Source organism: Sarcophilus harrisii, chromosome 4, assembly GCF_902635505.1.
Source record: "Sarcophilus harrisii chromosome 4, mSarHar1.11, whole genome shotgun sequence".
Lineage (NCBI taxonomy): Eukaryota > Metazoa > Chordata > Mammalia > Dasyuromorphia > Dasyuridae > Sarcophilus > Sarcophilus harrisii.
This window is the reverse complement of record NC_045429.1, coordinates 127,368,365-127,656,722: the sequence shown is the minus strand read 5'-3', so window position 1 is coordinate 127,656,722 and position 288,358 is coordinate 127,368,365. Positions and strand designations below refer to the sequence as shown.

Below are 288,358 nucleotides of genomic sequence, written 5' to 3'. Positions count from 1 at the left end.
AAACTGAGTGGATGCCCATCAGTGGGGGAATGGCTGAATGAGTTGTGGTATATGAATGTTATGGAATATTATTGCTCTGTAAGAAACGACAGCAGGATGATTTCAGAAAATCCTGGAGAGACTTTCATGAGCTGATGCTGAGTGAAATGAGCAGAACCAGGAGAGCATTGTACAGGGCAACAATAATATTATATGATGATCAATTCTGATGGATGGGGCTCTTTCCAACAATGAGATGATTGAGGCCAGTTCCAATGATCTTGTAATAATGAGAGCCCTCTACACCCAGAAGAGAGGATTGTGGGAACTGAGTTTCACAACATAATATTTTCACTCTTTTTGTTGTTGTTTGCTTGCATTTTATTTTCTTTCTCATTTTTTTTCCTTTTTGATCTGATTTTTCTTGTGCAGCAAGATAATTATATAAATATGTATACATATATTGGATCTAACATACATTTTAACATGTTTAACGTATAGTGAATTATCTGTCATCTGGGGGAGGGGGTTGGGGAAAGGAGGGGAAATTTTGGAGCACAATGTTTTTCAAGGGTCAATGTTGGAAAATTATCCATGCATATGTTTTGAAAATAAAAAAAGCTTTAATTAAAAAAAAGATATGAATAAAGGCAAATTAAAAAGTTGAGAAAGAAAGCACCATATCAGATTCCTTTTATGAGATAAATAGTACTAAAATGTAAACCAGAGAATGAATATCAATTTAATGAATTTTAAAAAAAATACTGTCCAACTACCAAACAAAACAAACAAACAAAAATTCTAGCCTGTTTCTCAAGAACTTTTTGAATCCTGATTCTATCATCTAGCACATTTAATTGCAGAATTATGTTATCTACTAACCTGATAAGCCTTTATTCAATTTCCAAATCTCCCATTTTGACACTCACTACATGGAATATATTTTAATCTCCCTAGGCCTCAGCCTCCTTCTTTATAAAATAATTCTAAATCTATATTATCTTTTATACTAAATTGTTGATAAAAATGTTAGGTTAGCCCAGAATAGAATCTTTATAAAGGAATAGTTTTCTACTTTAATATTCCCCACAGTAGCTATTGTGTATACAGCTTTCTCTTAACTATTAATTAAATGAAACAGGAAAGGACGAAGGAAGAGAAGTAAATTCATTCAATTTCTTTCCTACTTCCATTTTGCCTCTCCCATCCCTTCAAGAACTATAGAACTCAATTCTATTTCCTCTGAAACAGAGCTGCTAATTAGTCAGTCAATTAACATTTATTAAATACCTATTATGTGCCAGACACTGTGTTAAGCACTAGAGAGACTAAAGAAAAGCAAAAGACAATTCCTGCTTTCATGTAGCTCATAGTCTAGAAGGGGGACAACGTGCAAGTAACTATGTGCAAATAAGACATACAAGATAAATTGGGAGTTGTCTTGGAGGAAAGGCAATAAGATAAAGGAGGACTGGAAAACACTTTTTTGAGAAGGTAAGACTAACTGAAACATGAAGGAAGTCAGTAAATGAAGATTAAAAAAAAAAAACAAAAAACACCATTCTAGGCATGGGGACCAGCCAGTGAAAATGCTTTGGGTTTGGAGATACAATAAAGTGTTCGAGAATAAGCAAAGAAGCCAGTGTCATTATACTGCAGAGTACATGAGGAGGAATAAGGTATAAGAAGATTAGAGGGGTAGGAAGGTGATAAGTTATAAAAAAAATTTTAAACTATTCAGATGATTCTATATTTGGTCCTACAGAAAAAATGGAGCCACCAGCGTTTATTGAAAAAGGAAGAGTGATATAGTTTGATCTCTATTTTAGGAAGATTACTTTGACAGCTGAGTTTGGAATGGGAAGAAATGAGGTAGAGACTCCAATCAGTAAGTTACTGGAGTAGTCTAAGCAAGAGGTTTGATAAGGGGTTGCAGCAGCAAAGTTACACTGTCATAAGAAAGAAGGAGAAATGAGGGAAAAATGACAGAACTTCGCAGCTGATTAGATATATTGGAAAATGATAGAGAAAGAGTTGAGGATAACACCTTGATTGTGAACCTGGGTAAAGTAAAAAGGAAATTGCAAAGAGAGGAGGTTAAGGGGCAAAAAAATAACAACCTGTTAAGTTTAAGACGTCTACAAAAAAATCCAATTTTAGAATAGCTAATAGGCAGTTAGAGATTCAAGACTGGAGGTCTGGTGAAAGGTTAGGATTGGATAAATAGATCTAAGAATCATCAGCATTGAAACTCTGCGAACTGATAACATCTCTAAGTGAAATATAGGATATAGAGGGAAAAGAAAAGAGGATCCAGGACTTAGTCTTAAGGGATGCTCACAGTGCTCATCAGTAACAGGGATGACCTGGATGAAGAACTAGTAAAGGAAACCTAGAAGGAACAACTAGAAGGAGGAAAACCAAGAGAGAGCAGTGTCATGAAAAACTAAAGAGATGAAAATACAAAGGAGAAAAGGGCGATTGAAAGTATAAAAGACTGCAGAAAGTTCAAGAAGGATGAGAATTGAGAAAAGGCCATTGAATTTGGCAATTAAAAAATTAGATTATTAACAACTTTTGAGAGAACAATTTTAATTGAATGATGAGGTCAGAAGCCAGATGAGAGCTAAGAAAAGATGAAAAGAAAATGGACCTACCAATTGTAGACAGTCTTCTCAAGGACTTTAGCTACAAAAGAAAGGACAGTTTAAAAAGTTTAAGACAATAATCAGCAGGGATGAGTAGATGGGCAGAAACATCAGAAACATGTGAGATAAGGGAGACAGGAAAAGAGGAAGCTCTCAGTGAATGGCCTAAATTTTTATAGCAAAATATGACGTAAAAGTCTTAAATAAAAGGTGTGGAGAGGGGAAGCTGTGGGAGATTAGAGAAGGGACAAGAATGTTCAGAAAATCCAGTGGTGAGATAGTGAAATGATTAGAGAAATGTGAAAGAACTATCTTGCTACAGTGAGGAACCATTTGAGATTATGTGACATAAATTTGTAGTGGGCTCAGCATGTTTCATAATATTCCTCAACTTCATTCAAAAGCACATGAGTAGAAGTAAAGACCCTAAAGAGACAAGAAGATGGTATAGAGTTCAAATGATTCAGAAAGGTGTCAAGATGGAAAAGGAAGGACAGTATAGTTACTCCAAAAGTGAGGGCCTGGGAAGTGATTAGAGATTATAGTGAGAACAAAAAACATGGATTGAGTAGCAAGGCAGAGAGAAAAGTGAAATGACATAGGATTTGATCAGATATAGGTATTTCAAAGTTCATGAATATGAATGTGGAACACTTGTGGGTGATAATAAGATCAAGACTATGATCATATTTATGTATATTTGTGATGGGGAGAGTAGGTCATGCGAAATGACTAAATTCATAAATTTAGAGATTAGGGTTTTTGAAGGAGAATCAGTAGTTATGTTGAAGTCCCACAGAATGGGGAGAAGGAACTGGGGAGGAGAGAAAGACTATGAACCAGACCTGAGCTCATTAAGGAAAAAACATGAGTGTCCTTAAAGTCTATAGTTAACAGATTCTTGATTGGGCAATAGATATGTATCAGATTAAATGAACCTCAAAAGAAAGTTACTGAGTGATCTTAGTAGAGAGTGAACATGGAAGTGGCAAAAGGAAGTAAGGAATAATGTGACTCCTCAACATCCAATACCAATAAATGAGAGTTATGATTGAAAGTGCAAGCAGTGCTAAAAAGTATAGTCTTAGAAGCTAAAAGGAGGGGAACTATGTATCAGTGAATGCAAGAAAATGGAGAAAGTGAGAAAATAAAAGGTTTAAAAATGCAATCTGATTTGTTATCTATGAAACAAGCATTCACAGAGCAAAATTAAAGTATTAGGTAGTTTTAGAGTAAGGGTTTGGGATAGGGGGATTTGGGGAAATGGGAATAAGGAAGCAGTTAGCAGGGCTACAAAATGGTATCTGAATGATAACAACCACAATCATTGGGATGGGATGGGTATGGGGGATGGAAATCTGTTAATCATTGAGGAATGAGTTCAGTTTGGTTATCATTGCCCAGTCTCAAGATCAGTCTCAAGTGGAGATGCCCCAGGATGGCAGCTATATGTGACTGGAATGCTGGGGGATGGAGAGAGAGGCCAAGGAAAGAGACCCAGTTAAAGCAAGGAAAATCCCTCGGATCTCTAGGAGGACAGAGAGGATGTTTGTCCAAAACACCAAGAAAAATGAACAGGGTTTTATCTTAGGGAAGCAAGAAGCAGCAGAGCAGCATCTAGTTAGCAAGAATAATTAAAAGAGAAAGCTTCTGGATAATTGTTTGGGTTATTATATAAGATCCTTTCCTGCCCCATTCCTACAGCAGCTTTTCCCAAAAAAGTCTTATTCTTCTCCTCACTACAGTGAACTGCTTAGCCTGTACCTCCCTCCTTTCCTCTACCTGAGGACACACTCCGTACCCTTTTCCTTAGATGTTCACAAACATTCCTGATTCTTTCCTGATAGCCAGTCTTTTCCTTTCCTTTGTCTTCCTAAACTGCATACAAGGACCCTCCCTATACTTCCCTTATCCAACACCCAACTCAGGCTTTGTGCCTTTATCTATGAAAGGTGGGCACCTAGGTGACACAGTGGAGTTCAAATCTGGCTGCATTCACTCCAGTTTTTTCATCTATAAAATGAGCTGGAGCAGGAAATGACAAACCCCTCCAATATCTTTGCCAAGAAAACCCCAAATGGGATCAGAGTCAGACACAACTGAAAAATGATTAAACAAGCAATCACTACCACCACTGAAGGTAAAATGTGGTAATTTGGCACAGCAACCAATTCTTTACTGGATCAAATCTATTCTTCACTTTTCCAATGATGAGGGGTACACACACACACACACACACACACACAAACCCTCTCATCAGTTAGTCCAAATTGTATTTTAAAGGAATTGAACCTGTAAGGCCTCGATGGGATATCTTATCTCTGCTTCCCTAATGATTCTCCCTGCTCCGTATAAATCTGTGGTATTGGAAAGGTCTGTAGCTGCCAATATTTATAGATGCCCCATTTCATTAGGTAAATGTTACCTTTTCAATGACTAGGTTTAGCTTCTCCTTCTTTTCCCCTCCCTAGTGAGAGAGTTAACTGTGCATCAGAGTCTATTAATCTTATAAACAGTTATGGTGCTGAATAGGCTGAATCAAACAGCTGAGGTTTGAAAGAAGAAGTTCACTTTAGAGAGCCATAATAATGAAACTCTGTGATGTATAATCACGTCTTCTGGTGATTAGGAATAAATCTTTGAGTTTTAAAAATCTTAAATAATATGATCTTTTTTTTTTTTTTTAAAGAAAAGATGAAATAGAAAACACATGAAAGGACTGATGTTTTTTGACAGACAATTCCTGAGTTTGGTGGACTCACTCTGAGCCTGACCTTGGCCTTTAGCTTTTGATCTAGCTTCATTCCCTTCCTCTTTAAGCATTAAAAAAGGACCACTAGAGTTCAATTTCTCTGTCCTTCCATCAGCCCTGATGGGGAGATAAGAAAGAGAAAGAACAGAAGAAGGTTGTGAGGTTGTGCTGCTGTCCTCTTCAAATCAGAGATGAGTTTGTCTGTCTCTTAAATTTTGTGCTGTGGCATAAAAAAAAGAATTTATCTTTCCCCCAGATGCAACAAACAGATGCTGGGGACCAGAGACCTTGCATAATCAATGAATGATATGTTATAAAATCTTTAAAACTGCTGAAAGAAATCAGAATTTCAGCAAATTCCCATCTTTAGGGCTGTTTGTTTTGATCAACTAAAGGGAGAGGGGGGGAGAAGCCAGTTGTGCATAAAACCCCATCTGTTATTATAGCTTGGTATGAATGCAGTTGGAAAAGAAAAAGTGATATTTGAGCTGTATTATTGACCAAGTAGAAGTTGAAGACTGCACCAACGATATTGATAACACTGCCATAATCAATTAGCATTTAACTTTTTGTAAAGATTGTGAAGGCGATTGGTTCTTTCCATTTTAATGTGCATCTTCAGAGTAATTTTGTACGCTGTTTAAATTATGCTCCCATTTTATAACACTACATAATTTGATTATAGAAACTATCGTCTAACTCTTAGTTATGCAGATGTTCCATCAAAATGATTTTTCCATGTTTTGATAGAAGTTTAAAAAAGTTTCAGGGTATTTAAGAATGGCACAAATTGCAGCTTCACATTCACAACAGCATGGGGGTGACTCATGCAGAGCAAGATTTTTATGGCTCAGAGTCTGGAAAGTCTTACTTGAGAAGGAAAGATTTTGGAAAAAAAGATTCCCTTTGTTTCTTCCCTTAAGAGTTAACTGATCAAAATAAATTTGATTGATGACTTTTGTTTTCAAATCAAGTTATTTATGAATATACCCTCTCTGCACCACTGAACTCTCTTTTGTAACAAAGTACAAAAGCTAAGCAAAAGCAATTCATAATAACCTACCTGATAATAGACATATTACACAGACCTTAAAGCTACTATCCCAAACCCTACTGCCAGTAGCAAGCTGAGATCCCAGTTGGCCCAAGCTGGAGGAATTTGCCTACTACTATATCTAATGAACCCCTACTGATAGGTTTCTTCCATTGATTATCAGTCAATATTAATTAACCAGCCAGAATTAATTAGCTTTTAGGAATGGGTATTATAGTTGGTGGTATACATAGTTTGGGAGAAAATAGATTCAAAATTAGTAAGCACATTTAGCAAAGGAGGAATTCCATTCTGGAAGTCTTTTTTTTTTTTTTTTTTTTTAAAGGAATCCTCAAAACGTTCCCTCTTAGGTGTGGTATAAATTTGTTGCTGGGCTTCTTTTAGAGCCCTGGATCTGCCTTTCCTTATTCCCATTCAGTTTATCTTCAGTTCCCACTGTTGCCAACTATTGATTTCAGGACACTGAATTTAAAAAATCCAAACACTCAAGTCTTCCAAAGTTCACAAAATCCTTTTCCAGCCAAGGTGGGTGATGGTGAAGGATACTGGGATTGAAGTTGAGGTTCTTTCTGACCAAAAGCAATTCACTATCACAGACAGCTTCCTCTTCTCTTTGCCATAAACACTCAAATCCTGGGGCTCCAAACTGGTCTGTTCTTTTAGGGGTAACCCAGAGCAATGATCAAGTTTCTTCTTTCCCTCTGAATATACTTCCTATCTGCACTGTCACTGCAGTTCACTAGTGGCTTTCAAGGACATCCAAACTGATCATGGATTTCTTTTGCACATAGTCTATAGTTTATGATTGATTAATTCAATTGAGATATGTTCTTAAATAACAAAGGTATATGGATGTCGTAGCTCTTTAGTTACTTTTAAGTGGAGAGATTTGATTGATTGTTTCAATTAACCCCATTCCTTACATAGGAAATCTGTATCCATGGTCCATGACCTGCCTCTTTGCAGAGAAGTAAGAGGTATATTTTAGCATCTGTTCTCTGAGATCAAAATTGGCCGTTATAATTGTTCTGAGTCAGGCTTCTTGCCACCATACCTTGGATCTACTACTATAGCAGAAGCTGCTGAGTGGCCTAGTGGATAGTGTACTGGACTAAGAGTCAGGATACTTATAAGATTTGTGATCCTCCCTCAAAGATTTATAAGATATGTGACTCTGGCAAGTCATTTAATCTCTCTCAGCCTTAATTTATGTATTTGTAAAATTAGGATAACAAAAAAGTCTGAGTAATCACACAATTTTCACTTGTTAAGTACTCAGTGATCTGGTTTGTCTGGATGTAGAGATCTGAATTCACTGAGATAGATAGATACTTTCTTAGCATTTCCTTATCTGAATTTCATCTCCCTGTTAACCTTTTTGTTATATTCTTCCCGGTCTGGAGGATATTCTACTTAAAAGAAAAAACAGAAACAAAATAAGAGCTGAGTAACTCTGCTTTCTTTCATTGTTCCAAACACTTGAAACAGCTGCCTTATCTCTTCTTTCATCTTCCTCTTGTCCCCAAGATAGTTTCAAAAACCCCTTTTGTTGTTCTTAGTATTTGTCACCAGCCTTGACTCATTATTCAAAGCCTTAGAGGTCTGATGCTATTCTGGGAGGATGTCATAGCTTTTATTCCATTACTTTGGGACACCTATGAAGTCAAGTCTGTTTCCCTATGTTAAAACCCTAGTTCCTTTTATTTATTGTCTAAACTTTGGGCATTTTTGTATTGATATTTGAGGCTTTAGGTTTTGCTACTGACTCTCTTGCATTTAGCTTCAAATGAATTTTGGAGCAATTCTGCTTCTATTCCTCCTTCTTTGATTCTATTCCCTATATTTGGGGTTGGTTAGTCATTGTTTTTAAGGAGGAACAAAATGACATCACTATGGTAGAATGAGTTATGGTGTGTCTGATTGTGGATGATCAGACTAATATGAGTTTAGAATTCTCTGCCACAGATTGGATACAAAAAGTCTCTATGAACATTTAGGGGGGAGTTTCTAACTTTGTGCATCTTGCGTTTCTTTCGGGCTAATTCAATTCTGCTTTGCTTATAGGGCAAAACACACCATACTGGGCAGTCTTATGCCAGTATCAGACAATTAATTCTAAAGTTCTTAAGAAAGACTTTGAAAGTGTCCTTGTCTTTCTTTTCTTGACCACTTGTGAGCGCTTGTCCTGTGTGATTTCTTCATAAAATATTTTTTTGGGGGAAGTATACACTTGGCATTCAAACACTGTGGCCAACCCAAAAGAGTTGTGTCCTCTGCAGTAGAGCTGGAATGTTTGCAGTTTAGTTTGAGAAAGGACCTCAGTGTGTGGGATCACGTCCTGCCAGGTGACCTTCAGAGTCTTCCTAAGACAATTCAAATGGAAGTGATTCAGTCTCCTGGTGTGGGGCTGGTAGATTGTCCAGCTTTCATAGACATACAATAATGAGGTCAGCACAAGGGCTCTTTAGACCTTCAGTTTGATAGTTATCTTTCTCCTCCCACACTTTCCTTCAGAGTCTCTTAAACACTGAGCTAGCTCTGGCAATGTGTGTATCAATTTCATTATCAATGTGGACATCCCTGCAAAGTACTGCCAAGTAGGAACTTATCCACAGCATTCAAAACTTCTCCATCTGCTGTAACTGATGGTTCCACATATGGATGGTGGGTGCTGGCTAATGGAGGACCTGTGTTTTCTGGGTGTTCATTGTTAGGCCTAAATTAGCCCAAGCAGCAGAGAATTAATCCATACTTAGTTACATCTCAATTTTGGAGGCTGCATAGAGAGTATAATCATCTGCACACAAAAAATCATGGACCAACATTCTCTCCACTTTGGTTTTGGTTCATAGCCTTTTCAAGTTGAAGAATTTACTATCAATGTGGTAGCTGACTTTGATTCCATGTTTGTCCTCATTGAAAACATTAGACAATATGGCTGAAAATATCAGGCTAAAAAGCATGGCAGCAAGCACACAGTCTTGTTTCCCTCCATTGGTGACTGGAAAAATCACAAGGACATCATCCATTATCCAGGACCTGGACAGGCACGCCATCATGAAATTGATGGCAATTGAATTTTGGCATAATTTTCCATAATCCCTCACAACTGATAGTATCAAAGTCAAAATTTTGTATACAGATCTCTGTTCTGAAGTTCTGGGGGCAGAGCCAAGATGGTGGAGTAAAGCCAAAAAAGTTGCTTGAGCTTTCCCAGTTTCCCTTGAAAATCACATTTATCAAGCCTCTAAATAGAGTCTGATGGAATGAAATTACTATCTAGCTCAATACAGGTTAGAAGGACTTCAAGAAAAGTTAATTTCTTTGGAGTAACAGGCCCAGCTCAGTCCTGAAAAGTCAGTGAGAGGATCTTAATTACAGCAAATTAGCAACTAAGACCCTCTGTCCTGGCTCAGTAACAGAGCAGACCAGTGAGGCAGCCACAGTTTCAGTGTAGAAAGCAAATTTCCAGTCCAGGGACCCAGTCTGCTGCTGGAGAGAGCAGTTAAGGCTACCCCACGCTGTGAGCAAGACACCAAACCCAAGGGGCCTCTGCACTCACAATCAAGGCTCAGAGCAGCTCAAGAAACTTGGAACAGTGTCTTCTGTACTCCAGGATCAGAGTTCGACCTTAAAAGTCACAAAATAGGAAAAAAAAGAAAATGAGCAAGAAATAGAAAAGAACCTTAACTATACAAAGCTACCATGGGGACAGGGAAGATAAAAACACCTACTGGAAACAATTCACAGCTTTAGAAAAGTTGCAGGATAGAAAATACAAATCATCAGCATTTCTATATATAACTGATAAAGCCCATCAACAAGAGATAGGAAGAGACATTTCATTTAAAATCACTGTAAACAAAATAAAATACTTGGAGATGTACCTGCTAAGGCAAACTCAAGAACTATATGAACAAAACACTTCCAACACAAATAAAATTAGATCTAAACAATTAAAAAATATTAATTGCTCATGGGTAGGCTGAGCGAATATAATAAAAATGACAATTATGTCTAAATTGGTCTACTTGTTCAGTGCCAACTACGAATCTAGTTTATAGAACTAGAAAAAATACTAACAAAATTTATCTGAAAGTACAAAAGGTCAAGAATATCAAGGGAATTAATAAAAAAAAAATACAAAGGATAGTGGCTGTACTATGTTATAAAGCAGCAGTTATCAAAATCATTTGGTACTAGCTAAGAAATAGAGGAATTGATTAGTGGAATAGATTAGATACATAAAAGACAATAATCAAGGCCTATACCAATCTAGAATTTGATAAACCCCCAAACTCCAGCTTCTGGAATAAGAAGCTAGAGTATTTGACAAAAATTGCTGGGAAAACTGGGAAATAACATGTCAGAAACTTGGCATTGACCTACATTTCACACTTCATATCAGAATAAGGTCAAAATGTGTACATGATTTGGGTATAAAGGAGGATACCATAAAAAATTTAAGAGAGCAAGAGATAATTAACCTCTATATTTTTGGAGAAGGGAGGAATTTATGACCTTAGAACTAGAGAACATCATGAAAGGCAAAAGGAACAACTTTGATTACAGTAAATTAAAAAGTCTTTGCACAAACAAAACCAACAGAAATAAGATTAAATGGGAAGTATAAAGGTAAGAAAAAATCTTTACAGCCATCATCAAGGAAAAGTGCTCTGATATACTAGAACCGGAAGGCAAAATAGTCATTGAAAGAATCCATTTATCACCTCCAGAAAGAGATCCCACAAGGAAAACTTCAAGAAACATTGTTGCAAAACTCCAGAACTATATTCTCAAGGAAAAAATATTACAAGCTGCCACAAAAAAAACAATGCAAGTATCAAGGGACAACAGCCAGAATTACCCAGGATCTGGCAGTTTCTACAATAAAGGATTGAAGGACCTGGAATACTGTATTCCAGAAGGCAAAGGATTTGGGATTACACTTGATTATAATCAAGAATTAACTACCAGTGAGACTGAGCATCATCTTTTAGAGAAGGAGATCAATCTTTAATGAAGTAAGAGACTTTCAATCATCTCTATTGAGAAAACCAGAATGAAACAAACACAGGACTCAAGAGAAGCATAGAAAAGTAAAAAGAAAAGAAAATTAGACACTTTACATCCCTAGATGAAAAAAATAATACTTGTAACTCTTGAGAGCTTATTCTTTTATTGGGTTAATTAGAGAGGACACATGTGAATGGAAGGTCTAGGTATAAACTGATGAAATGCTTATTAAATATTTTTTTTAAAAAGACATTAAGAGGTGGAAAAAGGAATTGCACTGGGAAAAGAGGAAAAGGGAGGCAGAATGGGATAAATTAGATCACACAAAAAGGCACAAGGGACAATAGAGGGAAAGAAGAGAGGGATGAACATGGTCTGAAGCTTAATCTCATCATTTTGGGCTCAAAGAGGTAATAATGTTTTCATTCAGTTGATTATTATAAAATTTATCTTACCCCATTAGGCTACTAGACAAAAAGCAGGGCAGAAATACTAAGAGAAAGTAGTTAGAGAAAAGAAGAGGGGAACAAAACACAACTAAGGAGGAACAGAGTGGAAAGAAAGAACAAAAATGTATACAGGGGAGAAAATAGAATGGAGAGAAATACATAGTTGGTAATTATAACTGTGAATGTGAATGGGATGAACTCTCCTATAAAACAGAGTAAATAGCAGAATGGATTAAAAACCAGAATCTTACAATATGTTGTTTACAAGAAACTCAGTTGAAACAGAAAGATAAAAGTCTGGAGCAGAATGTATTATACTTCAGTTGAAGCAAAAAAGGCAGGGGTAGCAATCTCAGACAAAGCAATTATAAAGCAGAGATAAATATAAAGCAATAGATAAAGCAGATCTAATTAAAAGAGATAAGGTAGGAAGCTACATCTTGATAAAGACAACAGACATAGATCTGGACAAAAACATAGACAATGAAGTAATATTGATACTAAATGCATATGTACCAAGTGGGACAGCATCCAAGTTCTTACAAACCTCTGTTCTGCTTCTGGCATTTTCTCTGGAGTTGTTGGGCAATAAAGACCATATCGACTGTTCCTCAGGGTATATGGATGTTCAAGGATGACTATCATATCTAGAGTGAGGGATTGCCAAGTCCTTTGCAGATCTGCTTATCTACCCTTGGTGTTCACCTGGCACTCAGCTCTCACCTATAGCTCCAAGAAGCTCCAAGAGGCAAATGCAGAAATCACATCCTGGTAAACTGTTTTAGCAGACAGGTTAAACCAGGTTGAGAGTAACCAAAAGACCACAACCCTGTCAGTGAATTAGGGGAGTATCTACCTTTAGCATGTGAAGATTTCCCCTGGTACAATGGGCTGATGGGAATGATTTGTTCCAAAGGCCACAAAGGCAGTATTGAAGACGTCAAGGTCATCCACTTCATCCTGAGTCACTGCCAGTTGTTTTGTCGTTTGTCTTGCCAAAGGACTTCAATGAGTCAGGAAGAGTGAAGCTGAGAACTCTATGTAGCTCTGCCTTACTTAAATCCATTTAATGAATTACCCTCTGATGTCATTAGTCCCTTTAAAAATGAAGGACAAGCAACAACAACCCACTATATCTTATCTAACTATGGGAATTGACACCAGCAATCTTCCCCTAGCCCTTACCCTTACAGATTAAGGCCCTTTTGAGTATATTTATAAGGCAAATACATTCTTACCTGGATTTGTTAGGTATGCTCCTTCTCTAGCTATCTGTTTTCTGGAGCATTTGACACAATTGAATGCTGCCTTCTTTTAAATACTATGTCTTCCCCAGGGGTTTTATGACAGGCTTTTTTTGGTAGTTCTCCTATGGCACTGACTTTTCTGAGTAATGCTCCTTTTCCCTTTATAAGATGATCACTGATTACCTGCTTCCTACATCAAAGTAAAGTTCCAGATTTTTGTTTTGTGTACTTTTCTCTTTGTATATGCTCCTTCTCAATGATCTCATTAGTTTTAGTGGATTATCTCTATTCAGATGATTTTGAAATCTTCTCTCTTCTAAGCTCCAGACTCACTTTTCTACCTGTTTATCTCAGATATTTCAGCCTCAACAAATCTGAAACAGAACTCATTATATTTCCTTCCAAGCACACCCCTCCTTTGAACTTCCCTACTTCTGTCAAAAGCATTACATTATTCCAAACATCAACATTTATAACTTTTCTTCACTTTTCACTCTTACTCATCTCCTCTATCTCTTCCCATCTGATCAGTTGCGAAATTTTGTCAATTCAACCTATCTTAACATCTCTTGAACTTTTCATCTTCTCCCCTCTCATACTTTTACCATCCCACTTTAGATTCTTATCACCTCTTATCTGGATTGTTGCAATGGCCTCCTAATTGGGAGATGGTTTCTGATTTCAAGCAGCCTCCTATTGAGAGAAGTCATATATTATTGCAGACAAATATAAAACAGTTATATATCTATATTCATATTCACACAAACACCTCTCTTCTCCATTTTCCTTCCATGTGCCAAATTGCTACTTCTAAAGCGCAGGTCAGATGACATAAATCCAAGAAGCTTCAGAAGTTTTCTACTGGGTTTAGAACAAAGGATGGACTTCTTTGATGCTTGAAGAACACAAATTAGTGCCATCTATTTCCTATCTGATTACATATCATTCTCCCTCATTCACTATACGATCCACCAAACTGGCCTACCTATTGTTCCCTATATGCTACATTATATTTCCTATCTTCCATCCCTCCTTTCCCCTTCCTCTGGAAGTCTAGTTCCCTTTAAGGCTTGAATGAAGAGCCATTTCCTTGAAATGACATTTTTGAATTTCCTCTAGTTGTTTGCCATTTATCACTAAGTCATTTTGTATACAGTAGAATATATGCTATGTGAAGGCAGGGAACATCTTATTTTTAATTTTGTATTCTTAATGCCTAGCATATAGTAGAAATTAAAAAATACCTGTTGGCTAAATGTTTTATGATAAAAATCAGTGAAACTGATTGCTTTTGAGAAATTGTGCAGTGTTTTCAATGATCTTGGTGGAAAACGACCTACCTTTTTAACATCAAATCTCTTCTAGTGATGCTGCATGAATCATGTTAATACCATAATCTACAAGGAATCAACTTTGAAAGTAACTTACAGGGCAATGATGAGACTCATTGTGGGAGTAAGGAAACTATAGTCAAGTATGAATATTGAATTGCATGAATAATATGGAATAAACAATATAATCAATAAATATGACCAGAAAAAAAGAGATTGGGAAGTCATATAAAGAGAATGATAGATAACAGAGCCCTTGTTGGATGTTGAAAACTATTTTTGCATGTATTTTGAGAAATAAAAAGCTACCAAAAAAAAAAAGACCCCTTGCTGACCACTGGAATCCACCTAATGTCAGCTCTGAGGGCAAGGATTCTTTTGTTTTAATGCTGGGGGACTTTTGATTCTCTGGACTTCATCACCAGGTCTTCATTAGGATATCTTATCTTCTCTCCTCTCAGTTTGTTTTGACTTGCCCTTCTAGAATGCAAGCTCCTTTGGGACAGGAACTATCTTTGGTTTTGCTTATATTTGTCTTCTGAACACTTAACACAGTGCCTGGCATAGAGAAGATATGTTTGGTGGTTTATAGATTGGATTGGATTAGAAAGGAGAAAAAGGAAGCGCTCCAGGATAGTGGGTCAACTCCTTGTGAAGGTAGTGAGTAGAAAGAATCCTATTTTGGGGGGCAAAGAATCTAGGTTTGAAACTTGGATCCACTGCTTGCCCTTGTGATCTTAGAATAGTTCAATTCATTTATATAGGACACAGACAAACAAGAAACCCTTATTGTTCTTGTGTTGTATTTAACATGCAATTTAAAAGAAATGAACTGTATACAACTGAAAATCATACAAATCCTTTTCTTTTTATATTAAGAGGTTCATGTTTATTGCTATTCTTTAAACTTATAATTTAAAAAAATGTATTTAATAAAGAAAAGTTATTCAAATCTTGGATCCTCATTTTCCTCAGCTATACAATGAGATTGGGTTAGATCTTTAGTCCCCTCAGACTAAGTCTTATCTACTTCCAAGACATGAATGAGAATTGCACTAGTGGGGAGGTGTATGGATGGTGTAAGATCCTAAATCCACTAAAATCCTAAAGTAAAAAGACTGTTGTACAGGCATTGCTTGACTTTGCCACCATGCCTCGGCTGTCTTTTTTAACCTGGAATTTATCTAGGGCTTTTTTATTCAGGAATATTTCTTGGTTAGTTTCCTCAGAGGTCTCCATTCTGAGGGCAAACCTTGGTTGGCCACACTTCATTCCCCTCCTAGTAGTCCTTCTAATTCTCTGGACTTTACTACCAGGTCCCAAGCATGTACTTTCTTTCCCCTCCCCCCTTTTCATTTTATTTTGTTTTCTCTCATTAAACTGTGAAGTTCTTGAGGACAGAGACTACCTTTTTTTTTTTTTTTTTTGCTAATATTTGTCTCCCTATCTCTTAGCGATGCTTAGCACCATGCTAGAAAGAGCTTAATAAACATTTTTTGCCTTGGTTTGCCTTAGATGCATATATATATATAAATATTTCAACAATATAAATTATTTGTTCCTTAAGTTTGTCAAGGATCCCCATAGCACAAAGGATTTGCCTTACCTTTAAGTGATACAACTAAAAAACTTTTATTAAATCTTCCATTATCTTTAAACCTGTAATCCTTTGGGTTGGGTTGAAATCAGATTGAGAGGCAAGCAGGTGGCACAGCGCCAGGCCTTGAATCAGGAAAACTCAACTTCCTGAATTCAAATTTGGCCTTGGACACTTACTGACTGGGAGACCCTGGATAAATCACTTTATCCTGTTTATCTCAGCTCCTCCTCATCTATAAAATAAATTGGAGAAAGAAATGGGTATTTTTTTTTTTTTTTTTGCCACTCCAGTATTTTTGCCAAGAAAACCCCAAATGGGGCCACAGAGTCAGACAGGACTGAAACAACTCAACAACAGCAATAATAACAACAAAAATTGGATTGAATTGAATTGAAATGAATTGTCTCCTGAACCTGCAACAAACTCTCTATTGAAGAGACCAACACTCAAAGTAATTAGGAACTTTTATACCTAGTAAAAGTACAAGAAACTAGGAAAAGTGACATGAAATGTTCCTTCAGTTATCCAGGAAGACCTAGATGCCAGTATAGCACTTTTTTCTTTGCTGTTTTTCTTGGTGATCTTATTGGCTCCTCTGGGTTTAATGATAATCTCTCTGCAGAGTTCTCCAAAACCCAGATAGCCAGCTTTTTTTCTCATTTCTGAGTTCAGTCTCCTCTGCCCACTAGGATGTCAATTCTAATGGGGGGAAAAAGATATGCAAATCACCCTTGGCTAACCCTCAGCTGTTCCATAGTTTACTTACATTAGACATTAATTAGGCTGGGACACAAACCCTTTCTTAGTGAAAATTCACTCTAAGCTGAGTCTTTAAATGGACATGCTTTTGTGGGATGGGAGAAAGAAGAGGTGTCCTCCAGATTTCCTCAATTTGATCAACTGGAGAAATGTTAAAACTCTTAGCTCTTTTTCAGCCAATTGCTGGTAGGGATGTTTAAGCCCTTAGAAACCCTGAAAAAAAAAGTGTTAGGTCTGCTTGTACAATTGGAATGTGTACATGTGTATATTATATGTATGTGATATGAATGGGTATAGGCAAATATGTACATATGTGAGTACATCTGTTTTTAGGACTGAAGTTGAAATTCTGGATTTCAAGGGCCTGAAAAGGGAGAAAATAGGAGTGTAGAAAAGGTTGTAAATGTAGAAAATTTTGTTCTTGTGGCAACTCAGGCGGGACTTTTGAATTTCAACATTCTGGCATCTCAAGCTTCATGGTCTACTGCTCCTCCAAAATGGAATTCAAAACTACCTCCCAAGCAAAGAGAGAAGCATCCTATTAGGTTTGAAAATGAATAATGATGAAGCCAAGGCTTAGACTTGGTTGGATAAGAAAAAATAAAATTAAAATTCAGAAATTTGTTTTAAATGGGCTGTTAATTGCTGTTGAGCTTTAAATATTTGAGTTTATTAATTTCTCCCTCACCCCCTGAATTATATTTCAGAGACATTCCCCTGTTATTAGACTATTAAATCAGACTTATCAAAAGGGAAGCATTTATTTATATCTTCAGAGACATGTACATCTAATTAAGATAGTGTTACTGTGCATATTTTATATTAGGCAAATGTTGCCTGTGATTTCAGTTTAATCAGCTCTGAAGGGCCTTAATAAGCATTTGGCAGATCTAACTTGGGCTGGGAGGGGTAAATACCCTACATCATGCTAAATAGCATCTCCTTGGGAAAACTCACCCAGAAAGAAGATGTCATTCCTAGATATTGTGAGGTAATGGCTTAAAGTTACAGGATTCAAAATGGCAACTCTCAGGAAATGAGAAATCTTTAGATTGGCTGAATTAATTGAATTTTATGGGGTTATCAGAGGATATTATGAGAGTGACCTAAAATGACATATATGAAACTCATTGGTAGGGAAATGCTTTCAAATGTTCTCTCATTTCAGTCTCATAGCAGCTTCAATACTTGCTGTTCTTGTTAATGTTATTGTTTTACTTGTCTAAGTTGGATGAATCAAGTACTAAATAATTATTCCACTAGAGAGCCCTTAAACTAAAAAAGGATAATACAAATATGTAGATATAGACTTTCTTATGGTGTGACAAATTATAGAAGAGTGCAGTAAATAGAGTGGTGCCATGGAAAGAGAGCTGGATTTGGAGGCAGAGATTGTAGATTTAAACTTTGACTCTTTTCCCTTCTGTATTAATTTGGGCAAATCCTTGAACTTCCCTGGATCTCAGGGTCCTAAACTGTAAAATGAAAGGATTAAATTAGATGGCCTCTAAGGTCCCTTCTAGCTCTAAATTCATTATCCTATAATTCAGTTTTCTAAATTGACGAGAAAGCATAATGGATTCCCATGCCTATAAAATGACAAAATATAATGTGGAAAAACAGACTGGACACTTGAATGATAATGTGATATCCCTAAATTTCCACATGGGTTTTAGTTTCTCTATTACATCCAACTTCTACTAAGTGGAAAAATTTTATCCTCTCAAGTCAACAGTCATTTGTAAAATACCTATTATGTATAATTTTTTTTATGCTTATGCATAGTTTTTGTCAAAAATAATAATGGCTAGCATTTATATAGTGCTTTAAAATTTGTAAAACAATTTACAGATATTATCTCACTTGATCCTCACAATGATTTTGGAAGAAAAGTGCTATTATTATCCCTATTTTATAAATGAGGAAACTGAGACAGTCAGAGATCTCTGACTTGCTCAGTGTCATGCAGCTAAGTGTCTGAGGCAAGATTTGAATTTAGATCTTCCTGATTCCGAATCCAGGTCTTTATACATTGATCCTTCTAGATACCTTTGTTTTATGCATTTATAAAACACTGAATGAATTAGACTTTTATTAATACTTATGGGAATAGGCATCAGGAAGACACAAAGATTTACAGAAAATGTGATCCCAGGGCTCAAGAAGCTTATGGCTTAGTAACTGTACCTGTGCCACAGGTATAATTATAGGAGTGCTGCTATACTCAATTCACTCTCTATATATCAGTGGATTCAAGTAACAGTACTGTAAAATAGATGATAAGCTCAGAAGAGCTGCTATCTGTTCTGTTTTGTTTGATGGGATAAAGGACTGAACAGGATCAATTGTATCATCTTCAGAAAGGAGATAGCGTTTAAGGGAGGCTTTAAAGGCTGCATGGCATTTCAATGATTTGCAAATAGATGGCTTTCTTAACTTGATTTGAGGGACTGGTCCCAGATATTTCCTCACTGTTACCTGAAACGCCATTATTAGCATTCAAAGAACTATTCTTTCCTAATGTCATGAGATTTGGAACCAAAAAAGGCCATGGAAAATTTTCTCATTGCCTTGTTCATTTTATGAAGAAATGATACTAATACCTAGCATAGTGTCTAACCTGTTTAAGTAAACATTTAATAATTGTAGTTAAATTGAATTGCATAGTAAGTCTAGTTTGGCTGAGGGAGTTAACATGAAAAAAAAACAAACTATTAATTTTACATGACTAGAATTAGAGGATAGTATCATATTGTGTAGTTCCTTGCATACTAAGAAAGAGTTTGAATTTTACTTATTATTTATTTATTTATTTTTTTTTTTTATTACACTTAGAGTTCTTAGGGAGAACTAAGTACCAGAAGTCTTGAGTAGAGTAGTGGATAATTTCTGTGACAGAGATTACAGTGATATTATCACTAGGGTTTGACAATTTATTGGGTTTGAGAGATTAAGAACGAGAAAGAGTCAAAAAATACAACAAAGTTTCAGTTTCATGGGAGAGAAGGTGAACAATAATGTCATCGACAGAGATAGTAAATCAGAAAAAGGAACACTAATGGGAAGTAAAGTTTTGTTCTGGTTGAGTTTGAATTGCTGGTCTTCTATTTAGATGAAAATGTTCTGTTAACACTTGGAGATGTGGCTTTAAAACTTCAGAGAGAGGTCACAACCAGAAATTCAATTCATTACAATATTTATGTACTTTGCTAAGAAATGTTTAGAATTGAGTCATCTGCACAAAGGAGATAGGTAAATTGAAAAATATTACTCTTTTTCTTGTTCCTTGCTAAAAAAGAATCTCCAAATTTTAATAATTTTAGGAAAGTACTCTCTCTAGATGGAGATTAATATTAATAGAAGACATATTATATGTATAAATATATATGTATACACATATTGTTGACTAATAAAATGAGAATATCCTCACACAGTCTATTTTGAACTTTTCTGTCAAATAAATTCTGCACAATAATGAATGTTACTTGACAAGAAAATGGACTGGAGACTACAGAAGGTAAAAAATTCTTTTTCTTATCTTTTAGAATGCAAATATTCTTTTATCCTCCTACTTGAAAGCTGAACAGAAGAAAACAACGGTTAATTCTGAATTATTCATAATCCAAAAGATTCTGCCTCCCATCTTGACACTTAAATAAGTTTTGGGATGAGGAAAGTAGCCTTGTAGCCTACAAGAGTTTTGGGACACCTACCAAGTAAGGACAAAGGGAGGTAAGAGAGTATGAAATGTGAGTACATAAATGACTGAAAAGGTCTATGTTTGTCTGATTGTATTTGTCTGAACTAATTCCAAAACCAAATGGCATATCAATCAGTCAATAAAAAAAGAATAGTTATTAACCATCCACTATGTGTAAATTTTGGATGCATCAATGTATTATACTTTCTGAAATATAGCTCAAATAATTAAGTGACATTTAAATTCCTTATCAGGTACAAATAAAATTGTCACTTTGTAAGTTCAAACTATCACATTTTAAATATGGCTAATAACAACTATTTTAAAAACAGTTAAGAATTGAATTTAGCAAATAGGTTGTTTTAAATTTCAGTAGCTGATTGATTTTGATCTTGTGAATGAGCCTGTAATGGGAAGTGTTAGAATGTTGTTGATCTCTGACTTAAACATTTCTTATGGAATCTTATGGACTTGGCATGTAAAGAACTTTTCCAACAGGAAGAGAAGGAAATGCATGGATTGCTAGATAAAATACAGAAAACTTCACAAAGATTTCCAATCAAAAATGAGGAAGAAAAAAGATCACAGGAAATAAGAGGATTGCTTTGGTTAAGGAGTTAGTCCTTTGTCACTACCTTTGTGTCTTTTAACCTCTGAACATTCTCTTTCTACTAAAAACTAACGTGACTTTGGCTTGCAGTTCTGTACAAAATATTAACTATCATCTATTCAGGTGAGGATTCATTCACTTATTCATTCATCATGAAAGTATCAAATTTAAAGTTGACTCTGAATGTGGTGTGATATTCTGGACTAGAAAGTAGGAAAAAGAATTCCTTTTCATCAATGATTATATCAATTCAAAATTAAAGTTGTTGATATACATTTGGGAATTAAGGAAAGTACCTATAGTGAATTAATTAAAATGCATTTAACTTGTACTGACTTGGCACTACACCTTCTTTGGGAATAGAAAAAGTGTTTCATGATCCTTGTCAAGGCAACCAATTCAAGGTAGCCTCCTTTTTCAATGATCATGTTTTCCCCCATACAGTCCTTATTCCACTCCTAAAGGAAGGATAATTTCATGGTACTCTGTTCTTTTTTGTAGTAGTTTATAAGCTCATTAACATTAAGATGAATTAAGGTGTAATTCTGCTCTTTATTAACGCTTAAAAATCATGTCAGAAAAAGCAATGATTAACAAAAAGAATCATGTGTTTAATAGCAGAATTTCAGATATCAAGATATCAGTGGAAAGGGGAGAGAAAAATTGAGGTAAGGATGGGTAGAAAAAAGGGAATTAGAGGGTCATTCAACCTTTTGCTATCAAAGTCAGTATGACAAGTTTTGATATAAATGCTTTTTGCTTCTTTCTTTTTTAAATCTTTATTGTAAGATGTTTTATGAGGTAATGGAACAGTAAGACATATTTAAAAGTACATGTTATTTAAGAAACAAAAGACATCTCCAAATTTTTTTAAAAATATTTTAAAAAATATTACTTCAGAAATGTTGACAAATATTTCTCACTATTGTCTTCATCTATGAATGTTCTTTGAGTATTCTCAAACCAAGTTATTTGTCTATTTGTTTTTGCCCGTAATGCTTTGTATCATTACATGAAATTATATTGCTTAATCTTGCTCTATCCCTTTTAATATGTATAGCAAATGAATTGATATTTTAAACTGATGCTGTCCTTGGCTGCCTTCTTTCTCTATTTGACTAAGATCATAAGATCATAAATCTACTAGTCCAATCCCTTCATCTTGCAAACGAGAAGACATAAGCCCATATACTTCAAGGGATAAGATCACACAAGTTAAGTAAGTGGGGGAGTCAAGGGATTCAACATGCTTTTTCTGACTCCAAATTCAGTCCCCATTCAACTAAGCCATACTAGATGTCATAAGTGCATCTCATTATCAAAGTTTTCAAATGTAATCTCCTATCTTACCCCCTCAAAATCCATCCCTACTTCAGATTTCCCCATCATTCTCCCAATTAGCTAGTTTTGAATCCCCAGAGTCATCTTTGACTTTCTCCTATCCCTCATCCAAATAGCAATATGTCATCAACTTGTATTAATCCAAAATATATCTTACATTATCCTTGTTCTGGGCAGAATCTGACAATGACTGTTCCCCTAGTATTACAGATTTGAAACTAGAATAAAATGATAAACTTGTGGGTCATTTAACCGTTAACAGAAGATACACTTAACTGTTCCAGGAGAATGTTCAACAAGGAGAAGCACTGAGGACACATCAAGTTGATTAAATTGAGTAAAACTCTTTTCCCTGAGACATCCATCATGATTCACCAGCCAGATGTGGCTAGTTTATATTCAGGTGACCAAGAAGTGATGCCAACAGCATGACCCTTTATTTTTCTGAACCATCCAAATCTTTAGGATGATCTTGATATATTTTTTTCTTTTTTAATAGCAATTTATTTTTCCAAATACATGCAAAGTAGTTTTCAACATTCACCTTTGCAAAACCTTGTGTTCCAAATTTTTCTCCCTCTTCTCTCTCCTTCCCTCTCCCCAAGACAGCAAACACTTTGATATAGGTTAAACATGTGCAATTATTGTTTTTTTTAAGAGACCAATTTAATAGTTTATTAAATGGAGAGAAATACTGGGACCAATGGATCCATGGTTGATCCCAGGGCTAGACGAGACTATCATCTCAAAGAGTCTAGCCCTGAATCTTGGGACAGATGTGCAATTATTCTAAAGATATTTCCATATTCATCATGCTGCACCAAAAAAATCAGATCAAAAAGGAAAAAGCCCAAGGAAAAAACAAACATGCATACAAACAACAAAAAGATGAAAATACTATCTTGTCATCCACATTCAGTGCCCATAGTCCTCTCTGATGCAGATGACTCTCCATCATAGCTTTATTGAAACTGTCTTGAATCATCTCATTGTTGAAAAAAGCCAAGTCCATCACAGTTGATCATCACATCATCTTGTTATTACTGTCTACAACGTTTTCTTGTTCCCTTAACATCAGTTCGTGTAATTAGTTTCAGACTTTTTTGAAATTAATCAGCTCATCATTTTTTACAGAACAACAATATTCCATTACATTCATATACCATAACTTATTCATTCATTCCTCAATAATGGGCATCCCCTCAATTTCCAGTTACTTGTCACTACAAAGAAGGAATCTTAATATCGTTTAAGGAAAAACTAGCCTAGCTTGTATGGGAGTAGGAATTCAGATCTTGGTCCCTATCTCCCTCTCTCTTCCTTCTCTAATCCATCCTCCAAATACATTCAAAAGTGATGCTTCTAAAGCATGTCACTCACCTGACCAAAAAGCTCCTTTGGCTACCTTTAGGAAAAAATACAAACTCCTCTGTTTGACATTTAAAGCCCTTCATAATCTGAGTCCAACCTTGTAACACATTCAGCAGAGATCCCAACACATGAAATTCTATCTCCTGATAGAATGTAAGTTCCTTGAGGTCAAGATGTGTTTTATTTGATTTGATTTTATATGGATAGCCTTGCACAATAGCCCTGGGACCTGCAAATAGTAGGCACTTGATAAAAGTTAATTGAATGAGATTGTCAGTCAATAAGTATTTACATGTGTCAGGTACTGTGCTAAGGCCAGAGATACCAAAAAAGGTTTAAAAAAAAAGTCTCTGTCCACAGTCCCACAATCTCATAGAGGAGATAATATGCCGATGTATAGACAAGATATGTATAGAATAAATCAGAAGTAACTCAGAGGGAAGCTTCTAGCACTAAGGGGAATTGGGAAAGAAGGTGGGATTTTAGCTGAAACTTGAAGGAAACCAGGGAAGACAGATGAGGGGGGAGGACATCCCATATATGAGGGATAGCCAGTGAAAATACATATCTGAAACATCTCCCTAAAGTTATACAGGTAGATCTTGGTTGAGCCAGAAAACAAAAACAGTCTTTTGACTCTAAATTCATAAATAGGGACTCAACTTACTGTCCTCAAGGAGGGGGACTTAGTTGATGAAAGTCTACTATTAGAAAGTGAGTCCATCCATTTTGCTAATTCTATTTTGTCATGATATACTGGTGTTTTAGAGACAGATATTTCCTTAATTCCTTTTAAAATTATCATCTCCTGCTTAAATTATGCAATATGATTTACTTGGGGCTATCTCTGAAATGTTTTCAATTAGAAATATGCAAATTACAAATTCAATTATTTATAATGATACATATTTATCTATATTTTCAGAGTATCACAGTGAAAAAATAATGCAATAATAACAATATAGATTTGCTGATATAACATTGGTGTGGGTTTTCTGCCTTTCCTTTTAGGAAATAAGACATTCATAATGACAAACATGCACACTTGAAGAAGATACAAAGATAAGTGATGTGTCAGTCCTGGATCTCAAAGAGTTTACAATTTAAATAAGACAAGTACATAGTTAACTATATAAAACAAAGTACTGTGAGATAAGGACAATACCACTTCCAGTTTTAGAAATCAAGACAACTCACAGAGATGATGCTTCAGCTGGGCCTTGAAGAATGTAGGCTATCAACAGGGGTAATTGGGAGGTTGTGATAATCAGATTTTTCCAGAGGTAGAAAACAGCATGATTAAAAAACATGGAGGTGGGAGAATGTAAGACTTCCTTAGGCAATGGGAGTACAGTTGGGCTGAAATATAGAGGGTAATGTCCAAAGACTCAAAATATAAATTGGTGCTAGATCATAGAGTCTTGAATTGCTCCAGAATTTTTTATAATTGTATCACTCATTCAAATCCTAGCTCTCCTTCCACCTGAACTGCTACTGAATTTGATCACACCTCTTGACACAGATTTACATCTCTTCCCCTGTCTGTTAGTTACATGAGGTGAATTATACCCTTATGGTAAGATCTCCCATCCTTAACTTCAGCCATGTTAATCTACTTTGCATTCATTTTTGTATATCACTTTCCTTCTCTCTGCACTATTCTCATTCCTCTATATCCACTCACATTCAATATCCTTCAAGGTCTAACTCAACAGCAGACCTAACTGTTACAAAGACTTAAGAGCAATATCCAGGCACCACTGGATAAATGGTGAAAAGATATGAAAAGATTTTTTTCCAATTACATATAAAGATAATTTTCAACATTCATTTTGTAAGATTTTAAGTTCCAAATTTTTATTCTTCTCCTTTTACCTTCCTTCCCAAAACAGTAAGCAATCTGATTATAGGTTATACATGTACAATCACTTAAACATATTTTCATATTAGTCATGTTGTCAAAGAAAAATCAGAACAAAAGGAAAAAAAACCATAAGAAAGAAAAAAAGTGAAAATATTAACTTCAATCTGTATTTAGTCTCCATAGCTCTCTCTCTGGATACAAATGGCATTTTTCATCTCCAGTCTACTGTAATTTTCTTGGGTTAGTAATTGCTGAGAAGATCTAAATCTATCATACTTGATCATCACACTATTTTGCTGTTATGTACAATATTCTCCTGGTTCTGCTCACTTCAATGAATATCAGTTCATACAAGTCTTTCCAGGCTTGAAACGATAATTTGAAAAAAAAATACATATGATATGAGGTAAAGAAACCTTTGAAAAATGTCTGACATTCATAAATATAAATACAAAATAAAACAACTTTGATAGACCTCATCATAGATATGAAATTGGCAAAGATAAATAAATCTGACAAAACTAACGGCAAGTGGGATGGTAAAATAATCATTAAACTTAACCTTTGTTGGTAAAATTATTTTTTTGGTAAAAATATTCCCAATTTATAATTTTACCAACAAATTTTATTTTTGGAGGCCAGTATATACACATTAAGGAGTCACACACACACACATACACACACACACAAAAAGACCTACCTTTTCATGAATGAAGCAGCAAGACATCTGAGGGAAAGACAGGAAAGGAGAATATTTCAAGGAAGTCAAAGCACCACCTCAATTACCACCTCTCCATCCATACCTCAAATGAAAATAGCCCAGGATCTCAAACTCAAGAGCTACTGGAAAAGTAAGTAGCATCCCTTCCCCTTACTTTGCACATTAGAAGTGCTGAATGTTTTTTTTAACTTATTCATTCACAAAGGATGTATCCTAAGACACTATATGTGATTATAACAACTTCAATCTATTTAAACACACTGCTGTTATTTAAAAATGGGAAAGATTGATACTGATCTCTATTATCATCATTTAACTGATATAAAACAATAACCATAATGAGAAAGTCAAAAAAGTCCCTAAACTCCCTCAGCCTTCATTTTCAGTGGAGGTTTTGTGTCACGTTTTTTTCTTTTATCTCTTTGCTTCTCTTTGATCATCTATAAAATGGGGAGTATATGAGACCATTACATATTTCAATAATGTATTAAAGAATAATTGAAATGTATTTTAAACATTTTTAGTTTGGAAGATAGATGTATGATTCTTTTAAATACCAAACATTTATGAATTAGAGGCACAGTAGAATATTGGACTTGGAATCAGGAAGATGATTTCAAACCTTATTTCAGAACATTACCACATGTGATCTTAATTTCTTTGTCTCAGTCTCCTCATCTGTAAAAATGGAAATAATAATAGGGTCTATCTCACAGGGTTACTTTGAAAATCAAATGAGATATATGTATATATGAAGCTTGCTATTATTATTATTTTGCATGAAGCCCATTAACAAAGGAGGGAAGCTTGGAATACAAAAAACAAAAATGAAATATTCCTTATTCTCAAGGATTACTGAGGGACCAATACTAGGAGCAATATAGTATGTACACAGGTAAATTAAAGATAATTTAAATTACTAACAACTGAGAAGGGCCCAGAAAAAGGTAGGAAGTGACACCTAAGGGAAGAATATTAAGAGGCAAAGTTAAGGAGAGTGTGAATGGTAAACAGAGGCAATGCAAAAGGAATAAGAGACAGAACAACAAGATTAAGAAGTAGCTAATAGTCTAATTTGTCTAGAATGTAGACTATATGAATGGAGGTAATATGAAATAACCTGGTAAATGTTCTCCCAAGGACAGCTTTATAACACTGTGAGTTAGATACTACGAGGAAGATGTGACTCCTTATTGGCTTCTGAGTTTGTGATGCTCAGTATGGCATATATGGTGCAGACATGCCTTCAGACTGGTACAGAGACTTCAGAGAAAGAGAGAAGGGAATCTGAAAGAGAGATAAGATAGGGTGATACTGGCAAGTTGTAAGCTTTAGAATGGCTAATGGGAGCCCCAAAAGCTGCAGACATGTGCAGCAATATGTCCTTGATTCCCATTATCTGTAACCCCAGAGATCATTGAAAGCATCTTCTCTAGTGAAATCATACTCTCCCTGGGTGAGCTGAGATTTTATCTAATTCTCAAGTTAGAAAGTCATTCATTCTAGTGCATTCTATTTTCTATCCTAATCTATGTAACTTCCCCAATTATTATTTAATTATATTTTGAGAAATAAGCTTGCTCACCATCCAAAAGATTGTTTTTGTTTATATAGTTTTTTTGTTTGTTTGTTTCTTTTGTTTTGTTTTGTTTTGTGTGACAAGCATTTGGTGTGAGGAAGGGAGCTTACTCCTGTTTGGGAGTGAACAAGGAAAATACTATTTATTTTGAATCCCTAATATAGCCTCAAACCACTAACTGACAAATATCTGAAGTGTAGTAGATAGATTTGATTTTAGCTAGATAGCCCTCTTAATGATAAGAGAAGGCATGAGTGATCACCTAGCTATAACTGTCCTGGATCCTGACTACCCCTGTTCTATTAAAGCTAGTGGCCGAACAATTAAGATATTCCTCCTATTCTTAATGAAAGTGGAAATCTCATTTTTCATGGAAATGGGATGAGGTAGATTTTAGATTATACCTATCTAAATACAAATATATGACAACCATACAGGTCACCTTAGGTCTTTGTAGCCTTGGGTTAAACCCATACCAGTCAAACTACAATACAAAAGGAAATGAGTCTAGATCCCATAATATGGAGTGCTTTAAAGACTAGGCTAAAGAGTTTACATTTTATCCTAGATCAAATATTCTTTTTTTTTCCTTAACAGTATTTTATTTTTCCAAGCATATATAAAGATAATTTTTCAACATTCAATTTTGCAAGATTTTGTGTTTCAAATTTTTCTTCTTCCCTCTTATCTCCCTCCTCCCCAAGACAGTAAGCAATCTGAGACATGTTAAAATATGTGCCATCCTTTTAAAGATATTGTCATGGTGTGTAAGAAAGGTCAGAGCAAAAGGGAAAAACACAAGAAAAAAACAAAACAAATAAACAGAAAGTGAAAATGCTATGCTTTATAGATCAAGGATTCTTAACCTGGGATTACCTGGATAGCTATTAGAGGTCCATAAACTAAGATGAAGAAAAATTATATCTTAATTTTCACTAACTTTTGGTTTCTTTTGTAATTCTATGTATTTTAATTTTTGCTTTTAAAAATACTTTGAGAGAGAAATGCAAATTAAGACAACTCTGAGATACCACTACACACCTCTCAGATTGGCTAAAATGACAGGAAAAGATGACAAATGTTGGAAGGAATGTAGGAAAACGGGGACACTGATACATTGTTGGTAGAACTGTGAACGGATCCAACCATTCTGGAGAGCAATTTGGAATTATGCTCAAAAAGTTATCAAACTGTGAACACCCTTTGACCCAGCAGTGTGTTTACTGGACTTATATCCTAAGAGAGATCTTAAAGGAGGGAAAGGGACCCATGTGTGCAAAAATGCTTGTGGCAGCCCTTTTTTGTAGTGGCTAGAAACTGGAATCTGAATTGTTGCCCATCAGTTGGAGAATGGCTGAATAAATTGTGGTATATGAATATTATGGAATATTATTGTTCTAAAAGAAACGACCTGCAGGATTATTTTAGAGAGGCCTGGAAAGACTTACATGAACTGATGCTGAGTGAAATGAGCAGAACCAGGAGATCATTGTACATGGCAACTCCATGCATATGTTTTGAAAATACAAGTTTTAATAAACAAATCTTTAAAAAATAAAATAAATATAATAAATAAAAAATATAATAAAAATAATAAAAAATAAAATAAAATAAAAAACTACAGACAAAAAATACTCAGAGAGGATTCATAGTCTAGAAAAGACTACCAAAGGGGTCTGTAATGTAAAAAGGATTAAGGACCCCTGTCATTGATGCAACAAGGTTCTACTTAAGATATTTAATCAATTGAATACCAAAGTCAGATTCATGCCTTAGTAAAAATTATTTTGGCAACTATATGGAGGATGGCTTGGAGAAGAGACACAAATTAGGGAGTGAATACAATAATACAGGTCATAGGTGGCAAAAGTTTGAATTAGGACAGTAATTATGTGATTGAAGATGAGGGGACAAATGAGAGATATTTTTGAGGGATACCTCACAAGATTGAAAACTGAATATTCGGCTTTTAGGAAGAGGGAGAGAGACAAATCAAGGATGACTCAGGTGTTTTAAAACTAGACTATTAAAATAATGGTGGGGACCTCAGAAGAAATAAAGAAGTTTGGAAGAGGGATGAGTTTAGGAGAAAAGATTTATTAATCATTTTTGGACATGTTTCATTTGAGATGTTTGTGGGACGTACAAGTTGGAAAAAGTTCATTAGGCAGCTGGTGATGTGAAATGAGAACTCCAGAGAAAACCAAAGGTTGGATGTATAAATCTGAAGATCCTCTCTACAGAGAAATGAACCAATTGAGAGTAGCTAAGATCACTGAAAAAAAAAAAGGCTGATTTTTTTAGAGCTTCTGTAGACAGTATATTAGAAAATGCTGCTAGAGAAAAAGAATTACAGAATTTGATAGTTGTCAAGCCCAGTGGTTAAGTTTCTAGGACCATTTATAGATGAAAGAATCCCCACTAAAACACCTGACAAGTAAGGTTGTCTAGTCTCTAGTCAAAGACTACTACGTAGTAGTAGAGGCCCATTCCATGATTAGACAGCTCTAATGGTAAGAGCCTTTTTCCTGACATCAAACCTAAACTAGCTACTTCACTTTTTGCCCATTTTTTTTGTTCAGAACAAGGCTAATTCCTCTTCCAAAAGACATTTCTGCAAATACATGAAGATAACTATCATGTCTCCTCCAAGTCTTCTCTTCTCCAAGCTAAATGCACTCAGTTCCCTAAACTGATCCTCCTAAAATGTACCAAGCTGGGTCTAATTCAGTGTAGTCGTCTGGAAGTTTAGGTTCAATAATGTAATAAAATGAGACCCTCATAGATCATTTAAACAAAAGGTCTGTTTATCTATAGCAAGAGAAGGATATATCACAAAGATAGGCAATGCGGACATTGAAGAGTTGCTTCAGCTGAGCAAAGCTCCTCTGCCTAATCTACCCAAGGTGATACATCACCTTGCGGCAGGCTCCTGGATGCTTTTTACTCATGGAACCCAGAAGTGATGTCAAAAGCCTGAAACTTTAGTTTTCCTAAACCAACCAAGACTCAGGGATGGTTTCAACAACTTTTAAGGAAAAAATGGACTAACTTGCATGGAGAGAGGGGTTAGAATGTTGCTTCTACCATACATGGACCTTCATCATTCTGACTGCCTTTTCTCTGGACAACCTTCAGTTTATCAATATACCAATATTCCAATGTGCTGAGGTCTGAGCGCAATACTCCAGATGATGTCTGATGAGGGCTCTTTATTCTTGGAAGATATGCCCCCTTTAATGTAATGTAATGTAACCCAAGATTGCATTATCTTTTTTTGGATGCTATGGATGCTATGTCACACAGTTGATTCATATTGAGCTTGTCATACATTAAAATGTCCAGATATTTTTCAGAACAACTTCCATATAATCATGTTTCATAAGCCTAGTACCAATGAAGCTGGAAGGTGGGATAGGGGCTACAAGTACCCAAGTGCAAGAATTTACATTTATCTCTATTAAATTTCTAATCTGTCAAGATTTTTTGGGGTCCTGATTCTGTCATATACTCTATTAACTAGGGTCATGCTACTAATGATCCTGCTACTACTAAGTGTTTAACAAATAGCTAGTTTTTAAAAAATGCACATGTTAAAAAAAATTTCATCATTACCAACATTTCTTCACTACTCTCAAGTCTAGACAGTCAAGCCCTTCCAAAGCATACATGTTTACATTGAAAACTTAACAATAGACTCTCATGAGCTGGTATGTACTGTGGCTCTAGCATTCCTCTTAGATTTATGTCATTTAAAAATTTTATGAGTGTGTTATCTATGCCTTAAATCACTGAAAATCAGAACAGGGCCAACCACAGAATCTTGAGGTAGGTACTTTCTTCCTGGCACAATGACATTAAACCATTTATAACTACATGCTGGGTCCAGATATTCAAACTCAATGAATGATATAATATTAAATGGAATGAATCCATTTAATTATATTATCGTCTATAATATCTATATATTCCCATCTTCTTCAAAAGAAGGGCATGAAAAATAGAGCATACTTTTTAAAAGCTTTGCTAAAATCTAGATAAATTTATACCATTTACCAAGATAATACTACGCTATTCTGAATTATATGGATTTTCAAATCAACAATAAAGAACCTATAAAGGAAGATGCAATCCACTTGTGATGAAAGAACATATATATGGAACTATATATATTGTATAGCTTCACAAGATTAGGAGAGAAACAGCTTGAAGCCCAAATGTGACAAAAAAAATAAAATGAGAACTAGGTAAATTATCTTAGTCAAGTTACCTTCCCCTACTTGTTTAATAATCCTGTGAAAAAAGGAAATGTGATTAGTCTAGTATGACTTGTTATTGATGAAGCCTTTGTGGCTCTTGGTAATCACTACATCCATACAAATATTTGCCAACTTTGTCTCTAGTGATCTGTTCTAGAATTTTCCCAGGAATCAGTCAAGCTCATTAGTCTGCAATTTGTTTACTTCCCTTTTGTGAAAATTAGGATGATGTTTGCCCTTCTCCAATCCTGTGGAATCATTCCCATTTTCCATGGTCTTTCAAATATCATTGATCAATATGATTGATCAGCAATCATAGTTGCTCATTCTTTCAGGGCCCAATGGTGTCTGTCATCTGGATCAGGATCTAGATCACTTGAATTCATCCTAAGCAGCAGTCCTTTACTCTCTTTTTCAACTTGATTATCAATTCCCTTATAATCATTTTGGTTTCACCCTTTCCCATGTAAAAGCCACTCTGTAGCAACAATGGAAAAGAAATACACTGAGCAGCTCTTTATCATCCATCCGAAGCAACAGTTCAGTCTCTTTTTTATTTTCCTTCTTCTCCCAGTTCAGCTAAAAAACAAATATAACCAAACAAATTTTAAAAAGCTCTTCTTTGTTATACTAATCTTCCTTTACCTTTATCTGTTCATTCTGAGCTTTAGCATTTCTGACACTATTTTTAGAGGATGGTACCTTACTCTTATGTTGATCCTCTGTTACCAATGCCTTGTTTTCATTTTCTTTCCATTTTTGTTTATATTTAAGTTAATTTGTGAGTTCCTTATGCATCCACATTAGTCTATTTAGAAAAAACTTACTAGAATTTTTTTCCCCTTTGTGTCTTCAAAATTTTATTCTTGAGCATCTATCTTTGCTGCATGATTTTTCCCTGTTGAAGTTTCAAGTCCATGGGATTCTATCTTTCCCATAAGGTCCTTGAAATTTGTTTTTGTAAAATCTAAGGTACAAGCCAGAGGATGTCTAAATTTTCTTTTCTTTCTGACAGTTTGTAGGAAGGAATGACAATGTCCCCAATTCAATGCCCCACATTTCTATCATTTCTACCACAGATATAAGCTCCTCTTTCTTAATGAGAATCATATCCAAAAGAAAATTTACTTTTGTTAATTCTTCTACTTTTTAAAGGATGAAATTATTACTATGGCAAGTGAAGATTTTATTAATGGCTGTGCTTTTGGCAGAGTCCCCAGAAGATGTCAGGAAAATTGAATACTTCCATTACTATGATATCATGCCTCTGTGACAGGTTTGTGATCTATTTTCCAAACTTATCTATTTCCTCTTCCTATCTAGGGGGTCTAAAATGTATGCTAATTAAAAATTCACTTCTATTTTTCTCTTGTTTAATATGTTTTAGTCCTTGGATTTCCTTACACAAGTATATATTCTTAATAGATAATACCACCTGGTTACCACCTTTTGTCTTTTCTATTTCTTTTGAAAAATTTATGCCACTTAAGAGCTTCATTCCATCAAATCTAAGGGCCAGTTATGAGGCCAAGTTTCTACTTTTTTTATTAGGAACTCTTAACTACTCCAGTTTGCTTTGGATTTTGTATAGAGACATTTAATGTCTTGGATTTCATTCCTGGCTCTTTCCCTGGATTTTGTCTCTTTAAATTCCTTTTTCCTTATATGCAACTACTTTCTGCTGATTTGAACTTTGGGTTTTTGTATAAAGACACAGTGTTTTAGATTTCATTCCTGGCTTTTTTCCTGGATTTTGTCTCCTTTGAATTCTTTCTTCCTTTTTTGCAACAACTTTCCATTGATTTGAACTTTGGAGATATGTACAAGAAATCTCCTCCTTTTCTTATCCTTAATGGATAAAGCCTTTATGATTAAATTTCCAAAACAGCAAGAACATATCCTTACTGGTATTTGTCATGTATACTCCATTTCTGACCTGAATGTTGTCAACTCAGTGTTATAAGCTGTGATCTGAAAACCTAAATCCTATGCTTAGACATTACTTCCTTACCCAGCTGTTCCTCTCCCAATTTTATTTTTCTCTCTATACTTTTTTATTCAATTACAATGGCGAAATGACCTCAACTATGCCCCTGTGTTTTTCCAGTCCTTGCTCAAGACATAATCACTGGCAATATTTTTTTAGGTTTTTAGCAATTTCATTTGTATCCACATAAATCACCAGAAGTGGGTAGTTGACATCTGTTGTAACACATTTTGGGAAGACTTTTTATTCTGACTAACACACAGTATGAACTTCATAAATGTTTGTTGATTATATCTTAACTAGATGCCTTAGGAAGACAACAGATCTCTCAGTTGTTTTTAGGTCAAAAAACAGCTACCGGAGTACCCCTGAGCAGTGAATAACCAGTTTCCATGCTTATTTTCTTCCTCTAACTCTCACTGGTGAGATTCTTAGAACCTGGTAACTATTGTCAATCTATTAGATTATTTTTTCTCCTTGGGCATTCAGTTCCTTCCTGTTCAGATAGAGGCTCAAATATATTTTAAAATTCTAATTGTATAATTCCCCTTTCCTTTAATTTTTCAGTTATCTAAGATTGCTCCTTTTCCAACAGGTGGAAAAAATTGCTTCCCCTCCTTTATCTCAGATTCCTTCCTTTCGTTTCCTAAAAAGCCTTTTTTCTATTTCCTTTAGAAGCATTTCATTCTTCCTTTAAGCCTTGTAAACCTTTCTTTGACTACCTTCCTCTTCTATTCCAGCGTGTGCCTGAAACACAGAAAAAAGCTATTATGTTAAAGAAGACCCAGGATAGAGTCTTGAAATATGTCTACAAGTACATGGATAATGATTAAGCAAAAAAGACTGAGAAGAATTAGCTATATAGAACCAAGAAAAAAGAGTGTCACAGAAACCTAGGGGAGAGAAATTATCTGGGATTAGAAGTTGGTCAACAGTGAATGCTATAGAAAAATTAAGCAGGACTAGGTCTGGGGAAGGTTTAGTGGATTTGGCAAATAAGAAATCATTAAAAACTTTGGAAAGAGCCTTTTCAGTTGAGTAGATATTGGCACTCAAATTGCAAGAGGTTGAGGAATGAGTGAGAGAAGAAAAAATGTAGGCACTGCAAAAATAGCTTTCTCTAGAAGTTTAGATAAGAAAAGAAGTAATAACACAATATTACACTTCTGAGGCAATGGTAGAGTCCAGTGAAGTTTTCTTAAGCATGGGAGAATTGTAGCAAGGATAGAGAGAAGTTAAAGATCAGAGGGAAGGATGATTATGGGGTCAGTATATTGAAGGAGATGAGATGAGATAAGATGGAATCAAAGGTATAAATAGAAAAGCAACATAACAGCCACTTCATGAGACTGAAATAAAGAAGAAGAATTAGAGATAATATCAAAAGATTTTGAGATGCAGAATAAAGGAGAAGAGAGTTATGACAGATAGATTATTTTCTAAAGAAAAATATGAATGGGAATTGTCTGTATAGGGATGAATGGGAAAGGATGGTTTCGGAGGCTAGAAAAGAAAAGAAGTTTGGAGAATAGGATAAAGAATCAATTGAATGAAAAATAAAGAGATTGCTTTCCTCTGGTGAGGAATTATTAGAGATAAGATAAATTTGTAGTAGACTCAATTATCAAGGTCATGTGACTTTCACCCAAATTGTTCAGTAGATTATGGGTAGGAGAAGGTAGAAAGAGGGGTAATTCAATTCTGGTTTTTGATGAGGAATAAAAAGTAATAATAGACAATATTAACTTGACCTGATTGATTACACAATCACGATTAGGGAGGAAGGAAAGTTAGGAAGTCTGGGAGAACAATGAGAAGTGTAAGGACTAGAGGTCACAATTAGGACAAATAACATTAGGAGGACTGAGGAAGAGGGAAAGACAGAATGATAGAAGACTATGGATAAATAGAGCAATTTCAGAGTTCATGACCATAGAATTGGAACATATGAATAAGAGTCAAGGATAGGACCTTCTCTGAGTGTAGCTAAGGTAGATAATGGTGCAAATCAAAGAATTTGAAAATTTTCACGAACAAAGAGGCTCTGGTATTTTTATCTCACTTGCTGTAGCAAAGAACTATTTCATTCATTTTATATTTTTGTTTGTATTCTATTCTAATTCACCAACCATTTAAAATGCTTCTTGGCATCATATAGTAAACCAATAGGGAACAGAGAATACCTGTACTTGTTTCTGAATTAGGGAGAGGAGATCCTTCATCATATATTTGCAGAAGTAATTCATCAACTATCCAGGAAACCGCCCTCCCCCCCCCCAAAAAAAAACAAACAAACAAAACCCAAGGTTCTAAAAGGTTAAATAATTTTCCAATAGTCAGAGGTTAAGTAAGATAGCATTAGAGCTAGCAGATATAGTATAGTAATGGAAAATCATAATGGTAAGTCTAAAATTAGGGGATATGGATTCAAATTTTGGATCTCCCACTTCTCTCAATGACTTTGAATATATAAAATATTTTCCCTGGGCTTCCTTATCTGTGAAATAAGGAGGTTAGCTTAAATAATCTTTAAATTCTAACTCTAAAACTATAATCTTTCCATATGTTCTTTCTTTGTGAGAAAGATACTAAGAATAAGGATGTGAACCTACCTTGTTGATAGTCAAAAGATTTGGAGGAAAAACCTCATGTAAACAAAATTTTGTGGTTTAAAATACTGCTGCCATTAATTCTTGGCTCTTTTTATTCTGTGGCCAAATATGGGTCTACCTATCGCTTAAGCTGCCTGATCTTTTAACGGAGGTACAATATTTCTCATTCTCAAGTCCCTGAGACTTCCCAAAAGGTAAGTAGTTTGTATTTTATCTCTCTTGATTTTGACACTTAATGAAATGTGGAAAAGCAGGATGACACATGAAAGAAAAGCAAAGATAACTAATTCAGAAATTAACTTTAAAAAACTCCCCAAACTAGAATGTGTAATTAGCACTCAGTTTATGAGCCTTTGGTGGAATTACATTTATGCAAACAAATTCCATTCACATAGCTTGGGAAGACTGAATGATTTTTATAGAGAAATGATATTAGGAACTGGGGTTTATGTAAACCTCATTTCTCTCCCTGTTGTTCAATAGTTTTTCAAAATCAAGAAAACCAAGATACTTAAATGCATAGGAGAGTACAGTTTGTAAAATCAGAAGCAATGTTAAAATAGTAGAAAGGTGCAATAGAGATTATTCCATGTTTTAAAGGCACAAATATTCCTTAACAGCATACTGACACAATAGACTTCAGATTTTGTCCACTAGGATTTTCGTGCTTTTTTGAAATAACTATACAGGGATAAGAAGCTAGACTAACTGAGCTCTAAGGTCTTTTCCTGTTCTAAGTTTCCATGATGAATTTTAATTATCATTTTCAATATTACCTCAATCATCCATGGTTTCTTCTGAGGGTATTCTCCAAAAGCAAAATATACTCCTCCTATCCCTTAATAGCTGTTAATTTATATGTTGCTCTAAAGTTTGCAAAGTAATTTATATTCATTATCTCTTTTATCCCTCTCCATGACCCTCTTAAATAGGTGCTACTAATTGTTTGTCTTTCAGAAGAGGATCAATCACATCCCTGGAAATGTCTTGACTTGTACATGAATCGAATTTAATTGAAGCAGAGTTTCAAAAAATCATCAGCCTCATTTTTTCTTCCTAAATCATCATAGTCCAGTGGCAAGACAAAAGTCAAGACAACTAAGGACAGCCCAGGATGCAGTGGGTGACTCTGCCATCTTAAGTGACTGATCAAGATCTAGTAAAATGAAGTTCAGAGAGGTACAACCAGGTTTTAAGTATCTAAGGCATTCAAACATTTGTTCAGCCATTACTAAACTTTGAAGTCTTTGTGATTCTAAGTTCAGTGTTCTATTTGCCATAAAAGTGTCCTCTTAAGTTCCAGTCACTGAAAAAAGTCTTCATCATTCAATCGCCCAGTGGCCAAACTGTATGGTGATGAGCCTTGCCAAACTTTACTAAGCTGGTCCTTGGAAGGCAAATAGTAGAGTCCATCATAGGGCCCACCCTCTAGGCCTTTCTAGCTGGGGAAGAGCTTTTGGTTTTCTCTCACAGCTTTCATCTGCCTACCATGAAGGGCACCAGAATGGCACTTGAATGTCTTTATGTAGACAAAATTAAAATTACCACGACTTAAGATTCTGAGATGATGTAAATGTAGCCTTGTCCAAGACCAGAGACAGGCTATATCTTCATTATAACCTATATACACTATTCCATGAAAGTCAGCATGATATAGTGGAATACTGGATTTATAGTCAAGAAGACCAGGACCCAAGTCCTTTCTGCTTCTCATATATTTGACATGTGATATGTGAACCTGAAAATGGGACCTAGGCAAAGCTGTAATACTGTAAGTTATAGAAATGTTGGTATGACAAAGTGTGTAAAAGGGCTAGATTTGGAGTCAGCAAGATCTGAGTTGAATTCTATTTCAGATACTTACTAATTTTTTTAAAATTAATTAATTAACTGATTGATTAGGTTTTTTCCTAAGGCAATTGGTGGAACCCTAACCCTGATCCCACCTCATCCCTAAACTATTTCAGTAACCTGCTTGTTAGCCTCCTTGCCACGAGTCTTTATCTACTCCAGTCCAATATCTAGTTAGCTGTCAAATCAATCTTCTCAAAATGCAAGTCTAATCATGCCACACTTCTTCTTCCCTACTTCTTCTCACAATTCAATAAATTTCAGGGGCTCTTCATCACCTCCAAGATAAAATATAAAATCTTCTGGCATTCAAAGCCCTCTATAACCTGACTCCCTCCTTTCTTTTCTGGCTTCTGTGACCTTATTCCTACCTAAGCATACTCTTTGATATGGTGACCTTGTTGTTTCTTAAATAACACCTCCCATTTTTTAATGGCTTTCTCTCTTAGAATTCTCTCTCTACTCATCTCTCCCTCCTGGCTTCCTTCAAGTTTCCATTAAAATCCCACATTCTACAAGAAGTCTTCTCTGATCCCTTTAATGCTAGTACCTTCCCTCTGTTAAGTTTCCAATTTATATAGCTTGTTTGAATATAGTTGTTTCTATAATGTCTTCCCCAATAAACTAGGAGATCCTTCAGAACAGAGAGATTGCTGTTTGCCTTTTTATTCCACCCTTGACTTAATAAATGTTTGTCAACTGACATAACCTAAAAGTCCAGTAATATGACTGGACTAAAAATAAAATCCTTCAAATCATTAGTTTAATTAATAAAAGAGCCTTTTAACTAATTCCCTCCACCCCCCCACTGAATAAATTAGTTAGAGGTAGCCACATATTAATCTAATCTCTGGGTTTGAGTATTTGAATGACTGACCAAATTGGTCCACATAATTGTTTATTTTGGTATTGCATAGATAATCCTTGGGCCTTTTCTCCACACACAAACAAGTTTGACTGAATTAACTTGTTAATTCACTCAAAATATTCTAACTAGTTTGTGTTCCTAGGTACAGCCAAGAATAGTGGAAAAACAGGTCAGGGTAGTCATGAGCTTGGCATTAAGCCTTTAAACTTAAAAAAAAAAAATCAGTTTGACTTTAAGTGCAGCTGTGAAGGACGGGTGTCAGTCTAGAGCTTACAATATCTGTAAGTAAATTCAGACTAGTTTAGTTTGGAAAAATCTATCAGTCTGAGTAAAGACATCTTGTTCTAATGCTTAAAACAAAAACAGAAACAACAACAACAAAAAATAAACAAAATACAGATGAGAGCCGTTTGCCAGTTCCTATCAGGTATGAGAAATGTGTGTAAAACACACTGGAGTGGGCCATATTTTAACTGTTCAGTGTGAGTTAGGTGATTGCAAGAATCAAATAATTTAAAATGCTGTAGGCAAGAAAACCATGCTGAGACAAACCTTTTTGAGATAGGAATGGGAATGCAAAAAAATAGTGGAGGTCACTGTTTGCTTTGTCAACTTTAAGTCAAACATCTATTCTGAAATTCCCTGGCTCAGTTCTAGAGCTGATTAACAACTGACAAATCAGGATCTGCTCTGCTTCAAAAAAAAAAAAAAAAAAAAGAATTGTGAACAGAACTGTTTTCCTATTAGCCATCAACTCTATGGTCTTAAAGAAGGTTGCTTTTGAAGGAAGGAAGGAAGGAAGGAAGGTTAAATCTAAACACCAGTCACCAAGTTTAGAAACCGAAAATGAGTAAGCATTGAATATATTTGGCTCAAAGTTATGTTTAAAAAAGAGAGGATGGCTACATTTAAATTGTACCTAAACATAGAGGCAGTCACTAAAATTTAAACTTCTAGCCAGAAGAGAGTATTTTATTTTTGTCATCTTATCCTCAATAGCTGGCACATGGGAGGCACTTAATAAATGTGTATTAGATTGAATTGAGTAAAAAACAGTTCAAATGAGCCTTCCCTCCCCCATTTTTTTAAAAGCAGAGATAGGATTTGATCTAAAACTAAAACTTTGATTTTCTTCTATCAACTTAGAAACTTTGGATTACCTGATATTTTTACCATTTCCTTCCCAAATTTTGCTATCATGAAAGCATAATACTAAGAGTGTTTAAGAGTTTCTTGGCTAGTCTAAATTAAGAACTTTTTGTGGCACCATTTATCTAGGAAGGTATTACATAGGGTACCAAGATAATAATGGTCAATAATGGCCAACCTGGGCAAAATTGTGAGGCAGGCTAAATTTGTCTTCAGTTCTCTATTGTGTTCCTAATGTCCCCTTTTGAAAGCCCTCACTCACTCCTCCCAAACTGTTATGTAGTTATCCAAAGTACTCTACCACAGTGCCAATCAAGTTTTATGCCCATTACAACTTAATTATACTATGTCAAATTCCTTAAAGAACCTTTTCTCTGCTGGGCTAAATCTATTGAGTTAAATCTAGCTAATATGTTACTGACTCCTGAGACTGCAATTCATCATGGGACCATAATGGTATAACCAAATTAATTACACAGAGGGGCAGTTCTGGAATCAGGAAGATCTGAGCTCAAATCTGGCTTCAAACTCTTACTGAGTGATCCTGAACAAGTCATTTAGCTTTGTTTGCCTTGGTTTCCTCACCCATAAAATGAGCTGGAGAAGGAAATGGCAAATCAGTTCAGTAACTTTGCCAAGAAAGCTCCAAATGGGGTCATGAAGTGTTGGACACAAATGAAAATGACTACACAGAAACAAGAGATAATAGATGTCTACAGATTCTCTCTATAGAAAGACACAGATATATGTCGACACAGACAAAGATGTAAGTTATTTGGTCGCAGGGACCTTTCCTAGTATTCCTCAAATCATGCCATGAAGGAAATTGTCAAGAATTTTAAGTCTGAAGCATGACCTATTTGTCAATATTATATAAGCCTTCCTATAGAGGACGTGTATAGCACAAACTTGGTTGCTTACAGGATCATCCATTCAGGATACTTACAAAGCCACTTTCCAAATGTGCCATCATCCCTTCGATAGCTACTGATGATAATTCCCTTGATAGATCTGTCACCCACTTACAAGGAGATGCCACATGACTATTAGTTTCATTGACAGAGTAAGTGCTTTATAAATATCAGCTATTATTGTTTTAGGAATATTTGACTTAATTGGACTCATATTGAAGGAACTCTTGCCTGCTCTACTTCTCCAGATAACATAATTTGTGTCAAATGAGCATTTCACTAAGAGGGCACTTTACTAAAGATAGCTTACAAATCTCTCTGTAAATTTTAGCCTCTATTTATAAAGCATTTTTACTTTCAAGATTCTCTATGTTATACAGTGTGTGTTTTGAGCTACCTATACTTAATGTTGAGAAAATATTGGATCTACACATATTCTTTGTTCTAGAAGGAAGCATGAAGTTTGGATCAGGTTGTCTTGGACGATTTTGCCTCTCATGAGATGGGGCTCCTTTTCTTTCACTTAGTGACTCATCAAATCCCTTACCCTCTATCCTAGGGGGATGATATTGCCTATGAAAACTTCTAAGGCTTTTCCAAAAATTAGAAGTTTTTAAAAAAGGTACTCAACAGAGCATATGTTATATATAAGGTGTGAGGCAGGTAACGTCTATTCATTATTATTAAATACAACATAAGCATAGGCTAACAGGAGTCAGCAATTTACCTTACAATTATGATACACTGTGCTGGAAAGATCAAAATATATAAAACCGTTTTCAAGACTACTACTGAGATATTATGCATGTCACCTTCACATTGCACTGTCCAAACTACTATAGTATGTTTTTGTTGGTAAGATGCGAGGCTTGGAACAATCCTCTTGTCAGGGGCCCTTCTCTCTAGTTCAGGAACTTTCGCTCACTCCTATTACTGTCTCAATGAAACATCTCTCTCACTGGACTCCTGAACTCCAAGTATCTCACAATCACAAGGTTGCCTTCAAGCCTAGAGAACCTGGTCTGTTAGTGAACAGGAAAAGAAAACACAAAATGCAAAAGACCAGCAAGGGCTCATTCCTAAGTCCACCTGTTTGAGTCTACTCTCTATGTGGGGTCAGCCGCTGAGTAAAGGGAAAGAGCCATTCTACCTCCCAAAGCTTTCTAAAATAGTAAGCTCAGTGAAGGGTATAGTACTGTGTGAAAAGTATACTACTTTTTCCATGGAGAGTCATAGCCAAAAGGGCTGAGCCAGAAATTGAATCTTTTAACTGATGCAATCATAATAAACTATGACAAACTAAAATATAAAATTCTTTCATTACTAGGCCAACACATGGCCAGAAGGCTTCAAAATACCACCATGGTCTCTGAAGCTAGGAACAAAAATTGAGCACGTTCTGTGAGGGGGATGATCTCAGCTTCATGTAAATGATCATAAATTTTATTAGAGTTGAAAGGAACCTTAGAGGTCATCTAATCTAATCATTCATTTTATAGTTGAGAAGACTGGGCCCCAAAGAAGCGATTTGTCAAGGATCATACAGATATTAACTGGCAGACCTGGAATTCAAACCCTTATTTATTTCTCTAAATGTAGAGCCAGGGCTTGGTTCACTGCACTCTGGATTTTTTTCCAGAACCTAAAATAAATAAATGATCATTGATAGGCAATATGAGGTAATATAGAAAAAATCAGCCTTAGAATTAGAAAGACCTTAAAAAAGCCTCTAAATGAAGCAGCTAAGTGGCACAGTAGATAGAGAAGTGGGCTTAGAATTAGGATTGTTCTTAGTTCAAATCTAGCCTCTAGGATTGTTCTTAGTTCAAATCTAGAAATATCTGTGTAACTTCAGGGAAATTAATTATCTGCTTCATAGTGGAGGAGAAAATGGCAATCAGTAGAGCAACTTTGCTAAGAAAACCCTTTGTATAGAAGTCTCCGAAAAAGAAGAGTTGGACATGATTGAACAATAATTCTATTCAAGGACAGCAAGAGTTCTGGGTCTGGACTCGGGAAGACATTTCCCTGAGTTCAAATCTGGCCTCAGACACTTATTAATGGAGTCATTTTGAGCAAGTTACTTAACCATGTTTGTCTTATCTATAAAATGAACTGGAAAAGGAAAAGGCAAACCAGTCCAGTATCTGTGCCAAGAAAAACCCCTGAACAAAAATTCATGGGAAGAAGAGTTGGACATAACTGAAAAAAGACTGAACGAGCAAGAAAAGGTTCAAGTCCTGCTGTTGACACACACACTGGCTGTAATGCTGGACAAATTACTTGATCTCAGAGTGCATCAGACAACTCTTTAAACTACAAAAATTATAGGATATGTGCAGATCTGCATAGAAAGGAATCTAGCTCTTTTGAGAGCTAGTCCAAAGTATGTAAGCAGTTTGACTCTTATCTATGTGTACATGTCCATAATGAATAGATAAATTAACATACAATATATATATGTATTTATATATGTTTCTGTATACATATGTGAACCTTAATTCAAACCTTTAAATATTGTAGAGAGTTCCATACATTACACAAACACACATATACATATATACATAGATAGATAGATAATTATATAGATAAAAAGATATAATAAGGAACTTCCTACAACACACTCTCAATTATATTTAATCCCCCCCAAAAAAATATACAGATATAATAAGGAACTTTCTATAACACACTCTAAATTATATTAAACAAAACAAAATTTAATCAATGAGAACTAGTTGCTTTTTGGTAGGGGGCTGGTACATTTTGAGTATTGCACTCTACTTTTATGACCAAAAAAAAAAAATGACTTTGACTTTGCAGAAACATTTTTAATATATTCCCTCATTTCTGAAGTGGAGAGAATGCTACAAGCAATTCTGTACTCTTCAGCAGAAAGGGTGTGTGTGTATGTGTATGTGTGTGTGTGTGTGTGTGTGTGTGTGTGTGTGTGTGTGTCTGTGAGTAAATTCTGTCCTTGATCTCTGCAGAACCAGAGAGAAGCAAGTTAAATATTTACTTAAAGGTAGAGTTCACAAATACGAATAAAATCTGGTATTAAATCTTAACTACCCATTAAAGATCTACAAAGGAACTTAAATGGTACTGTTAAGGAATTTTTTTTTTCTTTTTAATAGAAATTTTTAAACCTTATACTCTAATACAGAAATATGAGTTTTAAGTAAGGCCTTGCCTGCTACAGCTCTGTATTCCCTAGAGAATAAAAAAGGAGGGGGAAGGAGAGAGATGGCTAAAAGTTGGAAAGATGACCATTTTGGACAGTGTGATATTAAAGCTGTTAATATGTTTGCAAGTCAGTTCTGGTATGCTGATATAATATATTATTCCAACTATTAAAGAATCCTAAAGGTTGCCAATATTTAAAGAAAATTTACATTCCAAACCACATTAGTTAAAATCTCATTTATGCACATTTCAGGTCAAATTTCCCTTAAAATAGAATCTAGTCAGGCTAATGAAAAAGTAACTAAAAATCACTGGGGCAAAAAAATGGAGGGGGAGGAGAGAAAAAAACTAAATGCATTCATTGCCATAAAGCCTTTAACAACATTTCCCATGATAAATAATCTGTAAGAAAGGTATATTTATAAAGCATTGTTCTAAAAAGGAATTCTGGGTTCCATTTGTTAGCCCTTGGTCTTCAGATAAACTATTTCTGCATAATATTGGATCTCTGTCCTCAATTCCTTTCATCAGTGAAAAGAGTCAAACTGCTCACACGCTTTGGGCCAGCTCTCATTTTTCAATTACCATGCTTTATTTAAAATTTGTTCTGACTTGAAACAAGAGTTACATTTGCAGCTCCGGAAAGCAAAGATGAAACTTTGTCCCTTCTTTTGTATGGAGCTGTACAATTTATTTTTCTCTTGGCAACAGATTTTAAATCTCTCTGCCTTTCTCATTCTTTTTCTTCTTCTTCATGGGAACTGTTTGGTGAGTGCCGACATTAGAGCTGACAAAGCTTTGTGGGGTTTTTTCCTTTGCCTGGTTTCTGTGTCTGTGTGTGCAGGCATGCATTCATTAACGTAATTCCTCAACATTCAACAAGAGCACATCATAAACCAGGGAGAAAAAAAGACTCATAAATATTTAGATCCTCCACCTACCTTCCAAACTCTAGAGAAAAAGAGTATTTAGTAAGGACTCGGCCTGAGTTCATCTGCATGTGAATGGAGAAGCAGGACAAAAGGATGAAAAGGTGATGGAAACTCGAATACAAACCCTATAGTCTCCAGGGGGTCATTCATCTTGTTCTTGTCAATACAATCTCAGTCTTACTACTTGGCTGTTTTCTGCGCATGACCAAACAGGGCAGTTTTTCAAAGACTATGTGTGTGCTTTTTTCCATCATGCAATGTTTTTAGAGGATGAGAAAAATGCTTTAAATTTGAGATTAACATCTTCTTAGGTGCTGCTTCTGTACTTAATGAATTATATAAATGTAGAAGATATAAAAGTATAAAGAAGATCACATTTTCGCCTACTGAAATCTCTTGCTTTCTTGAAGCTGGGAATTCCAAACTTTCATTTTAAGGAAAGGTGATAGGAATGGGAAATCCAAGAACTATAATAAGAGTAGAAAAGTTTTTTCTAAGTCTGCTTTCAGACTTTGCACCAGAAATATAAACCCTAGACACATTGCTATGGAGAGAAAACTGAGCAGTATAGTCTTCTTTATTTAGCAAGAAATTGAAAGGAAAATTAAATATATTTTTTCATAATTCCCCACTTTAATAATAAGGATTTGTTAGTCACCTAGATATGGTCTTAAAAGTTGTCTCTTTTTGCACAATTGATCTCAATAAATGCTAAATGAGTAAACAGATATGAAAACTTTAAAATAAATGCTTGGTAGTATTTTACAGGGCTCGCATTCAATAAAAACATGCATATTATGAAGAAATATTCTAACAAATAATTACCAATATGCAGCACTTGACAAATGCGTGGAGACAAAAACTTGAGTTTGAGAAGAAAGTATATGAATACTTGTATTAAATGGATTTAATGATTTTCATCTTGAGGTTTTAATGAAGACCTAGCAATTACTACTGTTATAATGAAGTTGCTCTTTAATCAAAAAGGCCACTTGCAAATCTTAAATAAGTGTATAAATACATATGCTTAAATGAAAGTGAGCTAACTGCAATATTATCAATAATATTCTGCTAAAACAAATTAAATTAAGAGGAAATATATATACACTGTACCTATCAGTGGAAAAAATCCCAATGACCTATTTCAAGCTAAATTTGATACGATTATAATATAACAGAAGATTTTGGACAGTCACTTAGAATTTGTTAGGATAGAATCTAACATACATTTTTTAGTTTTATATAAAATGGACAAGTACCATGAGACAAATGTTATTGGTGAAATTATATGATAGTGACATCCTTTAGTAACTTAACCCCTTGGGCCCAAGATGTGTCTGTATCATATCTAATTTCATTCTTTAGTATTATAATGAGATTTTATTACCTCTTCATTACAGTGCTATTTGGATTAAATTAAAGAAGTGGGATTACAAGATTTATAAATTTCTTATATAGAAATCTGAAAGATAAAGAAAATCTATTGTGATACTCTTTTTAGAATAAAAGACAGAAGGTTTTCCATATTAACAGAAGAATTAATATTAATTCCTTCCCAGTTAGTTGAGCAATTTATTTGAACCTATCAGATTATGGAAGCTCTTTTTGCATCTGAAGGTCAAGATAGAGAAAGTAAATTCAGAATTAACTAGCATGTGATTTCTCCCCCCCCCCCCCCCCCCCCCCCCCAGCTCTCACCATGGGCCTCATATCTGATTCATAAAGGAAAAAAAGAAGCTATTATAGTACTGTTTTTTGGTCTACTCCTCCTACTTGCTCTGGCACTTGTTGGTCATTGTAAACCTGGGTTCTAAAGATAACCATGTAGGGCTGTATTTTACTACTATACCTTGAGAGCCCACCAATGTTCTCCTGCTTAACAATAAGCCAGTAGGAACAATTAGCTCTAATCAAAGAAATCCCCTAAAACAGTAAAAACAATGAATACAAAATATTTTCCCCATAAACCTGGGAGCACATTTCCCCACAAATATATACAACATTTATGGGAAGAGTGTTCAAACTGGGAGAATGCCATGGGGATTGGGGTGGGGGTGGGGCGGAGGAATAGTGTGGGGAACAGAAAGTCTTGGAGGAGAGAACTGACCTAATGGAAAATGATTACTCAGATTGCCAAGTTCTGGGTCTACCCTGATTTTGCCTTCAAGATACTTATGAGAAGAAATGGCAAATCATTGTAAGCAAGAAGATTCTAGAAAGGAACCATTATAAACTGACAGGTATAGGACTAGACCTGAAACAATGGATGAGATTAGAGCAATGATTTGACTACCACCCTACCCCTCCTTAAAGTTAGGAAAGATTTTCCTAAAAGATATTAAAACTGTCCTTAAGATTTAGCAGCTAGGCTACTGATTTAGCTTCATAATTGTCTAGGTTTGCAAAACAAACAAACAACAACAATAATAAAAACATGGGAGACTAATGTTCATCACTCAGACATGGGACAATAGACAAGCAGCATGAACAACTTTGAGAAGTGGTATTCAACTGAATCAGTGCTTTTTTCCTTTTTAATCTGCATACTATTCCCTTTCTATAAATAAGTTAACCTTTTTAAAAATTGATTGATACATTATAAGACTCAGTTATTCTAACATAGGAACTAAATTACCAGAGGGAAAGTTTGAACTAAACTTGGTTCATGATGATGAGTATAGCCGAAATGAGACAGATACTGGATAAGATTGAAAGGACTTCAACTAAGCACGTAAACATCATTCTAGCAAATAACACCAACAGGACTAAAGACATTCATAAATTCCTTAATATTTTGTACTTTCTTTAGAAAGCAATGTCCATAACATCCAAAAAGAAAGTAAATTATTTCTTGGCGTATTCTCTGAAGAAGAGGAAGTTCCTATGGTAGCGGTTAAGGGTCCTTGCTCTGGATCCAGAGCTTTGAGCAATTTACTTGTAGAAGAGTCCAATGGTGAGAAACTACCTCATAACGTATGACTAAATTATTAATTTATTTGAGAGGATTATAGGGTTTGGGCCTTTAGATGAAGGCAGACACTGCCACATAGGAAACATTTTGTGATTGTTAAAAAAACAAAAAACAAAAAAAAACATGCTTATGGACATATGAACACAATCAGGAGCCATTGAAGCAGTGGAGGATTTCAGATTTTGGAATCAGCCCTGAAACAAAATCACTCTCAGAAGTAATTTCTCCCTCTCTTTCCACTGACAATGTGCTGCCATTAGAGAGACTGATCCTCTAATAGAGAGTGCATCTGTTTAAGATTGCAGAGACTAGACCAGTAGGAGACAAGACATTCAGCCAAGAGCAGAATGACATACTAAGAACAAATAGATGCTCAAAGACCACTGTGACCAGAAGAGGAAGGTAGGTCCTTGTAGCATATGTAACTTAAGACTTCCAAGTCAGAAGTTATGAGTCTGTATCCTAAACTTTGTACCCCATTGCCATGGTAATTTTATTCTTCTCATGAACCTGGATTTATTTATGAGAAATTGTGCCATAGGCTTTTGGAAAAAATGTTGTGTACCAATTGTTCTTACCAGTATTATTGCTCCTTTGATTGTGTTAGTCCTATCTGGCTCATCATAACTTCATTTGGGTTTTTTTTGGCCAAGATACTGGAGGGCTTTACTACTTCCTTCTCCAGTTTATTTTACAAATGAGGAAATAGAGGCAAATGGATTAGTTGACTTGCCCCAGGTCATACAGCTAGTAGGTGTCTGAGGCTGCATTTGAATTCAGATCTTCCTCACTCTAGATTCAGCACTCTACCATTGTACTCTTGGCTATAGTCACCTCATTCTTAATATACCTATCTTAAATACCTCTGTTAAGTGATAATTGGCTCTTTTCATTGATTATTATTGGGAAGTACAGTGATACTTATGAATGACACTATTTAAAATCTGTCTCTTCATTGTTACTCCTAAAAGCCCAGGAGTAGCTGTCAGTTATACTCTGCAACCCCAATCTGTGAGGACAGATTAGGAGGAAGTTGACTCAGAGGGACCAGTACACTTGAAAGTTAGACATAAATCTTTTACACCATTAAGAAAGTTGTCCCTACCCTACCCCTCCCCTCCCAAAAAAAACCTTAAGAAATTATGCATCCAATCAAGTGAGGTATTCTTAAACCTGGTGGATTATACCAATTATCTTGGTCCTAAATTCTAATATGACTAATATCTTTTTGAAAGATTTTAAATGGACCCTAAATAAAAAGAACTAAATAGCTCTCACATTTAATTTCTGAATCTAATCAACACCCTACATAGCTTCTTGATGAGAAAATTAAAGTTCTGGAGGAGAGAAACTCATTTCCCCTTCCTTCTCACCAAGGGCAATTTCTTCTCATAAGTTTTCCACTACTGGATTTGCCCTCTACTTCATTCACTGGTACTGGAATGCAAAATTCCTTAATGGTTGGCTGATATACATAAGTACATACCTAATATTACCAGAGGTGCCTCTGATTCAGCCAATCATGAGATATTTCTTGAGTGGTATCATCTTCTGCCATCCAATGAACCAAAGTCATGATCCTTTGAGATTAATTAAGGCCTTAGTCATACTTATTTTACTTTTCATCAATTCTATTAAAATGTCTTGTGTGAGAATCCTAAGTGTTAATTCAACTTGAAACAAGGTGATAATTCAAGGGAGATGTTAGAATCCTAGTGTTAACTCAATGGAATTGATACAATGCTTATTGGTTCACACCTTAGAGCAAATCCTAACAAAATGATAAATCAGTTGCCTAATTTAGCATGGTACTTAGCAAATCCTCTAGCTCACTAATGTATTTAAGTACTCATTGGAGTTCACACTTTTGGGAGATTCACAAGTCAGTATTCAAAGTCAGAAACCCACAATCCCATTTTCGGATCCCATAATCCCACTCTCAGAAGAGTCAACCTTTGAGATAGCATAAAAATAGTTGAGCCAGTTGAAAAGACTGTGAGGGGAGCGTAGGTCAGTTCAGAGAGAAGCCCTCTCTCGGAGGCAAGACAGATTCATTCCATTTTCCATCTTTGTACTGGCTGGAGGCTGAAGGAAGCAGAAGCAAGGGACAATCTGCAAGACCTCTTGGAACCAAGCAGAGAGATAGGCTTCTAAGCTAACCAGGCCCAAGGAAAGAGATAAGAAATAAAGATCTGAACTTTTATCATCTGGCTGCGTTTTGAGGTGATTATCACTTTTAACTGAAACTAAGGCTGCCTCCAGGAAACCTCCCCAAGAAATCTGCTCCCAGAGAGAATCATTATATTTTAAAAGAACAAGAACAGCACAGTCTTGGACTTTGTGATGATGTTAATTGTGATGGAAATGGAAAACCCTTCTTCCCACCACAATGTATACAAAGATTAAGGTTGAAACCACTGTGCTAACACAAAAGATAAATATTATAAATTTTAAATTGTGTACATTATATAAGAAAAAAAACAGTTTTGTTAAAACATCAGGAAAGTATTATAACCAGAAAACTCAATTTTATTCTTTTAAAGGAGTTTCTTAGAGGAAGTACATAGGCTTTACTGGGTCTGTATCCCAAGGAAGTAGTCTTAAAGGAGGGAAAAGGACGACTCACATGTGCAGAATCTTTGTAGCAGTTCTTTTTGTGGTAGCAAAGAATTGGAAAATGGGTAGATGCCCATCAATTGGGGAATGGCTGAACAAGTTGTGGTACATGAAAGTAATGGAATATTATAGTTCTATAAAAAATGATGAACAAGCTGATTTTAGAAAGGTCTGGAAAGATTAACATGAACTGATGTTGAGCAAAACAAGCAGAATAATAGCAACACAAAACAGCAAGAATGTACAATGATCAACTATGAAAGACTTGGTTCTTCTCAGTGTTTCAGTGCTGCAAAGCAATCCCAATTAGACTGTACATAAAATGCCATCTGCATCCAGAAAAAGAACTAAGGAGACTGAATGTAAATCACCACGTTTATGTTCACTTCTTTTTTCTGTTTTTTTATCTCTCCCATGGTTTTTCCCTTTTGCTCTGATTTTTCTATCCCAACATGATTCATAAAGCAGTATGTATGAAAAATATATAAATTGACTAGAAGAAGAAAAGAGAAGATACACAGGCCACAAAATACTCTAATTTCTTTTTCTTTTTTTTTCAATCACTAGGCTAAGTGACTTGCCTAAGGTCACACAGCTAAGTTTCAGTTGTCTGAGGCTTAGTTTTGTACTAGGTCTTCCTGATTATAGGACTGATGCTCTAGCCATCTCTATCTATACCAAGTAGCTGCCCCTAATTATTACTTCTTAGGAGGCTCAGGAGTCTGCTACTTCCTATCTCCGTGGCATTAGACCAATCATTTTCATACACTTGGGCTTTTGTTTCCTGAATTATAGAATAAGGGGATTAGACCAGATAGTTGTCCCTTCTAGTCTCAACTGTATGCTTATGTGAATGGAAAAGTTACGGTATCAGTAGAAAACGACTGTCTTGACAGTGACTGAAAAGGGGATGAAAGGAAGGCTTCAGGTAAACTTTTATTCCACTTTAGATTGGCAGATTTGGGGGGAAACTCTCAGAAAGATGTACAGCAAAGGATGGGGTCTATACTATTAAGAAGACCGAATTCACAAGCTATGACTGCTTTGAAAAAATCTCTAGAGCCAGGGTAGCTGGGGAAAGTGCCTGAATTTGCACCATTAGACTGATATGGTCTCTGCAGTAATTATACTACAATTCCATTTTGCTTATAAAAATAATTAGTGTAAAAAACCAACAAGCTACTAGCTGTGTGACCCTGGGCAAGCAAGCCACCCTGACTGCCTCATAAAAAACCCAACTCCCCCCCTAAAAAAAGAAACAAGAAAACCCCAACCTCAAACAAAAAAGTCACAAAACTGATTATCCATCTTGTTTTGAATTTAAATCTCAAATCCTCTCAAAACAAAGTGATGAATTATTGTGCTTTTTATTTTTTGCCTATAATTTGGGACCACATAATGTTAATATATTATTGCATTTCTAGTAGTTGTAAAAGAAGGGGGTGTTGATGAGAAGATGTGGTCTATTACATATATATATATATATATATGCATATGGAAAACTATGTCATCTGTGAAACCATACTGGGAATTATGGCATTACTTATTGAAAAAAAATTTTTGGATGAGAGGAATCAACTTGGCAAATATCTTTGTGAAGTAGGGAATAGATCAATATGAGGGATCACACATACTATAAAGTAGTTAGAGCATTATTCTTCAGGGAAAAGAGTGTTGGATTCATCAGAAAGATCTGGGCTCCCCTTTCATAGATATAATACCTTAGGCAAATCGCAAAACTATGTATCTTGGACAACTTATGACTTTTTTTTTCCCCATCCAAGATAATAAAATTAGATTAACTTCCAGTGAGCCACATATTAAAGAAGTATCTTTTTTTTGATAGCCATACAACATATATAAATGTATGTCTATGTTCTTTCTTCAGCTAGAATAAGTTCTTTCACAGCAGGGACTATTTTATTTACTCCTTTTACATTCTTTATGGTATATACAGTAGAGTGCTGAACTCATATGGTATTAAATGCTTCTTGAAAGGAGATGAAACAAAACAAGATTCTTGAATATGAGATGTATATGGAGGTAAGTGACATCCTTTGGAGAATTTAATCTGACATTGGGCCTGATGGCAATCATGGCTGTTAAGAAAATTTGTTGAATGGGTGTAGCTAGATGGCACAATAGATAGAGCACTTGTCCTAAAGTCAGTAGGACCTGAATTCAAATCCAGGTCTCAAACACTTAACACAGTCTAGCTGTGTGACCCTGGGCAAGTCATTTAACACCAATTGCCACTCAAAAAATAAAATAAAATAATAAATGTGCACTAAGACTTAAAAAAAAAAAAAAGGAAAAGAAAACTCCTTGGAATCTCCATTAGAATTGAATTATATAATCATGATGCATATTTTGCTTACTTGTGAACTAGAAAATCTTTTCACCTTAGAAATATTGTAGTCAAATGGTAAATTATGCCCATTAACACATAACACAGGCTTCTTCTTTTTTAAAACAGGGATGTATTTTTCTTATAAGGGGGATCAAACATTAGCTACTTTGAAGAAATTGTAGATTAATGTACTTTACTTGGATGACTTTAAAATATAACAACTGCTTCTATATCATAGTCAACCAAAAAAAGGTATGCATACACCCAGATATAAAATGGATTTAGAGCAATAAAGGATTTTAAAGATATCATTATTATTTGCTTCATTGCTTCCCAATCTATGGGTTTCAGAAAGTCTTCAGTTATTATGAGGAGTATCTTAATCAATATGTGCATGTTGACCTTTAAATCCAACAAAATATGCAGAATGACTCAGTATAATCGCCTCTATAGCCAGAATAAATGCACATTTATATATTTATATGAATACATATATACGAATACAGATATTGCCATTTTAATTTTTATTTCGGTCCAACAAGATATTTTTACACATGCATAGATAGATCCATATCTGTGATTTAATACTTTTAAAAATCTATGTAGAGAAGTATATTGTGAGTAAACTAAGACCCAGGGGAATGAAATGACAAGACAAGATCACAAGACAGATAAGTATTACATTAGAATTTGAACTTAAGTTTCACATTCACTACTCTTTCCACCATGTCAATCCCATATTCTGAAGGAGAGAAGTTATGCCTTTCCAAGATTACTGGACTTTGGAGACAGCTAAAATCTCTGAAGAGGATAAGGGGACAGAAATAAAAGGCGATGGGGAAAGAAAGGTACCTTGAGTTTCATAGTCTGTCCATAACCTTTGGGCTCCAAAGTAAAAAGACCCCAAAAAGGAAATCTCAAGAAAAGTATGCCAGAAATAGTTGTCCTCAAAAAACCTAGCTATCCCTAGGATTGCAAAGGCTTCAAAAAGTTCCTTCTACCCAAACAAGACAAAAAAGAAAGTAATTTTTGTTTTCCAGTTTTATTTTCCCTTTAGTTTTCGTATTGCTTTCTGATCTTTTGCAATTCTACATCCCATTAGATCTTCATCCTCCCTCGGAGTTAAAATGATAGACACTTTAAGTATTATAGTATAACTTCTGAATAAGGAGAAGACTATAGGAGAAAAGAACTGAAGTTTCTTCATCACTTTATTTAAGGGAGAAGAAAGGGAAAGATGAATGACTTCGGCAAGACAATTTCTAAAAGAACTGATTACATCTCTTAGTGTATATATGCTTATCTGTTGAGATGACTAGAGAGGAAAAGAAAGAAGCATACAGGTCATGTGGCCTGGACTTTGCCCACATATCAGAATTTCACCTGCTATACTCAATGGATTTAACAAAAAGAAATAGTTTATATTTAAAGTTGTCAAAGTTTTCTTCACAAGAAGCACATCAGATAGACAGAGTTAACACTATTATCCTCATTTTTCAGGTGAAGAAACTCAAAAAAGTTGGTACTTGACCAAGCCATGATTCAAACCTAGCTTTTCTAAATCCAAACTTAGCACTTTTATCACTACAATAGGATAATGGATAATGGAGGCTATGTTTCCCATAAGAAAGATCACTGGAATGTTTTTTTTTTAATTATATTCTTTAATTTGCTTTTAAGCATGTTGCATTTGAGCTCCAAATTTTTTCCTCCCAACTTCTCTCCCAATTCCTCCATAGAAGTAGTCAACATTTCACACACACACACACACACACACACACACACACACACACACACTTGTCACTTTCCTTTTCTGGAAAAGTCAGGCTGCTAGGTCAGAGTTACTTTAATTTGCATTCCTCAATTGATTTAGAGAATTTTTCATGATTATGGAGAGTTTTGATTTTTTTTGTTTGAAAATTATCTGCATGATCATTTCCTTTGATCATTTATTACTTGGGGGAATAACACTTATATTCTTATTCATTTAACTCAGTTAAATGAGACCTTTGTCAGAGAGATAATTGCTGTAAAATGTTAAAATATATCAAAATTATACATTTTACATCTCATAATGCTCTTCATTTCTTGTATGGTCCCAAATAGATCTGAGAAAAAAACTATTCCATGTTTTCCTAATTTGCTTATGGTATCAACCTTTATGTGTAAATCACATGCTCATTTTGTCCTTAATCTTGATATACAGTAAGAAATGTTGATCTAATCCTAGTTTTGGTCATACTTTTTTTCAATTTCTTCAGAAGTTTTTGGTTAAATAGTATTTATCCCCAAAGCTTGGATCTTTGGGTTCAACAAACACTTATGTGTACCTGATCAATTACACTGATTCATTCTATTTCTCAGCCAATAACATTGTTTTGATGATTATTGATTTATAATTAAGATTTTGACATTTGGTACAGCTAGGTTACCATCTTTCATACTTTTTTGTTCTTCCAGATGAATTTTGTTTTTATTTTTTTTTCTGGCTATATAAAATAACTTTTTTGGCAGTTTGATTAGTACATCATCAAATAAGGAGATTACTTTAGCAGAATTGTTATTTTTATTATATTGGCTCGACCTACCAATGAGCAATTGATACCTTTCTAATTGGTTAGATATGACTTTTTTTGTGTGAAAAGTATTTCATAATTGTATTCATATAACTCCTGGATTCATCTTGGCAGGTAGACTCCCAAGTATTTTATGTTGTCTACAATTATTTTCAATGGAATTTTTCTTTTAATATCTTATTGCTGGACTATATATTACTTTTGGTAACATACAGAAATGCTGATAATTTGTGTGTTTATTTTATACCCTACAACTTCATTAAAGTTATTAATTTCAAATAGTTTCTTTTTAGTTAATTCTCTAAGTATAAGATCTCATGGGCAAAGCGGGACAGTTTTGTTTCCCTGTTGCTTATTTTAATTTCTTTTTCTTCTCTTATTGTTATAACAAAATATGTAGTACATTTATAGTACAATACTGAATAGCGGTGATAATGGGTATCCTTGTTTCATCCCTGACCCACTGGTCATTACAAATAATGCTTGATAATGGTTTTACATAGATACTATCATTTTGAGGAAAGCTCCATTTATTCCTATACTCTTTTGTGTTTTTAATAAAAAATGACTGTAGGATTTTATCTTAGGCTTTTTTCTGCATTTCTTGAGATAAGTGTATGTGTTGTTATTGATATGGTCAATTATGCTGATAGTTTCCCTAATAATGAAGTAGCCCTGCATTCTTCACATAAATTCTTCCTAGTCACTGTTTGATCTTTGTGACATATTGCTGTTATCTACTTGCTAGTATTTTAATTTTTTGCATCAACATCTACTAAGGAAATGGTCTACAATTTTCTTTCTATATTTTCACTCTTCCTGGTTTAGGTAACAACAACATATTTGTGTGATAAAAGGAATTTGATAGGACTCTGCCTCTTTTTTTCCAAACGGTATAGTATTGGAAGTAATTGCTCTTTAAATATTTGATAGAATTCATTGTGAATCAATCTGGTCCTGAGAATTTTTTTCTTAGGGAGCTCATTGATGGCTTGTTCAGTATCTTTTTTCTAAAATGGGGTTAAGTCTTTTGTTAATCTGGGCAATTTGTATCTTTGTAATTATTCATCTATTTCATTTAGATTGTCAAACTGATTGGTACACAATTGGGAAAAACAGCTGCTAATAATTGTGTTTTTTCTCTTCATTCATAGTGAATTCACCCCTTTCATTTAAAAATCAAATTAGTTAATCAATGGTTTATCTATTTTGTTTTCTCATAAAACCAGCTTCTAAGTTTACTTATTTGTTCAATAGTTTTCTTATGTTGAATTTTACTAATCTCTCCTTTGATTTTCAGGATTTCCAATTTTGTGTTTGTGATTTTAAATGTTTTTTTTTTTTTTAACTGTACATTGAAATCATTGATTTGCTCTTTTCCTATTTTACTAATGCAAACATTTAAAAATATAAATTTTCCCCTAAATACTGCTTTGGCAGCATCCCATACATTTTGGTATGTTGTCTTTATTATTGTCCTTCTCTTCAAAGAAATTATCGTTTTTATGATTTATTCTTTGACCTACTAATTCTTTAGGATTATATTATTTACTCTGCAATTAATTTTTAATACACCTTTCAATTATTCTTTATCAAATGCAATTTTTATTGTATTATGATTTGGAAAGGACACATTTGATATCTGTGCTTTATATTGTGAGGTTTTAATGTTCTAATACATGGACAATTTTTGTGTAGGTGCCAATACTGCTGAGAAAAAAAAGATATAGCCCTTTCTATTTCCATTCAATTTTCTCCAAAGATATATTTTATCTACCTTTAAAAATTTTCTGTTCTCTTTTTAAACTTCTTTCTTGCTTATCTTTTGGTTAGATTTGTCTAGCTCTAATAGGGGAAAATTGAGGTTCATTTTTAGTATAATTTTATTGTCTATTTTCTTTTGTAAATCACTTAATTTCTCCTTTACAAATTTAGATGCTGCATATATGTTTAGGATTGATGTTATTTCATTATTTATGGCACCTTTTGTTGAAATGTAGTTTCCTTGACTATTTCTTTTAATTATGACTATTTTTGTTTTTGCCTTGTCTGAAATTATGATTGCTATCCTCCTTCCCCTTTTTTTTTAAACTTCTGCTGAAGTATAATAGGTTCTGTTCCAGACCTATTATTTGACTTTTACCATTACTCTGGGTGATTGCCTAAATGTTTCAAATGTGTTTCTTATAAACAGTATATTACAGAATTCTATTTTTTTAATACTGTCTTCTTTCATTTTATGGGTGAATTCATCCCATTTACATTTAGTTATGATAATGGTATATTTATTTTCCTTAAACTTACTTTCTTTTACCTTTTACTCTGTCCCTCCTCAAATGTTTTACTTCTAGTACTTCCCTTCTACTACTGCCCTCCCTTCTATCAGTGTTCCCTCCCCAGCCCTTCTCTCATCCCTTTTCTTCTCATCTTCTCTATAAGATACTTCCTCTTTGAGACTTCTGATGAATAAGATTCAAGTATTGCCCTCACTTCTTCCCCTTCCACTATAATAGCTTTCATGTCTTTTTTACGTGAGATTATATACCCCATTTTATCTCTCCCTTCCCTCTTCTCCCAGTGCATCCCTTTCTCACCTAATTTTTTTTCCTTTTTCTTTTTCATTGTAGCTTTTTATTTACAAGATATATGCATGGGTAATTTTTTTCAGCATTGACAACTGCAAAACCTTTTGTTCCATTTTTTTCCATCCTTCCTTCCACTCCCTCTCCCAGATAACAGGTTGACCAATACATGTTAAATATGTTAAAGTATAAGTTAAATAAAATATATGTATACGTGTCCATACGGTTATTTTGCTGTACAAAAAGAACTGCACTTTGAAATAGTATACAATTAATCTGTGAAGGAAATCAAAAATGCAGGTAGACAAAAATAGATCAGGAACAATCACCTCAATTTTTAAAAAATGTTCCATCAAAAATGACCAATACTTGCACCTTCTATGTATACTAACTGCCTTAAGAGTGATAAAGACCTTATGTGTTACAAGTACCATCTTCCCATGTAATAATATAAAGTTTGAATCTGTTTTCCCTTTACTGTTGACATTTTTCATGCTTCTCTTGAGTCTCATATTTGAAGATCCATTTTTTACGGTTTAGCTGTTTTGTTTTGTTTTTTCCCCATGAGAAATGTTTGAAATGTCTCCATTTTATTAAATATTTATCTCTACTCCTGACCTCTATCTCCAAAAGGTCACACTCCGTTAAGGTAGGTAGTGATTCTTGGTTGAAAATCTAGTTTCTTGCCTTTTGGAGTATCATATTCTAAGACTTCTGTTCTTTTTATGTAGAATCTGCTAAATCCTATGTAATTCTGACTGCACCAAAATAATTGTTTTTGGCTGCTTGCAGTCTTTTTTCTTTGGCCTGGGAGTTCTGAAATTTGGCTATAATATTCCTGGGAATTTTCATTTTATGATGTTTTTCATGAGATGACAGGTATATTCTTTTCATTTTAATTATATCCTTTGGTTCTAGGATAGTGATATCAATTTATTTTTTCTGATAATTTCTTGACATTGATGTCTGGGTTTCTGGCTCAGAACTATGCTGCTGTTTTGCCCCGAGATGAGCCACCTACTGGTGGCTTGTCCCAGAGTTAGGAACTTTGCTGCTTGCCTCCGAGGGTGTAGTACAGCTGGCTACTTGAGTACTACCTGTGCTGAAACAATGTTCCATTCCCATCCAGGGAGAAAGATCTTTCTTGATGATCCTCTAAGTTTTCCTGAGCTGGAAAAATACTTCACCATTCCAAAACTAGTTTCAAGGTATTGTTGTAAGGTTGTCTGGAGGTGCATTTGGGAAGAACTCAAGCAAGCTCCTCCTGCCTCAAGTTGCTTTCAAGCTAGAGGTTTTTCCTCTACAGTTATTTTAAATTAATTATCTTACTTTCTCTTCTTGCAGGGCTTTGTTGGTGATATATAGAAATGCTGGTGATATATGTAATTTGCTTTATAATCTGATACTCTGCTAAAATTGTTTCAACCAACGTTTTAGTTGTATCTCTAGGATTTTCCAAATATATCATCATATTGTCTGCAAAATAGATGATTTCATTACCTTATCTGTTCTGATTCCTTCAGTTTGTTTCTCCTTATTCTTATTTCTTATTATTTTTCTTCTTATTATTCTTATTACTACTGCCATCATTTCTTTTCCGATCTCACATTTTTCTCTGAATTCTTAAAAAAAAATTAAAAATATTTCCCCCCAATTACATGCTAAATTTTTAACATTTTAAAAAACTTTTCATTTTATATATTATATATATTTCAACATTCACCTTTGCAAAACCTTATATTCAATTTTTTTTCTCACTTCCTTTCCCTCATTTCCTCTCTTAGACAGCAAGTAATCCAATATATGTTAAATATGTGCAATTCTTCTATACATATTTCCACAACATTTGTCTTTTTAAAAAAATTTCGATTTGCAAATTTTTTCTTCCCTCTATCTTCTCTGAGAAAGCAATCAGATATAGGTTATACAGGTCTATACATATAAAACATTTCTATGTTAGTCATTTTGTAAAAGAAGAATTGAATAAAAGGAAAAAAGTGAAAAATAACATACTAAAGCCTTTATTTAAAATGCTAATTCTTTCTCTGGGGGTAGATACCATGCTTCATCATTAGATCTTTGAGACTGTCTTGAATGAATGTATTACTGAGAACAGTCATTAAGTCATTCACATTTCATTCACATTTGCAGTTTACATTGTTTTCCTGGTTCTGCTCATCTTTACATTAACATCAGTTAATGTGTTTCCAAGTTTTTCTGAAATTATTCTGCTTGCCATTTCTTACAGTACATTAATACTCCATAACAGCCATGTGCCACAGCTTGCCTAGCATTTTTCAAATGACTGGCATTCCTTTGATTTCTAATTCTTAATCATCCCAAAAAGAATGACTATAAATACTTTTGTGCAATTAAGTCCTCCCCCAACTTTTAAAAAATATCTTTAGAATATAGAATTTACTGTTGGCATTTCTAAGACAATATTGGATAATATTGGTAATAATGAGCATCCTTGTTTTACTTCTGATTTTATTGGGGAGGCTTCTAGTATTATTTTCATTACAGATAATGCTTGCTGGTGGTTTTAAAAAGTAGATGTTCCTTATCTTTTTAAGGAAAAATTTCTTATATCTATGCTTTTTTTTCTTAAAAATAGGAATGAGTGCTATATTTTATCAAAAGCTTTTTATACATCTATTGATTATATAATCCATTCCTGCATTTCTGGTATAAATTCCACTTCATCACAATGTATAGTATTTGTGATATATTGTTCTAGTCCCCTGGCTAATATTTTATTTAAGATTTTTGTATCCATATTCATTAATGAAGGTCTATAATTTTCTTTGTTTTTGTTCTTCTTGGTTTAGGTATCAACACCATATTTGTTTTGTAAAAGGAATTAATTAGTTCTCCTTATTTGCATATTATTCCAGAACATTTACTATTGTGATTAGTTAATTTTTAAATATTTGGTAAAATTTATTTGTAAATTCATCTGATCCTGATGCTATTTTATTAGGAAACTCACTTATGTCCTGTTCAGTTTCTTTTTCTAAATAATAAAATATATTTTATTTCTTCTTCTGTTAATCTGGGCAGTTTATGTTCTGTAAGTATTCCATTTTATTTAAATTGTTAAATTTGTTGGCATATAATTGGGCAAAAGAACTTCTAATAATTGCTTTAATTTAATCTTAACTAGTGATATTTACCCTTTTTATTCTTGATACTAGTGACATGGTTTTCTTCTTTCTCTTTTAAAAACCATATTAATCAGAGGGATCCCCATCAATTGGGGAATGGCTAACTAAATTGTGGAATACAATTAAGGGGCAAGATTTGGCAAGCAAGATAGTCTCAGAGAAATGTGGGAAGACTTACATGAACTGATGTAAAGTTAGTGGAACCAGGAAAACATTGCATATAAGAAGAGCAACATTCAAAGAATAACTGTGAATGGCGTTATTCTGAATATTATACTTAAATCAACAACAAAGGACCTATGAAAGATGATGCTATTTACTTTTAGAGAAACATAAGTATGTATAGTATGATTTTAGAGTCAAACGGTGGCCTTCTCTAGTGCAGAGCAGGGAGTGAGGGAGACAGTTCAAAACTTAAAGGGGAACAAAAAAATTAAATTATAGAAAAACAAAAACAAATTGCCTATTTGAAGTTTTTAAACATTTACCTATTAGGGAATGACTTGTTCTTGTATATTTTAATCAGTTCCTTACATGTCTCAGATATGAGACATTAACGAAATTTGCCGCAAAGTACCCCTAACTGCAAATAAATTAACTAATGGTTTATCATTTTTTTTCAAATAAAACCACCTATTTTATTTGTAAATTCAATAGTTTTATTACATTCAATTTAATTGATCTCATCTTTAATTTCTACGATTTCCAATTTAGTATTTATTGGGGGGTAGGTTTTTTCTGGTTTTTAATTTTATTCCCAATTCACTGATCAACTTGTTCTCTATTTCACTGATATAAACATTTACAGATATAAATTTTCTTCTGATTACTGCTTTTGTTGCATCTCATAAATTTGGATATGTTTCCTCATAATTCTCTTTAATTTTTGTTTCTGTGGTTTGTTCTTTTACCTACTCCTTCTATATGTTATTTTGTCTCCAATTCATTTTAAACTTTTGTGTCCATGGTTTTTTATTAAATAAAATTTTGGTTGCATTATCATATGAAAAAATTTTATGACCTAAAATAGAATCAGTTTTTGTAAAGATGTCATGTAGCACTGAATAAAAGATATATTCCTTTATATTCACATTCAATTCTCTCCAGATGTCTATTATATCAAACTTATCTAAGGCTCTATTCATCTTATTTTAGTTTTGAGAGGGAAAAGTTTAAATCTCCTATTGTTATAGCTTTGCAATTATTTCTACCTAATTCCTTTACCTTGTCCTCTAAAAATCTGAATGTTAAATACACTAGTATTTAGTGTAGATATGTTTAGTATTGCTATTATTTCATTATCTATGGTACCTTTTAACATACTGTGGTTTCCTTGGTTTCTTTAAATTAGATATATTTTATCTTTTGAGATCATGATTACTACCCCTGCATTTTTTATTTACATCAACTAAAGCACAACAAATTCCACCCCAGCCCTTTATTTTTACTCTCCGTAGCTCTCATTTTAAAATGTGTTTTCTTGTAAACAGCATATTTTTGGCTTCTGGTTTCTGATCCTTTCTGCTATCCATTTTTATTTTATGGATGAGATCACACTATTTTCTTTCGAAATTATTAGTTGTGTATTTCCCTCCATGCTATTTTTCTTGTTTATCTTCTCACTTTTTACCCTATCCATCTGTAGAAATCAAATTTACTTTTGAACCCCTACCTTGCTAAAGCACACACCTTTCTAAAAGTCCTTCCTTTATACTATCCCCTTGCTCTACTATTTCTACTATTAAGAGAAAATAGTACTTTAATCCACTTCTGATAAGAATTTTCCTGTATTTTTTCTCATAAATTAGCACTAATAGGTTAGAAGGGAGTGGGGACACATTTAGAACAATGAGGCAAAGATGGAGAGAGTAGGAGGAAATCGGAAGACCAAAGGGCTCATTTGTGTCTGCTCTATTTGGGGTTAATCCTGATTTCTGAGCCTTAGTCCAGGGGCATACAAAATGAGCACACAAGGTGGATTTTCAGAGAATAGAGTTTTATAAAAAACATCAAAGGCTGGCCAAAGTTACCCATCCAAGGGTAATCAGTAGTACCACTGCCTTTTATGGAACATAAACATTTAAGTTTGATTTAAGTTACATCCATCCCTTTCAGCTCTTAAGAAACATTCTTATAGTAAATGTTTTTGTGCTAAACAATTCTTTTATTGCTTCTCTAATTTCTCTAACTAGTGTACTTTGTTCTAGTTTCTTTAAACATGCATTCAACTTGTAGGCTGCTTGCTCAAGAGCTGCCACTTGCTCCTCTTAAAGTAATCTGCTCCAGAAAAGGCTGAAGGGCTGCGTATTTCTGGTTTAAGTCCTTTAAAAGTTCCTAGTTATGTTTACGGCAATATCTTTCCTTCCTAGATACTTAAAGCTGGTCAATTTGTTCATATTTTCTAGAAGTTTATAGTCTTCATTGTTGGCTGTCACCATTTTGAAGCACATGTCCTGGGCCCAGCCCCTCAAGATATCTCTGTGGTCTCCTCAGTTATCTACAGCATTTAGACCAGGGAAAGGAGGAAGGACAAAGGATTGGAGAGAAGATTAGGAATGAAAAAGAGGAGGGGGGGAAGGGAGGTGAAAAGTTTGAGCTGCCATCCACACTTTGAGATGTCATATTTTTTAAGTTACTTGTAAAAGAAAATGAAAGAGCTGGATTGTTTCCTGTCTTATTCCCTGTTCTTCCAGAAATCTTAAATAATGTCTATCCTACTTTCTTTTGAGTTTCATATCCATCCAGTCAGGACTGGTTTGTTAGTAGTTAACTAATAGGAAGAGATGATTACCATCAGCTTGCATGAGATCAGTAAGAATGCATCACATCAGATTTAATTTTTTTGGACTTGGTTTTTAGGCTAACATATGAGGGTGATTGTCATAATGTAGAAAAACTGCATTAGCAGAAAATTTGACAAAGTCTTTTACTATGTCCTTGTAGACAAGTTGAAAAGGTATGGGCAGAAAATATAGTTAAGTAATTCAAATCTATTTGAATAACAGCTAAAATGCATTCTTACCATGGTGGAAAGGGATATTACAAGGACTACTTTGGTTTATCCTTGTTGATCCATATGTTGATCCTCAGCTGGATTTTGAAGCAATGCCTAGGTCAGCCTGAGATGCAATATTATCATAAAATATGAAAGTCAGAAAGAATCTGGGAATCAACTAATCAAACCCCTTCACTTTATGGATAAGGATGATTGAGGTTTCTAGAGGTAAAAAGTTTGTCCCAAGTACGCATAGCTAGTTTATAGACTATAATATAAACTTCCTAAGGGCAGGAACTATTTAATATTTTTGTCTTTTATTCCCAGAGCTAGAACAGTACATTGTACGAAACAGGCCTTAACAGATGTTTATTGAATTTGAATACATTGAATGAAAAACTAGAACTTTCCTTGACCAGTGTTCCATCAGACCCACCTATGTAAGTAGAATATTTAACATATACATTGCATATACAAATGCAACTATGAACTTGCCCCTTTTTTATCTTAATGTAAAAATTCCTGAGAAGCAGCAAAAAACTGGCAAAACTCCTCTCTTCTCTTTCCTACTCTACTCTAAACATATACATATCCTAAACCATACATTATAGCTTCATATACACTACATATTTGCTTAAAAATGATTCAAATAAGCTAGCAATCTTGTTAATCAATTTTTATGGGATTTTGATTTCACCTGTTTGGATTCAAGGGAAGAACTGTACATTTCTGTAGGATTTTGAAATTTGGTAAATAAGATGCCACCAAAGTATCATTATAATTTAAAATTTTTTAAACGCATAAGGATAACATAAAAATTGCTTGTTAGTAGTACTGAGTACAAAATATTTGAGAATATAGATATATCATTCTTCATCAGACTCTAACTTCTATAGAGGCTATATTCAGACTGCTGCTTTAGTTGTTTTGTTTTGTTACATTGGAAAATATTACCATTAAAAAATAACATGAGAATTAAAGGACTTGAGTGGAATGTTTCACTGAGTCAAACCCTATTTTCTATAAATCAGGCATATGAGCTGAATAAATGTTGAAACACAGCTGAGCAGAGAGGGTAAAATCTGGGTCTAATATTTGACTATCATGATATATACTTTCTCTACCATTTTTCTCCTCTCTCACTTTAACTTACCACCCAGAGGAGAGAAACTGTAGGAAGAAAACGGTGATGGTGTTGCAAGCAGGCCAATTGATGAAGGGATTGAAGGCTACAAGCTGAGTATAAAGGGTAAAGCTGACAGCCAGCATTACTTCAAACTCCTTCTGACACTACTTTCTATCTTTTCATCATTTACTTCTTATCTCATATAGTTTTTGGCTTTTACTGCTTCCCACTTTCCCCCTTTCTCCTTCAAATCTCTACCTGGCCAGAAATAAAGGAGCTAGTCCTTGGGAAAGCCATATTCTATGTCTGTCCCTGCTTTCTTTTGCATTTTCACACCACCACTGAAATCCAGTCTCACACTCTAAATATAGGGCACACATTGCAGAACTGCTATACAAAAAATAAGTGTTACTCATTTTACTATGCTACATTTTAATTCCATCTTAAAACGATGCTTACTACCAATAGCCAAATAACAAACAGTAGAAATCAATGTCGGTTAATCAAGTTGTTTGACCCAGATCTATAAAACTTAACAAAAGCAAATTTCTACAGAGAGACTGAGACTGAGTAATTAAAAATAGGTGAAAATTGATTGAAATAAATTATGTGCTATCAGTAATACTTACGCTGTTCACATAAGGGGAAATATTTAGATATACATATCTGGAGACAAAAATCATTCACATATACAAGTCCTGGCATAGTTTTTAAGTCATATAACATCACTATTTTTTTCAGACTTTTACATAAATTTGTGTTTTATCTACCACAATAAAATCTACATATATTAAAATACTAAAGTATGTACAGGTGAGATATTGATTCCTACTATAGAAATTTAATTTGCTTTGCATATTATTTTGGAGCTAAATAAAGATAAAATGGCAATGCTTGGTACATATATGAATTCTCTTTTAACAAAAAGGAGTTTGTTGAAATCTGTTGTTATTTATATCCTACATTTTCTTCGAGGTTAAGATTGGTCATTATAATTCTGAAAGACCATTTCAATTTTCAATGTTTTTCCATTTACCTTGTTGTAGTTCTTGTAGTCTATTGCGTTCTTCACTTCACATCAGTTTTTTTCATGCTTTTCTATGTTTGTCATACCATAAAATAGCAATGTTCCATTACATTGTCACATTCCTTTATAAGTTACATTTCAAACTATCAATCAATAAATATTTTAAGAGTTGGTTACTGTCTTCCAGAAGCTTCCAATCTAATAATTAAGAAAAACAAAGCATGAATACCTGTAACTATAATGGAAGTTCCTGGAAGATGGTGATCAATTCTTAATATATAAAGGGCTCATTATTAGGGGTGTGTGGTTTACATTGTGCAGTTCATCTATGCCATTTTGTCCTATACAACTCATCTGTCTCCTCCCATAAGACCTTAAGGATGTATTCCATCCTTGTTAGTTTATTTTAACATTATGTGGGTACCAGTTCACTTCTCTGTTACCTTTAGCTTTTACTTATGACTCATTTTTTCTTTTTATTGTTATCTCCCGAATAATCTCTTTCATGACTTTTTGTGTGTAACCCATTTTTGTCTATTGCTTATCTATTGCCCTCTGAATCAACTAGAATATTGATTTTGTGTTATAGGTGGAAATTTTGAACCCAGGTCTCTTCATGACTATAAGCTCAGTGCTTTCAAATATACAGTACTTCTATAGTATGACAAAAATCATACTAAAGAATGCCCAAAATTCTTTTATATATTCAAATTAAAATGAGAATTTTCTTAATCAAAATTTAGGTTCTAAAGTACAAATCATATTTTGAAACTTTAAATGTCTGAAGCCCTAGTTCAGGAATCTTATAGGTAGGTCTTTCAGCATAAGATCTCATAGCATCTAATGTGCCATCAAAAAAAGCAATGATCTTAAACACCAGATGTTAATGATAGATCTTGTCTAAATATTATTGTAACATAGGCTCCCTCAACAAAAGAAATTTAAACAGTGTAGTAAGGTAAATTAAGGTAAAGTATTTAAACAATGTAGTAAAGTATTGACTTAGATATGAAGATGGGAAATGTGGATACATGGTCAAACATTTTTTTAAAAGGCTTCATTAATTTAGGCAAGTTGAATAAAATATTCTCTATCCTGAAGGAGATCATACCTTGGAAGAATAGAAGACACTATGTAATGGAGCAAAAGCATTGTTAATAGAAAGAGAGAACTTGGATTTGAATCCTCAGTTCTGCAACTTAGCCAGGATATGTGACCTTGGCAAAATAATTCAACTCTCTGGACCTCAATATTTTAAGCTATAAAATGAAGGGACCAGATCAAATGATCTTTTACAACTAGAGTCAAGTCAAGCATTTATATAAGCACTGTAAGCACTGTATCGGACACTGAGCTAAGTTCTGGGGATACAATGAACATTCTTTTATTCTTAATTTTTTTCTGTATGCTACAGAATTACCAAACTGAGAATTCTGTAGAGTTCAACCATATTTTGTAAAGCCTCTTTTTTTTTTTTTTTAAACCACATCATGTTCCCTTTCTTCTTGACCTTCTTGAGGCCAAGGACTTTTAAAAATTTTCAAACAACACAGTGGTTTACATATGCTAGATGCATAATAAATATCTAACAAAAATAACACAGAAAAAGATATAAGGTGTGGGGATATATCAGTCGAGGAAGAACTTCACTGAGGAAGTAAACAGATTCACCAAATGATATAATTTCTGCCTTATTTCTGATGCTGAAGTGCTATTATTGTTTTTTTCTTCCCAAGGTTAACAGGCTTGCTTGTCCAGGGTCACACAGCTAGTGTGAAATTTCTGAGGCTACATTCAAACTCAGGTCTTCCTGACTTCAGGGATGGTGCTCTATCTACTGTGCCATCTAACTGCCCTGTTAAGTGGTGGTATTAAAGGGGAAAATGCCACATTTTGATATTTTTGTTCTTTTATTTAATACTATAAACGACATCCAAGGACTTGCTTTGCTCAGGTTATTTTACATACAAGTCTCTAATTCAGAGGTAGCTGTAGCTGGTGGTACAATGGAAAGCATACTGGGCATTGAATCGGAAAGATCTAAGTTCAAAGTTGATCCCAAGGCATTTATTAGCTGTGTGACCCTGGGCAAGTTACTTAGCCTTTGTTTTGCCTCAGTTTCCTTAACTGTCAAAAGGAATAACATATATTTATGTTATTGTGATAGGCAGAGAGTAAACAATTATTCCTCTCTTCTCTCCCCCCAAAAGAATCAGGGATTTCATATTATAAAAAGATTAAGGACAAACCTTTTATTTGTTATTTTCTAATTTAACTCAGTTTAACAAAAATGGAATACCAAAAGAGCATGTAAGCAAAAATTTGCTTCTAACTGAAAATCTCATACTCCTAAGAGCTAGAATTCATGGAAGCAATTATAATTACAAGAAGCATCCTCAGACAATAATGTAGACTGTCCCTTTTATTCAAGTCTGGAATAAAGTAATATGTGAGACTGATGAAGATAAGGGAGTAAAATTTCTACCTTGGTTTGTTTTTCTTGAAAATTTCTGCATGAGAATTGGTTACAGTTTTTTGGTCAATTTAAAGAAAGAGTCAGATTGACATGTTGAGTAGATGTTCTGAAATCAGTTTTTAACATGGTTGAAAATAATAAAATTGACTCAAAAATATCAATTCATGAGCTGCATCTAGGATCTATACATGGCCTGTATTCTTGAAGGGATTGAAAAATATTTGCTATGATCTTTTATTTTTTTAGTCTACTAACTACAAGAAATGGAGTGGGAAAGGTAATTGGCACTGATGGAAGGTCAATGCAAATATGTGCCAGATTAATTTCTTATTGAGTTTAATGATTTGAAAAAATAATTTCTAATGTTGGAAAATATTGACCAGTATATATAAATCATACATGTGATTTCAGGATTTGTAATGGGTCTTCAAGAAATTGGATTGATCTTAATGACCGACTCATTTTTAGATTAAAAACAAAATTGGTAATATAAACATTTCTCCCATAAATATCAAAAATTATTTACTAAATCTGGAAATAGATGCAAGCAAGGATTTTTATTAGTTCATTTATATATTTGATTTACATGCCAATTGAGGCAAGACTATTTCATATTTTTTCAATTATGAAATCAGGTAGTGCTGTTACTACTGCTACTAATTAACTATTAACTACTACTAATTAGTTAACTGCTACTAATGCAACAAAAAGGAAATCTTATTTTCTAAAATACAATTTAGGGCATTTTGTTTATTGTCAGAAAGAAATCATAGTTTAACACGTCATAGTTTGGCTTACCAAAATATTCTTTTGCTTTTATCTTCTTTGTAATAAAGTTACATTTTAATGTACTGTCATCAGTTAAGTGATGAGGTTTCATACTCATGTTTTATAAATTCTTTGTATATTATACCAAAGGTAGAACTATCTGTTTTTTATTTTCTTCAATCTATGATTGATCCAACAAGACCACTGAAGTAGGAAAAGACCTAGAAATCACCTAATCTAATATCCTCACATTTTCCAGATGAGGAGAGAATGGATTTATTAGAGAAGTTAAATTCAAGATCACACAACTTAGTTATTTAGACGAACTAAATTTTAGAAACCAAATCTCTTTACCATGAGTCTGTATCTCAATTTAAACATTATTAAGCCCCAGCTACATGCCAGGCACTCGTGAGCCATCAGGTATATAAAACAAGAAACAGTCAATCCCTTCAAAGAGTTTTAATTCTTCTGGGAAGAAACATCAAATAGAAAGATATAAAAATACAATAAGAATTCTAAGTAATTTGGGGCCGTGGGGCGGGGAATCAACCACTAGGGCAATATGAAAGACTTCTGGTAGAACTCTGCACTTGAATTGAAACAGACTAGGGATTTCAAGATACCAAGGAGAGGGAGAGCATTATAGGAATGGGAAAAGGAATATCAAAAGCACAGAGAACTAGATGGCTGCAGTATAATGTAGGTATAATTTGAATCATTTTACAAAGATGGGTTGCAGGCAGATTATAAAGGCTTATTTGCATACTGCAATAGAGGAATTTGTATCGTATCCTAAAGAGTAAAAAAAGCTAAGTCTCTTGAATAACAAGGTCAAAATTGGACTACCAGTTTGGCAGTTTTGTGGAAGATGAATTGGAAGATAATTACGATAGTCCCAGTAAAAGGTAAGAAGGGCCAAAAGTAGGAGTTAGGGGTAAGAGATGTTGTGGCAATAGAATAAATAAGATTTCACATCTGACTGGTTAGTTATGGAGGGGTATATGTGTATAGGGAGGAGCAGTGAAAGACCATAAAGACTTGAGGATGATTCCAAAACTGCCCACATCGATTACTGAAGTTATATTTAAATTCCATGGGACATTCATTGTTTTACATAGTTTCAATTAGTCAATCAATAAACATTTCCTTAAATACTTACCAAGTATAGGTACTAGATCCTGGGAGGCAAAAGCTGAGATTACTACCTTTCCTAAACAGTGGGAAATTTTCATTGTCAGAAGGTGAATTTTTTTTTTTTTTTAACAATTCAAAGTTATTCAGTACCAAATTTCAGAATTCATAAAGCATTAAGTAGGTAAGATTGCTTTTCAGTTAAAGAATGTGACTAAAGTAATCATTACCCTTTCTTGGATGACTCAGAAATTATTTCTTAAGACAATTCTCAAATAGGGTCTAGTTCTACTAAATGGTTCCAGTCTCTTTGGAGTTTACCCTGTGTGGCAGCCTTTGAGAATGGCAATCCAATAGCATCATTTCATAGTTATATCCTCAGTTGTTATTCATGCAGGTAGTCAATATTGGTTGGCAATGCAATAGTCTGGAGGTACTGAGCTATGCCTTGCCTAAGGACCAAACTGGAGCCACTTATAAATGTCTTACAAGAAAACTGCAGTTAGCAAAATGCTAGGGAAATTGTAATAGCAGTAAGCTGGAACCTGGGCTCTATTTCCACAACTACTGCTCACTTCACTTGGACCTTGGGCAAATCATCTCACCTATTTGGGGTTTAATTTCCTCTTTTGAAAAATGAAAGGATGAGGGTAGATGATTTCTTCAATCTTTTCCAGTTCCAACATGTTATGAGAAAATATCTTTCGAATTCGCGATGGCGCATAGAGCTTTTTAAAATATACAGGTACTCAATAAATCATTATCTGTCAAATGAATGTTAACTCTTTAGATGTTCCCCCTCCCCCCACCAGATGAATAATATTGATTAATTCTAATTTTGGATACCTTAATAAAACCTCTCATTAAGACATCAAGTGCACAACAATTAAATATGGAGGTCTGAAAGAGCACAACAAAAGATGACTTATTAAATTTCTTGCATGGAAAGACTTTTTTTTTTTTTTTTTTTTTTTTTTTCTGATGCTCCCATGGTAGTACTTGAGGATAAATGGCAAGAATAAGAATAGAAACTGGATTTGTGATTTCACTAGAACAGAGAACTTTCTATGAGGGAACTTTCACCATCGAAGATTGTTACTTTCTCTGTACTTTAGAGTTTTAAGAGTTGCCAGGAGCTTTCAGAGTGATTTGTCCATGGCCGTCATATGTTAAGAAGTGGGAACTGAACTCAGATCTTCCTGGATGGAAGGCCAGCTCTGTGGTAATCACTACAGTGGTTCTCAATCTTAAGAAGGGTGATTAAACAATTTACCTTACCCCAACCCTGCTACACTAGGATAGGCATGTAGAAGCTAAATATAAATGGAAATTTATCTTTTAAACTTAGAAATTTTTGATCAAAAACTCTTCAGGGGATTTGGCCCAAACTTTAACTGGTTCATTAAAAAGGTTTTTTAAAAATTGGGGGAAAAGATAAAATATTTGAAAATCAATTCAACTAGTTTACCAAGTTGATTTCAGAAATTAAAATGTCTTCATTTAAAAAAAAACCCTACGGTCGTTTTTAAATTTGGAAAACACATTAATACTCAAGCGAGTAGACTTAAATTTGAAAAGCCTTTGTTTTCTTCCTATTACCCAAAATTCAAATGTGAAAGTATTTTTAATAGTTGTAACAATTTGTTAAATGTTGACATAAATAATATTATATAAAATATGCTGACACCATAAGAAGACCAAGTAATTCATCCAAATTAAAAGTAGCTTTGGAATGGTTAATTTAGTCTCCGTTTACTTTAATACAACGTACAATCTATAAAACAGTTTAAGAATAAGAGGCTGATACCTAATTTATAAGTAGAAAGAGAACTTCAACATTATCTTCTGCCATGTCCTTTTTTTAAAATGCACTTAAAAATGCTAAAAATCTATGGCATTTTGTAAAAAGAGTTCAGACAACTTGTTCGTTCCAGTTATCTTTAAGAGGTTTGTAAAATATAAATGCTGTTTTGCAATTCAAAATCCCTACCCCACTTTACCGGCTTATCTCAGTGGCACTTTTTATTACTAAACGCTGATGCCATTATAAAACAATAAATTCCAAACACCGTATTTACAACGCCATAAGATTCCATTTATTATAGAACTGCTGTAGTCATACTTTTGTATGTTGGATTACTGACTTTCAGAGTTAACGGAAAAAGGCAGACGTGTATCTTCTGCCTAACGAGATATTTCCGTAATGCTGGACAAGAGAACATTAAATGGAAATGAAACCGTGTCAGTGGCAACAGAGATTTTTTTCATCCACCACTGCTTCCTGCGTAGGTCGCCCCTTTATTGCCGTTTTATACTTGTGATATCCAGCTTGGGGGGGGGGGGTGTATCCACACCTGTAGACAGAGGGATGCCAATCTATCAGATCTTTATTCCCTCCTGCCCCCTCCCCCAGCACTTCTCTTTCATCTTTTTGACTAACTTTGGGATAGGGGGAGGGGAGAGTGAGCCCCCCCCCCACTCTAAAGGAAAAAAACAACTGATGGGATTAGAGAACGGCCCGAAGGAAGCCAAAGCTGAGGCTACGCCGAGGAAATGCTCAAGGGAAAATAACGTATCTGTAGACACTACTTTCATGTTTGGGGAAAAACAGAAGTCCGCGCCCCGACCTCGATCACCCAGGGGCCCCGCTCAGGCGGGACTGGGGGAAGGGCGCAGCCCAGGCTCTCGATGCCCGTTACAAGGCAAGAAGCATACGGGCAAAAACGCCGGAGCATTAGTGAGAGCCCGCGGGAGCTCGGATCCTAGCCCACAAGCTGTCTCTCGGCTAGAGAGCCGGGGCCGGCTCTATCCAGCGAGAGGCGGCTGGGCAGAGCCGCGAAAGGTCGGTCCGGGTGGACCCCGACCCGAGGTCTCCGCAGCAGCCGGAGGTTGGCGAGAGCCGTTTACCCTCCGATCCCACTCAAGGGACGAAACCAATCTCGTCAAACTTTGGATAGCACAGGTACCTGCTTAAGAAACCCACCTTAGCGGAGACAGACTATTCACTTCATCCCACGCAGGCGCTAAAATTAGCGAGCCCCACCCACTCTCTTCCACCCTACTCCCTTACTTTCCCCACCTCGGACAGTAGGAGGGGCCGAGAAAGACCCCAAAAAGGGGGCGTGACCAGTTACCGAATCCTCTACTCACTAGCCGTCGGCTCGTAGCTGCGCACGCGCCTTCGGACCTTACCGCTACGTGCCCAGACCACGTGACGCCCACCCCGACGGGCCCCCAGCAAAGCGAGGAGAGTGTTTCTTTTTGGAGGGACTTTTTTTTTTTTTAATATAATAAAAAAGGACGCCGACTAGCAAGCTCGCGCACGCGCTCAGCTGGGCTGGGAAGGGGAGGGGACAGAGAAGGGGGACGACGACGCTGGCTCGGCGGGTTCCGCAGGAAATTCCTCCGTCGGAGTGCGCGAGACGCTCCCCTACACTACGCGACCACAAAGGTCTACGCTCGCCAGTCCTGGGTGTCCACAAATAGCTTCACGCGCGCGCGCGCGATAGAGCGCGCCAAAGGCTGGCAGGCAGGCGGGCTGGCTGGACAAGCAGTGTTTACGCGGCGCCCAGCAGTGGGAAGGGGCTCTCAAAAATGCCACCGCCTGTACCAGACCGCACCCCTCGCCCCAGCCCCGGTGCATTCTGCCCAGCGTGAAAACACTTAGGCTTTTCCTCCTACATGCATATAGGTCCCTCTTGTCATTCAAGCCGGGAGCTAGACAGGGCCCAGTCCACAGCGGCCTCGGGGGAGAGCCTCGGCACTGACACAACTAGACGGACGCTGGGACCGCCGGGGCAGCCCCGGCACCTTCCTTTTTTTCCTCTGCTTCACAGCTCATAGAAGCCTACGTAGCTCTTCCATCCAATCTCCACTCCTTCCCCCCCCCCCCCCGCAGTCTTTTCTCAACCATCCCCGCGTGGAGGAAGGGGGGAGGCGGCGAGGCTTGCGTGTGTGGGGGAACCCCGCCTCCCCCTCCCGAGTTCCGCGCCTCGCGCTCGGACCCCCGGGCTCGGCCTCGGCGGGGCTGCGCTCGCGTGCCTTTCCCTCTCCCCTTCTTTCCTTCCTTTCCTCCCTCCCTCCCTCCCTCCCCTATCCCCCTCCCACCCCAAATTCCTCTCTTTCTGCCCCTCATCCCACCCCACCCCATCCCCCGGGGGAGAGGGAGTCGCCGATTACAACTCCAGGGCCCCGAATAGAGAGGGCAGAAAGGGGTGAGCGGGAGGGCGAGAGGGAAGGGAGGAGCGGGAGCGTGAGGGTGTGGGGAAGACACCGACCGAGTCTCGGATTAACGGCCGCTTTCCCCTCCCCCTCCCGTCCCCCCTTCGCCCCGCCCCGCCCCGGTCTCCTCGCTGCTCCCCCTCCCCTTCCTCCCCCTCCCCTCGAGTCTCTTCCCCCCCTTCCTCCTCCCCCTCCCCTCCCCTTCCTTTCTACCCTCCCCTTGCCGTCGCCGCCGCCGCTGCTGCTGCCGCCGCTGCTGGCAGCGCCGCCTGAACTGAAGCGAACTCCACAGCCAAGTGAGTGAGGAGGAGGAAGAGGAGGAGAAGAAGAAGGAGGAGGAGGAGGAGGAAGGGGAGGAGGAGGAGCGGGAGAGTCAGTGCGCGGCGGCAGCAGCGGCAGAGGCGGCAGCGTCGGGGACCAGCCTAGAGAGACCCCGAGCCCGCGGCAGAGGCGGCGGCGGCGGAGCAGGCAGGAGCAGCCGGAGAGAAACCAAACGAGCAGCTCCAGCAGCAGCGGCGGCGGCGGCGGCACCACAACCCCGGCGGTAGCGGCGGCGGCGGCGGCGGCTCCTCCTCCTCCTCCCAGCGAAAGCGGTTCCCCCAGCGCCCAGAGCGGGGCCCCGCGGAGATAACCCCTCCTCCCCCCTCCCCACCCCGCCGGCACTCGTGAGGGGACGGGCTGAGCTGGGCAGCGGAGGCAGCACCGGGAGCAGCGAGCGGCGGGAGGAGGAGGAGGACGACGAAGAGGAGGAGGACGAGGCGGCGGCAGCGGCAGCTCCGGGACCCACGTTGTGGGAACAGCGGCCGCGGGAGGGAAAAGTGCCTGCGGGGGGTGGGGGGGGCAGAGCGGGCGGTTCGGTTTCCTGCGCTGTGGGGACAGTCGGCTTCCCCCCCTGCCCCCCCGTCTCCTCCTCCTCTTCCTCCCGTCTCCTTCCTTCCCCGCGGCGGGCGAAGATTGCAGACCCTCCCGGAGCAGCCCCCGGCTTCTTGGGGCTCGCCCCCCCGCCCCCTGTGCCCCCTTTTTCTTCTGTGGCGGCGGGCGGTGTGAGCTGCGGGGCTTGGAATATGGTCGGGGAAATGGAAACGAAGGAGAAGCCCAAGCCGACCCCAGATTACCTGATGCAGCTGATGAACGACAAGAAGCTCATGAGCAGCCTGCCCAACTTCTGTGGGATCTTCAACCATCTCGAGCGGCTGCTGGACGAAGGTAAAAGGCTCCTCCGCCCCCCCCCCCCCCATCCTGCCTTCTCGGTTTTGCCCCCGGGGCGCCGACGCCTCTCCCCAAGCGCCCCGGGGCCGGGGGGCTACTTGGGAGAGCCCGGAACCCCTGGGATCCGGGGCGGCTGGTGGAGGCCCAGGGCTTGCCTGCCCCAGGGGGCTTGGCCCGAGCGGCTTGGAGGTACCGGGAAAGTCCGGGGCCACTTGGGAGGGCGGGGCCCCCGGGGCCGGCCGGATGGCAGCCCTGCTGGAGGTTGGGCTCGGGAAGCTTTTGGGGAGCTGTGGAAAACTTGGTGCCGAGGACCGAGGGCCCGGGGCCCTGTCCGGTCGCTCCCCACCATTTTCCAGTCCGTCCGTCCCCGGTTCTGTGTTTTTCCATCCCCCGAGTTGCTTTGAGGAAGGAAAGCAGTCGCCGGGTAAGCGACCAGGTCCCGATCCCCCACCACCCCCGAGGCTTGGAGTCTGGATTGTAGAAATCTGGGGAAGCCGGGACTCGGGGCAGTGGCGGGGAAGGGAGCGCGGGCCCCTGGTGTCTCCCCGGCCCTCTCCTTCCCTTCGGAAAAGGAAGTTTGACCCAACCTAACAGAGTCTCCCAGTTCCTGCCCATGCCTTGCTCTGCCTTGTGGAATTCCTGGCCGAGAAGGGCGGGATTCAGTGCAAAGTCTGTAGAGCTTGCGAGTGTTGGGAGACAAGTTAGCCAGCGCGCATTCTTTGTTGGTGCTTAGACACAAATGCCTCCGTGGAGGAAGGAGCCGCTCTGTGAAGGACAGAATGGCAATTGAGTATTTTGTCTTTCTTGGTTTGAGGAAACAAAACCGTTGAGTTTAACTTCACTTTTTGGGGAGGGGAATGCCAAATGAAGGCGTTGTCGTGCTGGAGAGAGAGGGGGGCTCTGGAAAGGGAGCGGCAGGCAGTTTGGGGGGCCGAGGCCCAGGGAAGAAGCAGCCATAGTTAGGGACCCGAAGAACGGCGCTGGCAAACCCACACGTGATCTTTGGTGAACAAGTTTGGAGCTTTGATTTATCGTGTGGAGATTCATGGACACGATGAAAGGCGAATGTTGGATGCTTTTTGGAAATTGAGTCGCCAAGAGATCAGTGATCAAGAAACCTATTTTTTTTAAAGATGACTAAAAATTAAAGATAAGAGGTGGACAATGGATTTTTAAAGTTTCAGAAATAACTCAGTATTATTTAAATTTAGATAAAAGACCCTGCTGAGGCATGGGGGTGGGGAGGAAGCCCAGTTTTAAGTGTCACTAAAGAACAAAAGACCGGAAATGTCCCTGGTGATAAAAATGGTTAAAGAAGAATCTAAAAGGCCTTTGTAGTTCTGGAAATCTCGGGAATTAACTAGCGGTAGTTAAACCTATTAGTCCATTGTAATAACTCAGATTTTGTTGTTGTTTCAAAAAAGTTTTTTTTTTAAATTGACAAATTGTCTTTTTCCATTCTAAATAGTCATTTAACCTTTGCATGGTAGAACTACCGGAAAAGTAAAACTGCCCCTTTAAGTGTTTCTGCTTTTTCCTATTTGTGTTGGCAGTTGAGTGGAAGAATTGTGGAGGCAGAAAACTTTCTGGAATGTCCAAAAAAAAAAAAAGTTTCAGAACTCTTAAGTTGAGTCTTTCCAAATGTGAGCACTAAGGGGCGCTAGTTATTATTTTTTTTTAATCATGAGGAATGTTAGCTGTAGAATTGATGAGATTTCCAATATTTGTTCTAAATTGATTTGTTGAATTGTTGAAAATTCTATAATTCAGTCTTCTATGTGTAGACATGCACATGTTTCTTATAGGTAGTTGGTAGAGATTTTATGAAAACTAGTTAAACACTGTTAATGAATTTAAGTAGTTTTTTGAGATACCCCCTTTGGCAAATTTAAAGGAAGTATCATTTCAGGAATGAATTTTCTGGAAACGGTTCGTATTTTACACTAGATATATTTTAGGAGGAATCAATTACAACATTGCATTGAAGAGATGTAAAAAGAAATCAAAATGATTCTAAGACAAAGTAGTGCCAGTGTTTTGTGATTCTTATCTAGTGGTTGAATAAATGAGCTTACATGTTAAAAATTCAAACTTTTCAACAGATTGAATACAATTATGAGAAATCCCTATACTTTAGGAATTTTTCTGACAAGTTTTATTGTGCCAACCATGGGAAAAAAAAGCAAAGTAGTAATTAAACTTGCATTTTTAATATCTTAAGCACTTAATTGCTGTTGAGTTGTAAACATTTTAAAATTAACTCTTGTTAACTTTGAACCTTTACTTAAATCTCCAAAAAAAAAAAAAAAAAAGTTTGGGCACTGAAAATTAACAAACCTGGAGAAGCGAAATTTACCTTTTTCATTTTTTCGAAATGGAAAGCATGGAAAAATGGAAGCAGACATTGGATTTTTCCTCTTAATTTTAAAGGCTGAAGACTATATAAAATGTATCTTTTTTTAAAAAATTGCCATGTTCTTTTCCCTTCTGATGTTTAAAAAAATAACACAAGTTTAATCCTAAAGTATGACTTTGAATTTGAGTTATAATTTCTTCAGATCCCCAGGGTAAAGATTTGATTTATGTGGTAACAAGGATGTTTAAAATGGATGGCATAATGACTAGGAAGTTAAATTGTTATCAGACCAGCTCAAATCTGCAGAAAAGTTTTTCCTTAGTGTAGAATAAACACTTCCCTGCCATTGTTAGAAATGTTAAACTGATTTTTTTTTTCTGACTGCAAATTGATGTATGTATATCCATCTTAACTAATTCTGAAGTACATAAAATGTTTTGGATTTTTTTCCTGCCAAAATTATTGTGACTTTAGACAGTTCTTGTTTCTTTTTGTGTTTTTCTATCTTTTCAAACATAATTGTTTTTGTCAAGACTGTTAAGATTTATTCCTACCTTTGTATCAAAATAAGTTTTACATATGCAGATAAAATGCCTTTTCATTTTTGTAAGATTAGTGAAGGAAGATTGTGAATTTAATAAATGAACATTTTAGTTCCAGCAGTATTTTGTAGTTTTACTTAATGTGTATAGAGTATAGAAGAATCTAGCAATAGAGCATTAAAATGGCATTTTGATTTATAATTTAAAAATATTATTATTAAGATCGCTTATTTTGAGTTATATAATTATGAAAACCTTGGTATTCTTAAGAAAAACTTCGCACAAGTTTGCTTTAGATTAATTTATGCTTTTTATATTGTTTATAAAATACTATGTAGAATTTGGGTCCCTGTCAATTTATTCATATAGTACTGTCAAAACTTAAGCGTTTCAAGATTAACTCAACCTAGTGCTGCAGTTTATGGTTTTAAGAGGGAAGGATTTTCAAATGATTAAAAACTGAAAAACTCACGGGGAAAAGTATATCTAATGCAGATATATTTATACCCAAGTATTTAAGTTTTTCAAACAGAAAAACAATACATAATCTTATTGGCCTTATCTTGGAGGTAGTTTTCAAGTGGAAAAGGGAGATATCAGTTCATTTGGAATACCAATGGTGATTAGAATTTAAAATTTATTTTTATGTAAAAACCTTGACAATAAAATTTAATTTCATCAAGTCTTATATTAGAGTAATGAATTAAGTGGGAGAACATCAGATTGGCAGAATAACACTTGGAGATGAGTCAATTAGACTTTTGTTTATGGAAGGCAGAAGAAAAGCTACTAAGTAAACAAATTTTCTATTCCCTCATACTATTTGGGGGGAGTTAAAAACTGCTGACAACCATGGAAAAGCCATTTACATATAATAGGAAACATTGTATAGCCCCTAAATCTTCTAATTTTTGATTACTTGAAAAAGGGTTTATGCAGTTGAAAATGTTTATGTGCTTAGAAAAGAAAAAATCAGTTAAATCTTTATTAAGTGCATTGACTACTGTGTGTAAGATGATATGCTAAGTATTAGGGATGTAAAGAAAAAAAATCCATTCTATACTAGATTTATTTCAACATTAATTTTTTTGTTAAGTTTTTTTAAATGAACATAGAAAAATTTAGCATAGTGAATTAAATTTTTTCCCATTTAAAAAAAAGTGAATAGAGTATTCTCCCATTCAATTTTTATTTTAATGTTTGTGCCATTGATAGTGCATCCTTTTAAAATAGTTTAATTGCCTTGCTTTATAATTAATCATCAGGCTGTCTTAAGTGCTTATCTTGTCAAGAATACACTTATTATTTAATGACATACTTTGCAGTATTGTAAAATGGTGGTTATGTAAATGGCACAAAATTTCATCCTTGAAATTTTCAGGAACACTGCTGTCCTCCACCACTTAAATATTAAAAGTTTGGGTTGTGATTATTTAAAGGATTTATTTATATATTCATATACTTAACATGTATCTGTACATAAAATGCTCAGGAGAAAAAAATAATCCAGGAATTAAGATGTTGTTTTTATGCAAAAACCTTTAAAAGTTATAGTAAAAACAAGAATAGTAACCTATTAAGTGGTAAAAAAATGATATTTTCCTTCTTACCCAGGAGGTGTCAGCAGCTGTATAGAAAGTGATAATGGAAAGGAAAATGCTTTGACAGAATTTCTTTGATCTTATGGATTATGTTAATTAAAAACATGTGAAATTTTAACTCCAATATAAAACAAAAACTGTACAGATAGAATGTATGAACCTAGTGATACTGACTTAGGAAGCCAGCCTTCTTATTGATGAACTTTTAAATGATCATTACATTTAAGGACTAGGAAAAAATCATCACCCTAATATTACATGATGCAAATGGGTTAATATCTAATGAATAGGAACACTTAGAGGTGAGATTAGCTTTTTGCCGCATACATAACACCTTCCCCCTATATGTATGTATATATAGATGCTCTATATTAAAGTAGTCACTAATTTCACTTTTAAATGTTTTTTGGCACTTGTCTTTGGCTGATTGGATTGACATCTGAAGCTATATACAGCAGGAATTTGCTACAAAAATAGATGGTACATTTTTTGACAAGAGGATAGCCTTTAAAATGTCTTCTTCCTCTAACCTAATTAAACAAAATTCAGAAGTTTCTTATTGAGGTCACTATCTTTTTGCTCATAACTTTTTTCATTTCTTCAGTTTTGAGAGCTGTGTCTTAAGAGTTGATTAATTATTGAATGATGAAAAGTGTCTCTTATTTTTTTAAAAAATAGAAAAACAAAGTTGAACCGATGAAAGAGCTAAGATAGTGTTGTGATTTGATTGCTTAATGAGTTTAGAGGGACAATGTGAGATAAGGTGAATTAAACTTTGGTTTAATGTACTTAATTCAGTAAACATTTACTTCAGAAAAATTGACTTCTGGTGCATCTAAAATGTAAAAGTTGGTTCCCAACTGGGTAGGCTTCAGTGAATGTCATAAAATTTTATTGATTTTATTAATGCATGACTAATTTTTTGAAGCAAATTTTAATGCTAATGCATGGCTTGTGGGCTGTTTTGAAAATTTTGCATTTTGAGAGTTTTAACATTCTAAAATTCACATAACTGATGAATGTGGCCTTACTAATGGAACAATGACGGATTATGGACATAGGCACTTTTTGTGTATGAATATATGTGCAAATTTAAAAGAAAAAAGTTTTGGGGAATATTTATACCACTTGTGAAACAGCTTATGATTTGCATCTCCATTAGTAATTTTCAATTAGTAGACAGTAGTTTCTAGTATAAATCTTATCTATATCAGTAATAAAAAATGTTGGTTGTAAATTGCTAATTTATTTGTTTGACTTTTTTCCAGCTTAAGTGGGGTTTTTTCTTAAGAAAACAAAAATTGTATAGGAAATTCTTCATAGTATATAAGTTGTATGTTTCTTTGGGTGCCCAGTAACATTGATAAAAATAAATGACTATAATTCTAAAACAATATTTAGCTTGTTTTTTTTTATTTTTGTTAATTTAACAAATTACAATAATTTTTAAGAAAAATCTAAAATGGCAAAATATTTCAGATTTTTGAGAGTTCAAGTAATATAAATTGTTGCTAACAGTGAAAAATGATAGTAATATTTGGTCTGGGATATAAAGGGAAAGTTCATTCCATTTTTTAAAAAATAGTTTCTGAAATCTTACCTAAGATTATCACCTAACTTTGTTTTGAAATGTGCTTATTTTATGAAAAAAAAAAAAAATCAGAACCTTTTCCACCTTAAGCAATTTGAGTTTTTGAGTACCTATTGCATACTTGGCACAAAACTAAGAAGCATTTTCCGAATTTTAAAATATTAGCTTAGGTACAATACTCATAATTAGATAAAATAATTTAATGATAGTTTTAGACCGTCTCAGACTAGGAGTAGTTAACAACCAGGATCTGCATAGATCTTGACATTTCTTGGTATTTTTTGTCTTACGATGATTTAAAAAAAACTTTGATCTCTAAAGTGGGCTTCATGAGTTAAAGTGCATTTAAAATGTGTGGAATTTAGAAGTTAGATTTTGAGTTTCATAGATATTCTTTACCTACAGTTCAAAAAGACTATTCTATGTGCTCAGAATACAAAGATAGAAATGTAATTGTCCTTGACTTAAAGTTGTTTAGGAGTTGCTGGGGGTAGTGGGTAGGAGGGGTTAGAGACATGAGAAATACAGAGATAAATCAATTATGAAGTACTTTTAAAGAAGAGAGTTTTAAGAAATCAGGTTATGGAATCAGGGAAGTCAGCTTGGAAGAAGTGGCACCTTAAGACCTGAGTATGGAAAGAGGATAGTGGTGAAAGAATTTATTCATCTTGATAGACAACTTGTGTGAAGCTGGAATGTTAAATTCAGGGAATGGCCAATAGATCAGTTTGTCTTGAACATTTGGAGTTTGTGAAGGGTAATAATATGAAACGAGTCTGGATAAGATGGGTGGGAACCAGATTGTGAAGGATTTGAAATTTACATTCCAGGTTGAGGAACATGAGTGTGAGAGTGTGTGTGTCTGTGTGTGTGTGTGTGTGTGTGTGTGTCTGTATCCGTCTGTATGAATGTATCTCTTCATATTTTCTTTTTTCATTCTAGACATAGTGGGCCTGCACTGATCAGGGCAGCGATCTATTTGCTCAAGCTGTTAGAAAATTATTTTGTTAGTTGGAGAACGGACTGGAGGATTATTTAAAATGCTTCAGTAGTTCTTGGGAGAGCTAAAGAGTGAACTAGGATGATCGCAGTGTTGAGTGTAGAAGGGGGGGAAATGTGAAGAGGTATTTTAGAGGTACAGTTAAGAAGATTTGGTGGGATATGGATTGGGAAAGGGAGCAAGAAGAATCAAGGATGACTTTAATACATCAAGGATGTATTAAACATGGGCTACTGAAAGAATGATATTGTGCTTAAGAGATTTTCAGTTGTTCAGTTATATTTGGGGTTTTCTTTGCTAAGATAAACGAGTGGTTTGCCATTTCCTACTCTAGTACATTTTATAGATGAGAAATTGAGGCAAACAGGGTTAAGTGATATCACATGGCTGTTAAGTGTGTGAGGCCAGATTTGAATTTAGGAACATCTACCACAACTTGAGGCTAGTTCATTGTGTCACCTAGTACCTCTTTCAACTGAGATAAAATGTAAAATGTAAATGATGTGTGGATTTTGATAAGATAAATTCTTACCCTCTCTCCTCTCCCTTCCATTTGAGATGCTGATAGGATGGAAAACCTAGTATATGGATTTGGAGTCAGAGGACCCAAGTTTAAATTCATTTAGCCATATTTATTGTTTCAAGCTTCAGTTTTTCCATAGGTAAAGGGAGGTAGCAAATATCTATCCATTTCATAGGATGGTTTTGAGCAGGGCTTCTTAAACTTTTTCCACTCAAAATCCCCTTTTACCTGAGAAATTTTTGCCTGATCCCAGGCATTTAAGTATATAAAGTAGATATACAAATCGAACATTTGCTTATAATCATAATTTTCCAACTCCCACATTCAATTATATGACTCTCCAGTACCCAAAATTTGATTTTTGAGGAAGGAAAGCACTCTTTAACTGTTTAGTGGAGAAGTAAAATATTCCTATTTTATTATTATTATTGCCATTTACTGCTTTTGTTGGGGATTTTACTTTTTTTTTTTTTAACTATTGGATATGCAGAAATGTAAATAACTTGTTTCATAAGTGGTTTTTTAATTGGATTTTTTTTCATACAATAATACTTTTTTATAAATGCCTTGGATGTTTGTTAATGGAAGTTGTTATGGGATTTGAAAATTTTCAATTTGAATTTTTCCTTAGTGAGTAAGCAGAGAAATTTGATAGAATGAACAGTTTGTTGTAAAATGGAAAGAGCATACAACTAGGAATCAGAAGACCTGGGTTCTAGTTTGGTTCTAGTTCTTCTCTCCTTCAGTTTAATAGTGATTTGTTCTTGGACAAATCACTTTAATCTGAAGTTAAGTTTATTCACTCATAAAATGTGAGTGTATATACTATTTAGAATTATTTATACTCCAGAGAAAATGTTTTCAGAAATGCTTTGAAATACTATAACCCGTAATAAAACTGTAGTTTTATGATTGTTATTTAGCTAAACTAATCAGTGTGAGAATGAGAAAAGATAAGGTAGTGCAAAGCAATGGTATTTTTGAAAGACATGTTATGTTAAAAAGTATTTTAAGTTGGAGCTAGAAAGCTTTCTTTACAATTCCTTGTCCTTAGTTTCTTCATCTAAAATAAAAGAATTGTCTCTATCTCTGATGTCATTGACCTGACTATGATTTGTGTATTTTATACATATTTTTACCTTTGATTTGAGAAATTATAATTGTCCTGCTTTTTTGAAAGAAGCAGTCTATCTGCTGTTGAAATGGAAAGAAGAAAATTGAGAATTACATAAACTTTTTTCAGAACATATTTCTTTTTCTATCTCTTAATGTTATTTTTTCCCCATTACATATAAAGATAGTTTTCAATATTCATTTTTGTAAGATTTTGAGTCCCAAACTTTTCTCCCTCTCTTCCTTACCTCCTCCCCAAGATAGCAAGAAATATGATAGAGGTTACACATTTTTAATCATTTAAACGTTTCCATATTAGTCTTGTTGGGAAAGAAAAATCAGAATATAAGGAAAAAACATCAAAAGTGAAAATACTATGCTTTGATCTACATTTAGTCACCATTGTTTTTAATCTGGATGTGGGTGGCATTTTCCATTACTAGTCTATTGGAGTTGTCTTGGATTACTGCATTGCTAAGAAGTGTTGTCAATCAGTTGATCTTCACAGTGTTGCTATTCTCCTGGTTCTGCTCACTTGAGTCAGCATCAGTTCATGTAAATCTTTCCAGGTTTAAGAGCAGATTTCTGTAACCTGGATTTTATGTAACCACTCTAAATTCCAAAGACAAATAAAAAAAAAAAAACTTATTTATTTAAAGGCATTGTTTTGAAAATATTCAACTTAAATTGTAAAAAAAAAATGTTGGCCTTAATCTCGGAGTGAATAAATTGCACTATTTAATTGTAATGTGCAGTAACCTGAAATTTAGTAAACTTGTTGCAATTTTTTATCTTTTAATATTTTTTGAATAGAAATCTAAAAATGCTTTTATTTGACTTCCTTTCTTTTGTAGTAATTTAGATGAGCAGATATTTAAGTTCTGGTTATAGAAGATCTTTAAATAAAAAAATTTCTAAAAAATGCAAATTAGGATTTTTTGCTTTATTAAAGGCCTCAGCTAAAAATTCTATTAATATTTTGTTTCTCTACCTTCCCCATTTGCAATACGGATTTATGTATCTATTTTTAAATTTTGTTAAAAATTCACTCCTCTTGGGATATCCATACAGCTTTTTGTTTGATATATGTCTATAAAGTATAATTCTTACTTATTGCATGTCTCTTGAACTATATTTTGAGAATTTGATATGACCATTTGCTATAGATTAGAATTTGGTGCTTGGCCTTTGATACTTGGCTTTGTGGATTCCAACTAAAGATGTTTATTTAAGTACTCTAATAATAGTAGTAGTGTATTGTGAACCTTACTTTCCTTATATATACATAATAGTAATAATATTGGACAGCTAGGTGGCATAGTAGATAGTGGGCCTGGAGTGACCCGATATGGTGTCTGCTTCATTTGTAAAACAGGGATAAAAATGGTTAATTTACAAGGTTGTTGTGTGACGATCAAATAACATATTTGTAAAGCATATAAGTGCCTGGCATATAATAGCAGGTGCTTAATAAATTTTGTTTACTTCATCTTCTATCTTATGGGCTGTCAAGGGTTTTGTAAGCCTTATAGCACTATACAGTTGTTAGTAGTTAATAATGATAAACAACATATAGTACTTCATAGACTTAGAAAGTATTTTCCCGATAGGAAGACTCTGAAGAAAGATATGATTATGTTTTTATTCCTTTTTTCCTGATGAGGAAATTGAGGGTCAGTGGTTCATTTATCCAGGGTTACTGAACTTAAGAGACAGAGCTGTGACTGATACAGGTATTTTTGACTCTTATTCCAGGACTCTTGCATGCTATCTCTAAAAATACTTGTAAAGTGGCTTCATGTCATGGTATCCAAAGTCAGGGTTATAAATAACATCTAGAGATCATAGGATTTAATGCTGGATGAGACTGGGGTCATGTAGCCCAACTCCTTCATTTTGTAAACTTAAATGAAGCTTTGAAAGAATTGCCTAAGATTGGAGTTAGCAGAAAGGGGATTCAAAACTAGATCTAGTGAAGTTTAAGTACTCTTAATATCTAGTTTAGGGTTGCATACTATTTTGTACATAAAATGCAACTAATAGTGAAACTCATTGGGTATGTGTCTGCATGTATGTATATACCTCATTTAATGGCCAAACCCGAAACTACTGCTGCTTTTCAGTGTAGAGTATTAAAGGAGTACTGATTGCAAAGAGGTGTATACTTCCAGACTTTCCAAATATCAAGAGTATGTGTTTTAATTTTAAGCAAGTCTGACTTTGTGACCAACCATTGACTAGTCTACAGTCTGTGAAACTAATTTTGTTGTTTGTGATATTTTTGAAATTTTTGTATTTGTAACTATTAAATTTTAAGTTTAGAAACCAAATAAATATTATAGTATGAAATGTTGATCTTAATAAATGCTGCTAGCTGAAGAATTATAGAGACATAGAGACTTTAATCTGTTTTATAAAAGATAATTAGATAAAAATGTTATTAAAAGATAAACTACTGACAAGTTTGGAAGTGGAAAAACAATTTTTTTGACATCAGCTGGGGAAGATTAAAGTTACTTTTTGAGATAAAGCAAATAACTTGATAATTCTTCAGTAGAGAATATTCTAAAAGAAAAATATTCACTTCAGCTTCTGTCTGTGTACTCATTTTACTCATTCATCATAATAATATGAAGAAATAAGGCCCAAACCTTTAGGGATGACAACTGATGTGTAGGTATTCACACAGTAATTAAATGAGGAACCTATAGTCCCTTGCTTGCTTAAATAGAATAGTGACACATACATATAACAATATTCAAATATTTAGTAGCATAAAGTAGCAGATATAATGTATAATTTTTTTTTTTTTTAAGGAGTTTTTCAGTTTGAAAAGCCATGTTTGGAAGAGTTGGCATTATAAACTTGTAACTTTGAAATGCCCAAATTTTGAAAACTTAAGGTAGTGGTATTTTTTGAAGAATAGTTATAGCCATGGAATTTATTTGAATAAGTTGTTGTAAAAGTTTGTTAAATTGAAAAATTTATATATATATTTTTTGCATTGCCATTTTCCCAGTATATAGCTCTTTTTTCCTCTTGTGCCCCATCCCCCAGAAGCATCCATCATAACAAAGAATTAAAAGGAAGGAAAAAAAGCAGTGAGACTAATCTCCACATCTAAAAAGTTTGAAGTGTTTCATATCCTGCTTCCTTGACTGTAAAATAGTCAGGAGAGAGGTGAGAATGGCAAAGTACCATTATGTATCATTGGGGTTGTTTGTTATAATTTTTTTTCAAGCTTCATTGATACTATATTTAATGTGTAACATATATACTCATCAATGACTTTTGTAGAAAGGATTCTAGAATTTAAGTTCTCACAGTCCTGTTCTCTCCTAGAAATCAAACATGGTATCTGTTACTACCAGGAAAGCGAATCTGTAAGCAATTATCCAGTCATCCAGCATTTAGTCAGTACCTGCTACAGCAGCAACAGAACCCCCACAAAGAAACCAAAACCCACAACAGCAACCCTTTTCTTAAGAAGCTCACAGTCTAATAGCTTGGGATACTTAGTGACCCCAGTGACTATAGGTAACACTTTCATAAATAAGCAAGAGGGCATTTAACCATTGTGATTTCACATTATTTTTTATTGTTTTATTTTTGTTGTATAAGTAAACTCTTACAGGCCTATCAAACTAGAAGGACTTAAGGATTGTAGTCCTGAGAGCAGCTTAGCGTCTGGTACCAAAAAACCACATTATCAGGTTAACCATGGAGTAATATTCCCTTCTCTCCTCCTTCCCACCCCCCTCAAACTTCATGAATCCATCTGTGAAGGTATAGAATGATGGGTCAGTAAAGGGAAGTACTCAAACATATGGCCACTTTCTTTGGTTTGATAGTTTTTGAAGTGTCATTGTTTTTGTGTCCTCCTGCTTTTGTTATAATACTTTACACTGATGGTAAGTTCTTTGAAATTGGTTATAGGATTCTTCCTTCCTCTCTGTTTTCTTCACTCCCTCATAACATGTGGACTGATCCCCTTGGTTTGCTCCCAGCACTTATTCTGTCACCTTAATTTCTCTTTATGAAGGTCCCCAGGAAAATGTTGTTAAAGAATGTCGATCTTTTTCTTTACTGTATCTCATAAGTACACCTGAGAGGAAAAAAGCACCTGACTTCCTTTCCCTCCTTTTAAAAAATAGTTTCTGTAGATTTTTAAGCTAGTAATTATAGGGAAACCATTAACTAAGTAACAAAATAATGTACAAGTTAAAAAGTACAGGAAATCTAATCTTGTGGTATCACAACATAATCTTTTGAAAGGAAGGATGTGAATGGCACTTCCTTGATTTTTCTGGACTTCTTTTGTGACTTATTTTTCCTGTTCTTGTTCTTGTTTTAAAAGATTCAAAAGGACAAAGAAGGAAAAGTTTTGATCGGGAATAATTATCAGAAAATTTATTATCTTTACTAAAATGTAGCATTTGGAATCATTTAGCTTAACTAACACAGTTAAAAGGACACCCAGTACCTTTTTACTGTCTTCGAAGCTTTGTCTAGATTAGAAGCAAGAACAAGCTCTTCAGGCTCTTAACCTGAAGTACTGATGTGGTTCTTGTTGAGTTTTCTTAGTATCCTTCAGAACACTATCTCCCTTGCTAGCTTCTACTTTTACATTTGGACCTTTGGATAAGGGAATAGTACTTCCTTAACCAAGTCCTGAAGATTTTTTTTCCCCTTGGGTTTCAGACCATATTGCACTGAACATAACTTTGCTTCTTAATGTAATTTTCCAGGAAATTTTATGACTTCAGGTCCTGTAATTTCAGACTCACCTCAAGAATTTTTAGGTATTGGGCTAGTATAGTTTTGTATACCAAAGACAAAAGCCAAAGAGGAGGTATGGGTTTAGTTGCACACTAACTCTAATTTTGAGGCACCAGTTGCTAGCATCCTGGAGTGTTCTGGAAAAGCTTTCTGTAGAAAGTAGTATTTGAGCTGAGTTTTGAAGGAATCTGGGTTATAAAGAGCCCGAAGTGAAGAGGAATTGCATTTGAGACCAAGGGAGGATAGTCATTGTGGTAAAGGACAAAGATGAAATTTATTGTATTGTGAAGAACATTTTAAAAAAGATAATTTAGGGGCAGTGAGGTGGTGCATGGATAGAGCACCAGCTCTGAAGTCAGGAGGACTTGAGTTCAAATATGAACTCAGACTCTTAACATTTCCTAGCTGTGTGACCTTGGGCAAGTCGCTTAACCTCAATTGCCTTGGGGCGGGGGGGGGAGAAGATATTTTGGTTAGACTGTGTGTAGCATCATGAAAGAGAGTATATATGTAAGAGTGGAGAGGTAGATCAAAGTCAGATTATGAAAATCTTTATATGTCAAGCAGAGCAGTTTATATTCAACTCCTATTTGATATGGAAAGCCACTAGATTTTGATTTGGGGAGTAGCATAGTCATGTCTTTGCTTTAGGGAAAAAAAGACTTTTGTAGCTGTGTGGAGGATGGATTGGAGAGGAAAGAGACTTGAGGCAAGGGAATGAACTAAAAAGATATCTTAGAAAAGAAACAATGAGATCTTGACTATGCTGTATGAATATAGGAATGCATAAAAGATGACACTGTGGAAATAGAAATGGCAAGACTTGGCATCTGTTTGGATATGTTTTTGTTGTTTGTCTTTTGAAGAGGATCGTGGCATCAGAGAGGTGGTGCCATGATAAGCCAATGAATTGAATTTAAGTGAGGGGGGGCTGTACAGAGGCACCTTTCTTCTCCAGGGTCCCCAGGATTAAATGTTAAGATACAGATAGATCAAAATGACTGGAGATGGCCCTGTATGCAATGGGAGACCTTGGCCTTTTTTTAAGCTAAGATAATTTAGGATAAAGTTGAAAGAAGAATTTTCAGTATTAGAAAAATAGAGGATTTGAGGGAGAAGGACTAACAGAAGGCAAGTATGCCACTAGTGAAGTGTCTTAATTGTTTGAGTGTAAGAGGTGTAGAACTATATAGCCTTCAGTGAAACGGGGTTAGAGGAAACTTCTAGATGGGAATTTAGTATATTAATGAATTTTATTTATGCCAAAATCTTTACTTGGTTAATCTTGTGTCAAATATCCTTTAATGGTAAATACCTAAAGTTCCAGTAGATGGGGTTGTTAATTCATGAAAGCATTTTTTCATGAGAAAATGAATTGTATTCCTTACTTTTCAAGAATTCAAAGGAAACATTTTTCTCATTCAAAAAGTGAGAGACAAATCCTCTCCAGAAGTAACTTTTATCCAGTTCATAGGATCCTTAGGCTAAGACAATGACAGTTTCTTTTACTAACTCTAGTAGTTTTTAAATACACTTAATGGTACATTAGAAAATGACCTACATTTTGATCTAGGAGTCAGGTGGTCTGGATTCTAGTTCCAAATGTCAGGATTTGACTTTAGACAAATTGCTTAATTTCCCTGGTTTCCTGATATATACATCTATCTTTATTTATATATATATGAATATAGATATATACACATGAGATAGAGTTTGAAGGGGTCTTAAAGAAGTCCCTTTAACCCCTTCATTTTTACAAATGAGGAAACTGAGGCCTACAGAGAAGTGAGTTGATAAGCTCATATAATTAGGTAGCCAAGTTGGGAACTCGAAGGAAGGTCATATGACTCCAAATCTAGCATTCTTTTCAAAACCTTATATAATTTTTGATGGTTTCTTTTAGGGTTAAATTTTTAGGTTTCCTTCATCAAAGTGGTTTTTTTTTTTGTTTGTTTGTTTGTTGTCCTTTTTTTTATGCCATCGTCTTTTCTAAATTTTTAAAAAAGAATCACTTTAGCAAAAACCATCAAATGGGGAGCAGTATTTGTATCTGAATAAATACACAACTTTCTCATTCCTATATTCCTCACTTTTGCAAAGAAAGGAGAGTTCGTTCATTTTGTCTATTCTTTTCCAAGTCATTAAAAAGCATGATTTTTAAATTTTCTTTTGTTGTTTTACATTACTGTCATTATGTGTATTGTTTTCGATGACTTTGCTGACTTTATTCTGTACTAATTCTTATAGTCATAATTTATTATAACACAATAAATCACTTAATCAACAGAAGCATTTTTTTTTTTAAGTGTCTGTGACAGGCAGTACACTAAGCACTGGGTATAAGAATATAAAATGTGAAAACAATTTGTACTTTAATGGAGCTTACACTCAAATGGGGAAAACAAATTCATATATAAGTATATAAGAATACCTTGAAAAGAGGATAAGTAAAAAAAAGTTCAATACAGGAAACTTGGGAAGGGGAATGTACTATCAGTTTTGGAGAGACTTCAAGATAGAAGCAAAGCAAACAGTGCTTTAGCTGGTCATATGATGGACTTTGTTTTACTTACAAATGCTATTATTAGTACATTAGTTGAGATTTAGTCTTTCTTTACAACAATTCTTTAAAAGTAAATAGTAATGCTATCTTCCTTTTATATATGTGGGAACTCGGGCTCAAAAAGGTTAAGTGATTGATTTGTCAGTGGCTGCATAAGGCTATGTAAGGTTCAAACGTAGGTCTCCTAACTCAAAAGTTGAATGTTTTTTACCTTTTTTTGGCATGCTTATATTAAAGTGAGTTTTTTGTCATTTGTGGAGTTAATTTGTTGAACATTGTTTCACTGTTATGATAACAGTGATAATTACTTTAATAAATACTCTTTTCTATATTGTGTTTTATTGTGTCATTGTTAAAGTGTCATTGTGTCATTATTGTGTCATATTTATGACACATAATTGTGTCATTATTAAAGTGAAATTTGAAAATGTTACTTAAGTGTAGCAATGTGCTAACTTGAAATGAGAAATATTTTACTTTAGGGTTCTAAGTTGTTGAGGGGAAGTAATAGTAATGGATCAAATTTTTTTTTTCTTTTCAATCTTTTATCATTCTTGACATCTCTACTAATTGATCATTAATTGTACAATTATTTGTACAGTGTTGACCCTCTCTCTGGTGTTTTCTAACATTACTCTGTCTTGACTTTATTTGTTTGGCCCTTCCTTCTTAGTCTCATCTCTCTAGATATCATGATTCTAATATCCTGCCCCTGTGAATGATGGCTGGCTCCTCTTACCTATTACACTCAATGTATAATCTCATCTTGTCTTGAGGTCTATGATCTGCTGTATTTAGGTGATTCCTTGTTCTATATAAGCCTTAATCTTCTCTTTTGAACTTCATTCCTGTATCACCAGCTGGCTACTGAACATTTCAAATTGGACTTCTCAAACATCAGACTCATATTTCTGAAACAGAATTGATTTTGTCTTTTCAACCCTATCCCTCTTTATTATTTCTGTCAAAGGTATTGCCATTCTTCTAGACACTCGTTGACTCTTTTTCACCCTTCACATAGCTAATTAGATATTAAATCTTGTTTGTATTTCTACATCTTTTGGACCCATGCCTTTCTCATTACTAAACCAGTCACCATCCTCATTCAGGCCTTCATCTTCTCTCACCTGAATTATTCCAACAATTTTGAAATCATTATCAAGGGAGGTGGAAGGGGAGAGGTAGTAATAGTCTAAAATTAAGAATGAGGGACCTAGAGATGCTAATCCTGAACAGCCTGATGACATTTTGCCTTCTTTTTATAACATTTTTATGAGCCCTTATGGGAGAGTGGGTAGAAGAATGCTAAACAATGTTAGTATTTCTTATTATAACTGCTATCTATAGTCAATGGAAGAAGAGTCTGGTTCTCATCCCATCAGTGTTCTCTTTTCATTGATTTTTTGCCCAAATGATATTCCTAAAATAGAAATCATTCTCTTCCCTGTTATTTCTAGGACCAAATACAAACTTCTCTGTTTAACATTTAAACTCGCCTTTCCAGCTTTGTAATAAATATTACACTTTCAAACATTCTTTACTCTGTCCAAACAGGTCTTTTTTCTAGTCCTTACAAGAGACGTTCCATCTCCTTTCCCTGTACTATGCAAAAGCTAACCTCCCATTCTTGGAGTGTACTTGTTTTTTCATTTTCATTTCTCAGAATACTATAGTTTCCTTCAAAGATAAGCTCACATGACACCTCCTCTGTGAAGCCTTTCCTATCCTGTTTCTTCTCTTCAAATCTTAAAGCCCTTATTGAACAAATTTCCAATTTTTTAATAAAATGTTCCTCTATGTGTTGTCTTCCTTGACAAAATCATAAGCTCAAGGACAGAATTACTTGGTTTTTTTTTTTTTTTCTTGCTTTGCATAGTAGCTGACACTTAGTATCTAATGCTTTTTTGCTTGCTAACATTGCAAAACAACAACAAAGTTTCATTAAGTGATCATAATGAACTTGCTTTATTACCCCTAAATACTGGGAATGATCCATATTTAAATGGTAGAGAAAGCACTTAACACAGCATCTTCTATGCAATTTATTATTTGAGGACAGGTGAGCAAGTTAAAAAAAAAAAAGTTTGAGGCTGGTATAATTTTCCTTCCCATATTAGTGTTATTTTTGAGTGTTTTAAACTATTTTTCTCTCTAGCAGTTTTAAAAATATATGTTTGAAAATATTTCATTGATACTAGGTAACTTCAAAAGTTACCTTATTAATTTCTTATTTCTTATTAATATTTCTTATTATTTCTTATTTCTTATTATTTCTTATTTCTTATTAATTTCTTATTTCTTATTAATAGTATTGAGTTGCCAAGTAATTGGAACTGGAGCTTGAAAATACCAAGCCATTGTAAAAGTTTAGGTAAAATCAACTTGCCATCTTGTATTTCAATAGAAAGGTAGTTGATTAAAATGTGATATGTATAGTATTTAACCATGTTAGAGTGGCTAATGGAATATTACAAATAGTCAACATTCAAACTTCAACTCTAGATAAAGCAATGCTCTAGGTGTTAATGACAGACAAAAACATGGACTGTGTCTTTTGAATTAATTGAGATAAAACATACATTTGAGAACTAACAGTTGAAGATAATACCTGATAAAAATTTGGTATGGAATATACATTCTAAAGGAATTTAGGTCAAAGATGACTGCTTGTGGTCATTAAAACAGTTTTCATGGAGAAATTGAAATGGGCCCTGAATGGTTTGATTTGAAAAGATTGGAGGATTGTCTTTGTATCATGTGGGCCAGATGGAAGGAACAATATTTATTAAGCATCTATCATGTACCTAGGCACTCTGTTAATAAGCATCTTAAAACTACTATCTCATTTAATCCTCACTACTACCCTTTGGGGTAGGTGCTATTACTACCTCTTTACATTTGATTGAGTGATTTGCCTGAGGCCACAAAGCTAGTATCTGAGGTTAAATTTGAATTCAGTTCTTCTTGGCTTAAAGCTTATATTATCTACAGGTGCCTTTTAGCTGCCTTACTTATTATAAGCACCTAGTAGTATACTAGGCATGGTAGTTGGTATGTTGGTATATATGATATAATTGTTATATAGGATTGGGAAAAGATCTGTAAAATTTGGGGAAGGTCATAATGAAAGTTTAGGGTGTGAATAAGAACATAGAATGTTGGGAGTTGGAGAAATAATGAAGCCATGTAATCTGACTAGCTTAAGTTGAAAATTCATATAAGGGAAAGAATAGTGAGAGATGAATCTGCCAGAGTACAATGAAGCCATATTGTAGAGAGCCTTAAATGCTAACAGTTTTTATTTCTGTGGCAAAATGGAGATCTCATTAATTACTTTTTTATCATTTGAAAAACTCAGGATGATAGTAATTTATAAGAAGATCTGTTGGCAAGCTAATAAAGTAGTTTAACTAAATTATTGGAGTAAGAATATGATCTGGGATTGTAGAACTGGGAAGGAAGAAACAAATGTGTGAAGCATCGTAAAGGAATAATGAATAGGATTTTGTGACTGGTATTTCAAGCCTTGTCTGCCAATATTCCTCCCCCCTTCCAATTCCTGGTTTTAAAGCTTGGTGAGTAGTGAATGGTTGGGGAAGATTGCAAGGAAAATCTGTTTTACCTCAGTAGTGATTATTTCATAAAGTGGAAATATGTTATAGGCAGTAGGGAATGCCATGCTAGAGAAAGATTTGGAAAGTTGTTTTTTTCCCCCTATATATGAAGATTTTACTATAAGTGCTTCTTTAGTAAGCTAGCTGAAATTAATAAACTATGGTAGTTTAAGTAACTATTAAAATAGAGTATTAGTCTATCGTTTTTGAATTGTTTTCTATAGATTAGAAACTTAAATCCTAAGGATAAGAAGAAAAGAAAAAAAAAAAACATTCTTGAATTCCCCTAGAAGTTCACATTATATTGGAGATGGTAAATAAATATTTATGTGCAAAATATAGAGGTTGTAAATGAAAGGAAGTTTCAAGGGGAAAGGGTTGGCAAGGAGAAGGAAAGGAACCAATAAGAGATTTAAACAGTACAAATAAATGAAATCAGAAGACCAATTTTGTGTCTTGTGAGGAACACCAAATAATAAGCCTTCCTTTGCTGCTGCTTTTTTTTTTTTTTTTTTTTTTTGGCTGAGGCAATTCGGGTTAAGTATCTGAGACTAGATTTGAATTTGGGTCCTCCTAATTTCAAGGCTGGTGCTCTATCCACTGACCCACCTAGCTGCCTCGTCTTTTTTTTTTTTTTTTTTTTTCCTTCTCTTCTTCCTCCTTACCAATTACATGTAAAAAACTTTAAAAAATGTTTTTTGAGTTACACATTATCTCCCTCTTGCCCATTTACCCCAAAACATTTACATATCAGCACCATTAAAAAAGAAAACACTAGAAAAATAGGCAGTAGGAAGGAGTGGACAAAGTACAAGTACAAATTGGAGTCTGAAATGTAGCCAGCCTATACTGTTTTCACAAAATGGAGGGATCCCAAAGCAGTTTACTAGTGGAATAAAAATCCCTCTTCTCTATTGTTCCATTTCTCCATGTTATAGGTTGGAAAGGCAACTGAGTTAAAGTGGTGAATATGCTATTAGAAGCACCTCTAAGAAGAGATAGGTAGCTTAATTAAATTTCTCTAGTAAGATCTAATTCTTTCTAACTAATTAGTTATTTCATGTTAATTGTTAAGACAACTCCATACTTGGTTTTGTTGAAACCCCATTTTGTTTTCAGATCACTTCTTAAATTTGTGACTATTATCATTCTAACTTTAAGTAATTTGTAAAATTAATATGCATCCTTTTAAAAATCGTTCAAAGTTGGTTATTATTGACAAATTAATAAATGACAAAGGGTCCAAGAAATCCCCTCAAGCATCGGTATAAATTCACAAATTGCTGGCAACCCACAGATAACTTGTAAAATGATTTAATATTTAATACAAACAAGTTTCTTGGGAATATCTGACTTCAGATCTCCATTTGAGCAGGAACTAGGGTTGTTTTTTTTCCCCCTGTCTCTTGGACTTCACAGACTTGACACATAATAGGCACTTGTTCACTTAACTTGAATTCCTTTTCTTAATACTTTTGCCACTGTATAAATTGTTCATAAATGGTTCATTTCTTTCTCCTCATTTGTGAAATGGCACATAATTTAAATCTTTAATTCCCTCCTTACAGAATTGTGAGATTGAAATAAGATGAGATACACACATGTAAAATGTTTTGCAATTAATGTTCTATATGCTGAATTAAATTCTTGCACACATATTTTTCAAAAACTATGTAGCTGCTATTAACATTAGTGTTGATTAGAGCAGTGTCTCATCTGGAGGTCGGAAAGAAAACCTGGGATAAAACCTAGCCTTATTCATTTTTGTGTGTGATCTTGGGCAAGTTATTTAACCTTTTTGTTTGCTTCAGCTTCCTCATTTGTATAGTGGAGATTAAAACATTACCTACTTCCTCAGTATTGTTGTAAGGATCGAATGACATGATAATTATGAAGTTCTTAGCACAGTGCCTGGCAATAAGAAGTGCTATATAACTATTAGCTATTATTGGTAATAATGGTGCTGGAAGAGGTACTTAATAAAGGTTAATCCACTGTTTTCTGTATTTTCTTCTTCAGGAGAAAGTAAGCAATTGATAAATGTTAATTGTCTGGCCATTAAAGATATTTTTGTATTTTAAAGAGATCTTTATATTCAAATACTAGTGCATGAAAATTACAAAAAACTTTCCACACAAATAAAGTCAGACTTAAATAATTGGAAAAACGTTAAGTGCTCTTGGATAGGCCAAGCGAATATAATAAAGATGACAATACTCCCTAAACTAATCTATTTATTTAGTGCTATACCAATCAGGCTTCTAAGAAAATATATTAATGATCTAGAAAAAATAACAACAAAATTCATATGGAATAATAAAAGGTCAAGAATCTCAAGGGAATTAATGAAAAAAAAAATCAAATGAAGGTGGCCTAGCTGTACCTGATATAAAATTATATTATAAAGCAGCAGTCACCAAAACCATTTGGTATTGGCTAAGAAATAGATTAATTGATCAGTGGAACAGGTTAGGTTCACAAGACCAGAATAGTCAACTATAGCAATCTAGTGTGTGACAAACCCAAAGATCCTAACTTTTGGGATGAGAATTCATTATTTGACAAAAACTGCTGGGATAACTGGAAATTAGTATGGCAGAAATTAGGCATGGACCCACACTTACTACCGTATACCAAAATAAGATCAAAATGGGTCCATGATTTAGGCATAAAGAACGAGATTATAAATAAATTAGAGGAACATTGGATAGTTTATCTCTCAGACCTGTGGAGGAGGAAGAAATTTGTGACCAAAGATAACTAGAGACCATTATTGATCAAAAAATAGAAAATTTTGATTACATCAAATTAAAAAGCTTCTGTAGAAACAAAGCTAATGCAAACAAGATTAGAAGGAAAGCAACAAACTGGGAAAACATCTTCACAGTTAAAGGTTCTGATAAAGGCCTTATTTCCAAAATTTATAGAGAATTGACTCTAATTTATAAGAAACCAAGCCATTCTCCAATTGATAAATGGTCAAAGGATATGAACAGACAATTTTCAGTTGATGAAATTGAAACTATTACCACTCATATGAAAGAGTGTTCCAAATCATTATTAATCAGAGAAATGCAAATTAAGACAACTCTGAGGTACCACTACACACCTGTCAGATTGGCTGAGATGATAGGAGAAAATGATGATGAATGTTGGAGGGGATGTGGGAAAACTGGGACACTGATGCATTGTTGGTGGAGTTGTGAACGAATCCAACCATTCTGGAGAGCAATCTGGAATTATGCCCAAAAAGTTATCAAACTGTGTATACCCTTTGACCCAGCAGTGCTACTACTGGGCTTATACCCCAAGGAGATACTAAAGAAGGGAAAGGGACCTCTATGTGCCAAAATGTTTGTGGCAGCCCTGTTTGTAGTGGCTAGAAACTGGAAAATGAATGGATGCCCATCAATTGGAGAATGGTTGGGTAAATTGTGGTATATGAATGTTATGGAATATTATTGTTCTATAAGAAATGAACAGCAGGATGAATACAGAGAGGCTTGGAGAGATTTACATGAACTGATGCTAAGTGAAATGAGCAGAACCAGGAGATCATTACATACTTCCAACAACGATACTGTATGAAGATGTATTCTGATGGAAGTGGATTTCTTTGACAAAGAGACCTAATTCAGTTTCAATTGATCAGTGATGGACAGAAGCAGCTATACCCAAAGAAAGAACACTGGGAAATGAATGTAAACTGTTTGCATTTTGGTTTTTCTTCCCAGGTTATTTTTACCTTCTGAATCCAGTTCTCCCTGTGCAACAAGAGAACCGTTTGATTCTGCACACATATATTGTATCTAGGATATACTGTGACATATTCAACATATATAGGACTGCTTGCCATCTAGGGGAGGGGGTGGAGGGAGAGAGGAGAAAAATCGGAACAGAAGTGAGTGCAAGGGATAATGTTGTAAAAAAAATTACCCTGGCATGGGTTCTGTCAATAAAAAAAGTTAGTATAATAAATTAAAAAAAAAATTAGTGCATCTAGTATATACTCTCTTCTCCTCCCCCCCCCCCTTTAAAAAAGAAATTAAGGAACAAAGATAATTTATCACAGGTATTCATAAGGTAATAAGTAGTAGAATTGGTCTTGACTTCAAAGATTTCTTAACAGTTAAATCATTTGTGTAGGCAATATTTAGAATATTGGAATTCAAGAAAGAATATTATGAAAAAAAAAAGTAGTGTGGAGTGGCAGAAAGAAGGCATGAATTTGAACCTTAATCTCTTTGTTCTTAGGAAAACTACTAACTGAAGCAAACAAATTCAAATTAAACCAACAAAGTCCCTGCTCAATAAGCTCATAGTCTAATGGTAGAGATAAGATTGATGCAAATAACTGTATACAAAAGATATATACCATATAACTTGGAAATAATCAACAAAAAGAATGTAGTAGCAGTAAAAAAATATCGAGGAAGACTTCTTTAAAAGATGGGATTTTTGTTGAAACTTCATGAAAGCCTGGAAAACCAGGAATTGGGGATGAGAAACAAGAGAATTCAAGATGTGGAAGGCAGTCATTGAAAGTGAACATTGTTAAGGGAGTTGGAGGATTTGAGGATCAGTATCATTATATCTCAAAGTATTCCATTAAAAGTAAGTTGAAGACTGAAAAAGGTAAGAACACCAAATACAAGATTCAATATTTGATCTTGGAGGTGTAATAGGTTTATTGTTTCTGAGAGTTAGTTCAACTATGGGTAAATGCTTATGATTCCAGGATAGACTTTTTTTTTTATTGCTTTGAATATATACAAAAACTTTACAGATTTGAGGTAATGGAAATGTACCTTATGTAAGCTCAGCTATATTTTGTAGTATACTTCAACTTACTTAACCCTTTCTATAATTGAGCTATAGCCAAGTGCTTTTACTTATATTGTGTTTTACCTATATTGGGCTACTTGCTATTGGGGAGGGGAGGGAAATGAGGGAGAAAAATTTACAACACGTTTCAAGGGTGAATGTTGAAAACTATCTTTGTATGCATTTTGAAAAATAAAAAGATATAAAAAAGAAATAGCAAAAAATAAAATAATATAACTAAGGAAAATATTTTTAATTTTATCTGTATATTTTCTTATTAAAGAACTCTGACTTTAGAATCTGCGTTCAAGTTCCAATTTCTGAGTCATACTAACTTTGTGACCAAGGAGCCACTTAATTGGGTGCTTCCAGGATGTTCTCTCATTCTACCAAATCAACAGTAGCAAATAATACTTAAGTATCTGGATTACATTCACCAAGATACCCATAAAATTAAACATTGAGGCCAAAAAAATAATTCACTTATAATTGGTTATATGTCTATAATTCCTCCAATCTACTGATTTAGTTGTCCCATTTTGCTGTTTTTGACGAAAAACAATTTTAGGTCATTTGACCTGGCTTTTATTCACTGAATTCCTGCTAATTCTTTGTGGTTTATTACTTTTTTTTTTTTTCTTTTTTTAGGTGCTCAGAAACTATTTGCTTAATAATTTTACTTTATACTTTTAGCAATTTACCCTTTTCTTGGAGTATCAGAAGAATTTTCTACTTAATCTTCTAATGTTTATCTTGTTCTCCTGTGATTTCTGACAGAATGCTGACTACATGACTATATATATGTCTCTGTATCTCACTCCAAATTTTTTTCAGTGCTGTGTGGGACAAAGACCACTAGCTCAAATAAATAAATTAAGGAGATTTCTCAAGGTAAAAGCAGAAAGGAATTTTATTGTGATTTGGAGAGAGAGGGCATCTCCCTTCCAATAATGAGTTAGTCAAGGTAAGGTGGGGCCCAGTTAACAGACAAGAATTATATAGGGTCTGGGCTAACACTCCCTGGATCTTTGTCCTGATTAGCTGAGAAAAATGACCTCACATTCTTTTTTTTTTTTTTTTTTCTTTTCTTTGTTTTAATTATAGCTTTTTCTTGATAAAACATATGCATAGGTAATTTTTCAACATTGACCCTTGCAAATATTTCTGTTCCAACTTTTCCCCTCCTTCCCTCCACCCCCTCCCCTAGATGGCAGGTAGTCCCATACATGTTAAACATGTTAAAATATATGTTAAATACAATATATGTGTACATATTTATGCAGTTCTCTTGTTGCACAAGAAAAATCAGATTTAGAAAGGTAAAAATAACCTGGGAAGAAAAACAAAAATGCAAGCAAACAGAAAGAGTGTAAATGCTATGTTGTGGCCCACACTCATTTGCCACTGTTCTTTCACTAGGTTCTTTTACTTTAGCTGGTTCTGTTCATCACTGATCAATTAGAACTGAATTGGATCCTCTTATTGCAGAAGATAGCCACTTCAATCAGAATTGATCCTCATATTGTATTATTGTTGAAGTGTATAATGATCTACTGGTTCTGCTCATTTCACTTATCATCAATTCATGGAAGTCTCTCCAAGCCTCTCTGTATTCAATCTGCAGGTCATTTCTTACAGAATAATAATATTTCATAGCATTCCATAGCATAATTCAATCAGCCATTCTCCACTTGATGGGCATCCATTCAATTTCCAGTTACTAGACACTACAAAAAGGGCTGCCACAAACATTTTTGCACATAAAATGACCTCATTCTAAGTCATAAATAAGAAAAAACTTTCAACCCAGCAACATCTTTAGGATTACTAAATTACCTTATATGAGAGTTTCTATGCCAAGGTGGCCCCAACTTAGTTTGTAAGGAGTGGGATCTTTTCTTTGGAAAACTATATGATCTTTGGAGAATGAAACCTGGCCCTGGGGCACAGCTGACTTATAACACTGTCTCCATCTTGTGAGATAGTTTTCACAGTTCACTTTATACAGTATTGTGTGGGTTGCGTGCTAGACTCCCTTCCCCAAATTAACTAATCAGAGACATCTTCAGGTATAAAGATAAATCATTTATTTAGTCCCTGCAGGGAGAGGCCCAGGCTCATATTTGGGAGGCATCCCAATTACTGCCATATACTCCTGAAACCTGATCAGCTTTCAGTAGAATTGCTCTTTAAATAGGAAAAAAACCAAGTCTTTTCCTTGGATAGACCAAAAAAACATAACCATCCTTAATCAATGGTCACTAATGTTGTCTGCTTCCCACAGATTGTGTCACTTCCTGTGTCACTTCCTGTCACTTAGTCTTTTAGAGATCATGTGACTTCTCAGTGTCCAAGGCCTGATCTCCTGACATCTCCTGACTCTGGGAATAGGGAACAGATATAGGCCTAGTTTCATAAACTGAAGAAACTTTATGCAATCAGTCCTATTCAATACCTGGAATACAACTTTTCTTTGTCTGGGGAATTTGAATTTTTTTTAAAGTATCTAGATCCTTATTTATCTAGGGCTTTGATGGTTTTATAATTATGCTTATAAGCTTCAGTGTGTTTGAGTTTGAATGTGAGCTGTAGGACCTTAGTCTTGAAAAGCACTTTGTATGTTTTTCTTTTTTAGCTAGCTTCTTCATATATTTTTTTGGCAACAGTATAAACATTTGTGAAAACATTAGTGAATTTTGAACTACTTTGAACTTCAGAGATTTTTTTGTTGGTTTGAGAATTTCCTCCACTGTTGTTTATAGTCCTTATGTGACAGAGACCATTGTGGCCAAAAATTGATTGATCTTTATCAGTCTGTCCATTATCCTGTGGGTAAGGTAGGGCAGTGGATGGAATCCTGCAATAAGAAAAAAACTGAATTCAAATAGGTTCTAACATATTGAATAGTAGTAAGTCTTGTTTACTTCAGTTTCCTCATGTATATAATGGAGACATAGCACTTATATCCTGAGGGATTATTGTGAAGATCAAATGAGATAATATTTGCAAAGAGCTTAGCACAACAATATGACAAAGATGGAAATATGTTTAAAAGAATTGTGTATATATATAACTTATCACATTGCTTGTTGTCTTGGGAAGTGGGGAAGGTAAGGGGAGGAGGGAGAAAAATTTAGAACACAAAATCTTGCATAAATGAATGATGAAAACTATGTATTTTGGAAAAATAAAATTTTATTAAGAAAAAAAAAGCTTAGCACATTGCATAGCACATAAGAGTCTGGCTACTTTTTGATGATGTAAAAAAGTTCTATATTTTTGTTTGTATAAAGAAACCCATTTTTGTAAAATGCTACAATATGTAAGCCCATCTTATAATTTGACACAAATGTTGGAGTGATCCAAAAAAGGTCTTGAAAAGCTAGGATATTAGATCAAATCTTTAAGATTAAGATGAAATTCAACAAACTTCACTTTTCAGAAAAATCAACTTCACATTAATTGGCTTGGTGAGGAAGATGGGAGAAGATATTTCATTTTTGAGGAGAAGTGGATGCTATAAGGATTGACTTAATACTAAGTAGAGAAAAATTGCAATTTTGCTTTTGCCCAGGGCATTGTTAGATATGAGTGGAATTAAAGGTTGGAGTCAGATTATGGACATTGCCTTTGTTGTAAGGAAAGACTAATCAATTTTATCCTGTGATTTAATTGAAAGCCCTCTAAAATCTTTGTGTAGGCTCTTAGTGCTGAGTTCAAAAGGGTGGTTATGAGATTCAGATAACATGGTGTATATATAAAGTACTTTATAAAGGCTGAAGTAGTTTGTCAGATATTATCTGAAAAATGGTTTTAGTATGCTTATTAGGATAGTATTAATAATATGCTTAATAGTAAGATGGTTTAGGGAAGAAGGAAAACAAAACCCTATACAGGGATAGTTTTTTGAATTGTTTGACTATGAACTTAGAGTATGAATTTGTATCATTGGCAAAATTAATAGTAGTTTAAGTTTACTGAAACACTTTTTGCATATTTTCTAATGTTGAAATTGTCTCTGTTGAGAGGTTAAGTGATTTGCCACATAATTTGGAATTTCTGAAGTTAAGGTTGCCTTCCTAGTCCTGAGTCTACTAGCACTGTTTCTCCATAGCAATTTATATGATATTGCAAAAGAGAGATAGCAAGATTTGATGACTGCAATTAAAAATGACTGTGATTTAATTTCTATATTTTAATTTCTGGAAAAATAATACCATTTTTCTGAAAGTAGTAAATTAGGAGAGGGAGCTAATTGGAGGAAAGCTATTTTGATTTTGTCCATTTTTGAGTTTTGAAATGATTTTGGACTTATTAGCTAATTGGAGATAGGGGACTAAGTTTAGTAAGAAAGTCAGAAATGGAGAAATTTGATTTCGTTGAATGGAGGTTGTAGTTTAAGCCATGATATTTGGTAAAATTACCAAGATAGTATTGACAAAAGCAAAAAGTCATGGGTATCAAGCATCTGGGAATTCTCAAAAGTGCTGGGAAGGAAAAAACAGGAGAAGATTCTGAGGTCCAAAATAAAAGAGATTTGCATGGTCTTTCTTGAGTGGTATTAAATGACAACTAGAACTTGGACTGTGGAATAGTCTTGGAGAGTAGTTTCCTAAAAGGTAATAGTTAGAAAAGTCATATTGGAAGGCATGAAAGAATGAAGGAATGATGAGGAAATGAGAAAGTGTTAAATATAGACTAAATGGAAAAAATCTTTGTTAATGAAAAAAAGAAGAGCTATAAGAAGAATCATTCTTTTTAACTGCTCTTAACAGCTATTTTTGTATGTGCCAGTTTTCATACTTTTGTTTTTATCATTTACTTGATTATTCTTTAATTTATTTTAAAACTTATTGTTGACAATTTTTAAAGACATGTTTTTACAATGGTTTTTTGTTTGTTTTGAGTTTCAAAATCTTTTCCTCCCTATTGGCCCTTCCTCATCCATTGAGAAAGGCAAGCAATGTTATATCAATTATACATGTGAAGTTATGCAAAGCACATTTCTATATTAAAGTCGTTTCAAAAATAAAATAAGAAAAAGAAAGTGAACCAAGTATGTTTCAGTTTGTATTCAGAGTTCATTAGTTGCCTTTATGGAGGGGAATAGCATTTTTCATCATGGGTCCTTTGGAGTTGTCTTAGGGTAGCTAAGTCTTTTACAGCTAGTTATTATAATATTGCTGTTACTGTGTACAGTATTCTTTTGCTTCTGCTCACTTGATTTTATATCTGTTCACATGAGTCTTTTTTCTGAAACCATCACCCCTCATCATTTTTTATAGTAGTAGAATAGGATTCTGCCCAATCACATACTTCTACTTGTTCAGCCATTCTGTCAATGATGGCTATCACTTCGTTTTCCAATTCTTTGTCACCTTAGAAAGAGATGCTATTCCTATTTTGTGCCTGGAGGTCTTTTCCCCTATTCTTTTATTTCTTTGTTATGCAGATCTAATAGTGATGTTGCTAGGTCAAAATATATGCACATTTTTATAGGCATAGTTTTCCAGAATGGAGTTGAACCAGTTCACAACTCCAACAGCAGTGCATTGGTATAATTTTCCATATCACATCCAGAATTTGTTATTTTTCTTTTGTCATTTTAGCCAATCTGGTAGGTGGTGCATTTCTCTAATGATTAGTGATTTAGAGCATTTTTTCATCCAACTATTGGTGGTTTTGTTTTCTTCTGAAAATTGCTTGTTCATATCCTTTGTCCATTTATCATTTAGAGAATGGCTCTTACTTTAAAAATTGGCTTAATTTGAGGCTTTTTACCCTAGAAATGAGGTTCTTGCCTTAAGAAACTCACTGTAAAAAGAACTTCCCCCAAATCCCTCCCCCTTCTTCCCCCCGTTTCCTCCTTCCTTTCTTTCCTGTGTACAACCCCTTAAATTTCATTACTATAATTATTATTACTACTACCAGCAGCAGCACCACCATGCATTTATTCAGTACTTAAAGGTTTGCAAAAAACTTTACAAACCTAAGCTCTTTTGATCCTAACAATGACCCTTTAATTAAGTACTATTATTCTATTATTATAATACTATTATTCATCTCCCTTCACATATTGCAGAAAACTAGCTTGCACAGGTGTGACATTGCTGGCATATGGAGTGTAATTGGTGATTCTTTAGCTTTGCCCTTCTTTAGGTTTGGAATAAAGGTTGAAGGATTGAAAAAAATCCAGGGGCCACTGTTGAGTTTTCCAAGTGTGTTGGCAACATTTTGTTCATATTATCTTTTAGAATTATAAATGGCTCAGTTGAAATTTTGTCACCTCCTCTAGCTTTATTTTTAGCAATATTTGCTAAGTCCTATTTGATTTCATTCTCCTGGGTGATGTTTGGCTCTAAATCAATAAGCCTACTGTGGTAGTTATTGGTGATGTTTAGATCTTGTATAGTTCTCTGTATTATTGGCACCTCTTATTTTTTTTTTTTTTGCTTCTGGTTAAGTCTCTACAATTTTTTGTCTTTTTTTTGTCATTCCCATTTTTGCTTGATATCCCTTGTCTTCCCCATCCCATCGTTCGTTTGTTCGTTTGCTCGCTCGTTTGCTCGTTCCTTCCTTGCTTATTTAAGAAAAACTTTTTATCCCTCCTTGATATTCTCTGGGTATCTTTCAGATGGGCATATCATTTTCCCCTTTCCCTTTTATTTTCCTTCTTTCCTCAGCTATTTGTAACTTTTTGCTTTCTATACGTTCTGATATTACTTAAATTTGTCTGAATTTTATAAGAAGTTGATGATCTGAGATTCAGTTACTTCCAGTTATGCCTTAATTAATTGTGTAGATTTCCATCTTTGGCTGCGAAAGTATATAACCAATAGCTTTCCAATATTAACCATCTGTGATGTCCTTGTTAAGATTTGTTGTTCAGGTTGAAAAAGAGTGTTTGCCATGACCAAGAGTTAGCTTGACAAAACTGATCTTTGAAGATGCAAAAGAACTAGAGATCATATTACCAAAATTTCCTGTATTATGGAGAAAGAGAATTCCAGAAAAACATCTACTTCTGCTTCGTTGACTTACACTAAAGCTTTTGTGTGGATCATACAAAATGTGGCAAGTGTACAAGAGATGGGAGTACCAGATTGTCTTTCTTGTCTCCTGAGGAATCTGTGTATGCAGGCCAAGAAGCAACAGTTAAAACTAAACATGGAACAAAACTAATTGGTTTGAGTGGAAAAGGAGCTTAATATAGGGCTCTATATTTTCACTTTTTATAACTTATATGTAATGTACATTATGGAAAATGTCAGGTAGGACAATTATAAAACCAAAATTAAGATTTCTTGGAGAAGTAACAATCTCAGATAGGCAATTGGTATGGCTCTGATGGCAGAAAGGGAAGGATTAAGAAGCCTATTGATAGGGGTAAAAGAGGAGTGTCAAAGCTAGCATGAAGTTTAACATCAAAAAAACTAAGATCATGGAAAGAGTATCATGACTTTCAGCAAAAGAGGGAGAAGAAATGGAAGCAGTATCAAGTTGCATATATTTGGACTCAAAGATCATTGCAAATGTATGCAGCCATGAAATTAAAAGCCTCTTGCTCTTTAGCAGAAAAGGTGGGTAACATACTAAAAAAGACATTATCTTGCTATGATTTTTCTATATGATATGAGAATTGGACTATCAGGAAAGCTGAGCATTGCAGAATCTTTACTTTGGAATTGTGGTGTTAAAAAAAAAAACTTGAGAGTTCTTTGTGAATTAGTAAATGAAGGCAGAAGTTATTGGAAAAGATCTTGATATTGGGAAAGATTATAAAGCAAAATGAAAAGGAGGTGGCAGAGGAGGAGATAGTATCTTGAAAACAACAAACATGATCCTGAACAAACCTATAGAGCTAGTAGAAGATAGGAGGAGGCATGCTGGGGTTCCATGTGGTCACAGTCAGACAAGACTAAAGGAAAAACAACTACCACCACACTATAATCATTATCTCTATTTATAGATGAGGAAACAAGCTAAGAGTTTAGACTTAGACAACTAGTGCCTCAGGCTGCATTAGAATGCAGATCTTTCAGTAAGATGCTAAGAAGATGGTCATGGTCACAGAATCCATTAAGATCTAAGGGAGATGAGAAATCTACATAATCCTAAATTTTTTTAAAATGAGGAATCAGACCTAGAGACATTAACTTTTCCCATGGCAACAATAAAAAGGGAAACTTATTCTAGATAACTACAAAACACATAAAATATCTGATATCAATTTAACAAAATGCACAAAATTTTTGCATCATTTGAATTAGTGTCCTTAAATAAATAAAGACTGTATTAAATATCTGGAGGAATATTCAGTGCTCATGAAAGTGTTCATTGCAGTATAATAAAGATACTACTGTCAAAATTAACATTATAGTTTCAATGCTAATCAAGTTTTTCACAATGATATTTTATAGATAGTTGGGGAATAAAAATTATTTGGAAAAATAAAAAGATCTTGGCTAGGATGCCATTAGAAATTAATGAAGAGAGGTAGAAATGTAAGTGGAATAGGACTTTCAGACCCCAAATTATATTAGAAAGCAGAAGTCATCAAAACTATTATGAGTTGAGAAGTAGAACAATGGAACAGTAACCCAGAATTTGATAAATTGTAAAACATAAGAACTACTTCATAAAACCTCTGGAACACTCAAAGGCAGTCTTGAAAATTTAGGATTAAATCAACACTTTATATTCTAAATATACCCTAAATAAATACTTGAATTGAAGCTCACAGAACAGAAATATTAGGAGAGAGGCAGATCATATACATATTACCATTATGGATAGGAGTTATATTTTTAACCAAACAAGAGATAGGAAAAAATGTGGAAGACAAAACAGATGCCTTTTATTATACACAAAGAAAAAAAAATCTATACTATGAAATGTACCTAAGATAGGAAAGGTTGATTATATGGGAGAAGGGAATATTACCATAAAACACAATCTCTCACATCTCTCTCTGTCTCTCCCTCTCCCTCCCTCTCTCTGTAGCTATAGTTATAGTTATATAGTATAGCTATATAGTATAGCTTCAGGACTCGAACTCTTGAAACATACAGAATTCTCAAAGCCACAGTTTAAAAAGTCCTAGAAATGAAAGACTTTGAAAAGTGCTTCAACTTCAGAAATAGATATGAACTTCTTCATTAGAGATTTTTTTTTGTTGTTGCTTATGTGCCTTTGAATCTTTACCTCTGACTTGTAATTGAACCCTGTATTATTTCCCATAGTATTTTTTTTTTTTGAAAGAAGAGACCTTTCTATTTGTATCTGCAGCACTTTGCACAGGACTTTGCACATTTAAATATTTAATAAATGCTTCATTCATTCATTCATTAATGTAATGGAATATTATTCCTTTGCTGAATGTGATGAATATTGCAAAGTATGAAAAAATTTACATAGTGAAGATTGCATTGTAAATTAAAAGTACTACCCACTAAAACAATTGAAAGTGATGTTTTAAAATTTAATTAAAATTCAAAGTTATAAAGAACAACTATGACTTTGTAGAAAAGAAACAAGTGGGACGTCTATAAGTGTTGCTCATATTCATACTTTTTCTCTGCATTAATAAAGTGTGGATTTTTTTCCTTTTGTGTTAAAAATATTATTTGGGATGGCTTTCTGGGAGGAAGAGGGATGCTGTCAGATATTATAAGGTAGAAATGTAATAAGCCTCCCTCACCCCACATATACACATACATCAATTAACTTAGTTAAAACATCAACAAAAAATATCTTGCCCTAGGTTGTGCAGTTAGTAAGTAGCAGAGACTTCAGTTTAAACTCTGAAATTTGAACCAGGTTCTTGGGACTACAAATTTCACATTGGCTATTCTGTGGGTATTATATTTCTTTTTTTGTCTGTTTAGTTTTTCATTGGTAGAGTACTTTGGGTTAAATAAATGTTTTTCTAAGGGAGTGTATTGCTTTAAATAATGAATGTTTTTGCTATCTTTAACCTTTTTTCTGGGCATTCACAATTATACCAGTATTTCAATTTAACAATTTGTTAGGAAGTTGCTGCTTGAAAATTCCATTGACGTGTAGTGTATCATGCTTAATTTGAAAATTCCTGAGTATTTTTTAAAAATCAAGAATAATTATTCTAAAATTTATTTGAAATAAAAGATCTTTTGTTATTGGGGGAAAGGGAGAAATATAATTAAGAAACACTTAATACTGGGAAACACTTAAAAAATATCTTGAAGTGATTTGAATATCCTGAACAGTGATTTTCATAACTTTTATGACAGTAATATATGATTTATAAATTATTTAAGTAGTTTCAAAACTTAATATGTCTATTATGACTTGGTGTATCTCCAAAAATTCTCTGATTTTCTTATTGAAATTCCTGCTTCTCTTGAAGAATGGTGAAGTCAGGTGGCAACATTTCTTGAAACAGTACATTTCATCTTCCCCTCCCCCATTGGAGCTTTTCCCAAACAATTAATATTAAAGTATAAAAACAAATTCTGCACTGTCAATACTGTAATGAAAATAATAAATATGATTATTTTTAGTTGAAATATGGAAACCTTGAATATAATGATTACTGAAATCCATGTGTTTTGGCATCTGAGGCATCATCAATACATTGTCTTTTTCTTATTATTACATGAATGTTGTTTATGGAGCTTGTAAAGCAATTAATATTATTTTAACTTTTATCCTTAAACTTCAAATAGAAGATAAGATTTGTGCAGAGATTTAGTTCCAGGTGCAGGATTCTTCCATGAGTGATAGGTCTTGGTATCAGGCTGGAGAAGCTAATGTGTGAATGGATGTGGTAGTTGTCTTAGAACAATACTGCTGTTAGAAGTGAAAAATGCCTTCCTTCGAATTCTTGTGCAGTAGGCCATGGAGTGCAACACATTTTTATAATAAAGGTGATGAATTTAATCGCAAACTGGCAGCCAAATGGAAATTGCAGACCTTGATACTGGGAGAAAATTGCCTATAAAGCAACTCTTGAGAGAGCAGGCTTTAAATTTATCCACCCATTTCGACATTGAGGAGAACATAGGAATCACAGGGTATTTTATTTGGCCTGCTTAGTTCAGATGAATGACACGTCACTCTTTTTTTATTTAAGAACTGGAGATAGAGATAGTTGCTTAAAAATGACCTTGTTACTTAGGTTCTACCCACAAAGCCTTTAAAAATTCATTCTCATATTTTATTGAGTTTTCTAGAATTATTTGTACCTTTCTTGTATGCACATCATCTTAATATGCATAGAAAGCTTCAATGTATTCCTTATTTTTCAGTCATTTCCAGTGTGGTTCAAAACTTTGATGCAATTTGAGAGAGTAATGTGTTAAGTGAATCTGCAAAATGATTTAATTTGTCACGTCTGTGAGATAGACACATATAGTTAATAAAACATTACTTTGAGGGTGTCTTTGATAGAGTGTGCTTTTTAAAAAGCTAGTAATTAATAGTTGAGGAGTGAAAAGTGTTTCCCACTAAGAGTTAAACATATCTGATCTGTTACGGGATTTTTGACATTTTTTACCTATCTGATGTCTTCTGATAGCTTATCATTTATTAGAAATATGTTGAAGGATTTTGTAGTCATGGTTGATGATAGAGGCTTATTTGTCTATTTAAAATAAGGTGTTGAACCATATGCCTTAGAAAGCTGATTCTATTTACATGACATTGGGAAGCCTTTCCACTAGCAACTCAGTGACTTGGTGTCAAATGAGACCAAGCTTAGAGAAGAGTATTTTATGCTCAAGAAAGAAAGTAGAAGGCAGACTTCTCTCCAGGCTTGCCCAGACAAATGCACATTTCTATTGTCTTGTGCTTGTAGCAATTGTTGCCATTGGTAGACAGGAATGAGAGGGGAGGGGACAAAGACCACTATCTTGATGGGAACTCCAAGGAAAAGTGAAACTGAATGAGGAGAGAAGCAGAATCAGTATATGTAAATTATTTTGAAATCATTAAGGCATTACCTAAATAGTAATAATCAGGGTGATATTACTAGTTGTAGTTGAGGCTGTCCTGTTAGAGAGGGAAGAGTGATCTCTTTTCAGACTTAATTGCTAGTCCTCATGGCCACACAGCTCTTAGCAAAACAATGAGTTGCTTTGTGAATTCAAGTCAGTGTGTCTCAGCAAGAAGTTGTATCCCAGCCACACTAAATACATTCATTCTGGAATCTGTAAATCAAATTTCATTCATCAATTTGATATGTAGCAAAGCTCTATTTCTCTTCCTTCTTTCCTTTTCTTTTACCTATCATTTTCTTTCCTTATCCCTTTTTTGATTTTCAGATTTTTTTTTCCTTTTTCCTTCCTTCTCTATGACTTGAATTCAAATTCTACCTCAAACATATATTTCTTGAATATTTTATTTTGCTAGGTAAATATTTTTCCATTTAAAATTTTTTCGTGTTTATTAAATTTTTTTGTATTCATGAACATCTTTTTGGAGTTCTAGATTTTCTCTTTGAATTCTTTCCTTCACTCATACAAAACAATATTACAGTCATGCATATGAAGTCAGGCAAAATTTATTTTCATATTAGCCATATTGGAAAAAAAAATCAAGAAACATGAAGGGGTAGGGAAAGGTATGCTTCCTAAAGTTTAATCGGATCTGTTCTTGGATCTAGATTTATCTCATTTATCAGCAGCTATTTTATACAGTTGATCTTCATTACAGTATTTTTGTTACTGCATATAATTTTCTTCACTTTTTTTCTTTTTACCTAAAATTTTTCTGAAACCTTTATCTTTGTCATTATTTTTATCTTTGTCATTTCACATAACAGAATAATATTCCATCATTGTCATATATATACATGATTATGCCATTCCCAAATTCAAGGAAACCTACTTGATTCTTTGCAACAAAAAGCTGCCAGAAATATTTTTCCTTTTCTTTGAGCACTTTGTTGTATACACCTCATAGTGACATGTGGGATTCAAGGAAAAGTACCATTTCTCTGTCTTTTATGAATATTTCTAAATTGTTCTAAGATATGGTTAGACAAGTTCATAATTCTACCAAAATGCATTAGTGTGCCTATTCTTCCACATCTCCTCCACTATTTTTCATTTGTCTTTTCTGTCATGTTAGCTGATCTGACTAAATGTGAAAGGAGTACCTCAGAGCTATTTTAATTTGCATTTCTGTAATTATTAATTGAAGAGTATTTTATATGACTGGCTAACTTTGATTTCTTCTGAAAACTTTTTGTATCCTTTCACTATTTTATCAGTTGGGAAATGATTTTATACAAAGCAGATTTTAATATGATTGTTTTCCTTTGTATTTTCATATGATTTTATCATGAATTTTAAAACATCTTGGAAAACAGGGGTTGTTGGCTTTATCATAATGCCATACACAACAAAAAGTTAATAGTTCCTGTTATCAGTGGTGAGAAGAGAACAAAAGTCAGTGAAAAACACAGAAAAGCAAGATTGGCTTTCAAAGTAACATCCAATTTCTTATTATCCACTTGAAAAGCAAGCTATTCATGATAGATCTGGTCCTTCTAGTAAAATCTCCTTTTTCGATTGTGCTTTTTACCTGGAAATGTTTGTTGTAGAATAATCTTATTTTCTTTTGCTATTTGTTACTGTTCTCACATTTTCCTAACAACTTCAGATACTCTCCTTCCTTCACTAAAAAAATACCCCTCCAAAACTAAACAAAAACCAAACAATCAAATTAGGAATGCACAGTAAAGCAAAACACACCCTCACATTTAATCATTTCTTTGGAATTGTGATTGGTGATTTCATTGACTGAAGTTTTTAGTCTTTCAGACTTTGTTTTTCTTTATGGGATTGTTGCTATTGTATAAATTGTTCTCACTTACCTAAGTTCATTCAAGGTTTCTTAGATTTTTCTGAAATTCCTTTAAAGTACCCTGCTAAGTATTTTATAGATAGTTTCTTATTTGATTGCATTTCACTGACTTTTTTTTTTTTTTTTTTAAGCCACTATCAAATTTTTCCGAATGGTTTTTTCTGGAATAATTGTGATAACTGGCATTGATAGTTCCCCTTCCTACTTTTTCCATTTTTCTTGAGTATCTTGGTCTTTTCTTTCTTCCACATGAATTTTGCAATTGCTTTGTCTAGCTCCCTAATGTAATCTTTTGATAGTTAGATAGGCTTGTCCTTAAATAAACGATGAATATAGTTGATCAGGGTCTTCACTTTTTAAATTTTATCATTACATCTATGAAATGTTTTTATAGTGTACTCATATAGTAGCTGTATACATCTCGGTAGGTGGACTTCTACTTAAGTTAAACATTGTATAGTGATTTTGAATGAAATTTCTCTTAGCAAAACAAATCCAGTAAGAAGAAATACAGAAAACAAAAAACAAAGAAACAACAGGGTTATGTGCTTAATTTTATAACTTAATACTTTGCCAGTTACTAACTTTTTAGTTGACTTTTCTCATTGTGGACAATCATATCTCCAGGAAATGAAATTTTTATTTCTTGTTTATTCTTATTGCCTTGATTTCTATTATATCAACTAATAATAGCAGTGAGAAGTATTCTTATATTTTGCCCCCAAACTTAAAAGAAACTTTCATTTATTTCCATTGCACACATTACTGATCTCTCATTTTAGAAATATACTGTTTACCATATTAAGGGAATAGACATTTATTCCTACGTGTTTTGGTAGTTTTTATTTTTTAAATTTGAAATGGATTGTCCTTTGTCAAGCTATTTGTATGTCTATTAATATGATAATGATTTATAGTTTTTGGATTAAACTTTCTGTTAGGTTTATCAATTTGCAATAAATACCTCTATATTTCTGGTATGAATCCAAACTAGTTTAAATATGCACTGATTTATTTTGTTGCTTCAACTAACTCTTAATGAATATTTTATACCCTCTTTTGTATTAATATTCATTAAGTATTTTATTCTAAAGCTTTTCTCTCTGAACACACTTTCTGCCTGGTTTACATCTCAATACTGCCTTTATATCTTGGAAGAAACTGGGTAAGATTCCTTACTTTATAGTTGTTTTTTTTTTTTTTTAAACTATATATTGTCTTTTTCATCTGGCATGCTTGAATAGCCTTTTTTTATTTTTAGTTGGAGACCTTTATATTTTACATTTTTTATATTATGTTCCAAGGCTTTCATGTGCTTAGTAGTAGTAACTGCCTATCCTTTGAGTGGTTTCTTGGTATTTGACAGCCTTTCATTTATTTATTTATTTTTTTTAATTGCTTGGAAACTCTGGATTTTAACTATGGTGCTTCAGAGTTTTCATTTTGGCGGGGTTTCTTTTGGAAATTGACTGGGTTCTTTCTAGTTTTATTTTACCCTCTGATTTAATAGTTCCAAATGGTTTTTATTTATAATTTCTTAAAATACAGTATCAATTGAGTGATTTTTTAACATTACACATCAGTTTGTTTTCCAGGTTAGTTATTTTTAACAGTAGATACTTTACATTTTCTTCTTTTATCCCTCATTAAGATTTTGATTTTGTTCTAGTATTTCCTGATGTCTCACAGCATCATTGAGTTCCTTTTATTCTATTTTAACTTATTTGAGTGAAATTCTCTTCTAACCTGTTACCTTTCCACTTCTTTCCTCTAGAACTCTTGCTTATATATGTTTTATCTAGAAAGATATTTGTTTTGTTATTTAAAAAGACAAATAAATAATTTTTTTTTAATCCTTGTGGTCAAGCCAGTTTTTTTGCCCTCAGAAATGGTGCTTTAAGTTGTTATGGAATTGCACATTATATGCCTTCAAAATATTAGTTTACTTATGATCTGCAACCTCTGCACCAGTGTGTGACTTAGTATCAGTTCTAGCCTCTTAACCTTTTTTCCATGTGCCAGATGCAGTGCTAAGTACTTTATAAAAACTCCATATATAACCCTTCACAGTAGGAGCTATTGGTTTCCCCATTTTATAGTTTAGGAAACTGAGGAAAATAGAAATAAGTAAATTGCACAGGGTCACAGAGCTAATAATGGATGTCTGAGGCCAGATTTGATTGAAATCAAGGCCCAGTGCTATGTGTACTGTATCACTTATCTAGCTGATATAGTTGGTGACAATTATCTAGGTGTCAGCCATTAAATTATACCTCCCCTGTTTCTGAGTTTATAGAGTGCTTAAAGATTTCAGTCTTTCTTCCATCATTCATGTTCAGAGTGCTAAGGATCCATGCCTTCCTTAAGTTTCTTAAAGTGATGGGGACTCTGAGCCCTAGTCAGAGCAATGAGAATATTTGGCATTTCTTTTCCTTGATCTCTTTCCAAGTAATTGTCCTGGACTTCCTGCCCTCTAAAACAAGAGTATTGGGGACAAGTACCTTGGGACATCAAGACCAGAGTGCTGCGGGCTCCCGGTTATGGGTCTAGGATTCATGATTGCTTTGAGCTTCATGCCTTAAAGATTGAGGATGTGTTATCGTCTTCACACACTACTGCTCACTGGCCTTTGCTTGGGGTGCCTGTCCTGATAGGAAAAGGTTCCTCCTTGCTGCTGACTTTTTTTCTGTCTTGGCTTTGTAAAGGTGGTGTTTGGTGTGATGATATATACATTCTGGAAAGCTGGATTTAAAGAATGGCTTCCTAAATTGCTTAAGCATAAATTGCAGAATACAAGAAGGAAGGACAAGCCCTTGGAATATGGAGACTTGAATTTCTAAGTAGGCTCTCTGCTTCCTTTGAAGGTGTGTTTGCTGCTAGATCTTTAGTCATTCATTTCTGTAGGCTTTAGATTTCTAATCAGCTGTAAAATACAGCAATTTTTTTTTTTTAGTAAAAAAAGCAAATTGATAATATGTTATGGTTTTCATTGATTTGACAAATTTCCTTTTAAAAAAAAACAAGCATTAAAGTGAAATTTTAGTATTGAAAAATTGGGGTAATATGTTAGCAGTGTTAGTTACTGTGACATTTAAAAGTATTATAACAAAACTATTCTTTTTCTTGAATGCAACTAAAATCTGAAAAAAATTTGTGATCCAAGAGAATTTATATATAGCTCACTTCATTTCCAGTCTTACTTACTTCTTTAGATGTTTTGCTATAAAGTTCTCTTAATTCTGCAGTACCACTTCATACCTCTCGGATTGGCTAAGGCAGTGGTTCTCAAAGTATGGTCTAGAGAATCCTGGGGATCTCTGAAACCCTTTTAGAGGGTCTACAAATTCAAAAATAGTTTTTATTTCCAATATGGTAATTGTCTATAAATATAATCCAGATAAACAAAAAAATGCTTTGGAGAGATCCTCAATAATTTTTAATAGGATAAAGATACTGAAAACAAAAGTTTGAGAACCACTGGGCTAAGGTGACAGAAAAAGATAATGATAAATATTGGAGGAGATATGGAAAAACTGGCAAACTAATACATTGCTGGTGGATTTGTGAAGTGATCTAGCTATTCTGGAGAGCAATTTGTAATTATGCCCAAAAGGATATAAAATTCTGCATGCCCTTTAACTCTAAAGAGATCATAAAAAGAGTTAATATGTGCAAAAAAGTTTGTAGCAGCTCTTTTTGTACTGACAAGGAACTAGAAATTTTAAATGGATGCTCATCATATGGGGAATGGGTGAATAAGTTATGATATAGGGATGTATTGGAATATTATTGTTGTGTAAGAAATGATGAGCAGAATGATTAGAGAAAAGCCTGAATGAAGTGAGTGAGGTAGGACCAAGAGAACATTGTACCACGGTAGCAACATGATGTTCAACTATGATGTTGTTTTCAACAATGCAGTGATTCAAGGCTATTCCAATAGACTCGGGATGGAAAATGTCATCATTATCCATCATCTGAGAGAGAACTATGGAGACAGAATGGATGAGAAAGTGTGATTTTTTTGCCCTGTTTGTCTTTTTCTTTCTCGTGATTTTCCCTTCGATCTGATTTTTCTCACACTTGACAAACATGTAGACATCTTTAGAAGAATTGCACATATTTAACCTATATAAGATTGCTTTTTCTCTTGGGGATGGAGGTGAATAAGGAAGGGAGGGAAAGAACTTTGGAACACAAAATCTTAATTAAAAAAAAGAATGTTATAAATTTTTTACATGTATTTGGAAAAATAAAATACTTTTAAATTAAAGTATTCTTGGCAATTATGAATTATTCAATGTATCTTTAAAAATATGCTTTTTTACATGTGGGTTTGGTTTTTTGTTGTTTTTCTTAGCACATAGGCATCTATAACACCAGTGATAGTTTAAGTTAACACTTATTGAATGTTGATTTGCAGATAAACCTGCTTTGCATAGTATGTAATTTAGATTTTTCTCATTGGATTTAAATGTTGATTGGATTAAATGACAGTTGTTAGAAATTAATTTTTAAAAAATTTTCAACAGACTTATGAACATGGAATTAAATCTTTATAAAAGTTAATCTTTTAATCTCCATTGATTTATCTGTATAAATGTCCATTTTTTTTTCATAATGCCTTGTAGTTTTCTAATAAATGTTTGTTGAATTGATTGCTTTTTAAAGGTGCTTCTCTATTTCAGAGAGAAATTGAAATTTATAAAAATAACATTTTCTCAAAAGTAGTAGAGGGTACAATTAAGAATAAAAATAAAGGGTTAGGGTAGAATTTATTATAATCAAAGAAAATATTTAATAGTATTGTATTTTTATAAATACATGCAATATTCACCTTTGCAAAACCTTGTATTCGAGGTTTTTCTCCCCTCCTCCTTCCTCCTACCCCCCAAGACAGCAAGCAATCTCTGATATAGATTAAATATGTGCAGTTCTTCTTAACATTTTTCCATATTTGTCATGCTGCAAGAGAAAAATTAGATCAAAAGGGGGAAAATGAGAGAGAAAAAAGAAACAAGCAAAGAACAACCAAAAAAATTTTTGGAAAATTCATATTCCATCTCCATAGTTCTTTTTCTGGATGTGGCTAGCACTTTCATCAGAAGTCTATTGAAATTGCCTTGAATCACCTCATTATTGGAAAACCAAGTCCATCATAATTGATCATCACATAATCTTGTTACTATTCAGTGTTCTCTTCACTCAGCATCAGTTCATGTAAGTCTTTCTGGGCTTTTCTGATACAAGCTTGCTTATAGTTTTTTATAGAATAGTAGTATTCCATTATATTTATATGCCATAACTTATTTAGTCATTCCTTACCTGATGGGTATCTGCTCAATTTCTAGTTCTTTCCCAGTATAAAAAAAGGAGTCCTACAAAAATTTTTGCACATTTCCCTCTCTTAGGATCTCTTTGGGGGTACAGAACCAGTAGAGATTGAAAGAATCTATATCAAATGGTATACCTTGTTTATAGTTCTGTGGGCACAGTTCCAAATTACTCTCCAGAATAATTAGATTATTTCACAACTCCACCAACAATGCATTAGAATCCCAGTTTTACCTCATGCCCTCCAATATTCATCATTCTCTTTTCCTATTATCTTAAGAGGATGTCTTAATTTGCATATCTATTTAATAATGATTGAGAGCTTTTTAAAAAAAAATATGACTAGAAATGACTTTAATTTCTTTACCTAAAATTTGTCTGTTTATATCCTTTGACCAACGAATAATTTTTATTACATAGATTGAAAATGTAACAAAAGCAGTAATCTGAGGAAAATTTATTTCTCTAAATGCTTACATCTTAACATAGAGAGCAGACCAGTAAATTGGGTATGCACTTTTTAAAAACTAGTAAAAGAATTTAATTAAGAATTCTCAATTTAACACTAAATTTTAAATCCTAAAAATTAAAGGTCAGATTAATAAAATTAATAAAATATAAAATTCATTGAATAAAAGTAGAAATTGGTTTTAAGAAAAAGCCCAATTAAGGCATCTAGGTGGTGTAGTGAGTGGATAGAGCAACAGCCCTGAAGTCAGGAGGATCTGAGTTCAAATGTGACCTTAGACACCTCACATTTCCCAGATATGTGACCCTGGGCAAGTCACTTAACCCCAATTGCCTTAGTAAAAAAAAAAAAAAAAGAAAAAAAGAAAAAGCCCAGTAAAATAGATAAAACATTAATTTCTTAAGAGTAGAAAGCGAAATCATTAATATAAAAAATGAAAAGGGTAAATATTCCACTAATAACAATGAAATCAAAGCAGTTATTAGGAGTTATTTTGTCAATTTATATACCAATAAATTTAGTAATTTAAGTGAAATAGAACACTTTAAAAATATGAACTGCTTAAGATTACCAGAATAAGAAATAGAATATCTAAATCCCTACTTAGAAGAAGAAATTAAACAGGCTCTAAATGAATTTGCTTTCTGAGTAAAAAAGCAATAGGATGAGAATTGCAAGTAAAGTCCACCAGACATTTAAAAATCCAACTAATTCCAGTGTTAAATAATTTATAAAAATAGGTAAAAACCAAATTCCTTATATGAAACAAATATACCTAAACCAGTAAAAGCAAAAATAGAGAAAAAAAGTTATACTTTTTTCCAGCTAATATGTATGTAATGGGATATGGATATAAAATTCCTAAATAAAATACCAGCTAGGAGACTATAAAGCTATCACTACAATTTTATATTATAACCAAATGGGATTTATACAGTTTAATATGAAAACTATTAATATGCCAAATGAAAAGATGCTCCAAGTCATTAATAATCAGAGAAATACAAATTAAGACAACTCTGAGATACCACTACACACGTGTCAGTTGGCTAGAATGACAGGGAAAAATAATGCGGAATGTTGGAGGGGATGTGAGAAAACAGAAACACTGATACATTCATTGTTGGTTGAATTGTGAATACATCCAGCCATTCTGGAGAGCAATTTGGAACTATGCTCAAAAAGTTAACAAACTGTGCATATATCTACTGATAGATGAGCCACTCTGGCTTTTTCTTCTAGTCCAGATCACAACTTTTTAATCTGTGGGTTGTGATTCCATATGGAGTGGTATAAACTGAATGTGGGGATTGTGAAAAATTTGTTAACAGTAAGAGGTTTTTGAACATAATGACCAAAATTTAAAATCAAATTTGTAATGAATTAGAGGTGTTTCTGGCAGCACTTGGCCTTGTTGCACTGCAAGATTTCATTGCAGCATTGGTTCTGAACATGCAACATTTACTTTGTACTGCTCATACACAAGGTGCTGCCAGAAACATCTTGGCTGAAATTCTAGATGGGGTCATGTAAAAATTTTTCAAGTGAAAAGGGCTCATGAGTGGAAAAGGTTTAAGAAACCTTGGTCTAGATACTAGATATACTGTGACTGTTTTGAGCATTTATGAATGTCTTGTCTAGGAAGCTCTTCAATATTCTGGTTGTGAAGAAATTAGCAGTGTCATTTGTAAGCAGAAGCATCTGGAAAAAGTGATTCTTAACTGGGGATTCTTGGACCCTAAAAGTTTCAAGTGTTGAGTTTTCACAAAGTCTCTAAGCCTATATGGGGGAAAACCACAGCTTTAATTTTATTAACCTTTAACTGAAATAGAGTATTTCTCTCAATTATTAATAAGTAACAAACCACACTATGGAAAAGGATCGTTAGGTTTTACCAGAGTCACTAATGGATTCATGACACAGAAAGATGAAGAACCTGTATATTGGGAATCTTCCTCTTAGACCACTCCTGATTATACTGATTATTAGCACACATCTTCTTGATTTATGGTTCATTTGGTATATTTGGCAAGTTTATCCCAGTTTTATCTTTGAAGGATCCTCATATAATTCTGACCCATGTTGGAAATGCTTTGTTGGAAGAGAACCTTTGATCAAAGGTTTGTTTTGTTTTATTTTTTTTTTTTTTGGTGGGGGGGGGAGGACGACAACATGGGCGTGTATATGTGTGTATGTATATGGTTCTGGTGTTACACAATTTTCATTTATTTTGAGAACATCAACATTTCTATTTGTTTCTCTAGTAAGTGCATTTGTTGGTCATTGTATAAGATTTTTATTTTCAAAACATAGGCATAGGTAATTTCTAACATAAACCCTTGCAAATTTTGTGTTCCAAAATTTTTCCTGTTCCCTTCCCTAGACGAGTAATCCAATATATAGCAAGCATGTGCAATTCTTCTATACATATCCACAGTTGTCATGCTGCACTAGAAAAATCAGACCAAAAATGAGAAGAAAACAAAATGTAAGCAAACAACACCACCACCACAAAAAGTGAAAATACTATGTTGTCATCCACATTCAGTTCCCACAGTCATCCTTGGGTACAGATGGCTCTCTCCATCACAAGACCATTGGAACTGGTCTGAATCACCTTGCTGTTGAAAAGAGCCATGCCCATCAGAATTCATCATCACATAATCTTGTTGCTGTGTTCAATGTTCTCTTGGTTCTACTAACCTCCTTTAGCATAGGGAAGACTTAGTAATTCTCTCTAGGCCTTTCTGAAATCATCCTGCTAATCATTTCTTGAGAACAATAATATTCCATAACATTCATATACCATCTCCAATTGATGGAGCATCCACTCAATTTCCTGTTTCTTGCCACTACAAAAAGAGCTGCCAGAAACATTTTTGCGCACAGATTATTTTCCTTTTTTTTATGATGTATCAGTACCCTTCCCCCTAATTTGCTATTTTTACATGGTTTATGTGTTTTACTTTGTTTAATGCGATGCCATTTAGTCCCATTGTTTTATTAAGTTAAGAATAAAGCAAGATACCCTTACTCTACTAATCTAGATCCTCCATTTTGCTTTAACAGACCAGTTTAACTTTTGTGATGGAATTAATAGCTTAATCTTTTCTTCCATGTAAGTTTTCTCCTGAAAAATGACAAAGTTGTCCTCCCCCTCCCAGGATTTAATTGATCCAGTAGATTTTGATTCAAACTGAGTTTTCCTGTATGTACACACAGTTTTACTGGTCTAAGGAAATAAGGCCCATGTATATGGAATTCAGGACATTTCAGTCCAAGTTGTCCTACCAACCTTCATAATGATTGCTACTCTCTACCTGCTCTGCTAATTAGAGTTCATAAAAATAAGGGTAGGTGGAGATGTGGCAGGTGCATTTACCCAAGTTAAATGCTGTGGTGTTCTTTTTTTAACCTTGAACCTCAAATAACCAAATACTTCCCCAAATCAAGCCCACTTAATGTTGTAACATTACTTTGTTTTGTAAACTGTAGATTTTAGCTGTACTTGACCTCTTATTGGAACAGACTACATGTTCCTCTTTTGAAATCTTTTTTTTTTTTTTTTTTCAGGCCCAACTTATGTGATGACTTCTTCATAAAGATTTCTGTGTATTTCCCCCCTCCCCTTCAAATTTTTTATTCTTCTTAACTCTGTGCATTGTTAAGATTCTTGAGGTTGTCAACTGTCCTTTATTTCTTTGTAGCACATGTATCTTGCATAGTGCTTTGAATAGAATATTGATGTTTAATAAAAATTTGTTGATTTGTGTTCTGGAAATTTTGCTTGAGAAGTCAAATAAAATTGATGGTGCTCTCATTTTTCCTCTCTGAGACTGATACATAGAAAAAGTAAAATACTCTGCATAGTTGTGTTACTGGCACACTAAATATGATTAAGTAATTTGCTTTTTAACATATTTATTTTGCCTCTAAAGGTGAGATATAGAGAATAAATAGCTGTAATAATGTACAAGTGGAATTTAATGAAGTAGAGCTGAATATTTCCTAATTCTTGACAAGTTGTAACTACCAATGTAGATAGAAGTAAGCACAGGATCTTGATTTTTAAAAAAAAAAGAATAAGGAATATTTGGTTTATGTCAGATTGATTTTAAATATATTTTCATGAATATTTAAAATATATTTTCAAGGTTCTGTTTCCTTCCATATTTCTCTTAGGCATTTAGCACAGTGTATTATTACACAATTTCTGAAGACTCTGGGTGGATCAAGATTTGTGATTTCCTTGTTATAGAAAACTTGTTCACTATCCTTGACTCTTGCATTCCTTATTTCAGCGTTCTTACCTGTCATGCCCTACCAAAGGCCTACCCCGAGTTTCTACTACTGTCCACCTTTGTTCATTCTTCAGTTCCTGAATGGAGCCAGGGGAAGTCATGAAACCATGCTGATGTCTCATGACAAATTTGTGACATCTAGTCTCAACTAGGCCCTGAATACATTAAGACAATTCTAATGTTTCTTCCTAATCAATTTTTCTTGGAAGGAGGAGCTTAGGAAGGGGGGGGGAGGGGGGAGAGAGAGAGAAGAAATTTGGAACACAAAGTCAAAATAAATGGTGAAAACTAATTTTATATGTATTTGGAAAAATAAAATATTGTTGGGGGGGGAAAAAGAAGATATCAATTAGTCTTAAACTCAAGAAAATTGAGTTCAAGGGGCATAAGATCTAGGAATTTGGGTCTCCTTAATTCCTAGGCAAATGAGCTTTCCATTACATCATGCTGTCTTATTTTTCCAAATACATGTAAAATTAGTTTCCCTATGACTCCAAGCAATCTATATGATTAAATACGTGCAGTTCTTTTAAAAACAATTCCATATGTTATGTTGTGCAAGAAAAATTAGACAGAGGAAAAAAAAAAAAACAAGACCAAAAGAAGAGTGAAAACACTCTGCTTTGATCTACATTCAGTCTTTATAGTTTTCTATCTGGGTCCTCTCATGTTAGCCAGTTTGAGAGGTGTGAAGTGGTACTTCAGAGTTGTCTGAATTTATATTTCTCTAATCAACAGTGATTTAGAACATTTTTTATATGAAGAGAAATGGCTTTTTAATTTTTTCATTTGAAAAATTGACCTTTTGAGGTTTATCTTTTGGAGAATGACTTGTTTTCTTATAAATTTGAGTCAATTCTCTTGTTATTCCCTTTCTTTATGTCCATCCCTCAGCGCTGGCTACTATTTCTAGTTATTGTGACAAGAATGATATTTCCAAGATGCAAGATCTCATTGACACCCAATTTTCTAGTTCTGGCACTTCTTTTCCATGAAGCTACAATTAGATGAATCTCTAACCCTAAATGCTTATTCTTTTCTGATTTCATTTTTCCATTTGTTTCTCTATATAGCATATCATTCATTTTATTTGCCCCCTTCCCTCAATGCTGGCTAGTCAAATTCCTTCTGGATTTCTGAAAAATATTATTTTTCAATCTGTACTTAGAATTTAAATTCTTAAAATTTGGTATTTGGTATTATAGTTGTGTATGTGTCATATCCTTTAAAACTTTGAGCACATAAACTAATGTGTTTAGACTAAACAAAAAAAAAAATTACATTTAAAGATAGGTTGTGTAGCTGTGGAGTTCTGAAGACTTCAGCAATCATGAATTTTTACTGCCTTAGCCTACGATCACTTCGGCCCTGAAGGGGGCACACAAGTTGCTAGTTTTTTTGCCTGTCCCACTGGCTTAAATGATCTAGTCCAGGAGCTTCCCAGTGAATTTGCCAATTATATGTGATTTGTAACCCAAGAAGAGTATATGACTTTGGGAGAGAGGGAGATTGACTTCTGACCTTCTTCAGTTATATACTCCTTGGAAAGCAGAGGGATTCTTTGAATCACCAGTAAAATGGAGACTATTTCCTGCTTTGGATACTACTACCTGGTATATAATAATTGCCTAATAAATGCATGTTGACTGGTTGAGGAAATGCTAAGTATGAACCTCTAAGGAACAACATAAGTATTATCTTACCAAGTTAAAACAAAACCTATCAGCATCCAGGATCCAGAACCTGGTCCTGATTCAATATGTGAGTCAGTGCACAAAGCACCATAGTCTGGAAATTTGCAGTCAAATTTTTTTAGTCAATTATCTTGGCATTTTTTTCAATCAAATTTTTTTTTTTTAATTTAAAAAAGCTGGTAATTCAAGGAAACAAAAATAAATTTAAAGGTCTTGTGTTAGAGAAATGGCTAGATATTTCAAGATAATATTTGATCCTGAAGAAGGGAAAGCTTGGCAGAAGAGAGGCTGTGATAATTGTCTTTGATATTTCAAGGTGTAATATTGGGATTACTCTATTTGTTTCTGATACAGTCCTTTGTCCTCTCTATTCCTTATCTATTATTTTTAGCCAAAAGGTAAAGATATAAAACAACAGATTTAAATTCAGACTTGAATAATGAATAATTTAGAATAATACTGACATGTCCAAAAATGAAATGGCCTCTATTTGGTTCTTTCAACTGGAGGACTTCAAGGAAAGGTTGGATCAGGCATGTGATGGCTAAAGAAATCTCTTTTAGCTCTGGTCCTTTGGTTCTGAATTACTTTTAATTTAGTGTATTCAAGGAGGGACTAACTCTAATAGTGTGAGGGCTTGCCATATTCTTTTTTTTTTTATTATTATAGTAACTTTTTATTGACAGAATCCATGCCAGGGTAATTTTTTTTTACATTATCCCTTGCACTCACTTCTGTTCTGATTTTTCCCTCCCACCCTCCACCCCCTCCCCTAGATGGCAAGCAGTCCTATATATGTTGAATATGTCCTAGTATATCCTAGATACAATGTATGTGTGCAGATCCAAACAGTTTTCTTGTTGCACAGGGAGAATTGGATTCAGAAGGTAGAAATAACCCGGGAAGAAAAACAAAAATGCAAACAGTTTACATTCATTTCCCAGTGTTTTTTTCTTTGGGTGTAGCTGCTTCTGTCCATCATTGATCAATTGAAACTGAATTGGGGGCTTGCCATATTCTTTTCAGGGCTGCTCATTTACCTTTGATAATCATTCTTTACTTAACTCTCACCTGTAACTCCCAAGAAGTCATGTGCATGGAGAAGCTGCACCATGCTAAAAGAATTTCATTAATTGGGCTAAACCAGGTTGAAGGTAATTGTCTGCCCCAAGCATGTGAAGACTTTCTCTGGTGGAGAGGATAAGAACAGTTTGCTCTTACTGCCATGAATGTGGCTGAAGCACATGTTGTGCAGTGCTTAGAAGTTAGTAAAACATCAAAGCCTCCAGTCATTCATTGCATCCTGAGCCATCTTTTAGGTTTTTTGTCTTGCCTTTGGACTTTGTTGATCACTGCAGAGGGTGTAAAGCTGACAACTTTTGTTCAAGTCTCCTTCACTTAAGTCCCATCAAGACATTACTCTGTGATGCCACTGGTCTTCAAAAATAAAGTTGTCATGTAGATTTCAAATGTCTATTTATTGTCTGATTTCTTCTCAAGTGCATATTTAAGTATGGATTACAAGAAGAACTCAGTTATGATACTTAAGATATTAAGTTAAGTTTTCTTAGAAATATATTTGAGTGGATTTGAAGAACCTAGTTAGATTTTCTAAATTTGTTGTTGCTATTCAGTCATGTCTAACTTTTCATTATCCTGTTTGGAGTTTTCTTGGCAAAGATCCTACAGTAATTTTGACGTTTCCTTCTTCAAGTCATTTTACAAATGAGGAAACTGAGGCAAACTAGTAAGTGTTTGGATCAGGAAGATAAGTCTTCTGATCCTAGGCCCAATGTACATTATACCACCTAGCAGCTATTTTTCTAAATATATTTCCTTCCCTACATTGTTTTTTATATATATATATATAATAGGACCTACTGTGCTCTCATATAGATGAGTAAAGCTTATTTCTAATTGTTAACAATCATAGTATATAATAGATGGTATTTGGTAGACTAGGATAGTAATAGTCATTTATTTGCATAATGCTTTCTGTGTTGCAAAATGCATGCGTAATGTATTCTCATATGATCCTCATGGCAACTCTTGAGTTGGGTCTTAGAAGTGTTAGTTTTCTTCCTATTATCAAGGAATTTACATTCTGTCAGGGAAGATATATTAAAAAGATTTTAGAGGGGAGGTATTTGTGTATTTGTATTTTGTAGTATTTGGGGTGGTTGGGTATATTAGGAAAGATTTGATGTAGAATCTTGAATTTGAGTTGTCTTGAAAGAAATAAGGGGTTCCAAGAACCAGAGATGAAGGGGAGGTCATTCTAGGAATAGGAGTTAGCTTAGCTCTAAGGCATTTCCATCTGAAAATGGAAATGGAGTATCATACATGAGTGAGGAGAAAGTTAAGTAGTAGTGTTTGATTGAATTTTATAGTGCTTAAAGGGATAGATATGCACTATAGATTGAAAAGTCTAGTTGTAAAGATTAAAAAGTCAAATAGAAGAGTTTGTGTTTTATTCTAGAGACAAAGGGCCACTATTTACATGTATGGAAAGAAATATGCTCTTATATGAGTTTTGAATTAGCTTTATTCCAGTTACTGTTGCAAATTAAATTCATTGAAGATGTGTGTATATGTGTATTATACATGCATAATTTAAATGATATGATCATTTTTAGAAGAATGCTAATAATACTCCCCTCTTGTCATTCTCATCCTTTTCAATGTTCATTAACAGAATGTTAAGGCAATTTTTTTTTTTTTTTGTTAGCTGGAACAGTGGATTTGGTTGATTAGTAGAGGAATAGAGCAAGCAGATGGCTTGCTAAAATTCGGCTTTGTGTAACTCTAGTATCACAATGTGTTGGTCATAAATATTTTTTTATATTGCCTTCATGCAAGAAAAGATTATCCTTTTCATGGAATGTCTCAAATTTCAATTATTTAAAAATATCATTTAGTTGAATTATTATAAATTTGGGTAGAAGAGATCATGTTTTCTCTTATTATTTGAATATTATTAGTGTGTTTTTAAAAAAAATGATAGGAAATGATAGAGCTGATGACATTGCCGGCAAATTCATATTTCCAAAAAGCAAAAAAATAAAAATATGATAACCTTTTTGGAACTACAGATAGGTAAGCTGTAGTAAAATTATGATATAACTTAAACCTTGGATTGGTAAGCATTTAGAAATGACAGAAGTGAGACTGTGGCACTAATTATGAAAAATCTGATAAAGTCTGTTATCTGTTAGAATATAACATTGTTTTTGGTAAGGCATTTGGCAGTCTTGTGTGTTGTTATGAACAAGATAAACAAATATGGGCTAGTTGGGTGATGGTACAATTATATAGACTTGTAGATAAACCATAAACAAAGTGTACTATTTTATGGATTGCTTTCAACCTGGAGGGAAATGGCCAGCAGTAGAATTTATTCAGCGCCATGTTGTGTTCAGTAATTTTTATCAAAGACTTGTATGAATGTATGAAAGATGTAATATGCAAATGACACAAACCTTCCTAAGATCTTGATAGCATAGAATGTTGGGCTGAGATGAACAGGAGGAAATTAAGCTGTTAAACTATGTCAGGTAGCATGCATTTATTAAGAGCTCATTAATAAATTCTATTCCACATTATGATGAAGACAACAATAAGATTATTTAGATACAAAAACACACTAAGAATATTTTACAGGAAAGATACTACTACTTTGAGGGATACTAATGCTTCTTGTGTGGGGGATGAATAGTCTTGATGAAAAGATGATGGTAAGACAAAATGAGGGGGGAAGAAGATTCAAAGTTTGGTAAACACAGCTAGTAAAAATGCACAGAACAATTAGATGAAGAGTATTGTATAAAGGAAGTAGTGAGTCAGTACAGCTGGATTGTATGTTATGTGGAAGGGAATAAAGTAGAAAAGTATGAAGGAGCTCAATTGTGAAAAACTAAAAACCAAATGCAGGTTTTATATATAAGAAGTTACAGAGAACTATTAGAGGTATTGAATATGCTAAGGTCAAATAAATAGCCACTTTTAGGAAGATCCCTTCAGCAGCTTATTAGAGAGAAGATTGTGGTGAGGTATAGAGAAAATAAGCAGAAAACTATTGAAATGATTGAAAATGAGAAGTATGTAATTGGAGAGCATAGGGGAATAAAGGAAGTTTTCCTCATAGTAATAAGCAGTATTAATTTAAAGCCATTAGCAAGTGTTTATAACGGAGAGAAATTAGATGCATTCCCGATAAAATTTGGGATAAAACAGGAATTCCTATTATCACCATTATTATTTAGATATTTTGGCTTTAAGAATTAGAAAAAAAGAAATGGAAGGAATTAGAATAGGCAATGAGGAGATAAAACTTATCACTCTTTGTAGATGATATGATGATATACTTAGAGAATCCTAATAAATTATTCAAAAAACTACTTGAAACAATTAACAGTTTTAGTAAAGTTGCAGGATATAAAATAAACCACAAACCATCAGCATTTCTATATATTACTGAAAAAAGCCCAGCAGCAAGAGAGAGATTTTTGGTATACCTGTGAAGACAAACTCAGGAACTATATGAATACAATCACAAAACACTTCTCACAGAAATAAAGTCAGATCTAAACAATTGGAAAAAATAGCATTTGTTCATGGGTTGCCACGTTGATATAATAAAAATGACAATTCTGCCTAAATTGGCCTACTTATTCAGTGCCATATCACATACCAGTGCCAAAAAATTATTTTATAGAGCTAGAAAAAATAATAAAATTCTTCTGGAAGAACAAAAGGTCAAGAAAATCAAGGGAATTAATGAAAAAACCACAAGGGATGGTGGTGGCCTAGCAGTGTCAGCTTTTTATTTATAAGTTATTTGCATGGGTAATTTTACAGCATTGACAATTGCCAAGCCTTTTGTTCCAATTTTTCCCTTCTTTCCCCCCAACCCCTCCCCTAGATGACCAGTACATGTTAAATATGTAAAACTATATTCTAAAGCAGTAGTCCTCAAAACCCATTTGGGTACTAGCTAAGAAATAGAATGATGGATCAGTGGAGTACATTAGATACATGAGACAGTAATCAAAGCCTATAGTACTCTGGTATTTGATAAACTCCCAAACTCCAATTTCTGGAAAATGTAAGAAACTCTGCATAGATCTACATCTCACCCCATACTAAAATATAGTCAAAAAGGGTATGTGATTTGTGATTAAAAGATAATACCACAAACAATTTAGAGAACAAAGGATAATTTAGCTATCAGATTTTTGGAAAAGGGAGGAATTTATGACCAAAGGAAAACTACAGAACATTGTGAAAGGCAAAATGGAAATTTTGATTACATTAAATTAAAATTTTTTTCACAAACAAAATCAACAGAAACAAGATTAAAAGGGAAGAACAAAGCTGGGGAAAAAATCTTTACAGCCCATGTTTCTGATTATTTATATATCTATATGTGTGTGTGTGTGTGTGTGTGTGTATATATATATATTAGAACTATGCCAAATTTATAAGAATACAAGTCATTCCCCAGTTTCCCAATTGCAAAGGGTATGAACAGATAATTTTCAGATGACGAAATTAAAGACATCTATAGTTATATGGAAAAATGCCCTAAATCACTATTCATCTCACCTCTCAGATTGGCTAAGATGACAGGAAAAGATGATAAATCTTGGAGGGGATGTGGGAAAACTGGCACACTAATGCATTGTAGGTAGAATTGTAAAATGATCAATCATTCAAGAAAGCAATTTGGAACTATGCTCAAAGGGCTATCAAACTCTGTATGCTCTTTAATTAAGCTACTACTGGGTCTTTGTACCAAGGAAATCATAAAGGAAAAAGGACCCCACATGTGCAAAAATGTTTGTAGCAGCTCCTTTTCTGGTAGCAAAGAATTGGAAAATGAGTAGATGCCTGTTAATTGGGGAATGGCTGAACAAGTTGTAGTATATAAAGATAATGGAATATTAACATTGTACTATAAAAAATGAACAAGCTGAATGTATAAATGCCTGGAAACAAGAATATATTGTACACAGTAACAGCAAGAATGTGAGATAATCAACAATGAAAGATTGTTCTTAGTGATTCAGCAATCCAAAGCAATCCCAATAAACTTTGGATAGAAAACATCGTCTCCATTCAGAAAGAGATCTATGGAGATTGAATGTAAATCAACACGTACTATGTTTACTTCTTTATTCTTGGGTGTTATTTTCCCCTGTAATTCTTTTCCTTTTTGTTCTGATTTTTCTCTCCCAACATAATTCATTAAAAAATGTGTGATTTAAAAAGTTATTATATATGTTCAAAAAGAAAGACAGAAACTTAGTGGTAAGGGGAAAAAAGAAAAGTAATAAAGTAATAGGTTCCTGCACCAGGTTGTGATTAAATGGAGAGAAGGAGACATAAATAAGAGTAGTTTGCAATAAGGACCAATAGATTGGATACATGAGTTCAATTCAAAAGAAAAGTTAAGATGACACTGCATTTGGGAGCCTGGGTCATTTGAAGAATGGTGGTGACCTTAGCAGTATTATGGGGAAGATTTTTTTACATGTATAAAAATTTTATATATATATATATATATATATATATATATATATATATATATATATATATATTTCTCCTCAGATGATTTTTATATATGTCCATTTCTAAAAAAGCCCAATTTTTGGAAATTCTTAGAGGTTGTTTTGCTTAGGACTGATGCTTCTATTTAATCTATGCATTTCTCTTTTCCTCTTATTTATCTATTGAGTAAACTGTATTTCTCTACTAAATTTTGTGTTTATATTCATCCTTCATCCTTCTTTTAACCAGTTCGTATAAATGTTAGCTATTACCATCTTCCTCCTTGTGAGAACAGACTTCTACTTGTGCAATCTGATCATATGTAATAATTCTCCCTAATTTTCCTCACCATAGTTCTTTTTCTATTTTTTTTCCTCCATTCTTCTTATAAGGTCAGCAAGAGCTACTACCAAGTTTTCTGTCTAATTACATCCCTCTATGAGCCCAAAGGATTATAGAAGTCACAAGGGTAACATGTATTATCTTTCCATATTAGTATGATAAATGTTTTATCCTTGTTTAGTCCCTTGTAGTTATCCACATTTATTTTATTTTTTGTTTTTCTTGACTCTTCTGTTTGCAATTCAAAACTTCTATGCAGCTCTGATCTTTTCATCTGGAATGCTTGGAAGTATTTAATTCCATTAAAGATCCAATTTTTCCCTGTGAGATTATCCTGAGTTTTGCTGAGTAAATTAATTTTGGCTATAAACCTCTATCCTTTGCCTTCTGGAATATTATATTACAAGCTTCTACTCCTTTACACTGAATCTATTCCTGCTAAATCTTTTATGATTCTGCCTATGGTTCCTTGGTACTTGTATTTTTTTCTTTTCTTTCTTTCATATTTTATTTTATTATGTTGTTGTTGTTCCTTTGCCTTTGGATTTTAAGAGATTTTTTTTTTTTAATTTCTAGGCTTAACAGTAGACTGCACACGTCTGGGCAGAATATACAGATTGGTCCTTCCATTGCTTTCTTAGGAGCATTGAGTTTTAGTCATATCTAAGGGACAGCTCAAACTGGAGATCTGTAAGCTTTTAGTTCTCTCTTAGTGATCTGATCTGGAGCAATGTTTGATTGTTCCTCTTATGGTTTGAAATTTGCAAATTCCTAGCCTGGGCCTGGATCTTTGCAAACATTCTCACTTTGTATTTGTTTTGTTTCCTTAGACAACAGTTGAACTTGGCATTTTGAGCTATCTGGAAACTTCAACCCCTGGTTAAATTAAACTTTCTAGGCTTTCTTTTTGTTTCTGATTCCTGTCCTGATTAATCCTCTGTGGGATTCAGACTGGACTGGATAGATTAGTTTATGAAGAGAGTTATGAGGCAGGGGAGACAATAAGAAGACAGGTCAGCTGTGATGAAGAACTGAACTGGAGGTCATGTCTGTGAGTAGTGAGAATATTTGAAGAATGGAGATTTAAATGACAGGATTTGTCAGCTGCTTCTGCTTTGTTGCCTGAGGGAGAATGTGAGCACAGAGCTTGAAAATCTAGGAGATTTCACAGATGGTAAAATAATAATAGATAGTTATACCACCTCTAATGAAGATTATAAAACCATATGTGTCTGAATCCATAGCAGAAATGGTAAAGCTTTGGCTATTTTTATTCATATGGTTTTTAGATCCTGATCTTCATAGTGTGATCACCTTGAGTTCTCAAAGGCCAAGGCAGTTGTTCAATGCAATCTCTGCCAAGTACTCCAAACTTTGGAGTGGAGGCTTTTGAGTATAGGCTTTATTATGGGCGCGAATGCCTTGTGGGTGCAATTTTTGGACAATACCATCTTTCAAAAGCATTATGTACTAAGAAGTAAAAGAGTTATAAGGTAAGTTGATAGAAGAGTATATTGAAACTATTCAGGTTGAGAGTGTCTGTCATGTGGTCTGTCATGTCATGATTCATTGTCAGTATAATATAATTCTGTAATGCTCATCAGGATGAGCTTTATCTTTTTTTAAATTTTCACATCATCTTATCTTTAATTATATAGTAATCATATTATGTATGCAAATATGTGCTAAATTACATATATGCAAATATGCTTCAGTATATTTTAACTTTGTCTAGAAGATAACATAGTTTTGTAAACAAGTTAGCGATTTATAAGGGAAATAAATTTTAAATTATTGAAAATATGCAATAGTATTGTTCTCAATAGTATTATTAGAACTGATTTCATGTTAAATTTACGCTTCATTTTTACTTCCCTTTTTTTGGGGGGGGGGGGGTGGCATAATTTAGAATTCCGTGATCTTTCCTTTGAAACCGTCATCTTCCAAATAAGATTGGCTTTCCTTGCTCAGAGACAATTAATATCTTAGATAAATAGTTTGATTTATTGAATAACTAGATTAATTAAGTGGTGGTGTTTTATAATATTAGGAAACACATCATCTAAGTTCTATTTTTGCTAGATGAGAAAACGTAGGCCAAAAAAAAGGCAAATTAAGTGCCTAAAATACTAAATAGCAGAAATGCTTGGAACCCAGGTATTCTAAATTGTAATTCATGATACATCTCCTCAGGCTTTTCTCCTATATTCTGGGATATGGATCTTGTAAGGATACTGGTAAAGACATTCAGAAAATAAAATTCTTTGAGCTATCACAAACTGATTTAGTTCTATGGAAGTACTTGAAAGGGTGTGGTAATGAGGTGGATTCATTGAGTGAGGGTGATAACTATTGAATAAGATAAACATTTCCCCATCCTCCCTCCCCCATCTGATTGACTTAATTTCTGATTTCCCAAAAGTTTACTTTATTTTGTTAGAAATTTTGCTAGAATCAAACATTGTCAAATTTTTATATTTTGACAAGTTTGAAAACAGAAGAATTAAGTGTTCCTACCAAATGTAGCTTCAGAAGACTAATAGTGGAAACAACTCTTGTTAAAAGAGGTCACATGTTAGAGGTACAGAATGAGACTAACCTATTCTGGATGGTGTTGATTGGCTTTGCTTAATTGTATTTATTTATTAAAAGGAGAGAATTTATGGGGTGGAAAGGGGAAGGGGGGGAAGAGTGAATTAGTGGGTAATTAAATTTAGACAAAAAAAGGAAATAGAAATAGTTTAAAAACAAACCAGAAGGCAACTGCTAACAGGGTTTTCTACCTTATTTGTTTCAACCTTGTGAAATTTAATATTTTTAATAGAAAGTCCAAATTGCACAAGCAAAGTTGATACTATTCTTTTAAAATCTGCTGCATTGGTGGTGGTTGTTGACAATGATTGAATTCATTTTTTAAAATTAAAAATACTTTTTTTTTTGTGCCAGCAAATATTTTGGTGGCTAATGCTTTCTTTTTTATTTGCCCTTAACAGAAATTAGCAGAGTACGAAAAGACATGTATAATGACACGTTAAATGGAAGTACAGAGAAAAGGAGTGCAGAGCTTCCTGATGCTGTGGGACCTATTGTTCAGTTACAAGAGAAACTCTACGTGCCTGTAAAAGAATACCCCGATGTAAGTAGTAACTTTCTGTTGAATCATCAGAATTTGCCTTCTTTATTATGGGGAGATAACATTACTGAGTAACTCAATACCACTTTACTACCATTGTATTTATATGAATTTGGGGAACAGATGTGGATGGTGTGGACTAGTAGCTAGTAAAAGATAAAAGTTTTTAAATTTTAGATTTTCAGTTTCACTTCTCTTTCTTTTAGTTAATACATGTTTCTTATGTTTTAGACATTTATGTTAAACCAAATAAGGAAGTCATATTTTGGAGCAATAATTTACAGTTTGCAATAGTTGGGGGGTGGAGGAGGCATGTTCTTAATTTCCATTTAATCTATTTTATAATTTAATCTAGTAAATAGAAAATTGTTTTCTTATATTTAGCTAAATTTTATAAGATGATAAAATATTTGGGAGTTTTTTTGTGTATAAAGTCAATAAAAGGAGTTGGTTTTATTTGTAAATATCTAAAATTTCTTAAGTAGATATGTGCCAACTATATCATTGAACTGGAAAGTAAATAAATCTTTTCCCAATACAGATGTTCATTAATAGATTTAAGAACATATTTAAATGTATAGAGATGATGCATGACTTTTGGATTGAGAAGTTCACACTTTCTTTTTTAGAAGGACTTTCAATAGGCACAAAATTTGCGGTTCAAATTTTTTAACAATCTTCTTTAATATAATTCTTAGAAGTAATCATTAGCCAATTTAAGAATTTCTAACCTTAGAATTGGACAATTTGTTCATTTATTGTATGTGAAAGAATGTAAATATATTTTATATTTAGTTCATGAGATAGGATATTTTTAAAAGCATTTCAAAACAATTGTTCTTTGAAATAATTCCTATAATGACAAAATAGCTGATATTGCTTCAGAGAACACATGTTTTAAAATACTTCATCTTTAGTTTAGAAGTAGTTAGACTTTATAAAAATAGGAATTAGGTAATTTTACAGAGATTTAAATGTTTTTAATATATTACTTTTGGCAGGTAAATGGTGCAGTGTATATAGTGTGTGGACCTGGAATGAGCATGGCCTGGGTTCAAATTCAGCCTCAGACATTTTCTAGCAATGTGACTCTGGGCAAGTCACTTAGCCTCATTTGTAAAATATATATAATGATAGTGCCTGTTTTCCAGGATTGTTGTGAGGTTCAAATATGATAATGTTTATCATTGTAAAATTATTCTTTTTATTAGACATTCTTGATAATAGGCCCCGTTGTATTTATACTTTTAGTCTTTTATTCTAGAAATCATGGTAAAGAAACAGAGCTAAAATTAATTCCATAAAAATGTATAGCTATAAAGAAGAGGTTCTAGAACCTTTCAGTATTTGAATTGAGAAGAATGAAAATAATTTTTTGAAAAATTGTAGTTGCAGATATAGTTATTAAAAAATTGGTGAATCCTGTGAAATTTTTTTCTAGTATATTCCACTTTAAAGAAATTTAATACTCTGGAAATTGATCGTGTTACCTTCACTGTAAAAAAGTAAGTTGTCACAACTCTAATTAAAAAGAGAATCATTCAATAAATTGTTTCTTCTTCATAATGACACAATCAAGAGTCAAAGGTTTCTCACTTTTGAATAATAATTCAGTCATCTAAATTCTTCATCTACATTCTCTCACTTTACCACTTAAAAAGAGTATTGTAAAGACATTTTTAGAAGATGGTCTCTGGAGTTGTGGCTCTAGTTTTGAGATTTTGAGATGTGAAATTAGTGTCTTGGAATCATGTCATGGTAAAGAGGTAGTAAAATGAGAATGAGGAATGAGAAGAGACATTGATTGGTGAGATAGTGTAGTTGTATCAGTAGTAAAATCACAATTTTTAGAGTTTCAGCATTTGGATTTGAATTTCTCCTTTGTTTCTGTTTTGTGATGTTATGCAAGGCACTTGACTTCTTTGGGACCCAGTTCCTCGTCTTACAGGGAGATTGGACTAGAAGATCTTTAATGCCTGTTTTAGTTCTAAACCTGTTACCCCATGACTTGACATTTAAGGAAATTATTGATGACATAGAAGAGAGTGGTTTTATTAGATGTGACAAGATAATCTAGAAGGATATCAATTGCCTGTCATTGAAGAATAAGAATATATCAAGAAAGTAAGCTTCAGGGAGTTTATTCTTTCTTAAGTTGAGTTTTCAAAGAGACGGGATAGTTTCAGAACTCGGGCATTTTAGTAATTTTTTGCCATGTATGTTAATGATTTGTGGGAAATGATTTTTGCCTATGACTTGAAACAATTATGGACCCCATGTATGTACATATTATTTTTTCCCATTATTACCATCTTCTTGGCATCTTTCTTTGACGAAATTACAGATAGAAATGCAACAGGGATAAGTTGTAGATTTTTCATGAGTAGAAAAACAATTTTGATTAGAATGTAAAGATAGCAGCTCATCCTCCCTGAAAACTTTTTTAGTAAAACTTAAGTAGTGACAACAAGATCAGTGCACTCTTCATACAGTCCCTACGTGATTTTGTACTGTGTCACAATGTATGTTTTGAAAGCTTTTCATTCCAAATACCTTATGGATTATGTACATTTATAGTGATATCTATTAAAAATATCATTCTTTTTGGATCAATGTTATGTTCATTTGATAGTGATGATGTTCTTGTTCTAGTATAGCTTTCCATTGAGTTCTTAGATACTTCAAGTCTATATTTGTAATATAGTTATCATTTTTTGGTGTAATTCTGAATAACTCATGTCAGGTGGCTCAGTGGGTGAGGGTGCTGGACTTAAAGTGAGAAAGACTTGAATTCAAAACTGCTGCAGACATTCAGTAGTTTTATGATTTCTGAGCAAGTCATTTAAACTGTCTGCTTCAATTTTCTCATCTGTAAAATGGAAGTAATAATACCATATACCTCACAGATTGTTATCTATGAATTCAGATAATATATGTATAAAGTATTTTGTGTGTGTGTGTGTGTGTGTGTGTGTGTGTGTGTGTGTTCATAAGTCAATTAAGTATTTTATAAATTGCCTATTAGGGTTTAGACACCGAGGATACAGTTACAAACTGAGCTTTCTTGCATATCTTGCTAGGAGTTTAGTAGTTGCTAAAATTTTGTAGCTTTGCATCATACTGCATGGTTTCTGCCAATTCTTTCCATAATCTATATTGATCACCGAGTCTTAGCTTCTTGAGGATAACTCTTCTGTGATTTTTTGGAGATTGTAACCTGGTTATCACAAGCCTTTGCTTTTTGGCAAAGCCTCATTACTAAAACATTTGTTTCACACATCTTTGGCAATATAATATTGGTTGAGTTTACATGAGGAACACAATTGTACCTGTAGCTTTTGTTTAGTGACCAGCTAATCTTTTATTTTAAGAATTTAAATCTAGCTGTCCTCTTTCTCTATTTCGGTAGGGAACTTAATATTAAATCTTTCTGTAACTGTATTGTGTTTCTTTAAAATTGTTTAGGTGTTTGTGAGGTAATTTTCAAATCTGTTATGATTTGATTTTCATTTTGAACAGTGCATAAGGCTTATTATGTAATTTTGTCATTTAACTTTGATTTCAGGATGTCAGAAAGCCATTTATCATATTCAACCTAGCCTTGAATGTTTGGAAGAATTTGTACACATATCTCCATCCATTGGTTCATTGCAGCCTCTGAATTTATGCATTTAATTATTCTTTCCTTGGCATACACTACAAATTTTAAACTCAGTAAATCTATATCATATTTTCATGTCATGCCACTGAGGAAGATTCAATGAGAGGAAAAGGCCATTTCATATTTTTTCAGTGGAAAAAAATTTTTCAACCATAAATATGATATAATTAGTAAATATTTTCATTTTAATTCTTAGACTTGGAAACTATATGCACAGTTCTTTTTAGGAAAGAAGGTACTACATTTAAACTTAGACAGAACCACTTGGGATTTTAAATATTTTTTGTATCAATTGTTCTTAATATTATGTTAGTGCTACATTTTGTTTTTTTATTTTTATTTTATTTTTTAATAGATTTTTATTGACAAAACATATGCATGGATAATTTTTCAACAGTGACTCTTGTAAAAACTTAGTTGTCCCCCTCTTTCCCTCCACCTCCTCTAGATGGCAGGTAGTCCCATACGTATTAAATATATTAAAATAAATGTTTATACAGTTATCTTGCTGGTGCTATATTTTAAATAGAGAATAATTTTCTCTCTGCATGTAAAATATCTAACATTCTCACACTACTGAATTCCATTTTATATATTTGTAATACAAGAAGAAAACATGCATCAAACATTGATAATTCCATAAAGGTAACATTATAGAGCTTTTTGGTTTCAGTTGTTATAGAGAAAAAATTTAAGTTTTAAGTTGTCCTTTATATACTTAGGATTTTTTGGTATACTTCTTTAACTAAAAGGCCGAAAAGTTTTTGTTCTTTGCATTTTTAGATTAATTTACTTAGCTGTTGGAAGATATGGGTGCTTTATATAATTGTTGGCACTGCTTACTGCCGTTTGTATCAGTTCAATTTTTCTCAGGTTTTCCTGTAACTATGTTCTTCATCCTTTATCACACACATTCCATTACAGTCACAATCAGAGGTAGCAATTTCTTCAACTATTCCCCAGCTGACAAAGCTCAATTTCCAAATCTTTGCCACTGTCAATCCCTTCACCCCAAAAAGAAAACAAAATCCTACTATAATTATTTTTGTCTACTTCCTTTTTCTTTGATTTTTTTTTTTTTTTTTTTTGAAGTACAGATCTAGTAGTGACATTGCTGAGTCAAAGGTTTATACAGTTTTTTATAGACATTTAGGTATAGTTCCAATTTTTAAAATAGTTCTTTTTTTCTTCAGAACCTCTGTGAGAAGCCTTCTAGGTATTTAACTTTCTCCACCTTGCTAAATTTGCCTCACAATTTTTTCCCAGGTCCCATCTTGTTTCATTTTCATTTCATTGGTTCACTTTGCCTATTATCAGGAATATCCATTGCCTAATTTTTCAAAACATTATTAGATTAATTTTATTTTAGTCCCTGTGATGTGCCTGACATTTTCTATGTTTAAGAATGTGGCCATAAAAATCACTTGAAGAAACAGAAGATGGTTATTAAAAATGAGCAGAATATAATCCCAAAACATTTTTAGTTATTCCTTGAACATTTAGTCAAAAACACTTTTTGATATGGTTAGTTGTAATCATTTGGCAAAACTAATCATTTTCTGATTAGTTATTATGAATGTATAATAGGAACTTTATCTTAAAATGTAAAGTTATAAAGGCAAATGAAATATGTATTTTAATTCATATTTTGTGGGAGAAGCCTGTGATTTTTATTTAAAATAAAATATAGCATTGACAACTAACCGCATTCACATTGTGACTATGTCCTTTAAGCCTTATTCTCTGATTAACATGCCACTTTGCAGATTTATAATTGTTGAGCCACGAGAAGATCTGCACTTAAATAGGGGTTAATTAATGTTTTTTTCCTCTCTTCTTTTGGCCTTTAGAGTAGCACTTAGCTTAGGTTGTTTGAAATGATTTTCTCTGGAAGTGTTGTAACATTGTTTTAATTGAATGAAGCTGCGGAACTGGCATGATAAATCAACACAGAATGAATTCTAATGCTGTGCAAACGATATTAACTTGGAAATTGGTTGCAGTAGACAAAGCAGCTGCTATGATTAATTTTTTTTTTCCATTCCCTGCTTAAACCATTTTAAGAAAGATGACCTTGACAGTTTCAATTGTGATAATATTAGGATCCTAGTGGTAGGCTTTTTCAAGGCCTGGTCTTTGGGCAGCATGTAATACTCTCTCTCTTTTTTAAATTTGTAAAATTGCTTTTTGCTACATACCTTTTTGTCTGGTTAATTTCTTAGGAGAATTCTGATTACAAGAGCTATCAGCTTTCTTCATCCAAAATGCTCTTTTTTTAAAAAAAAATAGCATTTTGATATTTTGACATAAAAAAGGAGTGTTGTTAACTTTTAGTGTGTGACGTTGGGCAAAGAATAGAACAAAAAGAGACACTATACATGTTACTAGTTTTACATTATGCCATGTGCTTATAGATTTATTTTCTGGAGAAGCATATGCTTCTAGATATGCTAGATTACAAACTTTTTTATTGTTACCTAAAATGATAAATAAACTGTACTCATAACATGATGTCTTTATAGGAGAACCTTTGCCAAGCTTCCACTGATATTATTTGAAACTTTATTTATTGCAACAAAATTCAATATAGGTATTTCCCCAATTTACATGGCTGAATTCGGCTTAGCAATACAACAAATGTTTTATCAAATCCTGTGGTTAAAATCAACACACCTTCCTCCTACCATCAATTCATATAGGTGGCAAAAATAAAAAAGAAATTTTATTCAATTTATCACGTAATCTAATGGCCTTTCTTCAGTCTTTAAAAGTCCTTAATTGTATTTTTGTTTTATTTAATATTTCTATCTTTGGCTTTTTAGCAGTCACCTGATCCTCTTACTTTTTCTGCTGCCTTTCCATATTTTTTCATGTGATTTAATTAAGAAGATCTTATGCAAGAATTTAATAGAATTTACTCCTCTTATTCTCTGCAAAAACCTTGGTAGGCCACCTGCAATTATGTTTAATTGTTTTTTTTTTTTTTTTAATGAAAATATGTTCAAAGAAATGATTCTTATAATCATTTATATCATTAGTAAAATGATCAACTCAACCCTTCCCCAGATCTTTTCATTTTCCCTTTCCAGACAACTGGTGATATTGGAGAAAGAAAGATTGATGCTATATATAAAAATCTGTGAATCATCTTCATAGAGTAATAATTAAACCTATGGGAGCTAATGAGATTTAACAGGTGAAAATTTATGGAGAAAGAAAAAGGAACTGGAATAGGACTTTGGAGATCATCCCCAGGTAGGATTCATTGGTAATAAGGAAGATGAAATAACAAAGGAGACTGAGGACTGAATTGGAAAGAGTAGTATCACAAAAATCTGTAGTGGCTAGATCTACTGAACTGACCAAACAAACTTTTATTAAATGGTTCTTACTTGCTAGGTCTGAGGAAAAAATACAAAGAATGAAATGGTCCATGTTTTTAAGGAGCTTCTATTCTATTCTATTGGGGTAAGAAAAGTAAATGCAGAAAAATATAAATAAATGCAAAGTAGAGAAATGTGAAATAGTTAGGAATGGGAAAAGGTACTAGTTTTAGAATGAGATCAGGAGACCTTTCATGTCCAAGATGGTACTTGATCAGCAGTATAATAAGTTTCTTTTAGGTAGTGGTGAGAGGATGTATGTAGGACATTCCTGGGGTGATATGGGGAAGAGAGATGAAGGACCTGGAAAGAAATTCAGTCAAGATAGTAAAGGGTTTTAAAAACTTAAAGGAGGACATTGTGTTTTGTTTATATTATATTGTTTATATTTATATTATAGGCAAATTGGGAAGTACTGTAATTGATTTAAAAAGGAAGCAGTATAGTCAAATTTGTGCTGAAGAAAAAACATGTACTGCAGTGTATAGGATAGAATAAAAATTGAACAGACTAGAGGCAGGAGACCCACTGGAAGTTTTTCAGTAATCTGAGAGAAGAGGAAAAGGAACTGTGGTAGCGATAGTTGCATGAGAAGAAAGAAAGGGTGAGAAATGTTGTAGAGGTATAGATGACAAGACTTTGCAACTAATTAGATATTGGGAAGTAAGGGAAATTGAGGAATAAAATGTAACCCCAAATTTTCAAACCTGAGAAATTTGAAGAATACTGGTTATTTCAACAAAAATAGGAATATTTATAGGAAGGGTGACTTTTGAGGGAAAGATGGGGATGTGGGCAGTGTTTTGAGTTTTAAATTCTTATTTCTGGAAGTATGGAATAAGAATTTGTCTTTTCAAAGTTGCTGACCTTTACTGGATTGTTATTTGTGTATAAATTGTTCTGGTTCTGCTCTCTTTGGTCTGAATCAGTTCATAAAAGTTGTTGGATATTTCTCTAAAACTTTTCATCAGAGGTGTCAAACAACCAGAGGAAACAAATTAAAATATGATTGGAAAACATTTAATAAAATACATAGATGATGTAGTTTTCCCCAAACTATCATGTAACACACACATATATATATATATATATATATATATATATATCCATACACATACATACATACAATTTCAATAACTTCTAATTGAATGTATACATTAATACAGAATAATACAGCACTTCTTTAAGAAAAGCTATTTAAAAAAAAGCTAGTGGGAAAAGATTTCCAAGTAATTGGGTTAGAAGAGCAGGCTCTTCAGAAATGTCCTTGGTGATGTAGGTGTGCTCTTTTATTTGTTTTCTATTTTGGGAAGTATGACAGTGTCCTTAGATTAATGAGGATAGAAGATACCTTGAGATGTTTGAATAAGAATGAAAAAGTCTATTATGTATAGGATATATATAGATATATAATAGATATATTTCTTTGTTATGTATAGGATAGCGAATGAATGTTCTATACTTCTTGTTAAAATAGACATGTAATAAATAAGTTTAGTCAAGGAAGACATTCTCAAAACAAATCCCCGAAATGTACCATCTGAAGTCTTTTCACCTCTTAATGTTGGGAGGTAATATGATTTTGTCATCATTCTTCAGTCCTCCAAAGTTGTATTTGTTTTCCATTAATCAGAGTCTTTCTAAATTGTTCTTCTCTAGTGTTATCCATTGTAACTTTATATATTGTTCTCCTGGTTCTACTCATTTCACTTTGCGTCAGTTTGTACAAGCCACCTCAGGTTTCTGTGAAATGTCCCTTCAGTTCTTATGGAACCAAAACATTCCATCACATTTACATGCAATTCATCTATGTTATTTATTTAATCATTTGAACTTATATTGTATATGACTGCCATATCCACATTCAGGTTTATTTCACAACTTATTCGAGTAGTTTTTTTAATAAATAATATACAGCTTTAACCCCAACCTTGTAAAAGTGTTGTGTAAAATCTGTTTGTTTATGAATCAAGCTTAAACTCAGGGAGGCCAATAATTTCACTGTTAGTGAATGCACTGGCCATTATATGTCTTCAAATGAATAATGAGCCTTATCTTGCAAGGTTTTTTTTCTAGTTTTTCAGTAAAAGCAATTCAGTGTACTAAGGATCACAATTTTAAACCACCTATAGAATTAACTGTTGTTGCACTTAATGTGCAATCTTCAGTGCATCTATGATAATCTCACTGTAATTCAGAAGAAACAAGAAAAGTGGCACCTTAACTGGATGATATTTTGGCTCTATTTCGTGAGGAGAGTAATTTGGGAATTGTTTGAATAATGTTAGGAAACATAGGCTGGTATAGAGCAGAGCTTTGGACTTGGAATCAGAGAGGTCTGATTCTACTTTCCAAAAATATTACGTTTGTTAGGTGGCCATAAATAGATTACTCAACCTCTAATTTGTATCTTCCAGATTTTTAATCTACTAGCTTGCCTCCTTTTCACCCATTATTATTTTTTATTGGTTTTAAATGGTATGCTACAAAGTTAGTTATAGCTTATAAGAAGGGTACAGACAAAGAAAAACAGGAAATCCATGAAAATTCTTGGTTATACATTTTAATAAGATGACAATTTGTAAGTAGAGTTAGGATAGGAAAAAAAAAGACTTGGCTAGTAAATTCATAGTATTCAATAAAAATAATGATGATTTTACCTGTTTTCTATCATTTCAAAATAACCTTTGATAATTTTTAGGGCAAGAAATTGTTATCTCCATTCCCTGAATGAGAGAATTGAAGCTTATAGAAGTTAATTTCTCAAGATCAGTTTGGTACTTTGAATTTTCCATGTTGTCATTTTGAGTATTCCTTTATACTGTGCAGATTGAAAACCAACCCCAGGTCTTATTTGTTGTCATTTTTTCCATATTATATTCTCCATAGGGGGAAATTTTATATTACATTATTATATCTATCACAATGCATCATTTCTTATATCATTTATATTAAATCTTATATATTAAACACAGCAGACTCCTGTGTTCTTTATACCTTTTGATCATGTGTCATAAGAATGTTCTGTTGCAGACTATCATTTGGAAAAATTTATTTTTTATTTTATTTATTTTTCTTTCTTCGCATTACAATAGCACTGACTTATTTTTTTGTTCATATGTTCTTCATTAGGGACTGTTAATACAAAAGTGATGGCTCTAATGTTATTGATAAACTTGTTCATATGAGTCAGCCAAGCTACAAATATCAGTGATATAACTTGAACCGAACCCATGCTTTCTTCCAAATTTTAAGTGTTGTACTTTTCTCCTTTCTTCCTGTTTCTAAAGAGAAAGGTTATATAGATTTAAAAAAATTTTTTTTAATTATCAAAAATGCCATAAATAACAACTTTAACCTTTTTTGTCTGGTGTTTTTTCCTATTTTGTTACCATTGTCCTTCAGTTTAACATCTTACCCTTTCTATCCTTTTTTTAACCACTCTTAAAGATGAGTGTTTTCATTCATCAATGTTTTCAAGGGCCTTGGATCGGCAGTATACTTGATGTAAAAATACCAAATAAAAATTCTTAAGTTCAGAACATTAATAGTTTACTCTGAATATAAGAGCTATCATACATACACCAATGAGTGAAAAGTAATTTATTTTGAGGCTTTCTTGAGCATTTAACACCCTAGAAGATCAGAAAAGGCAAACTGTAAATGATAGTTAATGAGTTGAATCTTGAAGAAAATTACAATTCTAAGAGGCAGGGATGAAGAAAGGAATATATTATATACATGTTGGGGATAAGCTTTGCAAAAGGATGGAGGCATTGTATAAGATGACGCATTTGAGGAGTAGTTAAATAGGCTCATTTGGCTGCAATGTAGGCTGCAGGGAGGAATAACATATAATAAATCTATAAAGATAAGCTGAAGCCTGACTGAAGGCCTTTAAATACCAGGGTTTTGTCTTTCTTAAAGGCTGTAATGAGCAATTACATGTTCTTGTTCCCAGGTGTTATATGGTCAGAACTGTACTTTAGGAAGTTAGCATTGTGGATCATGGACAGAATAGGTGAGACACTAGAAGTGGTAAATTATATTGTTGCTATACCTTTTTTGGGGTTTGGGGGGAGTTGGAATTAAGTGACTTGCCTAGGGTCACAAACTAAGTGTATGAGGATGGATTTGAACTCTAGTCTGGTGCTCTTATCTGCTATGCTGTACCTGATGATAGATAATTGGGGCCATGTAAGAACAGAATTAACAAGAGTTATATTGATTGAATATGGTTGTTGGGGGTGGGGAGGAATGTCAATGGAGTTTGTAGAATCAAGACTGACAATAACTCTAATGCTTCAAGCCTAGATGATCAGAAGGATGGTTGGTATCTTCATAGTAGAAATAAGTGAATGTGGAGGGACATGTTCAGGGAGGAACATAATTCTGTTTAGGGTATTTTAAATTTGAAATGGCTAAAAGACAACCATATGAACGTGTTTAACAAGTAGATGATGAGAGACTAGAGTTCAAGAGAAATATTAGGGTAAGTTATATAGAATGAGAAGCCTTTTGTGTGAAGATAATAAATAAATCTGTGTGACAGGATGAAATCAGCTGAAGGAGTGAAGTCATTCAGAGTGTATATTTTAAATAAGTGACCCAGGAAAGCCCTTAGATATACTCCTGCAAAAAAGGGCAGGGCATGCATGGTAATCTTTTTTTTTCTTCATGCATGGTAATCTTGTATGATTTTCAACTTAATCAGAATCAAAGTAAATCAAAGAGGGCAGTATTTTGCTTTTGGAGTTAGAAGACCTGGATTTTTTTTTTTTCTCCCCAGTTTTGGTGCATACTACCTGTGGGTTTTGGAAAAGTCATTTAAAATCTCATCCTCTATAAAAATAAGAGTACTGTACCAAATTCCTTTTGAGTTTTTGTCAAATGGGATATTTGTAAAATGCTTAGCATACTAAAACATAACAAAACATTTTGTAAATATTATTACAATAATGATGATTATAATTAAATCTGATCTCAAAATAGAATCTTCACTTATATCTATTCAATTTGAAAAATTATACTTTTATCTACATATGTTGAATTTATCAATGCTGCCTTAACATAAACACAATACATTATTGTATTAATCTTAAAAAAAGTTTTCCTAGGTATGGTTATCTGATCTCTTTATTCACTGATTATTCACAATTCACCTTCCATTTCCATTAGATAGCATTTTACCTATAGAGATTCTGGTTGGAATGCCATAAAGTACTAATTCCTTGTGCTACAGTAGACAAAAGAAATGGGAGGCATGGTGCACAAAAACAGATAATGGCTCCAAGCCTTTTGAAATAGAACCTTTACAGAGGAGAAGTTGAGACAATTTCGAGGTCTTCCCTAGTTTGGGAGCAAATCTTGTTTTCTTTTTTGGCAAATAATAGCCATCCTTTTAACACTAGATTCTAGTAATTTTATTATTGTAGCTTCCCAATCATGGAGTATTTACCAGAACTCTTAAAAATTGTTGCTTTGTAAACCTCCCAGCCCAAGTAAACTTTTTAATTTATTTCCTAACGTCATTTGTTCTTGTTTTTCACATTGGTTCAATAATGAATTTTTACAAGTGAGCAAAGAGTTCTCTTCTTTAAGTTTTGTCAGGAAAGAGATTTGAAAGAATAGTGTCAGGTTAAATAAAATCAAGTCAGATGTAGCTTAAAAATATTGAGAAAAACAATTGTTTGAATCTCATAAGAAAGGAATAACAGTATTTTCCTAGGAGGTTGGTTTCAAATGTTAACAGATGCCTGAGAAAATAAAAATTCCCAGCTTCTGTTCTTTATCCAGAAGAATGACCTTGGATCTAGGTCAACATTTTTCAGAGCAATAAAGATAAATTAGGACTCAGTCCTTGCACCTTTCAGTTCTTAATGCCAAGATTTCTTAAATCTTAAAGAATTTGTTTTTTTTCATCAAGACATTAAAGCACGGTCTCTTAAACCTAGGGTCTATGAATTTAAAAAGAATTGATAATTGTAGTCCAGAGGCTGCATTGCAGAGTTCCTGTCCAGAGTTGACACACAGATCTATGTAATCCTGGGGAAGACAATTTACCATTGTGGGGCTCCCCTAAACAATTCTAAAACTCTTAAGTTGCAGAGAAGGTACTTTTTAGTAGTAGAGGAAGAGCTTTCTATAGAGGTGAATTCATCAAAAGATAACATTTAAAAAAAAAAACATAATTAAGTCATCATTTTTTTTTAAGGAGTTAGAAGCTCCAGTCCAGAATTAGTAACTATGTTAATTCTTAGTAAAATTTTAAACCAAGTTTTTAATTAGATTATTGCTGCTTAGAAAAGGCAAAGGTAATCTTTGGAAGCTGTCTATTGTTTTCATTGTGCCAAACTAAAGTGATTTCATTTTTAATAACAATTTATAGAAACTCAGATGTAGAGCCGGAAATATTCTCTTGTCCTTTTATAGAAAAGGAAACTGGCATAGGAAGTGAGTTGCCCAAAGCTACTTGTGTATAGATTGAGAGGTTACTTTAACTCAGATCTTTTGATTAGAGCCAGATATCTTTTCATTATATTAGGCTGATAGCAATTGTCAGTGTGATCAAGCATTGAACAACTTCTCATGAGATCCCTGTGGATCACAGAAATTTTGGAGAGGGAAACTGAGATACAGATGGTTTGTTTTTCTAAGAGACTAAATAAGTCCTTTTTATAGTCCTGGTGTGCTTATTAATACACAATAATCTGCGTAGAAGAGTCAGATATTAATTGATCACTTAATGTTGTGTGGTTCAGAAATGGTGAGGGATAACCATTTAATAAAAAAACTGGAGAGATCTCTAGAAATAAAGCAAAGCTTATTATACATTCTTGTGAGAAGGGCATCAAGGAGACAATTGTAGGGAGGAGGCACCTTCTGGGACAGAGTTAATACTTTTAATCCCTAACGTAAATACTCCCTCTCACCACTGACCCTCATCCCCATTGGCTGAGAATCTTACATTCTAAATGTAGGAACTACCCAAGAAATTGAACTTGACCAATAAATACATAGTTGCCCATCTTTGACTGCAATAGGGAGAAACTGATGTCATAGGAGGATAGCAGGAAGGGGACTTTGGTATGCCCTTGACCCAATCTTCACAGTCCTTTAGGCCTATGCAAACTCTGAAGTAGATGAAGCCTTAATCGATTTTCACAACTGTCTTGAAAAATCTCACCTCATCTCGTTCAATGTGATGCAGCTTCTGCCCTATAGAGACCTATAATCTACTTTGGGAAAAAAAAGATATGTATTCCTTGCAGCAGCATTAGATTGGTGTGGATTAAGGACTTGGAAATCAGGAAGTTTTAGATTCAAATTGTACCTCTGACTTTATTACCCATGTACCTCATTGGGAAGGTTGATTAACTTCTTTAAAACTTAGTTTACTTATCTTTAAAACAAAGAATTCTTTAAAATTCCTTCCAACTCTGTATCTATAATCTTTTGTTGTTCTTCTGCATTAATTAATAACTAATTTAATTAAGTTCATTTTGATTGAGTTATCTGGGCACATTAAAGAAATTACACTGATAAGCTATAGAAAGAACATCCAGAAGAGGTTAACCAGTGTGAAGGGCTTTTGCCATAAGATCATTGTGACCAAAGCTATATAATCTACTGAACAAGGTATAAGGTCTAGTGAAAATGTTTATTTATAAAATATTTTAAAATCCTTGAAGGATTATAGTGTTCATAATGGGAATAGATGCAATGTTTGGAGAAAATGAAACTTATTTGGTAAGGGACCTGACACTATTAAATGCTTACTTCATTAAATAGAAAGTTTTAAAAAATTAAATCAGATCTATATTGTTGGGGCTAATGAAAGAGAGCAATGAGGTGGATAATTAAAAATGACATGGCTTTGGCATGTATTTTTAATTCTCATTTTGTAGAAGAATAATTTATAGTATTGCTTGACATCAGGGCTTCATGACCCTTTTGCATCACGAATCCCTATGTCACTTGTAAAATTTGTGAGCCTTGTCTCAAAACAGTGAATAAGATGAATAAAATAAAATAGTATTTTAAAATAAATACAGGATCGCAAGGGAAACCAATTATATTGATCTATAAAATATCAGTTTGTTTCTTTAAAGTTCACTTACCCCATTTTAGTGTTCCTCAAGCACCATATTAAGAATTTTTTTCCTTTGGTTTAAAGCTTCAAGTTGTTGCCAATTGCTTTGGAAATCAGTTAGGATTCTGCATTTCAGCCTGCATTTCAAGGCTGTTTACAATTTGTTCTTATTTTCCTATGTATGATCGATCCACGCCTTGATCATGCTCAGTTTCTGAATGTTTTAGGAAGATGCCTTTTTCTTTTCTTTGAAAGGCCTAAAGGTACATTGCTTTGGGCACCTCAAATTTTCTTGGTCTGTGCTATAGAATATAATGGCTAAATGAAATAAAAAGATTCTTAAGGTTTTGGGGAGGTGAGTGGTTGTGATTGTGGTGGTTGTTTTAAGTGATAGCTGTTGCTTTGAAATGTAATTACAGATAATAAGCATTTATATTCCATCTTAAACATTTTAAGGGAAAGTCTGATTGGGAATTTAAAATTGTGTTTACAAGAGTAAGCACTGGGGAATGGGTTACTCAATAAGCATTTATTAAGTGCTTACTATGTGCCAGGTTTTAAGTCATGGGAGTTCCAAAGAAAATAAAAAATGTGTATCCTACCCTCAGGATCTTGCATTCCAGTACAGTGACTATATACAGACAAGACACATATCTGTTGTTTGGGTGTTCAGTTGTATTCTGATCTTTTCTAGTCCTGTGGTCTGTTAGCTAAATGAATGCAGTACTTTAAAGCACCATCTTTTAGGATTAAACTCAGCTAGAATTCTATCATCTCCTCTAACCTTATTGTTAGCACTATTTCCAAGGGTCCCCTTGGCTTAATTTTCCAGGATATCTGCCTCTAAATCAGTAACCACCCCATGGTGGTTGTTGGTGGTATTGAGATCTTTCTTGTATGGTTCTTTTGTGTATTCTTGTCATCTCTTCTTAAGCTCTTTTACTTCTATTAAGCCCCTACCATTTCTGTCCCTTTATCATGCCCATTTTTGCAAGAAATATTACCTGGATACCTTTAGTTTTCTTGAGGAGACCTCTTGTCTTTCCTACTCCATTTCTTTGCATTACTCATTTACAATATAAATGTGTGGGTGTGAGTGTATATATATAAATTTCAGGTGGTGGAAGACTGGGAAAGATCTTGGGAATTTGATTAACTAGGATGTAAAAAGAGAGCATACATGTTGTAGTCTTGAGAGAAAACTAATGAAAAAGGAGATAATATGTACAATGTAGCTATCTATATATTAGAATGGGAGATGGTGTAGAAACCAAAAGAAGACTGGAAAGCTGTTATGAAAGCTTTAAAAATGCCAGAATATATTTGATACTGTGATTTAGGAGATTGAGAACAGTACTTGTGACCTGTACGTTAGGGAAGATAACTTTGGCAGCTGATTAGAGGATGAATTAGAGTGGAAAAAAGTGTGAGACAAGAAGTTTGATTAAAAGACTATTTCCCGTTTGCTGGAGAGATGAGGGTAGTGTATAGTAGACTTTTTATTTTTATTAATTACATGATTTGAATAGATGCTATATAGAATAAATTTGGCTTAGGAATCAAGAATTAGAATTTGTGTGGACTGAGAGGGTGTGATTCCCTAACAATAATTATAGAAGTTGAGAAGAGGAGAGGTTTTGGGAGGAAATAGGACGATTTCTGTTTTGAATTTGTTGAGTTCGAGAAATCTCAGGCACATCTAAAATTTTTTTAAAGTAGATTGTGATGGGACACTGGCGCTAAGGAGGAATAAGACTAGATAGATAAAAATAGATCATTGAACACAAGGGAGCTGATGAGATCACCAAATAAAGACAGTATTGAGGGAGAAAAAGAGAGGATCGTGTACAGAATCTTTGCGAGAAAGCCCATTATTAATAATTGTTATCTGAATGAAGTCAGCAAAGGAGATTGAGAAGGAATGACAAGAGACATAGGTGATGATCCAGGGTATCTTGAAAACAGTATTAAAGTATAAGGAAGTGTCCAGGTTCAGAAAGATGAGGATTGAGGAAAAGCAATTACATTTGGCACTTAAGAGATCACAGTCAACAAGAGAGCTAATTCACTTAATAAGAAAAGAAGTTAACTTGCCAAAAGTTTCAGAGCTCCTCTGAGTAGAAAAAAAAGGAATATTGAAAGATAGGAAATTATCCCAGAAGGGGAGAAGAGCCACAAAGAGAATAAATAGCTAGCCATAATAGTGAGGTTAATTTTGAGGATGTGGGAGACATGGAACTATTTCTAGACAGAAGAGAAGAAGCGCTTTGGTAGAAAGGAGTAAAAAAATTACAGTGAGGTGGAGGGGTAGAATCAAAGTTGCAAGCAGAGGAATGCTTCTTCATATGAAAAAGAAGGCGAGGATAATAGGAGATGTGAGTTACTGTGAAATGGGAGCTGCAGTGATTCCAGTTTTACTATAGGAGTCCACATTCTTAGCTGAGAGAGTAGAGCTAAGAGAATTAATGCCCTACTTTGAAATAGCTGCTGGTATATGTAAGTAAAACTAATGTAGTAAGGAAGTGCAAAAAGATTTTGCTAGAGTGAAGGTCCAACTGAGACATTGTAACTCATTTATAGTGAAATAAATGACCTCTTCTGTTGCTCCTTCCACTCTTTTTACCAGCTTATATTTCTTTTTGGAGAAGGTTAAGCTTTAAAAATTAGCTGTAATTTTGAATAAATTCTGCTATTGTGTGTTTTAGTCATATTGATCATTTGTGGCTTTGCATTTGATAGTTATTCCTATTCCCTTGCCTTATTTTATGTTGTCATTCTATCTCCTGTTCACATTATTTCCAGCATCACTTTACTAATTTTGTTTCCTTAAGAATAATCTTCAATGAAGCCTTCTTTGACTATTACCCAATAACTTCTCAGTGATTTATTGTACACACTATTGTCCTATACCTTGGTGGTAAAGTATTTGAAGTCTCCCTTAAGTGTTTTATAAATTATTTTGTGGATTTTAGTCTCATGTGTCAAATCTGAATGTCAGCTTCTTCCAGACATAGGAAATTTGTACTATTTTCTATTTGTATTTTCTATTGCCTGATTGCCCCATGGTCAACTATTAAAAAATGTCAATATTACAAAGATCTGTAATTTCTTTGATACAGAATGATCTTTGAAGAAAATGATCTTTTTTGAAGAAAATAACAGAAATGCAGTAGAATCTGTGTTATCTTAGTCATGGACTCAAGGGATTTTTCAAGGATAAAAATGATTTCCTCAACCTTTTCAATTTTCCGATAGCCTAAAAGGAAGAATTAGAAGGTTTTTAAGTTATTTTGCTTTGTTCTTAATCATGACTTTATAGCATTTTTATGAATGAGATGGAAAAACAAAAAGCTTAAATGAAAAATTTTTGTATTCCAGTTTAACTTTGTTGGAAGAATCCTTGGGCCCAGAGGACTAACAGCTAAACAACTGGAGGCAGAAACAGGATGCAAAATAATGGTCCGAGGAAAAGGGTCAATGAGGGATAAAAAGAAGGTAAGTCTTTGAAAAGGGGTGGAAATATAGAGTGAGTCAGTAAGAATGACAGTGAGTGTTGTATGGGTGTGGGTAAACACATACTCACACATTCATATATTTTTTTTTATCTTTCTTAATTTTGACCTTTTATGAATAATAGTTGATTGCATATTCTTGTAAGGCCTTTAGTAAAATTAGTCAATAAAGGGTAAAATATTTTGAAGTGATTATCCTTTATCTTTCAATTAGTCAAAGAAAATAATCTTTAAATAAATTTGAATGAAGGTTTAGTTATCTTCATTATCTTCATAATCACTTTAGTGGCTGTGTTTATAGTTGCAAATCTGGAGAATTAATCGGAATATGTATTGTGTATGCAAAAATGTTTGGAGTTTGAGACATTATTCTTCTGTTGTCAAGTTTTTCATGAGAAGAATTAAATAGCTTTGGGTGTGTGTATGTGTGTGTGTTCATGTCCCATATATCCCATAGTTGTACAACAAAATAAAACATGATCACCCAGATAGAAGCCACTATTTGTCTCTCTTACTTCATAATTTTCATTGAGATACTAAAAGCTTTACTTTCAGGTGAATGGGAAGAAAATTATTTTGAGGTCTTAAAAGTGTGTTATTCTTTACCTTTCAATCTCATTGAATATTTCCTCTTATCTCCACATTTATTTTTCTTGCATTTTGATTATTGTATCTAGGAAGCAAAGGCAAGTAATTAAAAATAAATCTTCTAAGGGCACAATTTTCACAAGTACAAAAATTCAGAATTGAGTGAAGGTAGCAAAGAAATCTAAGCAAAATAACAAGTATTTTTAAAGCAGTTTTAAAGTCAAGAAGATCAGAATGAATAGAACTATTACTGGGAAGTTAGAGGATAGGAACTAATGACATGAAAAGAGAGCACTACTGCTCAACTTGGTTCTTTCCTTGTTTCTGTTTTCTCTGCCAAGGGAAATAATCTTTGGACTAAAAAGTGAAAACAAAAATGGTTAATAAGGAATTAATACCTAAAATAGGTAAGGAGATGAGATAAGAAGTGGTCAGAATGACTTCAAGTCACTTGACCCAGATGAATTACATACTGGGATACTAAAAATATTGACAGATGTAATTGGCAAGCTGCCATTGGTGGTCTTTTTTAGGAGAAGATATCATAGGATTAGAAAAGGACAAATGTTCCAACATTTAGAAAGAAAGAATAATCACATCTACAGTTCTACTCTATTAAATGCTTAAGATCATATCAAAAATAAATAGCGTAATCTGAATTTGAATCCAGTTCACCTAACTCCAAAGCCTGTGGTCTTTCTGTTGTACCAAACTGTTGTCATGAATGTGGTTATGTCACTCCTCAAAATACCAAAGTTTTCCGATGCCAAATACAGTACAGATTTCACTGGTCCTGCATTCCATTCCTCTATGTTATCTGACTTCAACCCATCTATATGGTCTAATTTAGTATATAGTATAGGATTTTTTATCCTGTCTTCTAACCAAGCTCCTCCTTATCTGTTGGAATCCTTACAAAGTATTAAGTCATTAGAATTGATAGAGATAATAATTATCTAATTTAGCATGGTTTGGTTTGATTGATCTGATCCTACAAGGAGATGTTATGGGCCAGAATTTGAAACAAGATACTAAGTGGAATTGAGGAGACAATGGTTAAATCCAGTTTCGCATTGATTTAATCCTACAACAAATAATGGTTTCCCAGTGATATAATGATTGGTGTGTACTCAGTGTACAGCATATAAGCAAGAAGCTCTCAGGGCCAAAGAGCACTCTGGGAGATTGAGAGCCAGGAGTGAGTGGAGGCATCAGTTGAAAAGATTGAGAGGGGAGCATCAGTTGGAGATTGAGAAGCCACGAGTTGGAGTTGAGCTAGAGGCAGAAGCTGGAAAAGCTAAAAGACAAGCTGCAAGAGCTCTTGGAACCAAGGAATGAGATAGGCCTCTAAGAAAACTAACTGGGCCCAAGGAAAGAGATAAGATTTGGAAGGAGAAAATAAACGTTTGGATTTTATCAGCTGGCTGCATTTGAAGTGATTACTTTGAACCGAAACTAAGGCTGCCTCCAGAAAACCTCCCCAAGAAATCTGCTCCCACAGAGAACCATCATATTATAAAAAAGAAGAGAACACTACACTTAGCCTTTCTTAGTGATGAACCATAAATCTAGAATAAATATCCCACCTTTTGAAATCCTGTCCTTTAAGACCCAGCTCAAAATGGGGACAGGACGGGAAAGAGGGCACTATTCTAACTTATCTTTCTGGACATCTTCAAATTTGTGGGTAATCTTTTCTAGGAAAAAAAAATCATTATGCATAGTTATATTTCAAAAGAAATATGTCTTTTTTTTTTAATTATGAATACTCTTATAGTCCTTTCATGTCATAGTTTAATCCATGAATTGGTGTGACCACAGAACAAGGTTTCTTCATCTTGATGTTAATTTAGTGGATATGAATTAGCTAAATTTCAATTTCTTAAACACTTGCTTTGCTGTCCCATGTAGAATTTAAGTGAATGTAGAATTCACTATAAAACGATTGATTTGCATAGATATATACCTGAGTTTGTAAGCAAATTTCTCAGGTGAATAGGGGTTATAGGTAGGAAGCTGAAGAAGGCCTGCTCTAAATCTGGCCTAGCTGGTTCTTATATAATATCCCATTGCTAAATACTTTATTCAAATTCTTCCTTACTATATACTTAGCATTTAGGAACCCATTGTTACTTAAAGATCATAATGATGAAATGGAGCAGAACTTGAAAAAGCTATTTTGATTATAAATTGCTATAAAATAGTATTGAGTCATGCTTCTTGGACTTCTTGGTGGAAGATGTGCTCATTCTAATGATGAAATCAAAGTTCTTGAGCAGGGGTCCTCAAATTTTTTAAATAGGGGGCCAGTTCACTGTCCTTCAGACTGTTGGAGGGCTGGACTATGGTAAAAACAAAAACTTTGTTTTGTGGGCCTTTAAATAAAGAAACTTCATAGCCATGGGTGAGAGGGATAATTGTCCTCGGCTGCCGCATCTGGCCTACAGTTCGTAGTTTGAGGACCCCTGTCCTTGAGCATTTACATATACTCTATGATATGAAAGATGCCCTTTTCCCCCAAACATTTGAAGACTGACAAATCATTGTCATTGTGTAACATGTTCATTTCCTTTTTAAGGTGCTATTTTTCTATTTTGGTATCTTTTTATACAATTCTCAACTATTTTCCTTTAGAATGAATAAAATTCAGAGTGTTGTTAGATTATTTGATACAGATTCACTGCTGAGCTTCCAAAAACAAAACAAAACAACCCCTCCTCCCCCCTCCCCAAAAAACTTTGTTATTAGAAGCATATTTAATGCACAGTGCATAGGTTTAATATTAAGTTCTTTAAAGAATCCATGATATCTGTGGGGTACTCCCTTAAGACACAATTTGCAATACATTTATTGCTCATTATTGTGATGAAGAAATATTATTTTTATTGTTAATTCTTAGGTGAAGATTCTTTCTGAACTTAACCATACTTGTCCTTACATAAGAGCAACACTGACTATCTCTGCATATTTATTTACTTAAAACCTTTTCAGTTTGTCATCGCTTGAAGGACCATTCTTGTACAGTGAGATATTGTGCTAAAACCTTAGTGGAAGGCATAGATACAGTTGGACATTTAACATAATAGAGCTGTAGATTATATTTTCACATAGCTATTTGCACATTGTCTGCCTTGAGCTGTGCCTACTTTTGGCTTTTCGGTATTCCTAGCAGTTGTGCAGGTGGTACTTTGGAGAGCTTTGAGCCAGGAGTCAGCAACACCTGAGTTCAAAATCCAGCCTTAAGACACTAGCTGTGTGACTCTGAGCAAAGTACTCAATAATTGGCTATTTCTTAATAAATCGAAATAAATAATGGATACGTATACACTTTTATGATTTACAGTTCTGTACTAAAAGCAATGCATTGTCCATATAAGTAGGGAGCTTAAACAGAGATCAGGAAAATATTTTAAACAATTCACATGGCAGATCATAGTGATTCATGCACACTATTGTGCATGAAAAATTGGACACAACTTTTTTATTGGTTATTCTTTAAATTTACTAAGATTTGTTCTCGCAAGGCTTTTCTTTTTCTTAGCTGTTTCTTTTACTGCCTGTTTCTTAGTAGAATAATCTACTAGGGAGATAGGGTTTTTTGTTTTGTTTTCTTTTTTAGTTTTGATTATTTGGGACTAACTTACAGCAGAGTTCTTCCTCTGTTTCTATAAGTACACGTTTTTGAATTTCAGAATGAATATTTTTAATTCAACCCTTTGAAATATTATTTAATGAAGTTGCAGGATACTTCTGCATTATTGTTGATTGATTATATAAGACTATGTTCATAGATAAGAAGAATTGGAATGATTATTACAAACACATATTACAATTTGTTTGATATTTTACCTCTTTGGGAAGTTTTTATTAAAGACCTTGTATTAATTCAATTTAGAAGGAAGTTCTCTTCTTTACCCTCCTGCCCAATTCTTTAATTTTCCTATGTTGACTAAAGAATAGGGAGAAAATTTTCATACAGCAAAAAACTGTGCAGTGAGAGAATACCCACATAAGTGATTTTTGTTCAGTCATTTCACTCATGTTCAATTCTTCATGACCCCATTTGGGTTTTTGGCAAAGATACTGGAGTGGTTTGCCTTTTTTTTTTTCATTTTATACGTGAGAAAACAGATGCAAAATGGGCTAACTGACTTGCCAAGGGTCACCCAGATATCTAATAAGTGATTAAGAGCAGTTGATCTGAGGAAAATGAGCCTCTATCCACTGTGCCACTTTGCCTACATCAGTGATTATGCTTCTTTACAATTTAACATTTATGGTTCATTGTAATTTATAGAAACTTCAAATAACATTTTTTTCTGTACTATTTGCAGTTGTTAAAAATAAATTGCCATTTTTTAGCCCACAGAGGGTTATATTAGGAAAACAAAGTTAACATATATTGTAGATGTAGAGCATATCTGAATAGATCTCTAGGAAGGAAAAATGTTATTTCTAGTTATTCTAGGAATTTAGCAAAAAAGTATTTGTTCACATATTTCATTTGAAAATTACTTCAGTTAGTTGTACTGTTATTTTTCCAAATTAAAAATGAAATTTGCTAGTATTTTTACATATTTAGATTTTATCATGTAATATCCTCATCAATACAGAGAAATAACTGATAACTGATATAGTTGTTTACTTAGAAAGACACTTAAACTTAGAATTTGCTATCTGAAGTTTTCCTTTGCACCTAGCTGTGTCCATGTGTTATTTCTTATCACCTGCCATGTCGTTTAAAGTATTTAAAGCATCAATGGCATCGAAATTATTGTACTTGAGGTTTATGTATATATATTCAAGTAGTATATATATTCCTTGACTTAGGAACACATATTTTGCAAACACATAAATCTACACTCTCTTCTTGATGATTTTTGTTCAGTCATTTCATTCATGTTCAATTCTTCATGACCCCATTTGGATTTTTGGCAAAGATACTGAAGTGGTTTGCCTTTTTCTTCATTTTATTCTTTATTGTATTCTTGGTCACACTCAGGGATCATAATCAAATACTTTTAGGTTAATCTTATCACATGAAATAAATTTAGGTGGGTTTTCCCCCCTTGTTTCTACATATATCCATGCATTTCATATGTTGTCTTTAAAAAAAAAAATTGCTTTCCTCCCTTCCTCTCTCCATCACTTCTCCCTTCCTCCCTTTCCTCTTTCCCTCCTTCCTTTCTTTCCTTTTATTATTATATTGTATATATTTTTTTACTTATATGCCCTAGTTCAGGTCTTGATCATCTCTTTGCCTGGACAGGTGCAATGTCTTAATAAGTGACTCCTTGTTTTAAAGTCTTATACCACTTCAATTCATTTCATTCTTCACTTAGCTGCCCGAGTGATTTTCTATAATGTAGGTCTATTTGTTAACCTCCTTCTTTCCCTTCTTTGACCTCCCTAAACTATAGCTCTCTAAGATTAAATATAAATTTTCTTTTTGACATTTCAGTCTCTTTTCATGTCCTAGCCCTATATTACTGTTCTCACATTTTATACCTTTCTTCTCTTCATACCCTATACATTCCAGTAACTTTGTAGTTCTGCCTTGGGGAGACATTTAGAAAGGGTAAAACAATCTGAATTGTCAGGGAACCTACTTCGAAGAAATTAGATATGGAGAGTATGTCTTTTACAATCCTTAATAGGTGAGGAATTCATACTCAACCACACAATTGAGGATACCATAAAAGACAATTTTAGTTACATAAGACAAAAGAAAACAAACCAAAAAGATGTTTTACTCAAACAGTTGTCTCATTTTTTTCTCTGTTCTGGTACCTATCCTCAAAGTCACCTGTTATTTCCATAAGTCAGCATTGCATTTCCTATTTGCCATTTTTTTTTAAAACAGATTCTCCAGGCAAAAACCATTTAACTTGCTTCAGGGTTCAATTAATAGGCCATCTCTTAGCTGAGGCCTCTTTGTTCCTATTAGTCCCAGCTCCTTTTCACATCATTATTTTTACATTGAGTTATTTACATAGTATATCCCCCAGTTTAATTTGAGTTCTTTGAGGCAAAAACTTTTTCATTTTGTTTGTTGTACAGTACCTAACATAATACCTCCTGCCTAATAAAGAACATTAGGAACCAGATCTTTCATTTTATTGATAAAAGGAACTCTGGGATGAAGAAACTTCTATCAGTGTAGACTGTTACCTCTCTGCGGCTTATGGGCTGAGAGTTACTAAAGTTATTAATAAGTTATTATAGTCTAGAGCTATAGCTAAAGCTTTCAGGTTTCTGAAATTTTCCACTTGTAACCCACTTATTCCCTGAGAAATTTTTACATAACCGCCAAGTATATAAGTATATAAAATACAAATCATACTTTTATTGATTAAAAAAATCATAATGCCACAACCTCCACATTCAGTTATGATGGGGAAGTGAACCATAATTTAAGAAGCTGGGGTTTTATAGATAGTACGAAGATATTAAATAGACACTTGGTGAGGAACATACTTTTTTTTTTTTTAATTAAAAAAAAATTTTTTTGCCAGAACCCATGTCAGTAATTTTTTACAACATTATCCCTTGCACTCACTTCTGTTCTGATTTTTCCCCTCCCTCCCTCCACCCCCTCCTCTCCCCCAGATAGCAAGCAGTCCTATATATGTTAAAGAGGTTACAGTATATCTTAGATACAATATATGTGTGCAGAACCAAACAGTTCTCTTGTTGCTCAGGGAGAATTGGATTCAGAAGGTAAAAATAACCCGGGAGGAAAAACAAAGATGCAAACAGTTTACATTCATTTCCCAGTGTACTTTCTTTGGGTGTAGCTGCTTCTGTCCATCATTGATCAATTGAAACTGAGTTAGATCTTCTCTTTGTTGAAGACATCCACTTCCATCAGAATACATCCTCATACAGTATCATTGTTGAGGTATATAATGATCTCCTGGTTCTTCTCATTTCACTTAGCATCAGTTCATGTAAATCTCTCTTAAGCCTCTCTGTATTCATCCTGCTGGTCATTTCTTACAGAACAATAATATTCCATAACATTCATATATCACAATTTACTCAGCCATATTGATGAGCATCCATTCATTTTCCAGCTTCTAGCCACTACAAACAGGGCTGCCACAAACATTTTGGCATATACAGGTCCCTTTCTCCTCCTTTAATATCTCTTTGGAATATAAGCCCAGTACTAACACTGCTGGATCAAAGGGTATGTGCACAGTTTGATAACTTTTTGGGCATAGTTCCAAATTCCTCTCCAGAATGGCTGGATGTGTTCACAATTCCATCAACAATGTATCAGTGTCCCCGTTTTCCCACATCCCCTCCAAAATTCCATATTATCTTTTCCTGTCATTCTAGCCAATCTGACAGGTGTGTGGTAATATCTCAGAGTTGTCTTAATTTGCATTTCTCTGATTAATAATGACTTGGAGCATATTTTCATGTGGCTAGAAATAATTTTAATTTCTTCATCTGAGAATTGTCTGGAACATATTTTTATTGTTAAGGATCAGTGTTAAACTCAAGTCTTCCTTTTCAGTTTTCCATATTTCTAATAGACATTGTTTATATGCCTTTTAAATTGAATTGGGTTAGAAATCTGTCCTTAATACTAGCTCTTTGCCTAAGGCAATATAAATTACTAAATCAGAGTCAGGATGGGTCTTGTTTTGGTGAAAGATTTCCCTGAACTTAATGTTGGCTGTAAGATACCACTTGCTGTTATAGAATTCCTACTTTAACAGAATTTGCTTGTTGTCATGGTCTAAATTGTTCTCACTACCGTCCTGGAGCAACACAGCATTAAACAAAAAAATGGATAATTCTCTTTCATACTGCTAACTTGTATGGAGAGCTGTATCCAACAGAAAATACTTTTTTGATTTGGTGTTAAAAACTAGTGTTGCAGTCTACCTATACTATTCATGCGAATGAGAATTATTGGGGGTCTATTTTAATTGGTATAGAGACCTCTTGGTGTAGAAATGATATTGGTGCAGGTCAGAAAAGATTCATTTATCTGTAATTTATACATTTAGAAACTTTGTTTAGCTAGTGAGAGATTGAGTGACCCATTATCACATAGCTAGTATATTTCAGGGGGCAGGACTAGAACTTAGGTCTTCGTGACTCATGTGCTGATCCTCTATTTGTTATCACTCATTATTCTGGACTCTATAAAATTTTGTAAAACCTATATTTGGTTATATTGTCCTTATTGCTCAGAGATTCTTTATTCCTAAGGAAAATATGCCCAACATATAAAGCTTTCAATGCAAAAACTTAATTTCCTGGGATAATATGGAGGGAGATATTAAGGGAAGAGGGAACCTGTAAGTTTCTATTCTATAAATACAGAATCTTTGTTTCTCCTTGTGTTTTTTTAACAGTCCCATTGTGGACAATATGGGACAGAAAGCAAAAATTGTGCATTAATTTTAAGGATAGAAATGTGGAAGAAATAGTATAATAGTTTAAAAAAAAAAAGTAACAAGTGATAACATTGAAAAAAGAACCCCACTGTCTTTGGAGAATATTCACCCAAGAGATAGTAAGTTCATGGATTTTTTATTTCCTTCTCTTGTACCTCCTCACTCTTAGTTTGTCTCATCCGTACCCCAACAAAATGAATCCGCAATTGGGCTTAGTTGAGGCATAAAGCAGGGAGAGAAGTTTATTTCTTTCCAAGTTGGAGTACTGAAAGAACATTTTCTTGTTGATATTTTTGGTAATTAGGTTCTTTTAGGTACTACTAGGTTATTATGTTTTGAATAAGTTTTTTGTGAGCTAGCCTAGGATCATAACTGTAATTTAGAATATTTCTATGGGGAAAATATACCTCAAATTTCAAATATCCTATTTACAAATATGTTTTTTCAAACCCAACCTGTAGATGATTGTATATGTTAAAGAAGTCATAGAAGCATTTAATTTTTAGAAAGTGATCCTCATTCATATGGTGCTTTGAGTCTGACAAAACCTGAAATGCTTTCCTTTCAAGCATCCCTTTAAGCTAGGTAGAGCCACAATGAACATTTTTTTATAGAAGAGTGAAATAAAGCTTAGCGGGACTACTAATTTGCCCATAATTACATATAACAAGTGGCAGAATTTGGATTCTAACAAAGATCTCCTGATTTGTCATGCTAAATTATATACCTTTCCGTCTTTAAATTATCAACAAACAATAATAGCAGTACTCCCAATAACTTGGTACTTTGTGATTTCATCTTTTACCTGTCTTGAGAAATTTGGTAGTTGTTAAAAAGCTCAGGATTAACTATGTTTTCTGTTTTTCTTTTAAAATAATGACATTAAATTAAATAACAGTTGGATATAATTCTTTTCCTGAAGTTTGATTAGGTTTATTTAGAAGAAAATCCTGTTTTGTTAAATATGATACCCTTAATACATGCTTGTATAAATTATATTTCATTAATAAGAGATTTATTGAAAATACATGTAATACTCTTAAGGCAGTCTACTTTTATTGAGTGCTTACTCTGTTCAATGTAAGTGACAGTGAATAGAACACTTGGTATAGAGTCTGGGAAAGGATACACTTCTGTAGCTCCCTACTGTATAGAAAATGCAAACTTATCTATTTGGCATTTAAAGCCTTTACTGAGAAGTTTTGTAAATACACTTTCTCTTTTGTTTCCCCATTTTTTTTCCTTTCTCTCCTACCTGTACTTGTAATTTAATATGTATGTATTTGAGATTTACTTATTTATGTGTGCTTTTTTTCCTCTTTCTTCCTATCTCCAAGAAAATTGAATTGTGAAGGAGAGAGCCATTTTAATTTTTTTCTTTGTCCCTCCCACATGTAGAACAAGATAATAAATAGTAGTTATTGGATTGAATTAAGATTCTTTGATAATTCTGATGGCATAATTTTTTCTGTCTTCATCACCTATCACCCAGATTTTCTATGTTGTGCTTTCTCTTTTCTTGGATTATCTCCTCTGCCTTCTTTTCTTTAATCTACTTCTTTTTGGATTGTTGAATGAATCTCATATCTCTAGATAGATAATTAGGAAGAAATCAAGCATTTATCTAGTGTGTACCAGGTACTGTGCTAAACTAAATGCTTTACATATATTATCTCATGTGAACTTCACAATAATCCTGTGAGAGGTAGGTGGTGCTACAGTTGAAGAAACGGAATTAGAGATTGCTATTTGCTTAGGATCACGCAGCTAGTAAATGTTTCAATATAGGTGTTCTGGATTCCAAGCCCTGCCCTCTAGTTGTTGCATTTTTCCTATAAGGTCGAATTTGCATTCTTGGGTGGTAGCCTCTAGTTTGAATTGTTTGTTGCTCCTATGTTGAACAATAAGTATTTGTTTTCTTGCTGACTCTTTTCTTGCATTTGATTGATTTTCTGCTGTTTTTCATCCTAGATCTATACTAACTATCTGTAGTATCTTTGTAGATGGACACACACACACACACACACACACACACACACACCCCACTTTATTTAAGTTCTAAAAAAAAATCCAGGGAAATGTATTAGCATATCTTGTTAGGTATATTCGATCCTTGCTAGTAACTTGCCATTCATCATTAAGTGTTATTTAGAGACAAGAGAAAGACTGATTAATAGAAGACTACACAGAATCTTAATTGGAAGAGATCTCAGAAGTCATGGCTTCTAACTTAGAACTGAATAGGAATTACCACTTACCAAAATGTTGGTAGGTAGATAGCCACTTACTTGAGTACTTTCTTTAATGGGGAACCTGTTAGCCACTTAATTTCTTTTGGACAGCTTTAATTATCAGGAATATTTTTACTTAACATCAAACTGAAATTTGTTTCTCTGTATTCTCGTGCTTTTATTATGACCTCCCACCTTCTTAATTTCTGTTTTGGGATGTATGAAAGCCTTAGAAATATTTGAAGACAGGTACATTTCTTTCTCTGCTCTCCCACCCCTTCTATGTTACTGCCCCACATAATCTGTTCCACATTTTATGTCTTCATTTTCTTCAGTTGCTCTTTTATTTCTATGGTGTTCTCTCTTAAATCTAAGATCGAGGATTATTTCCTACTTGTATCTGATGTTCTAGGTTGCCTTTTTCTTGCTCATAAGAGATCAGAGAGAGAACATTCTGCTAAGTTAGACTTCCTGTACATAGATGATCAGAGTCATGTGATTCTCCTCTCTCCCTTTTAACAGGGTCGTTGACATCATTCCATCAAGCACCAGTCTCCTAATTGGCCTCTTTCTTCAGAGAATCACTTTCTCTTCATGCTCTAGACTAGCCTATTTGCAAGGATAGGAGAGAAATGGCATTTCTTCAGTTATTTTCAGTGATCTCCACAAAATACTAAAAAGACTCCATTAAGAAGCTTAATTTTATTTGAGTGGTTGGTAATTCAGTGATTCTCAAAGAAGGAAAGATTATTGAATGAAAGTAGAAAAGGGAGAAAAACCTGAACCCCAAATCAAATATCCACAGACAGGGCCATACCCTTGATTTGCAAATAAGTGACTGTCATGTTAAAGACAATCCTTTAACTAATCACAGTGAATTGTTATTTCACTTATTCTTGCATATTGCAACTCTTCAACCCCCCACCCTACCTTAGCCATCTAGTTCTTTCTCATGCCATTCTCCTTGTCCCTGTACTTCCCAGTCTTGCCCCTTTGTGAACCAGTTCAGCTATATATTGGCTTGTCCTCTTAAGCCCTTTACTGATATCTTGTTATGTCAAACTTCAGCCTTGAATCATTGCCTTCACTCCTATGTAAGTATTAACTGAAAATGGAGAAAATCACAAATATGCTGCTTAGACCCACTACATAACTTTAATAGGGCTCTCATTGCAGCATTCTAATCTTTATACTCCCCTAAATGACTAAGCACAATAATCTCTTAAAAACTTGTCTTCCCCCTTCCCTCCTTTTCTTCCTTTCTCATCACCCATATGCCTTCTGCCTCTTCACGTTCACACTAAGAGGTAGTTTTTCTCTTTGGCAGGGCAAACTCCCATTTTCTCCAATAGATGGACCACTCTATTATCCTTGTTCTTTAATTTACCTTCAGTCTCCTTTATGGTATGTTTCTCTACTTTCTGCTCACGGTTCCCTCAACTTCAAAAATCCTTCATCTATTCTCTCTTTGTGTTTATAATATTGTTGAAAAGATCTTCTACAATAGTTTTCTCCAATTTCTATTCTCTTATTCTCTTCTTAATTCCATCCTCATTCAATTATCTTCAAAGTTACCAGTAATCTTGTAATTGCTAAATCAAAGGTGATTTCTCAATCCTCATCCTTCTTGTTCTCTCCTATTATGCTCTTCTTGATATGTTCTTCTCTAGGTTTTTATGACAATATTGTATTCTTCTGTATTGTATATAGACAATACTTTGCTCCTTCTTATTCTCCTTCAATGTTCAGGTAATGCTTACCCAGGGTGTTCCCCACAGGTCTACACTAGAACTTTTTATCTTCTCTCTGTGTATTTTGATGATCTTATTAGCTCACATGGATTCAGTTATATTCTTGTGCTGATGGTTCTTAAGTTTATATCTCTAGCTCTTAACCTTTTTGCTTACCATATCTTTCCAACTGCCTATTGCATATTTTGAATACGTCCTAGACATATCAAATTCAACTGAGCTCATCTTTTATCTTTCCCCAAATCTCCTTACTGTCAAGATTTCCCCCATCTTTTAATTTCCAGTCAATCGTTTTGCCAAGTAATTGTCTTTTTCAATTCCACATACCCTCTTTTACAACTCCCTCACTCCACAGCCATGTTTCCTCTGTTGCCAAGGCCACAGTATCGCTTGTATATGTCTCTTTCTCTCTATTCTCTGGTGTAGGTTCTCATCATCTCTAGCCTGCTTAGAGTTAGAGTATTGCAATAACTTGCTGATTGGTTTCTGTCACGGGTGTCTTTTCTCTTAATTTGCTGGCAGTGATTATTCTAAAGAACAAGCCTGACGATGTCACACTGTTATTCAGTATACTCCAGTGGCTCTCTCTCCTTTCCAGAATGAAATGTCAAATTATGTTTGGCATTCAGATCTTTTATTACATTTCCCCCAGCCACCATTCATGCTTTCCAGTGTTCTTAACACTTGACTCTCACCTCTCTTGACCTTCTCTTTCTTGTTATTCTATGAAGAAGGCACTCTATTGCTTATCTCATAACTGGGCATTTTCATTGGTTGTTCTCTATACCTGGATTATTCTCCCCCATCATCTCCACTTCTTGGCTTTAGTCTAGGTAAGATCCTTTCTTGAACCCTTGATTGTTATTGTTTTCCCTCAATTTTTATCCTAGGGGAGAGACAATTAGAAGGAAGAAAGATACACACACACACACACACACACACACACTGTTTTGTACATATATAATGTTTCCCTTTAGGAAATAAATTGCTAATAAATTTTAGTGGCACTATAAGATCAAATATAAAATCTTATGTTTGTTATTAAAAGCTCTATAAAGGAGATGTGAAAAAAAATAGGGGCTATACTTAGAGGGTTATAAAACTCTGCATAACCTATAACTTTTGATATTACTCGGTCTTTATTACAAAGAGATCAAAGAAAGAAGAAAAGGGCTCTGTATGTATATTTATAACAGCTCTTTTAGTAGTGGCAAAAAATTGAAAATTGAGGGGATTGACGTCAAGTGGAGAATGTTATGATTGTGATAGGGTATTTTTTTTTTTTGTTAATAGCTTTTATTTTTTCAAAATACAAGCAAAGATAATTTTCAACATTCATCTCTGTAGAACCTGGTGCTTCAAATTGTTCTCCCTCCCTCCTTACTTTCCCCTTCCCCTTCCCCTGAACAGCTAGCAATTGAACAAAGGTTAAACATGCTCAATTCTTCTAAATCTATTTGCACATTGTCATGCTGTACAAGAAAAATCAGATGAACAGGTGAGTGGGGGAAACAAGCAAATAAACAACAAAAAGGTTGAAAATACTATCCGGTGATTCTTTGATCATCTCATTGTTGAAAGAGCCTCACAATTGATCATCCCACAGGCTTGTTTCTGTATACAATGTTCTCTTATTTCTAATTACCTCACTTAGCATCAGTTCATTTAAGTCTTTCTGGGCTTTTCTGAAATCAGCGTGCTCATCTTTTCTTATAGAACAATAATGTTCCATTATATTGATATGCCATAACTTATTCAGTCATTCCCCAGTCATCCACTCAATTTCTAGTGTGATAAAATATTTTTGTGAGGAACAGCTGGTTGCAGAAAAACTTGGGAAGAACTTTATGAGCTGTTGAAAAATGAAGTGAAAAGAAGTGTGGAACATTGTACACAATAATATTGTAGTGATCATTAACTATTGTCAGGTCTTTTCCCCTTTCCTTTGTATTCTAATCACTCTGTGCAATGCATTGTTATTGTTCAGTCATTTTCAGTTGTGTTTGCCTCTTCATGACCCTGGTTGGGACCTTTCATGAAAGATGCTGCCGTGGTTGGTCATTTCCTTCTCCAGTTTATTATATAGATGAGGAAACTGAGTCAAACAATTAAATGACTTGTTCAGGATCTCATAGCTAGTGTCTGAAGCCAGATTTCAACCCAAATTTCCTGACTCCAGGCCATACATAATAGGTACTAAATAAATGTCATTGACTGTCTCAATCAATATTTGGCACTTAATAGGTGCTTATTAAGTTTTTATTGAATCATTCATTATAATTTGTCAGTATAGCCTTCCTCACCCTCTCCCACTCCCATAAAATATATCACCCAGAGTTTAAAATTGTAATCTTTTCCATTCTGAGGTATCTATAAATCCCTTTTACAGAAGCTCAAGTTTTTTGAGGCTATCATTTTTATTTATTTTCAGCATGCAGTTTACTTAAACTTAAGTTTTTCACCTTTCCTATTATCTTGCCGTGTCATTCTTGTCCTATAGTTGATTAGTTAATTGTTAATTGAACTTAAGTTTTGGAATTGTATTTATTGTCATTAGTTTTCAGTTTTGAATCTTTGTTAATCTTGTTTTTTTATCCATATTAGGTCTCCATTCTAACCTCATGTTACTTAAGAATATGAGAAAAACAAATAATTGGTTTCAAATTTTTATATACAGATCAGGTCTGACATTATAGTTGCCGCCAACAGATAGACAGGAGTCCTGGAAGTGATAGTATCCTTAGTCTCACCCCACCAACCATCCAAGGAAACACAGCTTTTATTCAGAAAAATCATCTACCACAAATACCACAGATAGTGGAGGCATGCCACCCTCGTTATTAGACAAGTTGTGGCACTTAGGTCAAAACTCCACAACCATACTTTGATGACTATCTTCATTTTGACTCTATCGGATAGAGAAAACCCAGGACCTTGAAACCAAGAGCTTTTTGAAAACAGTGCTTCTAGCCCATTGCTCTCACTCATTATTATTCTGAGATACTACACCTATGGACATATATCCTGGTAACTGCTCCTGTTGGAGTTGGAGCCACAGCCACTAATAACAATCGTGATGAAAATCACCTCCACCAGTAACATTATTTATATATTGATTATTTCATGTAGCCCCTGTGCTTTAAGAGGCACCTTATAATTATTACTTCATTTGAGTTAATTTGCAATAACCCTAGGAGTTTGGTGTTAACTAAACCAAACTGAAGGTTAGAAACTGAGATTAAGTAAGTTGCCCAGAGTCACACAGTCTGAGGCTGGATTTGAACTCGGGAAACTTGGGTATTCAGGACTCCTGGTCTGATAGCCCTTCTATTTTGTCACCTATCTGCCAAAGATAGTATTTGACGACAGATTTGAAAACACATCTTTGTGATTGCAAAATTGGGGTCTTTCTACTTTGTCATCAGATTCCTTGAAATTGTAAAGCAGTTCAATATCAGAACTTAATGCAAATTTTAAGAGTAGAAATTACATTAAAGAAAAGAAAAGATGAATATTACTCTTAAGGAACGTGATATCTTTCAGTTTGACTTGAAGCTGACGCCTTCTTGTCTTCCCCATTATAAAATATGAACTACTTAAAAGTAGACTCTGCTGCTTCTAGTGCTTCAGATAAAAAGCAAAAATCTTTTTCTAAATTGCCAGTGATTCTTTAATCATGACTCCTATTTATAAGTGGTCATGAAATGCAATTTCATTTTATTTAGGATCATAATATAAAAATCATAGATTTAGAGCTAGATCTATTCATTTTCCAGGTGAAGACACTAATCCTAAGAGTTGAAGGTATTTGCTTAAGGTCACCGAAGTATTAGATTGCGGTGCCAGAATTAGATCCCAACTCCTCCAAGCCCAGCCATTTTGTACTACACCAATTAACAAATAGTTTACTTAAACAGAGTAATAGTAAGCAAATTGGTTTGATTTGCAATAATGGTTTTAAAGAAAAAAATTTGAACAATTTGAAGAGGGTTAATGGTGATCAACAACAAACTGTGAAACAACCTTAATTTTCTATACTAAAAGAGTGTTTTTTGTAAGTATCTTTACAAAGAGTAATGTTCACTGTATAGCTTGATTCTTGAAAATGAAAATTGGTTCAGGACAAATTATTTGGAGGTAAGAATAAACCTGTAGTCTTTTGGAGAAAAAAAAAATCTGGTTGCAATAATAACAGAAAACATTAATTCAGAAACTAAATTATTTTCTATCATAAGTTAGCATTTATAAATAATAATTAATTTAGTATATAATACTGATATATTTGAATAGTCATATTGCTTCACACAAAAGACTATATGGGACATGTTTATGTCATTTTGCCAAGAAGGGCTTGACATATACTTTAACCAGAATGGAATAACATCAACATTCTCCTGATTCTCCTGTGTCTTGTTTTTTCCAAGACTCATAGTTTTTCAGGGTTGTATTTTTTTTTTTTTTTTTTTTTTTTTTTTTAAGAAAGAAAAAGTGGAGGCATGTTTTAGCTGGTGATGTTTTCTAGACAATAGCTATTTAATGAGCTGCTTGTGTGTATAGTAGAAGAGAATGGGCCTGATTACTCACAATCTGAAGTCTGAAAATGCATTTTTCAGATCTCATCCATTTGCATATCTAATTGCTATGTAATCAAAACTAAGTGAACTGTAGCTACTTGAAACTATAAAATGAAAGGCAATCATCTTTACAGGGGAAAAAACCCACTTACATGTATGCTAGCCTCAATATTAGCATTATATTCTGCTTGTGTTTAATTACAGGTGTCTGACTGAGCAGTAAATTTATGCTTGTGTATTAAAGAAGAGAATGTGACCCTGAAACATCAGCTTTGCTTTGTTGTACTAGAATACTGGCATTAAAAGAAGTTAGCCGAGTTGTGTATTTTGGTGATAAGAAATTGTGCCAGAATGCCTGTTAATAATTACCTTCTTTGTTTGATGTAGAAAATAGTGGTTCTGTACTTTTTTTTCTTACCAGTAACAGTGCTCAATTAAAACTTGTATTAAACAATAATAATGTCCTCATTTATCCATTTGGAAAAACATGAGGTGAAGTCATGGGCTTGTGAGCAGCTTTGTTTTCCATGATCATGTAAGAGTTAAAAAAAAAATTTTTTTTTTTAAAAATAAACTTTTCCATAAGGTATGTCTTTTATGCTTTAGTGACATAAATATTTTTTAAATTATTATTCCTGTTGCTCTTACCTGAAAAAAAGAGGAAATTTATTGTAATAAATTTGGGAATTTATTACATTACTTAGAATTACAAGTAATTGGGAAGCTTTTTAGCAACTACCAATTAGAAAATCTGTATACCACTGAAAAGTCACTGAGCTTTTCTGGCATCTCCTGGAGTTTGCGAATTATTGAAATTTGAGTGTTTGAGACATGTTGGAACCAAGGAATTATCAGATATTTCATTACTTATTGTCTGTATTTTTACATGTGTATACCATCATTTATTTTTGACTGCTGAATGCTTAACCCATAATTCAAATACAGGATAAATGAATAAATGTTTGAACAAAATGAGATATTTTAAGTTTATGTAATATTGTAACTTTAAAAAAGCACTGATTCTTAATGCATTCATTGACATAAGAATTACTTTAAATTAAATGAGATATGTGTAAAAGCATTTTGTAAACTTTATAGAGACAATTAGTTGACATAATAGATAGAACGCTGGACTTGGAATCTGAGAAGGTATAAAGTTCAAATTCCCCCTCAAGAATGTACTTAGTCTTATAAGCCTTATATTCACTTAATCTCTCTTTTGGCCTTACTGGCTTTATTTGTTTAAAAAAAAAAAAAAAGGAAACAATAGTACCAAATTCAGAGGAATTGTGAAGATCAAATGAGTTATCCTGTACAAATATCACATAAATGGTTATGATTTATCAAAGTTATAAATATTTTGACATTTATCTTCCTCTCAATAAAATTAACTCCACATTTTAAGATATTCCATTCATAATTTGGACACATTGACAATTATTGCCTAATTCAGGAAAATAATTATTTTTTGTTTTCAACATAAAGTAAAATCTCAACAAAATCAGCATTTCAGCCTATGATTCTCCTTCTATTGTGGTGTTTACAATTCTAAAATTTTAAGCCATAGAATTAAAAATAATCTAATTTAAGTGTTAACTTTGAAAAATCTAGAAGTCTCAGAATAAGAAGCATGTGTAGATGTATAGTGCATATAGAAGTCTTTTGAATGAAACCAAAATTATTTCCTATAATTTTAGAGGGAGAATAAAACAGAAAGATCAAGCCCCAATCCTTGTAATTATCTATATAAGACAAATTACAGATAGTGCCTTATTTATGGTCCCATAACTAATAAATATAAATAAATGTAGGATGGAATTCCATGTATTTTAATTTCAAGTTAATGTCCTTTTCATCAGTTACCTTCTTAGCAGTTAAAGTGAGGGAGTCAGCCATCATACCTGATTTAGCTGAACTTTTAATAGCCAAGATTCCATATTTATAAATATTTTGAAAGATTCAAAAAATGAAAAGCTTTCCTTCTCTTCCCTTTTCCCCTTTACAACATGGACTTTAGGGTTTAAGATAGTAAGCATTTAAATGGACAATTTATTTTATAAAATCAAATTACATTTCTTGTTCAATCTCTCATAAATTAATGAACCTGATAGTTTAGACTAAAGATATATATATATATAGACTAATGTGTGTATAAAAACTCAAGACTAGTTTTGGCAGTCATTTGGGGAAGGAATGTTCATTAGGAGTTAACAATTTAAAAAGTTTTTAAATTCATCTAATTTCATAATTTTATCTGGGGCAGTTGAGGTGTGAGGGATCTTTTATAGTTGTGCATAGTGCATCTTCCCTCCCCAAGGTTTATTGTCACTTTAATCAGGAGTTTATATTTCTTTTATTCTATTTATATGTCAAGACTCAAGTTTTCTAAGTATTAGTAGTACAAACAGGTCAGATTACCCATCCCAGAAGAAATGGTGTCCAAAAGGAATCTAAAAAATTTTTCCACTTTCTATGGTGGGAATTGCTAAATATAGAAATGGTGGCTACAGCTCCAGTTTTGTTTGTTTTTATTCTTAATTCTTTTTGTTTTTGTTAAATTCTTCATATTCATCACATCTTACCTTATGTAGTAACATACTACCTTATATAGTAACATTCCATTATATTTTTGCACCACAATTTGTTTAACCACACAATTTGTCTGCTATCACATTATAAAAGTTATTACATTATATGATGACCTCTAACATTTCATTTTTTCTCATTTATTTCAACTTTAGTAGTTCTTCATTAAATCATTCTAATCCAAGTTTCAGAATGTAATTTTTTTGTTGTGACATTATGTCAGTCTGGAATGCTATTGTCTTAACAGTGTTTTTTAAATTACCTTTTTTCTTTCTTTTTCTAATTATTTAAGAAGAGCTACTTATAATAAAATAATTTATGATAAAATCAACTGGAGCTCCATGAATCAGATTTTTTCCAATCTCATTTTATCTAGAAAAAGTAAATTTCAAGAGAATACAATAATTCCAAGGATTAATTTAAAAATAAATTTTTTTAAAGACGTAGCCTTATACCTGAATTACAACCTTCAAAATTTTTTTTGTTGATCACCTAGTACAAAATTAACATCCATTAAAATAAGATAAAAGGATTTTTAATTTATAGCCAGGTATACAATAACATATTAAGTAATGAATGAAATGCAGATTTCTTTACCAAGTGAAATCAATATAATTTATTACAATATGTACGTAGTTTTCTTACAAGTGAGCAATAGTGATCCAAATTAAAGTGGGGAGAATGTACAGTATGTTAGGTTTTTATTCATCCAACGTAGAAAGTTTAAAAATTTTCTAGTTTTCATTCATTCATAGAACAATCAGTAAGTTTATCTTTTAAATACCATAGTAACCAATGTTGACTTGCTTATAAATTAATAGAAACTCAAACCCCAGAATCAGAAGAGACTTCATATACTCTTAAAAAAGAATTCCATCTACAATATTCATAAAAAATGGTTAGCCCTGTTTTGCCTGAAGATTCCAACTAGCTGGAAACCATTCTTTTCTGAAGGTGTGTGTGTGTGTGTGTGTGTGTGTGTGTGTGTATTATAAGTAGAATTATGATATGATTTGTGATTATCTAACTTATCATTTGTGAAAATGTAGCCAAAATTTTTTTTCTTTCTAATTCATTGCCCATTTGGGGGTAATATCAAGTTAAGATGAAACTAGAGCTTATGATTTAATAATATAACATACCTAATTAAAATGTAAAATAATATGCAAGTGCATAAGAGATGTGCATATGAAAAGATATATGAGATTCAAAGAGAAACAGTTTGATTGACTTAGCTTTTTTTCACATATAGAAACCAAGATTCAAATTGTGGCTTGTTCAAGGTCACATAGGATGATAGATACCAAATTGGAAGGGACCTTAGAGACCCTGAGCCTTGAAGAGATTGTGATTTGCCTGAGGTCGCAGAAGTAGGAATTAGGAACAGAATTCAAGGTTTAAGTCCTCTGATTCCAAATTCATAGAGTGTTAGATTTAAAATCAGAAATGACAGTTTAATAGTTAATAAACATTTATTAATTAAAGTGCTCACTATGTCCTGGGCATTGTCATAAGCACTGGGAATATAAAAGAGGCCACACCTCCCTCCCAAAAAACAAACAAAAAACCCAATCCTCTCTTCACCCAACTTACAGTCTAATGACATTTAAGTCCACTTAGTAGCTTCATGAATCATTTAATCTTTATCAGGGCAACCCCCTTGATAGAAATTTGGTTTCTATCATTTTTTCAACATGTAAGTTCTTACAGCACATTATATTATTAAATCATCATGTATTTGTCAAATACTTAATATATGCCAGATATTGTGCTAAATTCTGAGGATATAAATGAAGGAAAAAATGTGTCTGTGCCTTCAAGGAGATTACAGCTCAATGGGACATGTAAATAAATTTATGAATAATATGTAAACATTGTAACATTGAAAGTAATCTCAGAAGGACAACACTAGAATTGGCAGAAAATCTGGAAGCCTACTGGGAAAGGCCAAGGAGAAGATGGAATTGGAGCTAAATCTTAAAGAAAGCCAGAAAAATAGAAGTGAAGCGAGAAGGGGAAAGCACTGATGGACAACAGTCAAGGAATCAGAAGATGGAATGAGGAACAGCAAGCAACTTGGACAGTGTATGGATCACAGAGTACAAGAAAGCTAGAAAGGGAGGAATTGGTCAAAAACAATATTTTATATTTGATTTTGAGGTAATAGAGAACTACTGGATTTTTTTTTTCTTCCCCATCAAAACTTTAAACAGAACAAACAAAAGACTATTATAAAATTCCTGTTTGTGAGAGGTGATAATGCATGCCTCAAATTATAGCATTTTAGAAAAAGAAGGTGGCATATATGGCCAGGAAGTGTCCTAAAAGCTGGAGTCTAGTCAAGATAATTTGAAATTTGATCAACCTGATTTTCAAAGGGTAAAGTGAATAGAGGCAGGAGGGAGACGGATGCTGGCTGTGTGGTTTTGGTCAAGTCCCATAACACTTGCTCTGGACAACTCTTAAGACTTTTAGTTGAAGAGAATTGCTGACTTGGCATTGCTAGAACGTTTCTTCATCTGGGCCTTTTCCTGTACCAAAGAAATCCTTCTCTGTCCGTTATCCCTCGTAGTCAAAAGTGTACTAGATGTATAGATATGTAGTACAGATTTTTAGAGCTGAATTGGACTTTTAAGAGATTATTTAATTTCTCTGGTTTTACAGATGAGAAAACACATTAATATAGGCTTAATAACTTTCCCACCATTTAATGACATTGTCAAAATTGGGGTTTAACCAAACCCATCTTGACCTAGTTCAGTACTCTTTCCATTACATCAAGAACCATGATAGGAACAAAGAATATCCCCTTCTCATTGCCAGTTTCTTGGAAAACATCCTTGACATGATGTAATTTCTCCCTCATTTTTTAGGGTGCGATAGACATGTGAAAAATTTAAAATATTAAATATAGAATGCTAAAAGAAAATATTCTGAGCCATATGACACAAAATAAATAAGTAGTTATAATGCTAGGTGGATGAGTTACAACAATTATTGCAAAAATAATTTAATTATCTTGATGATGCCTGTCACTTGGGGAATAGCTGAATAATCTATGGCATTGGTTCTCAAACTTTTGTTTTCACTATCTTTATATTATTTTAAAAACTATTGAGGATCTGTCTGAAGAAATTTTGTTTATGTGGGTTATATTGATAGATATTTACCATATTAGAAAAAAATTTTGAATTTGCAGACCCACTGATCTATTGTATATGAATGTATTCTTTTCTGAGAAATGATTAACAAGCTAATTTCAGAAAAGCCTAGAAATAATTATATGAACTGATGCTAAGTAAAGTGAGCAGAACTAAGAGAACACAGTACACAGTAACAAGATTATGTGATGATCAACTATAATGGACTTGCTTCTTTTCAACAATGAGGTGATTCAAGGCAATCAAGTGCCATCATTTCATCAAAACAGAAAACTATGGAGACTGAATATGGATCAAAGTATAGTATTGTCACCCTTGTTGTTTATTTGCTTCTTCTTGTTGTTGTTTTGATGTTTTTCCCCCATTTTGATCTGATTTTTCTTGTGTAGCATAACGAATATAGAAATAGTTTTAGAAGTTTTAAGCTATATCGAATTGCTTGCTGTCTTTGGGAAGGGAAAAAGGGAGAGAGAAAAATCTGGAAAACAAGATTTTGCCAAGATGAATGTTGAAAACTGAATGTTGAAAACCATTTTTGCATGTATTTGAAAAAATAAAATATTATTTCAAAAATAATGTAATTTTTTAATCATCAAAAGATGTTTCTGAAAGGAGTTGAAGCTTGTACTTCATAAATGACAATTTATCTTCATAAAATCTTTGTGAAATTATATTTTAGTAGTTAGGGGAAAATGTCATTTTCCTCTGCGAGAATTTAACATCTGTGAAATAACCAGTGAACATAGATGGGAGTAGTGGCAAAATAATGAGTTAAAAATAATTTGAAGAAGTACTTGAGCAGTTCTTGTGAGAGAGGAGGGAAGTAGGGAGACAGGTCAACACCTATTATGTACCAGGCAGTTTGCTAAGTTCTTCACAAATTTTATCTCATTTGATAAGTGTGTGTGTGTGTGTGTGTGTGTGTGTGTGTGTGTGTTTAAAAACTGATGTCAATTATTGTAATTATAATGTTTATCAAGTAATATTATTAGAACTTTTACAAAAGTCTTAAAAGTTAATGAGTTGTTTAAGGAAAATTACATATCAGTTGAAACTTATCACACTTTTTTGCCCCATCCTCTCCAAAAAAATACATATAAGAAAAACCTTCCTATTTTTTGTTATTTTTTAATGCACAATTATGGTATTTTTATGACTTAAAATTATTTTACAATGGGAGGTAATATGGCAGGGGGGTTGTGAGCATCCATTTAAGCAATATTGGCGTAAGTACATTCTAGTCCTACTGCTTTATTTAAACTAGCTATGTAATCCTGAGGTAGTCACTTAATCTCTGAAGAAACTAGAAAGTTTGCTACTAGTTATTCAGTTGTAAATAGCTATAATTTAGTTATAATAATTAAGTTAGAAACAGAATGGCCAATTTGTATTATTAAGCGTTGTTTCTACTTCAGAAAAAGTAAACTCCACCCAAATTATTCTTTCAAACTAGATTTGTAATTCATTAAATATATGCAGAAATCAATTATTTTTACACTGTGTTAAAGCATGATAGGATTAACACTAAGATAATAAGACCTTTCCTTAGGAATTCAGATGGTATGAAGAAGACAAACCTCACAACATTCCACTGTTAATTGTTGAATTTTATAAAGGAATATTATGCCAAAGGATTGACTTTTAATTTTGTGTAATGTTGAAAGATAATCATAAATATGTATCTTTCTTAGATTAGACAGTCTGCTTAGAAATAATTTTAAGATATTAGAGTATTTGTAATCAAAATTGAAATTATCTCACATAACCTACAGCATAACTATTTATATAGAATAACCATAACTTATTTCTCAGTAATTAGTTCCTTTTTTTTTTTTTCTTTTTACATTTGTTTAAGGAATTCAGTACAGATTTTGTTTGAAATTTTTGTAGGAAATTAGCTACGTTTTAAATATCATTTCTGACTGAATGTGCATTTTTCTTTGGGGAGACAGATACCAATAGTTATATATAAAAATAGTTGTTTAAAATTGTAAATAAAATTTTTCATAATTTTCCTTAAACACAGATGATCATGTCACATTTCTACTCAATAAACTCCAGAGTGTCTCTGTTTGGTTTTTAAAACTCTTTGTAAAGGTTAAAGAAAGTAAGGAAGAGTGTCTGCACACAAAAGAAAAAATACCCCTATGTATATTTGCAACAATTTTTAAGATAGTTGTCTACATAATGCATTTTAATCTCTACCATACAGTGGTTGCAATTTGTTTTTTGTATAAACAACAGAAACAATAATGATGATAATTAGTATTTTTTGTAGTATTTGCTATATGCCAGGAACCATGCCAGGATCTTTATTAATGTACCACAATCTAGACTAGCATGCAACTCAGTTAAGCAGGGGCCATCTTACCTCTGTAGTTATTTCTAGCTGATCCTTCATCAAAATACATCGGTACATTATTATTCTTTATCCTCTTGTATACTTGTAGGACCATTTTTTTCAACAATCAAGAATAATGATTCTAAATTATTAAATTACGTTTTGGTTCTAAATTTTCTTGTAAAGTATGATCAAAATATGTAGTGTTCAAACCAAATTAATTAAGTTTTCCAGACTGGCCCTGAAAGCAATTGTCCGGGGGAGACAGCTCTTGAAAAGAAGGGTCTTACAACTCAGATCAAATGTTACCAGAGCAGTAGAATTAAAGGGGAAATGAGGAATGCTTAGGATTGAAGGAAATCAGGAGGCAAGATGAGGGAGAACATTCTAGATATGGAGGATGTCCAATAACAATGCCTGAAAACTGAAAAGATTGAGTATCATTTGTGGAAAGATCAAAGGCGATTAGTGTCACTGGATTGAAGTATCAAAGGTATAAAGTTTTTTTTGTTTGTTTTTTAAATAATTATAATTTTTTATTGACAGAAACCATGCCTGGGTAATTTTTTACAACATTATCCCTTGCATTCACTTCTGTTCTGACTTTTCCCCTCCCTCCCTCCCACTGCCTTCCCCAGATGGCAAGCAGTCCTATACATGTTAAGTATGTCGCAGTATATCCTAGATACAATATATGTGTGCAGAACCGAACAGTTCTCTTGTTGCACAGGAAGAATTGGATTCAGAAGGTAAAAATAACCCAGGAAGAAAAACCAAAATGCAAATGGTTTACATTCATTTCCCGGTGTTCTTTCTTTGGGTGTAGCTGCTTCTGTCCATCATTGATCAATTGAAACTGAGTTAGATCTCTTTGTCGAAGAAATCCACTTCCATCAGAATACATCCTCATACAGTATTGTTGTTGAAGTATATAGTGATCTACTGGTTCTGCTCATTTCACTTAGCATCAGTTCATGTAAGTCTCTCCCAACCCTCTCTGTAGTCATCCTGCTGGTCATTTCTTACAGAACAATAATATTAAAAGGTATAAAGTTAAAAAAAAAAAAAAAGCTGGTTATAACAAACCCTAGCATATAACAGACTTTGAATGCCAAACAGAATGTTTATACTTAAATCTGGGAATTAATGGGGTTTTTTGAGTAGTGAAGCTTGGCACAGTTGGAGCTGATCACTTTGGTGATCAAACTGGAATGGAATGGGGAAAAACTCTCATTTGATCCTTAAAACAAATTTGCAGGCAGGTGCTATTATTATCTCCATTTTCTCTCAACTATGTATCTTCTTTCATAATAATCTCTTAATATTAGCTTTTCTTTTTCTTTTTAATAGCCTAGTTCTCTTTGTTTCTTGTTTTTGTGATTCATTTGTTCATAGGACTATTAATCATCAACAAAAACAATAATCCAATCCAATTTGGACAAGAATCTTTATTGAACTTAGCTTTGCTTCTGAGAATTAAGTAAAAATGAGGGATGAGGGTGGAAGGGAAAAATAATTTTAAAAAGCAATTTGTAATTATACTTTAAAAATTCAAAAATATAAATAGTAAGGAAAAAAATTTGTAAACACAATAAAATTATGCTTGGTATAGTAGTAAAGAAGGCCTTCTTTTAAGCATGCAGTACTCTTTTCTTTTGTTTTATTTTTTTAAATATAGAGTACTATGATATAATGTCAGAATTAGTTGGTGTATTCATGAATATGCATGTGTGTGTGTACATGTATGTGTGGTGCTATTTCCACCACTAGATAGTAATAAGTTCCTTTCAAACAGCTATTGTTTATTATTTTATATCTTTTAGCACCTTGTAGTTGCTTAATTCATACTTAAATAATACATATAGGTGATGAATCTGGATTTAATTTTAAATTAAAAAAACGTAATTTATTATGAATCAGAAACTAAACCACACAACACACAAAGTAGCTTAAAAAATGTGTGGGTTAAAAATCTAACTGTGCTACTTTCATTAGTATTCTTTCCACATTTCCCAGAATGTTGCAAAGATTAATGTTTTCTTTTCCATTTTATTTTAATCTTTAAATAATACTGCTATGACCTAAGAATTCAACTACGTTTGTCAAAAACAGTAATCATTCAGAATTAAGAATGGATCCAAAGAAAAAAAGCTTAGAATATATTTCATATTTTCTTTATCAGAAATTATTTTAAGCATTTCTCAAGAGAAATATATAATTAAGGAAAATCTTTCAACATTTCATTATGCCATAAGTAATAATATATAGCTCGCAGAATTAAAACATTGAACTCAAGAAACCATAGTTTATATACTCAAATTGAAGCATATTTTGATTTATCTATTACTGGACAAAGAAAAAAATGCATTTTCAAACAGAACAGACTTGTCTGAACATGAACTTCTGTGCTTATTATTTCATAATATGCTTTAAACCTCACCGGTTTAATTTTAGCTAAATAACTAGGTAAATTAAATTATAACTCCTATAAGAGCAAATAAAATAATCTATATATTTTGGTCTGTTTATTATTACTGTCATATTCATTAATTTTAATTGAAATCAACTGGATCTTTTTGCATTAGCTATGTTCCATACCAGAAGTATTTCACACTTCCCTTCCCTCCCTCCCCCCACCTTTCACCACTTAGTTCCCTGGATTTCTTTCAAAACTTAGCTTAAATCTCACCTTCTACAGGAGGTCCTTTCTTGATTTTCCCAACTGCTAAATACCTTTTCTTCAGTTATTCTGAACATATCTAGTATATACCTAGTTATTTTCATGCTTGTTCCCTCCATTATAATATGAGGTAAGCTCCTTGGAAATGGAATGTTTTTGCCCTTCTCTGGATCTCCAACTTTTTTAGATCAAGAAAGTCACTGTCACTGAGGAAGAATTATGTGGGAGTATGGAAGGAATTTCAACTATAAGACTAGAAAGATGGCAGCAGGGAAAGTTAAGAGTTTGTACTGAAAGTCAAGGGAAGGAACATGATGGTGCTAGATGAAATGATTCAGTTGAGGAACTCTAAAAGTAGCTCTCTGAAGTACTATCAATAGTTTCCTAACTTAAAGGCAGGATTTGAAGAGCAAAAATCATGCAAGGCAAGCTCTCACTGAAGAAGGGAGCCCAACAACCTGGAGTTTAGTACACAGTAGCTATCAGAATTATGTGTAGGTGGTAGTTATGGAATGAATGATGATCAAAGGAGATGAGGTTACTCTGTGACACTGGTTGGTAGGAAAGTTTGGAAATGGGTATAGTAAATAAGGATTGTGACAATGAGTGAGTTAAAGGAAATGAATGAAGTGCTGGCACTAATAGGAGAAGTCAGGCCTCAGTGAGAGGCAAAAAAGAAAGTAAAGAACTTAAGATAGAAGCAAGGAAGCAAATCTCTTCCTAAACAGAGTAAGAAAAGGACATGTAGCCATTATTATTGTGCCAACCTCCCTGAAGCTCATTATCCTCATCTAGAAATTGCCCTAGATGGATTTTAACAGCTCTATATTACAGCTCTAAATTTGTGATACTATGACTTTGAAAATAATCATATAGAGTTTAGGTAAAAATAAATATAAACACTGACTTCATGTCAAGTACAGTACAGGTACCAAAAGAAGGGAGATATCCTTTTTAATCTCTACACTGATAATAAAGTTTGCTGGCGATATAGTTCCTGCCTATCACCTAATCCAATTAAATGCAACCAGCACTTGAATGAGGCCCTAAGGAAACAAAGACAAACAAACAAAGGCTTTCCTCATAAAGAAAATACATTTTATTGGGGAGAAGCAGTATTCACTGACATAAGTTAATACAATATAATTCTAGAGAGAGAAAAAATATTAACAATTCGGGCAAACACATAAAACTAACCCAAGAAGGTATAGCATATGAAAAAAACTCTTAAGGAAGCTTAAGGATTCTGAGATTGAAATGAATGGCAGGTGGTACATACATCAGTGTGAGTTTGCCTCTGCCAAATTAAGGGAAAAATGTTTTAAAAGGCAGCATAAGCATAAACTGTAAGAGTTGAAATGAGCTCAGAAAAAGAGATTAGAGTCAAACTGAAGGGCTTTCAACAATAAACTGGGTAGTTTTTACTTAATTAACTAAGAAGCAAAAGCAAAGTAAAAATAAAGATTCTTGTTCAGATTGCATTGGGTTCTTTAGGATTATTGTTTTTGTTGGTGATGCTAATCCTATGAACAAATGAATCACAAAAATGAGGGGCAAAGAGAACCACTAGATGGCCATTTAAAAAAAAAAAAAAGCTAATGTTAAGAGATTATTATTATGAACAAGGAAGCATTGTTGAGAGAACTTGGACCTGGGATAGAATCCTAGAGCCAGGATGACTGAAATCCAGACTCAAAAACTCAGTAGGTGTGTTAGATCTGCCTGCTTAAGTTCCTCATCTTTAAAATGGGGATAATAATAGCACCTGCCTGCAAGTTTGTTGTAAGGATCAAATAACAAGAGGTTTTCCCCATTCCATTCCAGTTTGATCACCAAAGTGATCAGCTCCAACTGTGCCAAGCTTCACTACTCAAAAAACCCCATTAACTCCAGATTTAAGTATAAAACATTCTGTTTGGCATTCAAAGTCTGTTATATCCTAGGGTTTGTTATAACCAGCTTTTTTTTTTTAACTTTATACCTTTGATACTTTAATCCAGTGACACTAATTTCCTTTAATCTTTCCACAAATGATACTCAATCTTATCAGCTTCCAGGCATTGTTATTGGACATCCTCCATGCCTAGATTGTTCTCCCTCATCTCTGCCTCCTGTTTTCCTTCAATTCTAGCTAAAATCACACTTTCTACAGAAAGCATTTCTCAGTTCCTCTTTAATTCTATTGCTGTAGTAATATTTGATCTGAGTTGTAAGGATGACAAGACGCTTCTTGACAAGAGTTGCCACCCCTGGACAATGTCCTGCTTTCAGGTCTCGTTTGAACCTTAACTTGGTTTGAACACTGCATATTTTGACTACACTTTACAAGAGTGTGATCTTAGAACCAAAACGTAATTCAATAATTTAAAATCACTGTTCTTGATGTCCTACAAATATGCAAGGGGATAAAGAATAATATACTGATATATTTTGGTGAAGAATCATCTAGAAATAAATACAGAGGTAAGATGCTCCCTGCTTAACTGAGTGGAACATTATCTACAATGTGACTTTTCTTTCAGAGAGAAAAGGGACATTTTCCTAGGATGTATAAAAAGTATACAAAATTTTTTTTATATCTATTATATAACCCATTTTATAATTGAATCACTACAGTTGATGTCTAAAGAATATCAGATGAATTAAAAAATGAAAAATGATTTGTTAAAGATAGTACATTTTACTGAGAGAAAGACAAAGGGAGTGACTTAATTGCTTTCTTTTTAAAAAAAATTTTTAAACTAAATGCAGAATAAGAAAAAAAAATGGAATAGGAAAAAAAAGGCACAAAAGGGAAATAAAAACAAAACAAATATTGGCATGTGACCAGCAAAATATCAGGAAGGATTTGAAATATACGACAATAAATTTCCATTTCTAAAAAGTATATATACCTATTTGGCCACTTGTAACAGAAAAGAAAAAGATCCTGAGAGTCTGATTTTTTTTCCCTTAGAATTATTGCAAAAACTCAAGACCAGCTTGGGATAGAGCTATCACAGGGCCATGAATTTCAAAATGGAAGATTCCTTGGACTAAAACACCATTTTACTTACCATTGTAGTAATTGAACCCACCTCTCAAAGAGAGATAGCAAAATGGTGGTATATAACTCAGCGCTGATAATATTCACAATATACTCATACCCTATCCTGGTTGATCTTTGTGTCTATTGAGGCTCAAATTTCTGTGTCCAATTGCCTTCTTGAGAATAAAGGATAGTTTCTCTCTAGAGGCTGATAGTCTTCACTAATAAAATTTATGGGTATGGCTCTTCTATGTACTCAATGTACTTAGCCATCATGTCTTTTAAAAGCTTTGGATAGAAGAAAAATATAAGCAGGTGATTTCAATTGTTTTCCAATTCTTCTTGGTGGGCAAAGATTTTCTTTTTCTCTTTGTCAATTATCAATATGCCATACGCCAATGGTTTTTGTCACTGTGAAGTTCTATTTTTTTATATTGCAATGGATATAATTTACAGGATCATACAATTAATATATATTGGAAGTAGGATTTGAATAAAAATTTTTCTAACTCCCAAGTCTGTCATTCTGTCTAGAATAATTCACGGCTCTTGTAAAAACATACTGTTTGATATGTCATGCAGTTTATAAAATTAATTGGAATTGGTGTCATCTAGGTCACAGATCTATATAAATATTCTTTTCTTTTCTTTTAGGAGGAACAAAACAGAGGCAAACCCAATTGGGAACACCTAAATGAAGATTTACATGTACTAATCACTGTGGAAGATGCTCAGAATAGAGCAGAAATCAAACTGAAGAGAGCTGTTGAAGAAGTAAAAAAATTATTGGTACCTGCAGTAAGTAATAATTTTTAGATGTTTATTGTAGAATCTTCTCATTTTATTCCTGAGGTATCAATTTCTAGTCCATTTAGTGGTGGAAAAAATGGAATTACATTTTCATTTTATACATATAAAATGTGAATATCATTCTTTTGTGCAATGCTCTTCATAAACCTTGATTTCTTTGTCAGGGATGGTAAAGGAGATATTAGGTTATTAAAGGTATTTTATAAGATCATATAAGCATTTGATACACCTCATACTCTCAAAAATGGGTTTAATTAGCTGTGACTTAAAAACCTGTCTTACCTTTCATTCTTTTCTTCATTGAACAATATTTGAATTTTATTCATTGGGCAGGGCAAAAATGACCATAATGACAGCTTTTTAGACAATCATGTTAAATAATTTCAAACTGTTTAGTGATAGATGAAGACATAACAATTATTTCATTTGGAAATAGTAAATGTATTTTTGGAGGAGCAAATTACTGTAAATAACTACAGAATTGTACTTGCAAATATTTGTGTAAAAGTTTCTTCTCACTTCTAGTTTGAATATTGAAATCATAGTGTAAATTACCTAGGACACTTATTTACTGAGACAATTTTTATCAATTGTTATCTTAGAATATCTTATCAAAGTTCTTATATTGCACTTTTGTACAAGTGAATAAATATCTTTTTAAAGGGAAGGCAAGGGAATATAATTTTGATACATCTAAGTTGTTATTTTCACTACTCAGTAGATAAATAGTTGTTTCTTGGTGTTAAAGAATAAAGACTTTTTCTTCACCTTCATTTATTTAGCCTGGTGATTGATTTATTGGTTGTTATATTTTTGTTTGTTTTTGAGCCTGCTGATTGATAGATTTTTATTTTATTTTATTTTGGGTTTATTGAATATGTCTTGTATTCAGAATGGGATCAGGGCCATGAATTCCCAAACCCCCATTTAAATTTATGGTTTACACTAACTTTTCCTCTTTTCCTTCTTGTTTATACTACTTTGTGACTTCTGAATTCACCATGTCCCCACATGGGGCACTTCACTTCTTTGTTCCCCTTTGCCCTGATTTTCAGCTTCTTTTCTGTGTTGTCTATCCTAATAGATTGTTAGCTCCTTGAAGGCAGGGATTATCATTTTGTGTGTTGTCATCAACTAGCATAGAGCCTGACATGTTGTAATTGCTCAGTCACTGTTTATTCACCTTTGGCAGTGTGATAGGTGTTTTGAAGATACAAAGCAGTTTATAAACCCGGGTTACAGTTTTGACTCTTATTATAAAATATCAGAAAAGTGCCAATACCAATTACTGTAGCTATTAGATAGCTACAATTTGTTGATTGAAAAATATGATTGCACATAACTATTATGAATTCAGTGAGTTACAAATAAATTTGTACTTATTAAGCCATATTTATATCTATATGCTGTTATATACTACATGATTGGCAGATTCTTATATTAATTTCACAGATAGTAATCACTTTGTTAGAACAGGTTGTTGTTGTTTTATTAGTGCCCAATTCTTCTACTTTTTGTGACCCACTTGGGGTTTTCTTGGCAAAGATACTAGGATGGTTTGCCATGTCCTTCTCCAGCTTATTTTTAAACATGAGGAAATTGATGTAAACAATGTTAATGATTTGTTCAGGGTCACATAGCTAATCAGTATTTGAGGCCAGATTTGAATTCAAATCTTCCTTAGTACAGGCCCAGTATTCCATATCACTGAAGCATCTAGCTGCCTCTAAGGCAGATTATTACAATCTAAAATCCAATTGATCTCTAATCTTATAATATAATAATCTTTGCTTCTTTAGCATATTATGAGCATTTTAATGACATAGACTGGTAAAACAGGCTTTTGAAAGCTTTGACTCAATTCTCTTCTTACTTCTTATCTACTCAGTTTTCAAGTTTTTCTTTGAAATATCTTCTAAAGTAGTTAAACCTTTCTCTCTATTCCAGTCTCACTAATCTGATGATAATGACCAGATATTTATAGTAGATTTAAGTTTTCAGGAAACATATATTTCAACCTGGCCATATAAAATACTTTTTCTGTATAGTTAACACTGCTTGATGCTAAAGGGAAATTCAGAATTGAGATAAAGATAGCCTATCCTTATTCAACTAAAGTGTACCTGGGGAATGTGCTGTACCCAAATAACCCCTAAAGTGTAGAATAACTGCTCAGAAATAGTAAAGAAATTGTGCTGTGTGAAGTTGGACGAAATCAACACCTAAAGACTTCTTAAACATGCTGTGATGAAATTCTGATCCTAGAGTCTAGAAGACCTGTGGTCAAATAATTTCTTTGACATTAGCTATTTGACACTGGGCAAGTTGTTTATACTCTTTTGGCCTTAATTCATGATCTTCTCTGGTTCAAAATTTATGGTACTATGATAGCATTTGTTTTTAAAGTATAGGTAGGAATTCAACAGTCATTAGAAAATGCCTTTGAGTGATTTAAAGAAAAGAATGTGAGAAAAAGCCTGTGTCTGTTCAGAAAATAGTAATAGTAGTCCAATCTTGAGTATTGGAAATGAAGGTACTTGAGAAAAATTCAAAAAAATATGCCAGATTGCAAAATGCTATGAATGAAAACCCAAAGAATTTTAATTTGTCTTGATGGTCATATGGAGCTTTAGAAAAATTTTGCACAAAATGCGGAAATTAACTTGGTGGCTATAAGTCCCATTTAGTTCTAAATATTAAAATTAGTGTAATTTTAAAATTGTATGAAAGCTAACTCTAATGTGTCCTTTCCAAGCTATTATATTGGCTTGGTGTTTTATCAATTTTTGTTTGTTTGGGATTGCATTGATATATGCTTAGGGGCAGCTAGATGGCACAGTGGAATAGAGCATTAGGCTTGGAATCATGAAGAGTCTGGATTTGACCTCATATCCAGCCTCATATATTTAGTAGCTATATGACTCTGGGAAACCCTATTTGCTTCGGTTTCCTCACTTGTAAAATGAACTAGAGAAGGAATGGCAAACCATTCACTGATCCTTTGCCAAGAATATCCCAAATGGGGTCACAAAGAATTGGACACAATTGAACCAACTAAACAGAAATCATTGATACAAGTATTTCCTCACTTTACAATGCCTACTTGTATGAAGTTTTTGTCCATTTTCTTTTATTGAGCAAACATAGGAAAACCACAGAATAACAACAATTTTGCAGGTAGATTTGTTCAACATACTGCTGTGAATTAGCTTCCAATCTTTTTAAATAGTGAGAATGATGTGCAGTTATGATTTATCTATTCTGTTGTATAATTAAGAAGTAATAATGTCCTTTGAATCCAGTGTAAAAACAGTATTGCCATCCACACTTCTTTATTTCCTATGTTGTCTATGTACTAAAAGTCATTGGAACTTTTAGTAATGAAATTTTTTAAGTTTGAGGTAGAAATTGTCATTGAGTTTTTAAAGGTGATATATCTTATTTGATAAGGCCATTTCCTTTGTCTTTACCCTTTCCCCCACCTCCCATTCTGATTCTTTGCCCTCTCTTTCTGTTTTAGTCTTCAGTGTTAACAACAAAGATGTATTTGTGTTACTGTGACTGCAAATAGAACCAGGATCGGATGATCTGTTTTCTTTTACATTATTTATTATAGGAAGTGCTTTGGACTAGATTAGAGGCCATTTCTTGATATATTAAAATAATTCCATACTGAACCTTCTTTGTAATGGTATTTATTGCAATAGATAACTCAAATTTCGTGAAACTTTGAGGATGTTTGAATTACTTAATTTTTAACATTGCTTTTTATTTATAGATGTTATCAAATTTAACTGATAACTGACCGTTCTTTAAAACCACCATTTTCCTAGGACAAAGTGAGTCTTTATTCAAAATTAGTCATACAAATTAATCAAATTCTTCCACTTCCACCTAATTCTTAATAACCGCCCCACCCCAAACCAAAAAGAAAGAAAGAAAGAAAGAAAATTAATCCAAATGGATTATATTCCTTTTAGGTGAGACACTAATTAGAAATATAAGTAAATTAATATGGAGAAGTTAGCTAGATGGCAGTGTTATGGTATATGAAGAACCTATAAGGGTGTGGGAAGTTGTCTAAAGCTGTAGGTGACCCCAGGTGATACATTTGTGTTTAAATAGAGTAAAAAAAAAAAATTAGGACTATTCCTGGGTATATTAGGTGAGCTCCCTTTGGTGGGAGAATTTATGAAAAGAAATAGATTTTAAAACATGACAAGAGAGCCATTAAATTTGACAAAGAGGTATGTATTATCTGATTAGATCTTCTGAATCATTAGAATCAAGTTCTGTCGTTTCCATCCCTTTATTACAGATGAGTAAATTGAGGTTCACAAACGAGGTGACTTGTGCATGATTGTTTAACTCATCAGTGTGGAAAGCAGAGTTGGAACACAGCTGGGCTACCATAGTCCTTACTGGATGTGAAGCCCATTCATGTTATATGAGCGTGATGTTTCAGTGACGTCTACTTACAGTGTTTTACTTATATTAGTGTAGACTGGTGATGTCAACTACTGTATGTGTATATAAGCTATGTTTTTACTTCAGGAAACATTTGTTAAGTAAGGTCCATTATTCATCAAATGTTCCATTTTATTCATTCCTTCACTGATTTCCTCAACACTCCCACCCTCACCCCCATGGTGTTAGAATACGGCAATGACTTTAGGGAACTTAAAACTAGGAAAAAGAGTTGATCTCATGTGCTGCTAATGCTCCTTAGAATATATTTATCCACATAATCAGGGATGTTACCACCACCATTGTTCCAATTCCAAGTGTATCTGTCAGGCTGAGATTTTTTTCTTTGTAGGACAGCTTTTGAAAAGTATTTCTGGGGAGTTGTTTTTAATTTTTTTAATTAATTTTTTTGAGAAAGAAGGTAGTGTGAATGGTATCAGTTTAAAACAAAAGAATTTTAGAGTCCATCTAGTCTAACTTTTTTTAACATAAAAAATGTGATAATACCAGATTCTATTAGCCACCTATCCTCAGTTATTAAAGGGTTTATTGATATTTTTTCATGTTTAATGCCACCCACCATGACTTTCTTTTTTGAGTGCTGCCAAATTTGCTGTTGTATTATGAATTGATTTCAGATGCCTCAGTTTGATAAAATGAAATGTATATAGAAGAAAGGTAGTACTTTATCATCCCCCTAAGATATTATGTGGATCATCCAAAAACCCACTTGCCTAACATCCCCCTTTAGTTTTCTCATAGTATTAATATTGATTATATTAATAGTAGTTAGCATTTATATACTTCAAGGTTTCCTAAGCACTTTGTACATATTGCCTCATTTGATCCCAACTATGTTATTATGTGTAAGTACTGTTATTTGAGAAAGAGAAAGTAATTTGTTTTGCATCACAGCTAGTATGTATCACAGGAAGTATTCATGCCCCGGTTTTCATGACCCCATGTCACCTAACTTTTGTGAATATTTAGCTTGCTAATTTAAGGTCAAGTTTATCACATGATATCCAGTTGTATGCTGTATATATATTTTTTGGTAGTTCAAGTCCTTTATTTAATGAATGTTAAACATGATGTCCAGTTAGTAGGTCTTAAAGTATGATTTTTGTTATTTTAGATTAAATTTAATGCCAAACTAGCCATTTCTTCTGCCATGTTTCTACACTCTTAAATAATTTTTATTATCTTATTGCCATAGTAAATGGCAATTATATATATGTCCAAAGTTTTTTAAGTAATCAAAAATTGGTTTCTGGCACTTGGGAAGTCAGCTGAGATTAAATCTGTACTTGTTTTCTATAACAAAATAATGAATTGTCTTTTTCACCATTAGTTTCTAAGCACAAGTAATAGTTAATTCCTTAAAATTGGCATATCCCCTCCAGAGTTCAAAATGTAAAACTTGTGTTCAAATCTGGGTTGATTTAAATGGAGTAAGGACTGGATCTGTGATTTCATTAGTATGGGGAACTTGGGGTAGTAAGCTCATGTGCAGAGATCTTTGCAAACTAGCACCTTGCTCTATAACTAACCTTCTTAGAAAGTTGTTTAGAGTACCAAGAAATCAAATGGCTTTCTCTAGGATTCTGGTGTTTGTCATAGGAGTACTTGAATCCAGATCTTTGTCGTTTTGAAGGTGGTGTATTGTATACTATACTGTCTTTCATAACTCTTTACCTCTATGCCTGTTTGTCTGTCTGACTCTTTCTCTGTTTCTCTCTTGGGTTTACTGCTTTAAATTTTATGTGAGCTTTCTCTTCTAAAGATTAACGAAGGAAGGGAAAAAAAATAAACATCACATTCGCTGTCTTGACAATATAAGCAATATAACATACTTATAACCAATTGGATATTTTCTCATTTTATTGGGTCTCCTTTGCCTATTGCTTTACAGTCTGTAGTCCAATCACATTGTTGTAATTGTGTAATGTCAGTATTGTTTAATAAGTTTCAGCCAGACTTGGCCAGAAAGTCTTCAGTATATTAGGAAACATGCTGACTGTGTGATCCTGGGCATAACACAATCTTCACTGCTCTAGGCAAATCTTTGACACTTGAAGTTGTAGAAAAGTTAGCATACTTCCCTAACACAGTTTCCTCACCAGGAAATTTTGATCAAAAAAAAATAGATATAGTCTCTATACAAATTATTATAGTAGCTTATATATCTTGTTTTCCAGATTCTGCTGCTTTTGTCCTCATCAGTTCATAGAATTTTTTTCCCATGTTTTTATGAATATTCCATTATATTCACACATCATAATTCATTCATTCCTAATCTTTGGACATCTGCTTTTTTCCCTTGCCACAGAAATTATAACTAAAAATATTTTAGTGTGTAAAGGAACCATCATCTCTCTGTTCCTTTGTGTTAATGACTAGCAAGTAGGTCTCTGAGCTTAAAAAGACATAAACATTTAGAAAAAAAAATTTTTTTTTGAGATTTCCAAATAGTTTTCTGAAATGACTAAAACAATTCACAGCTTCAGTAATTACTGTTATCAGTGTGCCCACCTTTCCAGAATCCCTCCAACATTAACAATTTCCATACTTTTTAAAATCTTTGCCAATTTCTAGATGTTAGATAAAATCCCAGTTACTTTGATTTGCATTTCTCAGTGATTTGTAGCAGTCTTTCATGTGGCTTAGTTCATGAATCCACTTAAAAACTGGGGAATTACTTGTAAACATGTTAGTATTACTTATACATCTCAGATGGTAGAATCTCATCCAGAATAGTTGCTGTCCTGACTCCTTGTATAATCTACATTTCCCCTTCTGCATTTATTTGTGTAAATCCTTTGAAATTTTCAGGTTTTAAAAATTACTGTTCTTTCTTTTTTGATCTTCTTTTTCCCTTGCTTGGTTAAGACTTCATGTTGCAATGGCCAAAAATAAAAGGTGTCAGATTGTATTGTATCCTCATTGATATTGCAATTTTTAAAAATGTGATCTGAGATTTTGTTTTCACATCACTTAAATTTCCCCTGTTCCTAAAGAGCTATCCCACAGAATAAGAACAGCAACAAAAAGCTGAAAAATGATTAAGGTGATTAAAAAAAAAAAATCAAAACTAAGAATTGTTCTATGGTTATACAGTTCTAAAGGTGGGAATGAGGATATAAGAAAAATATGAATTTTTTTTTCTCATCTCTTCCTTGTGATTATCCTTGTTTGTGGTTTTGCAACATTCATTTTTGTTTTGTGATAATGGGTCTTGGGATTTATTGCTGTCATTTCCCCCTGGATCTGTTCATTTCACTTTGCATCAGCTTATGTAAGCCTTCCTATCATTATAATTTCTTACACATTCATATTCCTTTACTATATGTAATATGCTACAGGGTTTTTGTTTGTTTGTTTTAAAGCTCATTGCACTATGGGAAATTTATACTTTGTTTCTAGTTTCACTTTGGGGTATATCGCTAGTTAGTAATGGAATTTGATTCAAAGAGTATAGGTATTTATCAATTTGTTTGCTTATTTGAAATTTCCCCAAATATGTAATCCTAATTCACCACTCCATCAGTAGTATTCTTCCCATATTCCCATAACCCTTTGATTGACACTTCCCATTTTTTGTGGGTTTTTCCATTATGCAGAACATGAGGTGAAAACCTCAATTTTTATTTACGTTTCTCTTAATGTGACTCATCTGGAGAGTTTTACTATTTTGTATTTTTTTTTGTTTGTTTGTTTTTTGGAATGTTTGCTTATATTCTTTGACTGCCTGTCATTTATGACCTTTTTATTAATTTTGTGCATTTATTTTTGGAATATGGTATAACATGTTCATCTAAATCTTATTTCTGCCAACTACCCAGTTTTCCTAACAATTTTTTTTTTCAAGCAGAAAATTTTTCCATAGGGAATTTTCAACTATATGTATATAGTATAAGTTTCTTTGGAATAGGAATTATTTAATTCTTTATTCTAATATCTGCAAGATGTCTAGAAACAAAAGAAATTTTAAAAATAACTTCTTGATTATTTAGTTGGGTTTACCAAAGTTATAACCTGTTTCTGATTCTTATCTCTTATCTATGATGTATTAGGAAAAAATAAGCAGTTCTTTAAATTTTACAATTATCAATTATCATTTAAAGAATTCCTTAGGTATTACTTCCACAAGTGTATTTCTGTATGGTGTTTCTTTTTAAGCAGAATAGAATACCTTACTCTAGCTGCGTGAAAGGATGATTAGATGTATTGTTAGATTCTACTCAAAGACTATTAATAAATGCTAGGGAAAAATCAAATTGTTGTTTCTTTAATTGGGAACTTTTACATTTCTGAAATTTATGATTTGTGAAATCAATCTGTGGCTTAGATGATAGGAAAAGATAATGATAAATTTTGGAGGGGATGTGGGGAAAACTAGAACATTACTGCATTGTTGGTGGAGTTGTGAGCTAATCTCGCCATTGTGGAGTGCAATTTGGAATGATGGCCAAAGGACTGTTAAACTGTGCATCTGCTTTGATCCAGCACTGGGTCATATCCCAAAGAGATCATAAAAAACGATCTATATGTGCAAAAATGTTTACAGAACTGTTTTTGTAATGGCAAGGTACTGGAAACTGAATGGATTTCTATCAATTTGGGAATGGCTGAATAAGTTATGGTACATTAATGTAATAGGATATTATTGTTCTATAAAAAACGATCACTCAGCTGATTTCAGAAAGTCTTGGAGGGACTCACATGAATTTATGCTGAGTGGAATGAGTATAATCAAGAGAACATTGTACACAACAGTTAACAAGATTAACTGTGATGGACTTGGCTCTTTTCAAGAGTGAGGTGATGGAGAGAGCCAACTGCATCCAGAGAGATGATTTTGGGGACTGAATGTGAATCATGACATAGTACTTTCATCTTTTATTGTTAGTTTGCTTGATCTTTTCTTTCTCTCTTCTCTCTTCTCTCTTCTCTCTTCTCTCTTCTCTTCTCTTCTCTTCTCTTCTCTTCTCTTCTCTTCTCTTCTCTTCTCTTCTCTTCTCTTCTCTGCTCTGCTCTGCTCTGCTCTGCTCTGCTCTGCTCTGCTCTGCTCTGCTCTGCTCTGCTCTTCTCTTCTCCATTTTGATCTGATTTTTTTTTTGGTGCAACATGATAAAAGTGGAAATACGTTTAGAAGAACTACACATGTTTAACCTGTATTGGATTACTTGCAGTCTGGGGATGGGGGTGGGGGATACATGGATCCTTGGTTTTGCAAGGATGGATGTTGAAAACTATCTTTATGTTTTGAAAAATAAAAGCCCATGATTATTTTTTAAAATTATACATGTAAAAACAAATCCAAAGCTGATTTGTGACATCATGGTTTCCATAGCGATCAATTTTGAAGACAGAATATTGGCTAAATGTAGTACATTATTCTGGAGCAATGGATAATAAAGATACTGTATTATTTTCATAGCCATATTTAGAAGTGATGATTCTTCACTAAATATATTAAAATACTATCTTTATTTCATAACATTATTATGTAATGTGAGCTTGAAAATAATACTAAATAAAATTCATTGATGATTGTTTTTATTTAGTTATTTCAATCCAACTTTACAATTGTTTTTAAAGCTTGGATCAGGATTATTTTGTTATTATTCCAAACATCTTCCCTTTTCTTTTTTCCTTTTTCTTTCCTGAAATAATTTAACACTTTTTACCTTGCAGAAGTAATAGTGATATTTTGGGTGACTGCTTAGTTGATTATTGAAAATTATAATTACTGTGTTTGTGATATTTTATATATCATCAGATTCTATTTTCTTTCATTTTTCTGTTTCTTCCCTTAAACTATAGAATATATAATTTATGCTCTTCCAATTTATTTATAATCTCATTCTTTATGCCTAGATCATGAACCCATTTTGACCTTATGTTGATGTACAGTGTTAAGTGTGGGTCAATGCCTAGTTTCTGCCATACTAATTTCCAATATTCCCAACAATTTTTGTCAAATAATGCATAGAATAGATAATTTAAAAGGTGATTATCTGTGAAGCATTTCTTGAACCATATAACTCTAGTCATTTTTTACTTAAAGAAATAAAATTTTTGTCTTCAAATACTTCAAAATAGAAAGCCTCCGGTTTATCTGAAGTGTGATTGGTAAAGTAGATTTTATTTCACATATTTAAATTTTTTTTAAAAAATGCCTTTTTTTTTTTTTTTTTTTTTTTTTTTTTTTACTTTGCACATTCAAGTATAACTCTGAGTAAGGTCCTTTGAAAAGGATTTGGCTATTGGAACTGGTCAAAATGAACTAACAAATGTTTCCGTTTCTCAGTCATTGGAGATGAGTGAGAGAGACTTGTTTAGACCTAGACTAGACCTTTTTTCCCCCCCTTAAGTGAAGAAAATGAAATACAAAAAGTTAAATGATGGCCCTAGTTCCAATATTTTTTGTTCTGTGCCATATGTTGCATAAGGGCATATTGGCAGAAAATTATACCTTTGTTGGAAAACAATATTGTTTATATCAGTTCCTCGCTGGAATAGTCACAATTAAAAAAAAAAAAGCCAGTAGAAAAAGGGGGAAAGCTAGACACATACAAGTGCACTAATTTTTCTATCAGCAGTTTAATATTAAACTGGCTGCTACTAAGTTGTTTGATTGCACCAGAACAAAACAAGTAATTGAGTAAATTGCATCATCTGCTGATTACTTTTTATTTTTTTATACTTGTAAGGACAGCAAAAAAGAAAAAAAGGAAACAAACCAAGTATATTTGTATGCCTGAATTCATATCATTCTGATCTACATGTGCCTGTTATTCTGTTATATAAAATCAGAGCAAAATTGTAAGCAGGAAAATAATTTGTGTGTCATCAGAAATGAAATTTTGTCATATCAATCAGTCACCATATTAGAATGCCATCATTAATACTATGGAAAAAAAACAAACCAAAAAAATAGCAGATCTTTGCTTTGGTTAGTCATTTGGGTCTTTTTATAATTTTAGCATCCATCTTTTAGGGTTGTTGTGAGAATCAAATGAAGTAAAAATTGTAAAGCGCTTATTAGCACAATTATATGTAATGTATAGCAATATAATAGGCTTTTTTGCATTAATTTAATTGATAATGAAAAATAATACTTAGGTTATTATCAAATAATTTTTAAAAATTTAGTTAACTAAATCTGAAGTCTGTGCAGTAAAACTTGTAGAATTTTCTAGTATGTTCATAGGCCTGTAGAACTTGAATTTTAAGCACATATTTTTGTACATCCTTGAACACATGAATTTTTACTAACATTTGTTGGGTGATTTCTAACTATATTGAACTACTTAATCTTAGTACAACTCTAAATTTTCATTATTTGACTCATATTTCAGAATAAGTTGAGAAATAAAAGGTATATTTAAGTAGAATACTACTTTGTGATATCAAAATGAAATTCTTTTTAGAATAATGTCATGATGAACAGATATGAATTGGAGGGGGTAACTTTGTTTTTATAAAGTTTTTTGTTTTATCTGTTGTGTCATGGGATTATGCGTGCTATGAATTGGGATTTAATTTTGTTTTTGTAAAGCATTATAACTGCAAAAAAAAAAAATTGGTAAAAAGGGCTGTACAAAGAACAACTTCCAAAACAGGGAATTCTCTTAGGCTATATACAATTTTTTATTTTATATACACTTTTAACTGCATCTGAATGCAATATACAGTTATCTTTAAAAAATCTGATATGATTTTGTTTTACAAAATAAGTTTTTATATTTTATTTTTTTTATATCACCTATATTTCCCATTGTATCTCTTCCTACCTAAGAGAGAAACTTTATAATTTAAGAAGAAAATTTAAAAAAAAACAAAACACAAATTTGTCATATTGAAACAGTCAAGCCAAGGGACAAATGAATTCTTTTATACTTCTTTCCAGGCCAAGTTCATTGTAATTTTACAATATTTTGTTTTTCTTGAACTAAAAGCCCATAAATGTGTTAATGTGTTTCTTTTTCTGGAAGTATAGACACAGAGATACATACACCTTATTATTATTTTTTTTTTAAAGTCACATTCATTGTATGATATATTTCCAAGATCTACATGATAATATATATATCTTACCCATTTCCTGATGTAATGGAACATATAAATTCTTTCATAATTCTCTTGACTTTTCTTCATATTTATAGAGGACATAGAGAAATTGCCCACCCTAGCTCCCAGCCCTTCAACATTTTTAATAATCTTAAAACTCTTCTTTTCTAGATTTCTTACATTTCTCAACCACATCCTATACCTGCTCTCCTTATACACAATATTCTATTTTTTGCCTTTTTTTTTTTAACTTTTACTGTTCCAGAAATGTTCTCTCTTTGCTTCTGTTTCCTTACATCCTTCAAGATTTAATTCGTATCCAACCTGTAGAAAGCCATTCTCAATCCTCTTTGTATTAATGGTGTCTTCCTGTAGTTAGCGTGTATATATTTTTTTATAGGTACATATTTATTTAAGATGTGAGTTCTTGGGATCAGGGGCCATATTTTGAGATGTTTTCTGTTTTGGGGGGGCTTGTTTTTTTTATATTTTCAATGCTTAGCACATAGCATATATATTTTTCTTATATGTAATATATGTGTTAGTCACACCAATATTTCGATTTCTCTCTTCCTGTCTTTCATCTTCTGTCTTTAACTTTATTCAGAATGATTATAACTTTACCATAGTATCTATGTCTTTGCAAATCCTCATGCCTGGGATACACTTCCATTACCTTTTCTTGACTGCTTCATTCAAATTTTCTCTATGTAGAAACAAACTCAAAGTCCTGCTTAGAAGGATCACCATGCCCACCTCAACTTAAACATAATCTTCTAAATAATTTCCCAAGAATGAATCTGAAGAAAACTCATCAATTTTCCTAATTTTTTAATAGCTCTGATATTTGAGTTAAGTTTAAAGACCTTGTATTAGTAATCACAGCACAGTACTATTTCTCCTCTGGTTGATCCATTCTTCATTTTGCCAACTGTTCACATTTTCAACAGTTAAACTTTTCAATAAAATAATTATAGCAAACAGAAATATATATAGCCATTATATATAGTCAACAGATTCCATGAATCTACCACATATAGATGTTTTTAAAGTACATGTTAACATGATGGTTAAGCATTGCACTTCTTGCCTTCATTCTTTTCTGAACTTCTTTCTATGTTCAATTTGTCTTTATATGTTTTTCGTTGATAGTTTTTTTTTTTTTTTTTCTTGCATAACTTGGTACTTGATACAGAGATCCTTCAGGAAGAATATATCTTCAGAGAGCAGAAAGGTGATAATCCCAAGATGCTCTGCCTTTATTATATCTCATCTACAGTATCTTTGCTTAAGAACAATATCATCTAGCTGGGTTGTTGAGAGGAGAACCTTGTGTCTATGACATAAAGATCAGACAAAAGAATTGGGTAGAAAATTGGCTGTAGAAAAGAAGATTCAAAGGGTTTGTGATTATTGTATCAGATACTGTAAGAACTGTCATGTGAAAGAGAAATTACGGGTTTTTTGTTTTTATTTTTGGATTTTGGGGTGTGTATTGTGTGTGTGTTTGTTTTTTTTTTTTTTTTTTTGGAGTTTTTTTGGAGTTTTTTTGGCCAAGAGGACACAGCCAGAAGAAATGAATGGAAGTTGCAAACAATCAAATTTAGCAAATTCTTCCAAACATTACAGAACCGTGTGTCTCCCTGCTCTCTAAATTATTTGAAGAAATAGTAAAGAAAGCATCCTTTAAATTCCTTTTATGCCACAAATTTGGTTTTAATAACTAAAGCAGTAAAAACTATACGAACTATAGACCAATTATCCTAATGAATATTATTGCAAATTTTTAAAATAAAATAACTACTAGTAAAGAAACTATAGCAATATCACAAAGATCATGTACAATGACCAGTTGAGATTTATGCCAGAAGCGCAGGACTGATTTATTATTAGAACAATGAAAAGTATTGCTGAACACATCAGTAATATAAATCATATAATTATGTGTTATAATCATCAGTAGATACAGAAATAGATTTTGAAAAAATATAGCATTTAGAGGTATTAAAGTTACTTGAAACTTAGAGTGATTGAAGCCTTTCCCTAAAATAAATTTTATCTACCTAAAATCAAGAGCAAGCATCTGTAACAAGGATAAATTAGAAAGTTTTCCATTAAGATTAGGAGTGAAACAAGGATATTCCTTATCACTACTCTTCTTCAGTATTGTACTAGAATTAGTATTTATTGCAATAAGATAAGAAAAAATAATTGAGGGAATAAGAATAGGCATCAAGGAAATAAGGAGCAAAACTATTTGCAAACAAAATGGTAATACTCTTAATAGAAAACTCTAGAGAATCACCTAAAAAAGCTAGTTGCAATAATTAACTTTAGCAAAGCTGCAGGATATAAAATAAACCTACATAAATCTAAACTAACAACCCAGTAGGAGAAAAAAGAGAAATTCCATTTGAAATAACTGCAAGTAGTAGAAAATTCTTGGGAGTCTACCTGTCAATATGTGTTCAAGAACTATATGAACAACAACAAAAACCCAATATGAGCAATATTACAAAATGCTTTTCATGCAAAGACATTTATTTACACACTTGAAGAAATAGTGCTTGCTTTTTTGGAGGGTCAACCATTAAAATAAAAATGACAATTCTACCAAAATTAATTTACTTATTCAGTGCTATGCCATTCCAGCTACCAAAATATTATTTGATAGAACTAGAAAAAATTAAAAAAAATAATAAATATAAAAGCTGTTCTCAAATTGATAAATGATGAAATGATAAAATAAGAAATCTATAGTCATGAAAAAATGGTCTAAATTACTACTGATTAGAGAAATGTAAATTAAACGATTAAAATAATTCTCAGGTACTACCTCACACCTATCATATTGACTAATATGACTAAAAAGACAAATGATGGATGCTGGAGAGGATGTAAGAAAATTTTGAAGAAAAATTTAGAACTATGTTCAAATTGAGAACTATGAGCTATAAAACTGTGCATATACTTTGACCTAATAATATCACTTTCTATCCTAGAGTGATCATTGAAAAAGGAAAGGGACCTAAGTGTACAAAAAATATTTATAGAAGTTCTTTTTGTGGTGGCAAAGAATTAGAACTTGAGAGGTTGTTCATCTTTTGGAAAACAACTGAAAGTTGTAATATGTGATTGTGATGGACTACTATTTTGTAAGAAATCAGTGAAAGGGATAGTTTCTGAAAGTCCTGGGAAGACCTTTATGAAGTGAAATGAGCTAGAACCAGAAGAATATTGTTTGGTGATGGCAATATTATATCAGTGATCATTTGATCATTGATAAGACTTGGCTACTCTGATCAATAAAGTGATATGTGAGAATGCCAAAGATTTTATGTTGAAAAATAGTCTATCTCCAGAAAGAGGTTGATTATTGATTATTTTTATTATGTTGATTTTTTCACTTTATTATTATTATTATTTTTTTTTTTTGCTCCTTTTTCTTGGGAGTGGCGGGGGGGACAATGTGACTAGCATAGAAATTTGATTTGTGTGATTTAATTTGTATAATGGCTATCTTTACTTGCCCTCTCAATGAATGGGGGAGGAAATGAGAGAATTCGGAGCTCTATTTAAAAATAAATGTTTGAGAAAAGTTAGAGGGAACTTTTCCTGTTTGTACTTTTTGATCAAGGGAGTAATATGATTGTATTTCTCTGTTGTGGATGTGTTTTATTTGAGAATCCAGTCAAGTGTCCAGTCAGAGAAATCCAGTATCTACTAGCTATTAAAAGAGTGGGTTCAAGAGAAGGCTGATAAAATGTTTTAAGGTTTGCTATTAAAGCCATTTTACAGATGAACTGGGATAAAAAAAGGTTAAATAACTTGTTCAGGAACACACAACTAGAATAGTCTGAGGTAGGATTTGAACTCAAGTCCTTGAAACTCTGTTCCATTTTCTAACCATTATGCTACTTGAATCCCTATACATTTATTTTTAAAATGTTATTTCTAGCATCAGTGTAAAATGTGTGGCTTATTATTGAATCTATAAATCATTTAGTGAGAATTTATTAGCCAAACACTTTGGTGTAGATGCTTGGAATTCAAGAATAAAAATAAAACTGTTCCGTAATAAGCTTATTTTCTATGCTGAAAGAAAATTTAGCTCTAAGTAAATAAAGTACTTAAAAACTTAATTTTTCTCTCCTTAACACCAAGAAAACACGGGTTCTTCATTAGCCAGCACCACACCATCCATATGTGGAACCCATCAGTAAATGGTGAAGTTTTAAATGTTGTGGATAAGTTCACTTATTTTGGTGGAATATTTTCCAGGGATGTCCATATTGATAATGAAATTGACACATGCATTGCTGGAGCTACTTCAGTGTTTGAGAGGCTCTGAAGTAAAGTGTGGGAGATGGGAGGTATTACTGATTACCAAACTGTGAAGGTCTACAGAGCTGTTGGGCTCACCTCATTGTTGTATGTCTGTGAGATCTGGATAGTCTACCAGCAAAATGCCAGGAAATTGAATCACCTCCATTTGAATTGTCTTAGGAAGATTCTGAAGATCACCTGGCAGGACAAGATCCCAGACATTGAGGTCCTTTCTCAAACTAAACTGCCAAGCATGCCAACTTTAGTTCAGCTAGCACAACTGTTGAGTTGGCCACATTGTTCAAATGTCAAATGCATGCTTGCCAAAAATGGAAAACCCACACAGAGCAAACATGCACAAGGTGGTCAGAAAAGCGATGCAAGGTCTCTTTTAAGAACTTGATTGATTGTATGATATGGAAGACATTGGCACAAGACCACACAGCATGGCATGCCCTCATCAGAAAAGATTCTGTGTTCTGTAAGTAAAGCAGAATTGAATTAGCTCAAAAGAAATGTGAGGTATGCAAAATTAGAGTCCACCCCAAATGTTGATATGGACTATTTGTGTCCAACCTGTGGCAGAGCATTCCAAGCTCATATTGGTCTCATCAGCCACAGTCATACTGTGACAACACTATAATTCTAAAATATTGATTTCATTTTGGTCCTCTTTAAGGCCAGATGGCAACTCCTAGAGAATCAACTAAAAAACTATTAGAAAAATCCACAAGTTTAGCAAACTTGCAGAATACAAATAAATCCACATAAATCATCGGCATTTTTATACATTACTAAGAAAATCCAACAGCAAGAGATACAAAGAGAAATTACTTTTAAAATAACTGTTGATAATATAAAGTATTTAGGAATCTATCTGCCAAGTCAGGAACTATGTAAGCAAAACAACAAAACACTTGTCACAATCTAAGCAATTGGAAAAATATCAAGTGTTCTTGGATAGGTCAAGCGAATATAATAAAGATGGCAATACTGCCTACACTAATCTATTTATTTAGTACTATACCAATGAAACTCCCAAGAAACTATTTTACTGACCTAGAAAAAAAAAATAACAAAATGTCAAGAATTTCAAGGAAATTAATGAAAAAAATGCAAATGAAGATGGCCTACCTGTATCAGTTCTAAAACTATTATAGAGCAGCAGTCATTAAACCCATTTGGTACTGGCTAAGAAATAGAGTAGTTGATTGGTGGAATGGGTTAGGTTCACAGGACAAAATAGTCAATGACTATAGTAATCTAGTGTTTGACAAACCCAAAGACCCCAGCTTTTGGGATAAGAATTCACTATTTGACAAAAACTGCTGGGAAAATTGGAAACTAGTATGGCAGAAACTAGGCATTTACCCATACATAACACTGTATGTTAGGATAAGATCAAAATGGGTTGATGATCTAGACATAAAGAATATTATAAACAAATTAGAAGAACTATCATAGCATAGTTTACCTCTCAGACCTGTGGGGGAGGAAGTAATTTGTGACCAAAGAAGAAATAGAGATCATTATTGATCACAAAATAGATAATTTTGATCGTATTAAGTTAAAAAGATTTTGTACAAACAAAACTAATGCAGACAAGATTAGAAGGGAAGCAATAAACTGGGGAAATGTTTTTATATTCAAAAGTTGTGATAAAGGCCTCATTTCTAAAATATATAGAGAATTGACTTGTATTTAGAAGACTTCAAGCCATTTTCCAATTGATAAATGGTCAAAGGATACGAACAGGCTATTTTCAGATGAAAAAATTGAAACTATTTCTAGTCATATGAAAAAGTGCTCTAAGTCACTATTGATCGGAGAAATGAAAATTAAGACAACTCTGAGATAACCTACATACCTGTCAGATTGACTAAGATGACAGGAAAAAATACTGACAAATGTTGGAGGGAATGTGGGAAAACTGAGACACTGCTTTATAGTTGGTGGAATTGTGAACACATCCAGCCATTCTGGAGAGCAGTTTGGAACTATGCTCAAAAAGTTATCAAACTGTGCATACTCTTTGACCCAGCAGTGTTTCTACTGGGCTTATATCCCAAAGAGATCTTAAAGGAGAGAAAAGGACCCATATGTGCAAAAATGTTTGGGGCAGTTTTTTGTAGTGACAAGAAAGTGGAAACTGAATGAATGCCCTTCAATTGGAGAATGGCTGAATAAATTATGCTATATGAATGTTATTGAATATTATTGTTCTGTAAGAAATGACTAGCAGGGTGATTTCAGAGAGGTCTAGAGAGATTTACATGAACTGAAGCTAAGTGAAATGAGCAGGACCTGGATATCATTATACATAGCAACAAGAAGACTATACAGTGATCAATTCTGATGGACATAGCTCTCTTCAACAGTGAGATGATTCAAACTAATTCCAATTATTGTTCAGTGATGAAGAGAGCCATCTACACCCAGAGAGAACCGTGGGAACAGTGTGTGGAACACCACATAGCATTTTCACTCTTTCTGTTTGCTTGCATTTTGCTTTCTTTCCCAGTTTTTTTCTTCTTGATCCATTTTTTCTTGTGCAGTAAAATAGCTGTATAAATATGTATACATATATTGGATATAACATTTTAATATATTTAACATGTATCAGATTACCCGCCGTCTAGGGAAGGGGGTGGTGGGGAGAAAGAGATAATTTGGAATAGAAAAGCTTTGCAAAGGTCAATGTTTAAAAATTACCCATGCATATTTTTGTAAATAAAAAGCTTTAATTAAAAAGAAAGAAAGAAAAGAAAATGGAGGCAACAATCAACCAACCTTTATAGTATATTAAGATTTCAAAAAATGTTTTCCTTTATAACACCCCAATTATGCAAATATTTTAGAAAGAAAACCTCCTGAAGATGCCCCTGGTAGAATTATGAGTTGAATGGAAACCTTTACATTTAGTACATTGTAAACCTTATCAGGTAGGTTTGTTTAACAATAACCTGTCTCCACCTGTGTGTCTTATCTCTTTCATACACACACACACACACACACACACACACACACACACACACACACTTTTTTAATATTGCTAGAGATCCGTAATGTTTTTTTATATCTGAAAATCTTTAAAACAAAAATTATTTTGTATAGATGTAGGTATTGGTGAATTTCCCCATAATCATAGTGTAAAATTTTACCATAAAATGTTATTTTTCTATTTTAATAATAGTCTTTTATGGGTTTGTTTTTTGTCCTTGCAATGAAGTGATTTTAAATACAAAATTGAGCTTGCATTTCTGAAGATTTCACATCAAGTATAATTGTGTCTGTGTTTGAAGTTCTATAGTAAAAAAAAAAAATAGTAAATGAGTAATACCATAGTGATCTTTAGATTAAATGGGTAGCGGAATGGATAGAGCACCAGCCCTGAAGTCAGGAGGACCTGAGTTCAAATGTGGCTTCAGACACTTATCATTTCCTAGCTATCACTTATCACTTCCCTGGGCAAGTAACTGGGCAAACTCCATTTGCCTCAGCCAAAAAAAAAAAAAAAAAAAAAGATTAAGAAGGTGTTATCATAAAAAATGACATTGAAAAATTAATGTTTTTTTAAGATGATTGTGAAATGATTTATGCAAAACAAAAGTAAAACTTAGAAATCTGATAGGAGAAATTAATTGTCATAAGCCAATTAGAAAGATATGTTGATTTAATTTGTCTTTAAGATATCCATCCGAGTGATGTATATGTAATGTGTATAATAATAATGTGTATATAATAAATCACAGATATTTATTCTAAAATAACTCCTTAATATGTTTAAAATAATTGTACATATGTAATCTATCTCAGATTGCTTCCTTATCTTGGGGAGGGGACAGGTAAGAGACAGGGAAGATTTTGGGACTCAAAAATCTTAGAAAAATGTATGTTGAAAACAATTCTTTGCTATACATAAAATTTTACCGTTTATTAAAGACAAAGGTAAATTTGCATTTTGATGTTGGATATGCATTTATTTTTTCATAAAGAATTAAATCTTGACTGAATATTTGATACTTTTTACTGTTGCCACGTGTAGAGTCCCACATTTTAAGAAGATTTGCATTAATCCTCAGCATTAGAAGTAACAGTGTCCTAAAATACAGTGCTACTGATAAGATCATGGATGGATACAAGTGGCACAAACAGAATGAAGTATTGATAAAATTGCTCCCTGAGGCAGGCAGGGAGGGACACTGATGAGAATCAATTTAGCCTCATAGTCCCACCCTCTATGGAGGTCACCTTGCTGTATGTTTGGTCAGAAATTCGAATCATGTCAAATTTCTGAGGGTGAATTTCCCCTATAAATCTGTCCGTGGCTTATGCCATTGTGGCTTCATCTGCCTACCAGGACACTCTGCCTCATGGTGTCTTTCCCCGCCTTCCCTCTCAAACACCACATGGTATCTTTCACCTCATCCCTTACTGTGCCTCTGTCCTCCTTCTTATAGCTAACTAACCCTTTTAGGTTGCTAAATTCCTCTCTAGTTTAGTTTGCCAACCAAGGGTATACTGCAACTTCATGGGATGTTCCCTTCTGGTTTATTTTGAGTTCCACTAAGGAACTTGTCTTTTTTATCATTAATAATTGATAATTATATGCTCTCCCAACTCTCACATTTCCCACACCTAGTGTCTGTTGTATCTCTTCATTTTGCCTGTAACCTCTTTTCCTAAATAAACTTAACTTTTACCAAAGAAAAGAGCCGTTGTGAATTCTTCATATGACTGAACCCCCCCAGCATTTGGTGCTCAACCCCAAACACATCATTTGGAACAGCAGTTGCTTTCCTAAATCATATCACTAGTACTTGTGAAATGCAGGTGAAATTAAGGAGAACATGGTATTTATTCTATTGAATTTTTCATTTTTTATTGCACTAGTATGCTATGTTCCATAGTTTTCTAGTAACTACAGATTTTTCAGGCATCGTTATAGAAAATTAATTTAATATATAACAGAAATATAAAATATTTTGATACCTTCTACTTAAGTGTTAATCAAAGTGGTATTGTTGTCTCAACCTACGAAGCAATCAACTAAATATGTATTGAATATATTCTATGTTCAGTTGCTAGAAATTGGGTTTAATTCAAGATCTGTGTGTTTTAGTTCATTGAAATTTTTAAAATGTAAAAGAACTTATATTATTAATTCACATTAGAAAAGTGATTCATTGTCCTTTCACCTACTAGTTGATCTGTTTGCCAGAAAATTCTACCTACTCTGATTGACAGAATGCTTTTTCTAAAACACAAGGGCACATGTTACTTTGCTCTTTCTCCATGCCCATTCGGTACATTGTTAATCACATATATTCGCCTCTGTAACCTGCTTCTCATATCCTTTCCTCTACCAATTTTCTAGTCTTATTATTATCTTACCCTACTTCCATAATTACACAGTGGACATCGACGTCCTTGTTGCCCCAACAAAACACTCCATCTCCGAACATCTAAATGGGATGTCCCCCATGCCTAAAATGCCCTTCTTTCCCATTTCTCCCTCAAAACTTACTTCAGGCCCTAATTAAAATCCTACTATCTGCAGAAAACTTTTCCCAGTCCCCTTAATCCTAGTGCTTTTTCTGTAGTAATTATTTCCAGTTTTCCTCCTTCATAGTTTGTTGAGATACAATTAATTGCTCACATTTGGTCTAGACTGATCTCCTTAAGAGTCAGGGCTGTCTTTAACCCTTCTTTGTATCCCAGCACTTACCATCTTGCTTGGTATATAGTAATATAGTAGGGGCATAGTAAACATTTACTGACTGTCTAATTGACCAATAATAGGGTTCTTACTGCTACAAAAAATTTCTTGAAAACCATTAAATGAGAAACCAAAATTTTGTTCGCTTCCAAAGCTGAGATTCTTCCTCAGCTTTTGTCAAGGAATTTGATTTTTGTTTTTGTTTTTGTTTTTAGTATTTTGTTAAGTGAATTTCAGTGGAATTGGTTTTCTTTGTAATCCTATTCATTTTGCCTTATGGATTTATAAACATTCTGAGAAAGATCCTCTGGTGTTCTCTGCCTTGCAAAGACATTCATAATGCTAGAAGTTAACTACCTCTGCTTAGAGTATCAAGTTAAGTTTGTCCAATTCCCAATGGGAGAGAAAGGGAAGTAAGCTAAAGTTCTGAAAAGTTTTACATATATATAGATCTATATCTATATCTATATATATATATATATATATATATATATAATCTTGAATGAACTAGCTTAAAAGATGGAATCACCTTTCTTTTTTCTTCAAATAATCTTTAAATATTTTCTGAAGATTTGACATGTATAATAATAAACATTATGTATACTAAATTAAAACTAAAACACCATGTTAATATTTGGCGAAATAAAAGTAATTTATAATTTACAAGGGTAAAAATTCAATTTCAGTCTAAAATTATTAAAAAAAATGTTTCCTGAAACAAAATATAATTTTTTTGTACAATATGAAAGAAAAATCACTTTAAACTTAATAATCTTTTGTAGGAAAGTCTAGATCAACTCATCCACAATAACAGTACAAGAAGCTTTCTCCACTATAAGGCCTATATACCACTGCAAGCAAGAACCAGCTTCTCTAAAACCCATAATTTATGAGTTTATTCAAACCTGCCAAATTGCTTTAAGTAAACGCCTCTTACATTTGAAAATTCCCATGGCAACTCATTTAGTTTGGCTGGCAGGCAGACCCAAATTCAATCCTTTTATCCTCCAGCAAAACCATTACAATGGTAATTCTGCCCTGACACTCTGAAGAGATTGCTAATTACTGTACTTTGGGTCCCTAGACAGATTTCCCATTCAGATTAAAATGGTTGTGCATGGCAGAAAACTGTAGCAACATCTTTCTATACATGAGATTGCATTCTCACTTCATTGCTCTATAACTGTACCCTTTCAATTCATCAGAAAATGTCTTATACCTTCACCCAATCTAAAGAAAGTATTTTAAAATAAGACTGAGAATATAAAATTTTGCTTATGATAACTTTTGGTTGAAGATTATATTCTGTACTTAAAAAGTACAACAGAGCCAACAATTAATTACAAACACTTATGTGTATGTATTCACCCATTTCTCTTTAAAGCTAAATCAATTTTTTTAAAGGATTTACTTGATTAATAATCTACTATGTATTGGACACATGTTCAAGTAACTAGATTTCATTATTACAAAAACATTACTACATAATTTATTGTAAATCAGTTGAGGTTAGTACTATTCACTAAGGGTTTTTAGTTCAGAGCACTTCATAAGATAAAAGATTTAGAAGTTGACTACTCTAGACCCCTCACTCTAGAAATGAAGAAATATACTTATTCAGATTATGGGACCTATCCATATTTCCATGGATTTTATTTAGTAAGTGCAAGAACTAGATTTCAAACTCGGATCTTCCCACAAACTTGTCTTCCTATTTGTCATACTATAATCTTTTAAGTGTTTTAATTTTGAAAAGAAAAGTCAATTTAGTCTTTCTCCTTAAAGAGAATAGCTACTAGCAAAGGTGTGTAATACACAAGGAATTATGGACACTGGTCATAAGCCAATGAGTGTAGGCTGTAGAGCGGGGCAGTCGTGACTTTATTCCAAGAGCAAAACTCCATGTCCTTACCTCTTACTTATTGGCCATGGGATTATTCATCCCCTTCTGCCAACTAGGGAAGAAACTTTTAGTTATACATCTGGAAATGGATATCAGATATTCCTAAGTTGCAGAGAAGGAAAAGTGAACTAGATATAGTTTATTTATATTCTAAAATCCTGCGATTTTTTTATGAAAGCAAGCTTGGTGACAGGTGGTCAATGTTTTATCTTTCTTGTAAGTAAAGTGATAAAATATTTTCTCCTTTTCCCATATTTGAGTTTCTCCCTTTCTTGGCTTTGCTATATTGAATTGATATTCAAAAAATATGAGATGATTTTTGAATATTTTACTTTTAAGTAATGCTCAATTATAAATATATAATACCTTCTTGTATTGTACATTGAATTAGAGATCAAAGTTTAATATTTTTCACTGAGGACTTGTCATTGTTACAATTCTGTATTTCTATAATCACATTTAAATTTCTCTTAATATTTAGGGATTATCTGAAAATTAAGCATTTCTTAATGTGTTAGATTTAATTATATCCCTTGCCTTAGAAAACATCAAATTGTGATTTGCATTGAGTATAACATGTTACCCTCGATTTATAGAAGTGTTACTTTATTGTTTATACAGCTTAGAGGGCAATAAGTATTTAAAGATTTTTAGAGTATATTCCAATACCTTGTTCTTCCAGGCTTCCAATTTCTTAACCTTAATATTTTCAATTACTTATTCTCCCCACATCTATACTATTTTCAGTGTGGTTCCTTTACTAACTGTTCTCAGTACCCTTCTCAATTTGTTGTGCATTTAGCACCTTTGTATTTATCTCTTTATTCTGTGTAAGGAAATATATGTATTGTCTTTGCTGTCAGAATGAGTTTCTTGTGACCATGGTTATTATTATTGTAAGTTGTACTTTCAGCTCCCATTTAGTCAACAACCTTTTATTAAGTATGAACTACTAGGTAGTAGACAAGGTGTTAAGCATACTAAAAAGGCAAAAGACAGCCCTTGCTCTCAAGAAGCTCATAATCTAAAGGTGGAGAAAATAAGCAAACAAATAAGTATAAAGAGTAATTTGGAAATGGTTCATTGAGGGAAAGTATTAAGATTAAGGAGGACTGGGAAAGGCTATTTGTAGAAAGTGTTATTTTAAGGGATGGTTGGCAGAAGCGAGGAGGAAGTTGAATACAACCAGTAAAAAATGCCTTTCCAGGAGATAGGTTATTCTTGGATTAACAAAGAAGACATTGCCACTGGATCATAAAGTAAGTGAGGGTAAGATGTAAGATGATTATAGAGACAGGAGGGAGCCAGTTTATGAGGAGTTTTAAATGCCAGATAGAGTTTTATGTTTGATATGGGAGGTAATATGGAGCCACTGAAGTTTGTTGAATGGCAGATAACACCATCAAACTCATACTTTAGGAAGATGAGCCTAATAATAGCTGAATGGGGATGGATTGGAGCAGGAAAAAACTTGAGGCAGGAGGCAGGCATCCTTGTTCTACTGTGAGGAGATGAGGGCTTCCCTTAAGGAGACTGAAGTGTCAGAGGAGAAAGGGGGGAATGTTGGAAAGATATCTGGCACCAGATTTGATTATGAGAGTTAGGTAAAGATAGTAAGGAGTCATGGATGATGCCTCTATTGTGAGTGTTGCCTGGTGGGGGGAGAGGGCACAAGCCTTTAGGGGAGCTGATGCTGGGAAGTATACAGTCTTAACCGGACTTCTAATTCAAGATGCCGAACAGGAAGTTGGAAATTTAAGACTTAAGTCCTGGAACAGTAGAAATCCAGTCTCAGAATCTTACTGACCCTGGTCAAGTGACTTAAGCTCTCTTTGTCCTCATCTACCGGAGAAGGAAATGGCAAACCATTGCAGTTTTCTTTTATAAGAAAACGCTATAATAGATTACAAAATGTCATGAAATAAGAATGCCTGAATAAGAGGTAGATTGAGAATTAACAAAATAGAGCTAATAATTGCCAAGTGCCATAATATAAAGGGAGAAGAAAATAGGACCTAGGACATATCCCTGAAAGTCTCACCCTTAACTGGGAGCAAGGCAAAGATCTTTCAAGAAAACCTGAAATACTTGGAAAGAAAAACAGAAAGTGATAAATTTAGTGATAAGTTGATTGTTCCAATTATACCAAGATGGAAAAACTTGAGACTTATGGGAATTGTGGCTATGAAAAGATCATAGCTACTAAATGACAGAATCAGAATTTAAACTAATAACTCCAGTTCCAGTGGTGGGAATAAATGAAACCTCTCTGAAGATGTTTAGCCACAAAACACAGGACAAATATAGAATGACAGTGAGAGTAGACAGATGAAGTGAAGGGTTTTCCAAAGGTGAAAAACACTGGTATGTTTGTAGGGAAGCAGCCACTATACAAGTAAAGATTAAAGATAAATGAGTAAGTGAGGATTATTGTGGAAGCTTTTTCAGATGGAGAAAATGGGAGGGAATGGGATCACTAATATATGTAGAACACCTTGGCAAGAAGAAGGTCCATGCTTTGATGTAAGGCAAAGGTAAATAGAGTTGCAAAAGTGATTAGGATGTGATATGAAATGAGGGGAGAAGAGAAAGCTCTCTAAAAATGGTCTCAAATTTTTCAGGAAATAAGAGGCAAGCTTCTCAAATGAGATGATGAGAGAAAACCTTGGGAGTTTTAAAGAGGGATGAAAAGGTTTGGAAGATCCTCTGTAGTAAGATAGTAATAAGTGATCCATTAAAGGATTTTATTTTCTTGAAACAGTGAGTGTTCATTTGAGGTTATGTAACATGTTTGTAATGACCTTTATTGGTACAGTTTCATGATTTTTCCCCCTGTTTAGCTTCATTGAGCACGTTTGTAAGAGTAAAGGTAAAAGATATTGAAAGTAATCCAGCTCTGGTGCTTAAGTGATACCGTAAATGTGTAAGGATCTAGAGAATAAAAATAGTAGAGTTCAACAGTTTCATCAAGTATTCAAGATGAGGAAAGGAAATGAGAAAAGCTAGTGCTGGGCTGTGATGGTCTCAGAGAGGCCTAAAACATCGGGAGGTGGGGGTGGGTTTGAAGGATACAATGTATGTAGATCCTTCCAAGATTCTTTAAGAACAGGTTTGAGATTGTAATCTTTTAATATGTCATCTCTATTTTGCAATCGAATAAAAGACAATTTTAGAGATCATGAGCATGGAAGTTCTTTTCTTTCTGTATTAATGAGGTACAAAATGGATGTCATCATGAAAGTTTTCACATTGAAATTAGCTCCTCTCTTGTCACTATCCTGTTTTATTTTTAAAATTTTAGGTAACTTGGATACTTAGAAAATTTATTAGATACAATTTATTAGCTTAATAAGTTTTTGTTAAGAGCTTCTTCAAGATACGTTATTTTGAGCAATTCAGCCAATTTATCTTATGGTCCTGTTTATTATTTTGCTGAATTTTTTTCCTTTCTATTTTTAATCTTTTAAAAATAAGTTGAAGGCTGGTGGAAATGGTAGTATTTGGAGGTTTGGACAACAGAAATATTTATAGCAGTGGTTCTCAAAGTATGGTCTAGAGCAGTGATTCTCAAAGTATCGTCCCGAGAATCCTGGCAGGTCTCTGAAACCCTTTCAGAGGATCTAAACATTCAAAGCTAGATATAAATAAAAACTATAATATAACCCATCTGAACAAAAACTCTTTGGACAGATCCTCAGTTATTTTTAATGGTATAAAGATATTGAGAATAAACGTTTGAGAATCACTGGTCTAGAGAATCCTGGGGATCTCTGAAACCCTTTTAGAGGGTCTACAAATTCAAAAATGGTTTTTATTTCCAATATGGTAAATGTCTATAAATATAATCCAGATTAAAAAAAAATGCTTTGGAGAGATCCTCAATAATTTTTAATAGGATAAAGATACTGAAAACAAAAGTTTGAGAACCACTGATTTATAGCATCAATTAAAACATTGCAAGACAGAGAATAAGAGTAGCATAAGCTTTTGTCTTTTGAATGCATATTGCCTAAACAAGTATAGTTTCCTCAGGATTTGAGAGGTGGGGTTTAGATTGTCTTTTTGATGCCTTGTACTATTAGACTAAATTGACACCCAGTGAACTGTTAACTATTTAAAATAACTATTATCCTTTTTTGAGGGGGGAACAATTATATAGATATATTTATATTTTTTCTTGAAGCCTGTGCCTGTGTAACACAAGCTTTTGCTAGTTTTTGAACTGCAAATACTAAATACTAATACTATTAAGCACAAGAGCATTAATTACCAGAAAGTATGCTACCAGATAATTAGGTAGAACTACTTGGGGCCACAAAAATATGGAATGTCCATATACTCATGGAATCAGAGACCTTTTTTTTTTTTTTTTTTTTAAATAATTTAAGAAATATAATGTAAAATGATTGTGGTTCAAACAGTTTTATTACATTGCTCATAAAATATATTTCATATAATATTCTTATTGTTGATTTCAAGTTTATTTTCAGAATGTCTGTCATAGAAGATCATAATCTTTTTGCTTGAACTAAGTTTTTTATATCCTTCCCTCTTTAAGATAGATGTCTTCTAGCTTGATCCTGCAATGCTCCCCAAATTGTGTTATCTCTAGCCGAGACTTCTATGCAGCTTTGGTCTAGTGAAATAACTAGCTGTTTTGTTACTTGTTGGTTTCTCTAGTGTTTTTTTCTACTTCACAATGCAGTTTCATTGAGAACCTACAGTATTATATAGTTCACATTTCATTTGTATTTACTCTAAAGATGATCTGGTTTAATTGGATCTCTTGCTAATAAGCTTTTAAGAACTTGTTTTTCTCTTGCTGTTTTATAAGATACTGTTAATCATCTTCTACCATCTACATCCATAAGATTTTACAGATGAATCTATAATAGAGGTATAAGTATTAAAAGCTAACTTTATATTCAATGCCCTATTTACAAATAATTTCTTTGTTGTGGAGCACAGTGATAGCACATTATTATAGTTGAGTATTTGTGGAATGAAAAATATCTGAATTTTTTTTCTGTAAATCAGTAAATTGTACTAATGTATTATCAATAAAATATAAATTAGATGTAGGTTAATTAATTTAAATAATACCAATATGTTAAACAAGTATAATTACCATCCAATAAAATAAATCATTGAATCAATTGTTAATCTGTTGTAAATTTTAAACAAATGAGAATTAGTGGGAGTTTTCCATAGGAGACAAACAAGGTTGGTTCCTATGTTCATTCAGCAAATCTTAAGCTATGTGTAGAATTCTATTCTTAGAGTTGGGATAATTAAAGTTTTTACCTGATGGAATTTTGAGTCAAGCTTTGTTGTAGACACAATTATAATAAGAGAGAAAAAAAAATCACTTTAGAAATTAAAAATGTTTTTGTAGTGAGTGAATAAATATCATTATTGACTAGAGGCATCCATGAAAAATAGATGCATTTCAATTTCTTTCATTAAATAACTATGTTAAATTATGTTTCCTTTGATATTCTTTGTAAAGTAAATTTATTCTGAGGGAAATCTTGGCTTTTGAATATGCTATAACTGGGAAGTTAGGAATAAAGAAACCTTTAAAAATATCAGAAGATAAATCATAAGTAAAATTTTAAAAATATTGGCTAACAAGAATAAAACCCTTGGCTCACTAAAATCTTAGTGATTTTCCTTCTTTATGGATATTTTTTACTTGCTGTACCTGAAAGATCAAGCCTTCAGCTGTTGTTCTCAACCTTTTCTATTACTAACAGAAATAATCACCTTGCTTATGTAATTAAGACTGCCTCTTTTGTTCCCTTTTATCTTGTCATTCTTCTTTGATTGCCTTCTCAGTTGTGGTCTCTCCTATCTGTATCTCACTATTTTTACTGAGTTATCTACAAAATCTTCCCCTTCTCCCTACAATATATACTCCTATAACAAAAACTCTTTCTGAATTTTTCTGGTTCCCTTTTCTATTTCATTTGTTTAGGCACTTATATCTTGTTGCATAGATTTAACTTCACTTAGTGTATATTAAAAGTATGAGAGATAATGTTAGAGAAGTCATTCCTAACCTTTTGGTCAAGCACTAATCTTAATTTAATTTCTGAGATATTCTATTAATTTTTAATGCCTGTTTCCATACAAATTAACTGCTTTCTCATTTCACAATATATTTTATGTAACTTATTTTCATTTGTTGCTTCAGCTCTATTTGTTCATAGGTACTTCAATTATAGGAACAGGGGTTACTGTTAGTCTGTTTTAGGAAATAGTGATATGGTTCCATCAGTGATACAATAAGTTGATTAAGTATTATAACTTCTGTGAAAATTGGCTATCTTTGACAAGTCAAATAACATTTTAGCTCTCTAAAATCATAGATGCTAGCAATATTTTTTCTCATGTGCAGTGGCAAAAGGAATTTCCACACCAGAAATTTCCTACACCTATGCAGTCAATGATAAAAAGAAATAAAAATATATAGTTTACTAGAAAAGAAAACTTTTAACAAAAGAGTGGTACCCAATGAAGTACTGTCTTGTTTTATTTTGTTTTGTTTGCTTTGCTGAGGCAATTGGAGTTGTGACTTGCCCAGGATCACACAGCTAGGAAGTGTTACATGTTTGAGACCAGATTTTAACTCAAGTCCTCCTGAATTCAGGGCTAGTGCTCTATCCACTGTGCCACCTAGCTACCTCTATCCACTAGCCACCTTTTCTTCTTTTACTCAGTATAGCAAATGAAAAAAACAGATACCTGAATTGTTAATACTGAACATGATGATATCATTATTAAATTGAAATATGTTAAATATGGTGATGGGAAATGTAAGAAGATAGTTCTGTTGTATTCCAGTCTGGGTAAGACAGGAAGACCCAGTCTCATAATACAAAACAAAACAAAATAGAGATGAAAATTAAACCCACAATTTTTTTTTTAAATTTAAGATACATTACAGACTCATGGTATGGAATAGATTATAGAGAGTTTAGTTATTTCTCAATTTCTTCCTAATATACTAAGCAATGCTTAGGTAGACAGGCAAAGATGAATTGGCATCGTTAGTACTTATGTGTAACAGTCTGCTTATCTTCTTTAATACAAGTCCTCATTTCAGATGACATACTTAAAAGGCTTGGCTGTTTTCACTGACAAATTTTTGAGTCATGGTATTTAAAAAATACATGGGGAAGGAGGGAGGGACCAAAAAAAACAAACAAACTTGGACTGTCTTCTTAGATTTCTTATCACCATATTTGACATATTCCCATTTAATAGTGATAGGCCTGTTTTCATCCACTGATTGACAAGGAGGCTTTGAAAACCTTTTGAGTGATTCATATCTGACTTCTGCTGATTTGCCTAACCTTAGGTAACCTGGTGGTCCCCTGCTCCTGGGGACTCTCTCCCATTGTTGCAGAGACATTGGATATGCTTTGTTCTATCACCTCAGAACTCTCAAGCTTCAAGTAATTTACAAGCCTCTTGTTTTATGTTAGGGATTAAGGTATGTACCACTATTCCTGCCTTAAATGTACTAAATTTACTATATTGAAAAGTCAGATGATCACATAAAACATTACTATAATATAGTAAGGACAATAAATTCAACAAAATTGAATATTCGAATTTGAAATACACTGCTATTAATAACCATCCTGTAGTACTTGAAGATTTGCATATCATTGAACGGATGTAATCTCTTTCAGATCTCATAAGAGCTATGTGATCCAGATGTTGTTATTTCCATTTTATAGATCTTTCTTGATCTCAAAGCTTATGTTCTTAATGAGTTCCCAAGGCAGGAACTAAATTCTGATCTTCCTAAGAGGAATTTCTTGTAGTAGTTTTGGTTGTTATATTTTTATTTAGTTTCTCTACTGTTGATTGCTTTTTCTTGTCTTTCTCCCTATCCTGAAATATTTCTTTGAAGAAAAATATCATGTCTTACACTTCTTTCCTAGCAATTTTTCACATGGTATTTATCCATAAGAGCCTCTCAGTATTTATTGATTGATGGATTTCAGAATCTCTTAACTGGAAAGCACACACTTAGTATACACTTGTACCACCACAATCGGTAATTTGCTTTAGCTTGAAAACAAGAAAGAAAGGGAAATCCTTTTTTTCTTAAAGGAGCTCCTTCTACTTTTGGGTACTTATTGGCATCTATTTTTAATCTGTTTACTTCTTTGGGCACATTGAACTTAAATTTTCCCCTTTACTTTCCATCCACTATGCCTAATTCTTCTATTTAGGGCCAAACTAAACAAGTCTAATGCACCTATCATGTGCCCAATTTTCAAATTTTTCTGCCTAGATCTTCTCAATTTAGTGCACATGACTTTGTCATTAACTCTTTCGGTTTACTGATCTTTGCAAAATGGGCCACTTGGGAATGAAGCAAAGTACTCTAGATTTGTTCTGACCAGATCAAAATACCATAGGACAATCCCCTCTGTAATTCGGGATTCTATAGCTCTAAATTAAGCCTAAAATTAGCTTATTTTTTTAGCCTTATCCCCCACTGCTGGACTGATATTCAGTTTACAATCTACTAAAACTTCTATTTTTAAGATATTCTCACTAATAACCACATTCCCAGAAGTTATCTAGTCTTGAAAGTGTTGCACATTTGGAATTTGAACCAAAGCAAGCTCATATTTCAAAAGCCATGTTCTTTTCAGTATACCATCATTATTTCCAGTTTGTTTTGTGAATGGCAGTGTAAAATATTTGTTGTATTCTGTGTTAGATATGGCACTATTTAGAGTACAATAGAATTGTTTGGAACACTCCAACATCCTAGATATTAATGATCCCTCCTGTCATTAGTGTCATCTAAAATTTTGATAAGCTTACTATCAGCATGTCTTTTCTTTATTCTGTCATTATCCTTCCTAACTTGTCTCTTTTAACAAACAAATGTGTTCATTTGAAACAATCAGTCTTTGGCCATGTCCTAAAATAAATCATTCTGCAGCTGTAGTCCATTACCTTTCTCTATGTTCTAAGTAGATAACCTGCTTGTCAGCTTTACAAAGTCATGCTTGGTCATTGCGCTAATCAGAATTCAATGAATGGTCTTTTGATGTTATTCCATGTTAATATTGGGGTCATAATGCAAGTTGTTCATCTTGTTCTGCTCATTTTATTATGCTTCAGATCATGCATGTCTTAACAAATTTCTCTGATTTCATCATATTCATCATTTCTTATGCTGCAATGACTGTTATGTTCATTTACATACATCATTTATTTGGCAGTTTCCCCAAATGATGTGCACTCACTTTGTTTCTTTGTTTCAACAAAATGTGATATGTATATATACACACACACATCTAGATAATTTCATTCTCTTTTATCTGTGCTTTATGTCTGGTAGTGACATTATACAGTTAAAGATTATATTTTTTCTATACTGTCTATACTTTTACCCAAGTCAGTAATTTTAATCATGTTAAGTGGGATAGGTGAAAGGTATATACGTTCAAAGGCATATAATAAAAGCCAAAAATGAATAACTCTAAAACAAGAATGATCTCTACAAAACTCTTGTGTTGAGCTAGAAATAGGTAGTTTCAGTACGCAAAGGGCTAGGTTGATATTATAAATTTTGTATTTGATATGACAAACAGGGATCCATTTGAACATTCTTTAAAAGTAAAATAAACTTACAATTAAGGAAAATTATTTTGGAGCCATATTTATAGAGCACAGAAAAGATTATAGGATTATTTATGAGGTAGTGAAATAACTTTCATGTGTTTGATTAGTATTTGATTCACATGGTGGGTATGAAAAGTGAAAGAAAAAGAAAAAAATCTAACATAAAAGTCATCGGAATAAATAATTGAATTTTAGCATTCAGCTATGCCTTCTATATAAAAGGCAAGGAAAAGTGATTTTTTTGTTGTTGTTTTCAAGAGTGAATTTTTGAAGCTGGAAGAATTTTTGCTGATTTTTATTTGGCAAAGAGTACTTGGATAGGTAGATGATTTTAACACAGTTTCATAGTTCATTTAGAGATCCAAATTAAATTGCTATAGAAAAATCATAGTTATACCACTAAAGGGAAATGTAATCCTGATGCAGTTATATTTTCACTTAATAGAATTAATTAATTAATTCCATGAAAATTAAACATTAAAGAAAAAAAAAAACTTTTTTAAGGAATGGGTAGTTCTATAAGACCAATGACATAATTTATGAACAAACAGATTTTTCAGTGTTACATTAGACCTTTATTATGGTATCTTGCTCACTTATAAGATAATTTTCAGGATATATTTATATATTTATATATTTATATTTATATATATTTTAGTACTCATCTGTATGCATGTAGTTGAAATAACATTTCTTTGACCAATTACAATATTGTAAGCCTCTGAGAGAGGAGTCTTGAATCTCCCCCATCAATCGATTTTTGTTCTGTTCTGCACTTTGTTCTACAATTTTTTTTTTTTTAGAAAAGCCTAATCTTAAAAATTGAAAGTACTTATGAACTAGATTCATGTATGTATCACGAATTGGCTTTTAATTTTCACTGCTTTAATATTTTCACTTTTGAGATTCTTCTACTTGTTATTCTTGTGTATAAGAATACCTTGTGAGAAAATGAAAATCCATAACTCTTTTTCCATGACTCTAATGCATGAAATCTTATAAAGTTGTCCAACTCAAATAGAAACAGAAGCCACTAGATTGTACATAAGAATCCCTGTGGGTCACATATCAACTTAGAAACTGCATATTGACTTCTGGGTTTGCTTTGTTATTAATATTTCCCAATTACTTTTTAATAACTGGACCCACACTAAAGTATTTGTAGGCTGTACATACGCCATGAGTGTGATGTTGGAAGGTTCTTTGAAGAGTAGAGCGGATTCTGGGGGACATTTTATTCTAGAGAGCTTATATTCTGGTCTGATAAATCAACCTAAGGGGAAAAAAAAAAGAAAATAACAAAATTATAAGAGAGGGTAGCTACATAACAGTACATGATAATAAATGGCTAAAAGAATATTTTTGAATTCAAAAGAGGAGGAAAGGTTCTGTGAGAGACGCTAAAGGGCTGCTTTTAAAACTTTGTACCTTTTGTTTTTATAAGGAGTATCCATATTTATGTAGCACCTCAATTCATAAAATATTTTAATATACTGTCTCACATAAGCCTCCTAGTAACCCTGGGAGTTTGGTACCATTTTTTTTGAAGTGAGCAAATAAGACCTTACAGAGGTTAAGTAATTTAACCTGTGGCCATCAATTAGCTGTCTCTGAGGTGGTACATTCCCTAATATTATATTCATTTTGAAATACACATCTCTTTCCATCCCCTTTCCAGTGAAACATTCCTTGTGACATTTTAAAAGAGAAAAATATAATTTAGGAAAACTAGCCAATTTAGCAAAACATTTCTGATATGGAATTTCAGACTCATATTCATCTCTATAACCAAAGAAGGCAGGATAATAGTTAATTATAAATCATATAATATTGTTTTATTTGTATTATTTAACATTTTATACATGGTTTTCTAGGTTTTACTTATATCTGATTTCATCAATCTTTCCATGCTTCTTTGAGTTATTTATACTAGTAATTTTTCTTAGCACAATAATATTCTATTATTCATGTACCAAAATTTTAGTTATTCTCCAAATGGTGGGTAGTAAGCTTTTTTCTTCCCAATTAAAGTACTTTGCTAGCATAACAAGCTCTCATATATATGAGGTGTTTTGTTCTATCTTTGACCTCCTTATGGCATATGAGTAGTACAGGACTCATAGAATCGAAATCATAAGACATTTTATTTTATTTTATTTTATTTTTTTTGATCACTGATAGGCCTTTCTGAGGATATTTAGAAAAAGAAATTAAATGATTGACTTTCAGTATCACATTAAGAACACAGATACTTTGGAAAGACAGTGTAGACAGTAGATTTGCTGGTTTGGATGTTTTTTGTACTATGGAATAAGAGCAGTTAAATCTGGACTTTAGGCAGGTTTGGAAAAAATTAGATTTCCAGTTTGATGATGTTTATCATTTCTTTTCTGCATCTTCACACAAACCATAACCATTTGGGAGGATTCATCTAACTCCTAATTCACCTAGAAAGGGCCAAACCCACCCACTGGGTAGACTAGCAATTCTAGGTGAAGTAACTAACAAACATACCCTGAGGATATGAATCTGGAGCTACAGAATGTATATGTCAGGTCAAATCACTGTCAACCTGACCATTACCTCTTCGTAAACTCTAGCAGAGATATATAGACCTCTCTCCCCCAATTCCATCCAACCAAATCCCATAAATCTCATAGCCCAGAAATAATCAGTTCTTGCCACCATCTTCAACATTGCCAGAACTACTTTCCGCCCAGTGCCCATACCTAGACTTTTTGGAAATCAGTGTTTGTGGAGATACACCTTGGAAATTGTTCCTGACTCCTCAACAGCCAGAACTATTGAAGAGTTCTTGCCCCCAAATCATTGAAGTTGGGTCCCCCCCCCCCCCCCCCCCCCGAAGAAAATAATATTAGAGAACAATATTACCATCTGCTTTCCCATTCCATCTTAAGGACATTTCCATCTGACTTGGAGCACTGATAGAGCATTAGAATATGAATCCTTTGAGAATGGGAGTTTTATTTTGTTTTGCAATTTGTGTTGTTATGCTTTGCACACAGCAAAAGATGCAGCGCTTTCTCATTCATTCAGTTGCTTGTACATATGGCTCACTTCTCTAGAATGTACTCTGTCACCTTACCTTGAACAATCCTTAGCAGAGTTCAAGTGCTATCATCTGTGCTGTGCCTTTCTTAATTACTATGGCTCCTCCTCTATCCCTATTCATATTCTCCCCCTTCTTTTTAAATCATTTTATATTATTGCATTTATTTTAAAATTTATTTATATACAAGTTATCCTTTAAGGATATCTAAGAAATATAAAAATGCAAGTTCTTTGAGGAGAGGGTTTATTTTATTTTGTATCTGTTTTCCCATTGCCTGATGCATTGCCTTGTAAATTGCATTGTACATTGTAGGTGATAGTGGTTTACAGAATGTTTTGAAGGACAGGAGAATCAGTCAAGCCATTTCTATAATCTTAATTACATGTCACTGAATTATTCTTACACTTTTAAAACTTAGATAATCATTCACATGTAAATGCCAAATCTTTGAGTGTATTGATATACATATATATTGATATATGTCATTTATGTGATTTCAATTTTTCTAAATTCTGAACTTAAACATGCAATAAAGGGAATGTTTTCATATGCATAGTAGAATAGAAAAAGAATTATTCTGTATTGAAAATGAATTTGTCCATTACGTATAGCTTGCTTTTATTTTTCAATATATAAATTCAGCCTGTAGTTTTTTGTTTTTATTTTGTTTTGCTGAGGCAATTGGGGTTAACTGACTTGTCCAGGGCTAGCAGGTCTTAAGTATCTGAGACCAGATTTGAACTCGGGTCCTCCTGACTTCAGGGCACCACTTAGATACTGTGACACTTGGCTGTCCCTAGCCTGTAGTTTTCAAAACTGTTCAGGTCATCTTTATTTTTTTGTTTTCCTCTTTAGTGAATGTTTGTTTTTAATTTCTTACCTCTTTTTTTTTTTTTTTTCCTGTCTTCCTCTATTCACTATTATCATCCCAACTTCACTTATTGGAAGGGGACAAAGGGAAGAAAGCCAATCTCTATCTTGTATCAAAAAATGTATGGCCTGTCTTGTTATAAACTTGACGGTAGCATGCTTGTTGAATCATCAGTACTCCTTCAGCACTCTAGAATAGAATACAAAGTTAAATTGTCCTCTTGGTTCAGCACATTTCTCTTCCCATCATGTAATGCAAATCTTCATGGGTTACTTTGAAATCAACCATTTTTGTCCTTTTTTATGATGCAGATAACATTTCATTGCCTTTATGTTTCCCCAGTAAATATGCACACTCTTCTAATTGTTAAAAGTTTTCAGGAATACAAAAATTTAAAAAATTAATAATAATCTTTCAACAGAAACTTAAGAATTCTGTTTAATTAATTGCTGAAGCTGTAATGATTAAAATAATCTGTAAATGAAGTTGTTGAACTAATAAGGTACTTTAGTTTTTAGTTCCTGTGAATCTATGTTGATATTAACCTTTGACATTTTAAACTTCGTTATTATAAAAATTGTGATCCTGTATCAACAACTAATTTTTACAATGTTTATTAGACCTTGAAATACTTGCACACTTCACTTAAATACAGTGTAATATATTATAAGAAAGGTATTTTCAAGGGAAAGATATTTAAAGTTTATAATTTGAATTAGATTTTTTTCATGTTTTTTAAAAACTTGCTCATTAAATCAAGTTGGCTGACTAAACAGAGGCAGTTATAACATACATCAATCTAAATGAAAACCTGAAATTCCTAACAAATCCTATCATGATTAAGGAATCCAGTGAAAAGCTACAAAAATGACTTCTTATGAGGTAGACCTCAGAACTTAATTTTAAAAAAAAATGATTAATATGAATAGGAACCACCAGCATAGGTAAAAACCTATAAGTGACCAGTGATTGGCATATGTGCTCTACAGGATTCTGTCTCTGGAGGCATTAAACATGGAGACATCCCCAGAGAAATCCCCAGTGGTTGGAAATTTTCAGGATTTCTGAAAACCCACAATAGATGTTTTCCTATAAGCACCATACTATCATAAGCAACAAAAATTAGTATAAGCACATTGCTCAGACTAGGACGTGGGCTCACAATTCTCTAGCACTATCTTGACATTTCAGAGACTGAATGTTAATGTTAATGTTATCCACTGTTAATCTCAGAAATCCCTTGGAAAGAAAGGGGAATTAATCCCAGAAGGCATTGTTTATTTAGCACAGAAACTAGAATAATCCAGTCCATGAAAATGACTGATCACTGAATTTCTCCTTCTCCTTGGGTCTCTAAAACATAGGGAGCAGAACCTGATTCTAATCAATTATTATGAATTTAGAGATCATCAAATATCCAGCCAAGATAATATTCATGTCCTCCCCCTACTTCTAGAAATACTTATCCAATGCATAAAATGTAAATTTCTTTGAGGGTAAAGTACTGTCTGGTTTTTACCTTTTGTTTTCCCAGACCTGACACTGCAACTTAATAAATAATAGATATTTATTGAAGAAAACATGTTATACAAAGGAAGACATTTTGAAAAATGCACAAGCCTTAGAACTCTTTGAGTATTGATTCCTGATCTATATTTTACCAAGTATATGCCTCCATTTTCAGTTCTGCCTACTTCCCATCACCCAAAATAGTATATATGTTAACTAAGTTTAAAGGATCTTGTCAACCTCTTTGTGAAAAGTGTCTATTTTTTCCCATTCTTTAGAGCATATGTCTGTATGTGTTAAAATTTATTTCTGATCATCTACTATCATTTTTCATTCTGAACATCCTATTAGGCAAAATTACCAAGTGTCTCTGTGTTCTGTTAAGATTAGATCTCACACCTTACTAAAAAGTTGTTGCCTTTAGCCTAGACCTCTTTAGTTTTTTAATTTTGTTTTGTATTGTTTACTTTTTGGAATACTTGTTCTAATCAACCAGTTCTCCTCTCTTCCCCTCCTTTCCCATCTTTTTTCTTCCCCTTCCCTCCCCTCTTTGCTCCTCTCTTCTTTCCTCTCCCTCCACTCTCTGCTTTTCTCTCCCTCTTATTTATTCCCTGTTCCTCCCTCCCCCAATTCTCTCCATTTCTATTTTCTGATTCAACATATATGTGAGAGATAGGGCTTATTGAAACCAATTTAAATATATTTACTGAACTTTCCCATTTTTATTTTGTTTTGTGGTTCTAATCAGTTTCATATTTTATGCTGGTTATATAAAGAATTCTTACTGAATTAAAAGATCGAATTGTTTTAATTTTTGCCTTAATGAATTACAAAATAAGTATATAGTATTTTGATTCCCAGTCCTTGTGTATGTTTAGTGAATAAATAGTTCAATTTTTATAATTATATGTACTCATCTGCAGCCAGTTTTTACTCCTACCATCCAAATCTCAAGAATTGGTAAAGGAATATATAACCCATAATATTTTTGGTAGAAAACTTGATTGCTTCCTCTTATACTGTTTTTAAAATTGTATTAGTTATGTAGTTTAAATTGTACATTGGTGTCATCACCTTTACCAACAAACAAATTTTAATATAAGCCTAAATATTGTGAGAGTCAGCAAGGTGGTGATTAAGTACCAGCTAGAGTTCAAATCTGGCCTCAGATACTAGCAATTAACACTGGACAAGTCACACTTATTCTGTTTGCCTAAGTTTGCCTTACTTCCTGATCAGTAAAATGAGCTTGAGAAGGAAATAGCAAACTTCTCTAGTACCTTTGCCAAGAAAACCCCAAAAGGGGGTCACACAGAGAGTTGGATGTTACTGAAAAATGACTCAACAAAATTGTGACAATATTTTCTTTAGAGTTTCTTTCCACTAGTCACTGGTATGATGTACGTACATTTCAGTGCCTATTAAAATATAAGAGGAATCTATTTTATTGAAGTGTTTATGAACATTACATTTTTGAAGATTATATTTCCTAGAAATCATTCAATCAGAGCAAAAAAAATTAATTTAGATTTGAACAACTATTTCAGTTTTTTGTGCTATGTGTACTGAATTCAGGTGTATCTTATTCTTACGTGATACATTAGATTGACATAACATTTTTCAATGAATAGTAACTTTTTAGAAAGATAAACTATGTAAAAGCAAGTTACTGGACCTTTTGTTGAGAATGTTTATACTTGATGAGAGAATATTATCCTTAAAGCATTCTCATCCTTTTTTCCTTTACGCATGAAGGTCTCAGTGGATATTTTAGGTGAGTTATTGGGCATTCTTTTTTATATCTCTACTTGTGCATCTTGATTCTGCCAATAATTGTTCTGAAATTGTTTCCTTAAGCAGAAAATCACTTTCTTATAATAAAACTTATAAGGAAATCCCTTGCATAATATTTCAGCCTTTCATAGTCATTCCGTGGTCTTCTATGATAAGGAATTATTTTTCCAAAGCAAAGGACAATTTAAAATGTCTTATTAATCTCCATCTTATATTGTGCATAAGAAATATGAGAAATTGTAAAAATATATGGGATAAAACAGTCCAGCTTCTTAGTAAGAATTGCACATTGCATTGTCTTTAAGAGTCCTTATTGATGTTTACTTAAAGCCATTTCATGTCTTACAAATGAGTGCCTTTGAGTAAATGAATACAGGTAGGATTTCTTCAGAGATTACTTTGGTATCTCTGATGTAATATCAACAAAGTGCCAGCAGGAATACTCAGAGCAAAGATAGAATACATCAGAATTAATAGTTTCATCAACTGTCAACTCTGATGGAGAGAAGACAGGCCAAATGAATGACTAAAGTCTATATGATTTTTAAAACAAAACTTATATGCTCTTTGTTAGATCACTCAAAAATGTTGTTCTTTTTCAAGATTTGAAAGAATTAGGTATTTTAGCATAACTTGAAATACACATTGTCAAATTATACAGATCATGGACACCCTTGGGAAAAGCTACTTTCTTAGGGCTAAAAGTAATTATTTCATATAATAAATGCTGCCATCTTCTGGGAAATAAAAGTATTACATTTCAGAGAAAGATAATTTTAAAGGGGTAGTAGGAGGATGAAAAATCTCACATTTCAATGTCTGAGAATACAGCCTTAAGTGTACATTAATATTTTAAAAATATCCTTAACCGTAATTTCTAAATCATTAATTCCTTTTAATATTTAACATCTCTAATAATATTTAGTAAGATTCTATACAGAATCTATAAAAGATTTCGACTTATTCTTTAGAGAACTTGTTGCTTTAAAAAACACTTTAATAATCTCATAACCACACCCTTTTTAAAACACTTTAAAGTCTTTCACCTTTTAGAACAAAATTATATTTGGTATATATACAGAATGAAATGTAACATTTTATTAGCAGTAAGAAACAGTAGATTGAATGTCATGTTCAAGGAACTGCTAGTGTTCTAGTATTGTTGGATTAAAAGAAGAATATAGTCTGAAAAGACTAAAAGAGGCCAAGTTATAAAGAGTTTTGTACCTCAAATGGGCCTGGGGGTATGTTTATCCTATAGATAATAGGGATTCCCCTGGAGCTGCTTGAGCAATGGAGGTAGAATGGGTAGACTCCTGTTTTAGAAATGTAACTTTGCTAGCTAAATGTTGATGTAAATGGAGATTTAAGTCATGGAGACCAGTTTTTTGTGATAGTCTTGACAAAAGGTGATGGGAGCCTGAAATAGGAATTTGGTTGTCAGTGGAAAGGAGACATAAATGAGAGATGTTTTTGAAGGAACAAAATTTGGCAGTGAATTGATAGAGTGAGACTGTGAGAAGTCATAGAAGACATTAAGATTGTGGTCCTAAGTGGGAAGATGGTGGTAGGTACCCTTAACAAAATAATAGGGGAAGTCAGAGGTGTAGGGAGTGTTGAGTGTATAAGATAATGAATTCAATTTAAGGCATATATTTTTATTGTACATGGTGTGAGTATAGAGTTAAAGACAGAAATGTATGACTATAACTCAAGAGGGGTGTGTGTGTGTGTGTGTGTGTGTGTGTGTGTGTGTGTGTGTGTGTGTGTGTGTAAAATCATCTGAATGCATATTGTAGTTATCTTCCTTGAGAGCCATTAAGATCAAGCTAGATAATTTGGAACAAAAGGAAGTTCCAGAAATAGAATTTTGGAGTATATTCATGAATTAAATGAAGAACTAGTAAAAAGAGTTATCAGATGAAATAGCGGAAGAATGGAAGAAAATTGTGTTACTAAAACCTACTGAGGTAAGAATATCCAAGAGAGAAAGGTGTGATCAGTAGAATCAAATACTGTACAGAGGTCCAATATAACCAAATTTGAGAAAATGCCTTTAGATGTGGCAATTAAAAGATCAGTGGTAGTTTCAATTGAATTGATAGCATCTGAAGCCAGATTTCAGAGGGTCTAAAAAAGAGTGAGAATAAATGAAGGTACTTGGTATAGATGGTTTTTATTGGGACGTCAAGTCAGAAAGACCTCTAGTCTCAGACATTTACTAGTCAGATGACAAGTCACTTGTTAGCAGTTCTTCAATTGTAAAATATAAAACCTATATCCCAAAATTATTGTGAGGATCAAATGAAATGATAATTCTAAAGCATTTAGCACAGTATTGGAACATAATACCTCCTAAGTATTAGCTGTTATTATTTCAAAGAAAGGATTCATGAAGGAGAGGAGAGATAAAAGATTAAAGCCCACAGCAATAGTAGGATCTTTTTATGGTGTAAGGTTCTGTTTTGTTTTTTCAAAGTATAGGGAGATATAAGTATATAAAAAGCAGGAAAGGTGCCAAAAGAAAGGAAGAAAAAGAAGATGATAGCGAGGGTAATTTGTTTTAGAAGACAAGTAATGGAATTAATATTACACATAGAAGGATTGGCTTTGGTAAAGTGAACCCAGCTCTTAATCTGAAAGAGGAAACAATGGAAAAAGAAATTTGACTGATGTGAGATGAGGAAAATAAGGGAAGGAAGCTTTCAGTAAATAACTTCAATTTTTTTCATTGAAGTATGCTACGAAATCCTTAATTAAAAGGATGGTGGGAAAGGGGACCTGTGACAAGAACCCTTAAGAAGTTTGCAATAGCTTTTTAACATTCTACAAGTGAATTGATTAAGGAGAAATTAGATATTTGACTTTGAAACAGTGAGCATCCAGTTGAGATTATATAAAAATAAATTTGTAATGGATCCATTCAGCACAATTTCATGACTTGTTCTTGGTCTATTCAGCAACACATGAAGAGAAGGTAGTTGGTGAAGAGTTGGATTTAACTGTAGGATAAAGAGTGATTGGGAATTGGGAAGAGTTGAGTATGGCTACTACAGAAGTAATGACTTGGACAAAGATCAGGATTAGATGCAGGAAATGGTAAAAAAAGGTTTTGATACTAGAACAGAGAAGTGAAATGTTTATAATGATATTAGAATGCTTTCATATCACCATATCTGTGAGAAACTGAAGTAGAACAGAAGACCTAGGAATTTAGTGGATTGAGTAACTTAGAAGATTGTTTTTTACAGTGTTTTCAGTATAATGAAGCTTAAAACTTAAAGGAAATAAGCATTCAACTTTCATTCAACTTATTAAAGTATTTTTTTAAAATGGCCTTTTTTTGTCTTACTATTTGTAACATTTTTAAAAATTATATATTATTAAAATTAATTCCATCTTAATTGATGATAGCTCTTTATTACATTAAATGAAAGGTCCCCTTTTTAATCTAGTAAAGATTTTATAAGATGATACTTTCCATGAACTCTTGGGAATAGGCAACAGTGTTTCAGAGAAAAAAAGATTCAGCTCATTTTGAGTTTTAACAAATAAAGCATTCCAACAGATAAATATTAAACCAGACTAAATATCATAGAACTCTATAGGACATTTATTAAAATTAGTTCTAAAAACACATTGAACTTATATTTATGACATAGTCTTTTCTCACCCTTTGTCCTCTCTTCTAGTCTATTCACTAAACATGTAATAGGTATTTTTAATATGATGTACACTGGATTTTATTTTCCAATTGATTTCATGAAAGAAGATTCTGGTATTTATATTTCTACATGGTGCCATACTGCAGCATCCCCTCTTTGAAGAAAGTAGACAGTAGCCTTCACAGCAAATGAGAGAAGAAATATCTTGGCCTTATTTACATTTTAAGTTTGACTTAATTCAATTATGTCCTTTTACCATCTGCTGCCGAGGATTAGGCATTATGATACATAGTCATTTTTAAGGTTGCCTTGAAATTTTAGAGACTCAAAAACTATAATCTTTCATTATATAATTAGGAATTCTCCTAAGCTTTTATGTCATTGAGTCTACAATACTTAGGAGTATTAAGAGTAAAATTTGAAGTAAGATAGAACTGGAGTTCAAATCCTGCCTCTAGTACTTAACTAGCTTTTGAGAATGGGCAATTTATTTAGCTTCTGTTTGCTTCATTTTCCACATTTGCATGCATATGCACTTGTAGGTTCTAGGATTGTTGTGAGGATCAAATGAAATACTATTCATAGTGTTTTTGCAAAGCTTGAAATAAATAAATGGCTGTGTATTATTATTAAATAATCATTATTCTATAAATATTCCACTCACTATAGGCAAAATGGGTATTTTAGAGAAACAAAGATTATTGACGTAGCATCAATATAGAGCAATCTAGTTGGGGGCACAGAACAGAACTAACTAGACAATGTAGTGCAAGAAAAGTTTAAAAAAAAAAAACACAAAACAGAAGTTCTGTGACCTTGGCCAAGTCATATTACCTCTGGCCCATTGTTATGTTTATCTGTAAAGTAACTAGTTTGGACTCTATGATCTGAAGTCCCTTCTACATCTAAATCTGGGTGTGTCTATCACTTGCTGTTTAGGAGATTAGAGAATTAAGGGAGGTAGCATTTGAGCCAAAATTTCTACAATGGATTAGTGCTTTGGAGCATTTAGAGCAGAAAGGAATATTAAGCAAAGAGGATATTGATGAGTTTGGAATGCCTTGGGTAGTTGAATTTGGCTGGTGTATAGTATAGGGATGGATAGGTAGAAAGTCTAGAAAGGTAAGTTGGACTGAGGATGTGAGGATTTTGAATTTTCTGGTTTTATTTATTAGATAATGTAGATTCTTGGAGCGTTACAAAGCAAAGTTATAAGAGAATTTGTTTTTAGAAAAATTATCCTTGTAGATTAGAAGGGAGAAAGAGACTTGAAGTTAGAATACCCATTGCAAAAGTTATTTTAATAGTTCACAGAAGCAGTTATAAACTAAGGTAATGGCAAGGTACATGCAAGAGGGATGCAATAGTAAGAAAGAAAAGTTTGATGATCTAATTATAATTAACATGATTGGGGGAGGGAAAAGAATATATTTCAATGAAACCCAAAATTTATTATTTCTACTTTATTTGGGTAAACTTGAAACCACCCTTAATAAGCAAAATTTAATTGTAAACATATACATATATGTATGCATATGAATTTTGAATTCTCCTCTTTATAGGCATTCAATTGGGCCTTTTTCTATATTGTTTTAATTTCATTCTATAGGTTGGAATTGATCTTTTTCCCCCCTAAATTTCTTTTTGCCTACTGAATAAAATAATGCCAAAGGAAATAAGACTGTATGTCAAGTTTGTTGTCATTTATCCCATCAAAGAAAATCTGTAAAAGAACATTAAGAAATTGAACATTGCTGAAGTGTAGGATCTACTTTCTGTATATTAGTGCCCTTTTGCTCTAAACCCCTCTTGCCCAGTAGAACATCTCTAAGCTTGCCTACATTGAAGATCAATGTTTATCTATTAAAAGCTTATGCACAAACTATTCTAACTACTCTGTTTTGAAATAATAAATGCCCTTCTCTTTTTCATCTATGTAGGCAGAAGGAGAAGACAGCCTTAAGAAGATGCAGCTGATGGAACTTGCAATTCTGAATGGCACCTACAGAGATGCCAACATTAAATCACGTAAGGATTAGACTAGTCTAGTGTAATAGCCTGTTCTGCTGTTTTTGTCAACAAACCTTTCTCCCTTTAGCAGGAGTACATATGAACAGTAGCAATTCTACTGAAGCAATTATGCACTTGGTACAGAGTCAACACTACTATTTTTTTCATAAAGATATTTTATTTACATTATGATGCCAATTTGTCTTGCTATAATATTTTTGAATATATTTTTGTTACTTTCCTTCTAAATTCAAGCACTAAACTTAAATTCCTATTTAATAAATAAGTACCAACTTGACATGAATATATAACCCCAAATATACATATATATGTACCCATGTATGTTTTTGCAATTTTATAATAATAAAAGTTCATCTAAATGGAACCACATATATTAAATTCTTTATCCTGTCATCTTGCTTGCATGTTTTCCTTCCAATTTTGTTTTTTTTTTTTTTGCTATTGATTTCATGTGAGAGCTCACAGAGCTGAGTGTTGTGATACCTTTTTCATTCACATTTACCTTTTTATGTATTTAAGCATGTTATAAGGATTTTTAATTTTCTGAAAATGATCAACTAATTTCATAATGATGAATTTTATACTTTCTTATAACAGCAAAGAAAGAGGAAAAAATATTTAAAAAAATAGTTATCTGAAAGTAATTCTTGACTTATAACATTCACTTAAATTTACTTTTGAAAAGATAGAATAATATTAATACAAGTACAATAAGGACATATATTAGATTACTCTTCTTAAGAAGTAATCAACTAATACAGTTGCTAGAAATTATTTCTATCTACTAAGAGCTTGGCTTACTTCAAAATGAAGGAGGCCAGTCTTTTTCCAAGTTGTAACCTAGGCTGGTATTTAGAAATAATTGGACATAACTGTATTTCTGCAAACTCTTAATTATAAGATATTTTCATACTGTAAATATGTAATATGTTTCCTTTTGCCTTCCTGCATGCATCTTAGTCTCATGCAGTTTTTAAATGCATAGGTAAATATGTGAACTAAAAGAAGCTTTTGTGCTCTGTAACCTGTTAGTCTAGCTTACTTTTGATGGCTTTTTTGTTTTTGCATGTTTATTCTTAATCTCACTGGGAAAGGGTAAGCTATTTGTGCATTTGATTGGTGTGCTTTGGCACTTTGTGTGATCAGCGCATGTACTAATGATTTCCTTTTATTTTTCTTCTTTCCTGCTTTTTTCCTTTCTTTTCCCCATTCCCCCTCATTCTTTTCATATTTTGTACTGCTGTCTCTATACTTCCTTCTAAATTTCTTTGCTTACTGTAGCAGCCCTTGCCTTTTCTCTTGCAGCAACAGCCCAGGCTCCAAGGATTATTACTGGGCCTGCGCCTGTTCTCCCACCAGCTGCCCTGCGTACTCCTACGCCAGCTGGCCCTACCATAATGCCTTTGATCAGACAAATACAGACCGCTGTCATGCCAAACGGAACTCCTCATCCAACTGCTGCAATAGTTCCTCCGGGACCTGAGGCTGGTTTAATTTACACACCCTACGAGTACCCTTACACACTGGCACCAGCTACGTCAATCCTTGAGTATCCTATTGAACCTAGTGGTGTATTAGGTAAGTTTATCTCCTGAATTGATTGGCTTAGCTTTTGATCACTTTTCAAAAGACAATATTTCATTTTTTCCCAGTGTGTATCTTTGGAAATATTAAAACAGGTCAAATAAGCAATTAAAATTTTTCATTAGGAAATAACTTAAATGAAGTTTTCTGGCTCTATCCTATTTAAGTTCTCTTTTTTGGGTAATTATAGTTTAAATTTCAAAATTGTTCCATATATAGTTTATTTAAACTTATCACATCACATGCATTTCAAACAAACTATTTTTAGAATTACTGTTTTCCCCTTAAAATTTAAATTACATTATATATCATTTCCTTTGGAAATGTTTTATATAATTCTATGAACCTTTTAAAAATGGAAAATTTTATATCTTAAATTTATTTTTTTTAACATTTTAAAGAATGATCTGAAAATTAAAGAAAGGTTCTAATTCTTCTTAAAATTTCATAGATTTCTCTTTTTTTTTTGTATTGAAGTCCTTACCAAAAAGAAAATGCTGCTTTTAATTCTTGTGATACCATATAAAATCAATTAAAAGCCATGTCGATGACTCTTGAATGACACATCTAAACAAAAATAAAAATTATGAATTTAGACTTAATTAAAAACTACAAGACATAAACAAAAAGTGGTGTGCTCAGAGATATTACTGATGCCTTTTTTTTATAGAGTGGATTGAAATGCCAGTCATGCCTGATATTTCAGCCCATTGACTTGCTGGATGAAGGACTAGAATACAGCAGCCGTTATAGCACGACCAGTCCATGTGGAACAAACTCTTTGAATGCAACCCTTTTGTTTTACCAAACAGAATCTGAATAATTTTTCCTGTTTTTTCCTTTTTCTTTCTTGAATTGTATATGACTATGGTGCTGCATTGCATGCTTTTGATTTGTAGGAATTTGATCCTTAAATTTTTTTTTCAGCATTAGTATTGATTGCAAAATTATGAAAATCTCTAGTGATCATTTGACACTTAAGATTCAAAGTCATTAGCTTGTAAAAACAAATTTATTGCTAAATATGTGAAAAAATGCTCTGTATGTTATCTGTGTGTATGAACACAAATGTGCCTTTTGTTTTAGAAAAATTTTTTATTGTACATATGTTTTCAATTCATTACTAAATCATTGTATAAAATAACTCACTGGTCATAATCACACCACAGAGCTGTACATAAGAGGCTTATTACTGTTGCACATTTCTTGAAGCATTTTTAAAATAACCTGTAACATTTAACCTTTTTAAATTTTTTCCTTTTTATTAATATCTTGCCCTATAATGCCATGCATGCTCTTTTTCTACCCAGAACTCCTCTCTGCTGGCACCCACAGCATCTGTTAATTTAAAAAACAACCAAACAATTTTATTCATGTGGGCTTTCCTGCAGGAGTGTAGCTCTTAGCCACCCACTATTGTTCTAGTAGCAGTTAAAGAAAGATAGGCATAATTTGTTAATGTAGACTCTACCTTTATGTGACTAGGTCATTAAAGCAAAGAAATTATAACATCAGTTTACTGCTTAGAAATGGCAAAAAATAGTCTAATTAAATACTCTTTCTGAAGTTAAAGCAAATTATGCAGTGTTCTTTGGGAAGGGGATAGTAGTTTATTTGGAGTTAGGGTTTCGTGTTGGGGTTTTGGGTTTTTTGTTTGTTTGTTTTCAGCATTTGTTGTGCTCATTTTAAGCAAAGCTTAAACCATTTGCTCACTTTGTGAAAATCACTTGATTGGCATACATATAATAAATAGATTCAATAAAAACATTAAATGAAAATTTAAACCTACATTAAATTTGGAATTATTTTAGTTCATACTTTGCTTTCTAAGCAGTAAAACACATTGGAAAGAAACGAGTAAACTTTTAAAATATTGCTGAGTTTTAACCCATATGCACACAGATAACATGCATGTACATCAATTTCGCGTTAAAAGCCTTTAAAAGTAAGCAGTGCCCTTCAAAACAGATGCAGACATGTGTGTTGGTGGTAGTGAGGAGATTGGTAGTAGCATCGCATCAGATCTTCATTGATGACTAATTTTTAATTCCCTTCCTTTTATCTTTAGGTATGGCTTTCCCAACGAAAGGCTAAGAAATTCAAGAACGGTCTTAACTGAACCCTCATCAGATCTGAATTTAACAAATGCTTAGTTTCAGCAGCCTTGGAGGAAAAAAAAAAGCTTAGCCTAGCAGTCAGTGACTTACTTGCACTTTTTGCACATAGATATAAAATAAAATAATGCTAATTAATTTGGTTTAGTTTGTACTATGAAAATGTAGCTGTAATTTATAAAGGAGTGTATAGTAGTAAACTGACTGCTAAGTGTTCTATACTGTTTGCTTTACTAATCACCTAATTCATTGCAGTTCATACTTATTGACTCAAAGTTTAAACCACAATCTGTAGGCTTTAAGAATTGCTTTTAAACTTTTCTAAGTGGTAGAAACTGGAAGTGATCTTAAGGTTAGCAAATAATTGTCAGTATTAAATATGGCATTATTTAATTAGTCCTGCTCCAAGAAAGGCACTTCAGTGAATATGTGACTAGTAAAGCTTAAATGTGCTTGGGTCTAATAGATTTCATGAAATACTGTAAATTGGGGAAAATGAATGGATAAAACAGGTTAAGGCCAGAATGTTTGAAATGAATGCAATATTAGTATACACAGATATATTCTACATATTATGATTAAGTTTTAAACTACTGTGCCTTAACTTGTTTCTTTCTTTTCTAAAATGAATTTTTGTAGTAAATGAACATCCATTTTGATAAACCTGCTGTTAATGTTTGTTTTGGGTTGTGGTTTTTTTTTTCTTTTTTTCTTTTCTTTTTTTTTTTTCTTTCTTGTTTTTTCCTTTCCTTTTCTTTTTTTTTTTTTAATTTGTTGTTGTTGGTTTTTGTTTTTGTTTCATGGATATTTTTTGTGTTGTTTTTTGTTTTACCTTTTTTTTTTTTAAATGAATGTCTTCTAACTTTGTCTTGGTAATTGCAATTTAACTAGGTGCGGTGGCTACTAAAGTTCGAAGGCACGATATGCGTGTCCATCCTTACCAAAGGATTGTGACCGCAGACCGAGGTTAGTTTAGTTATGCAGTTCTTGTGTATAAGAAATACGTGGGATATACATGAAATTTGCAACACCATGCCTAACAGAGAAGTATTATGGTGGGTTATTGTTGGTTTTTTTCTGTGCACTTCTGCTTCCCTTACAGATCTAAATACATTTGTAATTTTAAAAACACTTTTAATCACTGTTTTGGGTCCTCCCATCTTTAAACATACTGAACCACATAGGAATATCTAACATGATGTGGATTCTAATATCTAGCAATATATAAATGAATCATGCTTAGTTGGAGCTCTTAAAATTTTGATGCTGCCTTTTAGTTTTTACACACACACACACACACACACACACACACACACACACCAATTTTTTAAGATCAGCATTTAATTGACTGTAGTATCTGTGTGGTGTTGCAAAATAAAATGGATGGGTGCTTTACTAAGTGAGAGGTAAAGGATATTATTCCTCCCAAGTACTTCTGGAGAAAACTGAAGATTTAGTTTTCATTTCCTTTTGCAATAAAAGTATTTGAGCCACTGCATAACTATGAGGAAGTGCTTGTTGAGTACCTAACTGAAGTCAGCAAAGTAAGGACTGTGAAGATTACTATATAAGGTAGTTGGATTTATATGAATTAGTAAAAGGAGTTTTCTTTTACTTTTTCATTCTTTTGCTAAAATGGATTCTTTGACACCTGTCATTTGCTGCTAAAATATATTACCTGAAGGTAAAATAACTTTTGAAGTTCTGCAGTGAGAATAGATCCAATTATTTAGATATTCCTATTGACTAAACTTTGGAGAATAAATCTTCATTTTTCTCCTTTTCACCATTATAATTTGCCACCTATAGGTACCTTTGGACCTTTGCATGAATTGTAAATTTTATTGAGAAGTGTTGTTTTCGGTTTGCTGACATTGGACTGTTTTGGAAGGCTTTCTCACTACAAAATATAATTCCCAAACAAGATAGCAAAACATTTCTTCAAGCTTCTCTAATGGGGCAGATTTGCTCCTAAACGATTCAGTTGGTCAAAAGTCTACTAGTGGCAAACAGGGAGAGGGCCTACACTCCAACTTTGTCATTTGTGAATTTACAAAGACTTAGCTGCCTTAAATGGTCACCACTATCCATTCTGTAATGTTTTCCACTAATTTGAACAGAGCCAGAATTATCCACACCAGAATAGTATGACTTTCCAAAGATAAATGGTAATAATATTTATTTAGCCTCATACTTGTATACAAGTTACATATAATCATGTCATAAAAAAAATACAGAACGATCTCAATGGTGAACTGATCATTCATGAAAATAACTAATATAAAATGTTTAATAACTAAAAAATAGAAAACAAGAAAACCCCACACAGATATGTGTCTACTTATCAAAACAAGGCCTTCTGTGGAAAACAAAGTGTGACCTTTATTTTTCTTTTTAAGGAAAATAGTTTACTTTGGAGCTTTATTCTTATTGTTAGAAAACATTTCATGTAGGATATAAAATGTTTTTAAAATAATTTTTCTAATGTAAGAACACTATTTCTATGTATGTCTCAATTTTTTTCTTAAACTTTGTATTTTAAAACAATAAGTACTGGCATACATGATATTCCTGAACCTTGAGGTGGTTGATGAGTAGATTTAAAGGAAAATTACAGTGTTATTTGGGAATTGTCAACACATTCCATGTATAGCTATTTTGTAATTATATATGTATTGATTTAGTTTTGTTACTGATTTAATTCAAAATGCAATGTCAGCAAACCGAAATACTAATTTTTAGTACACCACTGTAGTGTCACTATAAACATGTCAGTCATTGGGTCTAAGGACTATCTCTAAAATAACTCAGATTATTTTATGATGCTACTGTACACTGGGTGGTTTTTTTTTTTTTTTTGTTTAATCTTTTTTTGGTTTGGGGTTTTTTGTTTTGTTTTGTTTTTTGGTTGGTGGTTGTATTCTTTTATTTTTAATCCACTGTATAGGTTTAGAGGTAGTATAAACATACATATAAATGCAAAGAAATTCAGCCCTTGCATATGTCAAACTGTGTTATCCTTATAAGTATACTTTTTGGAATTGGTGATAGTTTGACAAATATAGTTTTACTAAGAATAAGACCCAACTATAAATAAAACAAAACTAAATTTGATTCCTATAACAGGCGACTGACTTTTAATTGTAATGGATTGTAAATGGTGTTGCACACTTGATAAACCTGTGTGTACTGTAGAAGGCCAGGGACTTGGCAGAGGATGTGTCCCAGGTGTACTGGTATCATTAATTGGTAGCTTGTATTGGCTATATACTCCACAAAAGATAATGCCAAGAACTTTTCTGTTTTTACAGAAATCTTCATTCATTTAATTTATATAAGATGTAATACCATTTAATCAAAATTATAATCTTTCAAAATGCTTTAAGATTCTGTATTTCTAGAATCTCAAGGTGGTAAAATTGTACCACATTAAATATTTATTTTTTTTTTCTTTGTTCTTGGAACATTCATTTTTAATTTAAACAAAATCCCAATTAACAGAATTTCGAAGAATTTCAGGGAAGATATGGTCACATTAGCATAATGATTTTAATGTTTATAAATTGTATCCTAAATGGTAGACCATAGAAACCATTTTTAATTATATGAAGGTAAATCAGCCCATTATTTAGGTCATTTAAACTCTTATTATCTGTGAACATTATACCTACTGGATTTCATTGTATGAAATGGCACAGATCTGACTTTGCACTGATTATATTTTTCACTTTCATCTCCTCTGCCTTAGTCATAATGGCAACAGTACAAAATACTCTATCAAACCTCAGAATTTGTTAGATTTTAATTAAGCTGTTGAATAAGTCTTAAAAAAAATCATACTACTGTTAAAGTGGACCAAGTTTGTTGAAGCAGAATGTGATAGAGAATGATTAAGGAAGGAAGAGCTCAAGGACATTGGGAATGATAACTTTTCCACTTGAGAATTTTTTATGTTTTACTGTAATTTTGTTTTTGTTTTGTTTTTGCAAAAGAAAATAGTATTTACAGGTGGCTTCTTTTAAAATATAAAAATATAAAGCAGGAATGTATATGAAATGTCAGATTCTATTGTATTTGCAGAGTATTAGCTTTGAAATTGAATAAAGAGAGCTGTTTGTAGTTTTAAAATGCCATATTAGTATCAATTAGATATTTCCTCTATTTTTTGATGTATCTAGAGCTTTTTAAGTATAGAATTTAAAATGGCAGGACTTTACAGTGTTTACATGCAAGTGCATTTTATAAGTGTTCTATATGTGTAAAATAGTATTTTCAACTGGAAAGTACTGGCTTGAGCACAAGGCTTGGCCTTTTCCTGGTTCCCATGATGATGCCTACACTGCTAGACTACAGTTTAGTACTGCTTTGTATCATGAGGCCAAGAATTTCCATGTTGTTTGTAAATAGAATAATTGAAAAGCAATAAAAATTTTATTGAACAAAAGAAACCTTGTTTGGCCCAGAGTTTATGTTTAAAGTGTTTGTAGAAATTATAAATTCTTTAAATTCATTTCTTTTAACCACCAGTTATTAATAATCACATTCATCATTAATAGTCGCTTTAATGCTTGCACCTGGGGAAGTACTAATGCTTAATAGCAGTCAGATACTGATAACTGCACTGACTGTTTTAAAATTCTTTTACCAAGTTCCAAAACCTATTCATTGTTTTTGTTTTTCAATTTCCTTCATTGACTGCTACTAACCATTAGTTGTTAGTTGTATTTTATTTCTATTTTCTCCTGTTAACCAGTTTTGTGGGAGTGGGCTCTTCTTCATATGTTCAAATCATGATATAAGATGGTCATGATTTTATCGCATTCTGTAGATGGTGTCAATCAGTTTGTCAGAATTAAACATGCTTGTTTTTTTTTTAATTAGTTGTGATTAGTTTTTCATGTTGTCATTAAGCCGTCACTAGCTGAAACTAATCTCTTCTCTATCTTTTCTTTCTTTTTTTGTTTTGTTTTTTGTTTCTAACCACCCAGCCGCCACCGGCAACTAACCTATGACCTTCTGACCTCTGAACTCTTCACCCAATGATGACCTGACCATGCCTGCCTGCTGATCAGTTAACTGGTAATCGCCTTTGCTTGCCTGTCATCAGTGCAGCGAGCTGAGGCACTTGTCCGTTCGTCTTACCATCTAACCAAACAAAAGACAAAGAAATTGTTGTCCTCCAACTCCGCTTTTTTCCCCCCTGTTTGGGTGAAAGTGGTTCTAGAACCTGCACTGAATAGTAGTAAAGCAATAAGGTCCAATCCATCCCTCAGCACTGATCATCCTTTTGCGTTCCGCCCTAAACGAACGGTAAGAAGGCCTCTCTTAAGAAATGGAGACGAATGGCCCTTAACTACCCGATGACAGAGGCAGTTACTGTGAGAGACTTCTAGGAATCCTTTTCTTCTCATAGTGAAGTCAAAGCTCTCTCTCTCTCTCTCCCTCTCTCTGAATGTACTGTGCGATGATGCATCATGCATGAACCTTTGGTCAGGGATGTCATTGGTGAAGTGATTTCAAAAAAGTATTCAAAATTTGACATGCTGTTTAGTCACTACAGTGCCCTCAAAGGGCAGAAGTTGCAGCCTTTTTTATATTGCCTGCCAAATTTGATGTAGTAAAAGAAAGTGTGCCATGAAAGAAAAATTAACAAGGAATTTTGAAAACTAATGCAAAGAACAAAACTGCAACACTATTTTTTAAAAAAGAAAAAAAAAATCTGAGTTAAAATTACCGAGCCTGTGTTTTACACCTCCTTAAAAGATTATATGAGAACAAGGTACATGCATTATGTGTCACATTACTGGGCAAACTGTTCAAATATTTTTTTTAAACCTCCCTGTATAGAAAAATCATTAAGGATGTAAAAGCCATGCTTGCCTATTTGCTGTATACATGTAATGAAATTGTAGATAAAGTGTAGTGCATTGAAACAAATGAACAAAAAAAGTAGATACTTTTACTATACAAGGGTGCTGGTGCAGAAAAAAAATATATATTTTTGGAAATGTAGCATTTTATACTTTCAAGTGTTATAAAAAAAAAAGAAAAAAAGAACAAAGAAACCCTTTATTTCATTAAATGATTTTTTCTGGTGGTTGTCAAGAAACAAAAGACCAAAAGAGCCTTTTTGTCTTTCTTTTTTATTTTTTAAGTATTGGAATAAGTCTAAAGAAAAGAAAGTGCCTTATTTTCCTTCATGGTCATTTAGTCAAGTGTCTCCTAAAATCAGCTCCTCCCTCTGATAACAAGTGAATGCATGCCGCTCCGCCCAGTGTGTGAGAAGGTGAGGGGGAAGACACATGAGTTGATGGTTTGAATTAAAAGATATTTGCTGTTACCTTGATGCAATTTGCCAAATCTGATACTGTGAAAAAAAAAATTGATAACTTTTCTATCTTATGCCAGACTACTCATTCATTTTTAAAACATGTTCATTCTTTTAAAATCTTAAGTACTTTTGTTTCATGCACTTGCTCAACCCAAACCCAAAGGATCTGAGACAAAAACTGTGTTATTCTCTTTCTCACTATCAGATTAAAAGAAGTAGAGTGCTGTTTTGTTTTTAGGGGATGAGTTATATTCTTAATGATTGAAATAGTAGTGACTTTTATTTCACAAAATAAAGTTTTGTGAATTTTAGCAATTTTTAGTCCAAAAGTTACTTAAAACTTAACCAAAATTTTATAGAGCTTATATCTGCCATGTCAGATAATTCTGATACAACTTTTTCATTAGTTCTAACTTTCTTTGCTTTTCACTTTTAAAAGAATGTTAGAAATTAGCATTAATTTGCATATAAAGGCTCAACTATCTATCTATCTCTCTCTATATATATATATCCGTTTAAGCTTCCTAATTCATGTGAAGTTCAAACAGTTGGCCTTGTGTAATAGTTGAAGCAATTTGTGCACAAAGCTGATTTCTAAATACCTAAGTGATTATTCATTTTTTAACAAACCAGTACCAGACATGGCAAATTAATTATCAAGTAACATTGTGTTCCCCAACTTATCAACTCAATCCCTCTTACATACCTTCACAGCTTTTAAGTCAAAGGTCAGCAGTAAAACTCAGTAAGCACCTGCATGGTGACCTCATCTATCACCTTGTCTCACTTGGAAATAATTTTCAGTTTATTTACTATGCAATAGACATTCATCCCTTTGTATTCAGCTAGCTTTTGTTTAATGTGCTACTGCTTTGTCTTCCTGTTACATATGCAATATTTTGATTTCCTTACAATATATGCTGTGCCATTTTGATTTTTATTTTGGTTGGTTGAATAAACTCGCGACACTCAAAATATTTGAGGAGAGATTTGCTAAAATGATACCAGTATTTGTTCCAGTTTCATCTCAACTATGATAAACCTGGACATTTTAGATGTTTATCAAAGGTCTTTTATTGGGAAGAAAGTAAGTGTATGAAATATATGTGTGACATTTATGAGTAATGTTTGCTCTAAACAAACTTTTGAAAACTTAGTTGACGCAATTTTTGATCAACTAAAAAAGCATGACTTTTGAAATCTCTGAATGCCTTGGTTCTCAGTATTATCATTCTTTATTGAATTTATTTCTTATTAAAATATGTAGTTTTAAGACTTTTTTTCTGACAGTATTATGTAATTTTTTTTAGAGTGGGTAGATGGGAGTGTCGCTTGTATGCTACCGTACAGCTGACATGTATTTTGTCTATTCTTTATTATCTTAGTAGTTTCATGCTATGTATGTACCATAACCAACCTATTGCCTATGAGAAACATGTAAGATAATGTATTTACAGCCATTGTTACAAGTTTATAATGTATTTTTCTATCTTGTTTTATATGTATGTTATATAACATTCAAAAAGAATTTTTTTCCTGATTGAGAAAAGGATACAAAATGCAAAACCCACAATTTTGATAACTGAAAATTGCCAATTGTTTTGCAGTACTTTATTATATTGAGAGTGTTGTCTTTCTTGGGCTTTTAGTTAGCTACTGAATGAATACATTAGACACATTTTGGGTTTTAGTTGGGATTTTACATAGCTTGCATTTTAATTCTTTGGTTCTTTGCTGTTTCTATTAACCCATAGCATTATTTTAATAAATGTTATAATACCAACCTACTAACTCTGGACTGTGTCTGTTTATTAACCTATACATGTTTAATTAAAATCAATAAATAAATAAAGACAGAAGAATGTAAAGTCTTGAGTTACTGGACTAACCCTGAAGAACGTGACCACAGATAACACAGCGTGACTTGTTTTTTATGTTGTTTGTCAGCTGACAATTTCTGCACACTACTGTTAAGTTGGCTTTGGTTATTCTGGCCTTTTCCCTTGGGGGTAGATGCCAGTAGAGATGGGAACAAAGGAGTATCTACTGGAGGCATTCTACTTGTAGTCTTGTCACTTGGCCTTTCAGCATCTGCATTACTAATTCCACACTTTCTTATTTTTCTTCCTCCAAAATAATCACTATCTGCTCACAGCAAAAGAGCAAAGAAAGCTCAGTGTGATGATATACCAACATAAACCAGTTTGATTCTTTGTTGAACCATTTCCTCTAGCTTCTCTATAAGGAGCAGGTAATTGTTAGTGATCTACACTAAAAAGCAAAGAACCTGGTTATTGCTTAAAATTTTCTTAATACTTGTAACAAGTTGATTTGATGTTTTTCTTTTGTAAAGCTTCAACAGTGTTAAACTTTATTATTATGGTTATAGTTATCTGTCATTATTAGCTCAGGGAACTACAACCTACCTAAAGCCAAAGGTTAAATTGATTATTTCTCGTAAGGTGATTGGCTGACATATAAAAACAGCAAACAACTTTTTAGATACTCCAATTGGCATTTTCTCAAGTTTTCTTTCCCCTTCTGTGTCCCACCCTATTTCTTCCACTCCTTTAGAGAATTGATTAAAACATAGAATTGAAGTGGGGGGAAAATTAGCATTTAAAAGTTGTATTTGGTGAATTGTCCATGTGCAAATTATAAGAATTGTGAGACTTATTATAACTACTTTAATGTTTATATAAGTTGCAATTTTATTATGACCACTTAGATTTATGAACACAAATTACATGCAATGAGACCACCTGTTAATGGTATAATTTTTCATGTTCATCTTTTTATTTCACAGATAATGCTTGTTTTTCTTTTCTGTGAAAATATTTTTCTAGGTGATAAAATCCTAAAAATGAATAATTGCATTTATAAAAGCAGATTTATTTCTGAGAGTTGTAAGCAATTAACCACCTGAGTTCCAAAAAGGATTTTTTTTTGGGGGGGGGGGGGGGGGGAAATGTAGAGGAAGTTCCAGAGAAGTATTTAAGGAACAGGTGGCCTAGATTGATGGAATAGGCTATGGTCGCTATGGCGAAAACAATCTGTTGGATCAAACATCAGAGTTTTTTAATAAAAGAAATTCAAGTGGTTATAATTTATATTGATTAATTATAAAAAAGGTTTTCATTGTGTTTTTTTCTCTTTAATTGGTTATAATGGTAATTATATAGATGTGGCTCTCCTTTGCTGCTGCTTACAAAAGACATTGATGTTCTTTTCTTTAAATGCCATAAAAGTTTAACAGTAGAACTTGATTTACAAGTTTATTCTTTGTGGGTAGTACCTTGTCACTTATTTTGAAGGGTTTCTATGAAATTGATATGTACATATTCTGGAACCCTCATTATAGTCTCATCTCACTTTCAGCTAGTGGTACTACTTAAGGTGTAATTACTGTGATAGAGCCAGGTTATAGGTACAGCAGCTCTTGATTCCCTGTAACTGAGTTTTGCTGCTCTTTCTTGGCAAGAGATTGTCATTTGGTCAAAAATCTCAACTCCTGAGGCAAAATTTTGGCAACATTTATTGTAAAACTTTTTGTGGGAGAAGTCTAAAAGGCACTTTAAAAAAGATTGAAATACTTTGCAAATCTCATTTTTAAAGTCAGTTTAAGATAGTTGTAGAATGTCATCATACACAAAACTGATAAACATCAGTTATCAGTTTGAAAAGTCATCTGGAAGTTTTGAACTTTCAATTAATAAGCTTATTTAATATAGTTAATTAGAAAAGAATTAGAATTTTTTTTTCCTTAGGACAGATGTCAGGAAATATATCAAGTGACTCTGGATATTCATTAGTTTAATTATAATAGTTTAAATTACCTATTTTTAAAGTATCTGTGCATGAAACCAAAATTTGTGTGTGTGTGTGTGTGTGTGTGTATACATAGTCAGTTTTTAAAGAGTTTTTTAATTACTTTTCTAGTTCACTGAATGATAGATTTCTCTACTTTGTACCATACCAAAAATAATTTCTTTAGCAGAGACCTTCTTAATATATATTAGTATTTTATATGCAGCAGTATTAGGTTTAGCAGGCTTTGATTGGCTGATAATACAATTCCAAAAAGTTAACATTTTAATAGGGCAAAATATACTTAGGAACAAAATATACTTAAAATATACTGAAGCTTTTAGTAAGCTGCCTTATGAAATTTTTGGACTGTTTCTTAGGAAGTTTTTATCAAATGTATGTTTTAGCATATGTGTTGCCAACATTGAGGGATCATGTAAAACCATGCTAATTTTCTCTTATCACAATTAATAAACGCTTTCATTTTGAAATGAAAAATTTTTTAACTGGTTATAATCAATTCTGTATAACACCATGGAACAAATTTTAAAACATTCCTATGGTGCATTTTATTTAACATTTTACCTTGCATGCTTTTGTTTCATGGCAAAATGTCTTATCAGGATAGCATTTTTAACAAAATCATGTACAAACTTGGTACTCAATGCTGAATCAAACTGGTTAACCTAAGCACAATGCTTTCTTTCCTATGTTTCTGCTGCACTAATTGCCAGTGAAAAAATTCACTAAGTAGTGGTGGGTGGTATGTGCAGCACTGTTGACAGTATTGATTCCTCATTGCTGACTGTTTTTCTGTGGGGAAATAAACTCCCAGGGCAAAAGTTAAGTTACACCTAAAAAGTGCTACAATTAACTATATTATATTACCAAATATATTTTATGATTTATGTCATAACAACTTATGTGAAAATTTAGTTTTGTTTATGGAAAATGTATATGGTGGTGGGAAACGGATATTCCTACTACACATGTGAATGGAGAATAATACATGATTACTGTACCTAATGATGTGCAATAAACCAACTGGAACAGGTGCATGTGCTTTATCCTCAAAAGCCAGTTGCAGCTAAAATGCTGCAGTTAGTTTTATTACTGAAAAAAAAATTTTTTTTTTGATGTATCTGAATGTCAGAATAAAGATTGCACATTTTAACTTTAAATTTGCATTTAATGCTTTTAGTAATATTTGAAAAAGAACTTAGTTTTGAGATTTTAGAACTCAATGTTAACCTAAAGAATCACTGTAATCTTTGGTATGATTTCAGTGAGTAGAAAAGGAAATGAATAAATAAACACTACAAATGGCTTACGTTGAATTTGTTCATTCATAATAGGTAATGATTGTTTTGAATTCTAGTCCATCTCATGAAATGCAGACGTAGCTTTTCGAGGGAGGAAGAGTCAGATCATGTATTGGTCTCTAAAGTAGTATAAATGGCAAGCTTGACAGCAATATCTTCAAACCTTAGCAACAATAACATCTAAAAAGGGTTACTGTTCCAGTGATTTCGTGGGGTGGAGAAAGAAGCAAGAGTTCTATTTTGGCACATAAGTTTCCAAACAGACTTTCTTTTGTTATTTAATTCCTATTTCGGTTTACTAAACATTTTTCTTTGTTTTTATCATTTTTAGGTATCGTCTCCCTCCTTTTATTTACTACTCACATAACATTTGATCCATGTTTTCTTATCTTCATTATCATGGTCATTATTCTTCATTGACAGAAATTATTATAGGAGAGCTCTAGCCATATTTACTATTCAAAGCATATAATAGGAAGCCAGACTTTTAATATTTGGATTACAGCTGAAAAATTGATAGTTTTTTTTTTTAATTTAACAAATTGTAATAATGTGCCATCCTGACTGATATGATTGTATTTTAAAAATTTGTTTAAATTTTTCTTCATTAAATTATAATTAACTTTGTGTCTGGCAAGCAAACCTGCACACAGATCATTTAAAAGGTAGTCTAAAATTCAAAAATAGTGATAATAGTTTTTCTTAAACACATTTTTGTGAAAATTGTTTTAATTAAAATTAAACCTCTTCCAGCTAAAATTACTTCTTTATGAAATGTGGGTTTTTTTGTTTTGTGTTAGATTTTATTGCAACATGTCTTATTTTAGTATATGCATTCTTTAAAAAAAAAAAAAGAACCATTTTATTTCATAAATTTAGGGAGTAGGTATCTTAAAATAAAACTTATTCTCTCTTAGTCCTTGTATTGTTTTATGGTCTGCAGCATATGGATTCTTTAGTTGGTAATTAAAAAAAAAAGATGGAATGGGGGTGATAAGGTATCGATCTGAAGAGTAGACAACTGTAAAAGTAATTTAAATTGCTAACTTGCAAACATTGCATTATTCTATTAATGTAATATTTTAGTGTATAGAAAAGAAGATCTTGTGAATGAACCTGTAGAAACAAAACTTATTTTTGGAGTAAAATTCTAAGATGAAAGGAAATACTTGATTTTGTCCATTATGCTTTGTGGTCAAACACTTTTTTTTCTGCAATGTCTCCTTTAAATGGCTTTTGTGCTGACTTTTCTCTCAAATCTTAAGTGCATTATGTATCTCTTCACCTCTGCCTCTTAGAATTGTTTCTTTTTAATTCACATTTCCTTTCCCTGCTAATCCCTCTCCAGAATTATAATTTGTTTCTAATGTGTTTGTATGTATGTAAACACATATGTATATACACATATAAATAACATTCTATATTTATCTAAATGTATAGATAGTCTTCCTGATAGAATGTGAGATCCTTAAGGAGGTGGACTTGTATTTTTTGTACCTCCAGTATCTACCACAATTCCTGACACATAGTAGGTAGACAATAACTTCTTGTTATTTGATACACTTGAATGCCACTTCCTAGCTCTTTCTTAGATATCTCAAGGTATTTTATCTGGACCTTTCTCTGTGTTTCATCATCCCCAGTCTTGAGCTTCTTGGAAGGAAAACATCTATCATATAGCTTTTTATCTATGTTGTTAAGCACTCTGCCTCATTTATTGAGCATTTAAATTTTAAGCATTTAAATATTAACAAAAGGTGTTTTGGAAAGTTGAGAGACTTAAATAAAGGACCAAGAACATTAGTAAGCATAGACTATAAACCATATAAAACATTACAGTCAGGAATAATTAAGGGTTGTTTTATAGTATTAGCTATTTACTATGTTTCTAAAGCTCTGCCAGGCATAAAGGAAGAAATGAAAATTTTTATATAAGGCATTTTGAGACATCAGCACCCCTTAGGTAATTCGTTAATCCAAGCTATTTATTTTACCAATGAGAAAATTGGTTGACAGAGAGATGAAATGATTTATCAAAGTTAAGACCACATCCAGTACTTACTTGGGCTTTTTGATTCCAAATCTTCTATTTCGGTTGCACCACAGTGTTTGGTCCCTGCCTTCAAGAAGTTGACATTCTTGTGATACAATATTGAACAAAATAACCAATTAAGTGAAGTAATGCAGAATTATTATTATATGATTAGGTACTATAAGAAGGAAGGCTTTGGAAAGCAGTATAGATCAGTCAAATGAGAAATTGTTGGGCAAATTAGATTTTGAAGAAGTTATAATAAAGAGATATAACAAATTACAACTTGGGTAAGTGAGTGCAAGTTGAAAGGGAAAAAAAGGCATTTTTTTAACTGACCACAGGAGAAACCTCCATGCTGCTTAGAAGATACAGAGATCAGTAAAATAAGCAAAACACCCCTGTTGGCCAGGAAGTCAGACTCTAAAAAAGAAAATTAAACACTTTTTTAAGAAGATTGGATGGCTTTCCAGCATCTTCACTGCCTAATATATACCATCTTAAGAATGGCAATAGGTATTCAAATGAATTGTAATAATAATAAATAATTAGAAATAATGTTGAGAGAAATTTTCAATATTAGTTAACATAGACTACCAAAGTACTTGTATTTCCATAATGCTTTTCAAATAAGGAGTGTAGTATGCTTTCTAGAGCCCCCAAATTGAGGTACTAAATATATACTATGAGGTACCAAAATATACTATGTTTTCTAAAGCCCCAATGCTGGGGTGCCAAAGAGTTGGACTAGCTCTCAGGAGGATCTCAGGACCAGCTCAAGTCCTTGGTCTTTGTGAAGAAAGTGGGAGACCCACAACACTATCAAAAATGGAGTCTTTATTTCAAGTCCCCTAAATCAGTACTGTTACATCACTACAACACACTGAGCATGTGCCAACTATAGAACTTTTTCATCACCACAGCACACTGCAAGTGTTAATTAAGCATCCTGCTATTGATATGTAAATGTATCTTTAAGTATCCCTTGCTTCAAGTAGAACACAGGTGGTCACTCCCTCCTTGACTTCTCAGGAAGGGTGAGGCAGACACCAAAGGGAGGATGGGGAGCCGAACCAGATATTGTCATCAGGTTTCCTATGAGTTAAAGGGTCTTACACCCCACCCAGAGTTCCCCCAATATCTGTGGCCCTCTACAAAGGAGTCCAAAGGATGAGTACATAGCCATTGAACAAAGGCTAGGAAGTACAAAGATCATTATAAAGTGAAGGAAACTCAATCTTAAGTATTCCCAGATTTCAAAATTGCAAATTTCCTATTAGGACTCCTTAATTTGTACCTTTGGAAGAGGAGACAGAAAGGAAAAATACAAATTAGCCTAAGCTTAAAATACTTGGATTTCACAACAGCTAAAACAATTACTTGGGTATCACTGAAAGATATAGGGAAGAGGTATAATAAATGGCAAGACCAGTTAGAGACATTCCTTTTAATGTTTTGTAGATTACCTGAAAAATTTAGATTTTTCAAATGTTCTCACACTCTAGTTTTATCAACATTAATTTTTTTCAATTAATTTTTAAGTTTTGAATAAGGATAGGTTTGAAGTGAAATCTTGTAAAAATTGAAGCATCAATGCTTTATAATCATACTTCCAGTATTTGTTCTGTCCAGATGCTTTTCCTAATGTTATTTACTTTATTATTATTTCCCCTCTCTCACAAGGTGTAAGTTCAGTTGTAGGAATTTCACTTGCTCTGTAATGCAAATAATCATAGAAAGATTGTAGAAATATCATTCCCATTTGTTGCTCTTCCATTCTTATGTATAAATGCTCTCAAGAAGATTGGCTTATTTAAGTTGTCCATCTATCTTTATTAGTTTTATCTTTTCCTTTTTAAGCTATTACTGTTTTGTGAAACTAACTTCTTTTTTTAAAAAATCAATATATTTTGTAGGTGATCCTGTGATGTAACTAATTTTTTCAAAAGAAAATATTCTCTAATGTGTCAGTTTCTTTCATTTGTTTTCCAGGTTTTAGTCAAGAGCTTTTATTTAAATTGTCTAGGTTTTAGGATTTGTTGTTATTGCACGCCTTTCCATTTTTGCCATTTATTGTAACAACACTGATTTTTAAACATTTTTCTGGCTAATTAATGGCCTGACTGCATATCTTCAGTTATTTCTGAAATTACACCCTGTCAGTAAGTAGTCATTTCCATCTATCGAAATTGAGTTAGTATTATTTGTTGTAATTTTTCAGTTTGTCTTGTACAGCACTTTTTTTTTTTTTAAACACTTTTCTGGAAGAAAATGTTGTTATATAAGCATTGTGTTTCTTAATGATCTCCAAGAGTTTGGTCTCTTTAATTTCTTTATCCCAAAATTTCTTTTCCAACATAATTTTCACTGCTCTGTCATTACATTGAAGTCACTGAACACCAAGGTATATACTAATTTAGTTTGATGAATCTTGACAGTTTTTTAATAGAATTTGTTTACTTCATTCTTTGCAAAATCTTTTGATGTGTAGACCAAAACTATCTTCATACTAATGACTTGCTTATGATCACCATGAATTTCACAATATGCAAGATAACTGATTGTCCTACAAAATTATTTTTTGATCTTCCATATAAAATGATACTAATGCTATCAATTGTCCCAGGAAAAACTGTGACATCATTCTATATGGGTATAACTTAGAATTTTTCATTTGTAACTATTAAAAAGAAACAAATACTAATTTGGTTTGTAAATGTAAGCTGCACAAACATGAAATTGTGTCAAGTTGTTGGTGCTTGAGCAGAGTTTTCATTTGGATTTTCCAAATCCTGTGTGAAGCTTTGTAGGATTCTCTGCTTTCTTTTCAACCTCTCTGCATCACTATAAAAGGATGTTAAGGCTTTAAATCATGTTATATTTTTTCTATTTTATAAATCTCAGTAATTAAAGAATTCATCTGGGTACCAACATGCTTACTATGAGCCTCTATACTTACATACATGATTCCTCAGATAGAACATATATTCATCACTATTCCAGGTTGGTAAAGCCTCCAGAACTTGTCCTCCAGAAATACAGTCATGGCTAGATGTAAGGAGACACGGGACCACAATTTTGTAAAGGCACTAAAATGGTGCCTAAAATTACAAATAACAAAATTTCCTCCAAAATATTCTTGTATTTTTAATCTCTTTTTACTCAGTAAGGTGAAAATACAATTTATCTTTAGGATCCTTGTCCTTTCATATAGCTTCAGTGGACCCTACTGAGATTGCTTTCAAGTAATAGTGATTTGTAATCCTTTTTTGTTTAAACATCAGTTTTTCACTATTTTTTATCTACATAATTTAGCAATCAAAAGCTCTCCTTTTCAAGAAATCTATGGGGAATTCATGTTAGTTTGTATTTAAAGATAAAACTACTGGTGAAAGACTATAAATTGAGAGCCTTCAAGATGATTATTCTCTATCTGTCAAGTAGTAAAAGCCAGCAGGAGTTCTGTGAGTTTTCTCTTCACAATTATGTCATTCATGAAGGCATTCTCACAAAAAGCGTTCTAAGTACTTTGCATATACTTGGGTAAATGTCATCTACCTGATCATTTGCCTCCATAAGTATCACAGGCAAATAAAATCTAGATTTTTTTTTATTTTTTCAGTAATATTAATAAAGTTTTCATAAAACTGATCTTTTCTATATGGTCTCTACTTGCAAGGCATGAATTACATGGAATCACTTTGTTCTTACACAAGATTAGAAAATAAATTCTGACACAAAGTCCTTTAATGGAAATGATAAGTGATTACCAAAGAATAGCAAAACATGAACATGTAAAATTTATAAAGTATTAGCTACATTATTTTCTTTGAAAAAACATTTTGAGTGTGTATTAATCCTGGAATTCTCAATCATCAATAAAGAAAAAGACTAGAACAAAATGTTCTTAATCTGAGATTTATAAGACATCTCTGGACATCATTATATTTGGAACTTTATCCACAAAGTTCAAATGACTCCCTTTTTGTGTGTCTTGGAAGTTTTATGCTTACTTTTCAAGTTATAAAGCTGTATGGTCGAGGAGGCAGCATGGTACATGTTGATTGGAGTTCACATGAGTCCAAAAGCCATCTTCGGTGTTAATTCCCATTGATCCTGGGTTTCCTTATTTTTTATTATAGTTAGCTTCCTTCTGTCATTCCATGCATTTTGTTTTATGCATTTAAAAATACTTTTCTTAGGGTTCATTAACTTCACTGAGCTGCCAAAAGAATTCTGTCCATTATTTAAAAAATTGGGAATCCCTGCTTTGGAGAATTCACTTAGTGATAGACTTTACAGAATTGCAGCAATTATTTTAAAGACAATTTTCCAAATTAATTTCTTGTGAGCATGCCTCTTTTTTGTAAATAAATGCTTTGCTAACAAAACGTTTAGCCCAAGGTGTGTGTGTGTGTGTGTGTGTTTTAATCTTGTTTTGGCTTTTATCCAGCATTACTGTTTATGTAAGGATAGTTAGACTTTAAATGTAAAGGATTTCATCTTGGTTGTACCACATTCAGAATGTAACTCCATATTCTCTTTGATAAAGTTAGCATAAGAATGTCTGAACTAAGGTGAAACTCACTTATTCTACTTTTGAAACTAACAAATCAGCCTCTCATTGGGCTTTAATCTCAGCTTTGTAGCAAGGCCAGTTTGAGGTCATGTATGTAAAGTATAAAAATATAAAAATGCTATGTCAGACATGCACCAGCACCTTCCAATAATATATGTTCTTAGAAGGCTGTGCTATATATAAATATAGGAGGTGAGATCCATCTGAAATGACTGCAACTCTGATGCCACTAAGATGTGCTTACTTTGTGGAATCTAAAAGGCAATTTCTGTGTTCAGATGAGACAGAAGTTTGAGCATTCAAATGTATCTTCATTTGGTAATTAAGAGGAATAAATCTTTATAAAAGTATGGAATTGCTTAATTTATAAATCTTGGAGTCTGCCTAAAAACTGCTTTTTCTATTCCTAGCCTAATCCCTGTCCAGATCCTATTTGAGAGATGGTATTTCACTGTGAGTTCCTTAAAGATGTTTTCCATGGGCTTGGGCTAACTTCATCTGACATTATAGTTGGATTTCTGATAATTCTTTGCCTCTGAAAGATTCCATTTGTTGTAGAGCACCATCCAAGAGTTTTAGACCTATCTTTACTCTTGGCTCAGTAGCTTACTCTTTTACTTCGTCATCATTTCCTGGTTCTTTCCAACCTCTAGAATGAAATGACACGGACACTCAGACAAAGCCTGCTTCCTTAGTTGAGTTCAGATATTCTCTGTACCCTCTTTCCATGTCTTCTGACATTGTCCTTTGGCAATTGCTTTCCTTTTTACTTTTATCACCATGCATTCCCAACCACAAGAGCACTTTTTTTTTTTCAGAGTATATTCAGAAAAAGAAACAAGTAGCAAGTACAGAGAAATTTCAAGAATAAATGAAAACTACAGTTAACCCAAAGTTGCTAGTCTTTTATTTAAGGTTCCCCAGGCTTTGATTAATAATAACAGTGTAGTCTTGGAGATTATCCACTATCATGCCTCAGTTTTATTATGCTGTGAAAGAGAACATGGAATAAATACCCTCATGAACATCTTGAAAACAGTGCTCCGGACAGAATATATTCTTCAAATATTCTTTGCTTTCCTGCCCCAGGCTTAGAGAATCAGCAAGTCTTCTGTTTGCTGGTAAGCTTTTGGCACTCTGTTATCCTAACATTAATCATTTTCCTTCTCCCCAAGGAAAGTTTAATTCTTCATCTAGAGGGGGAAAATGTATTCAACAACCAATTAATTCCCAAAGTTCAAACCCTCTCCTCCTTTCCCTTCTAACCCAGTATATCCCACCTTGGAAGTTCTTTTAAAGCTAAAGCTATATATTGGGAGGCATCATGGTATATGTTCACTGAAGTCAAGGCCATGGGCCAAGTTACAATCTCTCTAGAGCTAAACTTCCTCATCTGAAAAATGAGAGCTAATTATCTTGTAGCCCTAGATCTGTGGTCCTATATAAATCCAATTCATCTCACTATTTGTTACAGTTGTCTTTTCCTGTTAAATTTTCACCTCCTTTTCTAACTAACCTGTTCATATGGTCCATGTGATTACCATGATTATTTCATGACTGAACTTTAAATAGAATCTGCAGATTCCAAAGCACTTAAAATTTTGTTTTCTTATTTTAAAACTTTTAAAACCATAATCATGAGGTTATGAGGGTTAAACCTTACATCTATCTTTTTCTTCTTCTTTTTTTAAAATTCTGCCCTGGAATCCATTTACCAAGAACTTGTTCTTAGTTTAGAATTAAGTTTTGCTACCTAACGTTTTGGGGCGTTTAAAAAAATTAGGATTAGCAAATGCAGTGTACTAGTCACTACATTTACATTCTCAAGCAACATATGAGACTGACACTATTAGTGATTGTAATTGAAAACAGAGTATATAGTTTGAAATATGTCTCTTGTATGTGCTCCTGTAGTCTGAATTTATGTAAAAAATTTAGGTGCCTCTTCATGATGCAATCTAGTGCTGCTGCCAAAATGGCAACTGTCCCCCAAGACCTCTGCAAGTAGAGCCAGCACCAACCTCACAGAAAAATGGTACAAGGGTGAGGCTTCCCTACACGTGTAGGGAAAATGACATTAGGACCAGAAGCTGAGTACCTACAGTGATCAAAGCCAATTTGGGGCAGAAAGGAATGAAAGGAAGATCAAGATCACAAAAGATTATATGGAGGCTTAAATGCATTGAGCATAGAAGCACTTAAAAGAATGCTAACCATTAAGAAATGTAAGCATTACAAACTATAGAGAGGGCCAAGGGATCCAATTCTAAGCTTTATCCTTAAAAAAAAAATTTAAATGTTGAAGCTGCAATATTTATATTCCTTGGCTTTGTATTATTTTGGGAAGGAAAACAGCTTGATTAAATAATACTATGTGAAATTTTTCCCATGAAAGTAAAGCTAAGTCATGTTTGAAGCTGTTATTGACTAGATATTGAATCAAATTAAAATGTGAGTCATACAAATGTATTCTAATCCATCATTCAAAAAGTCCAAATGGGGATTGAGGGACTTTGCTAGTATTATTAAAAATCAGTTTGTGATTATGGGTCAAGACAATCTTAGGGTGGGGAACAAAACTACAACATAATAAAGATAGGAACAGTTTATAGTCTAGTCTTAATCGTACTGATAATTTTCATCATAGATTTCATCACCTTTCCTAGATTGTTCTTCAAAGTATTATTTTATTGAAGTGGCTACCTTCCCATAAGTAATTGGGTCAAATAATCCTCTGTGGAGAACTATTTAATGGTGACTGAAATGCCTGGTAGAGGGTCAATAAAGGGAATGAGTTATTGAGAGTACTACTAATCATATTAATTACTTGATGAGGGGTGATGAGAATACAAGCTGATTTAAAAAAAAAAAGATATATGGAGACTGGTGATCCTTTAACATTTATATAACAATTATTGTGGTTTTATGCAAATAAAAATCTGAAAGCAGAAAAAAAGTCTTAATAGCACTTTTTCTCAGTATCTAACAAAATGTTTCTCACAAGGAAGATCTTTAAAGTTTGAGGGGTTTTTTGTTTTTAAGGAAATAATGTAAGGAGAGATTAAACGGCTGTATAGTTTAACTCCCTTATTGTATAGATATGGACACAGGCCAAAAGAGATTAAGATCATGTCATAAAGAAAGGAAAGGGACCTGTATGTGCACGAATGTTTGTGGCAGCCCTCTTTGTAGTGGCCAGAAACTGAAAAGTGAGTGGATGCCCATCAATTGGAGAATGGCTGAATAAATTGTGGTGTATGAATATTATGGGATATTATTGTTCTGTTAGAAATGACCAACAGGATGATTTCAGAAAGGCCTGGAGAGACTTACATGAACTGATGCTGAGTGAAACGAGCAGGGCCAAGAGATCATTATATACTTCAACAACACTACTATATGATGACCAATTCTGATGGACCTGGCCATCCTCAGCAACAAGATCAACCAAATCAGTTCCAATGGAGCAGTAATGAACTGAACCAGCTACGCCCAGAGAAAGAACTCTGGGAGATGACTAAAAATCATTACACTGAATTCCCAATCCCTATATTTTTGCCCACCTGCATTTTTGATTTCCTTCACAGGCTAATTGTACAATTAAAAAAAGAGAGAGAGATTAAGATCATGTAAGTACATTTTAATCAAATTCCCAATCTCTATTCTACCTAAATAGTAATGTCAGGATTTGGGATTTATAACTAGATCCTCTGACTAAAAAATGGATTTAGGTCCATTTAATTCTCTGTCCATTTTTTAAATACTCTGTTGCCTCTAATTTCCATTAAGTGTCTATTTTTTTGATGAGGTCAGAGGTTTAATTAGGGGAGGGTACAATAGGAAGAATTAAGGAAACTTTTTTTTTAGGATAGTCATCATATATAGGTATTGAGCCAGATTTTGCTTCCTCTTAAAAGAAGCAGGATCAAGAAAGATATAAAAGTATTAAGGAATAGATCCTAAAGAAGTAGACTCTAAAAAGATAGTTGGCAAGACAAGGCAAGATAAATTAGAAAAGTTTAATGGAAAATTAAGATTTAAGCAAATTAATGGAGATTGGAAGGGTGGGATAAATTGGTGAAAGATTGAAGAAAGACTGAAAAAGAGTCTAAGGTGATGGTGGATATATTGAGATTTAGGAAAGGAATGTGATGAATAAGTGAAAAAAGAAAGCAAAAATTTTCAAATGCTTAGGGTTGTGCCTACATGCAGATTTTTTTTTTTTAAGGCTAAAATTCTCAACTACTATAGAGTACAGGAATAATATGCAGAAATTTGCTATCATTTTTGTACAATAATAAAATTTATGCAATAGCCAATTGTCTCAAGCATAGGTTTATCTCTTTTCTGGAGAAAAAGATAAAGAGACCCAAAGAATCCTTTTCAAGAATGTACTCTAGTTTGTAAGGAGATTAAAGTATTCCTAAATACAGAAGTGAGGCATCACTGATGAAATAAAAGGATCTAAGGAAGAAGGAATCCTGTTAAATATTGTGAAGAGTGGTAATTGAGACACCCAGAAATTTTGTCATTTGTCCGTTATTGAAAAGGACCAATGACATCACAGTGATGATTTCAGTGTGAATCTGGAAAAATCCAGAGGTGCTATTTACCCTGAACATCCCACACACCCCCCTCTCCCAGAAATTGATAGAGATGAAAGAGTAGTAAAATTAGTGGTGTCAAATATTTATATACAAATATTCAAAACTTACTAAATGATGAAGGCCAATTTGACCTCGTGTACCTGAAACTTGGTGGGATTTAATCTATGACTGGATGAGTATACCTTGTTCAAAAGAAACTGAACAAATATTTGATCCAACAGTGTTCCTACTGAGCTTATATCCCAAAGAGATCTTAAAGGAGAGAAAAGGACCCACATGTGCAAAAACATTTGTGGCAGCTCTCTTTGTAGTGGCTAGAAACTGGAAACTGAGTGGATGCCCATCAGTTGGAGAATGGCTGAATAAGTTAAAATGTTACAGAATATTATTCTGTAAGGAAAAACCAGCAAGATGATTTCAGAGAGACCTGGAGAAACTTACATAAGCTAATGGTGAGGGAAATGAACAGAACCAGGAGATCATGGTACATGGCAACTGCAAGATTATACAATGATCAGTTCTGATGGATGTGGCTCTTCTCAATAAGGAAATGATTTAGGCCAGTTCTGATGATCTTGTGATGGAGACGGTCATCTTTACCCAGAGAGGACTGTGGCAAATGAGTGTGGATCATAACATAGCATTCTCATTCTTTTTGTTGTTTGCTTGAATTTTATTTTCATTCTCATTTTCCCTTCATTTTTTATCAGATTTTTTCGGTGCAGTAAGATAATTACCTAAATATATATGCCAATATTTGATTTACATATGTTTTTTACCATGTTGAACATATATTGGATTACTTGCCATCTAGGGAAGGGAGTGGGAGAAGGGGGGAAAAAATTGGAACACAAGGTTTTGCAAGGGTCAAAGTTGAAAAATAATCTTTTCATATGTTTTTAAAATAAAAATAATTTTTTAAATTTAAAATTTTAATTTAATTTCATTTAAATTATTTAATTGGTTAAATTAATAAATAATAAATTTGTATATTTTAAGTTAATTTAAATTTTTTTAAAAGATATGCCAGTGTAGGAAAATCTAGGAGCCAGAGGGAGAGAGCATGACAGAGGGAAAGAGGGTGAAGGTTGAAGGAAAGGAAAAAATGATTTAGTCAATTGGAGTATATAAAATATGTAGATAGAGGAAATGCAAGAGGAAGCCACCCTAGATTTGAGAAAAATAAATTGAAAGGATTCATGGGGAATATTGGTAGGATCTCATAGAGAAGTACTTCATGAAAAGTCAGAACAGAAAATCCAAGGAAGGGGCCCTATCGCTTTGATTCTCTTTTTTTTTTCTCCCAGTATAGCTTTAAAAAAACAAGTGTTTGGGGCAGCTAGGTGGCTGCCTGAATAGATAGAGCACCAGCCCTGAAGTCAGAAAGATCTGAGTTCAACTCTGGCCTCAGACACTTAACACTTTGTAGCTGTGTGACCTTGGGCAAGTCACTTAACCCTAACTGCCTCAGCGAAAAGAGAAAGAAAAAAAAATTTGTCCTTAATTTCCTTCACCAACTTATGTTGTTACCGGGATTTGTTTTCATCTTCTATACATTTATTTTTGAAATCTAAATTGTTGAATTTCTTGTATTAGCCATATTTCTTCAAATAATTTCTTCAAATAAATTGCATTTTCCGTTCTTAATGGAATTATTTCCCTTTGTGTTTTCAGAATTTCATTTTTGATCATCTTCCATGTGTGGATTTCCTTTTTTTCTGTTAAAAATTCTATGATAAAATAGTTATTTCCCTCCAAGGGCATCCAGTCATTTCTATACCAGAAATCACTTCCTTCCTGTTAGTATAAATCTGATCCAGAACAGAATTTTCCCATATTGATTGTTGACATCTGACCACAGTGAGAAAGCAGAGCCGCTCAATTCTTTGTTGGATTGTTTTTCTGGAAAGAGGAATAAACTACTTAAAACTACAAAACAAAAATGACAAGTTGAAAACCAGAATAATAGAAATCTGTCATAAATGAGTTCAAGTCACCTGGTCCAAAAAACTTCTCCCTCAGATCCAGAAGGAAACAAACTCTTAGAAAAAGCTATCTATACCCATCACCACTACTTTCTCTGCTCTCATCAACTCATTGCAGTATGCCTTTTAACCTCATTTTTCAACTGTAACTTCTTTCTCCAAAATTGCCAGAGATCTCTAATGAATGGTCTTTTCCAAAACTTCATCCTTATTGGCTTCTTTTCCCCATTCCTAGGAATTCTTTTCCCTAGGTTTTTATGGCATTATCCCTTTTTTATTTTCTTTTTTGCTTCTTTGCTTCTTAGTTTTCTTAATATTTTATCTGGGGCATATATCATATACCTTGTTTGGTGTAACATAATTCATAACTGTGGACCTCCTGCAAGTCTGTTCTAGGCTTTTTTTTTTTCTGTCCAATGAATATGCTTCTATTAAGCATGCATTACAAGCCAGACACTGCAAAGTACTGGAGGTTTAAATACAAAAAGGAAGGTATGTTCTAACAGGACACAGTGGTGACTAGGTATGGATAATCACAGGGATGGTGAGTGAGGTCACAGAGCACAGATTTATGTGCACTTAAAAAAATTATCAAGATTATCTTTTCTTCTTTCTACCTCCAGTAAAAAAAATAATAATAGAAATATAGAACCCCTGTGTCACTTAAGCATAGTAAAGCAAAACAAATTCCCTCATTAATCATTTTTTTAATGTTTTCTTCTGAATATTAGTCTGTCATTTTTCTGTATGTAATTCTTTTTTTAAAATCAATCCACAGGAATCATGGTTGATTTTTAAAAATTGATTGCAGTTCTTAAATCTTTCTAAATTTTTTGTTTTTACAATATTAATGTGAAAGTATAATTTTATTTTGGTTCTGCTCATTTTCTTTTGTATCAATTCATGCATGCAATCCTTCCATGACTATTTGAAACCATCTTTTCCCTCATTTCTTACAGCACAATAAATTCCATTTCCTTCTTATATCACAATTGGTTTAGCCATTCCCCAAATGATGGAGTGCCAATCCATCCCATTCCCCCCAACATGCACACTTAGTTTCTGAGTTTTTACCAACACCAAAAAAGCTGCCTTAAATGATTTTGTAAATATCAGATCTTTTCCTCTTTCTTTGATCTCTTTGGAACATAAGCCTAGTAGTCTTTATTTCTTTGCCAAAAAAGAACCAAATAGGATCATGAAAAGCTGGGCATAAATAAACAACAAAAATATCTTTTTCTCTTTATCTCTTTAGAGTATAAGACTAGCAGTGGTGACATATCTTCCAAGGAAGTGTTTATATTATAGACAGGAAAAAAAGGGACACAGTTTCAGGCTGGAAGATGGTCAGAGTCATTATAGTGAGTATAGGAATGTTTAGATATGGTTCACTATCACTAATCTGGAGCACTGGACTTTTAAAGAAGAAGCTGGAGTGCCAGGCAAGGAGTAAGAGAGGGCAGGGTGGCCATGTGGCAAGAAGATAGCTATGGTAAGGTAAGTAAGTAAGGTAAAGCTTCTCTTTAACTTAATGACTTCATCAGTGTCCATGAGTTTGTCATTTTTACACCTTAGTTTCCTGATCCCTGGTCCCTACATCAGCCTCAACCCCTGGTGGTTTGGTATTTAATTTAATTTCATTTAAATTATTTAATTGGTTAAATAAATAATAATACTTTGTAATACAATGTATTACATTGTCTGAAATTTACCATGTTTAAAACTATTCTGTTTCCCAGAAAAAAAAAAAAAGAAAAGTATTAGTTTCACTCTTATAATCAGAACATATCTGAAATACTGTATTCCACTAGGCCTAGTAGGATTCAAACATAGGCAAGGATCTCTATCTTCGAGGAGTTCACATCCTAATGCAAAGACAAACATAAAGGAGAAATGGATGCGAGCAATCCTAGAGGAACGGTTTGGAATTAGTGGATAGAAAATTAGGTGAAGACTTGGGTCTGGGAAAGCAGACAAAAGCAGACCAGTTCAACATGGTTCCCAGGATGGAGTCCAAGTTTTTGGCAGGGAAAATATGGATGAATAGAACCAGCATGATTTGGAACTGGTGGCATAGAAAATCCAAAAAGGGGAGAGGGGAGAGGAAAAAGGCCTCACAGATTAACCCAGATTAAACCAAGATTAACACAGATTAAATGGATACTTGATTAAATATTACCTTGTATTGTCTGCTTGACTTGTCCACATATGTTTTATGGTTTATAAATTTCTTGATAGCAAGAGAATGTATCCCCCAAAGCACTGTGCTAACAAAAATTGAGGCTATAGTAAGTACTTGACCAATGCTTATAGAATGACTGTATAATGTTGTAAAATCTTGACTCCCATGAGGATAATGGTATTCTAGAGCTTTGAATTCCCTTTTATTGGATCATACTCCTGTACCAGACTGAAGAAAGAAAAGAGTTTTTCTTCAAGGATTCAAATCCACATTCCACTTTAGTTCTGCAAACATTAACTTTTGACTATGTGGGAGGCACTATCCTAGGCACAGGAAATGCAAAAATTACCATTCCCTCCCTCAGAAAAAAAAGTATATATATATATATATATATATATATATATATATATATATATATATAATCCCACCCTATGGAGGGAAGAATCAGAAAAGAATAGACATGGTGTACAAATAAGAATGAAAAAAAGGAACAGTGTGATGAGAGCAAAGGATAAGGACCAAAAAAAAAAAAAAGTTAGGGAAGTTCCATATAAAGGTTCATAGATAAAGTGGTATTTGAGTTGAAACTAGGTTCTAAAGGCAAAGATGAGGAAATAGTATGTTTTGAAAAAACCAGTAATTTAGAATAATCTCCTGGCTCTTGCATGCTCAAGGGAGAAAGGTGGTAGACAGAGTAAAATGCAAATTGTTAGAAAATGATTGTATTATAATTGACTCATCTTGACAAATACCCACATAGAAAGTACTTGGTTTTCACATTTCTTAATTCTCAGATTTATTCCTTGCTAACTTTGTACTCCTTAATATACTTGAAACTTTGAAAACTATCCCACTACTAATTCCCCACCCCCACTCCTCAAAGGCATGAAAGATCTATTGAGAATTTGGAAGAAGCCAAGGATCTTGTCATCTATATTCATGTGAAAGTATATAACTGTTCCCCCCTCCCCTTTTATGCTCCCCCTCCCCCAATGTCCTGCAAAGGAGGTGGTGAGTGAACATGGTAGTGATCTGATTAAAGATGGAACCCCCACTCAATTTCTATTCCTGCAATGGACCTGATTCTGAGTTCTCAAAGTCTGAATCAGTGGAGGGCAAGCTTTGTTATATCCCACCATGATAAAAAGGTTACTTGTTTTCTTTGAGTGATAGATCATGTTTGCTAAAAGCAAAAAAAAAAAAAAAGCACATCACCCAGAAGGCCAGTCTCCACATAGTGAATATATTTAATTCACTGAGATTATCATAAGGGATATGCTATATTTTATATTAATGAAGGGAATACCCAGAGAAGAAATCAGTTTCTACTAGGCTCATTGGGATAGAGCACTGAGTCCAGAGTCATGAAGAGCTGAGTTCAAATTTGTCCTCTGATACTACTTAGCTGTGGGACTTTAAGCAAGTTGTTTGACCTTAACCTACCTCATTTTCCTCAATTGTAAAATGGGGATAGTAATAGCACCTACCTTCTCCTGGTTGTTGTGAAGCCTAAATGAGATAATAATTATTAGGTGCATAGGACTGGATCTGGCTCACAGTTGGTACTTGTTTCCTTCTTTCTCTGAAATATAGGCAGTAGCATGATACAGGAAAGAAAGAGCACTGATTTAATAGAATCAGAGGACATAAATTCCAAGTCTGTCTAGGACATTTGCCTCTATGACTGGACAAATCACTTAAAACTCATTTTCCTTTTATGTAAAATTGAGGAGGTTGAGCGACTTGGTCTCTGAGGTCCTTTGCGTGTGTGTGTAAAATGCCAAGATAAAGCCTAAATAATACAAAAAGAATACCTTCATCTTGAAGAAAAGTGGAGTTAGGAGAATAGCATATCTTAAGTTGTATGATGAAATGTTTCCAAAATATTTTTGAGATACATACATACACAAACACAGATATATGTGTTTATGTACACATATGTGAATATATACTGTACAAGTATATGCACATACATATGCATACACACATTGTATATTGGTATATATTCATATGTGTGTGTACCTTAAATCATTCTATCATTGATTGGACAGCAGTAGGTCCCAGGCTAAGCTTCACTTGGTCATTGTTTGGATTAGAGCTAATTAGCTCAGAGTGAATGTAGCGCAATTTAGGGTTTCTGTTTTGGCCAAAATCCTAGTTAGACTTCCTCTCCCAAATTGAGATATTAGATGAATTGCATAGTGTGTTTAAATTGTTTGTTTATTTTTCCAAATCTCTATCCTTTTATTTGCCCTTATATGATACTTAATTGCTATCAATTCCCTTCTGGCTAAAGATTTTTGCCTCTTATATTTAATCAGTTGTTTCAAGTTTGCCTGGAGTATAATTGAAGAAATGTACTTTCTTCTTGATCTGCATATAAATGTGTAAATGTGTATATGTATGTATGCTAATGTATGTATTCATGCTCATACCCATATCCCTAGCCTCTTAGCTCAGGCATGGCACCAGATTTGATTTGAAATTTAGTAACTCCATATTAGCCATTATGTTTCTGGATCCACCTCTCTTCTCTTTCCCAAGTCTGTGTGGAGGACACCCTGAATACAAGATTTGGAAACAAAAAGATTAAGGTTCAAGTCTACTTTAGATGGTTACTAGTTGTAAAAAGTTACTTCTTTACATGGTTACTAGCTTGGCAAATCATGTAAGCTTTCCGATCCTAAGTAAGTTTCTTCATATATAAAATGAGAATAGTGCCTACAGCAGAAAGTCTTTATAATGATTACATTTTTCAAAAAGGTCTATAAAACACTTGGCTCACACTTACATGGTATTTTATAGTTTGCAATGATTGTCATTACTATTATTCCCATTGTCTCAATACCATACATCAATAACTACATAAGGGATGACTAAGAGGGAAAGCTTGACCTCTGCTCCTAAATGATGGAGTTCCAAAAACATTTAAGAAGTTTTAGTGAAGCACCTGGGTTCATCTTCATTGGGTTCCACAGATAAGCCACTGTAAAATGTGGATAATACCCTTTGGAGTTGTTGTGAAGATAAAATGAGATAACATATTATCTCAATTTTAAGGTATTTTGTAGTTCTTCATCTATTGAGTGAGTTAAACATAGTGCTCAGCTCCCAGTGGTATGTTTACTTCTAATAATCAACCCAAAGATATAATTCAGAGCAATAGTATTTAATAAAGTAGCAGAGTAGGAAAAATAGTAATAAAAGTTCCTCCAATTAAAATGGGGAAATATCTACTATTAATGGAAAGAGTGGATACGTAGGAATGCATATAAAGGCACCTATATAGAAGGACATCTCACATCTCCACTGCTACAAGGCCACTCAAGACATTAGAAGGTGTATCTCTGAATTGTTGGGCTGCTCCCTGCTGGTAAGTACTTTTCAGGGTTAAACAGATAGTAAATGTTAGAGACAGACAGGTTTGAACTCAAAGCTTTCTGAATTTGAGACAAGAACTTTTAGCTATTATAACCCCTAGCCATCTTGCCATTTTCGAAAATTATAGCACAAAAAATGGTTGTGGTAGCCCTTTTTGTAGTGGCAAAAAAAACTGGACAAGGAGTGAATGTTCATCTATTGGAGAATGGCTGAATAAGTTATGGTATATGAATGTTATGGAAATATTATTGTTCTGTAAGAAATGATCAGGCAGGATGATTTCAGAGAGGCCTGGAGAGACTTACATGAATTGATGCTGAGTGATATGAACAGAACCAGGAGATCATTATACACGGCAAAAAGAAGACTATACAATGATCAATTCTGATGGAAATGGCTGTCCTCAACAATGAGATGATTCAAACCAGTGCCACTTGTTCAGTAATGAGAGCCCTCTACACCCAGAGAGAACTGTGGGAACTCATTGTGGACCACAACATAGCATTTTCACTCTTTTTGTTGTTTGCATTTTGTTTTCTTATTTTTTTTCCTTCCTTTTTGATCTGATTTTTCTTGTGTAGCATGAAATTATATAAATGTGTGTGTATTGGATTTAACATTTTTAAAAAACATGTATAACAATTGGATTACTTGACATCTAGGGAAGGGATTTGGGAGAAGGGAGGGAAAAATTTGGAACACAAAATTTTGCAAGGGTCAATGTTGAAAAATTATCCATGCATATAGTTTGAAAATAAAAAGCTATAATTAAAAAAAAGGGAAAAAAAGAATTATCCACATTTGATCTAGAAATGAAATTTCAATCTTTGTCCATCTACCTGTCACATTATCACTCACACTAAATTTCTCTTGGTTCCTATGAACCTTTAGTTCCTTTGAACCCCCTCTATTCTCCAAAACTATCTTCCTCATTCTAGCATTTCTTGTTTCCATATGTCCTTTCTGTGGTTTGTCTTTCATTTCAGTTAGATGGATGACATCACCTGGTGATGTCTTGACTTGAATGTTGGATTTAAGTGAGGCAGAGTTGCCCAGAGTCATCAGTCTTACTCTCTTCCTGAGTTACTGAAGTTTAGTGACAACAAAAAGTGAACTGGCAGTGTCCTACAAAGAGGCGGATGACTATCTTCGATGTCGGACCAAGTTCTAAGCACTCCACGACGTCTGACTTCAGCTGCCTCCTTGGCTATTGGAACAAATTGTTCTCATCCGCCCATTCCACTGAGGAAGTCTCTCATGCTTGGGGTAAACATCCGTCTGACTCACTGACAAGTTTGAGTCCTGTCAATTAACCTCAACTGTTAATTACAACTCAGCCAGTATGCCAACGTGGTTTTACTGGGGGGGGGGGGGGGGGGGGGGGGGGGGACAGGTAAGTCTGGTGATCTTCCTTACTTCAGCCCCACTCTACCATCTCCAAAAAGCACAGGGACCAAAGATGGCACTTCTGCCTAAGGATCCAAAAGGTGATGCTCCTTTGGTGGTTACAGAGGGAATGAGGAGGAAATTGATGGTGTTCCAAATCCAACATTGCAACAGAAATACAAGGATTCAGAGGGAACTCTTCTTCCTGGTCAAGATTTGCAAATTAAAACTGCCTCACAAAGTGATTCAGGAAATTAGTCAGGAGAGGTCTCCTAAACCAGAAGATCAACTCCAAGAGGACCCTGGAAGGGATTGTAGGCATGGTCCTTTAAATACCCCTTTAAATTTCACCTTCAACGTCGCAATTTCAAGAAAAAAGATAGTTGGGGCAGGTAGGTGGTGCAGTGGTTATAGCACCAGCCCTGAAGTCAGGAGAATCTGAGTTCAAATATGGCCTCAGACACTTAACACCTTCCTGCCTGTGTGACCCCAGGCAAGTCACTTAACTCCAATTGCCTCAGCAAAAAAAAAAAAAAAAAAAAAAAAAAAAAAAAAAGAAAATAGTCTTCCCTTACCTGACTCTGATTTGTAATGTGTCTAGAAGACATTGTTCTCGGTTGTATAAATTCACATTGCCCCTTTCTTCCAAAGTATTCCAAAAATATTTAAATACTTTAAATCCTCTGATGATGAAGGTGAGAATGAATCTGCACTGCATTTGGAGAGGGAGTACTGTGGCTTGTAAACATACTACCTGCTCTATCTTCAGAGGAGGATGAGAACATTGACACCAGAGTCTCTTCCCTCTTCTTGTACCTCACCCCATTTGAATACAGCAAGTAGCCCCAGTCATATATCTGCAGGGGACTGAAGGCTTTATGCCCTGTGCCTGATTCACATATGGTATACCTTACATCAAAAACATTAAAATTCAATGGAATACAATAGCATTTGGGCAGCACATAGGGCTTTGTACATTACCTACAACACAGGGCAGTCTGACCAAGGGATTGAATTCTAGGTACTTCAATAGTATGGCTTACCAATGGCAGTCTACTGACTGGATGATTGAGTTATCATCCTTCTAGGAAACCTTCCAATGGAGAACATTCACCTCTAGATTCAATAATCAGATGCTTCATATTATTCATATCGCTACCTATAAGAAATGACCTTTCCCTAAAAATATTTTACTGGAATGAGCAAACTGACCAGGCCTATACAATCCAAATGCAATCCACCATTCGGGGGATTTATGCTCACATGGGCAACAATAGTGTGAAAACTATGCAGCAATGAACCCATGAGAGAAAGATCTCTACATCAGAATTGGATCCAAGCTCGCAAAAACTGAAACATCGCAGCTTTGACATCATGTTAGGAAATGCATTTTAGGCCCATGATACAAGAAGCCTCAGGCATATTATGATAGCCGCCTAAAGTGTTGCACGCTAATGGCCCAACATGAGGCAAAATCCGTCATTAAAGTCCTAGAAAGAGATGTCTATCTCTGTCAGGAGACCCTGATTATATCTTCAGTTATAATGGCATCGATTTACACAAGCATTGCCTCAAAAATGGATAAAATAACAAAATATCATGACCATTCTCTGCTCCATATCATCCTCAAGCAGTAGAGAAATGATCAAGCAAACAAGCCCTAAAGACCCAAAGCAACTTTCAGGTTGGCAGAGTTCCCAGAGCGATTTCACCTTCAGTGTAGCAATTTCAAGAAAGAGAAGCTTCCCTTACTTGACTCTGACTTACAATGCATCCAGAAGACATTGTTCCTGGTTGTATGAATTCACATTGCCCCTTAATTCCAAAATATAGGAAACTGGGAGGTGGACCTTGTTTATGGAGGACCACACTAACACTGGGGTTTGCCAACGCCAGACTAAATTTCCCGAACCCTCCAACTCCTTTTATTGTAGTCACTTTTACTGAATAGGTTTCTACAATATTTTCTTTCCCCAGAGTTCACTTAGTTATTTCCCAAGTGCCCAATATGCAGCCAGGCGAACTCATAGGAACCATGAAGCTAATTAGAACATTAGAACCTTTTCTTATTTCTTTATCAGCTTTAGGGAGTGATATGAGTTTCAAAAAAGATGACTCAGGTAAGCAATGAAATCAAGAGGTGTTCAGATTATTGGAAAGGAAACCACCTAATCCCCAATACCAGGGACAAATAAGGAATAGAAGGAGAGCCATAAACATGAGAACATGAGTCTTTCTCTGCTTCTGTTTCTTAACTAGTCACACAAGATCTGACTCCTGTTGGAGGAACCTACTGAGATGTATCATCTGTCTTTTGCTCTTCTACTGGTTCACTCTTAGTGGCTGTGACTTTCCATTACCATGAGAAGAGGCCCAGGGTTATGATACATTTAGGGACAATTCTGACCTGTAGTACCCAGAAAGAGGCTCTACCACAAAATCAGAATACTCTATTGAGAGTAAATATTGGGTTACTTCAATGGGATTTTGGATGCAATTTATGACTCTGCAATGTCAGGCCTCTTCACCTGATGGCTGGTAGTCAAACCAACAACCCTGGGTGGAAAGAGGATTTTGGATGCAGTCAGTGGACAGTTCTGACATGTGTTCCCCTCAAGCCATGAAAAATAATGCAGCAAAAATAACAGGGTTTGTGGGGAAAATAGGTTTAAAATTATCAAATTTTAAAAATAAAATAAAAATAAAAAATCTTTTAAAATGGCAAATTAGAGATAGGATTCTATTAAGAAATAAATGGTCAATCTTCCACATGTTAAATGGTTAAGAAATATACAAATGCTGCTGCAATAAATAGTGACTTTATTCTTAGTCTTGGCTTGCTGCTTTTCCTGCACCTGGGCTGCATGAGAGAATTGGACAGGTTCCCAACTTGGGGCTTTGGAGCAAGAGGTCATAGCTAAGGGAAGGGGAGGGTGGAGTGTTGAAAGATGGGAGTGAGGGTGGTGTGATCCAGACCTACTCCACTCACAGCCCCTACTGCCCCAGAGAATATACAATAAATGGATCACTTTACTTTCATAAAGACTTAAAGTTTGCTTGTGAAAGTAGGTGTCAGAAGGGTTGCTATTTCTTCCAGAAGAAATTGAGAAGAAGTAAATTTCAAATTCCTATTATATTCAAAATGTTCCCTAATATATGGATTGCATTGGAACAAATTTGTGTTTTCAAAACATGCATTATAGCAGAACTGCCTGTATTTGAATGACAATGAATGAAATTTTGGTGAATTCTGTTGTACAAATGACATCTCTGAAAACTTAAGCAATGGCCTAAATTGGTATGGATCCCTACCTCCACTCATAATTCCTCCTCTGCTATGGGAAATATTAAGGGGAAAGTTAGCAATGCTTTCCTTGTGGTTATGCAACTAAACTGTGACTCTTCAACCCTCAAAGTGAGCTCCTCATTTTTCACTCCTAAGTCTGCCATTTTTCTGAATGCTCTGTTTTTATTTGTGGTGACACTATCCAGCTTGTTTCCCACCTTCACAAACTTAAGGTCACCATTGTCTCTTCACTTTCCCTAAATGCTCCCATGTAAGCAGTTACTGGATGCTGCTCTCACCCTTGCTACATCTCTCACCTTTCCCTCATTTCTATTCCCAGTGTACCTGCTCAAGGCCAGGCCCTCATCACCACTCATCAGGCCTACTTGCAATTCGTCTTAGAGATTTTCTTATCTCTGTTCCTTCCTCTAACCCATCCTTGAGATGGACTAGATCTTTGATGCAAATTCCCTACTCTAACATCTTCCATGACTTGGATTTAAATCCTAGCCAGGTGACACGAGGGTGTTCAGCTAGATGTTTCTGAAGTTCCTTCCATCTCTTGATTCCTCTCTCCCAAAGACTAGCGTTGTACACATTGGCACTATGTGTGTACACATAATGCTCTGTATATAGTAAGCATGTAATAAATGTTAATACAGAATACTCCTGGATTCTGAATTAACGTCTTTTCTTATACAATTATTTAGGGTATGACCCAATTTGTCATACAACAGCTTGAAAAAGGTACATGGATGAAATGTGTATTCAAGTATAGACTGATTCAATTTTAAAAAATTGTTTTCACCTAGATGAGGTGCCAGAGGCAAGTAGGGTTTCAATCCCACCCTCATAACTCAATGAATTTTAACTTGGTAACTTTTTGTAACTTTCTCAATAGTAGAGAAAAATTAAAGCATTTGAACTCACAATATTAACCCTAGGCAATGCCTGAACTTTGAACAAGCAGATCAAAGAGTTGGAAGAAGGTTTGAGTAAAGAGCAGATGCTCTCCTCCAAAGTAATTAATTTCAGGCAATGCTAGGTGGTACAGTGGTTGGAGAATTGGGTCTGGAGTCAACAAGACTCATCTTCCTGAGTTCAAATCTGCCCTCAGACATTTACTAGCTGTATGACTCTAGACAAGGCACTTCATTCTGTGTGCCTCAGTTTCCCCTTCTATAAAACAAACTGGAGAAGGAAATGGCAAACCACTCCAGTATCTCTGCCAAGGAAAAAAAAACCAGATTAGATCACAAAGACTTTGACATGATTGAACAATTTTACTTTCTAGTTCCATTGTCTTCTAGGCATTAAAAGCTACTTTCTAGTCCCATTGTTTTCTTCAAGTCAACAAAAGCTACTTTCTAGTCCCATTGTCTTCTTCTAGTCATGAAAAGGACTCAGTTGAGGCACTGAAACAGCAGAGTTCCTCTCCCAAGTTTAGCTAAAGCAAAGAGCAATCCTCCTACTCCTACTTGAAATGTGGAAGCTAGTTAAAGAGTAACAGGTTAGTTCTATTCTAAACACCCTGTTACAATTGCAAGTAGCACATTCATTTTTCTGTGTAAATTCCCTAATGTTTCATAACTGTAAAAAGTCAGCCTAATGAAGATGGCATGTTCTCTGGAACAAGTATTTACATTATATTAGTGAATCATAAGCAACATACTTATGAGTAAATGAGAGAGAATGTTTTTATTCACAAATGTCCCTTTGAGGAATAGGTGTAAACCCCCGTGTTTCTTTGATAGACATATGAATAAGAAAATTTAAATGCTAAAGACTCAGACTGTTCTGTTTTCATTCAGGCGCTTTTTTTCATGTGTGGTCTGCTCATGTTTCCAGGATATTTTGTGAACATTTGGACTGACTAATTATTTGATCCCTACCTACTACTGAAGTCCTTTGGAAGAGAGAACTTAGTTCTTAGTGGGAGATTTCTGCTCTAGATTTTAATGAACCTGGATTGACTTCACAAGGCTTTTCTCATACCCCTCCCCCTTCTTTTTCTTTTCCTTTTCATGACCTGATTCAGATTCACAGTTTAATTGTGTAGGATTTCAGTCTCTTTGAAGCCAGCATCACTTGATCCTCTTTCTGCAGAACGTGATTCTCTGTGGGCTAAATGGTAATATAGCATAGTAATAGGTCGCGTTTTCCACCCACTAGATTGAATGTTTTGTAGGTTATAACGACTCCCATCCAGCAGAGGCATTCTTATTCTATCCTTTGATTCTGAAAATGTTGCTTATCTGGGACTGTATCACTAAAATTTCTTTATAGCTAATTTAGGTTTCTTCAAAAGACTGAATTTACTGCTTGAACTTCTGTGAAATATCTGCCTTTGAGAAAATCCTTCAGACTATCTTAATAGAGTTTAATATTCTTGAATATTCTGAATAGACTTGAAAATTCTGCTTATTTAGTAGTTAAAGTTCCTAACTTCATTCATTATTATTACAAGTTTAACAACTTTTTTTTTTTTTGGGGGGGGGGTATCTTTGCTTTTAGAAAAAGATCTGTTCATCACACTCCAGGAACTGAGGCAGCTTACTGTAAAGTGTTCTGGGCTTAGAGACCATGATTGCAATCTGACACTTTCTGGCTGAGCTAATTCCCAACTTCTCCTCAGTTTTCTAATTTATAAAATGAAAATAATAACAGCATCAAACTCATAGGGTTGAATAAGATAATATATTATATATATTTACAATATATTTATAATAATAAAGAATATTTGCAAACCATAAAGTTACATAAATGTAAAATATAACAAAAAGAAAAAAAATAAAAATAGTTCTAGACTGGAAATAAGAAGATCTGAGTTCCAGTCCTATCTCTGGCACTACTTAGTGATATAAAGAAACCTCAGTTTCTTCAGCTGAAAAAAAATGAGAGGGTAATTATTTCTGAGAAACAATCTGGTGAGTGATCAAAAATAAACATCTTTTGACTCAATCTTATTATTGGGAATATGCTCTTTAAACATTGTCATTAAGAAAAATGAACAATACTATCTGCTCTGAGATCACAGAATCACAACATTATTTTTAATTGGAAGGAACTCAAATGAAAAAAAAATTAAATAAGTCACAAGTCCTTTCTTTGAAGATTTACAATGAGATAACCCTGTTTACTTTTGATTGACGTTGTTTGTTCAGTAGCTTTTTTCTGACATCAAACAGCCTCTTAGACTATTCCATTTATTATTACTGGTTCTATTTAATGGAGCCAGAGCAAATCTAATTCATTTTGCACTTTTCAGCCCTCCACATTCTTGAAGACAGCTATCATATCTTCCTTGAGACTTCTTTGGCAGCTAGGTGACAAGGGATATAGTGCTGGGCTTGTAGTTAAGACCTGAGTTCAAATTCAGTTTCAGATACTTATTGGCTTTGTGACCTCGGACAAGTCACACAGTTTCTTCAATTATAAAATGGGGATGATATTTTTGCAAAATGGGGATATTATGCTTTTGTTAGCATCTACCTCCCAAGGTTGCTGTGAGATACAAATAAGAGAATATTTGTAAAGTGATTATAGCACAATAGGTGCTATATAAATAATAACATCATCAGCATTATTATTATCATCAATTATTTTTTCCAATCTAAACATCTCTAACTCCTTCAACTAATTACCATATAACATAGATTTGAATTCACCAGCCTAGTCACTCTTTCCTAAACACTTTTTAATTCTATAGTCCTTTTGTTCACTACTGTTTTCTTTTTAAAAATTCTTGATTACATATATTTTTACTGATGTAAATTTAAAAACAGTACCATTATTTCTCCTTGTTTCCCTCTCCCACCTCTTAGAGAGTCATTCCATAAAACAAATGGTATTTTAAACACAAAAAGAAAAAAAAACAGTATAACTGATCAACTGGAAAAGAAATTTGAAAATATGGGCTGTGGACCTCCCACCTCTGCAAAGGATGCAATGGGGGTATCTTCTCATACCTCTTCTTTTGAATCATGCTTATTCTATATAATTTTAGTTAAGAATATATAAGGATGTCTTACAGCAAATTAAGATCTGCCTCTATTCTTCCAAATGTTGGTTTTAGTTCTACATTCTTAATCTATTTGAAATATGTCTATTTTGTCTTCCACATGACCTTTTCAAATATTTAAAAGTAACTAACATACTCTGCTCTCCTCTACATCCCTACAGTATGCTGTTCTTAGAATAAAATGTTAAGCATCACAATAATCATTCATCATTTTTATTTTACATAATAATTAAGATTCAATAATTAAGGTCAGATTGGTGGCCTCTGAATTCTATTTCAACTTTTAAAATACTATGATTCTTTTAAAATTAGGCAGCAATTAGAATATTAAAGTTTACCTTATCAGAGTTTTAAAAAATGTAACAGTGATTGCTTTCTAATAGTCAGGGTTGAGCTTTTAATAGGATACTTGGGATTATCAATAAAAAATGAATCAATTGAATTTGAGTGACTTTTCATTGAGAAATCCTTTAAATATATGTTCTCACTTTTGTTTCCAGATGGAATATAAATGAGCCCCACCATCCTTTTTTATTTACTATCAGCAAGTCAAAAAGTATTTATAGGGAAAAGTATTTAAAACACAGAGAAAATTACTAAAGATAATATGTCACTACTCAGGCCCTTAGGGAAATTACCTTTTAATAAAATGGAAACCACTCATACAGTTTCGTTGAAACCTAGACTCGTGATCTTGAAGAATCCTTAGTTAACAAGTATTTATTAAAATCTTACTGTATACAAGACACCATGCTAGGAGATGAAGATAAAAATGAAATGAAAAAATAAAAATATAACAATTCCTGCTCTTGAAGAACTTACTGTTAGAGGAAATAAAGGGCAGATTGCAGAAGATAGAGCCATCTTTGGTCTGAGAAGGTAGCGCAAGGAATGATGGAGTAACAAGAGGTATCATAGAATTGTGAATAGGGAGTTGAACTTGAAGCTAGGGTTCAAATCCTACTTTAGGTACTTCCCAGCTATGTAACCATGGGCAAATCACTTAAGCTCTCTGTCATGGAGCCACCTTTATCTTTAATAACTGGCTGTCATAAAGGCCAATTACTATTTTCAGCATGAATGTCTATACTTTGGAAATCAGGAAATGCTACAAATCAAGGCTTAATTTCTTGTTTTGTTGACCTCGGTGGATGTGAGAACGACCTCCACCTAAGCAAATGGAAGCCTGTCTACATTTTAAAGTAGGGACCTCTGTCAATTTGATGAAGCCCAAGGACCTATTCTTAGAATAATATTTTTAAATGCATAAAATAAAATACATGTGGTAATAAAGAAAGCCAATTATGTGGAATAATTATCAAAATTCCAGATTAAGAACCTTAATCCATTTTAGATAGTTGCCAGTTGCCCTTAGAGGATGAGAGTCTGGCCCCAGTGTCAGAGGCGATATCTGAACCCAAGCCCTCCTGACTGTAAGCCTAATGCTCTAGCCTCACAATCCCATTCTTCAATCACTTTCTCAACTGAGAAATTGTTTATAAAATCCTTTACAAACCTTACATTTTTATACAAGTCAGATTGTCAAGCAAGGTATTTCAAACTTTCTGAACTCTGGAAACTCTCGTTTTTAAAGAAATTGTAGAAGATTCATTCTTTCATTTAATAGATATTTATTAAATGTGTACTGTGTGTGATGCATTGTATTCAATATCATGGGAATACAAAAGTAAGCAGGAAAGTTTTAATGAGGCATATAATGTGAATGGAAATAAAGCAAAATATGTAAGTTTGAAGCCAATTGTCTGCATTTGGGGGGAATCTGAAATAATAATGATAACAATAGGCCACACTAACTTTAATGAATATCAAGCCTGGGGAATTGAGGTTTTAGAGTTTATAGTAAAATTTCTTTTCTTATTTTTAATGATGTCCTTATTCCAGGCCACAACTAAACATATATAATTCATTTATGTGTAACTTATGTATAATTCATATAAACATATATAATTCATTATTTGCTACAACATTTTTATTGTCTTGCTTAATCCTCAATGACACTGGAAGGTAAAGATATCTGTACAGGCATGATCAATCAACTTGAATTCTATTAAGTTCCTAAAATGTGCCTGGCACTGTGCTAGACAATGGGAATAAAATGTCAGAAGTGAAATAGTCCCTGTTGTCTGGCACACAGTAGAAACTTAATAAAATGTCTTTGACTGATTCATCCTTTATAATAGCCCTTATCTCTCTCAGCATAACTGAACAACACATTGGAAAGAAATCATCAAGAAGTATGAAAAAAAGCAAATTTGTAGCTTATATATGCAGAACATGAATTACAAGTATAAGAAGGATGATTTTACAAAGAAGATTGAGGGGTGGTCAGATAGATAGGAAGAGAAATAATGTCATAGAATTCCAGAGAGAAGAGAGTAGGATGCAGAAAGGATGAACAACAGTGTATCAATGCTGTAGAAAAGCCAAGAAGGAAGCAGACTGAGGGAGAAAAATCAGATTTACCCCTTAAAAGGTCATTGATAACTTTGGAGAGAGCAGTTTCAGTTGTGTGATGAAGAGATTGCAGTGGGCTGGAAATTGAATAAAAAGAGAGGTAGAAGCAATGTACATAGCTTTTTTTTTTTTTTTAACCTCTTTTATTGTGAATTTAACAATCTATGAATACAAACATTTTAATATATAAAGAACAAGGAATATTGTATTAGAAACCATTCATTTCTGCTATGTGTAGTTTGATTTTAAAATATATGTACACATGTTTGTATGTATATATATAATTTAGCAAGGTAGAAACAATATGTTTTTGGAATCTGGTTGAAAAAATGAATAGAGATTTAGGATAATAACTTTCAAGGATAGTAGTTTCTAATATGTTGTACTCAATACAGAACAATTCAGTTGATAAAAAGAGAAAGAAGATTTGAAAATGAGGGGGGATGATTTTGGGGACAATCATGTGGAAGGTTTGATTTTTGGTATGGGGGAAAGGAAGGGAAAGGGAATAAATATTTATATATACTTATTTATATGTCAGCTAGTTGGTATGGATAGAATGCTCAGTTTGAAATCAAGGAAACTCATCTTCCTGAGTTCAAATCTGATTTCAGACACTTAATTAATAGGAAAAAACCCAAAAAAACAAATTCCCTTACTGCAGTGAGCATATATACTAGCTATTATTAATAAGGATGAAGAAAACAGTTAACGGTCTGCAGTGAGACCCCTGTTGAGATTACAACATTTGTCATGGACTCACTTGGTTTTGGGACTTTCTTCTATAGTATTTGAGCAGGAACAGAAGAGATGGGTTGTGGGACTAATTCAGGTTGGGCAGTATTAGGGGAAGGGAGTAAAGGATTCGAGAGTAGAATATAGAATAGAGGTGAACTGGTTTACTAAGAGGTCAGGACTGAAAAGAGAAAAAAGTATAATTAGTGTAGGAGAGGTGGTTTGAGGGCAGGAGGACCAAGACTGGGTTTAGAAGGAAGAAGAAATAGGGAAATAAAAGATTTTAATTTGGAGCAGGAAGATAAAGGCAAATGAAAAAATTCATCAATTCCAAAAAGCACTATTTGCAAAAGGCCTCAGGAAACTTTGGCAAACCTCAGTGGAACATAATCTCTGCCTTAAAACCCTGCCTTAAAATTTTTAGGTGCTAAAGTGATTACTGCATCTATTCTTTCTAGGAATTGTGTTTCTGTGAGCTTACTGGAAAGCTAGGATTTTTTTTTTTTTTTTGCTCTTCTTTGTATTTCTAACATAGTATCTGGCACACAGCTGATGCATACTAATTGCTTTTTGACTTGACTTTTTTTTTTCTGTGCTTAAATATAGTTTATAATTTTTATTGCATAAATATTACAAAGCACTTAGTGAATGAAGATCTTTTGTTCCAAAAAGGACAAGAGCACATCTTTGTCTTTTTTAAAACTTCTTTTTCTTTCTCTTTTTCTAGGGGATAGTCCACGTGATAAACAGTTTCTGTGTGAATCTTTCATTGTAGCTTCCTTTGAAGTGAACTTTAAATCTAAAGATCTGTGTTCAAATCCTGCCCCAAGCACTTACTAGTAATGTGACCCTGACCAAGTCACCTGATCTCTCTATATCCCAATGTCTCCAAGATACAATGATGGGATCAGATTTTATGACATTTAAGCTCTATATCTGTTTTTTCCCTTCCTGATCCATTTTATGTTTTCTATTAGCCTGAACCAAAGGAACAAGTGCAGTTTCTAAATTTTACTCTTCCAGTAACTTTCCAAGAGGATAATTATTAACCCAGTTTAATGATAAATGATAACCCAGATATAATGATAAATGAAATACAGCATAACCAAAAAATAATAATAGTACATGCTTTTATAAAGTGACACTGTCTTTTATAAAGTAGCTTCTTTAAGTTGAGTTTGATAGAAAGAGCACCAGACTGGACAAAATACCAGAGTCATCATTCTCTCAAACCTCAGCTGATCAAATCGCTTCAGTTCTGTAGATCTCAGCCTCCTCAACTGTAAAGTGAGGAGTTGGACCAGGTGATTTCCAGGAGTCCTTTTCAGCTTGCACACTTAATGATCCTAAACCACATCATCTAGACACCGGATTACCTGACACTAGTTAATGGCAGACTGGCCAAGTAAGTCCAGTCTTTCAGAACATGTGTAGCAAAGTAAGAGTGATTCTAACCAGGAAATAAGCACAAAGCTCTCAGGGCCTTGATGCTTGACTGGCTGATGAAAGAAAAACCTAGCTTGGATTCCCTGCTCCTGATAAGCTTGTTCTCCTAACCTTTTGAGGGTCATTCTTAATCTTCTTCATGAGGCAGACCAAATAGAGAAGCAGTCCATGTGTCCCTCTGTCAGCAGCAGTACCACGATGGGGAGAGTCTGAGTCCTTTGTCCCCATAGAAGGCTTTGAGCATTCTTTTCTCTTTTGGGGAACACAGCCAGAAAAATGAGGACACAACTCCATTTTGGCCAGTTAGTGACTAACTTAATTTCCTCATCTGTAAAACGAACTAGAATAGGAAATGGGCAATCACTCCAGTATCTTTGCTGAGAAAACTTCAAATGGGGTCAAGAAGAGTCTCACTTGATAGAAGCCAGACCCTAACTTAGCTGTGTGACTGTGGGCAAGTCACTTAAGCCTGTTTGACTCAGTTTCCTGTAAAAAGTAGCTGGAGAAGGAAATGGCAAACCATTCCAGTATCTTTGCCAAGAAAACTCCAAATGGGTTGTGAAAGTCAGACACGACTGAACAAGTCTAACTTCATAGCAAATAAAAGAGGCTGGGAACAGTTACAGAATACTTCTTGTTGCTCCAAAATCCACATGGGAATTTTATATGCTGAGCATGCTTCCCATCCTCTTAAGGACTGGGCTCATTAGCCAGTCTCCTGTTATGTTAGTATGAATATTCATTTAATCATAGCTTCTGCTGAAGAAATTCTTAGCCCTGGCCTGTGTAGACAGGTCATTACAATGCCCTTTTTTGTTTACAATGTTAAGAATCATTACAGTGATTTCTTTTTTATGGTCTATACTTATGATGTCATTATTATAGGGAAATCCAGCTGAGGAAACTCCTCCTACCAATATTAGTTCTGTAATTTATTATCTAGAGACTAAGTGACTAAGGCTAGAATGCTAGTACATGACAGAGATAGGAAATGAATCTAGGTTTTTTTTTTTACTCTAAAGCTGGTCCTCCCTACCATACTACCTCTCAAACATCCAAAAATTGAAGGGACATGATGTGGCAGAAAATAACAAGCCACCTTATTTTCTCCTTGATTTTTTCCAATATAACCTTCAAAAGAACAAAGCTTAGCAAACCTTCCAAAGAAAATCCCATTATCTCTTTATCAGTTCACAAAAACACTCTCATTGCAAATTACTTTCTCAGGAAATCACTGCTGCTGCTTTTATTATTATTATTATTTTTATACCCACACTGCTTTGCAGCCTGAAGGGACCCATCTCTAGAGAAATACACTGTGATTTGAGGAAAGTTTGGTAGGTCAATTGCCCTGTTTCACTGAGGGAGAGTGGAATAAACAAACCCATCTGTGCCCTTGCTTTCAACAGTGACTACTTGGTAGGGTTTTTCTTTTTTTGTTTCCCTTTCCCTTTCTTCAAATTGTGTTTCATCATTTTCTACTGAGATGAGTTCAGGTTGCAGGCTTCAGTTTTGAAAGAAATCTCAATTGAGCTTAAAGAAGTGGTCAAGGACAAGATATTATAGCATTGTAACTCTTCTAAACTATTATATTGCCCAAATATTAGTATTGTATGCTTCCATTTTTCCAAGAATTTTACTCATCAGATTCTGGTAACAGATAGAATTGTAGCAGGATGGAATAGCTGGTTGAGTGCTCGATTTGGAGTTGGGAAAATCTAGATTTGAATCTTATCTCAAACATTTCCTGGGCATATTATTACTTAATCTCCTTGAGTTTCGGTGTCCTCATCTGTGAAAAAGATGTTATAATAGTACCTACTTGATAGGATTATTATCAGATATATATGAGATAATATGCCAACCTTAAAGTACTATATGAAAGTGAGCTGTTAGAAATAATGAAATAGATTTTTAAAATGTTATATAGTAGATTTTATGTGATAGTCCATCTACTGAAGAACTTTAGGAAAAATCAAAGAATGTGGAAAAACCCAAGGTTCAGCTGCCATAAATCCCTTTAGATTGATAAAGGGGATGATAAGGTAACTCGCTCACTCAGACAAATAAAGAAAAGAGGGATAAGAACTGATAGACAAAATTACCTACATAGACAATTCACAGGTATAAGAAGTGACAGAAAAGTTAAAAAAAATACATAAATGCATTAATACACATGACAAAAGCCTACAATCAGGGAAGCTGGTGAAATAAGTTAGAAAAAAATAAGAACCTTGATAGAATTGGCACTGTAGAAACTTAATGGATGAAGGATTAAAAAGGGTTCAGGATACAAATCAAGTAAGCAAGTATTTATATCCCATTCAGAATAGGAACTGGAGGGTGTAAAACAGTAAAACCAACATACAAAGAAATGCAAAAAAAAAGTCCCTTCCCTCAAGGAAGTTCCATTGTACAGGGAGAGAACATGCAAACACCTTTGTACAAATAAGTTAATAGAGGAGATAATGGAGATGATCTCAGAGGGGTAGATGGGTATTACAATGAATGGAGCATGAGTTCTGGAGTCAGGAATATCTGAGTTCAAATTTGACCACAAAAACTTGCTAGCTGGACAAGTCACTTAATCCCTATTTGCTTCAATTCTTTTTTTTTTAATATATATTTTTAATTATAATAACTTTTTATTGACAGAACCCATGCCAGGGTAATTTTTTACAACATTATCCCTTGCACTCACTTCTGTTCCGATTTTCCCCCTCCCTCCCTCCACCTCCTCCCCTAGATGGCAAGCAGTCCTATATATGTTAAATACATCGCAGTATATTCTAGATACAATATATGTGTGCAGAACTGAACAGTTCTCTTGTTGCACAGGGAGAATTGGATTCATAAGGTTAAAAATAACCCGGGAAGAAAAGCAAAAATGCAAACAGTTTACATTCATTTCCCAGTGTTCCTTCTTTGGGTGTAGCTGCTTCTATCCATCATTGATCAATTGAAACTGAATTAGATCTTCTCTTTGTCGAAGGAATCCACTTCCATCAGAATACATCCTCACATAGTATCATTATTGAGGTATATAATGATCTCCTAGTTCTGTTCATTTCACTTTTGCTTCAATTCTTCATCTGTAAAATGGGGTCACACTGGAGAAGAAAATGGTAAATCACTGCTGTCTCTTTGCTAAGAAAAACTCATGGATAAAAATCCATGAGGTCATGCATAGTTGGACATAACTGAACAGATTTCAGAGGAAAGACATTAGGGAAATTGAAAAAGATTTCTTGAAGAAAGTAAGCTGAGCTACAAACTGCATAGGAAGATTTGAATAGAAAAACAGAAAGGGATATGGAATTATATGACAAATGGCATTAACAGTTAAAGGATAAAATTTTTACCAACAAAAATTAGCACAATATTTCTCTGTGGGTTGAAAGTTCATACTTTTAAGTAATTAAAATCTGGCACCTAAATTATAGGCTACCTAATCAGGACAATGAGACTGTGCTAGAAATGTTAAATAAGAGTAGAAAAGCTGAAAAATTAGGCCCTTGAATAAAAATTAGGCCATATTAGAATAGTTTAGTCTTTTATGATTGTTCATTCACATTTAACTTTTAAAATTACCCTTGAGGACCAGTATGTGCCAAAATGTTTGTGGCAGCCCTGTTTGTAGTAGCTAGAAGCTGGAAACTGAGTGGATGCCCATCAATTGGAGAATGGTTGGGTAAATTGTGGTATATGAATGTTATGGAATATTATTGTTCTGTAAGAAATGACCAGCAGGATGAATACAGAGAAGCTTGGAGAGAATTACATGAACTGATGCTAAGTGAAATGAGCAGAACCAAGAGATCATTATATACGTCAACAACGATACTGTATGAAGATGTAATCTGATGGAAGCGGATTTCTTTGACAAAGAGACCTAATTCAGTTTCAATTGATCAATGATGGACAGAAGCAGCTACACCCAAAGAAAAAAAAAAACACTGGGAAATGAATGTAAACTGTTTGCATTTTTGTTTTTCTTCCCAGGTTATTTCTACCTTCTGAATCCAATTCTCCCTGTGCAACAAGAAAACTGTTTGGATCTGCACACATACATTGTATCTAGGATATACTAGGACATATTCAACATATATAGGACTGCTTGCCATCTAGGGGAGGGGGTGGAGGGTGGGAGGGAAAAAAATCGGAACAGAAGTGAGTGCAAGGGATAATGTTGTAAAAAAAAAAAAAATTACCCTGGCATGGATTCTGTCAATAAAAAGTTACTATAATAAAAATAAATAAATAAATAAAATTACCCTTGACTCCTATGTTTGCTTTTCAAAGTTTCTGCACATAGAAATCCTCAGAATTCTGTACTGTATTCAAAGTCCACTTCCTCCCTTGAAGCATTATACTTGATTTTTCCAGATAAAATATTCTTAGCTTTGAGCTCCTACATTTTGCTTCTTGGAATATTACATTCCAAGTTTTTCACTTCTTTATTGAAACCTTCAATTATTGAATGAAATGGTTTTAACTGTATGAAATATGGCATCCACATAAATCCTATTCTAATGGTTCCTCATGTATGAAAGTAATTCAGTATTCTCAAAGATTATGGAACTTGGGAGCTACCTCTGCCAGTATCTACCTTACTGAAAAGCCTTTAAGTTTGGTCTTAGCAACAGTCTATGTCTTACTAAGCAAAGAGAGGCTCATTTCCATTACAATTGGCCATACTGATCCATGAAATAAGAACACAAAATGGCTCTGAGTCTTGTGTTTTCTACTGTAACAGTGAAAGGGTGATAGAAAATGGAGCAGAAGCTATTAAGAATTATAATTTTTAGATTATCTTTTGTACTGAATTAAATGTTGGTACTCCAAATGTGAGATCCTTATCTAATTGCAAACAAATTGACATGTTCTTAGAAGCGGAGCACATAAATAATGATATTGCTACTAAAAATGAAATCAGAAAATAAAAGGAAATTGCCCCTGAATTTAAGTTTGGATCTCCTTGGAGAGATAAATAAAGATGTTGACACAAATGGTGTTATCATATTTCCAAAAACGATTAAAAGATAATTTCATGGGAAACTGTCATTTCATTTGGTAGTCCTGATGAACACAAGAAAAAAGTTACCATGAAGATGATAACAGTTCATATACTATCTATTTCATGGGACAAGGAGGTAGAAAGATCTTTCCCAGAATTCAATGGGATCCTCCAATTCAATATATATCTATAGATTCTATATATATATATCTATATATTCTATATTTATTTAAGTGACTTCAGTACAAAGATGGGAATAGAGTAAGATGATAAAGACAGGGATGGAAAATAATATTCTAGACTATAAAAAAGCTTCAGGCCTAAATATCATGAATATTCTCTTCAAGAGGAGACCCAATAGAAACTTGACATCATGAGTACTGAACAACATTATAAAATGTGAAATAGACCATATTTTAACCAATAGGAAATAACTGTTTACTAATGGGAGTTATTTATGTATCATCTGTGTGCAGTTATACCATTGATTTGTTAGCATAAAGATCAAAATCAATACCAACTTGGAAGAAAAAAAGGATAAGAAAATTCAACATGCTGCTTAAATAGCTGAAAACCAAGTAATTTAAGCAAGATAATGAGTAGAAAAAATGGGAAGTAGAAGAGGGTAAAGTCATATACACAGACTATCAACATTTCCTTTGGAAGTAAAAAAGAAGCCAAAATAAGATAACCAATTCAGCCAGGAAACACTTGATCTCCTGGCCATGGTGAGAAATATAAGCTGCCAAGACTTCATTGTTTTAGAATTAAACTCAACTACAAAACCTTATTGAGGAAAATAGTGGAAGATTATAAATAGTAATACTTTATAAAATAGCATGATATGTTGGAGGGGAAAATGAATTTATAGCTGTCTCTATATAAGAACAAATTAAATCAAAGTATTTTAAAAGAATTTAAAGATAAAACTGAAGGAATAAAAAAAAAATAATTGAACCATGGGACAGATATATCAGCATTTCTATAATACA

General features: G+C 33.6%; 1 protein-coding gene across 10 annotated transcripts; it reads left to right on the top strand.

Annotated features, from left to right (window-relative positions):
- The first annotated feature begins 76,334 nt into the window (after positions 1-76,334).
- Positions 76,335-250,239, top strand: QKI (QKI, KH domain containing RNA binding). Of its 10 annotated transcripts, none has more exons than XM_031937515.1 (9): positions 76,335-76,988; positions 137,028-137,170; positions 155,682-155,798; positions 187,827-187,970; positions 219,837-219,971; positions 234,986-235,073; positions 236,358-236,654; positions 239,666-239,740; positions 243,763-250,239. In XM_031937515.1, exons 1-9 carry the CDS (start codon positions 76,847-76,849, stop codon positions 243,777-243,779), a joined length of 1,158 nt encoding a protein of 385 aa, XP_031793375.1. In that variant the 5' UTR covers positions 76,335-76,846; the 3' UTR covers positions 243,780-250,239. The 10 variants fall into 10 exon arrangements, with proteins under 10 accessions (XP_031793375.1, XP_031793378.1, XP_031793379.1 ...); XM_031937511.1 differs by having other exon boundaries at positions 76,666-76,988; positions 236,382-236,654; XM_031937518.1 differs by lacking the exon at positions 219,837-219,971 and having other exon boundaries at positions 76,337-76,988.
- Positions 250,240-288,358: the final 38,119 nt, after the last annotated feature.

Coding starts and splice junctions, on each gene's coding strand:
- QKI (XM_031937515.1), top strand. CDS start 76,847: ATGGTCGGGGAAATGGAAACGAAGGAGAAGCCCAAGCCGACCCCAGAT. Junction 155,799..187,826: donor CAATGAGGGATAAAAAGAAG/GTAAGTCTTTGA, acceptor CTTTTCTTTTAG/GAGGAACAAAACAGAGGCAA. Junction 219,972..234,985: donor GTTTTATGTTAGGGATTAAG/GTATGTACCACT, acceptor TCATCTATGTAG/GCAGAAGGAGAAGACAGCCT.